The sequence below is a fragment of the Geotrypetes seraphini genome, chromosome 9, assembly GCF_902459505.1.
Source record: "Geotrypetes seraphini chromosome 9, aGeoSer1.1, whole genome shotgun sequence".
NCBI lineage: Eukaryota > Metazoa > Chordata > Amphibia > Gymnophiona > Dermophiidae > Geotrypetes > Geotrypetes seraphini.
Genome location: NC_047092.1, coordinates 68272505 through 68560862, shown reverse-complemented (window position 1 = coordinate 68560862; position 288358 = coordinate 68272505). Strand labels below are relative to the sequence as shown.

The following is a 288358-nucleotide window of genomic DNA, read 5'->3' as shown; positions in this document are numbered from 1 at the left end:
AACTAAGTCTAAGCCGGCCCACATCCCGCCCAACTCCCACCCTCGACACTCCTCCCAAAATGCCCCGTTTAGCTTTGGTCGTTCAGCGGCACTATGAAGGCCTAGGTCGTTTAGAAATATGTCCAAAACCCATTTTTATTATTGGCACTTGGACGCATTTGGAAAATGTTCATCCAAGTGCCAACTTAGGCTGGTTTTTGGATGTTTTTCAATTTCGATTATGAGCCCCATACTGAATACAAAGAGCTGAAATAAATGAGCAATCATTAACACAAAAAAATAAAACATTTCAATAAAAATCAATATCTTTTCTTAAATATTAACTTACCAGACACAGAATAATTGCACAAATTAATAAGTGTAATGTAAATAAACCTGTACTCATTTTTATTGTACTCTGAAGGTGAAATATTTCCTTTTAGGCACATAATGCAAGTCAATACAAGACTAATGGCTTGGTAAGTATTATTATTGTCTGATTCACTGTTAGTATTAGTGGAAGGAAATGGTGCGCTATGGCTAGAGGTAAAAACTTGTCTCGGGTATCAAAGGCGTCCACATTGTAGTATTTAATAAGAATAAGCAACTGGTTATACTTGTACGTTGTATCATTGTTTTTGATTGACTTAGCTAGGTGACTGCTCAGTGCTGAAGGATTACGGGAGAAATTTTGCGACTCTAGTTATGACTTATTGGATTACCTTGGCTGGGCCGCAAAGATGTTCGTTGTGGGCTGCGAGTTTGACATGCTTGATATACACCATTTCTGTGGCCAGTCTAACTGATGGCCTATATCTTTAGATACATTAAATATTTTTCTGTTTCTGGAGGATGCCCAGTGGCATAGAAAGGGAAGCTGCTGCATGGAGCAGAAGGAATATGGTGCCTGGCATTCCCTCCTAGCCAGTGGGGGTAATCTCTTAACTGCACTCCCTCCCCCTCCCCTATGCCATTTTTCTGGTCTTCACTGGCAGTAATCAGGGTCTCCTATAGAGGGTTAACAGACATCCGAGAAAGCCCGGACATGTTCTCTTTTTAGAGAACTGTCCAGGTTGGACTTTCCAAAACCTGGCAGTTTGTCTAGGTTTTGGAAAGCCCCGACAAGCTCCGGCCACATCTAGAGGGCCTCTGAGCATGCACAGATGACATCACACACATCCACGCATGTTCCAGGCCCTACAGATGCGGTCAGAGTTTGTTGGAAAAGATGAGATGAGGCTTTGTGGGAGCAGGGCAAGGGGCGGAATGGGGCGTGGCTGGGGCAGAATGGGGAGGGGCTGGAGATAGAATGGGGCAGGGCTAGGGCAGGCTGGAGGTGGAATAGGGTGGGGCCCTGTGTCTTGTCCCAAATTGTCTTCAGATACAATCTTGGTCTCTACCATTTCCACAAGGAGGCCGTTCCAAGCATTCACCACCATTTCAATGAAAAAGTGTTTTCTAAGGTTACTTCTGAATCCAGTGGTGTAACAAGGGGGGACGGGGGGCAGTCCGCCCCGGGTGCATGCCATAGGGGGGTGCACAGCCGGCCAGGTCCGGGTCGTCCGGTGCCGGTCCACAGAAAATTCCTGCTGGTCTGCGCAGGGCCAGCAAGATCGGCAGCGTCTGGGTTGCATCGGCGCCCCCCCCCACGATGCAATTTAAGATCGGCAACGGGCCTCCCCCCTCCCGTGATGGCACTCAAGTTCGGCAATGGGCCTCCTTTTCCCCCGGCATCAACAATACTTCAGGTCAGCAACCGCGGTGCTCAGCCCAAAGCTTCCCTCTGACTCAGCTTACTATTTCCGCCCAGGCAGTTCGAGTCAGAAGGAAGCTTTGGCCTGAGCACCACGGTTGCTGATCTGAAGTACTGTTGACGCAGGGGGGAAAAGGAGGACCATTGCCGAACTTGAGTGCCATCGCGGGAGGGGGGAGGCCCGTTGCCGAACTTGAGTGTCATCATGGGGGGGGCTTGCTGATCTTGTTGCCAAAATCGGAAAGAAAGTTGAGAAGAAGGGAGAGAGATCGGCCTGTGGTGGATGGAGAGATTGAGAGAAGGGGCAGATGATGCAAGTGGGGGGAAAGAGAGAGAAGGGGCAGATGATGGAAGTGGGGGAAAGAGAGAGAAGGGGCAGATAATGGAAGTGGGGAGAAGGGGCAGATGATGGAAATGGGGGGAAAGAGAGAGAAGGGGCAGATGATGGAAATGGGGAGAAGGGGAGAAAGAAGAGGGCAGATGATGGAAGTGGAGAGAAAGGGCATATGATGGAAGTGGGGAGAGAGAAGAGAGCAGATGATGGAAGTAAGGAGGAGAGCAAAAGCTGAATGGAAGTGGAGAAAGAGAACACATAGTGGATGGAAGGAGGGATAAAGAAAAAGGACATTGCTGGATGGGGGAAGAAGATAGTGTTAGTGAGATAGTGGAGGGGTGAAGGAAAGGGGTGGCATGCTGTGGGTAGACACAGTGAAAAGAGGGAAACTGAGGATTGCATAGTAAGAAATAATTTAATTTAGACGGAGGTAGAAAATAAAGAAGGAAGCCCAGAGAAGGAAAGGGAGGAGAGAGAGATGCCAGAGAACAGGGAAGGAGACAGAGATATCAGATCTGAGTGGAGGAAATGAGAAGAGAGAGATGCTAAAAACCACAGGGGGGGAGGGAAAGAGAGATGAAAGGAGAAAAATGCCAGACCATGAGGGAACAGAGGGAAGATGATAGATGCCATGGATGCCAGACCAAAGGGGGGGGGGCTAGAGGAGAGATGGCAGGGGGAAACAGACAGTTTCTGCAAGGGGCAGAGAGTGGATGGAACGGGCAGATGCTGGATTGAAGAGACAGGGCAGACGCTGGAAGGAAGAGTGAAAAGAAGATAAAAGCAGAAATCAGAAACAACAAAAGGAAGAAAAAAAATCATTTTATTTCTGTTTTGTCATTAGAATATATCAGATTTGAAATATATATCCTGCTAGAGACATAACTTGGAATTGCAAAGCCCAGGCAGTGATTCTTTAGCTTCCAGCTGGCTTAGGGCTCTCTCAGACCAGGGGGCATTCCCCTAACACTATTCCTGTCATGTGTGACTGCAGTATTCTGTTAGCATGATATTTCTGTGTAGCATTCTGTAATAATTTGGCTTGTTCAGTTTCTTGATAGTAGAGGGGATATATGTGAAGGGGAGGGGAGACAAGAGTTTTGTTGGTCTTTGCTCTGTATATTTATATTTATAAAATGACAATTGTACAGAATATTGTTTCTTTTTCATACTTTAATAAAATATGTTCAATATAAAATCATAACTGAGGCTTATGTGGATGGGATCAGATGGTTTGCGGGGACCGAGCTTGCGGAGACGGGGCGGAAATATGTTTTTTTTATTTCAGTCTTAGTAGTTTGCCGGTCTACAAAATAATTATTTTATTTCTGCTAATCCATGGGTGTAAAAAGGTTGAAAAACACTGCTCTACAGCAGAGTCGGCAGCTGCGCTAAGGTGCAGGAAGGTCCCCCGATGACTTGTCTGCCGGCTTTGCTCCGGAAGAAGTAAGTTACATCAGAGGGGGTGGACCCGGCAGATGCAGTCATCGCGGGACGTTGCCGCAACTCCCTGCATCTGCCTGGTCAACCCCCTCTGAAGTAACTTACTTCTTCCGGAGCAAAGCCTGCAGACGAGTCATCGCGGGACCTTCCAGCACATGGCTGTCGACTCTGCTCCAGAGCTAGTATGTTGGAGTGGGGTAGACTGGCAGCCGGTAGCTACAGTCATCGCGGGAAAGGAGCAGGACTGCTAGAATGAAAGAGTGGTGCAGGGAGAGAAATGGGGCAGGGTGGTATGGAAGGATGGTGCTGATGGAATTGATGTACAGGGAAAGGGGAGAGAGACATAAGGGGGAAGGATACTGGATGGAATTGAATTGGAGGGAAAGAAAGGGGGCTGATGCTGATTGAAGAGGGGTGGATGGAGAGAGAAAGGGCAGATATTGGATGGTAGTATGGCGGGTAGAGGGAGAGCCTATGCTGGATGGAAGTGCGGATGGGAGACATAAGGGAGCAAATGCAGGAAGGAAATGGGAGGAGAGAAAGAGGGGAGCAGACGATGGAAGTGGACAGAGATAGGAGAAGATACTAGATAGAAGGCGTAGAGAAAGAGGGTACATGATGGTAGGAGGGGATAAATAAAAGGAGGGCAAATGATGGGGGAAAAGGATTGAGTTAGGGAAATACTGGAGGGGGTGAGGGAAAGAGGTGGCAAGCTGTAGGAAGACAGTAAAAAAGGAAATTGATGAGAGGGTAGTAAAAACGTAATCTAGATGGATGCAGAAAATAAATTGAAAAGGAAAATGAGGGAAGAAAGGGATTGCAGAAGATAGGGGTGGGAGAGGGAAGGAGAGGAGAGAGATGCCAGACTAATGGGGTGAAAGGAGAGATGGAAGGGGGAGGTATACAGTTTCTGGAAGAGGCATAGAAGGAGAGAAAATGCCATATAGGGGGCAGAGAGATGGCAGACAGTGGATGGAAGGAAGAGAGTAACAAGAAGATGAAGAAAGCAGAAACCAGAGAAGACATAGGTAGAACAAAAATTTTCTATTTATTTATTGCTTTAGGAGACATGTGTCACTGTTTCTGTGGGGTTGCATTGTATGTAGAGTCCAGCTTCTTGCTGGTTCAATTTAACCTTTGTCTATGTATTTCTATTTTATCCCTTTTACAAAATGGTGGAGCGTTTTTTAGCGCCAGCCGTGGTGGTAGCAGCTCTGATGCTCAGAATTCTATGAGCGTCAGAGCTGTTACCACCGTAGCTAAAATCCACACTACAGTTTTGTAAAAGGGGGTTTGTGATGACATATTCCATACTAGGCGAAGGTGTTTTCTGTGTGTTCGAAAGACATGGTTTTCTGTTAGGATTGACGGTGTAGGATTGATCCATACTAGTCTGGCTTTTTAGTTTTACAATGGGTGTATTGATGTTGTACTGTTCACTGCAGTATGTAAGATGCTGCCTTTTCCTAGGTACTCATGTGTGACATGTGGATTGTTACTAAAAATATTTTTTCGTACAGATGGGGGGGGGTCAAGAAATGATGGGCCCCGGGTGTCACATATGCTAGGTACGCCGCTGTCTGAAACCATTCCCTTTCACCTTTATGCTATGCCCCCTCATTCCTATCTGCTGCTTGCACCAACTGGAGCCTTCCCTCTGACATAACTTCCTAGTCTGCAAACAGAAAGTTATATTAGAGGGAATGTTTGGGACTGGCATGAGCAGTGGATTGGAGTCCCTCTCACTTCCGGTGAAGAATAGAAGCATTTAAAAGGTACTGGGAGGGAGAAATGTCAGGCTTCTGGGTGGCAATCCTGCAAAGATGGCATCTGGGGTGCTCTGCCACCACTGCAGCCAAAGCCTCTGCCACCTACTCCTCCCCTTACTATGCCATTGAGGGTGCCTATGTCAAAATAATTATTAGAACTACAGAAGGATTTAAACTTGCACCCTTTGGTTTATAGTCCTCTACATTAATCACTAGGGTATTCCTCCATTTGGAATGGTTATAATATCTTCAGTTGACATAGATCCTGGTTTTTGTTTATGGTTTCACTTTCAGGGAAGAGGGAGGAGTCATGCCTTAGGCCCTTCAGCTATTCAATTAGAGTACATTTTGTAACTTGGACATGACTGAAACAGGTCTAGATAAAAACGTTCTTTTTAGATGTAGATGTTTCTTCCCCTTTGAAAATTGTTATTAGAAGTCATAGACATATAGAATATGACGGCAGAAAAGTGCCACTGGCCCAACAAGTCTGCCCACTCTAAGGACCCTCCCCCCCAAGCACTTCCACAAAGTGAACCCACATGCTTATCCCATTTTTTCTTAAAATCGAGCACGTTGCTTACTTCAATTACCTGAAGTGGAAGATCATTCCAACGATCAACCACCCTTTCAGTGATGAAATACATCCTAGTGCTGCTATGAAATGTCTCACCCCTGAGTTTCAATGGATGCCTCTTTTTGCCGTAGTTCCTGTAAGGAAAAAGATATCTTCTTCTACCTCAATATGGCCAGTTACATATTTGAACGTCTCTATCATATCTCCCCTCTCTCTGCATTCCTCGAGAGAGTATAGCTTACCTAGACATTCCTCATATGAGAGATCCTTGAGTCCTGAGACCATCCTGGTGGCCATTTGCTAAACCGACTTCACTCTCAGCACATCCTTTTGATAATGTGGCCTCCAAAATTGAACACAATATTCCAGATGAGGTCTCACCATGGACCTGTAGATTGGCATTACAACTTTGGGCTTCCGGCTGACAAAACTTCTTCGGATACAGCCTTGGATGAAGCTTTCTCTACTTGATTGGCAGTCTTCATATCTTCATTAATGATTACTCCTAGGTCCCGTTCTGCAGCAGTTCTTGTTAAGGTCTCACCATTGGCATTAAAACCATTGGCATTAAAACTCAGTTACCAAGTTGCGGACCATTGTTCCAGTAAGAGTAGGTCCTGCGTCATACTGTCTGGCATAGTGTTTTTGCCCACTATGTTGCATAGTTTAGCTTCATCGACAAATAATGCAATTTTACCTCGAAGTCCTACTTATGGGCCCTCCCTAATTCCAGCCAAATTCACTCTAAACACACACCCTTGCAATTTGGACATACTGTAGTGTGAAATGTCTAAATTTTGACTTCCAAATCAGGATTTAGATGTTTTTAGTAAATGGAAGGTTTTTCTAGGAATTTTGAGGAGTCTGTCTTCTTTGAAATGAGCACCTTTGTGTCTCAGCCAACATTTCACTGAAATTATACCTCCAAAAATGCTTGCCAAATCAATGAAGGGGGTAGCCACAGGGTGGGCATGGGTGAGCTTGGCCTACCCATTATGGGCTCAGGCCCATCCACCCAGTAGCCAAAGGCTCCGGAAGTGGTTTCTACACACAGCCAGTGTCTTACCCGGAAGCCTTCCCTCTGACACATTTGAATTTTGTGTCATAGGGAAGGCTTCCAGGTCAGCTAGCAGCAGCTTGTAGGAACCGCTGCTGGTAATCCAGTGGCATACCAAGTGGGAGGCGGTCCACCCCAGGTGCATGTTTCAAGGGGGTGTACAGCTGGCCGGATCCAGAACATCCTGCGCTGCTCAAAACAGCACCTCAGCGCAGCTGCCATACTTATTCCAGAGCAGAGTCGGCAACCGCACTGAAGTGCAGGAAGGTCCCGCAATGACTACTTCCGCTGCCTCTACTCCAGAAGAGGTAAGTGACGTCAGGGGGGGGGGGGGGTGTGGACCGGCAGCCATAGTCATCGCGGGACCTTGCTGCAACTCCCTGCGTCTGACAGCCCAGCCCCCTCCGACGTCACTTACCTCTTCTGGAGCAGAGGCAGCAGAAGTAGTCATCACAGGACCTTGCTGATTTAGATGGAGAGAGAAAGGAGCATAGCAGGGTGGTGGAAGGAGAAAAAGGGGGTCAGGGTGGTATGGAAGGGTGGTGAAGGGAGAGAAAGGGGGTCAGGGTGGTAAGGAAGGATGTGGAGGGTGAGAAAGGGGGTCAGTTTGGTATGGAAGCATGGTGAAGGGTGGGAAAGGGGGTCAGGGTGGTATGGAAGCATGAAGAGTGAGAAAGGGGTCAGGGTGGTATGGAAGCATGGTGAAGGGGGTCAGGGTGGTATGGAAGCGTGAAGGGTGAGAAAGGGGTTCAGGGTGGTATGGAAGCATGGTGGAGGGAGAGAAAGGGGGAGATGCTAATGGAATTGCAGGGAAAGGGGAAAGAAACAAAAGGGGGAAGGATACTGCATGGAATTGGGTTGGAGGGAGAGAAAGGGGGCAGATGCTGATGGAAGTAGGGGGAAGGGATAGGAGAGAGTAAAATGCCAGACCATGGGGGTATGGGAGAGGGAAGGAGAGGAAAGAGATGCCAGATCATTAGAGGAGGGAAGGAAGAAGATAGATGCCAGACCATGGAGGTGAAGGGAGAGATGAAAGGGGGAGGCATAAAGTTTCTGGAAGGGGAATAGGAGAGAAGATGCCATATAGAAGGGGCAGAGAGAGGGTAGACAGTGGATGAAAGGAAGAGAATGATAAGAAGATGAGGAAAGCAGAAACCAGAGAAGATAAGGTAGAAAGAAATTCTTTTTTTTTTTTTTTTTTTTTTTGCTTTAGGGGAGATGCATCGCTGTTTCTGTGGTGTTGCATGGTGCTTCAGTTTATCCTTTGTCTATGTATTTTTATTCTATCTCCCCATTTACAAAACTGTAGAGCGTTTTTTAGTGTTGGCAACTGAGCTGTTACCACCATTGCTAAAAACCACACCATGGCTAAAAACTACACAGTTTTGTAAAAGGGGGAGGGGTTAGTTTGTGATTACATACTAGACGAAGGTGTGTTCTGTGTTCTGTGTGTTCGAAAAGACATAGTTTTCTGTTAGGATTGACTGTGTAGAATTGATCTGTACTAGTCTGGCTTGTTTAGTTTTACATTGGGTGTATTGATGTACTGCTCACTGCAGTATGTAAGATGTTGCCTTTTCCTAGGTACATTCTTGTGTGACGTGTGGATTGTTACTAAAAATCATGTTTTTCATACAGATGGGGGGTGTAAAAAAATGATGGGCCCCGGGTGTCACATATGCTAGGTACGCCACTGTGGTCACTTGAAAAAGATATGCTGCACAGGTTGGGGGAGGGTGGGAAGTGAGGAAAAGAGAGAGGCTGCATGGGCTGGGGGGAAGGGAGGGAGATATGCTGATGCACAGGCTGGGGGGTGTAGAGAAGGGCCCGATCACTTTGGGCTCAGGTCTACCCAAAATTGACTGGCTTCAACACTGTTGCTGATGGTTTGAGTAAAAGTATGCATCTTCAGGTTGTATAATTTATGGTCATAAAGCATGGGGCACTTTTATAAGAGGCTTCTTACACCTAAGTGAAAAAAATCATTTATAAAAATACTACCTTCTTTTATCAAGCAGTGGTAGAGCCTTTTACTTTGGGCCAGCAAGGTAAATGATCTGTTACACATTCGATTCCTACGAGTGTTGGAGCATTTACCTCGCCGGCACATGGTAAAGATTCTACTGTTGCTTGATACAAGAAGTCCTAAATGTTCATAGAAAAGTAAAAAAAAAATTATACCCTTTCTATTTCAAAATGCTGTAGTTTTCTTACATTGTTTTATCCGATATTATTGCACAATTGAATTGGTCTCTTTCAAAATAACATGACACACAGGGGCAAGTCATTGGATTTTCCAGTCACTCGCACATTGCGTCCATGCAAGTGAACACCGATGATTACAGGAATTCTGCACATTCTACCTATGTTATGACAGCTGGAGCTCTGTTTCATCCAGTTCTTAAGCACTGCAGGGCAGACTGCATAAGAACAAGACATTGAGCAATAAAATTAAACAATTAACCTATCATCCACTTGAAAAAATCACTGTAAAACAAAGGAGTTGCACAATAATATTCAGTCACTTAATTCAAAATAAATCAAAATACAAAATGATCATAAAAGTAGACATTTTATAGCTATTCATTAAAAAAATTTGTATGGCCTAAACAAAAGTATTTGGGATGTGCAGGAGGAAGAGCTACCATAAGAACATAAGAATAGCCTTACTGGGTCAGACCAATGGTCCATCAAGCCCAGTAGCCCATTCTCATGGTGGCCAATACAGGTCACTAGTAACTGGTCAAAACCCAAGGAGTAGCAATATTCCATCCTACCATTCCAGGGCAAGCAGTACCTTCCCCCATGTCTTTCTCAATAACAGACTACAGACCTTTCCTCTAGGAACTTGTCCAAACCTTTCTTAAAACCAGCTACGCTATCTGCGCTTACCACAATATCTGGCAAAGCGTTCCAGAGCTTAACTATTCTCTATGTGAAAAAAATTTCCTCCTTTTGGTTTTAAAAGTATTTCCCTGTAACTTCATTGTGTGTCGCCTAGTCTTTGTAATTTTTGACATTTCATTTTGCAACTGACCTATCTACAATGAGGCCGATATTTGAAACACTTTTTTCCTGCTTGGCTGAATGGCGTTACTGGCTGAGTGATCCCCCATATTTTCAGCAGCATGTAACCAGACAGTGCCATTTAAAATCCAACAAGACCATTGTGGCACTATCGGATTAGACCTAGGTACAAGAGAAAGGTTCAATAAAAATCTTGCCCACAATAAGGGCTAAATCAGAATACTATTAAGGGAAAAATTTACCATGCCAAACATTTAACAACTCATCCATCAATTAAGATGACAACTATCAATAACAGTCAAGATTTCAATTCAGTTCAACCATGTTAGAAGTCATAGCAGAAGTCATCGCAGAAATGCATTGTTAATCCGCTGTCTGGCAACGAAGGCAGAGGTCCCCCCCTCCTCCCCCAAAGAAGATCATTTTGAATGAAACGCTTATATGAGGGTGAGTGTTGGGAGTGGTCAAAGCTCTGCCAGCGATATAATTGGTGTCAACCTTTGAATATAAGTGTTGCCATTCTTGAATAGTTTTGATATTTTTGACATTTTTTTATTTTTTTAATTTTTTGAATGCACTGAATTGTTTTAGAAGTATTGCTATTGTGAGATAAGGGGATTAGGAATTGAAAAATATGGGCTAAGATTTAAGATAAGGGTGGTGGTGTATATATGATTAGATATGATTATTTATTTTTAAAAAATTATATACCATTTAAACCTAAACGGTTTACATATCATTATGTACATAATTCAATAAAACAAATAAAATAAAATAAACATTAACATATAATCATCAGAAAATCACATAAAGTGCCCATCAAAAGAACAACTGCAAAGATCAGTTCCTAAAAATATTCATTATCAAATAACTGCGTTTTTAATAGTTTTCTGAAAATATCCTTGTCATGACATTTTCGTAATTGACCAAGTGAATTCCACAATTTGACCCCCGCTCAGCAAAAGGCCATTTTACTGGTCTCAGCATATTTTAGATTAACATTTGTTTTTAATAACGCTAAGTTCTTAGAACGCAGAGACCTAGATGGTAAATAATTTGGACCGTTAGGGCAGCAAAAAGATTTTCCTAACTTTATCCTGCCAGTTATTCAGGCACTGGTCTGAATATCAGCCATTACCCAGATAACTTCCAGTGGCTGACCAAGACCCAGATTAGACCTGGCATTGAATATCCTTGTCATTTTCTGTGTGAATATCAGCCCAAATGTGATTTGTCACCATTAGTTGGCATCTTTTATAAATTTTGGTAGTCATCAAATCTGCCAGACCAAGCATTTAATTTTCCTTGGTTTTTCTAATGGAACAATTCTCAAAATATAAAAATGTTTATTCTTTGAGAAACATATGAAATCTAGCATTTGTCAGTGGCATTCCAAAGTGGTGGTGGGGGTGGTCCGCTGCCAGGTCATGCCTTTGCGGAAGCAGGAGAAAGGCCCGATGTTAGCAGAGCAGTAAGTTAAGGTTGCTGACAATGAGAGAATGCTATGAACAGGCTTCTTATGGCCTGCCAGGATGATATCACTGATGACACCGCAGAGAAAAGCCCTGGTAGAGCAGGCCGCAAAAATCTCATAGTGGGATGGGGTGGGGAGATCGGTTGGGTCTGGGGGTGCTTCACAGGAGAATGGGAAGGAGGGATAGAAACCTGCTGCACATGGGGAGAGAGAGGAGAGAGGAAGAATTGTTGGACATTGGCTGGAGAATAGGAAAGGAGATGCAATAAAGAGATAGAAAGGGGTGAGAGGGATAAATCCTGCATATGGTGGAGAGGAAGGAGACATGCAAGGAGAAGAGAGAAGGAAAAAAATGTTGGACATAGGGTGGAGGGTAGGGAGAGATGGTGCATGGGGAGAGAGAAAGAAATGTTGCACATGATAATGAAGGGGACGAAAGGAGAGATGCTGCATGGAGAGGAATAGAGAAATATGACCCAGCACACAAGGCAGGGAGAGAGAAATAGAGAGAGATGGTAGACAGTGGGAAAGAAGTAGAAATGTTGGCTATGGCAGTGGAAAGCAAGGTCTAGAGATGGAAGGTGGATGGTGAACATGGAGAAAGAAGAAAACGTCAAATGGGTAGGAGACCCTGGCAGTGAGTTAAAAGAAGACAAACAGAAACCAGAGCCTGGGAACAATATGAATTGAATAATAAAATGACCAGACAACAAAAGGTAGAAAAAATTATTTTATTTTCTATTTTGTGATTACAATATGTCAGATTTGAAATGTATATCCTGCCAGAGCTAGTGTTAGACAACTAGGGTGAGCTACGACCCAAAAGAGAGAGAAAAATACTTTTTTTGTTTATTTTGTTTACACCACAGCGCTGGTGCGGGGTTGGAGAGGTTGTAATCCTATGTAATGTTATATTGTAACACTGTGAATATTAATCTGTAACCCATTCTGAGCTCTCTGGGGAGGATGGGATATAAACAATAAATAAATAAATAAATTAAATTACAAAAAATATTTTTTTATATGGGGGGATGTTAAAAAATGATTGGCCGTGGGTGTCACATACTCTAGGTCCCCAAAATATAAGTTGGATGTACCCTACTCTGGGTCCACCACTGGCACTTGTAAAACCACTTCTATAACTATCTGAAAATAACCACCAAAAACCTTTCACATAGGCCCCGATTCTATATATGTCACTTAAAAATTCAGCACTTAGGGCTCCTTTTACTAAGCTGCATTAGAGCATTAAGGCGCGGAATAGCGCACGCTGAATTGCCATGCGTGCTAGACCTTAATGCCAGCATTGAGCTGGCGTTAGTTCTAGCCATCTAGTGTGTGGTGTAGCGTGCGGTAATATCCTGCGTGCGCTAAAAACACTAATGCACCTTAGTAAAAGGAGCCCTTAGTGTGGCACTAAGTACAATTTTATAAAAGTTAGGCACACTGTATAGAATCATGCTTAGTGCCACCTAATCAACCTTAGGCATCGCTAGGCATCCTAAATTTTAGGTGCATCGTATATATGCCAGGTTTTTCTTGGCCTAAATGCCTACACCTATGTTAGGTGCACAATGGTGCCTAAGTCAAAAGCAGATGCCTTACTTGAAAACATGCTTATGATCCACCCCTAACCACATCCACTTTTAGCTACGAGCTTTGGACTAAGTGCCTACTTTTTACAGAATCATGTTTTTCAAGTTAGGCACTTTCAATTAAGTCCAATTAACAGCAAATATGAGATATTAATTATCCAATTATTGGTGCCAATTAAGCCTATTATCAATTAAGTTGGGTGCCTGCATCTTTAGACCGACTTTATAGAATACTAGCTGATGCCCCGGCGTTGCACAGGTATTTAATTATAGCAATAACACTGTAAATGGATTCAAATAAAGATACTTTATAGTGGTGAATGAAAGTATTTTTTTACAGCTTAATAAAAAGTACAATATTCAAATTATAAAGTGAAATATTTGACAAAATGAATACAATACAACTAATGCAAAACGTGATTATAAACAACAATTTTAGTTTCACCTCCTGGAGCAAGAACATATAAATTCTTGGGTGAACCCACCCTTGAGCAAGCAAAATAGAGTTGTGGGCCGTGAGACCCCCAGAACATATCACTACAGGTAGTGAGGGATCTGCATACCAAGTTTCGTTCAAATCGGTCAAGCCGTTTTTGAATTACTGTGAGAATGTCAGCTTTTTACATTTTTTCCATTGACATGAATGGGTGAAATCTGATTTTATGTTTGTAGCTCCACCCACGTGTTCAGGTGGGCCGCGAGACCCCCAGAAAATATCATCCCAGGTAGTGAGGGATCTGCATACCAAGTTTCGTCCAAATTGGTCACAGTGAGAATGGCAGCTTTTTACATTTTTTCCATTGACATGAATGGGTGAAATCTGATTTTCTGTTTGTAGCTCCACCCATGTGTGCAAGGGGGCCGGGAGACACCCAGAACATATCACCCCAGGTAGTGAGGGATCTGCATACCAAGTTTCGTTCAAATCGGTCAAGCCGTTTTTGAATTACTGTGAGAATGGCAGCTTTTTACATTTTTTCCATTGACATGAATGGGTGAAATCTGATTTTATGTTTGTAGCTCCGCCCACGTGTGCAGGTGGGCCGCGAGACCCCCAGAACATATCATCCCAGGTAGTGAGGGATCTGCATACCAAGTTTCGTTCAAATCGGTCAAGCCGTTTTTGCGTGATCGCGGCACATACACACACACATACATACACACATACATACCTCCGATTTTATATATATATAGATTCCCTCTATTTTTAATGACAACTTCAGTGATCCCAAAAGAATGACAATTTGCAGATAACACTAAACTGTTCAAAGTTGTTACCGTAAAACGCATGCGGATTGTGAAAAATGACAGGCGGACCTTAGGAAATTGGAAGACTGGGCATCCAAGTGGCATATGAAATTTAATGTGGACAAATGCAAAGTGATGCACATTGGAAAGAATAACCTGAATCACAGTTACCGGATGCTTTATTTGTGTTGGTCTTATTTAATTTTGCTATTTTTTCCTGCTTTTATTTTGAAGTTTTTTCCTTCTGTTGTGCCGCTATCTTTTCCCTCTTCCTTATCTTTATATAGGTAAATGTAAGTAATTATATAGTTAGATTGTGAGCCCGTTGGGACAGAGAGGAAATTCAAAGTACCTGATTAGATTTTTGGCCATTATTTAAGTCGATTTAATTGTTTTGTAAACCACTTTGAATCCTGTGGGATATTTAGTGTGTGGACGTGGTTAGGGGCATATTTGGGGTTGAGTTTGGGCATGGATTGAGTTAGGTGCCCTCATTTAAGCCAGGAAAACCCTGGCCTAAATGGTAGTGTGCCTAAGGATTTAATGCCTACCGGCACCAGGGGTTCTTTTACTAAGGTGTGCTAGTGTGTCTTAGTGCACACTAAATGCTAACGCATCCATTATATCCTATGGACACGTTGCCACACATTAGCATTTAGCGTGCACTAAGATGCACTAGCGCGCCTTAGTAAAAGGGCCTCTTAAATGCTGCTAGGCACCATGCTATAAATGGCACCTAGCAGTTGATTGACCACCATGCCAAATGGTGCCTAGGAGTTAGACGGGCTGCCGGACTAGAATGAAAGTATTTTGGACTCAGTATCTCCATTTATCATAAGGTTGTTTTTTTATTTATTAAAAGTTTTTAAATAAATGACTACTGACTCAGCATTGCAGCTTTGTGTTTGTGCTACTGGACTGTAAGATCTTCTAGACCTCTTCTTTTTGGTTATTTGTTACAAAATTGCCCTATATACAAGTAAACCTATCCACATGCGGCCTGATATCCCTAGTGGTTCATGTAGGGGCGATAGGGGCAGGAGTGAAGCCTACTCACTGCTGCCCCTTGCGGCTGCCTTCAGAAAATGGCTACCACAACATCTCGCAAATGTGAACTGGAACCCTTCTTTCAGCAGCAGCCCAACTAGGCGGGAACTAATCGCTACATAAAATCAGTAGATAAACGGCAAAGAAACAACAAACCCCAATGGTTCACTGGAGAGATCTCGCACCTCATTAAGGAAAAGAAAAAAGCATTTCTTTCCTACAAACGTACGCAAAAAAAAGAAACTAAAGTAGAATATAAGACCAGATCTGCAGCAGTCAAAACAGCAGTTAGGGAGGCCAAACTTCAAGTGGAAGAAACTCTGGCAAAAAACATTAAAAAGGGGGACAAATCCTTCTTTAGGTATATCAGTGATAGGAAAAGGAACACAGACGGTATAGTACGCCTTAGACAACCGGACGGAAACTACGCAGTGGCGGACTCCAAGAAAGCAGAACTACTAAATGAATATTTCTGCTCAGTCTTCACCTGCGAGGCACCAGGACATGGACCACAGTTGAAAGAGAAACAAGACGTGGATGACCCGTTTCAGAATTTTGAGTTCACACCTGGGGACGTCTACAACGAACTGGCAAGACTCAAGGTGAGCAAAGCCATGGGACCGGACAATCTACACCCAAGAGTGCTCAGAGAATTGAGAGATGTTCTGGCGGAACCGTTGGCAGTGCTCTTCAATCTTTCACTAAGTACGGGAAAAGTACCGTTGGACTGGAAAACTGCCAACGTCGTTCCTCTACATAAAAAGGATTGCAAGGCTGAGGCTGCGAACTATAGACCGGTAAGCCTCACCTCAATAGTGTGTAAACTCATGGAGACACTGGTTAAGTATAGATTGGATACGATCCTAAACGAGGAAAATCTCCGGGATCCCAGTCAACATGTATTCACCAAGGGTAGGTCATGCCAGTCCAATCTTATCAGCTTCTTTGACTGGGTAACAAAAAGACGACTCAGGCGAGTCCTTGGACGTCGTGTACCTGGACTTCAGCAAAGCGTTTGACAGCGTCCCACACCGCAGGCTGCTGAACAAGATGAAATCGATGGGGTTGGGAGAGACTCTAACTACATGGGTCAAAGATTGGCTTAGTGGCAGACTTCAGAGGGTGGTGGTTAATGGTACCCTCTCTAAAATGTCGGAAGTGACTAGCGGAGTGCCACAGGGTTCAGTACTGGGCCCTCTCCTCTTCAATATATTCATTAGGGATCTGACTCAAGGGCTTCAAGGCAAGGTAACCTTATTCACTGATGATGCCAAACTATGCAATATAGTAAACGACTATAATCTAAAGGATGCTATGGAGCAAGACCTGCGTACTTTAGAAAGCTGGTCCTCGATCTGGCAGCTGGGCTTCAACGCCAAGAAATGTAAGGTCATGCATCTCGGAAACAGAAATCCTTGCAGAACTTACACCCTGAATGGAGAAACTTTAACCAGAACTACGGCAGAACGAGACTTAGGAGTAATCATCAGTGCTGATATGAAAGCTGCCACTCAAGTGGAGAAGGCTTCATCTAAAGCACGGCAGATGATAGGTTGTATCAGGAGAAGCTTCGTCAGCAGGAAGCCTGAAGTCATGATGCCATTGTACAGAGCCATGGTGAGACCTCATCTGGAATACTGTGTGCAATTTTGGAGGCCACATTACTGTAAAGATGTGCTCAGAGTTGAATCGGTTCAGCGGATGGCCACCAGGATGGTCTCGGGGCTAAAGGGTCTCCCGTACGAGGAAAGACTGAGCAAGTTGCAGCTCTATTCTCTCGAGGAGCGTAGGGAGAGGGGAGACATGATTGAGACATTTAAGTACATCACGGGACGGGTTGAGGTGGAAGATGATATCTTTCTCCTGAAGGGACCCTCGACCACAAGAGGTCATCCGCTCAAACTCAGGGGAGGGAAGTTTCGTGGAGACGCCAGGAAGTACTTCTTCATGGAGAGAGTGATTGAGCATTGGAACAAGCTTCCAATGCAGGTGATAGAGGCACACAGCGTCCCAGACTTCAAGAATAAATGGGATACCTATGTAGGATCCCTACGAGGGTCAGCCAAAGGATAGGATCACTAGGGTATAGACTTGAAAGAGCGGGTCAGTAGAATGGCATTATTACTATTCTACTTAAAGGGGACATTAGACTTAAAAGGGAGGGTCGATGGTGTGGGCAGACTTGATGGGCTGTAGCCCTTATCTGCCATCATCTTTCTATGTTTCTATGTTTCTATGTTTCTATGAACAGGAAGTCACTGCTGAATGAAGACTTCCAGGGAAAGCTGACAGCAGAAGACTCATCTCGTTGAGGCTGCCTGAAGATTTAACAGCAACTGGGGAGGAGGTAGATGGGGGAGTTAGTAGCTGAAGAGATAAGTCGTAGCGCAGGGTCCCACAGGAGGAGGGGAGGAAAGAAAAAATATGCTACACGCCGAAGATTTAAAATTTCATAGGCCAGAAGAGGAGGTAGGTGGGGGAGCAGAGTCACTGCCAATTTTTAGAGAGGCCATGCCTCCTGTGACCCTCCCCGTTCCGACGTCTTTGAGCGCCAATATGTACTCTCACTTCTGTTTTGTTCTGACACATGCACATGTTTGTTGCTCTGTCTTTAATACTTGAATGGGCTTTCTTCCACTTGCAAAACAAGGCAAAACTGGCAGTTGAATTTGAAAACCTGACAAGAAACCTTCTCCACAATACCTTCAGTACCAACCTGGCAAAAAAATTTTCTTGTTGTTTGTGCTTCAAAATTGAATACTCTCTGCATTGTACAGAATTCCTAAATTAGCTCATTAGCATAATTTAATACAATATGTGGCTGTGTATTCTACATGAGTTAATACCCATGCACAAGTCCTCTCTGAATTGACTGGCACATGCAACCTGTGTTCAACCCACAGTAACCCACAGTAACTGAATAATGGAGGTGATTTCAGTTTTGCAAGGGGCGAGGGATAAGGAGAAGAAGGGGAGTGAATTCAAGTTTGGGGGGAAACCTACTAGCAGCGCTAGCTGATTATTCCATTATCACTGTGTGACAACCTTGAAATCACCAGATATAATCATCTTCAGATTCCTTTCTTGTTACATGGCTATCTTTACCTCATACTCCATCATGTACTGTGCTTGGGAGTTTTCTAAACCGCTGATGCATATTGTAACTCAGAATTCTTCCAATAAATCTATATTTCTACTTTCTCATCCAATCATCTTAAATCCCTCCTCATATTTTGGATTTTCTCTGAAATAATCCTATTGCTTTGAGCAGAACATACACGTCATCTAATTCTTTTGCAATATTATAGAATCATTAACAGACAAAGAGAAAGGACCTGACACCTTAAAAAAGCACTAAGACAGTGCTGGAGCTGTATCCATTTATAACCTGGTGGAATACTGTCCCCCCGTTTTTCTAAGGTGTGCTAAGCGTTTTAGCGTGTGTTTAACGTGCGCTAAATCTATACACACGCTAAATGCTTAGCGCACCTTAGTAAAAGGAGCCCTGTGTGTATAACTGCTAAATTTGAGCGTGCTGCTGCTGAAAAATTAACCCCCTCTTTTACAAAGGTGCGCTAAGCTTTTTAGCGCATGCTAAACACATGCTAAATGCTAATGTGTGTTATCCTATGGATATGTTAGCGGTTAGCGCACGTGTTGATTTAGCACGCTAAACCCACGCTAAAACGCTTAGCGCGCCTTTATAAAAGAGGGCCTAAATGCGTTAAATAAATTTAATAAAATATGGGAGCCTTTGGATTATTATAGTTATGCGCCTGTTAAAATATGAGATTTGTTTTGCGAGGTATACAGCCACATGATCTTTTTTTATTTTTTTTTATTTATTTATTGTTTTCAACTTAAATTTCAAGTATAACACTTGTACAGAAAGCAAGAATAGAATAGAAATCAAATACAATAGTAATATAATTCCTAAATTAAACAAATATACTATTTATGCTCAAGTCCACAATTAAGATCCAAGAATTAAAGAAAATTGGCGAAATTATCAAAAAAGAAAGTTATAATATTAAGAAACTGAGAACTATAGCACTGAGATGGGGTCACAATATCCCAAATATAGGGCTCAAGGATTGTTAACATTCAGACGAGACATAGCCATGAAATTTGTCAATTGTAATGGTTCAAAAAACACATATTTAAGAGTACGGTGATATACAATACATTTACACGGATGTCTCAAATAAAAAATTGCCCCCAAATATAAAACCCCAGGTTTCAACAGAAGAAATTCACGGCGGCGCCTTTGCGTCTCCCGTGCCAAATCTGGGAACATTTGTATTTTATACCCAAGGAAGCTTTTTTGTCTATTTTTAAAGAAAAGTTTTAACAACCATGTTTTATCAATTGGCAAAGCTAAAGTAATAATCATAGTGGCTGGTGATGCTAAATCCTTCTCAGATGTTTCTAAAATCTGTGATATATTTAAGGGTTCTTGATCTGAAGATTTTTCTTTTGGTTGTTGATTTTGTTCTTTATCAGGCAAATAATAAACCCGTGAAAATGGTGGTAATGAATCTTCGGGTATCTCTAAGTTCTCTACTAGATATCTCTTAAGCATATCTCTAGGTGTTACTAACTCAAGTCTTGGAAAGTTAATTAACCTTAAGTTTTTACTGTGTGAATTGTTCTCAAGCATTTCAGTCTTCTTCCTTAGGTTAATATTGTCTTTGACTAAGGCCTCTTGAATTTGTTTCAATGATACAATTTCTTTTTCCATTTTTAGAACAGATGAGTTAGAAGTATTTGTTTCTTTTCTTAAATCCTTCAATTCCTTATCATGTTCCTTAATTTTCCCTTCAATTTGTTGAAGTGTAGGAGTAATTTTTTTAACAAAACCAGCCAATAAGTCCCAGATAGAGGCTAAAGTCACTTCTGCAGGTTTAATCAATTCAATTGAGGTTTGTGTAAATGTAGAGTGCTCACCGTTCTGAAGTCCTTCGGGGGATGTCTTCAGTCCTTCCCCCTCATGTTGAGATGATATTCCCCCAGATACCTCCATAGGGGCCCTGGAAAAGTGGGCCCCAGCCTCCAAACTCTCCAGTGAATCTTCCCTTGCCTCTGGAGAGGAGAAAACCAGTGAATCCGGGGTTTCCCCGCCCCTGGGAGAGCTGGTCGTCTGGGGTTGCGGGGGCGGTGCCCTAACATCGGGGCTCAGTGTGGTATCGGGCCCAGGAGCATCCACGATGGTTTCGCCTCCCTGTGTTCTCCGCGGGCCGCCATCCGACGTCGCTGCGACCTCCTGCATGCGCCACAAGAGTTCTTGAATATTTCCGAGACCCGGGGCTCCAGGACGCCGCGAGGCAGAAGCGGCACTCCGGCCCCGTCTCTTCGGCATCGTGGTAAGTAATTACCGTTAGAAAAGTTGAAAAAGCACAATCCTGGGACACGCAGCTCAGCGCGTCCTGTCTCAGATCGCCATCTTGGATCGTGAGCCACATGATCTTTATTGTTGTATATATGATAGCATTAATGAGTATTGTTATTTGTTGTATTGTAATGTTTCTTTATTAAGAACATAAGAACATAAGAATTGCCGCTGCTGGGTCAGACCAGTGGTCCATCGTGCCCAGCAGTCCACTCACGCATTGTTTATTGCATTGTGTTGTATCGTATACAAATTTTTAATAAAAATTATTGAACTAAAAAAAAAAAAATAAGAGAAAGGACCTCATATCTAAACACCTGTCTCAATCTTGATTTCACTCTGCTATTCTAAACATGTGTTTAATCTGCTTTTTTAAAGCTGCAATAATAAAGATTCAGTCATCTTCCTGGTAACTTGTTACACAGGGTATCATTTGTAAAAATATTAGATAAAATCAGCCCCATGACCAGCATCTGTGGCATCCCGCTGTCTCCACTCATCTCCTCAGAGGGAACAAAGTTTACCATTGCATTCTGTCATCTCCCACTCAGCTAGTTTCTAATGATGGTTACCATCTTAGTGTTTACCTCTAAGCTAACCAGCTTGTTTTTGAGCCTCCTAGGTGGAACAATGTCAAGGGCCTCGCTAAAATCTAAATAGGCCACATACAGTGTTTTCCTTTGTCATCCAAAGAAAACAATCAGGGAATCAGATCAAGGAGATTTGAGGAAGGCCTTTGATATTGCTCTACACAGGGGACTCATAAACAACCTGAACATCTTGGAGGTGATTCCTATGATGGCATATTGAGTTAGAAATTGTAACTCTTTATAAACTCTTAGTAAAAAAGTAAAATGTGTGTGTTTGTCAAGGTATACTTTGCTGTGACTTCCAATTCTAGGCGACAGCTCTGTGGGTGCTGTGGGTGAGTGATAAAATGGTTTTAAAAGTATTACTCTGTAGCTTCATTGAGTGTCCCCTAGTCTTTGTAAATCTTGATGCAGAAAAAAATCTAGCCAGTTCAGTGGTCCTGATTTGCCAAGGCCATACCTCATCTACTGTCCACGTGCACACCTATACCAGCAAGTGTTTGTGTGACTAGCTCATCCAACCATATTAAAAATATTAAAAATTGAACTAAGGCCAGTACTGGGCAGACTTGCACTGTCTGCATCTGTAAATGGCCATTTGGTGGAGGATGGGCTGGGGAGGGCTTCAATGGCCGGGAGGATTTAGATGGAATGGAGTAGGTTTTAATGGAGATTTTGGCAGTAGGAACCCAAGCACAGTACCGGGTAGAGCTTTGGATTCTTGCCCAGAAATAGCTAAGAAGAAAAAATTAAAAAAATTTAAATTGAATCAGGTTGGGCAGACTGGATGGGCCATTCGGGTCTTTATCTGCCGTCATCTACTATGTTACTATGTAACCAGAGAACTGTTCTATGCATGATACGATGTCTTCTATATCGTGCACAATTTCTGGATCAGAAAAAGGCAGGGGAGGAAGCAAAAAGAGAGAAGGAGAGAATATCAGGAAGGCGAGAGAGATTTTTCTCTGATGGGTGTTATTTTACCAGCTAACATGTAGTTCCAGAAAACAGACTGAGTGCTTCGCACTTAGAATTCATGAACCGGAACTTGGTGTTGGGCAAGTTATATTGTAAAAATAATATATTAAATTAACCCCCCCCCCTCCCTTTTACTAAACTGTGATAGCGGTTATTAGCATAGGGAGCCGCGCTGAATACTTCACACTGCTTCTGACATTCATAGGAACTCTCAGCTCATAGGAGCATTCAGCGTGGCTCCCTGCGCTAATAACTGCTAACGCGGTTTAGTAAAAGGGGGGGGGGGGGTTAATTAGTTACTGCAAGGAAAAAGTAATATATTACAGTTACTATTTACAAGGGGGTGCTGAAAGATTCTCAGCCCAATCAACTTCCTAAATTTTGAGCATTATTTTGCCACTGTAGCTGAAAAGATTGTTATTTTATTTTGTTAAGTGCCAATTTGCAGAAACAAAATTCTGTTTTGACATTGTTTCAGATCATTGATTGAACAGTATCCACATCATTCTCTGCTTGACTTGGCTAAGAATTTTTCAATATCGTAATATGTTAATTTTTAATTCTTGGATATAACTAGTTATTTAGACATTGCATAAAATTAATTATAATACAAATTAATTGGATATCCATCCATCATCAAAGAAAACATCTAAACAGAAAATACTCAAGTCCTCGAATGTAGGGCTCCAATACAATTAGAGAGATTTAAAACAAATAAGGGGGGAAAAAACCCCCCATGAAAATAGCTAGCATATGAACAGTGTAGAAATCAATCAAACATTATTATATTCAGAGTCCTCGCTGTGACAGCACCAGACAGTCTTCTGGCATCAGCGCTAGCAAAGAAACAAAAATGTGTTCAATCAGAATGGTTGATCATAGGGTTCCAGTTTTTGAAATGTCATTTCAATATAGTTCCAATGACATTTTCCTGTTATCAAGGCTCAGTTTTTGAAGTATAACACCATCTAATGCTTTAACTGAAACAGTTCCTATTATAACGAAAGAGCAATTGCATTTCAAAATATCTGTCATTCTGCTTTTTGGAGTCATAATTTGTCTACCCATTTTAAAAAGTCTTTCTATAGGAGCACTTGAAGGCTGTGCTATACTTCAACAATGGTGCTTTGATATGGGGAGGAACCTCTCATGATTTTTTTTATGATTAATAAACTGTGGAGTTTTTTTAGTGACTATTGATTACACTTTCCCCTCCCTATTCATGGTTTCGATGTTTGCAGTTTTGATTATCCGCGTTTTTTTTTTTCCCCAGGCCCCCCCCCCTCAGAATTGCTCATTGGCACTGAAAAAAAAAAGCCCTGGGACCTGGAGGAAGATGAAGGGAGGCGATCAGAGGCAGTGGGGGGGGACGATCGGAGGTTGCGTGGGGGCGATCGGAGCATGGACCTTACCTGGTGGTACAGCGGTGACGCGGGGCAGGAGCAATCTTCCTACACTCCTAATCTAATCTAATCTAATCTAAATCTTGGGTTTATATACCGCATCATCTCCGCAGATGGAGCTCGACACGGTTTACATGGTTAGGGAAGGAACGGAACTCCAGTGGAATTATATAAGTATGAGAGAAGAGAGGTTGGTGTGAGAGTGCCAGGAGCGGGACGGGGTTCTGTGAGACCACGAGAACTCAGCAGCACAGCTCTGCATGGGGCAGGAGTGTAGGAAGATTGCTCTTGCCCCGCATCACCACTAGACCACCAGGTAAGGTCTGGGGTGGGTCAGAGACAGCCAAACGTTATTCGCAATTTTTCCCTATTCGTGGGATGGCTCTGCCCCTAAACCCCACGAATAGGGAGGGAGAAGTATAGTGTGAGTTTACTATATGTGTAGTATGAGCTTGGAGTAGTTTACTGAGGTATTTTTCTTCACTATTTTATCATATTACTAGTGTTTAAGCCCATTACATTAATATATGTCTGTCTGTCTTTCTTTCTTACTTTCTGTGTCTCTCCCTGCCCCTGTCTCTCTCTTCCTTTCTTTCTGTCTTTCTCACTCCCGCTGTCTGTCCTTCTTTCTTTCTGGTTCTCTCTCTGGCATCCTGCCTGTCTGTCTTTCTTTCTTTCTGTCTCTCTCCCTGCCTGCTGTCTTTCTGTGTGTCTGTCTTTCGTTCTAATGCGCTGCCTGCTTGCCTGTCTTTTTGTCTCTCCATGGCCCCCTTCTGTCTCTCCATGGCCCCCTTCTGTCTCCCCTCCCCCAAAGCAAACCAAGATTGCTCCCAGGCCCCCTTTCCCTCTCTGTCCCCTCCACTTCCTTGTGCAGCAGCAGCAGCATTTCCCTCCCACCCTTCCCTGTGCAGCAACAGCATTTCCCTCCCACACACACACTACCCTGTGCAGCAGCAGCATTTCCCCCCCCCACACACACACACTACCCTGTTCAGCAGCAGCATTTCCCCCCCACACACACACTTCCCTGTGCAGCAGCAGCATTTCCTAGCCTTCCCTGTGCAGAAGCAGCATTTCCCCCACACACACACACACTTCCCTGTGCAGCAGCAGCAGCATTTCCCACCCTTCCCTGTGCAGCAGCAGCAGCAGCATTTCCCGGCCTTCCCTGTGCAGCAGCAGCAGCATTTCCCGGCCTTCCATGTGCAGAAGCAGCATTTCCCCCCACACACACACACACTTCCCTGTGCAGCAGCAGCATTTCCCCCCACACACACACTTCCCTGTGCAGCAGCAGCATTTGCCGCCACCCCCTTCCCAGCCGCCGCATTTAAATTGAGAGAAAAGTGCTGCACTGTGCTACCGCTGGCTTCGGCGTCTTCTATCCCCTGCGACCAACCCTAACAAAAACAGGAAGTAGTCAGAGAGGGCAGGCCGCAGTGGACAGAAGACGGCGAGGCCAGCATTAGCGCAGTGCAGCACTTTTCTCTAAATTTAAATGCGGGTGAGCCGGCGAGAAGGAGGAGGCTTTGGCGGTGGTGGTTTTGGCGGTGAGTGAGGGCGGGAGGGGGGAGTCATTGGCTGTGCTGTTTTTCTCCCTTTCTGATTTGTCTGGCCACCGCATACACACTCCTGCTGGCCACGGACCTACTGATCACAGATCACAGATCACGGAAGCATGCAGGTAAGTGCGCATGCGCGGCTAGGGTTTTATTATATAGGATAACATATAGTTTCTCATATCCCGCAATTTTCTACAAGGAATTAATGCAGCTTACAATAAGATTGGGATCAGTTATTGCATTAACAAGCTGATTCTAGATAGCAAGTTGGGTAGAGATCAGTAATGAGGAGAAAAGATAAGTATTTAACATTCTTTTGAAGCTGTAATAGGAGGGAACTTGACGTAAGTATAGGGATAGACTATTCCAGGCTCTGGGGTCCAGGGATTCTTTTGAGAATTTGGCTGTTTTTTGAGTTAGGCTCCCCTCCCTTGGTGGGAAGAGAGTGGATTGTTTTTTGTTATTTGATAGTTACTACTACTCTGATTCTTGATTGATAGTTCTTAGGAAACTGAAATCACCTATTATTATCGAATACTATTGCCCAATTTGCCAGCTTTCCTAATTTCTGTAAACATATCTTCATCAGTGTGCTCATTCTGACCTGGGGGACATTAGTACAGCCCTACCTGTATATTCCTTCCCTTCACACATGGAATTTCTATCTATCGTATTTTTCGCACTATAAGACGCACCTGACCATAAGACGCACCTAGGTTTAGAGGAGGAAAACAAGGAAAAAAAAACCTCAACCAAATGGTGTACTAATCTATTTACTAAAATACAGCAGAATAATATTTCAACCATGCAAAGTCAACAGTGGTATTAAGAACCACCATCACTGTCATTAACAAATGAGGAGAGACTTTAAGGTTCAAGCACTCTTCTAGCTTTCTAGGCTCTGCACTCAGCCCCCTCCCTGCCAGTTTCTGAACCCAACCTCTTTCCCTCAATTCCCTCCCTCCCTTCCCTACCAGGCTCTTTACCCAGTCCCCCCTCACTCCCTACCACGCTCTGCACCTACCCCACACTCCTTGCCAGGTTCTGCACCTTGTCCCCCCTCCCTGCCAGGTTTTGTACCCTGTCCTACCTCCCTGCCTTGTATCCTGTCAGCCAGGACAGGAGAGATCCGTCCCAGCCAACTAACAATTTTATCCCTCCCCCACACACACAGTACCTTTTATCACCTTTTTAAATCCTGGTAGTTAGCGGTTTATTGGCAGGAGCGAGCTTTCTATGCTCCTGTCCCGTGCTGAGCCCCTCCCTCACTGGATGGCTGCCTCAGATCTCACAGCCAGTGGCGCACAAGGCAGGAGCGAGCTTTTCATGCTCCAGCCTGGGCCCATGCCGCTCCCTGAATGGCTGTCATCAGTTGTCACAGGATCTGAGGCAGCCGTCCAGCAAGAGAGGGGCTCAGCATGGGACAGGAGTACAGAAAGCTTGCTCCTGCCGATACACCGCTGGACCATCAGGATTTCAAAAGGCAAAAAAAAGTACCGTATATATTTAAGTTTCCCTAGCAGACAGCCAGAGAACACTGCATATTCACTCCATAAGGCACACAGATATTTCCATCCACTTTGGGGGAGGGGGGGAAGTGTGTCTTATGGAGCGGAAAATACGGTGTATGGATTCCACGCTGCTGCCTATGTCAAACAGAATGTTCATTTTGTTTGATTCAATTCCCTGTTTAACATATGTCACGGCTAAAATCAACAGTGTTTGAACAAGATTTTATATCCTTGCTGGCATTGATGTCATTTCATCATTCTCAGGTTTGTGGCATACCAGACATACCTAACATAAATATCAATATGTTTTTCGCTTACTAAATCAAAATATCTAACATATATAGAGCACTTAAATTTTAAATACCCAACCATCTTTATCACTTTGTACTGCACGCTTGAACAATTAATTCAAAAGGAATTTTGCCAGAAACTGGAATCAGCCCAATAATGGGCCTACATAGGGGTGCTAAAAAGTTCTCAGCCCAACCAACCAACTTCCTAAATTCTGAGCATTATTTTGCCACTATAGCTGAAAAGATTGTTATCTTATTTCATTAAGTGCCAATTGCAGAAACAAAATTCTATATTTTGACATTGTTTCAGATCATTGATTGAACTATATCCATGTCATTCTCTTCTTGGTTGGGCTGAGAACTTTTTAGCACCCTCTTGTAGTGATGCAAAGAAAATTGAATGGATGTCACTAAAAAATAACTATATAGACATCATGTTACTCATTACTGAAAAACGTAATATACTACAGTTATTTCATTATATTTGCAAAAAAATAATCATTACAGTTCCTCATTACTTTTAAAGTAATATATTACTTTTCATTACTGACTTTTATTCCACCTTAACCTCGCAGTTCTAGGTGGATTAAAAAAGAGATAAGCTGGACATTTCCAGGAACATTACAGATTTAGAAACTATACAGTATACAAGGCTGAGACTTATTCAGAAACATGGGAAACTTAGATATGGTATTAACTTGTCTTGACAAAGTTTCTAATAAGCAGGGTCTTTATATCCCTTCAGAGGCTTTTGTAGTCTGGCGATGTTAACAGGATGTGGTCTATTTTCGCTGCTAATAATCCATTGTATAATCTCATGCGATGTGTGCCTTTGATTGGGGGGTGAATAAATGGAGTCTGAGATCTCATTGGTCTGGTTGAGGTGGTCCAGATAAGGCAATCGTTAAGGTAGGTGAGGGTAGCACCATTAAGAGATTTGTATAGTAGACAGTAGAATTTGAATAATATTTCAGCTTGCATTGGGAGTCAATGAGTGTCTACGTATGCTGTGGTGATGCGGTCATATTTGCTTAATGATCAGATCCGTCTGAGGGCTGTGTTTTGAACAGTCTTTAATTGTTTTATCATGCTTGAAGGGCATAGTAGGTATAGGACATTGCAGTAGTCTAGTAGTCCCAGAACTAAGGACTGGACCAGGAATTGGAATTGCTCCCTGTTGAAGAATTTTCTTATTTGTCGTAAATTCTACATGACTGCGAAGGATTTCTGGGTTGTTTTGTTGATTTGCAGTTGCATGGTGCAGCATTTATCATCATCCAAAGACGTTTTAGGACAGGTTGTATGGGGTACATGGTGTAGTTTATTTCTATGTCTGTTATGGATGGAATTTGTCTTTTTCAAGCAGTAGGAACTTTGTTTTGTCCATGTTTAGCTTAAGTTTGTGATCTGTCATACATTTTTTGACTGCTTCTATTTTCTTATGCAATTTTCCTGTTGTGGTGGTAGTTGATTGGTCAAAAGAAAGTAGAATGGTAATGTCATCTGCGTAGCTGTAAGATGTTATCCCCAATTTGTCCAAGCAGGTACTAAGGGAGGTAAAGTAGAGGTTAAAAAGCTTAGGAGATAATAGTGATCCAGGGGGGACACCACAGGGGTTGGACCAGAATTCAGATATTTCTTTGTTTATTTTGACTTTATAGTTCCTAGCTTGCAGGAATCCTTGGAACCATGTGTGAACCCTGCCTGTGATTCCTATTGCTTCCAGTATTTGTAATAGGATGGTGTGATCTGCTAGGTCAAATGCAGCTGAAAGGTCTAGTTGTATGACAAGTATTTTCTTTCCTTTGCTTAGGTGTTGTCGGTCTGTGTTCAGAAAAGACCCTAGTAGTGTCTCCGTACTGTAGTTGGACCTGAATCCTAATTGTGAGGGGTGAAGTAGGTTGTGGACTTCTAGGTAGTTCATGAGGTATTGTGTCACTAGGCCTTCCATTAGTTTTATGTATATTGGTATTGAGGTAATGGATCTATAGTTGGGGAGAAGGTTAATTGTGCCCTTTGGGTCTTTGGTGATTGGGGTGATGATTATCTCGTTGATCTCTTGTGGGAATTGGCTCTCTTTGAAGAGTGATTGTATTCAGTTCATGAGGTGAGTATGAAATTTTGGAGAGGCGGTTTTTAACAGATAAGGGGGGCAGTTGTTAAGGTCGCATGCTGCCTGGCTATATTTTTTATAGAGTCAGTTCAGATTTGGCCATTGTATTGTTGGAAAGTTGGTCCATGTTCTGTCTGCCCAACACATAAAACAACATGAATTGCATCCAGTATACAAGCTGCACCAGGGACCTATACAGAATGTATAGTGATATTCTTAATTATGTTCCCCATCCCTTTTTGATCATATACTTATTGTATCCTTATAGATATCACATAAAGGGACTAGCCACAGATGTTATCACTTAAATTTTGTATGGACCTTCAGATGGCACCCGGGCAAAACATACCCGGTTGCTACTGCTCTTCGTCGGTCCAGCCTTTATTAATTTATTCATATAAGACTCATTTTGTGATTTTTATATATATATATATATATGTTATCATTTTTGCTTGGAATTTTTATAAATGTAAACTTTTTGACATTCTATTGCACACCCAACACACTGTGCTGAAAATTTCAATGCATTGTTCACAATACTTCAGGATCTTTTTCTTAGGTGGTGACTGCTAAGTCAGAACCCATCATTTTGTACCTATTATTGAGATTATTTCTTCCCATGTGCATCACTTTGCACTTATACACATTAAATTTCATCTGCAAATCCTCTTAATCCTCAGCTGTTTTAATGGCTTTCAGTAATTTTATGTCATCTGGAAATTTAACCATGTACTGTAACTTGTCACGCCTATCACCAGATCATCGGTGAATATAATTCACAGCAGACTTCACACTACAGAGCCTTATGCACTCTACTAGTGACTTTACTACATTACGTTATATTACATTAGTGATTTCTATTCCGCCAATACCTATTGTAATCCGCAGTTCAAGGCGGATTACAAAAGAAGTTATCTGGCCATTTCCAGAGGAATTGAAGAGAAGAGCAAGTTGCTTCAGAGAATTGGGATGAGTCTTGCAGTGTTAGTTTGTCTTTAAGGATTTCTTGAATAGCATGAGCCTTTTCTATGTGGACAACTTACCATACTCTTTATTCCTACTATTTCATGTCTTCTAGTCAATTTGCAGTCCACAAAAGGACATGGCCTCCTTTCCCATGACTTTTTAATTTCCTAAGGAATCCTCAAGGGGGATTTTGAAAACGGACTTCTGAATGTCCAGTATGGCAGTTATATTAGAGACCTTATTTGCAGTGTGCATATGGAAATGACATGGCTGTGGAAATCTCAGTTTTAGAAAGGGCTAAATTTACATGTAGATGTCCACAATACATAGAAATTGCAAGTTGGTGTGTTGGGTACATGGCATGGGCATGACCCAGGCAGGTCAAAAATCTATACTTGTATTTTATATTTCATAAAAGAAATGCAAGTATATCACCTAATATTTTCAAGTGTGGATTTAAAGCTGCTCCCAATTGCGACCAATGTCGGTTCTCAAGGGCCGTAATCCAGTCGGGATTTCAGAATTTCCCCAATGAATTTGCACTGCTTCCATTGTAGGCAAATACAGTAGATCTCATGCATATTCATTTGGGAAATCCTGAAAACCCAACCTGACAAAGGTGAAAATTGTATACCCCTGCACCACTGTATATACTGAAATATAAGATGAGAATTTGGGGCCAAGAAATGGCCCAAAAATGGGGGTCTTGTCTTATATTCGGGTAAGTGGCCCACCTGCCCCCCTCCTGGACTTGTTGCAGGCTTCTGCCAGCCTGCTGTATGACCTCGTGGGCCGGGACAGAAGGGATCCCTCCCGTCTCCTGTCCCAGCTGACTCTGACAATTTTTTTTACCTCCCTCCCACCTCCCCCTGCATACCTCTTTGAATCACTGGTGGTCCAGCGATGAACCGGGCAAGAGCGAGCTTTCCATGCTCTTGCCTCACACTGAGCCCCTCTGAATGGCTGCTGTGAGTTCTTGCAGTCCAGCGGTGTACTGGGCAGGAGTGAGCTCTTTGCTCTCCTGCCCTGCACTGAGCCGCTCACTGAATGGCTGCCACCAGTTCTTGCAGGACTTATGAGAACTGGTGGCAGCCATTCAGGGAACGGCTCAGGGCCTGGCAGGAGCACAAAAAGCTCGCTCATGTCCAGTACACTGCTGGGCCACAAGAACTCAAGGCAGCCATTCAGGGAGGGGTTCAGACAGGGCTGGAGTGCAGAAAGCTTGCTCCTGCCTGGTACACCACTGGACCACCAGGGATTCAAGAAGGTACGCAGGGGGAGGCAGGAGGAAGGTTAAAAAAATTATCAGAGTCAGCCAGGACACGAGATGGGAGGGATCCTTCTTGTCCCTGCCTACCACTGGACCACCAGATCATAAGGCAGGCTTGGTGGAGGTCTGTAGGGTACAGGACAGGGAAGTGGGACAGGGTGTAGAGCCTGGCAGGGAGGGGGGACAGGGTGGAGAGCTTGATAGGGCAGGAAGGGAGGCTGGTTGCAGATCCTGGCAGGGCATATGAATATTAACACACAACTGTCCTCTGGCTTATATTCGAGTCAACCTTTTTTCCTACTTTTTTGGGGGAAAGAGGGTACCTCGACATATATTTGGATTGTCCTATATTCAAAGATATACAGTAAATCGTCTTTCTCTTCTGCATTCTCATAATCCACTAATTTTGTCACTTCTTTAACTTTCGTCTTCTCCACGATAATATCAGATAGAGAAAATTTCTTCTTCTTTACTTAGTTTTGAAATACCTTCTATCATTATGGCAGTGAGCTCAAAATGGATTCCATTTTCTAAAGATTTCCTTATCAAATTTTTCTCCAACCAATACTCATTCCAGAGTTCTAGTTCTATTTCACAAGAAGAATTTCTGCCACTTTCTTCTTGCTGAGAATAATTTTCTTCTATGTCTTCTTCATTTTGTTTTCCTTCTTCAGAATGTTTTTCTATACTTTCTTTGTCTATTTTAAAATCAGCATTCACATCTGTTAAGGAAATTCCCTTAGTGACTGGAACAAACACAGAAGGGCTGATTCTACAAACAGGCATTCTGACTGTAGGCGGCGGTAGGTGTCCTACTGATGTCTGGCAGCCAATCAGAATGCACATTTTTAGAAAAAATTTAGGCAAAGAAGAACGCCTACACTGTAGGCATTTGTCATGGGTCTAGGGAGATGCTTAGGGACACTTAAGCTTGCCCAAAGCGGGGCATGGTTTCACTCAGAAGTGGCCTTGGGAGTGTTTAAGCATCTCTATGTGTCTCCCTAGAGCCACAACAGACACCTGAAATGTAGACCAACAAAATGCTGACCTACATTTCAAATTATAAAAGTAAATGCAGCTGGTTGAGCTGATTGCGACATGAGAATCTCCGATCAGCTGAGCTGAACCAGCATGACTGCCTGAAACTGCGGCTTTGGTTAGTCCTGCCAGCTCAGCTGATCAGGGGGAAAATACCCCTGCCGCAATCAGCTGATCCATTCCTGAGATCAGCAGGAAGGATGCCCACTCCATCCTGCCTGACACCTCCCGATTGGCAGCCCCCACCCCCAAGATCAACTGGAGGGATGCCTACTTTCTCTTGTCTGATACCCCCCAACACCTCCCCTCACATCTTAGATCAGCAGGAAGGATGCCTACTCCCTCCTGCTGCCAAGTCTCCTTGATCCCCAACACCCCACCCCAAACCTCCTCCATCCCCAAACCACCATACCTCAACACCGCTGATACCCCAAATGCCCACCCTGACACCCCAACACCCCACCCGACATCACAAACACCCCACCCAACACCCCTGACACCTTCCCTGTACCTGTAGCAGAAGACTGGCAAGAAGGATGCCCACTCCCTCTTGCTGGCAGGTCCGCCTCTTCCAAAATGGCGGGCCTTCCCTTTCCTGGTGGTCTTTGGTATCTGGGCCAATTGAAATCTTGGGCCTTCTTCCAGGTGCAGCCTGGTCCTCAAGTCATACCTTCACGCCACAATCAATCATATTAGCGCACTAAAATTCTATGAAAAGCTCATACCTGCACATTTACAAAAGACAGTTCAGACTCACAGAAACACACAAAATTAAGCCTTAAAACTCACCTCGTTTTTGATAAAAACACTTAAAATCATGTTATAGCACTGCATTAACCTAAATTATGTAAAAATTAATATTTTTAAAACCCCTGGGAACCTAGAACAGGTATCTGACATTTTTCACATTAGATGCCGTACAGTGAGAGATTAGAGAAACTGGGCCTCTTCTCCCTTGAAAAGAGGAGACTGAGAGGGGACATAATAGAAACATTCAAGATACTGAAGGGAATAGACTTAGGGCTCCTTTTACGAAGCCGCGTTAGCGGTTTAACGCGCGTAATAGCATGCACTAATTTGCCGGCCACACTAGCCGCTACCGCCTCCTCTTGAGCAGGCGGTAGTTTTTTGGCTAGCAAGGGGGTTAGCGTGTGCTAAAAATGTGCGTGCGATAAAGCCGCTAACGCGGCTTCGTAAAAGGAGCCCTTAGTAGATAAAGACAGGTTGTTCACCCTCTCCAAGGTAGGGAGAACGAGAGGGCACTCTCTAAAGTTAAAAGGCGACAGATTCCGTACAAACGTAAGGAAGTACCAGAGAGCAGTGGAAAACTGGAACGCTCTTCTGGAGGCTGTTATAGGGGAAAACACACTACAGGGATTCAAGACAAAGTTAGACAAGTTCCTGCTGAACCGGAACGTATGCAGGTAGGGCTGGACTCAGGACAATGGTCTTTGACCTGGGGGCCGCCACAGGAGTGGACTGCTGGGCATGATAGACCACTGGTCTGACCCAGCAGCGGCAACTTCTTATGTTCTTAAGGTCATAGTGCTCACTAAACACTTCTAAACATTTGAATTATTAAGTTAATTTTACTGCCCAAACTCTTTAAACACTTTAATTACTATAAATGAATTACAGGTGCCAGTACCAGTTTCCATTGACTGCACTGAGCATGCATGGGAAATAATGGTGAATAAGGGTGTTGGTGTGTATTTCTGATCCCCCCTCCCCCCCCCTCGAGTTCCCAGTCTCCTCTGGGGCTTATTTATTATATAAAAAATTATTAACCACAGGTTACATAAATAATGTCCACATCTCAAGTAAAAATTTTGACCCTGGCAACCACTCCTTTTATTTTTGCTTCTGATTTATTTCCTCATTTTATCACAGTCTCCTTTTTAAAACTTAGGTGATTTAGCAGGAATGCTTTTCAAACATCTTCCTTCCACTGATGACAAATTTGATCATATGTGTTGCAGGCTATGCAAATGGCACAGAACGCTGCTGCACGTTTGATTGTACAGGCCTCTAAATTCGATCATATCTCGCCGATCTTGTGTGCTTTACATTGGTTACCGATTGACCTTAGAATTGAATTCAAGGTCTTATGTACTATCTTTAGGCTGTTGCAGAATAACTGCCCAACAGTGTTGTGCTCTGGTCTGCAAGTCTATCAGCCATCACGCTCATTACACTCTATGGACGGAGCGAGTTTGAAAGTGCCATCATTGACCTTTGCAAAGCTTTCTGTAACTCGTAAAACTATATTTTCCATACAGGGTCCAGTTTGTTGGAATGCTCTTCCTTTGGAGTTAAGGCAGACTCCTACTTTGATTCGGTTCAGGAAAGGTGTGAAAACAGTCTTATTTGCACATCGATTTATGAGGTTATAAATGTGCCTGAGGTGGGTTTAATTGAATACCTTTTCTAGATGTATGATCTGCTTTCTTTTTTTTTTTTTTTTAAATACAGCTTTTATAATGTTTTAAATTTCTTGTTTTTGTGTATGGTTTTTCAGCTTTTGTTATATAGAGTTTGTATTTTTTGTGATTATGTCCTGTTTGTTTTGTTTTTTAATTATGTATATATTTTTGGAACTCGCTTAGCATATATTTTAAATAAATAAATATTGTGAAAAATATTTACAAGTGGCTTTACTACCATTACACCTTCTACTAGTTCATGTACACCTGTAAGAACTAGTTCTAAATTAGCTTCCCCCTCTGGTCCACACTTAGACCACATAATCATAAAGAAGACATTTATGATCTCTAGAATCGTAATTGCTCTTGTTTGTTTCAATAAGATATTTACCCAACCAGCATTGGGTTAATTTGCATCTTTCATTATTATCATATGAATTTTGTAGCCTTTCTCATTTCTGTTCTCTTAGACTAATGAATTTTCCCACCAAAATTCAAATTCATGACCAATAGACTTTAGACTTAAAGTGGGAGATAAGAGCATATTATTTGTACCATTGATGATTATTGTCAACTTCTAATTTCTGTTAACATTTCACCATCTAGATCTCTTCACTCTGACTACTGTAGGTAGACAGTAGTATTGATCACAAGTACAATATGTTTCTCCCCATCACACATGGAATTTCTATCTATAAAGATACTGCAATGCATGCTTTTTTCCATGCAGGCCTTTCATCCTGTTTGATTCTCTGCCATCCTTAACACATAGTGCCAACCTTCCACCAATCTAATCCACCCTGTCATTTTATGCAGTTTCTATCCTGATATCACAATAGTATTATTCTCATTGTTTGGTATTGATTTTGTTATATTTAATGACAAAGTTCTTATTATGTTTTTATGTTAGTGACCCCTGATGCAGGCGTTTTGATTTGACAAAACACAGTGCTGTGTCAGGTCCACAGTTTTTATATGTCCTTTTATAGGACATATAAACAAGACTCTTTTATACCAGTAATCCTACATGGAGTGTTCATTGCCCATTCCCACTGTTTCTTGTGTGATTTTGTACCTGTGGGTTTTTTTGTCCTGTTGGACTTTCATTGGTTATCACAATATCAATAACAGGGAAGCATGGCAAGGATTGGCCTACAGAGTATCCAAGGGTCGGACACTACCAAATGGATAGTAATAGAAGTAGTATCACAATATCTCATTGGTAGTCCTCATGTCACCAGGTCATTGAGATGACTATTATGTCTAATTCTTTCCTATCTTATATTTCAGACTTCCAACATTCACATACAATTTAAACAATGGTTTTTATGAGTATGTACAACATGGGTAGCAATTGATAGGATAATTTGGAATCATTTATCTTAGTTTTTTATTTGAATCCTTGTGGGTACTTCAGCTTTAATCATAACTGCTTTTAAGAATATTCTAAGTTCTCTCTCTTAAAGATACCTTAGCCTGAACTATGCACTCTTGAACAGCTGTCAGCTTTCCCTCAGATTCTAGTTTAAAATCTATTCTCTCTTTTTTAAAGGATTATGGCAATAATTTTGTTCAACCCTGGCTAAAGTGAAGTCCATTCTTTTGAAATGGGTTCTTCCTTCTCCCAAATGTTTTTACACTGCCTAACAAATCTAAATCCCTTCTCCTTGCACCATCATCTCATCCTATAACATAGCCCATAAATGGTGCATCTCTGATATGACTGATGGGGCTTCCTAACTTCCACCAATTGAAGACTTCTGGCATCTCTCACTCACCTCCCCTGCAAGCATGCTGGAGTCTCTTAACTCCACACCACCACCACCAATGTGTCTCAAACCTTTTCAGCCCTTCAGTGCTTTACCACGGCTCATGCTGACTGACATATTTGCTAGTCATGGCAGCCCAAAGCCTTCCCTCTGATGCCTCTTCTGATTTCCATATAGGCAGGGCCAGTTACAGAGAAGACTTTGGGCTGGTCTGAGCAGTGGGTCTGAGTCTCTGCTCACTGCAGATGGAGTATTGATAGGTTGGATAGGTGGGTGGAGGCAGTGGCATAGCAAGATAAGGAGGTGCCAAGGTTGGTGGCACCCAGCATTGCTGAGCTGCATGCCCTCTCCATTCACACTCTTTCCTGCTGTGTGCCCCCTATTTCTTCAAAATCTTCACTGGCAGTGAGCAGCATCTTCTAGCTGCTGCTTGCCCTGGCCTTAGCTCTCCCTCTGATATCACTTCCTAGTCCTGCAACCAGGAAGTGTCATCAGAAGTAGAGTTTAAGCCAGCAATTATGAGATGCTGCTCACTCTCAGAGAAGATTTTGAAGAGGTATCGAAGTTTCAGGGGTGGAGAAAAGAGGTGCCAGCGACCCTGCCCCCCACATCCCCTTGCTATGCCACTGGGTGGGGGAAGGAGTTTTGTGACCTCCCACTTAGGGTTCAGGCCCATCCAAAATTGGATAACTGGTTGATCTCATCCATAAAAGGAATAGATATCTCTAAATTTGCACTAGGAAAGTCCATTCCAGAAATCCCTCTTTCTAACAACACAGGCAGAGGCAGGGGAAAATAACTGAAGAAGCTGGTGAAGGATAATATAGAAAGATTCATTCAAAAACATTATTCCCATAGTATGACATTCCCACAACACATATAGGGAATGGGGGGGGAGGGGTAAAGGGAATGAGACTTGTATTCTACTTTTTCTGTGTGGTTACAATCAAATTGGTTTCCATATTTTAGACAGGTACTTATTATGTACCTGGGACAATGAAGTGTTATGTGACTTGTCGAGATTCACAAGGAGCTGCAGTGGAAACTGAACTTCAGCTGCTCTAACCACTAGGCCATTCCACGTCACAAAAACATCATACTTGAACCTTAAACTGCCCCATATAGGCCCAAATGCACCACATACAGCCTACATATGCACACTCCCACAAACCAAGTATGGCCATACCCACACACCCAAAAGCATGGCCATACTTGTATTCCAGACCACCCTTCAAACCAGGTATGGGCAAGTAAAAAAAAAAAAAATCAGGCCATTTTGGAGCATCTTGTTGGTTGTTTTCACACTTTTTCCATTAATAAATTTTTAAAAGCTATCCTTTTACCTTCAACTTATATCTGCCACACATACCAATAATCTCAATTTCCTGTAAACAAAACTCTACCACAAACCTTCTACATGCCCACACCTTCTAGAAATCTCTGTTCAATGTACGATTAACATGGGGTTGTGGTGGGGATTATGTTTGGAAGGACTGGAGAGTGTGGGTGTAACACAGTAGTTTGGGAAGCATTCCTGAAACCATTCTTAGGGCAATATTAAGGACAATATTATTATCCCAGCATTTTGCATGCCGACTCTAGCCCTACCCTATGATGAATAATGTGGCATTGAATGAAATTATCATCCTGCATTAAATCAATGAATGACAGCACAGTTTAAATGTTCTTTAAAATGAATGGATCTGAGGCTGGTGCTGTAAATTAATCTGAACATCAAACCTCAGCCCTCAAGGTGAAAGGTGGGAAAATAGATTTTCCCATAAAAGAAGTCAACAGTACTGTTCTGATTATTTTGTCAAGTGATCATCAAAGCCTGACAACAAATTGATCAAGCCTATTAAATATGTTGCAAACCAGGTTCCCTTTACTTTGCACCAGTAGTAAATCTGAAGTGCAATATGCAAGGTTGACTCAATTTATGGACCAGGTGAGGCACTGGCCCAGGGCGCTGGTGCTAAAGTGCACCAAAGTTCCAATCCAGTCTACCTTCAAACTTCAAGAGGGATAGATGATAGACTGCGATTTTGATACCTTATTTCATCAGTGCCCTGAGCCAGTGCCTCACCAGGTCCAACAGCTGGGAGTTACTTGAGAGAGAGGAGGGAGGAGAAAGATACTAGACTGCTGGGTTGTAGTTGCCAATGCAAAAGATGGCTCAGGTTACCGCAGTCCCTTGAGTCAGCCCTGGCAATATGGATTCCTCTGCAGAACTAACCCCCCCCACCACCACCACCACCATTTTACAAAGGCACAGCAGTGGCTGCTGCATGGCAAACTCTCCAACGCCCATTGAACTCCTAAGAGCATCCGAACACCGAGATACCGCAACCTGCCATAACACTACCACCCACCACAATAATCGCCTATGTAAAATGAGGCCTAAATTATGTTCTAGTACATTTGTTCCCTGTATAATTGATCCCTAAAAATTGCCTTTAGCAGCATGCAGCAATTTAAAAATACATTTTTACAACAATATATTTCATATAATAGAAATCATAAAATACATAAATAAATGAAAGAGAGAATACTCCAGTTTACTCAGCTTGGAATCAATCTGGAATGTTCTGGGAAAATGTAAATTTCAAAATATCAATATCATGGTCACAAAAACAAAGTTTGAGAGAAATGATAACCATTTTCTATACTTTTGTGGCATAGGCAATTAAGAAAGAGCACTTTATTACCAAGGAACCAAAAAAAAAAAATTAAAATTTTGATACATAGTGTGAGTTTGAAATTGAGAATGGGACCTCAGTCAAGGAATAGACTTTGGGCTCCTTTTATCAAGCCGCACTAGCGGGGTTAACACGCACAATTTTTCATCATGCGTTAACCCCCGTGCTGGCCTGAAAACTACTACCTGCTCAAGGGAGGCATTAACGGCTAGAGTGGCTGGCGGTTTAGTGCGCGACTTGATAAAAGGAGCCATTTATGACAAAAATAGAGAATGATTTCTTGTTTTGAAAATGGTGATGTTTGCTACTGGATTTTTTAAATGTTTTCTGCAAAACATGCAAAATTGGATTTATACATTATATCGAACATGCCCCTCCTCGTCACATACATGTACAAAAAACAATTTCTGTAGTTTATATTCCGCTTTGAAATGAAAATTATGGATTAACTACTTAATTAACAGCATACATGTGTAGGTTTGTAAAATGGAGCAGCTAAATGTAGAAGTGTTGACCTTTACACACGTAAAATATGAACTTGCCACTTCTTTTTTTTAAAAAATTATCTTTTCAATTTATAACATACACCACAGTGAAGGAAATACTGAAATACAGACATCAATCAGTCCAATACATTTTGAACAAAATTTAAAGAAGAAAAATATAATCTAACATAGTCCACCTGGAGAGGAGAAAAAGTTTCAAAGAAACCTCCCTTGGGAATTAAGGGAGGTAGATACTAAAATATATCAAAAGAAATACGAGTAATAAACATCTTTCCTATTTATTCCAAGTCCACATTTATTCTGGTTCAGTCTGATCTATGGTAGTTACCCCTTTATTATCCAGGAAAAATCCCAATTGGGCAAGTTCAAAAAATATATATTTGTTTCCTTGGTAAGAAACAAAACACAAGGAAATCTTAATTGAAAAACTGCCCCTAATGAAGTCACTTTTTGGCAGTATGTCAGAAATTCTTTCCGCCGTGATTGTGTCCATTTGGAAATGTCTGGAAATATATAAACCTTTTCTCCTCAAAAGGAGACCTGTTTCTTTTTAATGTATAATTTCAACAACATTTCTTTATCCTGCAAAAAGATGAGAGAAACTAACAATGTAGCTCTACCTGAGACCTCTATCTCTGAGGATTCTAACAATTCTGATATATCCAACTCAGTCTTCTCTCTTTCCACTAATTCTCCTGTAATCTTTTATAACTAATAAATTCTTTGTGTCGGAGGAAGGTTTGAGTCAGGAACATTCAGAACTGTTATCAAAAAGTTCTTGAGGAGTCATAAACTTTGCAATTGGAAAATTTTAAATCTTAAATTAAGATTTTTCTGCTGGTTCTCTAAATTCTCAATTTTCCTCAGTAATAACATTTTATCTGCTGCTTGTTTAACTACCATATTCTTTGTTTCTGTCGTCAATTTTTTCAATTTAGCAAGGTCCAATTTTTGTTGTTGAAAAGATGTTTCCATTTGGTTTATCTTGGTTGAAGTATTTAATATAATTAAAACAAAGTTAGTACATACCGCATGTAGATTTTCTATCGCGGTCCAGATAGAGTCCAGTGTCACCGCTGATTGTCTTACGAGAGGCTTGAGGGGGGACATTCCAACCAGATTAACTTGGGTTCCTTCCATAGGACTCTGCCCCAGAGCTCCCACACTCTCACCACTGCTCGTATTCACGGGGGAAAAGCTCCCTTCATGCACCAGCTCCCTCTCAGAAGTCGGTGTTGGTATGTTGACATCTGGGTTTGTTGCGTGTTCAGGATGCTCCTCCCGAGATTCATTCTGGGAGTCCTCCAAGGCCATCTGAGCCCTTTGTATCTCCAGGCATAGGGGGAGTATGTGGTCCAGCGGGCTCAACGATAGCTCGCGGTCTAAGCTGTGCAGTTCTCCATGAAGGTTGATGGACTGTGAACGCTGTAATCACAGTCTGCCGCAGTGTTGAGGATTCTGGGCCATTTGGAGGATTTCCCTTCGGCCTTCCACGTCGTTTGGGCATTAATGAAGGTAATCCAATCGCTTAGAAAGGAAAAAAGTCTGCAAACAAAATGGGAGTTCTCAACAAGCGTGTTGATCAGTTGCCATCTTGCTTTTTCTCCATGAATTTGCCACTTCCATAAATCCCAACACCTCCACATGGAAACTATTAGGTCTGGCTGCGAGCAGACTGCCTCCTGTTGACCGCTGCACTTCGGATAAGGAAGAGAGAGAGGGAGGGAGGGATGGAGTTTTCAGCTCAGAACCGCTGCCTGCTTCTGCCACTTCGGGGCTTGAGGGAAGGAGGGAGGAGGGCTTTACAGCTCAGGACCACTGCCGCGCTGGTGCTTAGTGGCGGAAGGGAGGGGTTCATACCTGCTTGGGGCATGAGTGCTTGAGGGACTGGAGAGTGATTTGCAGCTCAGGATGCTGCTGCTGGTGCTTTGGGGAACATTTTGGAATTTTTTTTACACTGGCAATTTTTTGCCAGTTGTTTGAGAGTCCCGGTTAACTGAGACCCAGTTAAACGAGACTCTATTGTACTTCATTTTTAATACTGAATTTTTTCAACAATTGTCATGTATACCTATGGAATATTGTTTGCCCCTATATTGGCTAATTTGTACAGGTCCCTACCCAACACCTTAAGAAGAGTTAATACACTTCTCATGCAAGAGTAACGCATGAAGCTAAGTACAAACTCTTTTTTTTTAAATTAATTTGTTGAAGTTACTTATTGCACTTTAAATGCACAAAGCACAATTATATAAAAACAAGTCTGATGAGGATGAACTTGCCATTTGAGTGACCGAGCCTAGAATCAATTGGCTGGTGGTTGGCACATTCTGAAGACTTAAAAAAATCTTTTCAAAAATCATTTGATATAGTGAGAATAATTCAAATGCTGTTTCATTTGGTATGGTCTATATTATTGACAGCAAATAGGAACAAAGAGGCTATATACTAGTACTGGTTTGAAGAATGACATATATATTCACTTCTAAATTTTTTGCAGGTATTATGTTGGTGGTGCAATATACGTAGATGATATTTTTTAATTTGGACAGGTTATGAAGATGCATTACTGATTTCTTTTCAGACAATAAATGCTTGTCATCAGCCTATTAAATTTAAATTAACATATGATGTAATGCAAATCTATCTAATCAAGCTATTACTAAATTAAAAACCAAAATTAAAAGTATAATATTATATTTAGTATGATCCAGATTCTCTATAGAGCGTTGATATCGGCGGCTACCCAAAAAAAATGGCCACTGATCACGTGTCAATCACGCGGCAGTGCCCTAAAGAGAATTGTGCCTCCCCAATAGATAGGCACCAGAAATGTATGCCAGGGTTTTCTGTGCCTATATTTTGGTGCCTATCTATTCCAAGGATTGTTCCTAATTAGGCACTTTATGGCACCTAACGCCACACCCATAATGGCATTAAGCACCATAAAGCGCCTTCCTAGGTATGATTCTGGAGCCTTTTATTTAAGTGCAGGCAGGCATTTTAATTTTACCATTTTTCACTGTTTTAAATGACATTTCACTGTTTTAAATGGTGCAATGGTACCCGCCTCATCATTAGAGACTTAAAGAACAACCTCATCATTGCTGAAGTAATAACCGGTTCAGCAGAAGGAGAAATAGTTTTTATTCCACGTATTGATTTGGCTCCAACATCCACTGATTTGCCCTTTACATTATGAAGGCGACAATTTCCAGTCACATTAGCCTTTGCCATGACAATCAATAAATCTCAGGGGCAAACTTTAGAAAAAGTGGGCATTTACTTACAAGAACCAGTATTCAGCCATGGCCATTTATATGTAGCTTTTTCTAGAGTTAGACGTTTTTCAGATATTGTGATGACAATTGTAGACGGCCCTAACCAAGGAAAACTATTACCTAACTCAGTGGCGTACCTAGGGGAGGCGTGGGGGGAGATCCGCCCCGGGTGCACGGGCCTAAGGGGGTGCACAGCTGGCCTGCCACAGGGGAAAGGCTGCCATTGCCGTGAAAGAAGCTGGTGCCAGTTCTCCCTTCCTCCGAATTCGCCCTGCTTCTTTTCCCACGGGCTGACCAACTTTAGCCGTCCAACGTCAATTCTGACGTCGGAGAGGACGTTCTGGGCCAGCCAATCGCTGTCTGGCTGGCCCGGAACGTCCTCCCCGATGTTAGAATTGACGTCGGACAGCCAGAGTTGGTCGGCCCGCGGGAAATAAGCAGGGCGAATTTGGCGCCGGCCTGTTTCCGATGGCCAGTGGCAGCCTTTCCCCTGCGGTGGTGGCAGCATGGTGGTGGTGGTGGCGGCAGTGGCATGGGGGAGGGCAGGGAGAAAGAAAGAAAGGGGGGGAGACGGAAAGCCAGAAAGAAAGAAAGGGGGCAGGGTGAAAGAAAGAAAAAATGGGGCATGGGAAGAGAGAGAGAAAGACAGACATAGAGAAAGAAAGGGGGCATGGAGAGAGAAAGAAAGAAGGGAGCAGGGTGAAAGAAAGAAATGAGGCACGGAGAGAGAGAGAAAGATAGACATACAGAAAGAAAGGGGGTATGGAGAGAGAAAGAAATAAGGGGACAGGATGAAACAAAGAAAAAGTTGGGGGAAGGAATGAAGTCTGGTGGAGAGGAAGCATATAGGAGGCTGAAAGAAGGGAAGAAATATTGGATGCACAGTCAGAAGAATAAAATGCAACCAGAGACTGATGAAATTACCAAACAAAGGTAGGAAAAATGATTTTATTTTAAATTTAGTGATCAAAATGTGTCCGTTTTGAGAATTTATATCTGCTGTCTATATTTTGCACTATGGCACCCTTTTACTAAACCGCAATAGCGTTTTTTAGCGCAGGGAGCCTATGAGCATTGAGAGCAGCGTGGGGCATTCAGTGCAGCTCCCTGCGCTAAAAAACGCTATCGCGGTTTAGTAAAAAGGGAGGGAGTATATTTGTCTATTTTTGTATAATTGTTACTGAGGTGACATTGCATAAAGTCATCTGCCTTGACCTCTTGAAAACCCGCGGAATATAAATGATAATTAACATTTTCTCTGCGTACAGTGTGCTTTATGTTTTTAAAATTTGATTGTTGGTAGATCATTTTGACTCGGCCACGAAGGTAAGGGGGAGGGAGGGAGGGGAGCTGCTGAAAGATATCTAGTAATCCTTGCAGGCTTTACTATGCAGGGAATTAGTTTTGTAAAATCATGTTTTGTTATGTGACTAGCATTATTTAGACTTTAATTTCTATGAATGAATAGAATGAAAATGATATAAAATTACTTGCTTGTTTTTATGTGCGTGCGCTGAAGGAAAGTGGAGAGAGAGGAGGCTGAGGACGCTGAAAGGAAATGAGAAACAGAGAGTGGGGATAAGATGCTGATTTATAAATTGACAATTGTACAGAATATTGTTTCTTTTTATACTTTAATATAATAAATTCAATATAAAACAATTCAAGGCTTATGTGGATGGAATCAGGTGGTTTGTGGGGATGAGGGCCGAGCTTACGGGGATTAGTCCAATAAAATGGTATTTTCTTATTTCTCATTATTTGTTTTATTTTTATTTGTTAATTTGTAAAGTGGTGATTGTTATGTATCAGTTTTTTCAAATTTACATCTACTGTCTTTATATATTGCACAGTATTAGAGGACATGTATTACTGTTTTTGTGGTGTTGCATTGTATGCAGAGTCTGGTTTCTTGGCTGTTCAGTTTAACTTTTGTCTACATATTTCTATTTTTAGTTTGTGATTATTCCATATTGGGCAAGGGTGTATCTGTCTGTATGTATGAAAGGGACATGGCTTTCTGATAGCATCGACTGTACAGGATCAATTGACTGTGCAGGATCTGGTTTGTTTAGTTTTACAATGTATGTGTTGGTGTTCTAGTGCTCACTGCAGTGTTTAAGATGCTGCCTTTTCCTAGGTACACTCTTGTTGTGCGATATGTAGATTGTTACTAAAAATCATATTTTTCATATAGATGGGGGGTGTCAAAAAATGATGGGCCCCGGGTATCACATATGCTAGGTACACCACTGACCTAACTCAAACAGAATCTTTACAAGGAATATTGTCTATAAGGAAATTTTATAGATATACAACATAAAAACAAAAAAAAAATTTATCTTCATACTATTAATAAAACCCTTAACTACACATGCATACTTTTAAACTACATGCCTGCACATGCACAATATAATAGAACCACCAAACAGAGAAGCATCTGAACACCAAGCATTCCTTTACACCCTTGAGTTACACAGGGTTTCCTATGTTGACTGGGAAGTATGCGTATTATATTCAGTTGACGGAGGTTTTAGCTAATTTAGATTGTTTGTATGCATAGTTAGGAAGTGGAGAGCATTTTACAATAAAATACATAACAGTTCTAAAATGTGATAAAATCATTGATCACTATTGGAGCTGTGGAGCTGCACAGATGCGAGCAACATGCAGCAACAGTAGCGATCTGAGATTTTTACCATATTTTAGAACTGTTATTTGATTTTGCGCCATAAAGTATTTTTCCTTCTGATGATAGGTGATTCAGCGCCATCTATTGGATTTTCATCAACACCTCTGAGGCAGGCTTTGTTTCCAAAGCCGAAACACGGACCATGTCAGGTCTGGAAGGATATCAAGGAAAGACTGATTATCATATATGTTCTATATCACAATAGATGATTGTATTTAATAAACTTCCTTTTATCTCAGGTTGATGTGCAACAGTCTTTCCCCCCACTTTTTTTCTTTGCTATAATTATCGTGGGGTATTCGACTTGTTCTTTAGATTGTAAAAGATTTTTGCCCCCTAGCAAACACAACCCTCCCCCAAAATAAAAACAAAATGGCTCCCTGGCCCCTTTCCCAACACACCCTCTTCACCCAAAGCAATGAAATATTAGTCACTGCTCCCCCCCTGTATACCTGTTTCTCCCCCCCCCAAAAAAAAAAAAATAAGTTGCTCCATGCCCAAAGCACACAGGTTTTATCTTATCTGAGAAGTGTTCAGTTTTCTGGAGCAGCTTTGACAGGCTCCAACACAGGTTCCTTGGAGCGATAGGGAAAGCACCACACGCACTGTGTCACAGGCTCCTTAGTGAGCTGCAGGAAACAGGCACACTCAAATAGTGGCAGATGCTAGAATAGAGGAGTAGATTTAGACATTTGTATAATTTTTAAAGTTGGTTTTTTACGTGTATTTTTTTCTCTCTGCCTCCTCTCTTTGCCGCCCTGTAGTTGTTGTTTTTTTTGCTGTGTATCTCCTTGCACACTGTCTGTCTCATTGCTTGTCCTTAGCCGCTGTCTATGTGGTTGTTTTTTGCTCTCTGTCACCTTGGCTACTGTCTGTCTGTGTGTTTTGCTGCTGTCTGTCTTTATTTATTTAAATTTTGGTCTCTCTCCTTGTCCACTGTCTGTAATTTTTTGTTCTTTGTCTCTTTGCCTTCTGTCTGTGGTTTTTTTTAATGTATTTTTCTGTAATTTTTTTGTTCTGTTTGTCTCCTTGGCTACTGTCTATCTGTCTCATTGTCTGCTGTATATGTCTCTGTCTTTTTTCCTGTCTCCCTTTTTTATTTTTCCTCTATAGCTCCCTGTCCTTTTTTGTGTGTTTGACTATCACCTTCTGTCTATCTGTCTATCTCCTTATCTGTATTTCTTTATTTCAGTGTCTCTCATTGGCCATTTTTTTTTTTTTCTGTGTGTCTTTCTGTTCTTGTGCAGTGGGTTTTTTTTTTGTTTTTTTTCAGTCTGTCTCTCTTGCCCCCTGTTGTTCTGTGTGTGTTTGACTGCCACTCAGTAATATTTTTTTTCTGTGTGTCTCCTATGCTATTGTCTGTCTATCTGTCTCATTGGCTGATGTATGTCCCTCTGTCTTTTTTTCCTATCTCTCTCCTTTTGTTTTGTTTTTTTTCCAGGGTCTCTCTCTCCTTATGTATTTTTTCCTTTCAATCTGTCTCTCTTGTCCTCTGTCCTTTTTTTGTGTGTTTGACTACCACCTTCTGTCTATCTGTCTATCTCTCTCATTGGCAGCTGTATTTTTTTTTGTGTGTGTGTGTGTCTTTCAATCCTTTTTTTTTTTTTTTTGCAAATCTTTCTCTCTTGCCCCCTGTTCTTCTGTGTGTGTTTGACTGCCACCTTCTCATTGTGTGTGTGGAGATGTCATGGGTGTTTTGTGTGAATAGACCCATTCTCTCACTTACCTTTTTTTTTTTGATCGCAGAGTAACAGCAAACCAGCACAGAATTGTTGTAATGAATGAAACCAGCAGAGTATTGAGTATTTAATCGCCAAAGTAGTAAAATAGGCACAGAGTGACTTCTGGAAGATAAACCACCACAGGACATGCGATTAAAAGCGAAGTTACGCGCACCGAACGAGCACACATGGAAAATTGTTATGGCAACCATAGAACGTGTCCCGAGGAAAAGAACAGTTGGTTGCGCTATGAAATGCAAACAACAGCATTAAGGGATCAGGGAGCAAGGCAGAACTTAAAAGAGGAAAACCTTTGCAAAATTATTAGTAAGTTTATAGTTGCCGCTGCGGCTCCTCTCACGATCCCCGCCTGCGTCGGATCATGAAAGGAGCCGCTCTTACAGGGAACGATTGCGGCGGCGGCAACAGTAAAATTACTTTAAGGGGAGGGAGGAAGTAGTCTTAAGTTGTCTGATCTCAGGTTTTTATTAAGGAAGCACAAACAGCCAACTTACAGGAAGAGAGGGAGAGAGTACTGTAGGGGCATGCGCACTCCTACCTGCGGGTCCCTACATCGCGGCGATGGCGAAGTTACTGTAAGGGAGAGAGGAAGTACTCTAAGTTGACCGATGTCAGGCTTTATCCTTCAGACGCCAAGAGCAATAACGGAGCACTGATGCGCAAGGGAACGACGACGGTGGAGACAGCCAACTTACAGGAAGGGAGGGAGTACTGTAGGGCGCATGCGCACTCCTACCTGCGTGTCCCTACAGCTCACGGAAAACCGGCGCACGCAAGTGGGAGTGCGCATGCACGGCTTAGCGTTTTATTAGATTAGATAATAAATGATCAATTTTATTTAAAATAATTTTTCTTATAAATAGGTTAAAAGATTGGTTAAAATGTTGTTAAAAATGTGATTAAACAAGCAAACAAGTGTTAACATTCAATAAATTATTTTCCACATTGCACATTCTCAAAAATGATTGATAACAAAGTATAATATCTATTGAATTCTCAAGTTCAAAAGATTTTATCAAAGACTTGTTTGAAACCCTGCAGGAACAAGCAATATTCCCTCAATGAAGACCTATTCATCATATCAGATAAGTGAACTTCTTAATGAATCTCTTTTTAATGTTCTTTCATTCATTCTTTCTAATGAGTGTTATAAGAATTTTGATTCTTTTTCCAACTCTTTTATTTTTCAGGTAAGTTGATCCAGTTTTCTCTATTCCAGATGAGTATGTTAATGTTCCTTGTGATGCATCTGTGCTTAAGTGGTTTTGGCTTCCTAGACCATGGGATGATCTTCCAAGGGCTGCTGAGCAGGGACGATGTGCATCTATCAAAGAAGGGAAGAAGTATCTTTGCCAGCAGGCTGGCTAATCTACTAAAGAGGGCTTTAAACTAGAAGTGATGGGGCAGGGTGATCAAAGCTCTCGGATGAGTATAAACCCTCAGGTAAGTAAATCACTTAATACCTCTACATGGATGGGAAAAGGGGGCAATGTCTGGAAAGCAGTATATACTAATGCTTGAAGTATGGGAAACAAGATTCTGGATCTAGAAGCTGTGATGGAAGAAAAGGAATTGAATATAGTGGCAATCACAGAGACATGGTTCACAGAGAACCATGACTAGGATATAGTTATACCAGGATATAATCAGTTCAGGAAAGATAGGATAGGAAGAAAAGGAGGAGGAGTAGCGTAATATGTTAAAGAACATATTAAAGCCACTCACTTGCAGGATCTGCAGGGCAAGGAAGAAGCACTATAGATCAATTTGGAAAGAGGGAATGGTGAATATATTTACATTGGTGTGATATACAGGCCTACTTCCCAGACAGAAGAAGTAGATAGAGATTTAATAGTAGACAGAATCTATCTAAAAAAGGGGAAGTCTTGCTAATAGGTGATTTTAACATGCAGGGTCTTCTAGAAGTAGGGAGATTCTGGATTCTCTACAAGGAGAACTGTTCCAGCAGTTGGTAATGGAACCCACAAGGGATGGGGTCATATTGAACTTGGTGCTTACAAATGGGGAAAGTGTTTCTGATGTTACAGTGGGTGATCATCTGGCATCCAGTGATCACTGCATGGTATGGTTTAATATTAAGATGGGTTTAGAGAGGGCTCATTCAAAAGCAAAAGTTTTAGACCAGAGGTGTCCAACCTTTTGGCTTCCCTGAGCCGCATTGGCTGAAAAAAATGTTTCTGGGGGGCCGCACAAATGTGCAAACGCTGCAGCAAGACAGAGGAAGGAGCCGGCAAGATGGTAAACACCCGGGGGCAGCAGAGGAAAACACTGCATTGCCCTCAACCGGGGCCGCACAAAATACTTCACGGGGCTGCAGGTTGGACACCCCTTTTCTAGACTTTAAAAAAAAAATAATAACTTTGTTCAGATGGGGTTTTAAGTCAAGGAATTATTGTCTGGATGGGAACGTCTGGAAGGAGTGGAAATGCGGTGTGCAAAAGTGAAAGGAGCAATTGTATGGGCGACAAATCTTTTTGTGAAGCAAGTATGTAAAAGTAAGAGGAAAAGAAGGCCACTTTGGTTCTCAAAAGAAGTAGCTGAGAAGGTAAGAAAAAAGAGGTTAGCTTTGATAAACTACAAAAGATTTCAGAAAGAGGAAGACAGTCAAAAATATCTGGAAAAGTTAAGAGAGGCTGGTCTTGTAGTCTTGTAGTCGATATGATATTTATTCCAATATATCATAAACCTTGGTCTGACCATTAATTTATTTCTACCTCATGTCTCCTCTCAACTTACTCCAATTCAATCCCTCCATTAATTGTTTCTTCTAGATACTATGATAACTTAAAAGATGAACATCTGGAAAGAAACGAACTTTTGAAAACAACCCAACATGGTTTCTGCAGGGGGAGATCGTGCCTAACGAACTTATTGCACTTCTTCGAAGGTATTAACAAACGGATGGACAGAGGAGACCCCATAGACATTATATACCTTGATTTCCAAAAAGCCTTTGACAAGGTGCCTCACGAACGTCTACTCCGGAAACTGAAGAACCATGGAGTGGACGGAGACGTACATAGATGGATCAGAAACTGGTTGGCGGGTAGGAAACAGAGGGTAGGGGTGAAAGGCCACTACTCGGACTGGATGAGGGTCACGAGTGGTGTTCCGCAGGGCTCAGTGCTCGGGCCGCTGTTATTTAATATATTCATAAATGATCTAGAAACAGGCACGAAGTGTGAGATAATAAAATTTGCGGACGATACAAAACTATTTAGTGGAGCTGGGACTAAAGAGGAATGTGAAGAATTGCAAAGGGACTTGAACAAATTGGGGGAATGGGCGGCGAGATGGCAGATGAAGTTCAACGTTGAGAAATGTAAAGTATTGCATGTTGGAAACAGAAACCCGAGGTACAACTATACGATGGGAGGGATATTATTGAATGAGAGCAACCAAGAAAGGGACTTGGGGGTAATGGTGGACATGACAATGAAGCCGACGGCACAGTGCGCAACAGCCGCTAAGAAAGCAAATAGAATGCTAGGCATAATCAAGAAGGGTATTACAACAAGGACAAAAGAAGTTATCCTGCCATTGTATCGGGCGATGGTGCGCCCGCATCTGGAATACTGCGTCCAATATTGGTCTCCGTACCTTAGGAAGGATATGGCGTTACTCGAGAGGGTTCAGAGGAGAGCGACACGCTTGATAAAAGGGATGGAAAACCTCTCATACGCTGAGAGATTGGAGAAACTGGGTCTCTTTTCCCTGGAGAAGAGGAGACTTAGAGGGGATATGATAGAGACTTATAAGATCATGAAGGGCATAGAGAGAGTAGAGAAGGACAGATTCTTCAAACTTTCGAAAAATAAAAGAACAAGAGGACACTTGGAAAAGTTGAAAGGGGACAGATTTAAAACGAATGCTAGGAAGTTCTTCTTTACCCAACGAGTGGTGAACACCTGGAATGCGCTTCCAGAGGGCGTAATAGGGCAGAGTACAGTACAGGGGTTTAAGAAAGGATTGGACATTTTCCTGCTGGAAAAGGGGATAGAAGGGTATAGATAGAGGATTACTGCACAGGTCCTGGACCTGTTGGGCCACCGCGTGTGCGGACTGCTGGGCACGATGGACCTCTGGTCTGACCCAGCAGAGGCATTGCTTATGTTCTTATGTAAGTTAACTCCACTCTCCCTCCAACTTGATAGGGATACCTTTGACTTTGAATATTCAGATAAACTATTAAATATTTGGGACAATGCTTGTCATACTTTACTAAATAACCTAGCCCCTATCACAATCCGTACTATTCCTTCATAAAAACAAAAAAATCCCTGGTTCAACTCCTCGCTATTTCTTCTTAAACGCCAGTTACACTCTTTCAAACAAAAATGGCGAGTCAATCCTATGTTACCTAATCTAAACAAATATAGGGAACATTCAAAACACTATAAACAATCTATTAACACGGAAAAAAGAAAATATTATAACCGTTGTATTTTTAAAGCAAAAAATTATGCAGCCTTATTTTCCATTCTTAAAAAGCTAACACAATTTAAACAGAAACAAACTTCCACTAACGCTTTGACTCCCTCAGCTCAAGTTTTAGCAAATTTATTTTAAGAAAAAATTCATACTATCAGGAAGGATATTAGAAATAAATCCCGAAACTCCAATTGTTTGGAGGATAGTACTCCAAACTACTTATGCTCAACATGTTCTCATTTTTCCCTTCCCTCTCTGAATGACATTCTGCGTATCATGCAATCACTAAACTCTAAAGGATCAACACAATTCCCCCATTCCTTTTGAAACAATACTTTTTGATCTTTGGTCCTTTTATCCTTAAATTAATACACAAAAGTCTAACTACAGCTACCATACCCATAGCTTGGAAACATTCTATAATATACCCCACGATAAAAAATAACAAAGATAGCAATCATGACTGTTCCAGTTACAGACCAATCTCAACCCTTCCATTTCTTGTAAAAGTAACAGAAAAAATCATATTTAACCAAATTTCAGACTATTTTGACAAAACTCAAGCTCTTCACCTCAATCAAACTGGCTTCCGGAAAAACCACTCTACAGGACATGTACTCATAGGTTTAACAACAACTGTACAAGATTTCCTGTACCAACATAAATCAGTTATTCTCATCTCAGATCTTTCAGCTGCGTTCGATACAGTAAATCATCAACTCCTGCTTTGAAGGCTAGCAGCAGCAGGTATCTCTGAACAAATCCTCCAGTGGTTTACTTCATACTTCACAAATTGCACTGCTGTTGTATCCTTCAATAATTCCACTTCTTCTTCCATCCAAAACAGTTTCAGTATCCCACAAGTATCTATACTGTTCCCCCTACTCTTTAATATCTACCCCTAACTTAGACAGTTTCTTAAGGGTTAAGTGTCGTTCAATGTCGGCGGCCATCCAGCTCAGCAATGCTTAATTGGGCAAGAACCTTTCCTGCCAGGTTAAACACTTTTGAATATTGACCCCCACTATTTTAAGTCAAGAATAAGCAATGTAGATTACTGTGAAAGGACATAAAAATGATGCAAAGGGGGAGACTATATGTATGTTTATTTATTCTTTGGTCAATATTTTGAGGTACTGTTGTATCTTGCAAGTCTTTAAAAGTGAATAACTGTTTGAAGAGAAAACTGATATCTGACATCCTGCTTTAAATGTTTGTCAAATAAGAGTGAGAAATTATTTTTAATTGTTTAACTATATATCCCACAGTTAGTTTTAATTGATTAAACATCACATTGATAGTAATATTTAACTTATAAAACAACTCTGTATATTATAGATTGTATTTAATACTGTATAATGATATGGGAAATTCAGATTATTTTGAATTCTAGAATATATGTATAAGGTTGAATACTTTTTAGGGACATTTTCAAAACTCTAAGATGTCGAAATTGGCACTTGGATACCCTAATCACTGGGATGTCCAAGTGCCAATTTTCAAAACCGTCTTTCTGGACATTTTGAGAGCTGTCTTAGCCACTGTGCATCCAAAACTAAAGGGGGCATTTTGAAAGCATGTTCTGGGCTGGCTTTGTATGGGCTTAGACTTGGACATCTTGCAGTAATAATCAAACCTTTCCCAAAATGATCTGGACAGAACTTTGGTGCTTTGAGCTAGACCTGTTTTAAGAGCATCTAAGTGCCAAAAAAGTACCCAAACTGACCAGATGATCACTGGAGGGATTAAATTATGACACCCCCCCACTCCCCCAGTGGACATTGACCTCCCTCCCACCCCCCAAAAAATCTGAATGAAATTGTACATACTTGTCTCTATAACAGCAACACCTGGTATGGGAAAGCCTAGTAGAGCAGCACACAAGTTTCTTAAGTAGCCTGGTGACCCAGGCCCATAAGAACATAAGAATTGCCACTGCTGAGTCAGACCAGTGGTCCATCATGCCCAGCAGTCCGCTCACACGGCGGCCCTCTGGCCCTCCATAAGTCACTCTAACCACTACATTTATGGTGGAAAGAGTGAGCCTACCAAAATCCACCAAAATCCTACTATACCGCTATATAGGTGCCACCTGCAGCCATAAGGGTTATTGGGGTGGAAGACAGGTGAATAAAGAAGGTTTGGGGGCAGTTTTGGATGACTCGCCATACATTATAAGGGGCAATGGTGAGATATATTTCTGGCACCCATTATGTGACGTTCACAGCAGTGCCCTCTAAGATGTCCTACTGCTCTATTGGTATGTCTATGTGGCCAGTCCATTACAATGCTGGCCCCTCCCACATTCAAATAGACTGAATTTGGATGCTTTATATATTTTTGTGGTTGAAAATGACAAATACAGTAAAACCTTGGATTGCAAGTAACTTGGTTTGCAAGTGTTTTGCAAGACAAGCAAAACATTTTATTAAATTTTAACTTGATGTACAAGCAATGTCTTGCAATACAAGTACATACAGTATACACACATCACAATTGAGCCGATGATTCTTCTCTCTCTGACACTGCAAGAGTGTGGTGACTGTTCTAAATGAGCAAGGTCTTGCAATACAAGTACATACAGTATACACGCGTTACATCATCACAACTGAGCCGATGGTTCTTCTCTCTCTGACACTGCAAGAGTGTAGTGACTGTTCTAAATGAGCGAGGTCTTGCAATACAAGTACGTATAGAGTAGCCCGAGAGCCCATCTTGAAGGGCGTAAGATAACACGGGGCTGGGAGCCCGTGTCGCCTTCGAGTTGGGTGAGGGGTTAGAGGGGGGGGAAAGAGAAGATAGGGTTGCTAGGCGCACAAGAAACACGGTGCGCGATTGGCGAAAGGAAGAGGGGGTGGAGAAGGAGGAGGTTTTTAAAGCCGGGACTCTGGAGGACTGGAGTTTTTTCTGGTCCTCCAGGGCGGCTTTTCCTGCCCACCCGCCCTCTTTTAGTGGCTCTTGTAGCTCGGGTAGGCGGATCTCCCGAGCTACTGGGTGCTGGGGCTCATCCGGCGATGAGCGGAGGACCGGCTGGGAGCCGTGTCTGGGGGATATTGACATGGTTAAAGGGGCATGAGGTCATGCCACCCCTCAGACTCTTGCTGTTTATGGCGGGGTTGGGGGCCATTTATGGATGGTCATACCGGGTAGCTCGGGAGGAGCTGGCAGATTTTGTTATATGAAGTTACTGTGTTAAAGATGTTAATTTATGCACATAAATTTGTTTATATTATATAATTTTCTAATAAATTGAGCTGCGGCTAAATTCCATGTTGGTGTGGTTTCATTTATTGTTGAGGGGTTAGGGGGTTTGGGGGAAGACAGAAGGGGCTATCCAGATCCCGCTGTTAAGTATTTTGTATTGTGGAATGAATTGTCTGAGTTTCCATTATTTCCTATGGGGAAATTTCCTTTGATATACGAGTGTTTTGGATTACAAGCATGGTTTTGGAACGAATTATGCTTGTAAACCAAGATTTTACTGTAAAGTTGAATGTCCTAAGAGCTGGACATCCTGTTGGCCAAGATGCTTAAGTAGGCAATTTTCAAAACAAAAAAAATTGGATACCCTATGGTATTGCTGGCTTTGAAAATGGTTGTTTGCCCACCTCTGACTATGGACATCTTGCAGGAAATATCCAAAGTTGGATTTAGACATCCTATGGAAAATGGCCTTCTTTATGTATTTAGTTTGACTCAAATTTTTGTTTTCAATTGTTGTCCGACATTTTCACTAACTCCTGAAGCAAATTTTTATTAAAACATGGTCAAATATGGTTTCAATATTAGTAACTACGAAATTATTATTTTTATTATGAATTGTGGATTGGATCCAATGTTATGTGGAATCCATTCTTTTTGTATAGGATCTGCTAGTTGCTTGACAGCATTTGGCATCTTCCCCAGCCTCAATTTACTGAGTAGGGACCTGGTGATCCAGTAGATCTAAGGGTTATGTGCAATAACCCTTAGATCTACTGACTGTCTTTATTGTTAGTTTCTGTTGCAGTGTCTTTCCCTACGGAGACCAAAGTGCCAGCACTGCGTCCATTTGGAAAGAAATGACATTTACAGGATAAAAAAGGTATCAAGCTGATTTGGCAAATGAAGAAATATTTGCTGGTTGCTCAGTGTTATTTTCCTAATACTCATTTGATTTGGTTCCAAATTATTCCCAACTTGTTTGCAGAGGTGCAATGAATGTGAAGGCAACTGAGAAACCTATCCAGGCATATGAATGAGGTTTCTTTTTTAGTTATAAAATTGATAGGATGGTTCTGATACTCTACTTGTTAACTACTGATTGTCTTGGATTGTACATACTGTTTTGATGGATATCATCTTTCAAAAATTGATTTACATAGATATATATTTGTCCTCCATTCAAAATTTGTTGGAGTAATGTATGCAGTACAGCCAATTTCCAGCTATTTCTAATTGGGGGGGAGGGGGGAGAATGAGAGGTGACAAGCTGTCACAAATAGTGTTGGAGTTGGAGTTAACATCCTAACCCAAAATACATTATTGGAGATTTTGGAAGTGAAGATTCAACTGGGGGGGTGTGGGCTCTGGGAGGGTTGGGCACAAGTGTGACACCATCATGGGCATGAGGGCAAGATTTCACATTACTCCAAACAATGCCAGGTGGGAATTATTAGCTAGATGTTCACTGAACTAGCCATAGTTATTTCATGACTGACTAACTGAGACATGCCAATTGGGGATGATATAAGTTATGCTTGTTATTGTTATTGTATTCAAGGAAATTGGAGATGCCATTGTTAAAATCAAATTTTTAGACTGCAGTATTCAATAGTTGCAATAAGCACACAACTGTTTCTCCCATATTAAAGTTGTTGTTTGTGATGGGGCTTCTGGAGAGGGTGTGTGGCATGTAACTGTTATGTATACCCTAGAGGAAAGGAGGGACAGGGGAGATATAATTCAGACATTCAAATACTTGAAGGGCATTAATGTAGAACAAAATCTTTTCCAGAGAAAGGAAAATGGTAAAACCAGAGGACATAATTTGAGGTTGAGGGGTGGTAAATTCAAAGGCAATGTTAGGCAGTTCTACTTTACGGAGAAGGTGATGGATGCCTGGAATGCGCACCCAAGAGAGGTGGTGGAGAGTAAAACTATGACTGAGTTCAAAGAAGCATGGGATGAACACAGAGGATCTAGAATCAGAAAATAATATTAAATATTGAATTAAGGTCAGTACTGGGCAGACTTGCACGGTCTGTGTCTGTTTATGGCCGTTTGGTGGGGGATGGGCTGGGGAGGGCTTCAGTGGCTGGGAGGGTGTAGATGGGCTTGAGTAGGTTTTAACAGAGGTTTCAGCAATTGGAACCCAAGCACAGTACCAGGTAGAGCTTTGGATTCTTGCCCAGAAATAGCTAAGAAAAAAAAATTTAAAAATTAAATTGAATCAGGTTGGGCAGACTGGATGGACCATTTGGGTTACTATGTAACAGTACACTTGGGGCCAAATTCTATAAATGGCATCCCGGTTGTAGGTAGCAGTAGGCGTCCTACTGCTGTCTAACCAGCCAATCGGGACACACATTTTCTAAAAAAAAACCCCAAAAAGCCAACCTGAGACAAACTGCCTACACTGTAGGCATCTGTCACGGGTGCAGGGAGGTGCCTAGGGATGCTTAAGCTCAACCAAGGCTGGGCATGGTTTTGCCTGGAAGAGGCCTTAGGCGAGCTTAAGTGGACCTAGGTGTCTTCCTAGGGCCACGATAGGTGCCTGAAATGTAGGCCAGCAAAATGCTGGCCTACATTTGAAATAGATGAGGCTGCTAAACTGATTGTGACATGAAAAACTCCCTGCCACAATCAGCTGAGCGGCCATAGCAGGGAACTCCTGAACCCCACCGCAAGTTGGCCAGCAGGAGAGATGCCCAGTCTCTCTCACTGATACCCACAAACCCCCCATACTGTCCATGACAGGAGGGATGCCAACTCCCTCCTGCCAGAACCCCCAAAATAATCCCAGCAGGAGGAATGCTCAATCCCTCCTACTGCCACCCCTGAAACAATCCCCAGCAGTAGAGATGCCCACTTTCTCCTGCCGGCACCCCCCCCTCTCCAACATCCACAGCAGGAGGGATGCCCACTCCCTCCTGCCTGTACCTCCCCCACCCACCCTAAACACATGACTCTCTGAACCCCCTACCCTGCATAAACCATCCGGACCTCCCTTTACCTTTATCAGCAAGGCCAGCTGGAGGGATGCCCACTCCCTCTGGATGGCAGGCCCACCTCTTCAGAATGGCAGACTTTCCCCTTCCTGGTGTATCTTAGGATGCACCGGGGTGAGGCCTAATGCCCTGATTGGCCCATAGGAAGGGCTTTAGGCACCTAGGCCAACCGGAGTCTTAGGTCTCTTTCCTAGTGCATTCTGGGGTGCACTGGGAGTGGCTAAGATCCTGATTGGCCAGATCCCTAGCTTTAGGTATCTGATCAATAGGAGTCTTAGGCTCAAAAATCAGTGCCAAAAAATTGTTGCTCAATGCTATCCTATAATGGGTACTCAAAGATAAGCGTCCATTATACAACTGCTGAAACTAGGTATAATTCCCAGTGCCCAATTTCAGCACACATACCTTTTAATCTATTACACTGCTTGCAAATTTTAGGAATGCTCCTGACCCACCCATGTGTCTCCCATGGCTATACCCCCTTTTAGGTTGCACACTATGGGATTTGGGTGCATATTATAGAATAGCTTGTAGCAAGATATGTATATGCAAATCTAAACTAATGCTAATTAGTGCTGATTAGCTCCCAATTATTGGTACTAATTGACTTATGATCCAATTTAGTTGGTCAAAAACTTCCAAACTTGAACATGAAACAGATAAGTTATTTAGCTATATTTTTCAATGAAAGTTATTTGGAAGCCAATTTAGTAAAAATGTCTTAGACTCAGTTATTTTATCTACCGAAGAAAAGTAAAATAAAAACAAAACGTACAACTTAATAAAAGAATTTTGGAGGTTTTTGACTGATGACTGAAAATTTGAAGCCATGAGCCAAACTTAAAAAGTTATTCAAACGACAGCCCATTCATATTACACACGTGAAACACAGTTTATCCCAATTCTATAAATAGAGGCTGACCAAAATTGCACCTTCTCTCATTTGTTTTTGTCTTGTTACCCCAATTGTTTTTATTGTTTTTAATTCAATATATGTTTAAATTGTAAACCACTCAGATATCTGATGTGCAGTATATCAAGATCTAAATAAACTTGAAACCTGAAACTTTTTCAGTTTTAGCCAAAACTGAAACTGCTACCAAAACTGTCCAAGCACTTTCGGCCGAAACCAAAACCACAACTGAAACTTGCAGCTTGGTTTCGGCTGAAACAAAAAACTAAAGATTGGTTTTGGGAATGTAAAACAATGAAGCTCACAGGGGATTATCAGAGCTTGTAGTCTGCAGCCCTCTACAAACCCATAGGAGATTATTACCCTTCAATCTCAGGAATTGGAAGCACAGTCTGACAACTGTGAGAGACATTTTAACATGAACTTTCTAACAAGTCTGATACCTTTAAGTTCCCAAGTCAATTCAAATGAAGCTAAATATTCTCTATTGTGTGAAAACATGTTACAAAAAAATCTTGATCAACTGTTTATGCTTACCGAAACTGTACACAAGTAACAAGAAAATAGCATTGAGATGTTTCCTGTTTTGTATTTTGTTATAAATGGATCAAAGACAAGCATGATATAGAGGTCCTTTTGCTAAAGCCATGGCAAAAGTAGCCTTAGCGTGCTGCTTACATGTGTCTTTCACAAGTGCTAAGGCCACTTGTGCCTCAGTCAGAAAATGGCTGACATTTCCATTTTTCAAATGGTCATGTGCTAATTTTGCCATTGATGCATGGCCATTAAACAAAGTTACAGTGTGAGCCCTTACAACGCCTAATTTATAGGTGGTAAGGGCCCAATGACTAATGCCATGCTAATCAATTAGCACATGGCAATGCCTCATACACTAACTGATTAGTGCTGTCATGCTCACTGCCTACCTCCAAACATACCCCTTATAGAAAATTAGGATAAATTATTCTAGTGCATGCAAATAAGCAAATTTACCATGGGACAACAGGATACATCCTCTAGTAAGCCTGTTTGATATGTAGTAAGTGTACTCAAGTGCTTACCAAAGTTTAGTAAAAGGACCTCATAGGTTCTTATAAAAATATGGTAAAGGAGTCCATACACTGGTCTACACTGTGGATATGCACAATGCAGAATAAAAGTTTCAAGTTTCAAGTTTAATAGTGTTTGATTTTTACGCAATGTCATATATTTCAATGCGTATAACATGTATCCGTTATATAAAAGAAAACAGGGTGGACAAAATAAAATAAGATAAGACAGTACATACATATCATTTTGTTCTATTACAAACTGATACAAACTGGTACAAATGGATAATGGGATGGACTACAATTTATAAGAGAGGGGAACATTTGAGGTAAGAACACAAAGGATGGGATCACTTGAGGAAAGGTATAAAATAAATAAGATGAAGATATTTTAATAATTTGCATAGATTTAGTTTTATTGCTGTCACTGAATGTGAGAATTATATGTTTTGAAAAATTACAATCAAGAGCAATACATTTCTCAAATTATTTTCTAATATGTAAACTTCATTTCATTATAATATCATTTCCCTACTAACACTATACATTGACCAGTACTTCTACTTGAAAACATTCACTGTAGGTTACTTTTTCATAGAATATAGCTTCTGCATGCCACTGCATCTTCTTCATACCCAACAGAGCCTAGAAATTCTTTAGACTCACCCAAATAGTAACCAAGCCAGAATATACAGTATATAATAATTTAAATAATAAAAGATCATATTTTAACTTCAATCAAAATAGCCTCCACACATATGGACCTTATCTAATGAAAACAAAAACTAAAAGCCACAGTGCTTATACAGTGGTGGATTGCACCACATTTGGAGTGACAGCTGTTGTCATATTTCCACAGAGTGGAGCTTATCACAAATTTACAGGCATAAATTCCTGCTAAAGTTTTGCAGCAAATGGATTTATTTGGAACACTCTATTTTCCATATAAATTACTGTGCAAGATCATAACTGCATTAATTGCAATTGCATAACACACACACACAAAAGAACGCAACTGTAGCATGTTATGATGAATTGACAGGGTTATAATTGTGCTGAATACAGAAATATAAAATTGACCCTCTCTTCTCCAGCCTAAAGGGCCCTAGCCGCTTTAGCCTTTTCTCATAGGGATATTGTCTCACCCCTTTTGTCACCCTTTTCTCTGCATTTTCTAATTCCACTATAACTTTTTGCAACCAGAATTGCACATGGTATTTGAGGTGCTGCCATACCATGGAGTGGTATAGGAGCGTTATAACAATTCTCGTCTTTTTTTTTCCATTTCTTTCCTGATAATTCCTAACATTCTATTTGCTTTCTTAGCTGACACCACTCACTGAGCTGAGGGTCTCAACATATCCTCAATGATTACTCATAGATCCTTTTCTTGAGCAGTGACTCCTAACGTGGAACCCTGCATCATGTAGCTATAGTTCAGTTCCTCTTTCCCACAGCCGTCACTTTGCACTTTGTCATCTGCCATTTTCATGTCCAGTCTCACAAGGTCCTCATGCAATTTTTCACAATCCTCTTGCAATTTAACAATTTTGTGTAATCAGCAAATTTAATTATCTTACTAGTTATGCCTATCTGTAGATCATTGATAAATATGTTAAAAAGCAGGGGTTCCAGCACAGAACCCTGGAGAACCTCACTATTTACAAGTGCTGTCCGATTTGCAAATTTGTTTCCTCCAGAAATCAGACTCACCGATTCAGTAACCAAACTTCTCCCCCTCCCCCCCCCCTTCAGATGTGATCTGACATACCGTCAGGCTTCCTAAAACAGCAGCAGCAGTGGCTGGCTGTGAACCGGGGCCTTACCTCTGTTGTGTCACTGATGACATGGCAGCAGGAAGCCTTGGTGGGGCTGGCCACAAACTGCCTGTTCACAGCCAGCCGGCCACCGCTGCTGTTGCTTTAGGAAGCCCTATGGTATGTCAGATCGCATAGGAAGGGGGATCGGTCGAGAAGTGCTGCACAGGGAGATGGATAGGATAGAAAGCTGCTGCATAGAGGGATGGAAGGAAGGGATGGAAAGCTGCTGCACAGGGGATAGGAGGGAAGGATGGAAAACTGCTGCACAAGGGGGAAAGAGAAGAGAGGAATAATTGTTGGACTTGGGGTGAAGAGGAATGGAGATACAACAGAGAAGTAGAAAGGGTTGAGAGGGGGAAATACTGCATTTGGTGGATGGAAGTGAGACATGTATGGAGAAGAGAGAGCGAGAAATGTCGGACATAGATTGGAGGGCAGGGAGAGAGAAAGAATGAGGGTACATGGGGAGAGAGAAAGAAATGTGCATGATAATGGAGGGGATATGTTGCACATGATGCACATGATAATGGAAGGGCAAAAGGAGAGATGCTGCATGGAGGGGAATAGAGAAGTTTGAGGAAGAAAGAAAGAAAGAAAAAGAAAGAAAGAAAGAAAGAAAAAAGATGGTAGACAGTGGGAAAGAGATGTTGGATATGGCAGTGGAAGGGAAGATACAGAGATGGAAGATGGATGGTGAGCATGGATAAAGAAGAAAACGTCAAATGGGCAGGAGACTGGTGAGTTAACAGAAGACAAACAGAAACCAGGGCCTGGGACCAACATGATTTGAATAATTTGACCAGACAACAAAAGGTAGAAAAAATAATCTTATTTTCTGTTTTTTGATTACAATATATCAGAAAACTCTTCTCTTTGACAATTAAATCTTAATGTCCCTTCTTCCACCCGCCTCTGTCATGCTTTTCCCTCAGTCCTTCCCAGCCTTATTCCCTCTCTATCCTTTCTATGTAAGTCGCCTAAAGCCTGCACAGGTTTGTGCGACACACAAATGGAAGATTAGATTAGATTATTTCCAGAGCAAGTGTGAACTAGGACCTAACAGAGAGAGGAAAAGTTTTGTTTATTTTGTTTACACCACAGCGTCGGTGTGGGGATGGAGAGGGCAAATGGGGATGAGGTGGGTGAAAAGGCTACAAAATAGACCCACCAGGACATTTGAGAAAAAAAAAACCAACAAACCTGATTGGGCAGGAAAAGTGAATTTAATTAAAAAAAAAAAAAATTGATTCAATAGGCTGAATTGAATCAAAACATCTTTCCCTGAATCAGGCAGCACCACTATTTATCCTTTTTCATTGAGAATATGAACTTTTTACACCGACTGTCTATTTTCTTTTAACCAGTTCTTAATCCATAATATGGCATTATCTCCTTTATCCTTACTGTACGTGTAATAGATTTGCTTTGAAAATTCATGAAAGATAGGCATGTAACACAAACCTAGAATGGCTATGGTTTCTGGATACATTCTGGAATCCCAATGTCTTTTCTTAATGCCTGGAACTTCATCACTAGTAACTATTGCTGATTCTATCAATTTAAGATTTGACTTAATTACATTTTAGATTCAGATTTTCCTTTACAGAGTCAAATTTGTTCACTTTGAGCTTATCCTTCATTGATGTTTTCACACCCCAGTGTTACATTTCTTAACATTTAACAATTCATATTCTCTCTTAAGCCTAAATTAATTTTAACTGGTTTTTGCTTGCCAAATATTTTGAAGCAGAAAAAGCAGGTCAAAATCTTACCCACCATTTAATATTCCTGCACTTTGAGCCACAGCATGTGTACTTTTTGCGCTGACTTTTCTACTAAATCTGCATTACCAATATTTCTAAACTATACTACAGTATGTTGTCCATATGTCACTATAACAGCAAGAATTTCACAGCAGCCTTTCCTATGACGTTATCTACATAAATGTGGTGTATTTATCTTCAGACAATATGGTTAGGCTATATGAATGCATAATAAAGGAAACCATCAATTACAATGTCTTCAGCACTGCTGGTTTTCCAAATATTTAGCATTATTCACATTCCTGGATTTTGTTGCAGCTTTGTGTTCCTTGGGATGGCTGCTCTAGTTCACCTGAAAGGATGCTTACGGTGGACTTCTCATTATATTTAAGGCTGCAGGATTGCTGATTGGTGGCTTTTGGAAAAGGGAGGGTCTGCAGTGGATGAAATGCGATGCTGGGGGATCAACACCCTCTCACATGCTGGAAATTTCCACTCTTTCAAACTCAAAAAAAAAAAAAGAAGAAAGAGAGAAAAGAAAGGGTCTCAGACCACATTCTCTGACCCTCTGGTGAATGTTGTACTGCTCTCGCTTGCATTTTTGACCTGTGGAGAAAGAACTGTCTTGAGGTGGGTGTTCTGATCTTTGAAAGCATTTGTTTTCTTAAAGTACAGCATTCCATTCTCATTATAAGGACTATAACAGTTTACATGTCTAAATTTGGGGCTTGGCAGTCGGTGTTCAGGTTGACATTCAATGCTTCCTGCTTGGAGAGTGCCACGGTGTAAAGATTTACAGAGCTTTTAAAGCATTAGCATTAAACCGCATGGGACTTATATACATAAATCGTGTGAGTGTTCTCACTTTACAGTCAGTAGTACTTGGGAACTCTATCTCTTTAGATAAACTAGTCTCCTATATGAGGGATCCAGGGTTAAAAGGAAGGTAAGGAATGAATTCCAAAGAGGCTGCTTTCTGACTGCAGGTCTTCCTGGGGGAAATCAGCTGCAGGATGAAATTGTATCCAATAGCAGCTTTTATCAAGGTGCATATCAAATATCCAACTAGGTATCGTCAATCAGTCCTGGCTGATTCGCAGAACTAGTGTAATGCCTTCCTGGCAGAAACTGGAGCGGGTGGAGAAACCTGTCATACTCAGAGGGAGTTGAACTTAATATGTACTTACTGTAAAAGTTTGGTGGATCAATGCACGGTAATGTTTGCAGAAAACTACCTAACTCTTCCATAGATATTGGCATTTTTTAAAAAAAATGAATTTCAGGATCTGACTGCTGCAAAATGAAACTTTGAAACTGGTCCTTCTACCATCTGGACAGTGACTCCGACTCCTTTATGGATCGTCTTCCAGTGATCCAAGAACAAATTTTAATTGACAGAGAAAGCTGTTTCTGGATGAGCTCAGGCTTCTGCTTAAAAGATCAGAATTAGAGAAGGGTCGTGAACTGGATGTTTCATGTCTCTATTTTACCTAATGAAATACTTTCCAATGCTTTTTTCAAAAATCAGTGATCACATTAGACACGTTACCAAATGAAGCAGAAATCCGTTTCTCATTTGGTGCTCTTTCTCCTGGTTCAGATAGAGCAGGGTACAAACAACCCCAGTCACGATCTGTTATGAATTATGGGGACCTAAAGCACTCTCCTGTCAACTAAGGGATGTGACACTGTTTATTTTCAGCAACACTGTATTCAGTATAGCGTGCTGTAATTCTATACAGGCATAATATGTTGCTCTGTGCCCTACTGTACTATTTACTCTGCAGTCAGGACAGCGCATGGGTTGTCTGTCAACTTCTTGCTCAGTATCCTAGTAGTAGAAAAGGTAGAGAGGATAGAAGAAGCTGTTATTCTTAGAGTTGAACTGAGCAGATATCAGAAGTTATTGGGATAGTCTATGTTTCTGTGTTTTATTGAATAATCATTGGGTGGGGGGGTGGGGGGAGAAAATGGTTTGTTATGCATATTGTAAGTTGAACGTGCTTTTATTAACTTATCATATGATATATATTTGTGTATTGCACTTTTGAAGTTTAGAAAATCAATGAAGAATTTAAAAAAAGAAGTTTGCTGGAGCAGTTTGATCAGTGATCTGTGCAGAATGATGTCTATAAGTGTTGGTAGTTCAGAAAAATTAAGCCGAGCGACTGAAACGAAATGACACATTGAAATAGTCCTACTGCCAAGTGAACTGTGAACTATAAGCAAGTGGTTACATTAACCCCTGGTTTCCTTTGATCAAAAGGAAAGAGCTTTGAAAAGACAGAGCAATTTTGTTTGGTTTGGTTTAGTGATCTGATGAACACAGCAAGAAGGCAAAGACAGAAAGGCAGGTCAGGACATTAGCAAATTTTACTGGGCTGCATTGCTGATACAGATAGTTTTTAAGAGGTCATTTTTAAAATGATTCCAGAGCTTCCAAGAGTGTAAATAGTGGAACTTACAAGTGTAAATGTCTTTTTAAAAATCATAATAATACCGCCATTTACACTTGTAGATGTCACAGGAGCTATAGATTCCAAAGGGTTTGTTAGCCCAGAAAATATACAACTATTTTCAGTTTTGCATAGGAGTAGACATACAGGGGATGCGGAAAAGTTCTCAGCCCAACCAAGACGAGAGTGACTGGCTATGGTTCAATCAATGATCTGAAACAATGTCAAAAGAAAGGATTTTGTTTCTGTAAATTGGCACTCTTTTCAGCCTCAGTGGCAAAAAGCTCAGAATTTAGGAAGTTGGTTGGGCTGAGAACTTTTCAGCACCCCCTCATATGAAAAAAAAAAAATTTCCATGCTGGCTTTAGTACCTCCTCTCAGGCATACATTATGCTTCAGCCAGCTCCTCATTTTGGCCAGGGATTCAGAAGAGTGATTGAGGGCCAATTGTGCCTAATCTGATATTTTAAAATGTCCTTAAAAATGTAAACAAATAAGTCTTTAGGAGCTTGTCTCCTTGATTTGCTGTTCATTTATGTGGAATGTTGTAGGAAGTGAAAATCACTATCGCCTGAGTGATGTTGCTCTGTTGTACATGGCCTCCTACACTAATAGGAAAATGCACGTGTCCTGCTTATCTGTATATAAGCCAAGCAATAAAGGCAAGCAAGATGCTGAAATCAACCAACAGTGATATTTATTAGTGAAAAAGTCTCAATACTGTTAAAAAGCTGAGGTCCCAAGTAGGATCCCAGTTTTGGCAATCTGGAATGCCTTCATCAGAGGAAAAATGAGTTACGGTGTACCACTGGTTGTATGAGAACTCGTCTAAACTAATGATCATAACTAAATCATGAAGGCGTCATCAGTAAAAACTTCATGCCAAAAAAGAAAAGCTCGCTTACCTTTTTTGCTTGGTTGCTACACTATGAGTCAAGTTCTCTTCTTTCTTCTGTTAGGTACCTGTATATACATTAGAACATAAGAATTGCCATACTGGGACAGACCAGAGGTCCATCAAGCCCAGTATCCTGTTTCTAACAGTGGCCAATACAGGTCCCAAGTACCTAGCTAGATCCCAAGTAATAAAACAGATTTTATGCTGTTTATCCTAGGAATAAGCAGTGGATTTTCCCAAGCCATTTAAATAACGGCCTATGGACCTCTCCTTTAGGAAATTAGCTAAACCTTTTTTAAACCCTGCTAAGCTAACTGATGTCATAACATTCTTTGGCAATGAATTCCAGAGTTTAATTACATGCTGTGTGAAGAAATATTTTCTTTGTTTTGTTTTAAATCTACTACTTAGTAGATTCATCACATGTCCCTTAGTCCTAGTATTTTGGCTTCATTGTCATTGTAATACAACAAGGAAATTGTGAACATCTCAAATTAGACATTTGATATCCAACTTTAATGCCCTATGCAAAACTGAGCTTCATCCTGGTTTTAGGCTTTCAGATGAAGATGTTTTAAAGCTTTTTTGACTTGAAGGCATTTATTTATAATTTCTGTTTCAAAATGACAAGTTGGAGAACCAAAAACTCCATTCTGTAGATCATAGTTATGTTTAAACATGCATTAAGCATAAGTATAGTGAATAACCGTGTTCTAATTTTGCATAAACATTGAATTCCTATTAGCAATATTAATTATAATATGTGAGGGATGAGGTTTGAAGAGGGTGGGTTAGTATGAATTTGGAGCTTATTTTAATGAAGATTTGTTATGAAGTTGTATACTTACAGTATGTCTTAAAATTTTTTTAATATGCTTGATAGATACAAGCCTATTATATTCTATGGACACGTTAGCATTTAGCACGCCTTAGTAAAAGGACCCCACTGTTTCCCAATAATGCATGCAAGCACAATCTATTGGGAAAGAGTCGACCCTCTTTGCGAACAAAAGAGCACACATTCTAAACAGCATTGCTCCCATGACTACATAATGAAGACATTCCTGGAAATGACATTGGTAACATCACAAACTCCTCCTTTTACAAAAGCGTAGCGCAGTTTTTAGCACTGGCCAGGGTGGTAACAGCTCCGACACTCATAGAATTCCTATGAGCATAGGAGCTGTTACTACCATGGCCAGCACTAAAAACCATGCTCCGCTTTTGTAAAAGAGGGGGGGGAAAGTGAGCATTTTAGACAGGATTCTGTAAACAGTTCCTAAATTGGCCAGCATCTAAAAAAAACGGTGCTAACCACATATCGATCACACTTAGGCACCGTTAACAGAATTGCGGCTACTAGTGCCTAAGAAAAAATTTCTTGACAAAGAGCATTTAACAAAGTCATTTGGCAACGGGCAGTTTTAGAGAGGATTCTCAATAAAGCCACAGGTGAAACATGTTGGATTAAACCTCCCAGACCATGCTGAAAATCTGTAAAGATAAGTGAAATTTTTACAAAAAAATCTATAACGCTATTTATGAAGGGATGATAAGAACGTACGCAGGTAGGACTGGTCTCAGGGCACTGGTCTTTGACCTAGGGGCTGCCGTGGGAGCAGACTGCTGGGCACGATGGACCACTGGTCTGACCCAACAGCAGCAATTCTTATGTTCTTATGTAAATATTGGGACCGATGCCGGTCATAAAGCTTTACTACTATGAGCTTGTGTGAGCAGTGAGTGGTGTCGTTGAGGTCCATGATGAGAGTGAACTTAGGGATTTTGGAATATCTACTATTGGAATATACTATTGTCCCCAAGTATAAGCTATATATTTTTATTATACTATCTGTGTGTGAACTAAGAAAAAATTTAGGCACCATTAAGGTAGGCCAGGATTTTTAAGGCCTACTTATTCAGCACCTGAGTTTTTGGGAGAATTGTGCCTTGCAACATGTAGTTTCAAGTTTCAAGTTTATTAAAAGTTTGTTGTACACGCAATATTAAATACTTCAATGCGTATGACAATTTAAAATTGGGAGACAAAATAAAACAATTTGTACACATAAACACACAATGTATGTACCCAAGTAATTAGCGAAACAAAAGGGAAGAGGGGTGAACTACAATCTTTAAGGAAAGTAAAAGTACATTTAAGGAAATAACAACATCAGGAGGGTAATGAAGAATGTTTTAAAAATGTGGCTAAGCCTAAAAAGAGGATAGGGGAGGTTGTGACCTATACATAAGGTCTGGTTAAAATTAGGTATTTGAGCTTGAGATTAATGATAGATGAATTATCCTATCTATGACTCAGATGTGTTTACAAACTATTCTATCTTATCAGGCCGGTATATGGGATAAACATCATGGTAATTTTAGTTATTTATTCATTCATTTTTCTATACTGTTCTCTCAGGGTTTACATGAATTTATTCAGGTACTCAAGCATTTTTCCCTGTCTGTCCTGGTGGGCTCACAATCTGTCTAATGTACCAGGGGCAATGGGGGGATTAAATCACTTGCCCAGGGTCACAACCTCAGGGTGCCGAGGCTGTAGCTGTAACCACTGCGCCACACCCTCCCCTTATATTAAGTTCCAACACCTATCTGGCATTTAGAAAATTGTTAAAAACATATTTGTTTTGTAAACTTTTTAACTAATGGATTGTAATTCACTGTGAATGTCCAATATCTTTACTCTGTAAACCGCACAGAACTGAGACGTAGCTGCAGTATACAAGCATATTGTTATGTTATGTCTATAATTTTCTTGATCACCTCTGGAACCTTTTTTAAAAATTGGTATTGCATTGGCTACCCTCTCATTTTCCAGTCAGTGGTGGGAGAGGGAAGATATGATAGAGGTTTAAATATTTATGTGGCATAAATGCACGAGACAAATCTCTTTCATTTGAAAGGAAGCTCTGGAATGAGAGGGCACTTTAAGATCATCACATACAATCACACCCAAGTCCTGCTCTTCTGTCATGCACAAAATTTCTTCACCACCTAAACTGTACCATTCCTTCCGGTTTTTGTAGCCCAAATGCATGACCTTGCGTTTTTTAGCATTCAATTTTAGCTGCCAAATTTCAGACCATTCTTCAAACTTTCCTAGGTCTTTGTTCATGTTATTCACACCATCTGGGGTGTCTAATCTATTGAAGATTTTGGTATTATCTGCAAAGAGGCAAATCTTACCTGACAGCCCTTCAGCAATATCACAAAAAATGTTAGAAAGAACAGGCCCAAGAACAGAACCTTGAGGCACACCACTGGTAACATCTCTTTCCTCAGAGCAATCTCCATTAACCACTACCCTCTGTCCTCTTCCACTCAACCAGTTCTTGACCCAGTCCATCACTTTGGAGTCCATCCCAAGGGCACTCAGTTTATTTATTAAACGTCTGTGGAACACTGTCAAAAACTTTGCTAAAATCTAAATATACCACATCTAGCATTCTCCCTCTACCCAATTCTCTGGTTACCCAGTCAAAGAAATTGATCAGATTTGTTTGTCAAGACCTACTTCTAGTGAATCCATTTTACCTCTGGTCCTGTAATCCACTGGATTACAGAAACCACCATTCTCTGTTTTAAAAATGTTTCCATTAATTTGCTTACCACAGAAGTCAGACTTACTGGCCTGTAATTCCCTGCTTCCTTACTTCTACTTTTGTGTAGAGGGACCACATCTGCCCTTTTCCAGTCCTCTGGTACCACTCCCAACTCTAGAGAAACTTTGAAAAGGTAAGTCAGCAGAGCTACCAGCACTTCCCATAGTTCCTTCAGCACCCTCAGATGTACACCATCAGGCCCCATTGCTTTGTCTACCATTAATTTAGCTAGCTCCTCACAAACACAAACCTCTGAAAATCGATCAGGATCTACCACTCCTCCATCCCTATTCACATTTGACTTCTGCAGTCCCGCTCCTAGCGCTTCAGCTGTGAACACAGAACAGAAATATTTGTTAAACAATTCAGCCTTTTCTTTATCAGCTTCTACATATTCCTCCCCTTCATTTTTGAGACTCACAATGCCACTTTTGCACTTCTTCCTATCACATATATATCTAAAAAAATTTTTGTCTCCCCGTTTTACCATGTCAGCAGGTTTCTGGAGTAGCCTGGTAGATGGTGTAGACTAAGGCCCATAATCCACTCTAACCACTACACTTATGGTGGAATTTATGAGCCTTCCAAATCTAGTCCTAATACCACTGTACCCACATATAGGTGTCACCTGCAGGCATAAGGGCTATTAGTGTGGAGTACAGTTGGGTACACTAGCTATGGGTTAAATTTTGGAAGGCTCACCATACAATATAATAGGGCTATGGTAACATGTGTACCTGGTAAATTTTATGTGAGGTACACTGCATGCCCCCTAGGGTGTTCCACTGCTCTGTTGAGATGTCTGTGTAGTAAGTCTACTTAGAAAGCTGAACCCCTCCTACATCCCAATATTCTGTGCATTTTTCTTTGGGTTTTTTTTTTTAATGTTTCAAAAATTAAGACACACTGGGTACAAACATACCCATTTTCGAGACAAAAGTTTTGCAGTTTTGAAAATGGGTATGTTTGATACTAGATTTAAATGTCTTATTGAAAATGACCCACAAAGTGTCATACAGAACTGCATATTAGCTGTTGAGGGAGAAGATTGTGGTGTTAAGCATACTTGCCTTATCTGCAATTCAAGGGTTGGACACAACTGAATGGATAGTAGCAATAGTAGTAGTAATCCATTTTCTCTAGGTTAACTGCATGAACAGATACTGGACATACATCCAACAGTCAGTGAGAGGCTTTGCAGTTACCATGTAGTAATTTTGGTCCTTAATTAGCTAACAAGCTGCTAAATGTATGCTTGTAACTGTCCTTGGTATTCTATATCCCATAAATGCAAATTCCAGAGCATGCAACTACAAGGGGACAGACCTGGGAGAGGCATGAGCTTGGTAGTTAATCAAGCGGGTTATAAAACACTTGCAGTTACACACCTAACTGTCTACAGTTAGACACAAAGCACTTACACCCACCATTTGACTGATGTAAGGGCTCATGCCTAAAGTTAGATGCATATATGTGGACTTATACTGGTATTCTATACCAGCATTTGCATGGGCAATTGCTATCATAGAGTCCATGCTTAGCGCACAGTATTCCAGCACCCAACTTTAGGTGACCTTTTGAGAATTAACCCTTAGGGTTTCTTTTACAAAAGCATGCTAGGGCCTTAGCGCGCGGAATAGCGCGTGCTAAAATGCTGCACGTGCTAGCCGCTACCACCTCCTCTTGAGCAGGCAGTAGTTTTGTGGCTAGCACGCGCTAATCTGGTGTGTGCGCTAAAAATGCTAGCGCACCTTTGTAAAAGGAGCCCTTAGTGCATAAGAAACAGTAAGATGAATAGGATTAATTTAAACAATAAAAGGATGGATTTATTTTTTATTTTCATTATTTCTACACCGCTTAAAACCTAAGCAGTTTACTAAAAGAACATATATAATCATGTAAACACACATGATCAAGACAACATAATACATTGACTCATTACAATTATCTAACATCCTAAAACTAATACAAAATTAGTAAAACGTCAGTAAAATAGGCTATCGAAATCTAACCTAGTAAAAAGCTCTCACAAACAGATGTATTTCTAATTGCTTCTTAAAAGACATCTTGTTCTTACATAGCCTCAAACATCCTGGCAGAGCATTCCATTTCAGAGGACCCGCCATAGAAATGGCTGATGCTTGCGTCTTCTTGTAATGGGTTTCACCCAGTGCCGTACCTAGCATACTTGATACCCAGGGCCCATCATTCTTTAATGACAACCCCCCATCTATATGAAAAATATGATTTTTAGTAACAATCCACATATCGCACAACAGAGTGTACCTAGGAAAAGGCAGCATCTTAAACACTGCAGTGAGCACTAGAACACCAACACATACATTGTAAAACTAAACAAGCCAGATCCTGCACAGTCAATTGATCCTGTACAGTCAATGCTATCAGAAAGCCATGTCCCTTTCATACACACAGACAGATACACCCTCGCCCAATATGGAATAATCACAAATTAAAAATAGAAATATGTAGACAAAAGTTAAACTGAACTGCCAAGAAACCAGACTCTGCATACAATGCAACACCACAACAGCACAAAAACAGTAATACATGTCCTCTAATTCTGTGTAAAATATAAAGACAGTAGATGTAAATTTGAAAAACTGATACATAACAATCACCACTTTACAAATTAACAAATAAAAATAAAACAAATAATGAGAAATAAGAAAATACAATTTTAGTGGACTAATCCCCATAAGCTCGGTCCCCGTCCCCACAAACCATCTAATTCCATCCACACAAGCCTTGAATTGTTTTATATTGAACTTATTATAGTATAAAAAGAAACAATATTCTGTACAATTGTCAATTTATAAATCAGCTTCTTCTCCCCACTCTCTCTTCCCCATTTCCCTTCAGCGTCCTCAGCCCACTCTCTCTCCACTTACCTTCAGCGCACGCACATAAAAACAAGCAAGTAATTTTATAGCATTTTCATTCTATTCATTCATAGAAATTAAAGTCTAAATAATGCCAGTCACATAACAAAACATGATTTTACAAAAATAATTCCCTGCACAGTCAAGCCTGCAAGGATTACTAGATGTCTTTCAGCAGCTCCCCTCCCTCCCTCCTCCTTACCTTTGTGGCCAAGTCAAAATGATCTACCAACAATAAAATTTTAAAAACACAAAGCACACTGTACGCAGAGAAAATGTTAATTATCATTTATATTCAGCGGGCTTTCAAAGAGGTCAAGGCAGATGACTTTATGCAATGTCACCTCAGTAACAACTATACAAAAATAGACAAATATACCCCCTCCCTTTTTACTAAACCGCGATAGTGGTTTTTAGCACAGGGAGCTGCGCTGAATGCCCCACGCTGCTCTCGACGCTCATAGGCTCCCTGCGCTAAAAAACACTATTGCGGTTTAGTAAAAGGGGGCCATAGTGTAAAATATAGACAGCATATATAAATTCTCAAAACGGACACATTTTGATCACTAAATTGAAAATAAAATCATCTTTCCTACCTTTGGTAATTTCATCAGTCTCTGGTTGCACTTTATTCTTCTGACTGTGCATCCAATATTTCTTCTCTTCTTTCAGCCTCCTGTATGCTTCCTCTCCTCCAGACCTCATTCCCTCCCCCAACTTTTTCTTTGTTTCATCCTGTCCCCTTCTTTCTTTCTCTCTTCATGCCCCCTTTCTTTCTGTAAGTCTGCCTTTCTCTCTCTCTCCATGCCCCATTTCTTTCTTTCACCCTGCCCCCTTTCTTTCTCTCTCCATGCCCCCTTTCTTTCTCTATGTCTGTCTTTCTCTCCCCCCATGCCCCATTTTTTTCTTTCTTTCACCCTGCCCCCTTTCTTTCTTTCAGGATCCCTGTCCCCCCCCTAATCTTTCTTTCTGGCTCCCTGTCTTCCTCCCCCCTTTCTTTCTTTCTCCCTACCCTCCCCCATGCCACCGCCTTTGGGAAACATACTGCTGCCACCACCGCCAGAGAAAGGCTGCCACTGGCCATCGGAAACAGGCCGGCATCAAGTTTGCTCTGCTTCTTTTCCTGGGGGCCGACCAACTCTCGCTGCCCGATGTCAATTCTAACATCGGAGAGGACGTTCCTGGCCAGCCAGGCAGCGATTGGCTGGCCCAGAACGTCCTCTCCGATGTCAGAATTGACATCAGACGGCTAGAGTTAAGATCGGCTTGCGGGGAAGAGAAGCAGGGAGGGAGAACTCTGCGCAATGGCAGCCTTTCCCCGGTGAGTGACCAGCTGTGCACCCCCTTGGGCCGTGCACCCGGGGCGGACCGTCCCCACCCTCTCCCCCTTGGTATGCCATTGGTTTCACCAAGCACCTCTATTGATAGCTTCATGGCAGATTCAGATCTTAACATTCTAGATGGAATATAATGTTTCAATACTTGCTTTAAATTCCACAGTGCTATCCCATAGATCGCTTGGTGAACAACCATCAACATTTTGTATTCAATTCTACCTTGAATTGGCAACCAGTGGAGACTCTTCAGTACCGGTGTTATAAGTTCATTCCCTGCCACCCCGGTAATCATTCTCACCAAAGCATTTTGCACAACTTGAAGTGCCTTGATTTTATTTTTCATAATACATAACAATAGGGAATTGCAATAATCCAATCTGGATAACACCAAGCTCTATACCACAATGTGAAAATCAAACTGTCAGGCTATCTGCTTATGTTCTGTTATGGGTATAGGCTGTTTGAAAATTTCCCACCCTGTGTGCAGGTGGAAGTGCTTGCATGGTTTCACAGCATTCTTGCATTTATTCACATTTGCAGAGAGGGGAGAGATTTTCCTGAGAGTAGAGCAACGTTAGGCCCTGGACTGAATATGCATTTCATGCTTTTATTTTTCAGGGGTATGTACATTGAGGTGTATTTTCAAAGCACTTAGACTTCCAAATTTGCATAGTAATCTATAGAAATTTTGAATGAGCTCCATTGTTTTAGTCAAAGGACGTAGTGACAAGAAAAGCAAGTACAAGTCTCTGTGGGTGTTTAAATTCACAAATATGGGTTTGAGCTAAGTCTTTTTCAAAGCTAGAACTCAGGTAAAGTGAGGGACTTTTGCAACAGCTCCATTACACATGTGCAGTTACCAAAGCTATATAAATTCCCTTTCCACATTCCAACAGGCCACTACAGCTGCTCTGAGAATTAGGATCGGTATGTTTAGAAATGAGCACATTGTTTAAAGCAAAACACATGCCAAGGCCTATGACCATTATTGCTGATATGCTATTGCTTCTCCAGTTGTCTTGTTTCAGGTTACTGACATCTGAGGCAGAGGACTGAGCAACATGGATCCCAGCATAATCAGGTTTCTTGATCAGTAGCACTGAGCAAAAGCAGACAAGTTTATGAAAATGCTGGAATAAATTCCATTAATTTGGCCACACACAGAGCACCATAACCACCCAGGAAATAACAGAAAGGTAGGGATAAATTTGGACTCATATAACAACCACCCAGGGAAAATTTGGATTTAGAGTTTAGATTTGCATTTCCAAATCTTACTTCAACGCATGTTACAATCAAATGTAATAGGTAACCTTTACTCCAAGGGGTCTGCAATCTGGGTTGGTACCTCAATAGAGTCTGAGGTGACTTGCTCAGGATTATGGAGATCATTATTGGGACAAGCAAGATTTGAAACCTAGTTTCCTTGATTTTCAGTTCACTACTTTGACCACTAGACTACCCCTCCACTCTCAGAAAGTCTGAAAGATATTTCAAAAGTTTAGTTGTATAGTTGATGCTGCAACCATCCAAGAAATGTCAAAAAGGAGAGTTGCTGATGTTTTAATACCCTTAAGATAGGAGGCGACTTTTAAGACACAAGAGAAATTTCAGTCATTTGGCCATACACTGGATATTGAGACCAGTCAGAATATAGCATAGAAGAGATTCGCTAATGTTTTAAAAATCTGAATAGGTAGCTTTAGCAGTTATGCTAAGCTCTGGGAAAGTAAGGGCATAAAATAATCCTTACTAAAGATAATAATGGATGGATGGATCAAATAGGAAATGACTATGTGTAACAACATTGTAACACAAAAACAGAGAAAAATGAAGGCAGATTAAAACCATATGGCTTTTCTAGTCTGCCCATTCATGCCATCTACTATCCCTTCCTCTCCTTTTGAAATCCAATGTATTGTACTTGTCCCAAGCTTTCTTAAATTCAGATACAGTCTTTGTCTCTATAACCTCTACCAGGAGACTTTTCCAGAAATTCACCTTTTAGTGAAGAAGTATTTCCTTAGGTTAATTCCAAGCTTACCCCCATTCACCTTCATTCTATGCCCTCTCATTCCACAGCTTCCTTTCAATTATAAGATATTTGCCTCCTGCACATTTGTGACTCATAAGTATTTACCGTATTTTTCGCTCCATAAGATGCACCTGACCATAAGATGCACCCTAGATTTAGAGAAGGTGAACAAGAAAAAAAACATTTTGAACCAAATTGTATACTAATATATACCCGGCACCTTTAAATTCTGTCCGAGCCCCCCCCCCCCCAATCAATCGTTGAGGCTCGAATGAGCATGCAATTATTGCCAGAGCAATTGTTGCTAATTAGTGGCAGAAATCCTTTATACATTTGAATCATGATGTAAAATCCATGAGTGAGAGTTGCAGAATCAAAGGTATACAGTTTGAAGACAGGCATTCTAAACACACTTGAATTTTGATCTACAAAAACATTTATGCAGTTAACACAGGAGTAAATTTGGGTCAGTGAACAGTTAAAAATTCATCTAAAAGTTATCCACATAAAAAGGTACAACAGAGGTCTTCTAGAAGCATAATTTTAAATTGAATCAGATAGTGATAATACTCATCCACATGGAGGACCATGTACAGAATACCTTTGCTCCATAAGACCAGGGCCGCCATCAGGGCAGTACTACCGGTCCTGCATTCAGGGGCCCGGAGCTGACAGGGGGCCCGGGCTCCCCCAGGGTCCTAGGCAGTGTTCTAAGGCAGGGGCGCCAGTAGCTCGCCAAGGCAAAGTGAGTCGATCACCCAGGACTCACTTTGCCTTGGTGATCTATCGGGCCGATCAGTCTTCCTCTCCCCGACGTCAATTCTGCAGTCGAAGAGGAAGTTCGGGCCAGCCAATCGCTGCCTGGCTGGGTGGAACTTCCCCTCCGACGGCAGAATTGACGTCGGGGAGAGGAATGCTGGTCGGCCCGAAGCAGGGAGAGCATGCGTCGGCGTCGGCTTTGGGCCCTGTTATCCATTGGTAGGTCCTGTTCCCCGATGGCAGCGGCAGTGGCAGTGGCTTGGAGAACGGCAGGGAGAAAGAAAGAAAGGGGGCATGAAGGAAAGAAGAGAAACAGAAAAAAAGAAAGGGGGCATGAAGAGAGGAAGAAAAAGTTGGGGGAGGGAATGAGGTGTGGAGGAGAGGAAGCATACAGGCTGAAAGAAGGGAAGAGGAGCAGCTTACTGGACCGGAGTGGAGTTGTGGGGTGTCCCGTGCTGACCCCGGAGTGAACGGCGGCGGCTTTTCCTTTCCTCCTGGCTGGCTGGCGGTGCATGCAGGCACTAGCAGAGACGGACCCCTGACGTCACCGGGTCCGTCTCCGATATTACTTAAAGCAGCCGCTGCTGTGACTGTGCTGGGAGCAGCTTACTGGACCGGAGTGGAGTTGTGGGGTGTCCCGTGCTGACCCCGGAGTGAACGGCGGCGGCTTTTCCTTTCCTCCTGGCTGGCTGGCGGTGCATGCAGGCACTAGCAGAGACGGACCCCTGACGTCACCGGGTCCGTCTCCGATATTACTTAAAGCAGCCGCTGCTGTGGTTGCGGCCGCAGCCGCGCGGCCGCAGGGCGTGGCCGAAGGGGCGTGCCCTAAGGGGCACGCAAGGCCCCTTGGGAGCCCCTTAGGAGCCACGTGGAGACCGGGAGCCGGTAGTGGGAAATTCATATGGATTATTTAGATCCGGATCAGATCCTGCTCCCTATTATTGGATCCAAGAAGTATATATTCCTTAACTGCTGCAGTGAGGACGGCGTTGAAGTTTTTCTCTTTTCTTCTTTTTCTTAATAATGCCAAAAAGACGAGGAAGGAACGCCGGAGGAGCCTCCCGGCGACCCTTAACTCCAGTGGTTACTATTGATGATTTTCTCCGACGCCTACAACGGGAACAAGAAGGGTCGGGTGCTAGCTCATTGGGGATACCCCCGGAGAGTAGTACGGTGGGCTCCCCTGAGCATGAAGTCACTCTTAGCCCCGACGTTAGGACGCCACCCCTCCAACCCACGCCGCAAGCTACTAGCTCTCCACGGGACCAGAATCCACCTGAGGAGGTGGCTAGTTCTTTGTCCACAGAGGCTAGTATGGAGGGCTCGCTGAATATGACAACGGGACTTGCGACCGGGACAACAACAGAGGTTGGAGGAATACAAGACCACACTGAGGTAAAGCTAATTTCTGAACATTTAGATACTACACCATTACAACTTTTTTCACCTACAAAACCTCCTACAGTCACACTCGAAGCATTATGGGACTTGGTAGTGAATTTGGGGAATTCCTTAAATCCTCAAATAAAAAGTTTGGATAAAGAATTAAAAGAACAAAAGGAAGAAATAAAAGTTTTAAAGCAGGATATGTTACAATTTAAAACTGAGACACAAAATACAAATAAGGAGTTAATCTTACTGAAACAAAATCAAGATATGTTGGTTAAAGATAATATATTACTCAGGAAGAAGTTGGAAGTGCAGGAGAATAATGGTCGTATAAATAATTTGAGATTTATAAATTTTCCAAGAATCCTGTCAACTTCTCCTAGAGAAATGGTGAAAAGATATTTTATGGAAATTTTGGAAATTCCTGAAAACTCCTTACCTCCTCTTACAAGAGTGTATTACCTACCTGCTAAGCCCATATCCAAAGAAGAAGGGAAAATTGAGGAACCCCGGGAGAGGTCAATGGACATTTCGGCAATACTGGAACAATCAGATAGGGAACTGGCTGTTCCAGCTACTCTCTTGTTGTCTGTCGCTTTGGCTCCAGACAAAGATTGGATATTAAAACTTTTCTTCAAAAACAGATCCAAAGACTTCCTGGGGCAGCATATTCAGATTTTTCCTGATGTCTCTAGAGAGACTCAGAAAAGAAGGAAAGAATTTTTAATTCTTAAGCCTGGAGTGACTCAAATAGGGGGTATTTTCTTTTTGAGATATCCATGTAAATGTGTAGTTAGATATTTATCATTTAAGTATATATTTACAGAGCCATCTCAGCTGATTAGCTTTATCTCAGTGAAACGTCTAGAAAAAGGAATAATAACAACATAACGTCTATTTAAGGTTAATTCCCTGCACTTTAGTCAGAAAAGGATTTTTTTTCTTATTTAACTAATTTGAATTATATTTGTTCTACTCTTAATTATGGATCTAATAATATTGAGGACTAGTGTGAGATCAGCTAGATTAGAAGTTCCTTGTAGTAATATTAATTTTGGAATGTTAATTTAATATGTTGTGTGATCTCACTTTACTGTACAAGATGTATATGCTTGGAAATTTTGTAAAAAATTCTATAAATAAATAATAAAAAAAAAAAAAAAAAAGAAGGGAAGAAAGATTGGATGCACAGTCAGAAGAAGAAAGTGCAACCAGAGACTCATGAAATCACCAAAGGTAGGAAAAATGATTTTATTTTAAATTTAGCAAAGTGGAGGCAGTATTACCACAGTTTTCAAAGGAATTTGCCCAAATAACTTAATAGTTAACTGGGTAAATTCCCAGAGATGAAAACTTCCCTTCACTTTCTATGCACAGTTCTGAATTTATACCTGCTGTCTATATTTTACAATATGGTCCCCTTTTACTAAACCGCAATAGTGGTTTTTAGCGCAGGGAGCCTATGAGCGTCAAGAGCAGCGCTGGGCATTTAGATCAGTTCCCTGCGCTAAAAACTGCTATTGTGGATTAATAAAAAGGATGGGGGGTATATTTGTCTATTTTTGTATGGTTGTTACTGAGGTGACAATGCATAGAGTCATCTCCCTTGACCTCTTTGAAAAAAACCCAGAATAGGAATAATAATTAACATTTTCTCAGCGTATAGTGTGCTTTGTGTTTTTTAATTTTATAGTTGGTAGATCATTTTGACTTGGTCATTTTAAAGTAGCTCACAAGCTCAAAAAGTTTGGGCACCTCTGAGCTAGAGCGTTGAAATTGTGTATTTCTATTTTTTCCCCCCTTTTACAAAACTGTGGAGCGTTTTTTAGCGCCAGCCGTGGTGGTAGCAGCTCTGATGCTCAGAATTCTATGAGCATCAGGGCTGTTACCACTATGGCTAAAATCCACACTACAGTTTTGTAAAAGGGTGAGGGGTTAGTTTGTGATCACATATTCAATACTAGGCGAAGGTGTTTTCTGTGTTCTGTGTGTTCGAAAGTTTCAAGTTTCAAGTTTATTTATTCATTTGATGAATCGCCTATTAAAATTGCTAGGCGATGTACATAATCCAAGTAGAGAATAAAACAGAGAAACTAACGTATTAACAATACAATTACATAAAATACAAACATGAGGTGGGAGGGAAGTAATTAAAAGTTACAATCTTAAATTTGGTAGAAAAGGTAAAGACAAAAGGTAAGGGGTTATAAAACCAAAGCACAGTTTAAGAAAGATCTCCAAAGCATGAAAAAGTTTCAAATATTAAAAGCGTCATTAAATAAATACGTTTTAAAAAAATTTTTAAATATTACAAAGACATGGTTTTCTGTTAGGATTGACGGTGTAGGATTGATCTGTGCTGGTCTGGCTTGTTTAGTTTTACAATGGGTGTATTGATGTACTGCTCACTGCAATATGTAAGATGCTGCCTTTTCCTAGGTACTCATGTGTGACGTGTGGTTTGTTACTAAAAATCATGTTTTTCTTACAGATGGGGGGGTGCCAAAAAATGATGGGCCCCGGGTGTTACATATGCTACGTACGCCACTGTATGTAAAGATACCAGAAAGCTGGCGTAGCAAAAACTTTAAGTAAATTGTTATTCTTCTAAGTTTTGAGTATTTAACCCTCCCACAATCTCACGGGCACTCGTTTCAAGTTTCAAGTTTATTGAGATTTTGATTTAAACGCAATATCAAATATTTTCAATGCGTATAACAAAAATAAATTTGGGGAAATAAATAAAACCATTTGAACAATAAACATACAAACATATCCATAGATGATTAAAATTACATAAGGATTACAAGGATAAACTACATTTGTTTAAAAATGCGTTCTCCGCGCCTGCTCATAAATTTGTTGACTGGAAGGATCCAGCAATGTGGCCAGATGTCATTCAGGACAAAGACAGAGAAAGAATTGTGCAATTTGGATTAATGATGGAAGATGATTTAAAGCAAATGGCACAGTCTATGAATAAAGATCTTGACGACGTTCTTTTTATGAATATTTCCTCTATGCCAAATCACCCAATGGACGTGAGAAAATTTTAAGGGACTGGCTTAGGTGGAGCATTAGCAGAAAAGTATGTGTGTATTCGGCCCATGGAAGAAAGGGGGGGGAAGGGGGGGGGGAAGGGGTGCGTGGGGGGCCCAATAGGATTGCTCAGTAAGGGGCCCAGAAATTTCTGATGGCGGCCCTGCATAAGACGCACCAAGATTTCCACCCACTTTTGAGCTCCCTCCTGGCCGGATCATGTGTGGGGGGAGGGGGGTTGGGGATCAGGGATTGCGGGGCAAGAGGACATGGGCTCCCTCTTGCCCCGATGTTGTCAGGGGTTGGGGATTGTGGGGCAAGAGGGCTTGGGCTTCCTCTTGCCCCGATGTCGAGGGGGTTGGGATCACGGGCAAGAGGGATTGGGCTCCCTCTTGCCACGATGTCGTCGGGGGGGTTGGGGATCATGGGGCAAGAGAGGTTGGGCTCCCTCTTGCCCTGATGTTGTTGGGGGGGTCGTGGTTCAACAGGGCAGGAGGGTTTGGGCTCCCTCCTGCCTGGATCGTTGAGGGGGGTGGATTCTGTAACCGGTGTTGTTTAGGACAGACACCGGTTACAGAATCTAGCTTTTAGGCGAAGGACTGGCTCCTCCTTCACCTAAAAGCCCTTGTTTTGGATGTTGGGGCTTAGGCTTTTTAGGTTGATTATATGGTATAAGTTTAGACGTAGTGGTGGTCTGGGCATTTAAACAGTTGAATGTAGAGGCAGGCCATTATCAAAACAAACCTCCTTTTGGACATTGTTTTTTATAATGGACATTTTCTCTGCTTCTACTTTCAATGTTTAAGGCCTTAGGCCAAAAGGGGACTTAGACATTTTTTTTTTTATTATGCCCCTCCACGTGTCTATTATATCTCCCCTCTCCCACCTTTCATCCAAAGCATACATTTTGAGATCTTTAAGTTTGTTCCCATATGCTTTATGATGAAGACCACTGATCGATTTAGCAGCATCCTCCAGACTGACTCCATCCTGTTTATATCTTTTTGAAAGAACAGTCTCCAGAATTGTACATAATTTTCTAAATGAAGTCTCACCAGAGTCTTATACAGAGGCATCATCATCTCCTTTTTCCTATTGACCATTCCTCTCCCTATGCACCCAAGCATCCTTTCACCATCACCTTTTTCTACCTGTTCGGCCACCTTAACATCATCACATGATCACGCCCAAGTCCTGTTCCTTGTTCGTGCATGAAAGTTCTTCACCCCCTGTTTCCTCAAGTTATTGCAGCCCAAATATTCGACTCTGCATTTTTTAGCATTAAATCTTAGCTAACAAATTTTGGACCATTCTTCAGTCTTCACTAGGTCCTTCCTCAGGTTATCCACATCGCCAGGGGTGTCTACCCTATTACAGATTTTGATATCATCCACAAAAAAGTAAACATTACCTAACAGTCTTAACAGTATTGCTTACAAAAATGTTAAAAACGTCCAAGAATCAAACCATGTGGCACACCACTGGTAACATCATTTTCCTCAGAATGAAATCCCTCTGTCACTTTCCTGTCAACCATTTCCTAACATGTCAGTCACTTTATGATCCATAGTTCTATGCATTTAGCATACCGATTATATAAGGGAGAGCCTTAGCTAAGTGCAAAGCCAATAACTTAGCCAGGAGTTTTCCATCTACATTAATTAAAGAAAGAGGCCTATAGTTTGAAACCAACATGGGATCTCTATTTGGCTTCAGAAAAACAATAAAGACTCCGCCATAGTACCTTAATCAGTTGTGACTGATATAAATTTAAAAGATGAGGTAGTAATAATTTTTGAAAAGATTTTAAAAAACTCCACTGTGAATCCATCACTACCCGGAGCGGATCCAACCCTGAAAGACTTCAATGTTGCCTGGAGTTCTGCAGATGAAATAGGCGCTTCAAGATTTTTCTTTATATGCTCAGGAACCTTTGTCCCATTTATTAAATTTAAAAATTCCCTACCATCTTGTTCTTTATCTGAATAAAGCTCAGAAGAATATAAAGCCTTATAATATTCCAAAAATTGTTTAAAACATTTCCAATATGGGTATGAATTTTACCATTGTCATCTTTAATAGCCACAATCTTAACTTTTCTTTTTGTTTGTTTTTTTTTTTTTTTTTTTGCTTTGAGTTAATTAGCCAATAATTTTCCTGCTTTATTCGAGTTTCCATAATACAGAGCCTGTTGAGAAAACAAATCTTTCCTAGCCAATTATGAGGAAACCTCATTATATTTATATTTAGCTTTCAACAGGGCAGAGTAACTTGATCCCATTTTAGTGCCAATTGTGACTACAACATCATAACAGTTTGCTCTAATTTGTAAAATTCTAATTTAAGTAATTTCCTAATATGTGCCGAATATTAAATTATGTGCCTTCTCATTGTGGCTTTAAAAACATCCCAAATAATTTCCAGAGGGATTTCCTCTGAGGAATTGAAATTAAAATATTCATTCATTTTAATTTGAATTTCCTCAAGGAAGTTTGAGTCTGCAAGCAATGTATTATTGAATCTCCAAACAGGTCTATTAATATATTCGTCAGCATATCTATATTCTATCCAAATGCCAGCATGATCTGACAAAAGAATCGGATCTCTGCTAGTCTTGGTGACCTGCAGAATTAAATGATCTGAAACAAAAAAATAATCAATTCTAGAGAATGATTTATGAACTTGGGAACAAAAAGAGAATTCACGAGCATTAAAATGAAAAATCCTCCATATATCTTTAAATCCACATGAATCGTAAAAAATTATCAAGACCTAATGATTTTAATGATCTAGATGGTTGTTTGTCCATTATAGGATCCATGACAGCATTAAAATCTCCAGCAACTATTAAATTAGATGTAGCTAGTGACAGAATAATTTGTTGGAGTTTTTAAAGAAATCTGCCTGATTAATGTTAGGTGCATAATTATTAAAAGTGTCAGAGTATCTTTTCCTGAAGTCATATTAACATGGAGCCATCCACCCAATGGATCTGCCCGAAAATTATCAAATGTGGTGGAAATATCCTTATTGGCCAAGATTGCTACCCCTGCCTTTTTCCTAATTACAGGAGCAAAGAAGCAGTGCTTTATCCATCCCCCTTCTAGCTTAGCAGGTTCAATCACAAACAGATAGGTTTCCTGTAGGAAATAAATATCAACATTTTGATTTTAAAAAAAAGTAAGAATTTTTTCCTTTTAATGGGATGGTTAAGCCCATTCAAATTCAAAGAATAAAGTATTATCACCATTGCAATAATTTAAACAATATTAAAGCATAAGCTATTATTATATTACTGGAATATAAAATTTAAAGTTTCACACACATCCTAAACTCATTTACACCCCATACCTCCCCATTCCCCCCTCCCCCTGCCATACCTCATGGTCAGCTTAGATGCATATGGGCAGACCCATTATCCATCCCCCTACAATCCTTTTATCAATTATATGTGAGCAAATATTTCATAAAGTAAAATACACCTTTTCCAATCATAAATACAATAATAAAATCATCAACCCTCCCAAAATTTAACCAAGATTCAATTAAAATACAGGATAAAAAAATATAAATCAGCACTTATCTAAGTTCATACATACATTATAATCCTATAAATAAATTTGAAGTAGACAGGGAATTATAATTTGAAAATTCATAAATATCAAATACATATTTACCTATCCCTAATCAACAGATTCAAAATCTATATATAAAGTGAATATATTTATCCCAATCAATTCCCCCAAACCCTTATATTTTATTCAGGATGTATATTTCATTAAGTAAAAGTATACCCTTTCCAATTTCCAAACCACCCAAAATATAGGGCTCCTTTTACAAGGGCACGCTAGTGGTTTTAGCGTGTGCTTAGCATGCATTAAAATGCCACACACATTAGCCACTACTGCCTCCTTTTAATCAGGCGGTAATTTTATAGCTAGCACACGCTATAGTGCGATCTAATCCTGAGTGTGCGCTAAAAACACACTTTGTAAAAGGAGCGCATAATCTAAACAACAAAAATATAAAAGATATATAAAGACAGAAATTATCCATTATATAACATACAGCAATCAATTTCAACACTGCGGTATAGTTGAATGGTAAGACACTTAAATAATAACCGTTATATTAAAAAAAAACCATTCTCCTTTTCTTCACACCTAACTTAAAACAGTATGGGTTCTAAATCAATATTACAGGTAATTCATTTATCTATCATACCTTATTCCTAATCAGTTTCCCATTTAATTAAAATATTAACTAAACGCCAAGAAATCATACACATAGAATTAATACATTTACCCCAATAAATCACCAGGACTACCATATTTTATTTATGACATTCCGGAACTTGGAGGCAAGGAGGATGGCAGTTTGAGTGCAGAGCTCCTCTCCCTGGACAATCTGCCTGCTTTTAAATATCAGCAGCAGTGGGAGATCAATTGCTTTTACACCTAAGCAGCAACGGGACCAACCCACCAAAAACCCACAGTCCCGGTCCTGCAAAAATATGAGCTCCACCCTCCCTGCAGTTCGCTAGGAAAATCAACTGCTTTTACACCTAAGCAGCAGCAGGACCAGCCACCACTACCAAGAGCCCTTTGCCCCGATAGAGCCAGGCATGTGAGCTCCTCCCTCTGCAGTCCATTGGAGAGATCAATCTACCTGCTTTTAAATATCAGCAACAGTGGGAAATCAACTGCTTTTACACCTCAGCAGCAGCGGAACTATCCGCAACTACCATGAGCACACAGACCCGATCCAACCAAGAGTGTGAGCTCCACCTCCCCCTGCAGTCCACTAGGAAGATCAACTGTTTTTTACACCTAAGCAGCAACAGGATCAGCCACCACTACCGAGAGCCCTTTGCCCTGATCCAGCCAAACAAGTAAGCTCTTCCCCCAGCATTCCGTTGGAAAAATCAATATGCTTGCTTTTAAATATTATCAGAAGTAGGAGATCAACTGCTTTTACACCTAAGCAGCAACGAGACCAGCCACAACCACCGAGAGCACACAGACCCGATCCTACCAAGAGTGTGAACTCTTCCCCCCATGCAATCCGCTAAGAAGATCGACTGTCGGCTCCGGGCGGCTTTCCCGCAGAGGAGAGAATCCTGCATTCACCGTGGGCCTCATCTGGGGCAGCCTCCTTGGAGCGGCTGGGGCACGGGCAGTGTGTCTGGGAGGGAATGCATGGATGGGAGAACATCGCAGGGGAGGAGACATAGGCATCCTGGGACTGTCTGCCAAGTCTCTTCCCTGAAGAAGCCCTTTCTGGAAACGTCAATCGCTCCTCCTAAACTTACTTGCTCCACTTCATCACTGACGCTGAAACCGTGGATTGAAGACAAAGTTTTATTTTATTTTTCTTTCCAGCTTATGATTTATCTTTAATCTTATCTATTGTTTTGCCTTTTGTCTTTGTTTTGTTCTATTTCTATCATTTAAATTTTTCCAGAATTATATTGTTCAACGGCTCCCCCTTCTGCTTCTATTCCTTTCTCTCCTCTCTTCTACCTTCCAAAATATTTAGATCAATGCTGTCTTGTTAAAATGTTTATTTTATTTTTATTTTTCCTCTAACTCTACTTTTCACTTCTCTATTACCCTCCAGGTACTTTAGTTAGATTGTGAGCCTTCGGGACAGTAAGGGAATTTTTCAAGTACCTTTCTTATTTCTAATCTTAATGTATATTTTCTGTAAACCGCTTAGAACCTAACGGATGTAGCGGTATATAAGAAATAAATTACATTACATTACATGTAGTAAAATATTGCATGAAGTAAAATTATGCCGCTTCCAATCATGAATCCAATCTTCAACTGATAGGCACACCGATGGAGGCCAGCGTTTCACCGACTAGCTGCATCAGGGTGTGACCCGACCGATCAGTCTGCAAAACAAAGAGAGATAAAACAAAAAGGAACTTAGACAGTTTCTCATTAAGTTTTAACTTCTTAGTGTTGAAATACTAACTTGTACCTTGAAAGAGCGGAAACAACCGCTTCAACTGAGTCCAAAAAGATGGCTTCCATGGGGCGGCTCTGAAATTCTGAAATTTAAATACCCCCGGTAGAGACGTCACTACCGGAAGTGAGTCAAAAACAGACATAACAGCTGAGAGATGAAAACAAACCGGCAAAATAAAAAACAAAAGCCGAAACGGGAAAGAAGGAAAAATACATTCTTTATTGTTTTTACTTTTTTATTTTTATATTGTTTCTCGTTTATGTTTTTTATATTTTTTATATATATATTTTTTATATTTTAATTTTGTGTGTGTTTTTTTGGGTTTTCTGTTTTCTTTTTTCTTCTTTGTAAGGTACCTAGAATATGTGACACCCGGGGCCCATCATTTTTTGACCCCCCCCCCCCATCTATATGAAAAATATGATTTTTAGTAACAATCCACATATCGCACAAGAGTGTACCTAGAAAAAGGCAGCATCTTAAACACTGCAGTGAGCACTAGAACACCAACACATACATTGTAAAACTAAACAAGCCAGTTCCCGCACAGTCAATTGATCCTACAGTCAATGCCAACTGAAAACTATGTTCTTTTCATACACACAGAACAGAGATACACCCTCGCCCAATATGGAATAATCACAAACTAAAAATAGAAATATGTAGACAAAAGTTAAACTGAACCGCCAAGAAACCAGACTCTGCATACAATGCAACACCACATCACCACAAAAACAGTAACACATGTACTCTAATACTGTGCAAAATATAAAGACAGTAGATGTAAATTTGAAAAAACTGATACATAACAATCACCACTTTACAAATTAACAAATAAAAATAAAACAAATGATGAGAAATAAGAAAATACCATTTTATTGGACTAATCCCCGTAAGCTCGGTCCCCATCCCCGCAAACCACCTGATTCCATCCACACAAGCCTTGAATTGTTTTATATTGAATTTAGTATATTAAAGTATAAAAAGAAACAATATTCTGTACAATTGTCAATTTTTAAATCAACATCTTCTCCCCACTCTCTCTTCCCCATTTCCCTTCAGCGTCCTCAGCCCACTCTCTCTCCACTTTCCTTCAGCGCATGCACATAAAAACAAGCAAGTAATTTTATATCATTTTCATTCTATTCATTCATAGAAAATAAAGTCTAAATAATACCAGTCACATAACAAAACATGATTTTACAAAAATAATTCCCTGCACAGTCAAGCCTGCAAGGATTGCTGGATGTCTTTCAGCAGCTCCCCTCCCTCACTCCCCCTTACCTTTGTAGCCAAGTCAAAATGATCTAAAATACAAAGCACACTACGCAGAGAAAATGTTAATTATCATTTATATTCCAAGGGTTTTCAAAGAGCTCAAGGCAGATGACTTTATGCAATGTCACCTCAGTAACAACTATACAAAAATAGACAAATATACCCCCTCCCTTTTTCCAAAACCGCAATACTGTTTTTTAGCGCAGGGAGCTGCGCTGAATGCCCATGCGTCTCTCGACGCTCATAGGCTCCCTACACTAAAAACCACTATTGCAGTTTAGTAAAAGGGGGCCATAGTGCAAAATATAGACAGCATATATAAATTCTCAAAACGGACACATTTTGATCACTAAATTGAAAATAAAATCATTTCTCCTACCTTTGTTTGGTTAATTCATCAGTCTCTGGTTGCACTTTATTCTTCTGACTGTGCATCCAATATTTCTTCCCTTCTTTCAGGCTCCTGTATGCTTCCTCTCCTCCAGACCTCATTCCCTCCCCCAACTTTTTCTTTGTTTCATCCTGCCCCCTTCTTTTTTTCTCTCTCCATGCCCCCTTTCTTTCTCTATGTCTGTCTTTCTCTCTCTCCGTGCCCCATTTTTTTCTTTCTTTCTTTGTTTCACCCTTCCCCCTTTCTTTCTTGCTCCCTGCCCTCCCCCATTCCACCACCATTGGGAAACATGCTACTGCCACCATCGGAAACAGGCCGGCGCCGAGTTCTCCCTCCCTGCTTTTCTTCCCCTTGGGGCCAACCAACACTCGCCACCCGACGTCAATTCTAACGTCGGAAAGGACGTTCTGGGCCAGCCAGGCAGCGATTAGCTGGCTGGCCCAGAACGTCTTCTCCAATGTCAGAATTGACGTCAGGTGGTGAAAATTGGTCGGCCCCATGGGGAAGAAAAGCAGGGAGGGAGAACTCAGTGCCAGCCTGTTCCCGATGGCGGCAGTGGCAGCCTATTCCCCGATGGCAGCCTATTCCCCGGTGGGTGGCCAGTTGTAAACCCCCTTGGGAAGTGCACCCGGGGCAAATCTTCTAATATCTTGTAAAAACAGCAGATCACTCACTTCAGCCCTATTTCCTCTGAGTCAATTCTTACATTAATCCATCTGTACTTCCTGTCCAGCAATAAATTCCTACAACTTTTTGGGATCTTCAAAGTACAGTGGTGCCTCACATAAAGAACGCCTCGCACAGCGAACGCTGCACACAACGAACTTCATTTCATGATTCATACAACGAACTTCGTTTCACACAACGAAGTCGCCCGAGCTTCCACGATCGCTGCCGATGTATTGCATCCTTCCGCGCAGGCACTGCAGGCAGTCGTTAGTCACTGCGCTTAACGCGTTTCACATAACGAACTTTTTGCATAACAAACTTGCTCCTGGAACGAATTAAGTTTGTTGTGTGAGGCACCACTGTTGTTTTATTATTTACAGTTACTTTCATAATGGCTGGCTAAAAAAGACCATATTTTGCTCCCATTAATTTAAGCTGCAGTCTCAAATTTAAAAATTCTTTCCTTACTAAAGCAGTCTGTTTTTCAAAATCAGGCAGAAACAAGATTTTTTGCTCCTGCCACTTGAGACTTATGCTGTTTTGCTGTAGATAAAATTTGAAGCCTTTGTTGGTATCTGAGGAGCCGAATTATCAGTGGTCTAGGACCTCTCTGGTTACTAGATCTATACCCAGGTACCCGATGGGCTCTTTCTATCTCCAGAGGGAAGCAAAATTGTATTGATAGCATTTTAGGTATATTCTCCTCCAGAAACTGAATCACATTAGTTCCTTCACTACCCTTAGGAAACCTTAGAAGACATAAATTATTTCTTCTACTATAATTGTCTGCATGCTCCAAATCTGTAGCCAAACTATTATTTTCCTGTCTGCTGAAGCTTTACTTATTTCTTCCTCACATCCCTGAACTCTTTGCTCTAACTGATCTATCCTGATAGAGCACAATGATAGTTTCTGTGATAAACTGAATACTTCAGACTGAATTATATTTAGTTTTCCTGTGTTTTCTTGTACTGAATCCAATATTTTATTTAATTATAACATTACCAGATCACTTGTCTCGCTCTGGTCTACCGGTAAAAGTACCTTGGAAGGCGTAGGAGGGTCTGGTTTTGATCTCTTTGCACCACTGGTTCCAAAAGCAGCCTGCAATTTTGTTTGTTTTTTGGATGCCATACTGCTCTGCTATCACTGAGACAAAAATTAACTTTGAAAAAGGTGAAAATAACAATGACTGAAACCTTCAAAACTACTGAGAAGGGGGAGCTAGATCATTCATCCATTCCTGTTGGCAGCTAAGCTCCGCCCCTCTGGGTTGTAGTATTGAACGTTAATTCGTTTGTTTGACTAACTAATCCACACAGAGGTCTTCCTATACACAAAAATTTTTTAAATATTGCATATACATTTTTTCAGTGACTGCACTCCACATTTTGTTTGACATAGATATTATAGAGCTCTTTTTATACCAGTTTAGTGGTTGTTCTATAATAACTCTGGTTTTTTTCTAATTACGATCTTTATAGATGCTGCATACCTTTGCTTCGCACCCGCCCATGAGCACATACTGTGACAAACCCAATTCCGTTTCTGGTTTTGTCCCAAAGATGGGGAGGAAATTCACTAAACCTCAATGCAGGAAAGCTGATCAAGTTGAAACTCAGACTTCAGAATTAGTTCACTACTACTTAGACAGAGAGATTGCATCAGATGAGGAATGGCAGGAAAAGGACAGGCAGGAAAACTTTACCCAGTTTAAACCTGTCCCTGACACTACCAGGAGATTACTACCTTTCCAGCAGCCTGTCCCTTTAAGAGCCAGGGCTGTAAGGAAACCTGCATATAGATAAACGGACCAAGCTAGTGTATGGAGAGCCCTTCCCCCATCCAGGCTCAGTGTGTGTGTCTCTCCACAGCTTAAAGCGAGGCAGTCCAGAGTAGCAAGAGGAGAGAGGCAAACAGGGACTGCAGCTGATGAAAGCCAGGAAGAGAGTGAGATTTTCTCTGACCAGCCAGAGGAGGCTGGAGAAACAGATTGGCATACGGCAGAAGCAGAGGAGATGTTTTCTCCCTCTGGAATTTGTGAACAGGACCAAGGAGAAGCAATGGACATCCAGGAGAGTCTGGTAGGAGCTGAAACTTTTTCTGTGGACATGGAAGTGCAGTGAAACGTATGTGTTTTGTTTTCTGCCTGCAGACGCTGAGATGTAAGATAAGCTGTGCATTTGAACTGTGCCTGCTTGTAGCTATGGTTTTGTTTTTTTCTTTGAGGAGAGTTTAGTTTTCCTCTCCTAGAATTCTGGACTTTGAATGTTGCCTTAAAGCACCGATTTTGATTCCTACAAACATTTGCATGTTTTTCCTTGCTAGCAGCCAGACTAGGCAATCACGTTCCTCTCTCACAGCTGTGTGTAGTTGCTACAGCAACGTTTCAGAAGGAACTGTACTTAGAATATCTGCACTGAACGTTAGCTCTGAATTAAACTTCTCTACATGCTGGGCTGTTCTAAGTTTTTCCTAGCAGTGCCTGTGTTTCTGAACACAAGTTTTACTTATAAAGAAACAGCTTATTTAAAGAAAGGTTAGGCTGAAGTGAAGCCATGTAATGTACCTGTATGCTATGCTACCCAGTTTGCTGTGAGATTTTTTTACTTTTCATTATCTGGCCAAGGACTGTCAGTGCTCATTTTGAATAAACATCTGAGTGAATATTGCAAGTCTAAAGTATATAAACTAACTGCTCTGGTGAAGAGGACTGTGTTATGAATGTACTGTTAAAGTCCAGAAGCAGGGGACTGTGTTTAAGCCATTACTGACAAACGTGGAACCTTTGATTTTGGTTTTTTCCTCTGTTTGAGAACTGTATGAATTCATGGAATGAGTGTTGTTTGTTTTGGGTTTTTTTTTTTTTTTTTGAAACTGCAAGGCTGAAGCCTGTATTATGGTTTATTTGGCCAGTTGCTGAAATAAAGCTATTGTTTTTGCCATTTCTGACTGAGCCTCATTACTTGTATGACCCTGTTAGGGTGTTAGCCAGCCAGATAAATCCTGAAGGTTTCCTTGGTTGTAAGGGACACACTGGACCAGAAGTTTTGTCACGATCCTGTGGGCTCATTGCGTATCTCAGGGGTGCTGGTGTGACAAGACCCATGATATAACTAAGACCCCACAGGTCCAGAGCCCCTTGGACGTACGCAGAAAATGTACGGTGAAAATATCTGCTGAAAATATACACAGAGAATATACACAGAAAATACCTGCAGAAAAAAACACAAAAAATGCATATATAAAATATGCATACTTCATCTAGGGATGGCAAGTAGGATCCCTTACCCACTTTGTGGCCTTTCATCAGGAGAGCCATCAGGCCACAACTGTCACATTGTTAGCATAGGTAACTGATGAGGCCTCTATCTGACACAGTACAGTCTTCAGTGCTTTTTTATGTGGGAGAGGAGAATCTGCACTTTAAAGCACTGGAAGGATGGGATAGGGACCTGGGGTGACCAGGTGTATCCCCCAGAAGGTGGGGCAGGAACCTGGAGGGATCAGGTATAACCCCTAAAGCTGGGAATGCTCAACCAGATCACTGCTCATCTCAGGAGCACAGCAGCAGAAACCAAGGCTAGAAGGCTTGACATCCAATAAAGCAGAGTTCAAAATGTGAATTCTATCTCCAGCTACTGGTAGATGAGCACAACCAACTAGTCTCTGGATTCATCTGCTGCTGATGCTAAGGAATGTCAGTATATGAGCACAAGATGCTTCTTATAGAATTGCCCACTCCATTGCAAGGATGCACTATGACAAATTTACACAGCAACATTTTTGTCTTTTTTTTTTTTTTTAATAAATCCAACAAAAAGGCAGCCATCAGAATGCAATTTATTCATAAAGCAACTTTTAATAGTAGTGCATAATAGTGCGTGTGTATTGTCCTATTATTCAAACATTCAAACACTGCCTGATATGTTTCAGCAACAGGTGTCTGCATCAGAAGCAAAAACAGTTTCTGTCCTAAGAACTGTTACACTTAGGGCAGTGGATCGCAAACTGTGTGCCTCCTAAGATTTCAGGTGTGCCACGAGATGCTGGGAAGGAGGAGATGCGCCAATACTAGCTGACTGCCTACAGGACGTGCCTCTTGGAGTGAGAGGCAAATCCTCTAGGCAAATAGCCAGCATTGGCACCTTTCCTTCTCTTAGCATGTCTTCCCTGCAGGCACCCCCTACTGGTAGCTCAGGGTCTGTCTGGAGGGCCTTTGCACATGCGCAAGCATTGATGTGATGTAATCATGCATGTGTGTGATGCCATCGTGTCGATATCTGTTTGACAATGTTTGCGGGACACTGACCTAGGGTGATTAGGTTATCCATTCCAGAAGGCAGACTTTTTGGCCAGTCCTGGTTTTAAAATTATATCCCAAAGCAGTGTAATATTTGTAGTCCATTATTCTATCCATTGAAATCAGTACTGCCGATCCCATATTGCACCAGGATGAGGTTGGCAGAAATCCAGGACTGGCCAAAAAGGCTTCCTTCTGGAATGGGTAACCTGGTTACCCTAGTTACACCTTAAAAGAAGGCACTCAAAAGTATCAAGATTGCCTTTATTGGACCTCAAGGAAACAATATACACTGTTTTAAATCTTGCTCTAAAACATGTATTTTGGTTGTTTTCCCTTACGAACAACGAAGAGTTGAAAATAAAGAGTTTTTGATTATTTTGGGTGGGCCTAGGCCTGATTCTGTATAAGACGCCCTTCCCGGGCATCCTGTACAGCATCCGGGCCTTAGTGTATGCCATTCAGCAGCGCATCTTTATAAAAGGTTCCACCTGTATTAAGCAATAAAAATAAATTATTCAATTCAAGTCCACTACAATTAGGAGTTCAAATTCTCATAACATAGAGGAGAATAAAGGAAAAATATTAATTAAAAATAGATACAGATATGTGGGCAGAGTACTTTTAAATTCCCCTATTACCGTAACCCACCAATCTAGAAAGCCAACACCAGATCTAGTAGCCAAAAGTGATGTTAAACATGTGGAGGGGCATAATCAAAAACAACGTCTAAATCTCCTTTTGGCTTAAGACCCTAGGTGTACAAAGTAGGCAGCAAGGAAATGTCCATTCTTGAAAAAAAACGTTCAAAATGTGGGTTTTTTCCAAGAATGGCCTACCTGTACATACAGCAGTGTAATCGCCCAGACCGCCACTACGTGTATGCTTACAACACATTCCAGACCAAAAATTCGCCCAAGTCCCAGTACCCAAAACAAGACCTTTTAGGTGAAGGAGGATTCTCTATCTGGCATCTGTTATAAACAATGGCGGTTAGAGAATCATGGAACCGTCCCGTCCTCCTGTCCCTCCCACAACGATCGCAGCAGGAGAGATGCCCAATCTCTCCTGCCAGACACCCCCCTCCCCCGAAGTGCTCTTCACCGGCAGGAGGGATGCCCGGTCCTTCCTGCCAGACAGCCCCTATCCCCCTGTATGACCGCCCAGCCCACTTCCTGGACCCCCTTTCACCCCCACCCCCAACCTCCACCATGACTCCGAACCCCCATTTAACCTTTTTTTGATGGCCAGCTGGACAGGTCATAGAAACATAGAGTATGACGGCAGAAAAGGGCCAACGGCCCAACAAGTCTGCCCACTCGAATAACCCACCCACCCTAAGCACTTCCTCAAAGTGAACCCACATGTTTATCCCATTTATTCTTAAAATCGAGCACATTGCTGGCCTCTACTACCTGGAGTGGAAGATTATTCCAATGATCAACCACCCTTTCGGTGAAGAAATACTTCCTAATGTCCCCATGAAATCTCCCACCCGTGATTTTTAGCGGATGCCCTCTTGTCGCCGTAGGTCCTGTAAAGGAAAAGATGTCTTCTTCCATCTCCATACAGCCAGTAACATATTTAAACGTTTCTATCATGTCTACCCTCTCTCTGCGTTCCTCGAGAGAGTATAGCTGCAACCTACCTAGCCGTTCTTCATATGGGAGATCCTTGAGTCCCGAGACCATCCTAGTGGCCAATCTCTGAACCGACTCCATTCTCAACACATCCTTTCGATAATGTGGCCTCCAAAATTGAACACAGTATTCCAGATGTGGTCTCACCATTGACCTGTAAAGCGGCATCACCACTTCGGGCTTACAGCTGACAAAACTTCTCCGGATGCAACCCAGCATCTGTCTAGCCTTGGATGAAGCTTTCTCCACTTGATTGGCAGCCTTCATATCTTCACTAATGATTACTCCCAGGTCCCATTCTGTAACAATTCTAGTTAAGGTCTCACCGTTCAGAGTGTAGGTTCTGCAAGGGTTTCCACTACCAAGGTGCATAACTTTACACTTCTTGGCATTAAAGCTCAGCTGCCAAATAGTAGACCATTTCTCCAGTAAAAGTAGGTCCTGTGTCATACTGTCTTGTATGGTATCTCCGCCTACCACATTACATAATTTAGCGTCATCGGCAAATAATGCAATTTTACGCTGAAGTCCCTGAGGTAGATCCCATAAGAAGATATTAAATAGGATTGGACCCAGGACCAAGCCCTGCGGTACTCCACTGAACACGTCCAACGTTTCGGAGGGAGTGCCGTTTACCACCACGCTTTGAAGTCTGCCACTGAGCCAGTCTTTAACCCATACAGTTAATGTTTCTCCAAGTCCCAGCGAACTCATCTTGTTCAATAATCTACGGTGTGGAACACTATCAAAAGCCTTACTGAAGTTCAGATACACTACATCCAGGGACTTTCCCTTATCCAGTTTTTTTGTTACCCAGTCAAAGAAGCTGATTAGATTGGATTGGCAGGATCTTCCCTTTGTAAATCCATGCTGATGGGGATCCCTCAGCCTCTCATCGTCCAGAACCATATCTAATTTGTGTTTAATCAACGTTTCCATAAGTTTACACACTATTGATGTAAGACTTACCGGCCTGTAATTTTCCCGTTTGATTTAGTGTGTCCCTTATTTCCCCGTTTGAGTTATTTTGTCCCTTTCGAGTTTGTTTATCCCCTGCAGTACTGTCTGCAATGAAAATACTTACCTCAGACTCAGTAGTGGAGTGGTTACTTACCATACCGGGATGGTTACTTACCACACCAGGATGAGAGTGAGTACCCTCCTCCAACTCACCTAGTTTAAAGCTCTTTGGAGCAGGCGAGCCAGTCGTCTACCGAAGACATTCTTCCCTCTTCTGGTCAGGTGGAGCCCGTCTGGTCCCTGTAGTCCTTGAAGTGCCTCTCCATGGCCCACCTTTATCTCAATGGCAGGCCTGCCCCTTCCTGATGCATTGTAGGATGCACTGGGGAGGGGCCTAGGACCTGATTGGCCCAGGCGCCTAAGGCCCTGCCCATAGGAGGGGTCTTAGGCACCTGGACCAACCATAATCTTAGAGACTGGGCATCCCTCCTGCTGGTGAAGAGTGCTTCAGGGGAGGTGTCCGGCAGGAGGGACTGAGTATCCCTTCTGTTGGTGAAGAGCACTTAGGGGGAGGTGTCCGTCAGGAGGGACTGGGCATCTCTCCTGCCGGTGAAGAGCATGCCAGTTCGGGGGGGGGGGGTGTTCAGGCAGGAGAGATTGGGCATCTCTCCTGCCATGATGTATCGGGGGGGGGGGGGGGGTCGCAGTGGGTGTTGGTAGGAAAGATTGGGCATTTCTCCTACCGCGATCATTACAGGTGCGGGGGATAGGTTGCCTGGACTGCTGAGCTGATCTCGGCAGCCGCGATCAGCTCAGATGCCTGATCCAGAACTTATGCCTGTTTTGACTTCATCTAAGTCAAAATGTATAAATTCCATCTGGCAACCTGTTAAACCTTTTTCGTTATGGCTGCCGGATGACTAAGTCTCTAGGTCAGCCCACATCCTGCCCTATCTACTCCTCCAAAAATACCCCTTTTCACTCTGGGCATACAGCAGCACTGAAAAAGATACGTCTAAAACCAGTTTTGATTACTTGGACGACCTGTCTTTTTGATTGTCCAGGTACCGACTTAGGCTGATTTTTGGCCTTTTTTTATTATTATTATTATTATTATGAGCCTCATAGGTTCTAAAAAACAAAACAAAACAACATATTTCACTGAAGTCAAATTCACAGCATATTTACAGGTATCTTCTCTATCTCCTGAATTTCAAATGCTGGGGCCTGGTATGAAATTATCTTCCAGTTCCTGGACATACATGGAGGTGCTGAAAAGTTCTCAGCCCAACCAACCAACTTCCTAAATTCTGAGTGTTATTTTGCCACTGTAGTTGAAAAAAGTGCTATCTTATTTCGGTAACAAAATTCTATGTTTTTGACATTGTTTCACCATAGCCACATTATTCTCTTCTTGGTTGGGCTGAGAACTTTTCAGCACCCTCTCATATATCAATAAAAGTGAAAGTAATGGCAGATTGCCTGACTTGCCATAGTTTAAAGATAGATAGATAGATAGATACAAAATAATTGACTTTTTTGTATGCGAGTCAAAGGTAAGCACATTGAATGCACAGTTTATTATATTGGCAAGACAAGCAGCACTATACTTCACTTTTTGGATGTCTTATTCAACTCCCTTTAAGCACATTTGTTTAATCTAAGCAGGTCATAATAAAATATCCATCTATTAAAACCATAGAAAGCAATAAAGCATAAGAAACAAAAATTGCAGATACAAATCTCAAATCATCATCATCATCAACTAAACAAGCACACATTGTTAGAAGGAAAGTGCACAAAATAATAACAACAATAATAAATAACAAAAGAAAAGCAGCAAAATCCATCTGTTCAATTCTAAACCCTCACCAAAATTTAATTCACCTACCTGCTAGTTACTTCTTATCTAATACAAAGGGCTCCTTTTACTAAGCTGCGTTAGCGTTTTTAGCGCACGCTAACACCCGCGCTACACGGAAAAACTAATGCCAGCTCAATGGAAGCGTTAGGATCTAGCGCACACGGCATTGTAGCACGCGCTAAGCGTGTGCTAAAACCGCTAGCGCAGCTTAGTAAAAGGAGCCTAAAGTAAATCTGGACTGAAGAGACCCCTAGAGGAAAAAGAAGGAATTTAGAAGATTCTGATGTTCTGTGTTTTATGGAATAGAAGAATAGCCTGGTCTACATAGAGATATGCAGTTTGAATCCAAATGTTATACTGGATCCAGAGTGAAACTGAAACCTGTTAGCAACCCCCCCACCAAGCCACAGTAGAGGTTTCTGTCATGACCCGGAATGCTAAATGCTTCGATGCTGCTCCGACCCTGGGCTGCAGTAGAAACCTCTACCACGGCTTGGTAAAACAGGGCCAAAGAGAACACTAACTTTCTGTTTAACCGTGTTAACAATGTCTAAAGAACTTTTCGGAAGAGACAAACTTAAGGATTATGGAAGAGGTAGAATAGTTTTGCTACTTTTGAATGATCTCCGAGGATGAAAAAGATATTATAGAGCTTAGAAGCTGGTATGGATAGGCAGATTGGATAGGCCATGTGCAGTTTTTATGACATTCTTTTTATGTTTCTGTGAAATTTCAAGACTATGAGCTCTTAAAGGACACTGCTTAAAGGCACAGTGCTCGAGGCACAAGACCTGTGCGTCCCAAGGTTCAGGAAAGGGTGCAAAAAAAATCGAACTAGAAACCCAGCATGGATAACAACTGCAGTTAATAAGGCGATAAGAGACAAGAAATCATCCTTCAAGAAATGGAAAAAGGAACCAACAAGGGAGAACCAGGAAGAGCACAAAAGGCACCAGAAAGAGTGCCATCGAGAGGTCAGGAAAGCAAAGAGAGAATATGAGGAAAGACTGGCAGGAGAAGCAAGAAACTTCAAACCCTTCTTCAGGTATGTGAAAGGGAAACAACCAGCCAGAGAGGAAGTGGGACCACTGGACGACGGAGACAGGAAAGGAGCGATAAAGGAGGAAAAAGAGATAGCTGACAGGTTAAACAAATTCTTCTCGTCAGTCTTCACCAGAGAGGACACATCCAATATCCCAGAACCTGAGGTGATTATAAACGGGGAACACGACAAAAAGCTGGTACAACTAGAGGTAAGCAAAGAGGATGTCCTCAGACAGATAGATAGACTGAAGAGCGACAAATCACCAGGCCCAGACGGCATCCACCCAAGGGTACTAAAAGAACTGAGAAACGAAATAGCAGAGACACTTCGCCAAATATGTAACCTCTCCCTAAAAACTGGAGAGATCCCAGAGGACTGGAAAATGGCAAATGTCACGCCCATCTTTAAGAAGGGATCAAGGGGTGACCCGGGAAACTACAGGCCTGTGAGCTTGACCTCGGTTCCGGGAAAGATGATGGAAGCAATGGTAAAGGACACAATCTGCGAACACATAGAAAAAAATGGGCAACTGAAGGCGAGCCAGCATGGCTTCTGCAAGGGAAGGTCGTGCCTCACAAACTTGCTGTACTTCTTCGAGGGAATAAACAGCCAGATGGATAAGGGGGAATCCATAGACATCATTTACCTTGACTTCCAAAAAGCCTTCGACAAGGTACCTCACGAACGGCTACTAAAAAAGCTGTGGAACCACGGGGTGCAAGGGGATATCTACCGATGGATCAAACACTGGTTGGCAGGCAGGAAACAGAGGGTTGGAGTAAAGGGACAATACTCAGACTGGCAATGGGTCACGAGCGGAGTTCCACAGGGGTCGGTGCTAGGACCTCTATTGTTCAATATATTTATTGACGATCTGGAGACGGGGACAAAATGTGAGGTTATCAAATTTGCTGATGACACCAAACTCTGCAGCAGGGTTAGGAACAAGGAAGACTGTGAAAACCTGCAAAGGGACCTAACGAGACTGGAAGACTGGGCAAATAAGTGGCAAATGAGTTTTAACGTAGAAAAATGCAAAGTCATGCACGTAGGGAAAAAGAACCCGATCTTCAGCTACAAAATGGGGGGAACACCGCTAGGGGTGAGTAACATTGAAAGGGATCTGGGGGTGATGGTTGACACATCACTGAAACCATCGGCGCAATGTGCGACAGCCTCAAAGAAAGCAAACAGAATGCTGGGCATCATCAAAAAGGGTATCACAACCAGGACGAAGGAAGTCATCATGCCGCTGTATCGCGCAATGGTGCGCCCGCACCTGGAGTACTGTGTTCAATACTGGTCGCCGTACCTCAGAAAGGACATGGCGGTACTCGAAGGAGTGCAGAGGAGGGCGACTAAACTGATAAAAGGTATGGGAAATTTCTCTTACGCTGACAGGTTAAAAACGCTGGGGCTGTTCTCTCTGGAGAAGAGGAGACTTAGAGGGGACATGATAGAAACCTTCAAAATCCTAAAGGGCATAGAGAAAGTGAATAAGAACAGATTCTTCAAACTGTGGGGAGCCACAAGCACTAGGGGTCACTCGGAGAAATTGAAAGGGGACAGGTTTAGAACAAATGCTAGGAAGTTCTTTTTTACCCAGAGGGTGGTGGACACATGGAACAAGCTTCCGGAGGAGGTGATAAGCCAGAACTCTGTACAGGGGTTCAAGGAAGGTTTGGATAGGTTCCTGGAGGATAAGGGGATAGAGGGGTACAGATAGAACTTGAGGTAGGTTATAGAAGTGGTCAGTAACCACTTCACAGGTCGCGGACCTGATGGGCCGCCGCGGGAGCAGACCGCTGGGCGGGATGGACCTCTGGTCTGACCCAGTGGAGGCAACTTCTTATGTTCTTATGTTCTTAAGACATACATGTATAGTGAGCCTTGAGAGGCTAAAGGAAAGGTCCAGTCCCCTCCTTCATAAAGAGTTTTATACTCCATCATCACTGACAATATCATAAGAATAATTTCCTTTATACATATGCAGATGATATCACATTATTGCTTCCTTTTGATTCCTCGTATTCCTAAAACATGGTAGTACAGGATATCTTTTCTATGGTGAAAGAGTAGCCGAATGTGTTTAGACTACAGTTAAACATACAAAAAGCCAAGATGATGTGGTTTGGACCACCCTCAGTACCACTTTCTCCTTTGGAAATTATGCTTTCTGGTGATTATTTCAAATTAGAATCATCTCTTTGAATCCTGGGGGTAATTTTAGACTCACGTTTATTGATGAAACATTAGTTGAATAATTTGATTCAAGGAGTCTTTTATAAGTTGAAGTTACATTACATTAAAGATTTCCATTCCGCCATTGCCTTGCGGTTCAAGGCGGATTACAAAAGAATTACAAAAAACGTATTACAAGAAGAAGATATCTGGTAATTTCTAGAGAAGATAGAGAGTAGATGAGGTTGCTTTGGGGAATCGGGAAGGTATTGGGAAGTGGTATTAGGAAGTGGGAAGGAGCTAGTGGTATTAAGTCGTTTGCAGGAATTTCTTGAAAAGTAACATCTTTACTTCTTTTCTGAATGTTTTGTAGTCTGAGGTCATAAGTAGTAGATTGGAGATTTGGTTGAATTGCATAAAGTATTATCTATCCACTGAGCAACTGAAACTTTTGGTTCAGGCAATTATACTGTCTTCTATTGACTATTGCAATTTGCTGTATGTAGGCTGTTCTTAGATGGTCTTTAATTATTGTAGAATTCAGCAGCCAGAATTGTTTATGGCAGGGGTGCCCAAAAGGTCGATTGTGAAGGCAATGTGAGTCAATCGTGGAGCCCATCCTGGGCTCCATGATAGACTCACTTTGCCTTTGTGTTCTCCCTGCTTCCCAACGCCATAAGAACAGCAGAAGTGCCGGGCCCACCAGCCTTCCCCCACCTCCGATGTCAATTCTGACGTCGGAGAGGAAGTTCCAGCTGCTGTTTAGCAAACGGTGCGGGGCCGGGCTGGGCTGGATGCCGTGGGGATCGTGGCTGCCCTGCATTGCCGGCTGCGAGACTCAAGGATGATGGCAGCCATTCAGCAGGCAGTGCGGGTCGGGCTGGATGCCAAGGAGATCACAGCTGCACTACACCGCCAGCCACGAGACTCGAGGAGGCAGCTGGCATTGACGGACATATTTCAGGGGGATTTAAAAAAGGTATAGGGGGCGATGATTTATAAAGGTACCAGGGGGAGGAGGGATGATTTTAAATCAAGTTTATTAAGTTTATTAGGATTTTATATACCGCCTATCGAGGTTATCTAAGCGGTTTTACAATCAGGTACTCAAGCATTTGCCCTCTCTGTCCCGGTGGGCTCACAATCTATCTAACGTACCTAAAGTAAGCCACGCCCCATAGGCCATGTAAATAAGCCATTTAAGTAAGCCATGCCCCTTAGGCAGGTTTGTAAAATCTATATGTGAGGAAATACAGTACATCTTACTGTATTTGTGCAAACTCCATTGGTTTGTGATTAGGGCTCACTATGAATTTAAGATATGCACCATGATTTTTTGAGTATTCCATGGTTTGGCTCCTAGTTAAGCTGTTGAAGGGCCAACGTTCTCAGAAAAATCTTTTACTTCTCTTCCCTTCTGTACATAAGAAACAATATAAACTTTTTGACAGCATCTTTTCCTTACATAGCATTAACAAGCTGGAATTCTCTGCCTACTACTTTGAGTAAAGAATCTTCTTACATTAGATTTACAAGATTATTAAAAACTTTTCTTTTTAGAAAGTATCTAATGAGCTGTTAATTTTAAGACTGTTTACTATTTTTGTTGTTAAGAGTTATTTCTTTTTCTTTATACTGTGATATATTGCAAATTGGGAATAGTATCTTTTGTAATCTGTATTAACCCTTTGGGTAAGTGGCAAAATTGAAATCCTCGTATTGTATTTTATTGGCGGAGAAGGAGCATGAAAGCATTAGCCAGCCTGCTCATTCACTGTTTTTTGGTCATGAATTAAGAGAAAAAGGAGGGTAGTGTATAAAACAGGAGAGCCAAATCCACAAATTCAAAGATTCAAAGCAAAGAGTGGAAATGTCTTATAAAGACTGGTGGACTTAATTTGTTTCATAAATGTCCTTTTATTCATCCAAAATGACTCAATGACTCGACATGTACATGTTTCGGCTCAGAGGGTCTGCCTCAGGAGTCTACAGATATAGATACAGATATATTAGTTAAAAAATGCATCAAATCAATCAACATAAGCAAAAAGCACAATAATACATAAAATGATAAAATTTGCATCAAATCACAATAATAAAACATGAATGAATGGCATAATATCAATCAAAACAATTAAATGACACATAGAAATGACCAATATATAAAACATTATGGGCAACATAAATAAAATCAATATTATGTGAACAACAGTATATAAAACATTATGAACACGCATCAATAATGCAAATGTAAAAACAATGTGATAATAAATAAATATCAAACATTTTGGATAGACACCAAAAAGAAAATATAAATAAACATCTGGCAATAATATAGTGATAAATGTCAAACAACCCATAAAAACATTCTAGATCAAATAAGATACAAAAGAAGAGAAGTAAGAAATGATAAATAAATAAATAATAGACCATCAATGGTAAAAAAATATATAGTGAGGAATATATATTGTAGAAAATACATGAACAAGTAGATCAATCATGCCTCGATACTGCTAACATAAAATGCAAATATATAAGAATAATAAAGTAGCACAGTAACTGAATGACATCAGTCCGTATTACAATAAGAGTTGACCGGACTCCATATTTTGAGGTAGGAGCTTATAGTCTTATGCTTTTCAGCAATGACGCTGTCATACTTTACTGTACGGCATAGCATATTCCAACAGTGTAAAATGTTTTTAAGAGCCATAAACAACAATATGTTAAGCAATCTTGCATTATGATCAGGCAGTGTATGTAGTAGACCATGATGACCCAATATAATAACACACAGATTTAGAGGCTCCTGTATGTTTAAGATCATAAAAGATGGTGTCCCATACTTTAGACCAATAAACTGATAAATGTGTACATTCAAAGATCATATGCGTTAGTGTGCCTTCCTGTGACTTACAAGACCAAAACATAGAAAAGAGTCCATTAGAGAATTTTGCAACCTTAATTGGAGTCCAGTGTGTTCCATGTAGAAGGAAGAATAGAGATTGGAGAACACCGGCAGAATGGGCAGATCTAAACATGAACTGATGTCATTCAGTTACTATGCTACTGTATGTACTCAAATATAAGTCAATCTGAATATATGTTGAGACCCCCATTTTTCCCCCCAAAAAGGAGGAAAAATGGTTGACTCGAATATGTCGAGCAGCTTAATATTCAAGTGTCCTGCCCTACCAAGTTCTGCACTCAGCCCCCCTCCCTGCCAAGTTCTGCACCCAGCCCTCTTCCCTCCCTACCCTGCACTCAGTCCCATTCCCTACCAGGCTGTGAATCAAGCCCCCCCTCCCTGCCAGGCTCTGAACACTGTCCCACCTTCCTTCCCTGTACCCTCTTCCCGCTAAAAAGAGCCAACCTCATCAGTAATGTCATAATGGCTTGATTGTCAGACTCCCCTCTGCCCTCTAACCCAGCCAGAAGATTAACCCTTCCCCTTAACTTAAACCACCTAGTGGTAGGCCGGGACAGGAGGGATCCTTCCCGTCTCCTGCCCCGGCCGACACTAATAATTACCACCTTCCCTCCTTCCTTCCCTTGCGTACCTGTTCCCTGGTGGTCCAGCGTGTATCCCATGCTGAAATCCTCCTGAAGATTGTAAATGTAGTAGCCAGTGGTGCATCCGGACCGGCACGCAGCAGTGAGCTTTTTGTGCTGCCGGCCGACCCTGCACCGCTCCTTGATAGGCTGCCGCAAGAACCGCGAATCCCACAAGAACTTGCAGAAGCCTATCAAGGAGCAGTGCAGGGCCGGCTGGCAGCACGAAAAGTTCACTGCTGCGTGCCGGCTCGGGTGCGCCGCTGGCTACTACATTTACAATCTTCGGGAGAATTTCAGCACCGGATACACACTGGACCACCAGGGAACAGGTATGCGAGGGAGGGAGGGTGGTAATTATTAGTGTCGGCCAGGGTAGGAGACGGGAGGGATCCCTCCTGTCTCGGCCTAAGGCAGGCCTGCAGGAAGTCCGGGAGAGTTTCAGGTGGTCACTGGGGGATGACCCGAATATAAACCAGTCCAGGACCCTCATTTTTGGGTCAATTTTTTGGCCCCAAAATCCCGGTTTATATTCGAGTATATATGGTATTCTATAGTTACCAATATTAGAACATATATATCAGATTATGGCTCATTTTTTATTACTATGGGGTGTGGCTCTGGTGTCTCTTGGTAATTTGAATACTATGCACAATGTTGGCTGTAGATTGTGCTGACACTCTCCTGTTAGACAGGCATGGTTCAATCTGCTGTATCGTATTGTTCGTCAACATTTTGAGATTCTTTATTTTGTGCAGCTTATTTATATCTTGCCTTGTTAACATTTCCTGTTCTTGCTGTATATTAAAATCAATAAAATCTTTGAACTGAAAAAAAAAAGAATAATAAAACAACAAAAGAAAGTAGTAAAGAAAAGAACATGACATTCCAAATAAAAGCACTATTAAAAACAGACAAACATACCTCAAGTTTCTCAAAGATAAAATAAAATGATTATTCACAAATACACTTGTTAAAGTTGAGGTTCATAAAAATGATGTACAGTGATATTTGAATCCCATAATGTGACCCATATGGCAGCAGCAGGAGCCATGTGCAGCTCGTATGACTTTCAACAGCTGCCAGGAGACAAACAAACATCATACCAGTAACATATAAAATAGTTAAGAACCAACTGGCCAATTCAGTCTCACTTCTATACTTCTCTAAGGATCTATTCCAGCTATCAGTTGTAAAGCTTGACGGCCTGCAAGATATTGGGCTAGATTCACTAAGCAAACCGATTGGTTTGTGACACTTTGCAACCCAATTTCCCTCCAACCCGATTCACTAACCTGTCCTGCGATTCGCTTCCGATCCGTGCATGCAAATGAGGGGAAACGGCCTGCAAAGTAGGCAGGGACGCAATTCACCAAACAAATTAGGGACACTGACTGGGCTGGCCGATCAAGAGAAGAAGCGACTGCTGGGGACCAGTCGCACACGTCTCTGCCGACTCTCCTGCTCAATTGCCGCCCTGCACTCTGCCCCGATCTTCCAGCCATGCCTTCAGGCTTATGACAGTTTTTGTTTATCTAAACTGATCTTAGCTGTCAGTCTCAGAACATGAAAACAGAAGGTAAAAAGTGTGTGTGTGGGGGGGGGGGGGGAGTTCTTCCTCCCAAAGAAGGTGCAAGCAACTAACAGTAAGAACATGGAAGCCTGCATTGCTTCTTTTGGTCCTTGTACAGTTTATATGGTGAAAGCGGGCTGTGTTTGTGGCTTTTAACCGTGACTGAGCAGTACAGGAAAATATGTCCAGTCCCAATCTTCCAGCCCTGCTTTCTCCCCCAATCATGTCATCTCTGCTCTGAGCTCTGGATCTCTGCTGCCTTCCCTGCAGTGCGAGCCCGTGGGTTTAAAGCGAGGCTGCCCCGCTTTAAACCTGCAGACTCGCACTGCAGGGAAGGCGGCAGAGAGTAGGACATGACCGGCTGACAGAAGAAAGCAACAAGCCAGTGTTGGCGAAAGGGAAGAGGCTGCCGCCACCGGGGATAGCCCTTTCCTGGGAGAGCAGGAGAGTCGGGGCCCCCCCCAAAAAAAAAAAACTCCAGAAAAAAAAAACAGACACAAAACGCATGCGCAGACCATCTGCAGGGAAAGCAGATGGTCTGCGCATGCGTCAGGATTGCACACTAGCAATCCGTGCGGTCAGAGGGGGGCATTCCTCCGATCGCCCTCATTTCAATATTTTGCTGTTGTGAATTGGTTGGGCTTGCTGGAATCGGTCCCGGAAGTCAGGTTAATGAATCTAGCCCATTGTCACTTATCCTTCTCAAGCCAATTGTTTCAGTAAATTGATCTGTCTGAAGATCATTCTGTCAGCCCAGCCAGAAGCGCATTTGGGCTTCCAAAGTGTGGTAATTTTATAAAACATTTTATACAATGAAAAAGGTTCCGTGTCCATGGCAACAGGCATGGTTCTTCACAAAACACAGCTAGGCTCTGGGTAAAAACTAAAGACAAGCTTCTTTTATTGCACAATCAAAAGGAAAAGATCCTGCAATCAGTTTCTTCATAGCTTGTTAACTCAGTAGTTGAACAAGCAAAATTCACAAGGGACCAGCTTAAACTCATCAGTAACAAAAAAAAAAAGCAGTGTTTCTGCAAAGACATAGGGCTAGACTCACGAACGTGCACGATTGGGCCCGATCCGGGCAGGTCCAATGAATTCAGGAAACTTCAATATGCAGATGGGCAGCGATCGGAGGAATGCTCCCATCTGCCGGCACAGATCGCGTCCAACTGTGACTTTTTTTTAAACAAATTTTACTGCACACGCCCTCCTCCTCTCCCCTTCCAAGCCCTGCTCTTGTCGCCCAGACTCTTCTGCTCTCTGCTGCCTTCCCTGCAGTGCGAGCCCGCGGCTTTACCTGCATGGGATACCTCGCAGAACCCTCCTGCCGTTGCTCTACTGCCAGCTATCAGAAGACAAACCGCTGCACACGCCCCAAGCCGGCGAACGTGCCGCAAGCCGCCCCAAGCCGACGCATGCACCGCAAATGGAATACGGCCATGGAGGCACACATCACGGTGAAAGGAATCACGGCATCATAAGTGTGCATGCGCACTTAGGGTTTTATTATAGAAACTTAGAAATAGACGGCAGATAAGGGCCAAGGCCCATCAAGTCTGCCCATTCCAATGGCCCTCCCTATCTATCTTTGCGGATAGATCCCACATGTCTGTCCCATCTGGCCTTAAAATCTGGCACGCTGCTGGCCTCAATAACCTGAAGTGGAAGACTATTCCAGCGATAAACCACCCTTTCAGTGAAGAAGAACTTCCTAGTGTCACCGTGCAGTTTCCCGCCCCTGATATTCCACTGATGCCCCCTTGTTGCCGCGGGACCTTTGAAACAGAAGATATCTTCTTCCACCTCGATGCGGCCCGTGAGATATTTGAATGTCTCGATCATATCTCCCCTCTCTCTACGTTCCTCAAGTGAGTAGAGCTGCAACTTCCCTAACCGCTCCTCGTATGGGAGCTCCTTGAGTCCCGAGACCATCCTGGTGGCCATTCTCTGTACCGATTCCAGTCTCAGCACATCCTTGCGGTAATGCGGCCTCCAGAATTGCACACAGTACTCCAGGTGCGTTCTCACCATGGATCTATACAGTGGCATAATGACTTCAGGTTTACGGCTGACGAAACTCCTGCGTATGCAACCTATGATTTCCCTTGCTTTGGATGAAGCTTGCTCCACTTGATTTGCAGACGTCATGTCTTCCCTGACAATCACCCCTAAGTCTCTTTCTGCTTCAGTTCTTGTCAGGATCTCGCCATTCAGGGTGTAAATCCTGCATGGATTTTGGCTTCCCAGGTGCATGACTTTGCATTTTTTGGCATTGAAACTGAGTTGCCAGGACCTAGACCAGCGCTCCAGAAGAAGTAGGTCATGCATCATATCGTCTGCCACTGAATTTTTGTCTGTTGTGCTTTTGCTCACTACATTGCTTAGTTTGGCATCATCGGCGAATAATGTTATTCTACCTCGGAGGATTAGCGTTTTTGCTGTTCTATTGCTGCTGATGTTTCTGAGGCTATTTTCTCCACTGTTTGGTTAATGTTACAATGTAATGTATTGGCAATCTCACCATAGTAGTTTCATCAACAGTACAGTGAAACCTTGGTTTACGAGCATAATTCGTCCCAGAAGCATGCTCGTAAACCAAAATACTCGTATATCAAAGCATATTTCCCCATAGGAAATAATGGAAACTCGCTTTGATACGTTCCCCCCCTCCCCGAGGCCAGCGGCGCTGCTCCCCCCCCCCCCCCGCCGCTTGAATCGGCACCCCCCTCCCCGTGTGAACCGGCACCCCCCGCCCGACCAACTTTAACTCACCCCCCGTCTGGCACCAGCATGAGAACCGGCATCGCTCCCCCCCGGCTCGCAAAGGCCCCCCCCCCGCTCGAATCGCCCCCCCCCCCCGCAAGAAAAGGCAGCCCCCGCCCGACCAACTTTAACTCACACACACACACACACACACACACCCCCGTCTGGCACTGGCACGCAGCCCACAGGACTTGCCGGTGCCACTTGAAGATCTTCTTCCTGCCTCTGCCGGCTTTGAGCATGCATATGCGCATGCTCAAGCCCTTCTAATTCTCCCTCTCGCCGGCAGAGGCAGGAAGAAGATCTTCAAGCAGCACCGGCACGTCCTGAAGGCTGTGTGCCGATGCCAGACGGGGGGTGAGTTAAAGTTGGTCGGGCGGGGGGTGCCTGTTCTCGCGGAAGGGGGGGTGCCGATTCGAGCAGGGGGGGGCCTTTGCGAGCGGGGGTGGGGGAGCGATGCGAGTTCTCGTGCCGGTGCCAGACGGGGGGTGAGTTAAAGTTGGTCGGGCGGGGGTGCCGGTTCATGCGGGGAGGGGGGGGTGCCGATTCTCGGGGAGGGTCCTCGCAAATCGAGTCAACACTCGGTTTGCGAGACAAGTTTTGCGAGAATGTTTTGCTTGTCTTGCAAAACACTCGCAAACCGGGTTACTCGCAAACCGATGTTTGACCGTAGTTAGATTTAGGTTTGGATATTTTGACCTTTTGAAGTCCCCTGTTTGATGTTGCTAGATATTCAAAGCCATTTACCCAAATAACAGTCTCCATTATTAACTTATCCACTGATATTTAGTAACACTATCCAGATATTGCTGTTGAATATCATTGCAGAATACCTCAGCCTTATCTGGATAATGCCAGGGCAACAGGGCCGGATTAAAGGGTAGGCCCAAGAAGCACGTGCCTAGGGCCCAAAAATTGTCAGGGGGTCCCCAGGGCCAGCATTAGTGGGGAGCAAACAGGGCAGCTGACCTTGGACCCACAGATCCAGGAGTCCTCACAGTCTGATCTTCTTTGTTAAACACCAGAATGTTCCTTTTCAGAGGGGCCCTGACATGGCAGCCGTTCTCACAAGATGCCGGCAACTGACCAGAAGCTTTCCCTCTGCGGCGATCTGCCCTGTCAGAAACAGGAAGTAATTACAATATTATTATTAAGACTTAGCCAAAAGGAAAGATTTATAAACTATAAAGAGTTTTACCTCATGCAAAATTGTCATTTCTTTAATAAGATATTATCTATTTTTTCTGAGGCCCTTCAAGTACCTACAAATCCAAAATGTGACCCTGCAATGATTTGAGTTTGAGACCGACCACTGCTATATAAGAACTGCTATCTTGGCTCAGACCAAAGATCCATTATCCTTATCAGCAGAGGCCAGCCTAGGTCACAAGTGCTTGGCAGGGCCTCAAAGAGTAAATAAATGGTATTTATGCCCAGAGATAAGCAGTGGTTTTCCCTAAGTCTATTGTGTAATATTTTGTGGATTTCTATTTCTCCAGAAACTTTATCTAAACCTCCTTTTTTAACCAGCTGTGCTAAAGTACTCCTTTGTCAATGAGTTCCAGAGCTTACAGTAAAAAATATTTTTTACTGTTAGATTTAAATATGCTACTTTGTAACTTATCTAGTGCATCCTCGTCTACTCTTTTGAAACATACGTACAAACAACTGGATCATTTATCTGGACAGGCGGATCAGGTAAGGGGTGCTGCTGGACAGGGGAGGAGTTAAAAGGAAGGGAGAAGGCCTACTGCTGGACAGGGGGAGCAGGGAAGAGGTGCTGATGGACAGAGGGAGGTAAAACAAAGGGAGAAGGGCTGCTGCTGGACAGGGGGGAGAAGGGAAGGGATGCTGCTGGACACAGGGGAGGTAAAAGGAAGGGAGATGGGCTGCTGCTGGACAGGGGAAGCAGGGAAGGGGTGCTGCTGGACACGGGGGAGGAAAAAGGAATGAAGAAGGATGGATAGGGGGAGCAGGCAAGGGGTGGTGGTGGACAGCCAAGGAAAGAGAGAGACAGAAAGAAAGAAAGACAGACAGACAGAAAGCGGCCAAGGAGAGAGAAAGAAAGACAGACGCATCTATTCTAGCACCCGTTAATGTAACGGGCTTAAAAACTAGTATGTATATAAAAGTGTTCAAATATATTGTAAGACAATAATACTATCCGAAATATAAGTCTATATTAATAACCAATTTTACAATGCCTCTAAACTGCCTCGCTCTATGTCGACCAACTGTAACCCATACATATGTATAAACAACCAAATCTTTAACTCCTCTAGTACATTCCACTCCATGTATACTTGTTCCACTCCTAAATACTTGTTTATATCTTCTTGGATATCACTTTTCCTGTATCAATCCAGGTACACTTATATTTTTGGTCCACTTTTTCTCTACAACTTTTCTAGTGTGGTCTCTTCCCCCTTTTTTGTCTTTGTTTGGAATTAGAAAAAGTACAGAGAAGGACAACCAAAATGATTAAGGGGATTACACAAATCCACTTTGAGGAAAGCTAAAGAGCGGGGCGCGAGAACTGATGGCAGCCAATCAGAAAGCAGTGCAGGGCCAGGCAGGAGCACGGAAAGCTCACGCTTAACCTCTGTTGCTCCTGTCCAGGAAATAGGAGATGGCTAGTGAGGGAGGAATCAAACTAGACCACCAGGATGTTTTTAAAAAGATATGACGGCGGCGGATGTTTGCAGGGGGGGGAATGTTTTAAAAAGGTGCGGCAGCGGGTGTTTGCGGGGGGGGGGATGAGTGTGAAAAAGATGCAGCAGCGAGTGTTTGCAGGGGGAGATGTTTTAAAAAGGTATGGCGGCAGGCATGTGGGGGGATGTTTTAAAAGGGGGCTTGTGGCGGGGGGGATTTTTTAAATGGTATGGAGCATTAAGAAAATTGTACCTGCAATGAGGGCTAAAAGCCAAATATCCTCTAATAACAACAGGCTTCTGCTCATTATGACAGGGGTTGCCATACAACAGATTATGAATAACTGAAAAAATTGGAAGAGGTTGAATTACAGCTTTTGGTGAAAATCTTTATGCCACATATTCAAAATGGAAAGGATAATTGCTATACAGCAGGAAAATTTAAAAAAATTTCAGGTTATTTGGGAGCCATTAACAAGATACTGTAAAGATTGAAATTATTGCATAGAATAAATATTAATTCCCTTTTGTTCATATACGTCCAGGGTGGGGTGGGGGGGTGGTGGAAATATTTTATGATTTCTTTTGTTTATGATTAATTGTTGGATATAATGGAGTGGGGATATTTGATGAAAGCTATAATTTGATGATATAATAAGTAATGTTAAAGTGTAAAATGATTGTATTTGTGTTATACTTATTGTGAGTTTTAAAAATATGAATAAAGATTTATGGAAGTAAAAAAAATTGTACCTGCAAGGGAAGGGGGGGGGGGTGTTTTAGAAAGGTACTAGGGGGATGATAATAATACTGACAGCTGTCTAGGGAGGGAGAGAGGGATTTAAAAAGGTACCGGGCGGGGGATTCTGGCTGGCTGGCTTGGGGATGGCTGGCTGCCATTAGACTGCCTACCATTAGATGTGCCTACCACAAGATGTGCACTGTTCCCAGTCCCGGCCTACCACTAGACCACCAGAGGGGGACAGGGTATAGGGCACATCATTTGGTTCAGAATTTTTTTTCTTGGGTTTTTTCTCCTCTACCTGTGGGTGCGTCTTATGGTCAGGTGTGTCTTATGGAGCGAAAAATACAGTAAATAAGAAAACAGATAAATGGGGCGGGGCATGGTATGGGTGGGGCAGGGGGGCAAGGCATGGCTAGGGCCAGAGGGGCCTAGTATACCTGTGTGCCTAGGGGCTCTCAAAGAATTAATCCTGCCCTGCAGGGCAATACAGGGGTGCAGCAAGAGCAAAGCAAGAAGTTATCTGATTTGTAATCATATTTAGGGCTCTTTTTACAAAGGTGCGCTAGCATTTTTAGCGCACGCACAAGATTAGTGCGCGCTAGCTGAAAAATTACTGCCTGCTTAAAAGGAGGTAGTAGTGGCTAACCGCTAGCACACCTTAGTCTCTCTATGAGATAACTATCCAGGTAAAATTAGGACAGCAAAAAGGTTGTCTTAACTTTACCTGGATAGCCATCCTGACAGTGGATTGAAGATTGCTGCCATCCAGAAAGTAGCTGAGTTCAAAGAAGCGTGTGATGAACACAGAAGATCTAGAATCAGAAAATAATATAAAAAATTGAATTAAGGCCAGTACTGGGCAGACTTGCACGGTCAGTGTCTGTATATGGCCATTTGGTGGAGGATGGGCTGGGGAGGGCTTCAATGGCTGGGAGGATGTAGATGGGCTGGAGTAGGTTTTAATGGAGATTTTGGCAGTTGGAACCCAAGCACAGTACCGCGTAGAGCTTTGGATTCTTGCACAGAAATAGCTAAGAAGAAAAAATTTAAAAAATTTAAATTGAATCAGGTTGGGCAGACTGGATGGACCATTCAAGCCTTTATCTGCCGTCATCTACTATGTTACTATCCGATGTTCAGCACCAGCCACTTTCCAGATACAAGCACTGACTATCCAAATTTTTTTTATATAGCTGAGGCAGTCAGCATTTAAAAAGAAACACTGACCACTGTAGCTAAATAGTGGCCCCACTCTTTGTACAGTTCCACAGAAGCTCTACATTGTCTGTGGAAAGAAATCACCATCAGTTTATGATATTGCTGCAAAGAGGATAGCCACTTTGAGTTAATGCTCTACTGAAACTTGCTTCCCTTATGCAGCCAGAAGAGGCGAAATATAGCGTTATGTCAGAGACTGTTCTGATGGACTGAACTTCACTTTAAGATAAGTACGGCTTTATACTTCACTTTAAGATAAGTACGGCTTTATATCTGATTTGAGTTGTATGTTATAAAGGATACTGAATAAATAGAGAAAAATGAAAATATTTAAAATGCAAATTAGAAAATGCTGGAGAACTGATGACAGACTGGTTATGATCTGAAGTTTACACAAATGGATCATTGTTTGAAGTGAAGCCTGAGAGTTCTCATAGATAATTATGAGTTTTAAAAAACGTACCCCTCCCCCCTTTTACAAAAAAGCACAAGAGGTTTTTAGCGCACTGAATGCTCTGCACTGCTCCGACAGTCATAGAGTTCCTATGAGCATCAGAGCAGCACACAGCATTTATTGCACCGACCAGCACTAAAACCCTCTTCTGCGCTTTTGTAAAAGGGGAAGAGGGTTGTGTTTAAGCTCTTTAGTAGAGATATTATGCTTTGAGTAGGGCTATACGTAATTGGGAGAAAGACCATCCTTTATTTTGGAATTTATATTTATTTAGTCATTTTTATTTTTTATTTTTTACTGTAATCTGCTTAGTTTTAATGCACAATATAAATTTATAAATAAAATAATAAAACAAAATAAAATAATGCAGCATGTATTGCTTCTTTGTGCAAAACATTTGGCATTACACTGTATTCATTGTAATTCAGCTTTGTCCCATATCACTCAGACGATTCAGTCTATAGTGAAAGTGATGGATTCATGCATGCAGGAATTTAAGCTTAAATTAAATCATGATAAGACCAAGGTCTTTGTTGCGTCTCCACATAAGATTTTACATGAACCTTCAATTACTGTAGACTCAATACTGTATACAATTAATCCGACAATTAAAATACTGGGAGTTGTTATTGATCAACATCTGACCATGAAAAGCAAATAGATGCTGTGGTACAAAAAGGTTATTATGGAAGTTGCGTACCATAAAAAACATATTTTGAGTTTTCCGCTTTCAAACTTCTCGTTCAATCATTGTTGTTGAGTCTAAAATGCACCAAGAAAGAAATGGCTAGACTTAGATTAATTCAGAATACGGCAGTAAAATTGATTTATGGTTTGAAGAAATATGATCATGTGATGCCCTTCTATCGCGAGTCGCACTGGCTTCCGGTGGAGGCTCACATTTTGTTTAAGTTGGGTTGTCTTTGTTATAAAGTCGTGTATGGTACTGCTTCAATTTATATAACTGACAGATTCCTTATAGCTTCTTATAAACATAGAAGAGGATCATATGCTTTGTTTCTTTTTCCATCTGTTCAGGGTTGTGAAAGCAAAAAATCTTTGGATCATATATTAGCATTCCAGGCTGCTTCCTACGATAAGGAATTTCGACCTTTTGTTGAGTAGCACTTGTTCTTACAAACATTTTAGAACTCAGTTGAAAACTTACCTTTTTTCAGAGTACCTGGTGAATTAATTTATATATTTCTTATGTCATTTCATTATTAATCCTTTGTTAACCGCATTGAACTTATGGTTACGCGGTTTATAAGTACGATGTTATGTTATGTTATGATGAAACTGTGCAAAAGGTGGCATTTTGTCACAACTGTGCAACGAAAAGTGGCTTCACACATCTGTACAGATCATATAGAAGAACTTTTATTAACTCATACATGGAAAACATATGCAACTGTAGCTTGTCATTAATGTTTCTTTCCATATATGCAGAAGGAATTCATTTGTAACAAATTAAACAAGAATTTTCATATGCTGCTGGGCCTAAAAATCAATTTTACAAACTAGCCTAAGAAGCCAACTGATGAAAAACATTTGCGCTCATCGCTTTAATATATTTCTCATGTCTCTAAAGGTCTATGTCTTCCTTGCCTCTACTGCTGGGGTTGCTATAGTGAGCACAGATCTTTTATTAAGTAATGGACTGTGCCAGGGTAAATATAGGTAGACATTACTGCTGCCCTTTGGTTGTAGAAACTGCATAACCTGCTTTCTCATTAAAAAACATTGAGTTGTTTTGTACTTTAACCAACTACTTGTATTGTGCACAACAGGGCTGGAAACAGCTGTTTCTTTGAAGTCACATCTGCTCACTCTGAAATTCAGGTTACCTTATTAACTGCTACTTTGCAGTGGCTAAGCTGCTGTGGCACGTATAAAAAAACACCATATGCCGTATCATTTCCTATGCTGTGTTTTACCCACAGAAATTGTTCCAATCACATAGAAAGTAGCTTGGACTTTTCCCTGTTCACTTTACAGCAAATTTTCAAAATAAAAACATACTGTACAGTATATACGGTATACTTCCATTTTGCAAACTAACACAGAGAATTTATGTGCTTACATTTCTAGCTACTGTTTAAAATGCTTAGATATTATGGGGCTCATTTTCAAAATAGAAAGATGGCCAAAAATGGTATAAAGTGACACTTGGGCGTTTTAATTGTCAAAAAGTCAGTGTGCTGATTTTCAAAACAGACAGTTTAAACATCTTGCAGGTTATCTTCCTTCCAGTACGTCTAAATCTTAAGGAGGGGGGGGGGGGGTTAGAGAGGCATGTTTTGGGTGGGATAAAGGTGGCCTTAGGACTTGGATGTCTTGCAGGGATAATCAAACCTTTTTGAAGATGTCCAGGGAGTCATTTAAACATTCAAAGTTAGACCTGTTTTAAAAGAGATAAGGGATTAGATAAGGGCCAAAAAGTTACCCAAACTGACCAGATGACTGGATGCATGAAGGTATGACCTCCTCACACTCTCCCGGTGGACACTGACCCCCTCCCACCCCCCAAAGATGTGAAAGAAACAGTACATATCAGCCTCTATGACAGCTGCAGAAGGGAAATCCTAGTAAATCGCAAGCAGATATCTGGAGTAGCCTGGTGGATAGTGTAGTAAATCATAGAGGAGAATCCAGGCCCTTACTCATTACATTTATGGTAGAAAGTGTGAGCTCACCAAAACTCACCCAAAACCTACTATACTGCCATATATGTAACACCTGCAGCCATAAGGGCTATTGGGGTGGTAGACAGGTGGGTACAGCATTTAGGGGGGGGAGTTTTGGAGGGCTCACCATACACTATAAGGGGATTATGGTGAAATGTGTACTTGGCAGCCTTTGTGTGAAGTTCACAGCAATGTCCCACTGTTCTGTTGGCCAGTCCATCAAAATGCTGGCCCCTCCCACTTCAAAATGGGTTTGTTGTGGACATTTTGATATTCAAAAATGGCCAAAAAAGACAGACATAATAAGGGCCACAATGTCTAGACAAGTCATTTTTGTCTTGCGTTTTCAAAAATGGTTGTTTTCACAACCCAACTTTGGACATACTTGTGGAAACGTCCAAAGTCAGACTTAGATGTCCTATCAAAAATGCCCCTCCACGGATGTATTTTCAAAAGTATGTGTGCATCCCAAGTAATGCTTCTATTCTGTCTAGGTTAAGTTACACATATTCAGGCTGCATTTGTGTAACTTTACATGCTCACTGGGCATACAGTTTTATTATAAAAGATTACTTCTGTGACTAGGGCACTTCTTTATCTGCACAAATGCTTTAGAAAAATGTTCTCTATTGGGCCCACTTGCTACCTTCTATTATTAAAGTTTTGCACTTAACATTCCTTAACAGCCAAAGTTAAGGTACATTGGGGGCTAGGGACAGCTCAAGGCTATCTGATGCCTGAGGGGAGTGATAAGATGGTGCCCCCCACCCCACCCCACCCCTTCTCACTCCTTCCTCAAAACTATAATCAGGGAATAAGGTGGGTGGAAGTGATAGAATACAGCAAACTGACTGGAGCCAAACAATTAGGCTTATTATAAAATCATGAAAATATATAAACCATATATATTTATTAGGGCTGCACATTGATTAATCGTGATTAATCACAATTAAAATTTATGTACTGCAACAAGCATTTCCGAAAGCATATTCGTTAACAGCCAGTGACGATTGAGCTGATAAAAGAGAATGTTTTTGTTTTTTAAATTTTTTTTGTCTGGATTTACATTAAACTTGGATAAGTCACATGCTTTACAAATGCTTCCGCTAATCCAGTTCAATTAGGTGGGGCCCTTTCCCTTACAATGGGCAGAGATAGCTTTAAATATTTATTTACTTATTTATTCAATTTTTTATACTGTTATTCCAAGGGAGCGCAGAATGGTTTACATGAATTTATTCAGGTACTGGCGGGCTCACAATCTATCTATCTAGGTATTCATGTTCCCCTGGACCTTTCCTGTGCATCTTGCCACTAGCCAGTTTAATTAAAATTGCCTTCTAAAGCATTGTGGGTAACAATGCATAAAATGAAATACAGAACTTGGTCCTCATGGTAAAAATCAACACCTACTGTTTAAGAGCTCCAAGCTTTCAAAGATTTTCCCTTAACTTTATTACCTAGTTCAATAATCCAGCTCTAAAGTGTGGACAGTTTGTTTTCCTCATATTTAACCTGCATGAAAAAGTCTTCAGCACCAGACTGTAATTCAAATTAACTTAATTAATAGTCACATCTTTTGGTGATATTGAGATAAATTTGATGAAGATAATTTTGATATATAGTGTTGTAAAGCTGCTTTGACAAGGACGGCATGAAGTTTGAATGCATACTACTTACCTGTATATTTATAGTTTTAAAAGAAAAAGGGAAAGAGGTTATTTGTGAATACTCTGCATTGATGTTTTCCAAATGCTGCCTCTTTATTTGAAAGTTAGAGATGAGAAGCAGTTAATTATTTTGTTACAGTGCTTCCTGTGACAAGAAAAGTTCCTTCAGGTCTCAATTAAAACCATAGCTTTACTGAGAGAAAGAGAGGGCTTAGGTCTTCTTAACATTCCATTTCTTAAAACTTGCTGCAACATGCGACACATCAATGACTGGTTTCGAAACACAAACTACTTCACATATACGTCGCTGGAGTTGACATTGTTGGGGAGAGATCATTTCAGTTACTGCCTTCATGCATCCACATCTCGTGTTCATCTTATACAGGCCTTTGCTTGCTACTTGGAGATGGCTTTGTAAATTTCATCATATTGACTCTGAAACAATTGTTTTATTACCATTGCAATATAATACAGAGTTTCTGCCTTTGTTCGCTGGGAGTCTCAGGGCCTTCATTATCTATACCAGGGGTGCCCACACTTTTTGGGCTTGCGAGCTTCTTTTAAAATGACCAAGTCAAAATGATCTACCAACAATAAAATTAAAAAAAAACACAAAGCACACCGTACACATAGAAAATGTTAATTATCATTCCTATTCCGGGGTTTTTTCAAAGAGGTCAAGGCAGATGACTCTATGCGCTGTCACCTCAATAACAACCATACAAAAATAGACAAATATATCCCCCTCCCTTTTCACTAAACCACAATAGCAATTTTTAGCGCAGGGAGCTGCGCTGAATGCCCAGCGGTGCTCTCAATGCTCATAGGCTCCCTGCGCTAAAAACATCTATGGCGGTTTAGTAAAAGGAGACCTTAGTGTAAAATATATTACATTACATTACATTAGTGATTTCTATTCCGCTTGTGCCTTGCGGTTCTAAGTGGATTACAATTAGAAGAGATCTGGACATTACCAAGAGAATTACATAAACAATGATTCAAGTAAGTTATATGTTATGGTAGAATGTTACAAATTTAAAGATATCAGGAATTTATCCGAGAGAGTTACATAGCAAGATTCAGGTAATTACAGGATACAGTGGGGAATAACATTAAATTCGGGTAACAGAAGAGAGTTACCTAACATTGAGGTTATTAAAGGATACAGTGGGGAATTTTTCCGATAAAATTACATAGCAAGAATCCGGTAATTACAGGATACAGTGGGAAATAACAATATATTCGGGTAACCGAAGGGAGTTACCTAACATTGAAGGTAATTACAGGATACAGAGGGGAATAACAGTATATTCGGGTGAAAGAAGAAAGTTATCTAACTTTGAAGGAGTAGAGGTATTGGATACAGGTGGTACAGGATACAGTGGGGAATTTTTACGATAAAATTACATAGCAAGAATCAGATAATTACAGGATACAGTGGGAAATAACAATATATTCGGGTAACCGAAGAGAGTTACCTGACATTGAAGGTAATTACAGGATACAGAGGGGAATAACAGTTTATTCGGGTAAAAGAAGAAAGTTATCTAACATTGAAGGAGTAGAGGTATTGGATACAGGTGGTAGATGCTTATGTAGGGATCTGAATCATTTTGGTAGGTGTGGTTCGAGGAGTTGATTAAAGTGTTATTCATTGGGGGGGAGAGTATGTGTGATTGGGGAGAGATTAGTAAGTAAGGACGTGTTTTTTGAATAGGAATGTTTTGATTTCTTTTCGAAACACTTTGATGTCTGTTGTTTTGATCATCAGATTGGTGATGGTGGGGTCAATTTTCGCTGCCTGTGTCGATAGAAGGCTGTCGTAAAGTTTCTTACGTCGGGTACCGTTATGAGGGGGGAAGGTGAATAGGTTCTGAGTTCTCCTTGATCTGGGTGATCGGTAGCGGTAAAGGCGGTTGTTTAGGTAAATGGGGGCAGTTCCATGGGTTATTTTGAATAGTAGGCAGTAAAGTTTGAATTGAGTTCTTGCTTTTATTGGCAGCCAGTGAGAGTCTACATAGATGGGGGTGATGTGGCCAAATTTGCTAAGGGAGTAGATGAGTCTGATGGCTGTGTTCTGGACGGTCTGTAGTTGTTTTATCATGTTGTTTGGGCATGGCAGGTAGAGGCTGTTGCAGTAGTCTAAGGAGTTGAGTATGAGGGATTGTACAATGATCTTACATAAGAACATAAGAAATGCCTACACCGGATCAGACCTGGGGTCCATCCAGTTCGGTGATCCACACACGCGGAGGCTCAGCCAGGCGTACCCTGGTGCATACATTAGTCACTCGTATCCCTCAATGTGTCCTGCAAGAAGATGTGCGTCCAATTTTCCCTTAAATCCTAGAATGGTAGTTTCCTCCACCATCTCTTTCGGGAGAGAGTTCCAGGCGTTCACCACTCGCTGTGTGAAGCAGAACTTTCTGACATTTGTCCTGGCCGTGTCCCCTCTCAGCTTCAGGCCATGACCTCTGGTCCGAGTCTGGGTCACATTCGCCAATGTGAATAAAGCTATTTCTTGCTCTCCATCCTTTCCCCCTGCTGGTGGGTGAGCTTGCTCCATTTTGTCGATTCCTTTTAGCAATTTAAAAGTCTCTATCAGATCCCCTTTCAGTCTTCTCTTCTCAAGGGTGAATAATCCCAGTTTTCTGAGGCGATCCTTATAGCTCAAGTTCTCCATACCTTCTACTAGCTTCGTCGCTCGCCTCTGCACCTTCTCCAGCAGTGTTATATCCTTCTTCAGGTATGGAGACCAGTTTTGGACACAGTATTCCAAGTGTGGTCTGACCATTGCTCTATAAAGCGGCATTATGACCTCCCTTGATCTACTCGTGATTCCCTTCTTTATCATGCCTAACATCCTGTTAGCTTTCTTTGCCGCCACTGCGCATTGAGCCGACGGCTTTAGGGTCCTGTCTATCAGTACCCCTAAGTCTTTTTCTTGTTCGCTCTTCCCCAATGTTATACTTAACAGATTATACTCATGCTCCTTGTTTTTTCTGCCCAGGTGCGTCACTTTGCATTTTTCCACATTAAAACTCATCTGCCAATTTTCTGCCCATCTCTCAAGTTGCTTCAAATCTCTCTGAAGTTCCTCGCTGTCTTTTAGTGACCTGATTGTCCGGCATAGCTTTGTGTCATCTGCAAACTTGACAATAACACTGATCGTTTCTTCTTCCAGGTCATTTACGAAGATATTGAATAAGATAGGCCCAAGAACCGAGCCCTGAGGCACACCGCTAGTTACTTTCTTCCAGTCTGAGTACTTCCCATTTATGCCCACTCTCTGTCTTCTGTTTTCCAGCCATTTTCCTATCCATCTTAGTATATCCCCTTCTATTCCATGACTTTGTAGTTTTTTGAGAAGTCTCGCATGAGGTACTTTGTCGAACGCTTTCTGGAAGTCCAAGTATATTACGTCTACCGGTTTTCCGCTATCGACTTGTTTGTTCACTCTCTCAAAAAATTGAAGTAAGTTGGTCAAGCACGACTTTCCTTTCCTGAAGCCATGCTGACTACCTTTCAGCAGGTCATGGTTATCTAGATGCTGTACTATGCTGTCTTTAATCAAAGCCTCAACTATTTTCCCAGGGACCGATGTGAGACTCACAGGTCTATAGTTTCCTGGTTCTCCCTTTGATCCTTTTTTGAAGATTGGGATGACGTTCGCTATCTTCCAGTCTTCTGGTATCCGTCCGGTTCTAATTGACATGTTTGCGAGTGTTCTTTGGTAAAGAATTTTCTTATTTTTTTTAGGTTTCGCATGGTGAAGAATGCTTTTTGTATGATTATGTGTATTTGGGTTTGCATTGTACAGCATCTGTCTAATTGAATTCCCAGAATTTTGAGAGTGCTCTGTATTGGATATTTGGTTGTGTTTACTTCTAGTTCTGTTATGGATGGTTTTTGTTCCTTCTCTAGTAGTAGGAATTTAGTTTTCTCCGTATTTAGTTTCAGCTTATGGTTCATCATCCATTTTTCTACGGTTTCCAGTATTGATTTCAGTCGTTCGTTGGAGACGGGGTCTTGGATGTTGAAGGGTAGGAGGATGGTTATGTCGTCCGCATAGCTGAAAGATGTTATATTTAGGGCGTCTAGGGTTGTGCCTAAGGAAGCTATGAAGAGGTTGAATAGTATGGGTGATAAAGGGGAACCTTTGACTTAACTTTGTATGATCTTGTTTTAAGGAATCCTTGGAACCAACTGTGAACTTTACCTGATATTCCTATGGTATCTAGTATCTGTAATAGTATGGTATGGTCTACTAAGTCGAAAGCTGCTGAGAGATCGAGTTGGATGATTAGTAATTTATTTCCTTTGCTGAGGTGCTGTCGGGCTATGTCTAGTAAAGATACCAGTAGTGTTTCAGTGCTGTGGTTAGCTCTGATTGATTTGGATGCAGAATGTGGTGGTCTTCTAGGTAGTTGGAGAGATATTGTGCTACTAGGCCCTCTATGAGTTTGACGTATAGAGGGATAGAGGCGATTGGTCTATAAATTGTTGGGTTTTCTATTGGGCCTTTAGGGTCTTTTAGTATGGGAGTGATTATGATTTCGTCAAGTTCCGGAGGGAACTGGCCTTCCCTGAGGGTGGCTTGCAGCCATAGCGTGAGACAAGCTTTGAATTTAGTGGACGCTGTAGTTAGTAGATAGGAGGGACAGTTGTTCAAATCACAAGAAGATTTGCTGTATTTTTTGTACAGTTGTTCAAGGTCTGACCATTGTGTCATTGGGAAGTTGGTCCAGATCCTATCTGCTGGTATGGCTTCGTCTATTGTGGGTTTTATTAGCATATCTTCTATGATGTTTTGAGAGTTGTTGAATGTGGTTCTGATTGTGATGATTTTAAGTTTGAAGTGGTCCGCTAGTTGAGAAGCTGTTGGAGTTTGTGTTCCTTGGGTGGCGAGGAAGGGTTTGGTATCAGTGAGTTTTTTTAGAATGCTGAAAAGTTTTTTGGTGTCCGGTTTTTCAATGCCAATGATTTTGGAGTGGTAGTCTTTTCGTTTTTCCTTCAGTTTGATTTTGTATTGTTTGATTTGGGATCTCCATTCTGTTTTATTGTGGTCTTGTTTCTGTTTTTTCCAAGTCCTTTCTAATTGTCTGCATTGCCTTTTTAGGTGTAGGAGTTCGGCGTCGAACCATTTGTCTGATGGCCTGCATATTTTGTTTTTTGTTTTTAATGGTGCTAGTTTGTTCAAAGTGGATTCGCTTGTGTAACGCCAGGTGTTTATGAATTCCTTGGGGTTGTTTAAATCTATTGCTGGGTCTACTGTGTCCCAGAATGTGGTAGGTTCGATTTTCTGCCTGGACTTGAAGCTTGTTTTGCTTGGGGTAGGTTTGAGTTTATTATGATAGGCCAGAACTCTGTACAGGGGTTCAAGAAGGGTTTGGATAGGTTCCTGGAGGATAAAGGGATAGAGGGGTACAGATAGAACCTGAGGTAGGTTATAGAAGTGGTCAGAAACCACTTCACAGGTCGCAGACCTGATGGGCCGCAGCGGGAGCGGACCGCTGGGCGAGATGGACCTCGGTCTGACCCAGTGGAGGCAACTTCTTATGTTCTTATGTTCCCAGTTGATAGTGAAGGTGTACTTGTAGTGGTCAGACCATAAGGTGGGATGCCATGAGCCGTTGGTGATGTGGATGTTTTGTGTATTGAGGTTGGGAGCCGTGTAAGCGGCGATATCAAGTTGATGGCCCTTTTCATGCGTGGGTTCGGGATTGAGTATCTGATAGGATAGGGTATTGAGGAATGAGAGAATATCCGCTACTTGTTTGAAAGTCTGGTCTTCTAAGTGGAGATTGATGTCTCCTAGGATCAGGTTATGTGTGGAAGAGAGGGAGTTTTGGAAGATAAAGTCTTCGAGATCTTGTTTAGTTGTGTTCCATTTTCCTGGAGTGACATAGCAGAGGAGGCAGTTCAGAGTTCCTGTGAGAGAGTTGTCCGAGAGTTGGCATGCTAGAAGGTCTAAATGAGGGGTGGAGTGCTTGGTTAGGACTTTAATGTTGAGGTTGTTTTTTACAATGATTGCTAGACCTCCACCTCTTCTGTTGTCTTTGCATACTAGCTCTAGTTTGTACCCATTTGGGCAGAATTCAGTAATGCGAGGGTCTGAGTCGGAAGTGAGCCAGGTTTCGGCAAGGAAGAGGCAGCCTAAATTTAGACACATTTTGATCACTAAATTTAAAATAAAATCATTTTTCCTACCTTGTCTGGTGATTTCATGAGTCTCTGGTTGCACTTTCTTCTTCTGACTGTGCATCCAATCTTTCTTCCCTTCTTTTAGCCTGTATGCTTCCTCTCCTCCAGACCTCATTCCCTCCCCCAAGTTTTCCTTCTTCTCTCCCTGCCCTTCCTTTCTCTCTGCCTCCCTTTCTTTTTTTCTGTTTCTCTTCTTTCCTTCTGTCTCCCTGCCTGCCCTTTTTCTTTCTTTCTCTCTGCCCTCCCCCAAGCCACTGCCACTGCCATCGGGGACCAGGACCCAAACCACCACCAATAACAAGGCCCGAAAGCTGCCGCCGCCCCAAGCTCTCCCTGCTTCGGCCGACCAGCATTCCTCTCCCCGACATCAATTCTGCCGTCGGGGAGAGGAAGGCTGATCGGCCCAAGATCGCGATCGACCTATTGGAGGAAATGCTGCCTGGTCCTGCACATACTCAATGCCCGGCACAGGAAGAAGATTTTCGGGCATAGGACATGCTGATGCCAGTGATGCCGATGCGGAGGGAAGTAAGAAGAGGGTTCGGGTGGGTTGGGGGATCTCAGGTGGTGGCGGGGGGTGCCAGATGGCGGCAGGGGGGGTGCCGGATCGCGGGGGGGAGGGTGCCGGTTCTCGGGGGGGGGGGGGGGCGCTCGTACAGCGAGGCAAGCTCGGTTTACGAGGCACCAAATTTGCGAATGTTTTGCTCATCTTGCAAAACACTCGCAAACCGGTGCACTCATAAACCGAGGTACCACTGTATATTCTTTGTAAGTTTTTCTATTCTTCCTTGTGTAAAAGGAACTGCTGAAACAGTTAGCATTTTGCCAAGATAAAAAAAAACACAAGGCTTTTTCTTTTTGTGTTCTGAGCTCTGTGTCCCCATTTTCCTCTGTAGTTAACTTATTTTGATAAGAAACATTTGTTACAAGAAACATTGCTAGACCTTAGACAAGACAGTATTATTTGCTATGATGGAAACTTCCCACTATTCCCCCCCCCCCCCCTTATGTTTGCTACCTTTTTCTAGTTGCTTTTATGTATCCTGTTACCATATATAGTCTTTCCTACAGTCATATGCTAAAAAAACTGACCCATGTGAAATGCTATAAAAGGTGTATGCAGTACTCTGAATAAAGAGAGAGACATCTGTTTGCCTATTTGCATGTGCGTTTGTGTGTGTGTGTGTGATTTCTTTCTAAAGAGGTGTCTCCGGATGCATCTGTAGTCAGGACAGCAGAACGAGGCTAATACAAATTGGGACCTGATCGTTTCATAGCACCATTCTATACTTTGCACCTAACTTTAGAATAGTGTTTATAGAATAACGATTAAGGATGATTTTAGCACCAGTTTTTTAGGTGCAATATATAAATTCAGTCCCATTAGTGCAAGTCCATTGCTGCAAATGGTTATGCTTAAAGTTAGGCATAAGAACTATTCTATACTCTGCACCTAACCTTAGAATAGCATTTATAGACTAGCAATTAGGCTTTTTTTCAGCGCTGATTGTTTTAGGCGCAATATATAGATTCAGTCCCAAACGTTTAGCACACAATGGAAGTCAATGGTAGATAAGCACCAAAATGGGAGAAAAATGAGAGTTAGGCACCTAAGTGCACGTAAGGCGCTATTTTATAATTGGTTGCCTAAGTATTCTAGCATGTAACCTCAAAAGGAATGTACACATGGGAGGGATGTGGGCAAGTCATAGGTGTTTTAACTATTTCAGAGCAAGCTCTAATGAATACTGCCATTTAGGTACCTAACTGCTGCTTATAGGTGTTCACATTTACACCTGCCAATGAGTAGGCGTAAGCAGTGGCAACTAACTTTAAGCAACTAATTGCTGATTTAAGCTAGTATTTTATAATGCATTAGGAGCACAAATTTGCTTTTACAGAATATTAACTTAGGCCCTGATGCTGTATAGTGCAACCAAAGTTTTGTGTGCAAATCTGTGTGCATTGCTGATATGCATGCACAACTTAATTATTTAACAAGCTAATCATTGCCAATAATTGGCAATTAATAAGCAATAATTAGCACTAATTGGCACCAATTAGAATTTGTGGACACAGCTTTCTAAGTGTATTCTATAAGATGGCGTACGTAAATTCTAGTGTGTGAATCTCAAAGGGGGGTAAGGCCAGGGCAGGAGCCTGGGTGGGTCATGGGCATTCTTACAAGTTAAGTGCACTATTGTGGAATACGCCCAATCTGTGCACAACGTAGGCACAGGTATTTAGGTCTGATTTTCATTGGCCTAAATGGGTTAGTTATGCATACGGACACTAAGCATGATTCTATAAGCTATGCATAACTTCAGAGAATTGCACTAACTGCCATCCGTTTCAGCACCATTTTTTTAGGCATCATATGAAAAATATGGCCCTTAGGCCCAGATTCTATAAATGGTACCTGAAGTTAGGTGCTTAGATAGGCATGCCAAGCCATACTAGGCACCTAACTCAGTTATTTAATAGGCTTTAACCAAACAGTGGAAATATCCAATCAAGACTGGTGAGCTTTGTGTTTCTCAAATCTCTTTAATTCACTACAATTCACTTCAAAAGAGATTTGAGAAACACATAAAGCTCACCAGTCTTGATTGGATTTCTCCACTGTTTGGTTGTGTTTTACCTGTGGAGATATATCTCCTGTTTGTACTTTAATTTAATAGGCTTAATCATCACCAATAACAAGCTTAATTGACTTGATAATTGGCTTAAATTATAATTAATTGGGTGGTAGGTGCCTAACTCAGTAGGTGCCTACCAATTTCAGTAGGCGCCTACCAAGCCCAAGATGCCTACCATAAAATAGGCGTGGTTAAGGGCAGGTCGTGGGTGGATCTTGGGCATGGTTTCCTTGTAGGCATCTAAAATAGATTTAGGGACCAGTATTTAAACCATGAAAACCATGGCATAAATAGGGGCATCTACGTCCATTTTAGGCTCCTTTAGGCGTCAGTCTGTTAATAGCACCTAACTGAAGATTCACAGACTCTATGCGCCATGTGTCTGATTTTTAGGCGCTGTTTATAGAATCAGGGCCTTAGTGCCTAGATTTTGGGCATCTAACTTTTAGCACCCTGCATAGAATTGTCACCTATGTGTGTTTTTCCTTTTCCAATGATAATGTGCACTCTTTCCAAATAGTGGTCACTGGTGCTTTTAAAGATTGTATACTATTTGCAAAGAAGGCATACTCTGTCTGGAAGAATGCATGTACCATCACACATACAAACCATTGGGAAAACCAAGCACTCTTTCAAAAAGAGCGTACCCTCTTGACAAATAGAGTCCACTCTTTACAAAGAGGATACACCGATTGCAAAGAGGACACAGTTTCAAAAGAGTGTACATTCTTAACTATATTGCCTCCAAAATGAAAACAAAGTCTAATCAGTACAAAACAACAACACAACAATCCTGCAAATGATATGGAAAATGAAATGCTGCATATCCTTTATATTAAATATTGAGGTCTGACTGGACTATGTCAATCCACAGGCAGTTCCCAGCTGATATTCAGTTGGGATCCACATAAGACACTTATGAATGTCATAGTTGAATATCAACTGGAACCCACCTATGGGTATCTTGGTTGTCAACCCAATGCTAGACTATTAGGCTATTTCCTCCCTTGACTTAAGCCTTCCCCTGGGAATATTTTTTCTCAGTGAAGTTGAAAGTTCGCCTGTTGTGGAACTACAGCTACTTTGTTGTGAAACTACAGCTATTTTGATCACTTGTATTTTAGTTTTTGGTGGCACTCATTATGTCTTTGTTATAGCTGGAAAAAAATGATTAATGATCAAAAGGGTAATACTAAGGTATTTCAACTAACATGGGGTTCGTTGACTGATTTTATTAACAATAATAATTGGCTGGTTCATTAATTTATTTCTGATTATAACTTACACATCCAAGAGGTGGGTGGTAGGGCTGGGGTTTGATTTTTACAGAGATAGGAATGGTTATTGAAAGAACCTATATATTTTTGTTTTTCTTGATTAGTCATTTGGGTGGGTAATAGGAAGTAAAAATGATTGTTCATGTATGTCTGAATGATGAATGTGCTTTTTCTAACAAAATTATTCCATGTACAATTGTTTATTGCATTTTAATAGTTTGGAAAATCAATAAAAAATTTATTTATTTTTTTTTAAATGAAGAGGTGGCAATTTCCACATGTGATAAATTACTTACATAAATGGCTATGAAAATTATCCTCATGATCTGTAATAGTTCTAGAAGTCTCTGTACTCTTCTTAGGTAGTCCATAGTCATTCAAGCTTTTGTAATTTATGTGACAAACTTCATCTAGCTTTCTAAAAATTTGTATCATGAAAACAGTTTTCAAAAGGATGTAAATTGCTAAGAGATAGCCAACTGAATTCATCAACCGCATTTAGAATATTGTGTACAATTCTGGAGACCACATCTTCAAAAAAGATATAAAAAGGATGGAGTCAGTCCAGAGGAAAGCTACTAAAATGATGTGTGGTCTTTGTAATAAGGCGAATGGGGCAGTGGCGTACCAAGGGGGGGGGGCGGGGGGGGCGGTCCGCCCCGGGTACCAAGCCCTGAGGGGGTGCTCCCGGTCCGGTCCAGTTACCCCCCCCTGCGCCGGGTGTCGCGTCTGGAAACAGCCTGCAGCAAGATCGCGATGCCAGAGATCTTTGCCTGCTTCGACTGTTTCCTCCGCCACGGTCCTGCCCCTCCTCTGATGTCAGAGGAGGGGCGGGACCGCGGCGGAGGAAACAGCCGAAGCAGGCAAAAATCTCTGGCATCGCGCGATCTTGTTGCAGGCTGTTTCCCCAGGGCAGTAGCGTACCAAGGGGGGCGAGGGGGAGGTCCATCCCGGGTGCCGCCTTAGGTGGGGTGCACAGCTGGCCCGGTCCCTATCGCGCTCCTACCCTCCCAGCGAAAGCAGCATCGGCGCCATTATCGAAAAAGGTAATGGCGCCAGGCCTTGGAGCACCAAGGCAGACCGCTTCTCCCCCCTCCCAGCCGAAACCCCGCTGACCATCCTATCTCTCTCCCCCCCCCAAGTGAACCTTTCTGACCCTCCCAGCGAAAGCAGCAAACCTCCCTCCAGTAGCGTCGGCTTTCTCCTCCCTCTGCCGCATCACTGATGACATCATCAGTAACGCGGCAGAGGGAGGAGAAAGCCGCGAAGGAGGTTTGCTGCTCTCGCTGGGAAGGTCGGAAAGGTTCACGGGGGGGGGAGATAGGAGGGTCAGCGGGGGTTCGGCTGGGAGGGGGGAGAAGCGGACTGCCTCGGTGCTCCATTACCTTCTTTGGGCAGCAGCAGCGTTTACAATTCGCTGCTGTTGCCGGCTTCAGGCCTTGTTCTCTGCCGGGTCCTGCCTACTTCCAGTTTTCATGAAGACAGGACCCGACAGAGAGGAAGGCCTGAAGCGGGCAACATCAGTGAATTGTGAATGCTGCTGCTGCCCGATGAAGTTCAGGACATCAGGACATCGGGGAAGGAGCAGGGAGAAATCGGCTGCTGGCTTGGGGGTGAGGGTAGGGAAAGAATCGTGGAAGTGGAGAAATCGGCACGATGGCTTTGTGCAGGCTAGGGGGAGAGAGAAAGAAAGGAAAAAATAAAGAGGGGGGCCAGGGGGAGAGAGAAAGAAAGGCAGAAAGAAAGAGGGGGACCAAGGGGAGAGAAAGAAAGGCAGAAATAAAGAGGGGGACCAAGGGGAGAGAAAGAAAGGCAGAAATAAAGAGGGGGTCAAGGGGGAGAGAAAGAAAGGCAGAAAGAAAGAGGAGGGCCAGGGGGAGAGAGAAAGAAAGGCAGAAAGAAAGAGGGGGACCAAGGGGAGAGAAAGAAAGGCAGAAATAAAGAGGGGGGTCAAGGGGGAGAGAAAGAAAGGCAGAAAGAAAGAGGGGGGCCAGGAGGAGAGAGAAAGAAAGGCAGAAATAAAGAGGGGAGCCAGGGGGAGAGAGAAAGAAGAAGGATCAGAAGAAGGACCAGAGACTCATGAAATCACCAGACAAAAAAGTAGGAAAAATGATTTTATTTTCAACTTAGTGATCAAAATGTGTCCGTTTTGAAAATTTATATCTGCTGTCTATATTTTGCACTATGGCCCCCTTTTACTAAACCGCAATAGAGTTTTTTAGCGCAGGGAGCCTATGAGCGTCGAGAGCAGCGTGGGGCATTCAGCGCAGCTCCCTACGCTAAAAACCGCTATCGCAGTTTAGTAAAAAGGGAGGGGGAATATTTGTCTATTTTTGTATAGTTGTTACTGAGGTGACATTGCATAAAGTCATCTGCCTTGACCTCTTTGAAAACCCGCGGAATATAAATGATAATTAACATTTTCTCTGCGTACAGCGTGCTTTGTGTTTTTAAAATTTTATTGTTGGTAGATCATTTTGACTTGGCCACAAAGGTAAGAGGGAGGGAGGGAGGGGAACTGCTGAAAGACATCTAATAATCCTTGCAGGCTTGACTGCAGGGAATTATTTTTGTAAAATCATGTTTTGTTATGTGACTGGCATTATCTAGACTTTAATTTCTATGAATGAATAGAATGAAAATGATATAAAATTACTTGCTTGTTTTTATGTGCGTGCGCTGAAGGAAAGTGGAGAGAGAGTGGGCTGAGGATGCTGAAGGGAAATGGGGAAGAGAGTGGGGAGAAGACGCTGATTTATAAATTGACAATTGTACAGAATATTGTTTCTTTTTATACTTTAATATAAACAATTCAAGGCTTGTGTGGATGGAATCAGGTGGTTTGCGGGGATGGGGACCGAGCTTACGGGGATTAGTCCAATAAAATTGTATTTTTTTATATCTCATTATTTGTTTTATTTTTATTTGTTAATTTATAAAGTGGTGATTGTTATGTATCAGTTTTTTCAAATTTACATCTACTGTCTTTATATTTTGCACTGTTTTAGAGGACATGTGTTACTGTTTTTTGTGGTGTTGCATTGTATCCAGGGTCTGGTTTCTTGGCGGATCAGTTTAACTTTTGTCTACATATTTCTATTTTTAGTTTGTGATTATTCCATTTTGGGCGAGGGTGTATCTCTGTTCTGTGTGTATGAAAAAGACATAGTTTTCAGTTGGCATTGACTACAGGACCAATTGACTGTGCGGGATCTGGCTTGTTTAGTTTTACAATGTATGTGTTGGTGTTCTAGTGCTCACTGCAGTGTTTAAGATGCAGCCTTTTCCTAGGTACACTCTTGTGGTGCGATATGTAGATTGGTACTAAAAATCATATTTTTCATATAGATGGGGGGGGTGTCAAAAAATGATGGGCCCTGGGTGCCACATACCCTAAGTACGCCACTGGAATGGGGACAGACTTAAAGATCTCAATATGTATACTTTAGAGCAGTATTCTTCAACCTTTTGACACCTATGGACCGGCAGAAATAAAATAATTATTTTGTGGACCGGCAATAGTCCGCGGACCGGCAATTGAAGAACACTGGGCTAAGTCGTGGGCCAGACCCCGCCCATCTGCACCCAATCTCTGCTCCAGATCCCGCCCCGCCCCCATAATAATATTAATTGCAACACCATTTTTTCCATTCATTTTTCATATATACACACAATATAATCTTATTAACACATAATGGTTAACCACAAAATTAAACTACACAAAGCACACTGAACGCTTCTCAACATTCATTCCTACCAGAAAACAGATAACCCCATGCAAATATGGGACCAGAAACTAAAAGTACTAATATATACAAGCAAACCCTAAAATGCATGACTCTGCATGCAGTACACCCTCCAGAGAAATAGAAACAAATGCATTTCTTCCTGAACAGTGCAAAATGCAGACACAGCAGATGTAAATTCTCAAAATTGACACAATTCAATCACTAATTTCAAAAATAAAATCATTCCCCCTACCTTTGTTGTCGCCTTCCCTCCATGCTTTGCCTTACCTTCTGGCCTGCTCCCGCCTGGCCATTTTATGTCGCTCCCAGTGTTATCTTCGGGCCGGCTCCCTCTTCATCACTGACGCAGAGCACACAGCCGCTTGCAGCAGCAACTCGCATGACCCATGCCTCAACTGGAAGCACGTCGCAACATCAGAGAGAATACTTCCGGTTCAGGTGCAGGACGTGTTTAGGAGCCGCTGCCGGCAGCTTTGTGCACTGCAGCATGGAGGAAGAGGGAGTCGGCCCGAAGATGACACCACATCAATTGCACCGCAGACCGGAGAAGAACACTGTCTCAGGTCCTATGCACGTGACGGCCCTGCGGACTGTCAGGAAATCTCTGCGGACTGGCACCGGTCCACGAACCAGTGATTGAAGAACACTGCTTTAAAGGAAAGGCGGGAGAGAGGAGATATGATAGAGATGTTTAAATACCTACATGGCATAAATGTGCATGAGTCAATTCTCTTTCAATTGAAAGGAAGCACTGGAATGAAAGGGCATAGGATGAAGTTAAGAGGCGATAGGCTCCAGAGTAATCTAAGAAAATACTTTTTTACAGAAAGGGTGGTAGATGCGTGGAACAGTCTCCCAGAAGAAGTGGTGGAGACAGAGACTGTGTCTGAATTCATGAAGGTTTGAGATAGGCATGTGGGATCTCTCAGAAAGAGAAAGAAATAATGGTTACTGCGCATGGGCAGAATAGATGGGCCATTTGGCCTTTATCTGCCATCATGTTTCTATGTTTCAAACACAAGTCAGTTTAGTCACATGTAAAGTAAGTTTTTGGGTCAGGAAAGCAAAGCATGTACCATACTGTATAGTAGAGTTCATCTTAATTGCCTTTTTGCACTCTTACACTTATTAAAAATTCTTTAACTACTGTACTTGCTTCCTTGCCAGTTTAATATATCAACATTATTTATCTTCTATATCTTGACTTTGTATTCTGTTACAACACTTTAAAAATATTTTATTCATACCTTAGTCAAATATTTTAATTAAATAGGTACAAAATATGTGATGCAGAAAAATACATTTTGATATCATCATTTATGTGACAGTGCACTCCATTACAATCCCCAGGTAGTTCAACTTTAAGAATTCATTTTCATTTTTCATCAATATAAATTCCATATAGTATTATATTTCAAATGAGTGAACTCCTTCTTTAGTAAAATGGTCATTTATTCCCTAAGCCTTTAATCTATTGCAAAATTATTGCAAGGCTAGCGGGAGATTTAGTGCAATGTTTTTATTTCTACAGGAATTTCAAAACACAGCTCACATACACAAGTGATGTCCAATGTCCATCTTATCAGTCTGATTTGTTAATCTTATAGGAATAGACACAAAATAGGCATTTACGATAAACACTGCAATAGTGACTTAGAGAAGAAATCTCTTATCATAGCACAGTGTGGCCTCATACCTTGGGTTAAAGTTAAACAGGTGTCATTGCAAAGTTCATTAAAATATTGTGTTATCAGATGTTGTTAGGGTCATGGTCAGATATTTTCCACTTACCGGTACTTTTATTTTCCTATTTGTAGCCTTGGTGAGTAATGATTTTCCCAAATTGTGTAATGCTGAAATAAAAACAATATATGTATTATGTAAAAGTTGTGAATATATTCAATACTTGACATCCAACATTGGGTAATAGCTGGCCCTCACTCCGCAAAACAGTCAGATTGAAGTTTGTACTAGCATAAATATAGTCAGCATGCCTTTGAGCTAACTAGTCAGGTATCTGACATTTTGCCCTTGTAATCTGATTTATAACACATCTGCTGCAATAAATATATTGGGTTCAACATTTTAAAACACCTAAAAAGCATTTAAAAGTGAGCTGTACAAATACTTTTATTTGAATTTCCAAAATACATTTTGGCAATAAATTGATACAGAGGCAAAATATACCATAACTAACATCGCTGCACAGGGAAGGGGGAAGAGAAATGCTGCTGCTGCTGCACACAATTGGGGGTGAGAGGGAAGGAAGCAGAAAGAAGACAAGGGAGAGGAGAGGAACGAGAGATGCCAAGTCCATGGGAGGGAGGGAAAAGAAAGAAGGAAATGAGATACCAGACCATGGAGGGAGAGATGCCAGGGCGTGGGGGAGGAAAGGAGACAGATGCCAGACCAGGGGAAAGGAAGGAGGGAGGGAGAGAGAGAAAGGAAGGAAGGAGAGAGATATCAGACCATAGAAAATAAGAAGGAAGGAGAGAGAAATAGGAAGGGAAGAGAAGGGAAGACATGGAAAAGTAGTTTTTGCGAAGAAAAATGGAAAAATTGAATGTTAAGTTAATGCCAAAGATGGATGCAAGACAGAAAGTGAAGAGAAAAATAGTAAAAGGACAAGAAGGCCCTTGAAAAATAGTTAAAAGCACAGAGAAATAAATTCACCAGACAACAAAGGTGGGGAAAATGATTTTATTTTCAATTTAGTGATTGAAATGTGTCAGTTTTGAGAAAGGAAAGATGTTAAACTTTAATTGAATTCTCTCTAATAATAGCCCAATTCTCTGTTTCAGCTTTGAAAAACCCTATAAATTTTATCTTAAAAGTCAAATTTAGATTCCTGCAAAAATTGTCCATCCCTCCAGAATTCACAACCATCACTATTCTCTCCCCTCCTCCCCCCCCCCCCCCCCCCACCACACACACACACTTCACTGACCGATCCCTCTTCTTTCCTTTATTCACAGTTCTTGTGCGGGTTAGTGTAGGGCCTTGAGCATGCACTGATGCTCAAGACTTTGAGCATGTGAAATTGCTCAAGGCTCTGCACTAGCCAAGTGCTGTAACTGTGAGGAGAGGTAAGAGAGATCTGGTGATCTCGGAGGAAAAGGGAGAGTGCAGGAAAGCAATGCTGGTTACAAACAAGACGAACAGAATGGAGAAGAAACATTTTGTCTCTATTAATAGCCCACCCTAGACTTCAAAGAACCCATTGTTTCTAATAATTGTCTAGGTGATTATTAGAGAGAATATGGTATTAATAACTTAGGGCTCCTTTTACTAAGCTGCGTTAGGGCTTTAACGCACGGAATAGTGCGCGCTACAATGCCACACGCACTAGACGCTAATGCCAACATTGAGCTGGCGTTAGTTCTAGCTGCATAGCGGAGGGTTAGCGCACGCTAATCTGCTGCATGCGCTAAAAACGCTAGCGCACCATAGTAAAAGGAGCCTTTAGTATCCATATATCTTTATGTGATTATTGGATTATTGACTATCAACACTATAGTATTTATGCATTTTCCTCCATATAATGTATATTTGACTTTTAACCCATCAGGCATTTAAAGAACAGAAATGCCATCTCTAGACAAAATTGTTACTTTCATAAGCAACATTTAACATATTTTTCTAGGTTTGGGGTGATTTTTGAATTTTTTTTAAAGAAACTGAAGAAATGAACATTTTGACCAAATTATTTGGGAAATAAGGTATCTCTTGAGAATAAATGAGCTATGATTCATGACAGGGACTCTCCTACCTTGTTCATTCTGTCAAGCACTATATGAACCTAAGGCAGATGTGGGGATTGGAATCATCTGGGAGGATCACTCCAGACAAGGCTTCTAGGGGGTGAAAAATCTTGTCAAAATGGTAAGGGTCGGGGGGAGGAGGAGAACTGGGTCATTTAGTGCCTTTGGTTTAAATAAAGGAGGTATAAGAAGATCAAGGATAAATTGACCCCCTTATCTTTGTTTTCAGGAGAGGTGGGAGCTTGTGTTAGTTGCTGTATTTTGGCCCTGATTCTATTTTTTTTTTTAAATGCCTGCTGTTAGGCACCTAAATCAGCACACCTAGCCGATCTACAATAACTTAATTTTTTAATTGGTTCAATCGGCACTGTTAATTGAGTGGCACCATTACAAAATAATTTTCAGATAGGCACCTAATTTGGTAGGCACCATGTAAGGCATCTATACTAAAGACACCTACCCAAAAGGTTAGGGGTTAGGGGCAGAGTTTACTGTAGGTTTGGATCGAGTTAAACGCCGGTATTTTAGGCCAAGAAAACCCTGGCCTAATAGAAATACCACACCATACCAATTCTTGTATTCAGCAAATATCAGCTAGGAATCATTGATGGCTTTTTTAATGACTGAAGTATAATAGGATCTTGTGGCAAGATTGATTTTTTGGTGTACAAGGTATAGGTAGTTTTACAATTAAATAAGGTATTCAAGGTTCTGTATTTCTGCTAGGCTTTTTCTGCATGTTGGGTTTGGCATTGAAGTTGCACATGTCATTGTGATATCATGGACTGTGTCTCAGAGAATGTTTCATTGACTAGATATTAAGCTGTTTGTGTGTGATGTCAGGGTAGAAGTCCAAGCTGTTGTATGACAGTCAAGGGACAATGCTTCAAAATCAGGGGAAATTATTATTTGAGAGGAGGAGAAAGAAGATCAGTTTTAAGGAAATGAGCAGCAAAACAATGAATGGAGATGTTATGGAGGAGGGGGGAGGTCAGACTGTCGGGAGATACATGTAGTGTAAAAGAAAGGAGAAAATGGTAGGAATGATGGTTCTGTGAGATCCTGAAAGGTAGAGAGAACGATCTGTCATTGAAGATAGAGAGAACTAAGTCCAAGGTATGCCCTGCAGTATGAGTAGGAAAGGAGATGTGCAGAGTTAGACCCATATCTGAGATGAGTGATTAAAAAATGCTCATCTTGAGGTCATGAAGGCTTGTCAAAATGAATTAGTAAAATTGCCAAGAATTTGCCAACCTTGAGCATTGCACCCCTGCAAATTACATTTCAATCTTCTATGATCCTTTCAGATGCTGATAGTTAACTCAATAGTCATGATCATTTCAATACTACATCCATAGAGAAATCCTGTAAAAATGCATAATTATGCATCATGCTTTTAAATATTACTTTTATCTCTAGAACATAGAAACATGATGGCAGATAAAGGCCAAATGGCCCATTTGGTCTGCCCATCTGCAGTAACCATTATCTCTTTCTCTCTCTGAGATCCCATGTGCCTATCCCAGGCCCTCTTGAATTCAGACAGTCTCTGTTTCCACCACCTCTTTCAGAAGACTGTTCCACGCATCTACCACTCTTTTTGTAAAAAAAAGTATTTCCTCAGATTACTCTGGAGCCTATCATCTCTTAACTTCATCCTATGCCCTCTCATTGCAGAGTTTCCTTTCAAATGAAAGAGACTTGACTCATGCACATTTATATTAGGTAGTTATTTAAACATCTCTATCATATCTCCCCTCTCCTGCCTTTCTTCCAAAGTATACAGATTGAGATCTTTAAGTCTGACCCCATACGCCTAATCACAAAGACCATACACCATTCTAGTAGCTTTCCTCTGGACTGACTCCATCCTTTTTATATCTTTTTGAAGGTGCAGCCTCCAGAATTGTACACAATATTCTAAATAAGGTCTCACCAGAGTCTTTTACAGAGGCATCAATACCTACTTTTTCCCACTGGCCATATCTCTCCCTATGCAACCTAGCATCCTTCTATCTTTCACCGTCACATTTTCAACCTGTTTGGCCACCTTAAGATCATCACATACAGTCGCATCCAAATCCCGCTCTTCTGTTGTGCACATAAGTTCTTCACCCCCTAAACTGTACCATTCCCTCGGGTTTTTGCAGCCCAAATGCATGACCTTGCATTTCTTAGCATTAAATTTTAGCGCCAAATTTCAGACCTTTCTTCAAGCTTTGCCAGGTCTTTCTTCATGTTATTCACACTATCCAGCATGTCTACTCTATTACAGATTTTGGTATCATCCGCAAAGAGGCAAATCATACCCGACAACCCTTCAGCAATATTATTTATAAAAATGTTAAAAAGAGCATCTTCATTATTTCTCTCTCCCTCTCTCTCTCATAAGAACATAAGAATAACCTTACTAGATCATGTCCAGTTGCCTATCCTCACGGTGACCAATTCAGGTCACTAGTACCTGGCAAAAACCCAAAGAGTAGCAACATTCTGTGCTACTCATCCAGGGTAAGCAGTGGCTTACCCCATGTCCCATGTCCCATGTCCCATGTCCCATGTCTTTCTCAATAATAGGCTATGCACTTTTCCTCCAGGAATTTGTCCAATCCTTTCTTAAAACCAGCTACACTACCCACTTTATCACAGCCTCTTGCAATGTGTTTCAGAACTTAACTATTCTCTGAGAGAAAAAATATTTCCTCCCATTGGTTTTAAAGGTTTTCCATGTGACTTCATTGAGTGTCCCCTAGTCTTTGTAATTTTTGACGGAAAGAAAAATCGATCCGTTCTACTCCACTCAGGATTTTGTAGACTTCAATCTTATCTCCCCCAGCCATCTGTTTTCCAAGTTGAAGAATCTTAACCTTTTTAGTCTTTCCTCATACGAGAAGAGTTCCATCCCCTTTATCAAATTGGTTGCTCTTCTTTGAACCTTTTCTAGTGCCACTATATCTTCATGAGATAAGGAGACCAGAATTGAACGCTATACTCCAGATGCATTATAACATTCTTAGGGCTCCTTTTACAAAGCCTCGTTAGCAGTTTTAGTGCATGCTAAATCCGCGTTACGTGGCTAGAACTAACGCCAGCTCAGTGCTGGCGTTAGCGTCTAGCGTGGCCGGCAATTTAGCGCACGCTATTACGTGTGTTAAACCGCTAACGCGGCTTCGTAAAAGGAGCCCTTAGTCTTGTTAACCATCCCTTTTTTAATAATTCCTAGTATCTTGTTTGCTTTTTTGGCTGCCACCACACATTGGGCGGAAGGTTTCATCGTATTGTCTACAACAGTGGTCTCAAACTCGCGGCCCAGGGGCCACATGCGGCCTGCCAGGTACTATTTTGAGGCCCTCGGTATGTTTATCATAATCACAAAAGTAAAATTAAACAGTTTCTTGATCATATGTCTCTTTAGCAATAAATCACAATATTATTATTAAGACTTAGCCAAAAGAAAAGATTTATAAACTATAAAAGAGTTTTACCTAATGTAAAATTGTCATTTCTTTAATAAGACATTAATTATATTTTCTGAGGCCCTCCAAGTGCCTCCAAATCCAAAATGTGGCCCTGCAGAGGGTTTGAGTTTGAGACCACTGGTCTACAATGACACCCAGATCTTTTTTAGGGCGCTAACTCCCAAGGTGGACCCTAGCATCTGGTAACTGTGATGTGGGTTATTCTTCCAATGTGCATCACTTTGCATTTGTCCACATTAAATTTCATCTGCCACTTGAATGCTCAGTCTTCCAGTTTCCTAAGATCTGCCTGCAATTTTTCACAATCTGCATGTGTTTTAACAATTTTGAATGGTTTAGTGTCATCTGAAAATTTAACTACCTCATTCGTCATTCCAGTTTCCAGATCATTTATAAATAAGTTAAATAGCACCAGTCCCAGTACAGATCCCTGCGGTACACCACTGTTTACTCTCCTCCATTGAGAAAAATGACAATTTTCAATCCGATAACCAATTCCTAATCCACAACTGAATTTTGCCACCTATCCAATGACTCTTTAATTTTCTCAGGAACTTCTCATGAGGAACTTTCTCAAAAGCTTTCTGTAAATCTAGATACATTTCATCAACCAGCTTATCTTTATCCACGTTTATTCACACTTTCAAAGAAGTCAAGCAAATTGGTGAGGCAAGATCTCCCTCGGCTGAACCTGTGCTGATTCTGTCTCATTAAACCATGTTTGTCTATGTGTTCCACAATTTTATTTTTTATAATTGTTTCCAACATTTTGCCCAGCACTGAAGTCAGGCTTACCGGTCTGTAATTTCCCGATCTCCTTTGGATCTCTTTTTAAAAATCAGCAAAACATTGGCTACCTTCAATCTCCAATATGTGAGCCAGCCACCCCTAAGGACTTATTTGTATATAGGGTAAAGTAGGTGCTAACATTTTGGGGTCATTTTAGAACATAAATGTTTAGAATACTAGCGTTTATTGTATGTGCATTTATTTTACAAATTTATTACCCGCTTAATAAAATCTAAGCGAGTTACATACAGTATATGTGTACACATTGTGATAATGAGGTAATAGAACATAAGGGCAGTTGAGGGAACAGTCTTATATGAAGGCAGGAATAACACCACCCCACGCATACATGTTGCAGAGCAGTATTTCTTCCCTTCCAGAAAGTGAAGGTGAGAATCTTTGTAGGGGGAAAGGGGATTAGGAAACTGCATTTCTAGGTAAGAGGGAAAATCCCTACTAGCCTCGCAAAAAAATGGAGGAGGGCTGTATTCTATTTACTCTGGGAAAGAGGAGGTAAACAGCAGTGCTCCCTTGTTTAATCCAGAAGTTGGCACTGCATCTATCCATGTAAACTGGGATTCGCCGGGCAACTCTAGGAGATCAGGAAACCCAAAAGAGTCTGAGGGATGAAAGTATACCAGCAGGCTCATGAAACTTTAGGAAGCTGGGTTCATTATTCCACACAGAGACTGGCAATACCTCAATCTAGGAAAAAAGAGGGAAGTCTACATTTACCAAGATCTTTTATAACTTCCTGCCAGGGATAGTTAGGAGAAGGTTAGATGCAACCCTTTTCATCTGAGTCAGCTCTGCAGGAACTCTGGGCTACAGAATGAAAAACAAATCTGATGGACCTGGATAGGCTCATGATTTTTTTGTACAGCTCAAGGGAAGAAGCTAAAAGGAAGGAATTAGGATAATGACATAATGTTAAGTAAGGATTCTTATCCAATGCAATGAAACCAGGCAGTGGCATAGCGAGCGAAGGAGGCGCCCATAGTGGTGGCACCTGGTATTGCCAACCAGGAAGTGACACCAGAAGAAGAGCTGAGGCTGGTGCAAGTAGCAGCTAGATGTTGCTTGCTGCTAGTGAGGATTTTGAGGTGATCCAGGGGTGGAAAGGAGGAGAGATGCCATTGCCCCCACCAAGGCAGCACCTAGGGTGGTCTACCCCCTCACTACACTACTGAAACCAGGTGAATCTATCTTTTACTTTTGATTTATTTTTTTGTGAAAACCAGCCATACTGGAGAAGGATAGTAACCTTCATTTGCTGATTTTTACTATCCTAGGGGAGGGGCTATTACAGGCTGGGCTGCAAACTTTCTCATATACTGAGGATCTGCTGAAACTTGAACAGATATTCAGATAAACTGTTCCTATGAAAGGAGAATTTTCTTTCATTGCCTGAAGGTGAACTCCTTAGAGAGAAGCTGGAAAAGACTGTTCAGGAGGTTTTGGTGTAGAGGTCACCAGTGGAGCTTTGAGGCTCTTTTGTATAGAACTTCTGATCTTTCTGTGTTTTAAACCCTGGAAGAAGAAATCCAAACCTTTTGTGTTAGAAGTGGTGAACAGATAGCTCTGAATCTTTATGTGTGTGTGTGTTTCTCAAGCCTGGTGGAATGGACTTTAGTGCTCACCTTTAATAGAGACATGAAATAAAGATCTTGGAGCCTATTGGGTATATAGTAACCAGGAATCCTTTTCCTATCACTTGAGACTTCCCATTGGGGAGGTACTCATCACGATATGCACATACATGCCAAAAGTGTACTTAAGCACAATTCTGTAAAATGCGTGTAGGGGCAAAAATTTTTAAAAATACATCTAAGTCCATTTTGGGCCTAGAACGCTAGTCACCCAAAGTCGGAAACGTCCAAAGTTCATTCTCAAAAAAAAAAAAAAAAAAAATCTGTTTTTTTCTTTTTTTTAGAATCGTCTGCTTATACGTCCAGGCATTTGTCGCTAGGTCAGCTATCTTTATACTCCATTCTCATCCAAAAATTTGTCCAACACCAAAATGCCTAATACAAGACCTTATAGATGAAGGAGGGGCCAGTGTTTTGCCTAAAAGCATGATTCTCTACCGTGCTTCTGTCATAAAGCCTGTTAGAAAATCATGGAATATCCCCCTTCCCCCTCCTTCCCCCCTGCAACGATCACAGCAGGAAAGATGCCTAATCTCTCCTGCTGCCATCCGCCATGACCCCCCTTGACACATTGCAGCAGGAGAGATGCCCAATCTCTTCGGCCGAAAACACCCCCGAACCAGCGCGCTTTTCACCGGCAGGAGAGATGTCCAATATTTCCAGCTGGAACATGTCCCCCCTCCCCCGAAGTGCTCTTCACTGGTAGGAGGGATACCCAGTCCCTTCTGCCAGACATTACCCCCAACTCTATGCCAGACTGCCCAGCCCACTCCTGAAACCTGGATCTTCCCTGAAGACTGCTTCAGCTGCCACCCTGTGTCATGGAGGGTACCTTTTCTCACACACACCTCGCGCAGATGGTCATAGAGGCGGTGTTGGACTCTTACTCTCACTTTCTTATAAATATTAACCCCTTCTTCTGCCTCAATCTCACTGTTTTCCTTCCTTTGAGGTTCACTCCATCCATCTATTTGCTCCTCTGTCTCTCAGAGGAGCAGTCATTTACTGTTCCCCTGATAAGTCCTTCTCCTCCTTCCTGCCAATGAAGAGCGTGCCGATTCGAGGAGGTTCCGTCTCTTCTTCTTTCTTGAACCCTCATCTCCCTCCCTTAGCCTCAACGACTTCAACATCCATGCCAATGACCCCTCTGACTCCTATACATCCAGGTTTTTTTCTCTAATGTCCTCATGCAATTTCCAGCTGTGCTCCACCACCCCTACTCACCAGAAAGGTCACTGCCTTGACCTCATCCTCTCCTCCAACTGCTCTATCACCGAATTCTGCATCTCGAATCTTACCATCTTTGACCATCAGCTGTTAACCTTCACAACTCATTATCCTGCCCTCCAAACCTGACCAATCACTACTCACTCTTTTTATATCTAGACTTGACTATTATAATGTTATAGGAGGTCTGTTCAAAAGGTAGGAGGAGCCTTATATAATCTGGGCCAATCAGAGATCCAGGCCTCTTCCCGGTGCATCCCAGGGCATCTCTCCCACTGCTGGGGGGGAGCTTCTCAAAATGGCTTTTCTAGCAGTCTCTGACACTGCTATCCTGGATTTTTAAACAGTGCTGTCACTGTACTGGCACCCCTGGACCAGTCATTGATTTTTGTCACCACTATGCCGCTCTTGGAGAATGGCTTTTAAAGAATCCACTGGAGTGCTCATTTTAATGTTGAAGAGCCCATTTGCATATCAGTGTCACAGACTGCTAGAAACTGCGCTAAAAACAGAGATAAGCCATTTTGATAATTCACCGCTAAAATGGGTGCAGGCTAAACTGTCGGTAAACAGTTTAGCGACAGCATTAAACTTTTGAGAATCTGGGCCTGAGCCTTTTACTTTCTTGTTCCAGCATTAAGGAACATTTTGCCATTCAATGTCCATTTAGAAGATTTTCTTTCCAAATTCAAGAAGTTCCTGAAGACATTTCTGTTCTCAGAAGCTTTTGACAAAAGATAGGGGGGGGGGGGTTAGTTGGCACAGTTTGACTTATCTATTCCCTGATAGCTACAATCTCTTTGTGTTATCCCTTTTTCTCTTCCTTTTTCTGATTGATGTATCATTGTAAACCACTTTGCGCCTTTTTAATGAAGGCATTTAGAGCAGAGCACTGCAGTATGCCACAAAGCCCACAGGGATTTAAAGGGCTTCAGAGCCGTTGCCATGCAGCCTTGTAAAAGGGGGTAAAGGGTTCATATCTTTTAGTACAAGTTGGGATATATTATTACCATGACCTATTTCAATAATATAAAAATAGACCCTCTCCTTTACTAACATGAAGCACATGTGTTAGCACCGGCATCAGCGGTAACTGCTCCAACACTCATAGAATTTCTATGAGCGTCGGAGCAGTTATCCCTGCTGCTGGCACTAAAACCCATGCTATGCGTTAGTAATGGAGGGAGAGAATTTTAAAAATACATGTTTTTAAAGTTTCACAGAAAGAAAAAAACTTTTTTTGGCAAGGGAAATTGAAAGATATATTCACATTGAAAAATGCAACTTAAAATTCACTTTATTTAAACATGCTGTCCTCACTGTTTGAGGTACGTAATTTATAACTTGTATGTCCAACATGTAGTGAAATGGAAGTACCGTAATTGCTTAGTGGACATGTATCAAAAATAAAGGTACTTATTTATATAAATATATGAAAATCATTCAAATAAATAACCATCCTTATTAAATCCAATTATTTCACTTTTTTCATATATATTGTATTCTTTTCCTATTATAAATCATGCATTCAATACAATACCATTTAAATTCTCACCAAAAAATATTTCATACATAAAATTCATCAATATTTCAATTATTTTAAAGTGCTTGTGTAATTGTGTGCCAATACTTTTTTTGTAATTATAACCATACCAAACACCAAATGGCACTGCATTATTCCTTCATTATTCTCCTATTAACTTCTTTTTTATATATATAATTTATATTCCACATATCCTATAATCCTATGTGGATTATAAATTATTCTAGTACTCAAGCATTATTTCCTAACTGTCCCAGCGGGCTCCCACTCTTATCTAATGTACCTGGGACAATGGGGATTAAGTGGCTTGCCCAGGGTCACAAGGAGCAGTGCAGGATTTGAAACCACAACCTTAGGGTGCCAAGGTTGTAGCTCCAACACCACACACTCTGTAGCACTGCACCACACACTCCCATTAAACTTTCTCCTTAAATTGTATGTCTGTTGCTGTGATTTGTCCGGTCTATTACACTGATATATCCAAACTCATGATCAAATGGTAAACTGGTACAAATTATTATATTCCCTTATGTATTTTTGGTCCATATTAGCACATTCCCTTATTATGTATTTTTGGTCTTAAACCTTAGTGGACATGTACCACACACTTAAACATTACATTCCAAATTAGATGCACAGTTGTTTTCTGAAGCTCATACCTGCCAGAACATGTCATGATTCATCTTGCATATGCCACCTACATGTGCAATAAGTCAAATTCAAGAAGTGACATTCTTAATTATAAAGAGCATGTATAGAACATGTATCAGCATTTATCTTACTCAATATGCAATATCAACAAGAACTAAAGGAATGTAAAATATATCTTTTATATATTAAATAAAATTGTTATAAAGGGTAATTCCTTTGTCATTCTAATCCAAGTTTTTTCTGCACCCATTAAAGGTACTAATGTCACATTAGTCCACCTGGTAACTATGGTTAGTTGCAGATTATAACACTGTAAGGCCCTCTTCTACAAAGGCGCACTAAGCGTTTTAGCGCAGATTTAGCGCATGCTAAATCAATGCATGCACTAACCGCTAATGCGTCCATAGGATAATATGCACGTGTTAGCATACAGCGCATGTTTAGCACACGCTAAAAAGCTTAGCGCACCTTTGTAAAAGAGGGAGTAAGTGTTCAATTTCTTCCATAATCTGCTAAGAGCAAATGTACTATAGGTGCTGGAATATAATTTTTTTTAATTAAGAAAACATTTAAATGACTATAGGAATCAGTGGTTAATACATAATTATATTTATATTGCTGTCACCTCTGATGCAGTATTTTGAAAATCTCTACTTGGTTGTAAAGTCAGAATATTCTGTCTGCTGTATATTGACATTGTGTTGAACATCCACTTTCAGCATATATTATTTCTGGTTTTAACCTACTTGTCACTCTCCTAGGCAGGACTGGCCCAGGCACTAGGTGGACTGGGTATCCACCAAGGAAGGCAGAATTTAGGGGGTAGCATTACAGTTCTGCTCTGGCGTACACAAGAGTCTTCCCCTGCTTCTCCTCTGGGCTGCTGAATCTGCCACTGCTTCTGCCACCCCTTTCCTTTCTCCCTGGCCAGCCAGAAGATTAAAGAAGCATTAGAGCTGCAAAGGCCCTGTAGGCATAGAACCACACTGAAGTGCCAGTCAAGGAGGATGCAGTGTTTTCATCTGCTTGCCCCGGGTGTTTACCATCTTGCCGGCTCCCTCCTCTGTCTTGCTGCAGTGTTTGTGCGGCCCCAGAAACATTTTTTGGACCAATGCGGTCCAGGGAAGCCAAAAGGTTGGACAACCCTGCTTTAAAGCAATAAATAGTGCCAAATTTGTGCCAAATTCATATGAATTTGGCACTATTTATTGCTTTAAAGTATGGAAGATTCAGCAATTATTGGGTGGTGAGGTGGCAAAATAGGGGGGGTTTCCTTCTGAAAAAGCCCCTCCATGTCTCTGAGCTGATCTTTACATATGTATAGCTTTATTTAGGTAATTTTTCGGCAGTGCTCCGATATTACTATATACAAAGTTTTTCACTGCCTGTTTTCTTCTTGAGATATCTTTACTCCTTTACCCTGAATCTCTTTTGACTAAAGATGGGTGTAGGGCAATGGATTAGAAGGCCTTGGAAACAGTTAAGAGAAAAGACAGAAGGAAGTGCAACCAGAGACTGGGAAAAGATGAGTAGAGAAATAAAATCACCAGACAACAAAGGTAGGAAAAGTGATTTTATTTTTAATTAAGTGATTGAAATGTGCCCATTTTCAGAATTTACATTTAATTTGCACTATTCAGGAAGAAATGTATTTCTGTTTCTCTGTTATTGCATGCAGAGTCTGTGTACTGTATATCAGGACTTTTAGTTTGTAGTCCTGTATTTGTATAGAGTTTATCTGTGCTCTGCACGGAATGAATGTCATGAAGCGTTTTTGGTGTCATGGACCCAAGTAGGAAGATATTTATCAGCAGTCTCTTCGAGTCTTTAAATGCCTCGAGCTCAGGGTCGTGTTTGGAGGGCCTCTGCACATGTATGGATGTCAACATGATGACATCATATGTATGTGTGCATGAGTGTGATGTCATCACATCAACATCCAAGTATGCACAGAGGCCCTTTAGATATGGGCCGGAGCACAGGGAAGGAGACAAGAGGTTTGTGGGGGGCGGAGCTGGGGCAGAATTGGGGTGGAGCCAGGGGGAATGGGACTGGGCTAGGGGCAGATTAGAGCTGGGCCATGTGTCCTCCTTTTTTTAAAGAGGATATTCTGGTAACCCTATGTATGCCTAACCTTCTCCTTCGAAATATGCTGTGATTATCAGGAAGGCACAGAAATAAGATTCTGGGACTTTTATAGATTCTGGGACTTTTATAGGGAGTTAAACTGGGCCTCTCACAAGTAGGGTTGCCAGACATCCAGATATCCCCAGACATATCCTCCTTTTCGAGACATGTCCGGGAGTCCAGATGGCTTTTCAAAACCCGGCACTTTGTCCAGATTTTGAAAAACTTCCTCTAAATCCCATCAGGCGGGAGGAAATCCACACATGCACGGAAGCCATGCGATGATATCACGCACACCCAGATTTCCCCTGCTCGATGAGAGCAGGCAGCGAGGGACGGGGCTAGGGCGTAAAAGGCGAGAATGGATGGAACTGGGCAGGCCTGGTACCCCTACTCACAAGCCACTACAGTAATGGCTTATTATAGTGCCTTATCTAAATCCCATCAGGCGGGAAGAAATCCGCACATGCACGGAAGCCATGCGATGATATCACGCACACCCAGATTTCCCCTGCTCGATGAGAGCAGGCAGCGAGGGGCGGGGCTAGGGCGTAAAAGGCGAGAATGGATGGAACTGGGCAGGCCTGGTACCCCTACTCACAAGCCACTACAGTAATGGCTTATTATAGTGCCTTATCTATAGTGACAGGTGAGCAGAAGAGTTTGGGCACTATAGATGTCTGGTGGAAAACTGGAACGCTCTTCTGGAGGTTGTTATAGGGGAAAACACCCTCCAGGGATTCAAGACAAGGTTGGACAAGTTCCTGCTGAACCAGAAAGTACACAGGTAGGGTTGATCTCAGTTAAGGCACTGGTCTTTGACCTGGGGGCCGCCACGGGAGTGGACTGCTGGGCGCGATGGACCACTGGTCTGACCCAGCAGTGGCAATTCTTATGTTCCAGATGGCTAGCTTTACCTACCCATAAACCCACTTGGTGTAAAACCAAATGTTGAGAAACTTGCAGAATGAGGCTCAAATTGGGGCCCAGCATCCTGCTAACTAATAGCACTGGTTTATAGTGTCTTATCTGAAAAGAACAAGTGAGAACTGAGAGAGAGATAAAGTTAGAAAGTCTAAGGTAAGCAGCTAATTATAAATTGAAATGGTTAGTCAAGGACCAAGCTTCAAAGAGGAGAAAAGAACAAGGCCTGTGTCTTTCTCACAGTCTTGGTTCACTGCTCAGTCCTTATCATGCTGCAAGCAACACATTCCCTTCCCCAATTATCTCAGCTTCAATAGCTGTCATTTCTGTGCTTGATTCTTCCGCCACTGGATTAGAAAAAAAAAAAAGTTGTAGTAGGGATGGTGCTGGGAAACATTAAGAAGGCCTGGAAAAAGTCAGTAAGGCGGCTATAATATTAAGCTCTTATATCTGTTGTCTCACATCTCTCTTTACACCACACCATTGCTATCCATTTATTTTAGTCCTGCTGTGCACAGACCTAAACAGATAATTCACTTAAGCCTGGATTCTATAACCAGCGCCATTGTCGGTGCCTACCTTAAAAGAGGTCACCAATCTCATGTCAATCATGCGATGGCACCAGATACAGAATCGCATCTATGGCAAAGGTAGGCGCCAAATATGTAGGCCCGAGTTTTCCTGGCCTACATTTCCAGCGCCTACCTATGATGTGAACTGCACCTCCATAGGCACTTTAGGCTGCCTAATGCCACTTTTCTGAGGTTAGCCACACCCACAGTGGCATTATGTGGCCTAAAGCACCTATGGAGGCATGATTCTGGTGCTGTTTATTTAAGCGCCGGTAAGTGTCTTGAAACTCAGTTAAAAATGGCATTTCAATAGCATTGTTTTTTTACTGAGTTTGGGCGCCTATCGGCACCTAAAAAAGTTGGTGCTGTTTAGAAAATCTGGGCCTTATCAGATGCAGAAAAAAAGTGGAACAAAAAACACACTGTACCTGGTTGAAAACAGGAAGATATAAAAAGTGTACTGCCAAAATCCAAATGTAGCTGGATGACTGTCAATATGCAGTACAACAAAGAAAAATGGGGAGACCCAATGATCCACAGTGAAAACAATCCACCAATGAAAACAAAAACAAAAAACTGTGGATACTGATATTCTGGAGATAATTTATTATACACTGACTGGATTTTTATCACTGTATTTTTTATCATTGTACTTTTTAAATTGAGTTTTCATGTTTTTATATGTCAGTGTATAATAAATTATCTCCAGAACATCTGCTTTTTGTTTTTGTTGTCAATATGCAGTACAATTCTAGGTCCCAACACGATCTGTTTGTCAGCAATACAAGCCTTCCCCAGGAGTCCAATTGTCCTGAAAATGCAACATCTATATGCAATCTGTGCAACAGTACAGAGAAGCCCCATGTTGAAAGTTGAACAGTTTTACATGCAGCAGCTAAACAGATTCAGTCTGATATTCAAACTGATTTAACTGGGCAGGACTGGTTAAATTAGGGTTACTAGACATCTTGGAAAACCCAGATATGTCCTCTTTTTAGAGGACTGTCCGGATTCCCAGATGGACTTTCCAAAACCTGGCAGTTTGTCCAGGTTTTGGAAAGCCCCAAGTTCCAGTCCCATCTGGAGAGCCTTCAACAAGTATGCGCAGATGATGTCATATCATGCTGGAAGCCCTCCTGCTGCAGCCTGGAAGTCTGAAAAAGAGAGATGCGGCTATTGGGGGTGGGGCTAGAGGCAAAACAGGGTGGGGCTGGAGGCAGAATGGGGCAGGGATGAAGGCGGAACAGGGAGGGTTGGAGACGCCTTCACTCTGTAATCTCTTTCATCTATGAAAACTTATCATCCTTTGCAGAAATCATAAAACAAACAAAATGCTTATCTTGAAGTGACCTCCCCAACTTAATTGTACTTCCCTTTCCCATTTTCCTCTTTTTATTTTTATTTTCATCTCAATGTATTTATTAATCTCTCCTTCCCACTCTCTCCTAATATATCATATATGTCAATGCGTAAATTATTCCCTTTTTCTTAGTTTAGATAAGTTTTTAATTTTTATATATATATTTAATTTTATTATAAACCATTTAGATACCTGTATGATAAACGGTATATCAAAAATAAAGAAACTTGAAAGTTGTCTTCAAATATGGTAACCCTAGGTTAAATCTCCTGTGCCCACATATGTGCTGATATTATGTTGCACTTAACTTGACAGTGCTGGCAAATATGAGTACAGTACTAACTATGCCTGTACAGTTCAGTTAGTACCAGGGCAGTCCATGAGCAGAGCTTGGGTGGAGCTAGTATGTAACCACTTAGTAGCAATATTCAGACCGCTAACCAGTTAAGTGAGTGGCTAAAGTTAGGACAACAAAAAGGCTTTCTGACTTTTGCTGCCGAACTAACCAGAATATTGAATATTGCCTGGTACCTGGTTAGCTTCCACTGGGCTTCTGGTGCCCCTTCCTCCCTGTGAGCTGGATCCCCCCTCCTACCACCCCCTGACAACATGAATCTTCTGACTAAGACCTCCTACTCCCATTGCCTCCCTCCCCCAGGCCTATCTTTTCAATCTTGGATGGTCTAGGGCAGGGCTATTCAATTCCAGTCCTTGACATCCAAAGGCAGACCAGGTTTTCAGAATGTTCCCAATGAATATGCATGAGAGAGGTTTGCATACCAAGGAGGCAGTGCTTGCAAATCTCTCTCATGCATGCTCATTGTTAATACCCTATAAACCTGACCTGTCTGTGGACCTTGAGGACTGGAATTGATATCCTTGGTCTAGGAGATCCTATGGGCAAGTGCAATGCCCTTTTTCAAAATGGCCATTGTGACCCCTATTGGCAGTCTCAAGGTATTCGAAGGGATCAGAGAATATAGGAGAACCTGCTTCAATTTATGCAGGTCCTGGCTAGTATTCAGCCAGGGCCCACATAAGTGTCTTATGCAGATCCAAGCAGAATATTGACCAGATAATTTTTAGGGCTACCAACCCCCAACCGCAACCTAAACTAGAATTATACAAATAGTACTTGGTTGTTTAGTGATTTAAATAGTCCAATATTATTATTCAGGCAAACAACTCCAGGGAATTTATAACATATGTCAAATATCAGGCAGATATTTTTTTCCATCAAATAACTGCAGCAAATTAAACTATTTCAAATGTAAGCAGTACATAAAAATAAAACAAAACATAAAGGAAATAAGGTGATATATTTTTATTGGATTAAATGTGTTTTTCAGAAAGCTTTCAAAGGTAACCCTTGTTCCTCAGATCAAAAATAAGCAAATGTTGACCTATGTAAGCAGCTACTAGTAATCTACGAAAGCAACAGTGTAATCCACTAGAGCTTTATGGAACTCAAAAACACAATATCCGTTGCTGAGTGACTGAGTAGTCAGTGGCATTTTCAGATATGCTTCCATGCCGAAGAATTAAGAGTAAAGGCGACAACGCATAATTTCAAAACTGTTAAAAAAAACCTTCTGTGTCTACTAAATTAGCTTTATGGTATGGGAACGTGAAATGCAGGACTGGGCTGGTCTGGGTAGAACTATTCTATCTTTAGAGCTGTTTGGTTAATACAAGAACATTGTGAACAATGTTAAAGTTTTGCAAGGTAATAACTAGCTAGCCTGAGAAAGTAATCTAATAGATTTATTCATAGGATCACTATGCACTAAAAGGAGACCAGTTGTATAGTTCATAATACAGTAGGACACTGGAGGATTTCTTTCTTCCATCAGTTTAACCATTAAATATGCTGTAATCAAATAAACAAAAGCATCAACATTCCTCACATTCTCTTTTGCTGTTGTTCCAGACATATGGAGGGGGGGTGTCAATTTTTCCAGTGTCTGCATTGGAACAAAGACTACATGTATATTTTACCCATAAACTTTGCACCAATTTTCAAAACTAAATTTGTCACATATTCAAAAGTACTTTTTCTGCAGATAGATTTTTGTTGGAAAATTGTACTCAAAGATTTGAGAATGCTCTGTAAGGGCCAAATTCATTAACCCTCCTTTTACTTGGTCGCGGTAGAGGTTTCTAATACGGCCAGAGTGATAAATGCTTCGACGCTGATAGAATTCCTATGAGCGTCAGAGCATTTAGCGCTCCGGGTCATGGTAGAAACCTCTACTGTGACTTAGTAAAAGAGGACCTAAATTGCCCTCATATTTACAGTAGATGGGGAAAATCCATGCTAAGTATTTTTACATAGTTAATAACAGAAGACCCTATATGGCTCTATTTCCTATTTTATAATGTAATTCTTTTCCTTAATTCTATCGTTCCAATAGGTCCTGTATGTTTTAATGTATGTTACCCTATTTTACTATTTTTATTATGTACAAACCGCTTAGAAGACTGATAGGTGGAATACAAATTTTTTTATTAAACTTGAAAAAGTTGATTTAATTAAATTGTCTTTTTTCTTTAATATTTCTGGGCCATAGACCATAAAGTCCACCCAGTACTGTCCTTAGGTTCCAACTTCTGGAGCTCTAGTCGAAGCTAACTCTAGCCCAGGGGTAGGGAGCTCCGGTCCTCGAGAGCCGTATTCCAGTTGGGTTTTCAGGATTTCCCCAATGAATATGCATAAGATCTATTTGCACGCACTGCTTTCAATGCATATTCATTGGGCAAATCCTGAAAACCCGACTGGAATACGGTTCTCGAGGACCGGAGTTCCCTACCCCTGCTGTAGCCCATATTGTCATTTGTAGATACATACCGTCCTTATGTCCCACGTTTATCCTGGCACTTTCACAATTAGTAGACTGAAAATCACTGCTTAGGTAAGTCCTAAGCCTATAAACTACCCCAACACTAATTGAATAGTGCCGTGGTAGTCAAAGCACATATTCAGCAGCACTAGCTGGTGCTCTGGCACCAACCAGTAGAATTTAACCAGGCTGGAGCCTTCGTACTAGTTAAATCTGTTTGAATACCATGAGTGGTAAAGTTAAGAAAAGAAAAAAGTGTGCTTTGGGAAGAATGAATTGCTTTTGTGCCTTATAAACGCAATTGAAACTTTTTTTGTATGAAACATGTTTCATTTACTATATTAGAAGGATTGACCATATTATGTAAACAAATTGCAGGGACAAGGATAATTAGAATTGCTACAGTTTGTGCAACCACTAGTTGGATAACCTTAGATTTAGAATAAAACATGTTACAACATATGTTTTTGAGATTATAAAGTGAGGAGTTCCTGGAAAATCATTAAAGGCATGACATTTGTCATGTCTAAGTACCCTTTTCAGAAAGGGTTTGGCAGTCTTTGAACAAATAGCTGTGCAGCAAGTTGGTATGTAAGAATCATTCCAAATTTAAGAAATAATAGTAAACAAGAAGTTCAACCCAGAATTGAGGCTACTTTTCACCAAGTAGGCCAGTGTCTACATCCAAGTGCATGTGTAGATCTGGATCCACAAAACACTACCCTTTCCGAACCCTCATGTTCCCAATAACATGTCCTGAGAATTTGGCGAAATGGTATTTGTGTGATGCTCTCTTACATACATACTTGTATTAAAAAACCTTGCACTGTAACTATGGCAAATTGCAATCTGTAAACTATGGGCTCCTTTTACAAAGCCGCGCTAGGGCCTTAACGCGCGGAATAGCGTGTGCTAAATTGCCGCACGCGCTAGCCGCTACTGCCTCCTTTTGAGCAGGCGATAGATTTCCGGCTAGCGCGCACTATAGCACACGCTAATTTGGTGCATGCGATAAAACGGCTTGTAAAAGGACCCCTATATATTATGTATATTGGTATTAGATCCCTAGTATGTGTTGAGTTAGAATAAAAACTTGTATCGAAAAACTTGTACTGTAGCTTAGAGAATGACACTGGGACAAATTTTTCCCCATCCCTGCAGGAACTCATTTTCCCGTCCCATCTCAGCAAGTTCTTTTCCTATCCCTGCAAGCTCTGTCCTCATCTGCAGAAGCCTGAAACACTTTAAAATCATAAGTGTTCGAGGCCTATGCAGTGAAGACAGAGCTTACAGGAATGGGGCAGGGACAGGGTCGGCGACAAAACTTGCAGAGACGGGACAAGGAAATTGAGGTCCTGTGTCATTGTCTACTGTAGCTATGGCTGTATATTATGTTGACTGTATGTGTATGCATGTATGTTAACTTGTAACCCATTCTGAGCTCTTTGGGAAGAATGGGATAGAAAATGAATTAGATAGATAAATAAATTACACTCAGGCAAAGCAATAGCAGCAGAGAAGGAGGAAGCATCCCCAGTTGAAATTGTTATCCCATGAGTAGCAGGGAACTGCAGGGGATTTTATGATATAGTTTTCTTTCTTTTGTTAACTGTGAAACCTTAGGGAAGGAGAATGACCTTGGAAACATATCTTTTAAATGATATATGGACAGGGAGTTCTGGAAGGAAAAAGGTTGGCTCAAGGTTTTCCTTTTGTTTACCTGCTTATGGCTTCCACACTTCTTCAGCAACAGGCCAAACTCTCTCCTGCCCTACCGTTCACATAAGAACATAAGAATAGTCCTACTGGGTCAAACCAATGGTCCTTCAAGCCCGATAGCCCATCTTCATGGTGGCCAATCCAAGTTACAAGTACCTGGCAAAACCCCAAAGAGTAGCAACATTACATTCTACTAATCCAGGGCAAGCGGTGGCATCCTCCATATCTGTCTCAGTAGCAGACTATGGACTTTTCCTCCAGGAACTTGTCCAAACTTTTTCTTTAAAACCAGCTACGTAAAATGCTCTTACCACATTCTCTGGCAATGCATTCCAGAGCTTAACTATTCTATGAGTGCAAAAATATTTCCTCCTATTGGTTTCAAAAACATCTCCCTATAACTTCAGGTGTCCCCTAGTCCTTGTAATTTTTAATGGAGTACAAAATTGGTCCACTTGTACCCATTCTATACCACTCAGACTTCAATCATATCTCCCCTTAGCTATTTCTTTTCCAAGCTGAAGAGCCCTAACCTCTTTAATCTTTTCTCAAATGAGAGGAGTTCCATGCCCTTTCTTTCAATTGCGTATTCTTTCTTGAGTAAAACCAATGCTGTCAGTATCTGATTTTTGGACAGTGATATACAGCCTGATAATCTCTCAATTAGATTTTTGCAGTGCATTGTTATTAGGCATTGCTAAGTCTAAAGTGTGGGCTTTGCATATAATTCAAAATACGTCAGCTAGACTGATCACTGGGGCATCACGCTATGAACAGATTTCTCTTGTGTTAAAACAATAACCATATATACTTGAATATAAGCCCATCCGAGTATAAACTGAGATACCATTTTTATCCCCTTTTTTAGGGGAAAAATGGTAACTCGAATATAAACCAAGGGTTTATATTCTACCATTCCTTCCCTACATCCCCTAGGGATTCCTACCCACCCACCCTCCCTCCTGGTGGTGTCCCTCCTCTGCTCGTACTGCATCACACTGGCAGTTCCCCTGCCATTAGCCCCCGACCCAGCAATTTCCCCACCATCAGAATGCCGCTCCCTCCCTTTTCCTCCACCCCAAAGAGGCATGGCCCACCCCCCTCCCATGCCCAGTGGTAGGACCCCCATGCCTACTGTGCTTCCAAGGTGGTCTAGTGGGGCAATGGGATAGGACGTTTTGGCAGCCATTGTCAGCACTGAGAGAGCATGGGCAGGAGAGAGTGAGAATTGCTCCTGCTCCAATGCCTTGCTAGACTATCAGGGAAGCATGGTAGGCCTGAGGGGTCCTTCCACTGGGTTCAGGTGGGTGGTGGTTTATGCCTCTTCAGGGTGGAGGGAAGAGGGAGGGAGGGGCGCATTGATAGCAGGGAAATTGCTGGGTCAGGGGGGTTGATGGCAGGGGAACTGCCAGTTCCGGGTGGAGACAAAGGGATGCTACTGGGTGGGTAGACTGGAATATAAACCGAGATCTCTATTTTTAGACCATTTTTAGGCCCAATAATCTTGGTTTATATGTGAATATATACAGTACATTGGTTGCCAGTTATTTATCTAATTGAATATAAATTTTGACAATTATCCATCAAGTTGTTTATGGTTAAGTGTCCTGATATCTGTCTTCTTGTTGGAAAAGGATGGGTCTCCTCACCTTCCATAGCTCAAGGCTTTCATCTGAATACTTCTCCTTCCCTGTCCAACTAAACAAAGGTTTGAATCTGCATACACATGCATATACAAATCTATGCTTACAGTCAATCTTTGCAATTACAGTCTACAGCCATTTCAGTGGTAGGTCCACAATTATCTACTTATATCCAAATTTCTAAGGTACTGAATCTACTGTACTTCAGCTTCCCCTTCTCATTCTGATGTTTAATATATATGGTTTCTTTAAGACCTCAGAACCATCACTCCTCCATCCCACCCTAGGTGTTTCAACGGGGAGATCAAGTGGTGAACTCCTCACTGGTCTTCTTTGTTATAAATTGAATTAGTGCATGACTCTATTGCTCATTGATTTATAATTAATATTACTTATCTTAGTAATGGCGATACATTCACTTCTCACAGTGAATTAAGCCAACATGTTTCACTGAAGTTTCATCAAGGATCCACACTAAAACAAATCACATCATCCAGATTAGTAACCCTCAAGTATATCCCATTACTTAAAAACTATATCCATATTCTCTTTCTTACCAAAACCGCTGTCATCCAACTTACTATCCGTTTTTATTTGTAAGATGGCAACCGCGTCATAGGGCTCTCATTAAATAAGCTTCCTGCTGAGACCGCCCCCCTAGGTTTGATTGGTCCAAGGAGAGCCCACCCCCTGCCCCCCAGGGCTCATGCTCCCCAATCGACCCACTGATCTAATTCATTAGCTAGAAAAAACCCATGAACATAAACATGTCAGAACACAGAAGCCCACTCAACTTCAGCATTCAACCCTTGCGGTGCTACCATGTTAAGTCTATGAATCCATCTCTGTTCCTTCAAATTTAAATTTAAGTCATCTTGAGGGTCATCAAGGAACTGAAAGGGACTATAGCTGAACTGCTTCAACTAGTAGCCAACCTGTCGATCAAATTGGGAAAGATTCCAGAGGACTGGAAGGTGGCGAATGTTACGTTGATCTTCACAAAAGGTTTGAGTGGGAGACCTGGGAAACTACAGACCAGTGAGTCTGGCCTTGGTACTGGGAAAGATGGTAGAGGTGCTGATAAAGGACCGCATCATTGATTATCTTGACGGACACAGGCTGATGAGGACCAGCCAGCATGGTTTCAGCAAAGGCAGATCTTGTGTGATGAACTTGCTGCACTTCTTCGAGGGAGTAAACAGGCATATAGACAAGGGTGACCTGTTCGAAATTATATATCTGGATTTTCAGAAGGCGTTCGACAAGGTTCCGCATGAATGACTACTCAAAAAATTGTGAGCCATGGAATCGAGGGTGAAATACTCACATGGATTAAAAACTGGCTGGCGGATAGGAAACAGAGAGTGGGGGGTAAATGGACAATACTCGGATTGGAAAAGCATCACGAGTGGAGTGCCGCAGGGTTCAGTGCTTGGACCCGTGCTCTTCAACATATTTATAAACGACCTGGAAATTGGTACGATGAGTGAAGTGATTAAATTTGCAGATACACAAGGGCGACCCGGTTGGCATTGTATATCTGGATTTTCAGAAGGCGTTCGACAAGGTTCCACATGAATGACTACTTTGGAAAATTGCATGCCATGAAATCGAGGGTGAAATACTCACGTGGATTAAAAACTGGCTGCAGCATAGGAAACAGAGTGGGGGTAAATGGACAATACTCGGACTGGAAAAGCATCACCAGTGGGGTGCCGCAGGGCTCGGTGCTTGGACCCGTGCTCTTCAACATCTTTATAAACGATCTGGACATTGGTATGATGAGTGAGGTGATTAAATTTGTGGATGATATGAAGTTATTCATAGTGAAGACACAGGGGGATTGCGAAGATCTGCAAAATGACATAATCAGGCTCGAGAAATGGGCATCGACATGGCAAATGAGGTTCAACGTGGATAAGTGTAAAGTGATGCATGTCGGTAACAAAAATCTCATGCACGAATACAGGATGTCCGTGGCGGTACTTGGAGAAACCTCCCAGGAAAGAGACTTGGGAGTTCTGATCGACAAGTCGATGAAGCCGTCCATGCAATGCGCAGCGGTGGCGAAAAGGGCAAACAGAATGCTAGGAATGATGAAGAAGAGGATCATGAACAGATCGGAGAAGGTTATCATGTCGCTGTACCGGGCCTTGGTGCGCCCTCACCTGGAGTACTGCATCCAGCACTGGTCGCCATATATGAAGAAGGACACGGTACTACTCGAAAGGGTCCAGAGAAGAGCGACTAAAATGGTTAAGGGGCTGGAAGAGTTGCCGTACAGCAAAAGATTAGAGAAACTGGGCCTCTTCTCCCTCAAAAAGAGGAAATTGAGAGAGGACATGATTGAAACATTTAAGATACTGAAGGGAATAGACTTAGTAGATAAAGACAGGTTGTTCACCCTCTCCAAGAAAGGGAGAACGAGAGGGCACTCTCTAAAGTTGAAAGGGGATAGATTCCGTACGAACGTAAGGAAGTTCCTCTTCACCCAGAGAGTGATAGTGGAAACTATCATCATCTTCAACTAGAAGGAAAACAAAAATGCAATAAGTCAAACACCTGCCTAGAAATACCTAAATGATCACCTCATTGCCATACCTAAGCTATCCCCAGCAACCCCCAGACCACCCTTTGGAGCCATAGACCTAGTGAATGCCTAGTGAAGAAATCCTCAATGATCCATAATGTTATCTGCAAACAGTACCTAGACATTTAGGACTGACTGAAACCTGACTAGAAGAAATCAGAAAGTTATCACTCTCTGAGCTATGCTCAACATGTTTTAGCATCAAACCTCAACCAAGGCCCGAGAGACAGGGTGGAGGTTGATATTTGGAATATACACTTAGCTAAGGTCCCATAGAAAAACTGTACCACTAAAAAAGTTCTGACTGGTCCTGAAGAAAGATATTGCTTTGTTGGGGTGGGAATGTGTTATAGTTTTTGATACACACTCTACTACAATAAGTTGTGTGTCCAATCCCTCATCCCATTCGTATTTATCCATTAATTCAGAAATAGGTGTACACCATTGTGTTAACTGTTAATATGGGCACACACTAACAATGTGCTTTAATTCTTGTATTAATTGTTTAATGCTCTTTACTAAAAGAAGCTCTGAGGTTTGGATGGAGAAAGACAGCTGCAGCACAAGTCTGGCAGGCAGAGAGGTAAGGATTGGAGAAGTAGCAGCAGTATTAACAGAGGTGCTTAAAATCCCACCTTACTAAGCTCTACATAGCTGCCAAGCATCACATCAACCCTGATATTTGTTAACACACTTACAGTAGAGGACTAATGCCAACTGTTCTCTTGTCAGAGCTAACCATCACAGAATGGGTGGTCCTCAAATGACATCGACCCTGATATTTGTTAACTCAGTAAGTGTACTTTGCCTGTACTACTGCCAACTGTCTTTTTGTCAGAGCTAACCATCACAAAATGGGTGGTCCTTAAATCACATCAGTCCTGATGTTTGTTAATACACTTTCAGTAGGTGAACCTTCACCTGGACTACCGCCAACTGTCCTCTTGTTAGGAATAATCATTGCAGAATGGATGGTCCTGAAAGGCAAAGAGACACGAGAGTACACAAAAGTGATTTCCAAGACCTCAACAGGATTGTCAGTCATCTAAGGTGGGAGAGATGGTCTGAACACTTCACAGCACTGTGAGAGAAACACAATCTGTCGAGTCAATTAAGGCAACATCAAAGCATTGTCCAGTGCTATCCAAACCTTAGGCTCCCTTTTATCAAGCTGTGTTAGGGTTTTTTTTATCACAGGCCACTACAGTAAAAGCTCCGATGCTCAAAGAATTCCTTTGAATAGAAACATAGAAATAGACGGCAGATAAGGGTCCACGGCCCATCTAGTCTGCCCACCTTAATGTCCCTCCCCTACCTTTGCCCTGTGAATAGATCCCATGTGCCAATCCCATTTGGCCCTAAAATCAGGCACGCTGCTGGCCTCAATCACCTGTAGTGGAAGACTATTCCAGCGATCAACCACTCTTTCAGTGAAAAAGAATTTCCTGGTGTCACCTTGTAGTTTCCCGCCCCTGATTTTCAACGGATGCCCTCTTGTTGTCGTGGGACCCTTGAAAAAGAAGATATCTTCCTCCGCCTCGATGCAGCCCGTAAGATACTTGAACGTCTCGATCATGTCCCCCCCTCTCTGCGCTCCTCGAGCGAGTATAGCTGTAATTTGTCAAGCCGTTTTTCGTATGGTAGATCCTTGAGTCCCGAGACCATCCGGGTGGCCATTCTTTGCACCGACTCCAGTCTCAGCACATCCTTGCGATAATGCAGCCTCCAGAATTGCACACAGTATTCCAGGTGGGGCCTCACCATGGATCTATACAATGGCATAATGACTTCCGCCTTACGACTGACGAAACCCCTTCGTATGTAGCCCATGATTTGTCTTGCCTTGGACGAAGCCTGCTCCACTTGATTGGCAGACTTCATGTCCTCACTGACGATTACCCCCAAGTCTCGTTCTGCTACCGTTTTTGCTAGGATCTCGCCATTAAGGGTATAAGACTTGCATGGATTCTGGCTGCCCAGGTGCATAACTTTGCATTTTTTGACATTGAAGTTGAGTTGCCATGTCCTAGACCATCGCTCCAGTAGGAGTAGGTCGTGCATCATGTTGTCGGGCACTGAATCTTCGTCTGTTGTGCATTTGCCCACTACATTACTCAGTTTGGCGTCATCGGCGAATAATGTTATTTTACCTTGAAGCCCTTCTGCCAAGTCTCTTATAAAGATGTTGAATAGGATTGGGCCCAAGACTGAGCCCTGTGGTACTCCACTAATCACCTCCGTCATTTCGGAGGGGGTGCCGTTCACCACCACCCTTTGGAGCCTACCTCCAAGCCAGCTCCCAACCCATTTCGTCAATGTGTTACCTAATCCTATAGAACTCATCTTGCTCAGTAACCTGCGGTGTGGTACGCTATCGAATGCTTTGCTAAAGTCCAGGTACACGATGTCCAGGGACTCCCCTATATCCAGCTTCCCCGTTACCCAGTCAAAGAAGCTGATCAGGTTGGATTGGCAGGATCTCCCCTTAGTAAATCCATGTTGTCGGGGATCCCGTAGATTCTCCTCATCCAGGATCTTATCTAATTGGTGTTTGATTAGAGTTTCCATTAGTTTGCTCACTATCGATGTTAGACTCACTGGTCTGTAGTTTGCTGTCTCCATCTTTGAGCCTTTCTTGTGGAGTGGAATGACGTTAGCCGTCCTCCAGTCCAACGGGACGCTGCCTGTACTAAGGGAGAGGTTGAAGAGCGCGGACAGTGGCTCCGCCAAGACATCACTCAGCTCCCTAAGCACCCTGGGGTGCAGGTTGTCCGGCCCCATTGCTTTGTTAACCTTGAGCTTTGACAGCTCACCGTAGACACTGCTGGGCGTAAACTCAAAGTTACTAAACGGGTCAACTGAGCCAACCCTTGTCTGTAGCTGAGGGCCGAGCCCTGGCGCTTCTCGGGTGAAGACTGAGCAGAAGTATTCATTTAATAGTTGGGCTTTTTCCGAATCCTTTTCCACATAGTCTCCGTCTGGTTTCCTAAGACGTACAATCCCGCCTGAGTTTTTTCTTCTATCACTGATATACCTGAAGAAGGATTTATCTCCCTTCTGGATGTTCTTTGCTAGAGACTCCTCCATGAGGAATTTAGCCTCCCTGACTGCTGTTTTGACGGCTTTTGATTTGGCCAGGTAGTCTGCTCTAGAGTCCTGCTTCCCTGATTGTTTGTAAGAGATGAATGCTTTTTTCTTCTCCTTGATCAGGTCTAAGATCTCCACAGTAAATCACTGTGGCTTATTGTTCCTTCGCCGTTTACTTACTGATTTTACATAGCGGTTTGTTGCTTCTTGTATGGTTGCTTTCAAAGTCGACCACATGTCTTCCACGTTATCGGTTTCTTCTTGGCTTTGTAGCGCCTGGTGAACGAAGTCTCCCATTTCTTTGAAATTTGTGTCCTTGAATTTGAGGACTTTGGTTAGTGTAGTAGATTTAGTGAAACCTTTCCTGATATTGAACCATACCATGTTGTGGTCACTGGAGGCCAATGTGTCGCCCACCGAGACCTCTGTGACACTTTCTCCATTGGTAAGTATCAGGTCCAGTATTTCCTGATCCCTTGTCGGTTCCAACACCAGTTGCCTGAGGCTTTCTCCTTTCATAGAGTTTAATAGCCTCCTGCTGCTGCCGGAAGCAGAGGTAAGTGTAACCCAATCCACATCAGGTATGTTGAAGTCACCTAGCAATACTGTGTCCCCACGCAAGGTGATATTTTCTATATCTTCGATTATTTCCATATCCAGGTCATCCTGTTGTCTTGGGGGTCTGTAAATTACGCCAAGATACAAGCATTTGTCCTTCCCTCTGGCCAAATTAACCCAAAGGGATTCCCCAGTATACTGGACATCTGAGATTCTCGTGACCTTAATGTCATCTTTAGTATATAATGCTACACCCCCTCCCTTCCTACCCTCTCTGTCCCGGCGAAGCAAGTTGTAACCCGGTATGACCATGTCCCACCCGTGGGAGTCTGTGAGCCAGGTTTCGGATATCGCCACCACATCCAGGTCGGCATTCCTTATTTCTGTTTCCAATTCCAGGATCTTGTTTCCTAAACTGTGTGCGTTGACGTACATAGCCCTCCATGTTATATTTTTGTTATGTCTCAGTGGGGATATTCCTGTTTGAGCTATTTGAACACCTTTAGCATTGTTTGTATTATTTGTGCTTTCCTGAGGCTCAGAACCACAATGTGTACTCCCCATATACCCAGAACTACAGTGTGTACTCCCCCTAGACCCGGAATTACAATGTGACCCATAAATATGATGTGACCCTACTCCCGACTCAAAAGTGTGTGCACTCACCCCTGACTCAGAATTTCGGTGTCTACTTTCCTCAGCCTCATAAATGTATTGGCATTTTAGTTCGCCTGGTATGTTGTTTGTGCCTGTACCCTCTCCCGACTTACCTAGTTTAAAGCCCTGTGGAGTAGGCGGGCTAGGCGGTGTCCAAGGACATTCTTCCCTCTTCTGGTTAGGTGTAGCCCGTCGTGTCCCTGTAGTCCTTGCAATGCTTCTCCATGGTGCAGTAACCCGAAGTTCATCTCCTTGCACCATCCTCGCAGCCAGTCGTTCGCCCTTTGTATTCGATCCTCTCTGGCTCTGCCCTTGCCCCTCACTGGGAGAATCGAGGAGAAGACTACCTGCGCATCCATCCTCCTCAGCTTCTCCCCCAGGGCCCTGAAGTCTTCAGGTATGCTGTCCGGGCTGCTCCTTGTGGTGTCGTTGGTTCCGACGTGGATTAGAACCATGGGGAAGTGGTCTCGGGGCTTGATGAGTCTGTCAATGCAAGCAGTGACATCCCGGATCCTGGCCCCTGGCAAACAGCAGACCTCTCTTGATTGTAGGTCTGGTCTGCAGATTGGTCCCTCGGTGCCCCTCAGCAGCGAATCTCCGATGACCACCACTCTGCGCTTCTTAGGGGTGGGCTGTACTGTTGATTCCGGAGTTGGAACCGTCTGCTGAACAACTACTTGTAGCTCTTTCTCCGGACCTTCCTGTAGCAGCTGATATCTGTTCCTCAGGGCGATATGAGGTGTCGATGTTGAGCTGTCCTGTATGGGGGAAAAAGAGACAGAGTTAGGTCCTCTGCATTTTCTTGTGGAGGAAGTCACCAACTGCCAGGAGTCAGCGTTTCCAACCACTTCCTGCATTCCGGTAGTTTGTCTCAAGGTGGCCGTTTTGGATGCTATGGGTGTTCCCAGGGTGGTCTTGTCAGGTTCCTGTTCAGCGATCTGAGACAGCTCCTGGATGACTCCATCGATGAAGGTCTCGTCGTCTCGGATGCTCCTTAAGCACTGAACCTCCTCTCTCAGGCTCTTTAGCTCCATCAAAAGGCTTTCGTCCGGTTGAACCATTACTTCTGTCTGCGTTGAGACTGTAGACATCTTTGAGGGGATGGCCTCGGTCTGTACAGAGACCTCTGCCCTCCGTCCTGGTTCTCCTTCCATCTGTACTCGGACCATAGCCATCCCCTGGGTGCTCTCGGTGACTGAACTGCCTGTTTTGATTGAAGTCTTGCTGCTTCTAGTCCTACCTGCCATTACAAAGGTTTATTGTTATGATTTCTTAATTTTAATTTTTTTTTATTTTTTTTTTAAGAATGTTTGTTAGGGTGGGGGCTGTTAGGTGTTGGTCAGTAAGTGTTGAGGGAGGGATAGAGGTAGTTAGTTAGTTCTTGGTCTGAGGGATGGAGTAGTTAGTTAGTAGTAGTAGTTAGTTAGTTAACAGTTAGTTAATTGTCAGTTAAGAACGTCTGTTTGTTAGTGTGCCTGTTTAGTGAGAAAGATTTAGTAGCTTGTTGGTGAGATAGAAAGTTGTAAGATTGAGAGTTAAAGACTTGGTAGAAAGTTGTAGATTGATAGTTAAAGACTTGGTAGAACGCTAAAGAAAGACTGAAGACAATTGATTAGTTAGCTAGTCTTATAAGTTGGGAGTCCGGCTATAGTTGATAGCCCTTTCTTGATGCCCTTCTTGAGGCCCTTCGCAAAGGCGCTCTCGCTAAGGCGAGCGCCTTTGCCGCTCGCCTTCGCCGCGCGCCGAACGGCTGTGCGCCGTTGGCTCGTCCCCTTTTATGGGGGAAGTTTGGCTGGTGATGTCAGGGGTGGGTGGAGTTAGCTCTCGCCTCTTCCCCTGCTAGCACCGCCTTCTCTGCTCCTCTCTCTGCTCCTCTCTCTGCTTCTTCCTATCGGAGCTTTTACCACGACTCGCAATAAAAAAAATCTAATGCAACTTGATAAAAGGAGGTCTTAGTGAGGAAACTAGACTCTACTGTCCTAACTAATTTTTAGTCAGTAGGTCTTAATAGGGGGGGAGGAGTCTAACTAAGATGGCGTCCTGAAGGAGCTTGCCAGAACGCCATCGCGTCTTTTTTCCTTACCGATGGTGAAATGGAAATCGAAGACCCGGGTCTTTCCTTCTGAACCCGGGTCACAACCTCAGCAAACAGGCCCGATGGACGCTTTTGTTGAGCGAGGACCTAAAAAAGATCCGGAAGAGAAGACCTCAGCTTGGGGGAGAGCATGTCGGAGAACTCTCTAACCTCTCTCGAGCAGCCAACCTCTCACCGAAAGAGCGGAGAACGCTGGTGCGGCCCCTCCCCCAACTAGTGCTGCAGAGCAGAGGGAGCAAGGGGAGATTAGCAGCAGCCTCCGAAGGCTGCGGAGAGGAGTTAGAAGAACTGGCAGTGTGGGGGATATCAGCTGCTTCTTTAACACAACTACCACCGTGTGTTACCTTGGAATTGGCAGAAGATACTCAGGGACCCACGACGGATATTTTATCATCAGGTACTGTGAAAACTAAAGATTTGGACTTTAAAGTTGTAATACCTCCATTGAAGAAGCCCCCAGTTATAGATTTAAATTCTATATGGGAAGCCTATTTCAATATTACAATTATCTCTGGGATCTCAATTGCAAGTGTTAGCTACACATTGTTCAGGAATGCTATCTGAGGCAGGAGCATTGCAGCAAAGAGTGGATAAACTAGATAATATAGCAATGGAGCAGGGGAAAAAACTGGAAACTCTGGGAGCACAAAACCAGCTCTTGATGAAAGAAAATGGTAATATCAATTTTAAATTGGAAATATTGGAAAATATAACAAAAAAAAACAGAATTTAGGATTGATTAATTTTCCTAAATCATCTACCATTTCCACCTTGGATATGTTTAAAAGGTATCTTCTGGAGAGTCTGAAAGTCCCACAGAACTCTTTTCCACCTACTACAAAGATCTACTATATTTCCTTGGGAAAGAAGAAAACTTCAGAAGAACAAAAAAAGAGAAAACAGTTTTTGCTTTTGAGACCCCAGGTTCTAAAACTGGGAGCTACTTTTGTATTAAGATATCCATGTAAATGTTTGGTTAATTATAAAGGAGCTAGATATATTTTTGTTTGATTCATCACAATTATCTAAATTTATTGTAGAGAAAGGTGTGGTGAGAGCAAGTATCCCTACCAATAGACAAGAATAAGCTCATAGTTAATATTTTAGGCCTACTACAGGATGTCCATTTGGTTTCCTATGGATTTATCTGATTTATTTATAACTCTCCTCCCTCAGTTATGGTGGACTAACAGTTAACAATGTTTAGATTTATCGATTATATTTCCTTTTTATTTATATTGCTTTGTGAACTGTTGATTTCAAGATGATTTCTGTTATTATAGAAAATATATGAAATTTAATAAAGAATTATAGATATAATTTTTAGTCAGTAATGTTTTGCTATTTCATTATGTTTGCTTTTAGCGGTATTTTTTAAATGTATTCTTTGTTATGTTCTGAGTATTTTACTTTAGTTTAATTATATTTTTGTTTGACTTTTACATCTTTTATATTTTTATTGTATATGCTTCAGTTGTAACCTGCATTGATTATTGGGAAATAGCAGGCTATAAATTTTGAAACTAAATACATAAATAATTAGAACTTCCCCTGCCTCCACAGAAACATCACAAATCCTGCACCCCTGAACCAGGAACATATAAGGTGACCCTGCATGGGGCCTCACCACTTTGAGCATCAAGAGCCCCTAGACCATACATGGGCTACTCCTGTCCTCGAGGGACGGAATCCAATCAGGTTTTCAGGATTTCCCCAATGAATATGCATTGAAAGCAGTGCATGCAAATAGATCTCATACATATTTATTGGGGAAATCCTGAAAACCCGATTGGATTCCGGCCCTCGAGGACCGGAGTTGCCCATGTCTGCCCTAGACTCATTACGAGAGAACAAAGCTGTTATTCTCATGTGTACTACATCCTGTTTTGTCATTATGCCTACAGAAGCAGGAGAAACTATATACATTTCTTATGTATCCACCTTTAGGCATTCCTAGTAGCATACACTGGGTTTTACTAAATGGCAGTAGAGGTTTCTTCCATGAGCTAGTGAGTTAAATGCTCTGATGCACACAGGATTCCTATGAGTGGAGCATTTATCTCAGCAGTCCACAGTAGAAACCTTTACCACTGTTTAGTAAAAGGAGCCCATAGTTTGGACAGAACTCAGATAAATTCACAACATATATCTATAGGGCCACATATTCATGCTCCAGCGTTTTCTTTTTAAGCAAGTCCAGCAACACCGACGTGTTTGTGCATTTGGCAAAGCATCAGTGAATATATATGTATTGTTGATTTACAAAGGCATAAGTCACATTTCTAACTAATTGGTATCTTTTTAATTGGTATGCATTGAATTTAAAGAGTTTTTATTATATATGAGTTTTGTGCACGTTTTAGTTGGGTGGATGTTTTTCTGTGTATTTCTGTCCTTAAAGTAACACTTTAATATAATTGCTTTAGCTAATGTTTAAAATAAGCGTCGGATTATCTTACATAAATGTCCTTAGATAGATTTTCTTACTTTGAATTGGTGGGGCATTGTAATTAAAGGAAGATCACTAATCTTGAGTCATCTCATTTTATGCGCATGCTTCAGCATTTTCATTAGCAAATCTGGTAATACTGACGAGTTTTTGCAATTGACAAAAGCATCAATGAATATAAATGTATCATTGATTTACAAAGATGTAAGTGACATATTTAACTATGTGGCAACTTAAAGCATTGAACTTAAAGAAGTTTTTATAATATTTAAGTTTTGTGCACATTTTAGGTAGGCCGTTTGGACCCCTTTTTTGCGTGTTTCTGTGTTTAAAGTAATACTTTAATAAAATTGCTTTAGTCAATGTCTAAACTTAGCTTGAGTTTATTATACATAGATTTCTTTACATGTTAATGTTTAAATTTAGGGTTGGCACATGGTTGATGGATATCTTTAATTATTTTCTTGATGAGATCATTAATTGTATGCACTGACTTCTCCCCCTTTTTTTAAGCAAGTACTAGATTTCCAAAAGGTTTTTATGTTTGGCAAAGTATAAATAAGCTGAATTTATTGTTTGTCCAAGTTGTCCAATGGTGCTTAATATTTCTTATATTACGAGTTTTAACATATTGTAAATGTATTATTCATTGATGCTTTAGTTGTATTTTTACTTATATGTATTGTATGAATTATATTTATATTATGTTTGTACTTATATTTATTGTTTGTTTTTAGGTGGTTGTCTTTATTATGAGCTCTTTATTTATTTTCTTATGATCTATTTTTGGAAAAATCTGGTAAGAAGCCTTTTTAAACATTTATTCATTTTTAGTTTATTATTTAGTTTATTATTTTATATTATTGCTTATGTTTATTTTATTGGTATGTATTTTTCTAGATGTGGACTCCTGACGAAGACATGTTAGCCAGTTAAGTGCTAAAAGTTGGCACTTAACTAGCTAAGTGCCGACTCCAGCACTGGAATCTAATCTAATCTAATCTAATGCTTGGTTTTATATACCGAGACTTCAATCCAGGAAAGCTCGACTCGGTTTACAATAATTTACTTAAACGAGAGCTATAAGAGAAGAGAAATCAAAAGAGATTAATTTCCAAAATGCGTGGAGGGGCATAATAAAAAAAAAGTCTAAGTCCCCTTTTGGCCTAAGGCCTTAAACATTGAAAGTAGAAGCAGGGAAAATGTCCATTATAAAAAAAACGTCCAATCTCTCCTACTGCAGGTTGTGGCAATTCGGGTAGAGGAGTGATCGCATCGTGGTAGGGGAGATGAGGCATCTATCCTGCCACGATACATCACCCCCCCACACACACACACACACACAATATCGGGGCAGGAGGGAGCCCAAGCCCTCCTGCCCTGGCGAACCGCAACCCCACCCCCACTGGCATTGGGGCAAGAGGGAGCCCAAGCCCTCTTGCCCCGTGATCCCCAACCCCCCCCCCCCCCATCAAGTCCGATGGGGCCAGGAGGGAGCCCAAGCCCTCCTGGCTCGGCAACATCCTCTAACCCCCACCCCCCACTAAAATATGGGCAGGAGGGATCCCAGGCCCTCCTGCCCTTAACGCAACCCCCATGACCGCCCCCCTGAACTCCCGATCAGCCCCCCTGCCAACCCACAACCCCCCCACCCCACCCCCCTTCCCCGTATCTTAAAATTATTGGTAAGACGGATGGGTGCCAAGCCCGTCTGTTCGACAGGCCAGCCATCTCGGGAATGGCTGGCCTTAGGGCCTGATTGGCCCAGTCAGCTCAAACCCCATCCACGGGTGGGGCTTGAGGCGCCTGGACCAACTGGAATTGGCCAAGTTGCCTTAGGCCCCACCTGTGGGCAGGGCCTTAGGCACATGGGCCGGTGGGGGTTAGAGGGTGTCGCCGAGCCAGGAGGGCTTGGCTCCCTCCTGGCCGGATTGTGTGGGGGGGAGGGGGGTTGGAGATTGCTAGGCCAGGAGGGCTTGGGCTCCCTCCTGGCTCCATTGGACTCGGTGGGGGGGTTGGGGATCGCAGGGCAAGAGGGCTTGGGCTCCCTCTTGCCCCAATGTCAGCAGGGAGGTCACAGTTCACCAGGGCAGGAGGGCTTGGGCTCCCTCTTGCCCTGAATGTGTCGTGGAGTTCGGGGTGCTGCGGGGCAGAAGGGCTTGGGCTCCCTCCTACCCGGATCATTGTAGGGTGGAGGATTCTGTAACCGGTGTTGTTTTTGAAAGACACCGGTTACAGAATCCAGCTTTTAGGCGAAGGACTGGATCCTCCTTTGCCTAAAAGCTCTTGTTTTGGACGTTTGGGGCTTAGGCTTTTTTTAGGTTGATATATGGTGTAAGTTTAGACGTAGTGGTGGTCTGGGCGTTTAAACAGCTGAACACGTAGAGGCAGGCTATTATCAAAAAAAACCTCCTTTGGACGTTTTTTTTTATAATGGACATTTTCCCTGCTTCTACTTTCAACGTTTAAGGCCTTAGGCCAAAGGGGGCTTAGACGTTTTTTTTTTATTATGCCCCTCCACGTTTCTTATCTCAGTTTTTGTAGACTCTTGCAGTCCTCTAAGCAGGGGGCACAGAAGTATAAAGACCAATGAAGTCCTCAACCAGCTAGCATAAAAGCATGTGTGTGTGACAAATTCCCCAAAATTAATCCATAGTGAATATCAAGCAAAGTGATTAAAAATCAAATCCATGAAAAATCAAAATAAATCAATTAAAATCCACATGATCCATGCGTGTGCAGTAAATCCAAATTCTGTTTCCTCACTGTTTCCTTGACACAGATCGTGTTTCAACCAGTTCTTTCTCAAATTGAAAAAGGAAGCTGGAAAAATGAGCACACACAGCAAACAAAAAGTCAGAAAACACATCTCAAAAGTTTATTAAGCAGCATTTAAACCTAACTATCTAACTATCTTACTATCTAACTGTCTTACCAGGTGAAGAGCAAAGACAGCACACTACCAAGTTCAGCGACACAATTACCGTTGGACCCAACCACGTGAGCACTTGATCACTCAAGGGAACAAATCATAACGTAAGCAACCCAGCTGAAAGCATAGTAAAAGCATATTGAAAGGGTCCAACGGAAAAAAAAAAAAGAAAACTGAATCAAAGCTGAATCAGATTATAAATCCTAATCAGTGCGTTACCAGACATTCAATTTCCCTGTTGAGACCGCAGGGAATAACAGTTTTCCATGCAAAAATTAGTTACTGTTCATGATAGGTGAGAAGCTGAAATATGTTACCTCCATTTTTAGGGCAAAATTGTTTCAACACACAAAATTTCAATTCAGTGAGCATATGATTTTCTTGGTTCCAGTGTTCAACTAAAGGAGAATCAATTTTGTTAGTCCTGATGCAGCTCAAGTGCTCTGCAATGCGAATTTTTACTGCTCTCCCCAAATGCTCAACTTTTATATTGTCTTATATAAACCATGCAATTATTTTGAGTATATTTATGCATGAATGAAAATGCCCTCTTATAGAATTTCCTTTTTTCTGTTTCTTATTAAAGCAAAGGGTTGGAGTGAAGGGCCACTACTCGGACTGGAGAAGGGTCATGAGTGGTGTTCCGCAGGGGTCGATACTCGGACTGCTGCTGTTCAATGTATTTATTAATGACCTAGAAACAGAGACGAAGTGTGAAGTTATAAAATTTGCGGATGACACTAAACTCTGTAGCAGGGTTAGAACTGCGGAGGAATGTGAAGACCTACAAAGGGACCTGAACAAACTGGAGGTGTGGGCGAATAAATGGCAGATGAACTTCAATGTAAAAAATGCAAGGTCATGCATATAGGGAAAAAGAACCCGATGTTCAGCTACAAAATGGGGGGAATTAGTACTAGGGGAAAGTAGCCTTGAAAAAGACTTGGGTGTGCTGGTGGATACAACAATGAAGTCAACGGCACAATATGCAGCAGCCTCAAAGAAAGCATACAGAATGTTGGGTATTATTAAGAAGGGTATTACAACCAGAACGAAGGAAGTCATCATGCCACTGTATTGTGCGATGGTGCGCCCGCATCTGGAGTACTGTGTCCAATATTGGTCACCGTACCTTAAGAAGGACATGGCGATACTTGAGAGGGTTCAGAGAAGAGCGACAAAAATGATAAAAGGTATGGAAAACCTTTCATACGCAGACAGGTTAGAAAGGCTGGGGCTCTTCTCCCTGGAGAAGCGGAGACTCAGAGGAGACATGATAAAGACTTACAAGATCATGAAGGGCATAGAGAAGGTGGAGAGGGACAGATTCTTCAGCCTATTGGGAACCACAAGAACAAGGGGGCACTTGGAGAAATTGAAAGGGGACAGTTTTAGAACCAATGCTAGGAAATTCTTTTTCACTCAGAGGGTGGTGGGCACCTGGAATGCGCTTTCGGAGGTTGTGATAGGACAGAGTACATTACGGGGTTTCAAAAAGGATCGGATAAATTCCTGAAGGATATGGGGATTGAGGGATACAGATAGAGGTAGAGATAGGATTATGAAAGGGTATAGATAGAAGGATAAAGGGGATTGAAGGGTTTTAGACAAAGGATCACCTTACAGGTCATGGACCTGATGGGCCGCCGCGGGAGTGGACTGCTGGGCGTGATGGACCTCTGGTCTGACCCAGCGGAGGCAACTTCTTATGTTCTTATTTGAAATTTGTAGAATATGTATTGTAGTTCAGTGAAACAAATTTCTACTTTAATGCTTTAGAATTGTATTTGCATAAGATTGTTGTAAGGCACTGCTGTACCATAATATGATGGTCAATTTGGAAACATATACACATGTATATAAAACACATTTACAAGTATAATCCGCTATGAGGCTCATTTTCAAAAGAGAAAAATGTTAAAAATAAAAGGCATACAGTGGCATTTGGATTTTTTTCTTGCTAAAATGTCTAATCGCTATTTTCAAAATCCATATTTTAGACATTTTTCTAGGCTGTTCGTCCTCTGTTCATCTAAATTTCAAGAGGGCATGCTGAAGGCGTATTTTGGGCAAGCTTAGGGTGGACTTAGGACCATATTTTTCTGATGGAATGAAAAAAGTGGAAAATCATTGGACTAAGCATATATCCCTCAAAGGAGATTGCCCCAACTTTGTTTGTTGGGCTGAGAACTATTCAGCGGTCCCTTGTAATATACTTTCAGAAGAACTTTGAATTTTTTGGTGGAGGGTTCAGATTATAGTTCAAGAGGGACTGAATTACAAAGTTTAGGCGCTTAGACAGCAAAACAGGAGGTTGTAGCTCAGTAGTCTCAAACTCAAACCCTTTGCAGGGCCACATTTTGGATTTGTAGGTACTTGGAGGGCCTCAGAAAAAATAGTTAATGTCTTATTAAAGAATTGACAATATTGCATGAGGTAAAACTCTTTATAGTTTATAAATCTTTCCTTTTGGCTAAATCTTAATAATAATATTGTAATTTATAGCTAAAGAGACATATGATCAAGAAACTGTTTTATTTTACTTTTGTGGTTATAATAAACATACCAAGGGCCTCAAAATAGTACCTAGTGGGCTGCATGTGACCCTCGGGCTGCGAGTTTGAGACCACTGTTGTAGCTGAATGTAAATCAATTAATTGGTGAGTCCAAACAACCAAGAGTTGTTGAGAGGAGCAGAGAGCACAGGCCAGGACATAAAGCGTAAGAGATCTGAGGGAAAATGAGGAAAAGTCAATGTGAATTGCTTGGTGAGAAAGTAGTAAAATCTTGAAAGCCAGGCAATAATAAATAGGCAGCCATAATTTTCTTGCAGTGGTGGGGAAGGGAGAAGGGTTACACTGTCATATTTGTTAGCACCAAAAATCAGTTTAACTGCTGTATTTTGGACAAGTTGGAAACACCTAAGTTGATACTGTGGAAGGCCCAGGCGTACTAAGCTGCAGTAGTCAAGTTGAGAAATTACTAAAGAGTGAACTAATAAACGGAGTGAGCTTGAATAAAAAAAAATGAATGTGCTGACCCAATTTGTCATAATGTGAACAATGATTTTCTGACTAATGAGGAGATGTGACTATTGAAGGTGAAAACAAACATCAAGGATTTCAAGGATTTTTATAGAGACTTTTAATGGCATTTTGTTTCTTTGTATAGAAGGCAGACATGTAAGAGTATTTATTTATTTATTTTAAAAATTTCTTTCTTTTTTTTTTTATTCTTTATTCATTTCATAACTTACATCAAGTGCATTAAAAAGTAACACCATTTTGACTTAAATACATCACTTGAAATTCTACAATTCTTCATATTAAATAGAATAGAATTATCCCTTCCCCCCTCCCTTCAATACCTCATAACTCATATACCATATAATAAATTCCCCCCCCCCACTCCAATCTTTCATATGTACAAAACAGGGAAAATAATACCTATTCATTGCAATAATTTGTTAATAGCCCCCACACATCTTGAAATGTATTAAAATTCCCTTTCTGAATTGCTAATGTTCTTTCTATTTTATAAATATGACTCACTGAATTCCACCAAAAACTGTAGTTTAATCTATTCCAATTATTCCAATTACATGTTATTTGTTGTATGGCGACTCCTGTTAAAATAAGTAAGAGTTTATTATTTTTGGAAGATATCTGGCTCTTAACTCTCATAGACATGCCAAATAATACTGTATCATATGATAATGCCACATGATTTTCTAACAAACTATTAATTTGGCCCCAAATTGATTTCCAAAAAGTCATAATTAATGGACAATAGAACAATAAATGATTCCAAGGATTTTGATAGAGACTTTTAATGGCATTTGAGTTCTATGTATAGAAGGCAGACATGTAAGAGTATTTATTTATTTAAAAACTTTCTAAACCGCTTATATCTAAGCGGTATATATAAGTAGATATCCCAAACAAGAGAAAGGGAAGGAAAACTGTTTTTAAAACATTTAGTTTCAACTTATTCGTAGCCAGCTAGTTGCCAAGAGCATTCAGTTAGTTTGATATTTCTGTGATGGGTTGTGAGATCCGTGATTCCAGAGTGAAAAGTGCATTGAATATGAAAGCCATCTATAAATTGAGGGCTCCTTTTACAAAGATGCGTTAGGGCCTTAACACGCAGAATTAGCACGTGCTAAATTGCCGCATGCGCTAGCCACTACTGCCTCCTTTTAAGCAGGTGGTAATTTTTCGGCTAGCGCGCGCTAATCCGGTGCGTGCGCTAACAACGCTAGCGCACCTTTGTAAAAGGAGCCCTGAGTTTTGATAGAAGCCATCTATAAATTGGGTTTTGATAGAATATAATTTGTGTGTTAATCAGACTCACATTTTGATCTGTGAGACCGTCAGTTTTTGATGATAATGTGAGTGTTTCTAGAACAGGTTATTATAAAATGTGTCTCCCTTCTTCGTGACAACCGGTGCTATGGAAAAGAGGGCGGAGCTTCCTGAGGAGGGAAATATCAATGAGTGTGTTCTCTGATTGAGGTGGGGAGGGGGAATCTGTAGAAACTGTCAGTGAGAGTAAAATACAGGTGAGAGAGGAATAAGAGAAGTTAAGAGAGTTGAATTCACATAGGTTTTATTGTGGCACCAGGCACCATATATATATAGGAAACTGATGTAGCTGGCCTGGGGGCTCCTGTCAAGTTGTCCCCAGAACGCAGGTATGCTTCTGATGCAGAGTTACAAATATCATCTGCAAAAATGCGAAAGTGATATTAAGTGTCTGCATGGGAAGGGTGAGCTAAGAGTACATTAGACTGAGTTTCTAGTAGGTACTATGCTACTGCGTGTTTAGAGTTCCTGCTCTCTCTTACAGATTTTCCAATATATAATTCCAGTTTAAACATTTACTTGCTCTGCCATGGTCTATAAAAGGAGTGTGCCTGCTATGACTTGCTCTAAGAAGAATTACGAGTGATGTAATTTATCATTTTTTTCATATGCCTGATTCATTATCTCTAAATTATGAATGCTGGCAGATACCCAGTTACCCTGAGTTTTGAAATATGTGTCTCATTGTCCCTACCACCACCTCCTTTCTCTAATGGGCTTTGCTTTGCTCTGCTCTACTTCCAAATTCATCAAGATGCTTTCCTATGTAGGAAAGTGCATCCATATAAAACACCATGGAAAATATAATTGAATGTTGAATAAATGTCTGGAAACCCTGATTTTGATATAAAGGGGAAAACTGAATAAACTATTTGTTAAACAGAATCTTTATAGTAGAATGAAATAATGAATAATACAATCTCTACTATTTGATTTACTTATTTGATATGGAGGGCTATTTTTGATAGGATGTCTAAGTCCGACTTTGTATGTTTCCCACAAGATGTCCAAAGTCGGAAGTGGAGAAACAGCCATTTTTGAAACCATCAACACCGCAAGATGTCCATTTTTTTTTTAAATTGCCTATTTGGACGTTCAACCCTTAGAATATCCAACTGTATTTGCCATTTTCAACAACAAAACATCCAAATTCAGACCATTTGGACATGGGAGGGATCAGAATTGTAATGGACTGGCTACATAAACATACCAATAGAACGGAGGGGCACCTTAGACCTTAGAGGGTACTGCTGTGAACTTTACATAAAGGATGCCAGAAGTACATCCCAAAAATGCAAGGGTTGGAAAAGTCACAAATAACCAGGATGAGAGCAGGAATCCAAAATGAAGTCACTATTTTAAAAACACTATATGATAATGAAGCATTAAAATCCATATGAATGGATGTATTAAGGACCGAACAAGGACCATGTTTCAGCAACCTATACCTTTATCAGGAGTCTGTATATCCTGTGCTGAAAAAAAAGCATTGTAGCAGGAGACTAATGCACTATTGTGTATATCAACCTGGTTTTAATCCACGTTTCTACAATTTTATATGATGCAGCACAGGATATACAGACTCCTGATGAATGTATAGGCTGCCAAAACATGGTCCATGTTGGGTGCTTAGTACATCCATTCATTTGGATTTTGCTGCTTCATTTTTCAATACTGTTTTTTAATAAAGTGACTTCATTTTTGACTCCTGCTCTCATCCTAGTTATTTGTGGCTTTTCCACTCCTTGCATTTTCAATTTGACTTTTGTGGTTTTCCACCCCTTTGTTTTTCTAGAAGTACATCTCACCATAACCTCCTTCTAATGTATGGTGAATGCCTCCAAAACTTCCCCAAAACCTACTATATTCACCTGTCTACCACACCAATAGCCCTTAGGGCTGCAGATGGCACCTATATGACAGTATAAAAAGATTTGGGTGGGTTTTAAAGGACGCACACTTTCCACCATAAGTGTAGTGGTTAGAGTGGCTTATTGGCCTGGTCCTCTTTTCTAAGGCTCACTAGCCCACTCACCAGGCTACTTAAGGCACCTATGTGCTGCTCAGCTAGGCTTTCCCTTTACAGGTGCTGCTGTTCTAGAGACAGATAATTTTAGGGGGTGGGAGGGGTCAGTGACCACTGGGGGGGTGGGGGGGTTGTATCTTATCCCTCCAGTAGTCATCTGGTCAGTGTGGGTACCTTTTTGGCACTTAGATGCTTTTAAAACAGGTCTAGCTCAAAACGTCTAAGTTCCATCCAGGACATCTTGGGAAATGCTTGATTATTACTGTATGACATCCAAGTCTAAGCCCACCCAAAGCCCACCCAGAACATGCCTCCAACATGCCTCCTTTAGTTTTGGACTCACAGAGGCTAGGATGCCTTGTAAGATGTCCAGAAAGTATGTTTTGAAAATCGGCACTTGGATGTTTTGACGAGAAAAACATCCAAGTGCAAATTTATGCCGTTTTTGGACATCTTAAGAGTTTTGAAAATGCCCCTAATAGAGAAATACATATATAGCGATAAGGATCTGGATGTAAAAATATATATTTGGGTATAGATCTATCTCACTGTTGTGTCTACAAAGGACGCCTCAGCCCCACCACTCCACCGCTGTGTAATTTCAAAACCGCGGGAAGATTTACATGGTGCCTCATCATTGGCTGTCCACTAGCTGTTATTCAAGTTGTATTTATCTTATTTTAAAAAAAATATCATTTTATGTTTGCTCTAAACATAATAAATAGTATAAATATAAAGTGCATTTGTACTTAACTCAATCACAGCCAAACCTGGGAGTCTGACCCGACATGTTTCGTACAACAAGTGCTGTATCAAGGATCTCCCAAGGTCGCAGCCGTCATTCGACTCCAAGTAAGGTGGCTGGGATTCAGTTAAGTACAAATGCACTTTATATTTATACTATTTATTATATTTAGGGCAAACATAAAATGATAATTTATTTAAATTTATTTAAAATAAGATAAATACAACTTGAATAACACTTGAAAAAAAAAAAAAAATAAATAAATGAATAACACTTGAATAACAGCAAGTGGACAGCCAATGATGAGGCACCATGTAAATCTTCCCGCAGTTTTGAAATTACACAGCGGTGGAGTGGTGGGGCTGAGGCGTCCTTTGTAGACACAACAGTGGGATAAATCTATACCCAAATATACATTCAGATCCTTATCGTTATATATGGACTTCTAAAGACAGGGATGGATATAGTATAAACTGATAAGGTTTGGCCATTTGATCTGAAGCCTAATAGAGAAATATGCATGCATATATTGATCACATGGTAAAATGGTAACTTTTTTGGTTTAGCTTTAGTTGGTGGTATTTTAACTCCATCAATACTATTTCTCAATTTCCTGAAGATTTGTTTGGAGTCTAATATTTTTCTTATTTCTCTCTTTTCTGTATTTTTATAATGCCATAGTTCTTGTTGTGTCAAGATTTGAAGAGTTTTAAAAAATCTTTGGAAACTCGCTTATTTGTTAAGGGGCTCATAATCAAAATGGAAATACGTCTAAAAACCGGCCTAAATTGGCACATAGACGATCAGTGAGACAAGTCGTCCAAGTGCTGATAATCGAAGCGGGTTTTAGACGTATCTAAAAATGACTTAGGCCTTCACAGTACTGCAGTCCATCCAGAGCTAAAAGGGGTGTTTTAGGAGGAGTGGTGAGGGCGGGATATGGGCTGTCCTAGACTTTATCGTACTGCATGTATAACCGAAGGTTTTACAACACTGTCTAGACGGAACTTGGACGCTGTGACTTAGGCCATCTAAAACCAGGACTAAGTTACAAGAAGGTATCCAAAGTGACCAGATAACCACTGCATGGATAAAGTACAGACCCCCTACACACTCCCCCAGTGATCACTGACACACATACACACACATACACATCGCCATATAATTCGTAATAAAAACGTCACATATCTGCCTCCAGAACATCAGCACCTGGCAGCCTGGCATAGGAAAGCCTAGTAGAGCTGCACAGAGGTGGCTTAAGTGGTCTGGGGGGTGGACTAGTGAACCATGGAGAGAAGGACCCAGGCTCATAAGCTACTCTAACCACTGCATGCATGATGAAACATATACACCCCCAAACCCCTCCCTCAAACCCTTATATACTGCCAAATAAGTGGCACCTGCAGACATAAGGGCTATTGGGGTGGTAGACAGATGGGTCTAGTAGGTTCTGGGGGGTGTTTTGGAGGGCTCACCATGACTGATAAGGTTGTTGTAGTGAGATGTGTATGTGGCACCCTTATTGTGAAGTTCACAGCAGTACCATGTAAGGTACCCCACTCCTCTGGTGCAATGTTGGGTGTCCAGTCCATCACTTTGCTGACCCCGCCCACATCCAAAAGGTCTTTTTCTAAGTGTTTTGGACTTGGATAAATTTTTAGATGAAAATGGGGTATAAAGATAGACGACTTAGTGGTCTGGATGATCAGACAGCTGGACGTACAGTTAGACGATTTTTGGAGAAAAAAAATTTTTGGACGTATTTTTCAAAAATGGACTTTTTCCATGTCCGACTTTGGGCAACTAGTGACTTGGGCCCAAAACAGACTTAGACATATCTTTTGATTATGCCCCTCCATGGCTTTTTTTCTAAACTGATCTTGAAATTGTATGAATGATTAGCCTTTTAATGAGTCTATGGTTCTGTCTTTTTACTTTGTATGTAAATTGTAATCTGCTTAGGTTGTTAAGCGGAATAGAAATTTTTAAAATAAATAAATACAAATAAATTTTTAATTTAATTTTGAAGCATATAAATTAAAGCCTTTTATATTAGTGCTCTATAGATCACCTTAATGTTTTGGATCTTTTTCATTATCTTGGTGACATTTGTTTTCATTTGAAACCAACTTACCAGGAAGGGGTAAAACGCGGACCTCACGGACCTGACGGACCTCGCGGATCTAAACCCGTACGGCCTTAAAAATCTGAGGTCCGTGTCCCTGCCGCTTGTAGTTTCTGTCGCTGACAGATCGTGATGAGATTTGAGCGCTGACGGATCCATCTCAGCATAGGGAGGGAAAAGTGTTAGGATCCGTCAGCGCTAAAAATCTCTTTGAGGTCTGTCAGATCCAGAGACTAGTGCTGGACTTTGGAGACTTCTTTTCCATAACGCACGTCCAAAACCTATGTCCCCGCTCTCTTGGCTTCTGCTCTGCCACTCCAGCACTAGTCTCTGGCTCTGACAGACCTCGAAGAAATTTTTAGCGCTGACGGATCCTAACACTTTTCCCTCCCTATGCTGAGATGGATCCGTCAGCGCTCAAATCTCAATCAAGGTCTGTCAGCGACAGAAACTACAAGCGGCAGGGACACGGACCGACACGGACCTCAGATTTTTAAGGCCGTACGGGTTTAGATCCGCGAGGTCCGTCAGGTCCGTGAGGTCCGCGTTTTACCCCTTCCCCAAATTACCATGCACTTGAGTTAGCATGTGTTTAAAGTTAACACAATTTAAATCAATTTACCATGCACTATTTTTAAGGCATACTAATAGAATGTGATCTAATGAATGCACAGCTCTAGTGATTTTATCTATTCTTATTTATGTCTTTCCAAGGAACAATTGGTTTTCAATTTTAATTTAGGTAGCCAGGAGAGAGAAAAGACTGTGTCCATTATTTTAGAAGCCATAATTGCAATTTATGTACTGTATATAAATACTTAGTTAATATTTAGAATGGCTTAAACTCTCTCTCCTTAGAGCAATATCAAAAGATGCTTCTAATTTTTCAAACTGTAAGATAAATGCTTTCCTTAAATTCATTTACATTTCATCGATTATTCATTTCAATTCATTTAATCCATTTGATAACTCCATTTGGATTAAATGAATTGAAATGAATAATCAATGAAATGTAAATGAATTTAAAGAAAGCATTTATCTTACAGTTTGAAAAATTAGAAGCATCTGTATATAAATACTGGCATTTACACAGGCATATTAAATAAACTTTGAAAATCCAATTTTAGGAAGCCAAGATTTACACATGTAAATCTGCAATATGTGCAAATGGCAAGGGGGTGGGGTCCGGACAGGACTAGAGCGGGACCAAAAATACATGTTTTCTTCCCATTTCAGAAGGGGAATCCATATCTATGATCATCGCCATGATCAACAATGGGATTTATAACTGCTTCAGGGTAAGTCTAGGTCCTGTAAAGTGTTAAGTGCTTGTTTGGGGCAGAGCTCTGCAGAAGGGATTAATGGAGGTCACTCTTTTAATCCCCCTGTAGTTTTTGTACCGAATGATCTCTGTACTTAATTGGGAGCATTCAGATGTATAGAACAGCATTTTAGAAAGGAAGTCTAACTCAAACTAAAGAGGATGAAGGAGGAACGCTATCGTGGGCTATCGTTAAGACATGTTATTTTACTGTTAACCCCAGTAATTAGTAATTAGATCTCATTGCATAAAATGGGACGTGTGTTAAAATAGGGGGAGGTATCAATGAGAGCTACTGTTAAGATGGGTTATTTTACCACTAACTTGTTCCATTTTAGCACAGATCCCATTTTATGCAATAAGACCTAATTACTAATAATTGGTACTTGGTGTCATGATATCTGGTCTGACCATTTCACTTATTATTTCAATCTATTCTGGACTCGGCTAAAATCTAAGACACGCCCACGGACAAAAAGAGAACACCTCACAAGGGGCCATATCAACCCAGAGGAATATTGGTCACAATATGATCTACAAGCGAAGATAGAAGAAGGAGTTGGGTTCTATGATCAATGGATGAAAACTAGTACATCCATTTTAGATAAAATTGCCCCTAAACGAAATAGTAAAAGCTGCTCAAACAAATACAACCAATGGTTTGACATTGAACTCCTAACAATGAAACAATCAGTAAGACGATTAGAAAGAATCTGGAAAAAAACGGAAAAACTGTCAGATCGAAACAACTGGAGATCCAACATAAAACTCTACAAACAACAGATAAAAGAAAAACGTAAAACTTTTTACTCATCCAAAATTAACTCATCTAATACTAATTCAAAAGGAGCCAATACAAAAGAGCTGTTCAACATAGTTACAAATTTATTTGACACCACATGCTACACTCAACCCATGCATAATACCAAGCTACCCTCAGCAAATGATCTAGCACAACATTTCGACTCAAAAATCAAAAACCTAAGAAATAACTACTCTACAATTGTTGCATACGAACATCAATCAATTGATATACAAAGAAATGAAATACCAGGGACATGATCTGGAGTTCCTTCCACAATTTAGAATGGAATAACTACATCAAGTTATATAAGAAATACTCTAAATCAGGGGTGCCCACACTTTTTGGGCTTGCGAGCTACTTTTTAAATAACCAAGTCAAAATGATCTACCAACAATAAAATTAAAAAAAAACACAAAGCACACTGAACGCATAGAAAATGTTAATTATCATTCCTATTCCAGGGTTTTTCAAAGAGGTCAAAGCAGATGACTCTATGCACTATCACCTCAGTAACAACCATACAAAAATAGACAAATATACCCCCCTCCCTTTTTACTAAACCACGATAGCAGTTTTTAGCGCAGGGAGCTGCTCTCGACACTCATAGGCTCCCTGCGCTAAAAACCTCTATTGCGGTTTAGTAAAAGGGGACCTTAGTGTAAAATATAGACAGCAGATATAAATTCAGACACATTTTGATCACTAAATTTAAAATAAAATCATTTTTCCTACCTTGTCTGGTGATTTCATGAGTCTCTGGTTGCACTTTCTTCTTCTGACTGTGCATACAATCTTTCTTCCCTTCTTTTAGCCTGTATGCTTCCTTTCCTTCAGACCTCATTCCTTCTCCCAACTTTTCCTTCCTCTTCCCTGCCCTTTCTTTCTCTCTGCCTCCCTTTCTTTTTTTTCTGTTTCTCTTCTTTCCTTCTGTCTCCCTGCCTGCCCTTTTTCTTTCTTTCTCCCTGCCCTCCCCCAAGCCACTGCCACTGCCATTGCCATCGGGGACCAGGACCCAAACGCCACCAATAACAGGCCCCAAGCTCTCCCTGCTTCGGCCAACCAGCATTCCTCTCCCCGACGTCAATTCTGCCGTCGGGAAGAGGAAGGCTGATCAGCCCAAGATCGTGATCAACCTATTGGGGGAAATGCTGCCGGGTCCTGCCTTCGCGGAAACAGAAAGTAGGCAGGACCCAGCAGGAAGAAGATCAAATGCTTCACCAACCTGTCTCCCGCATTAGCCCGTAGCGAACTCTTGCTTCAGGGCTCTCAACATGTGCGTGCCAGCTTCCCTTCTCCCCCCCCCCCCCCCGAAATAACTTCCAGTTTCGGAGGGAAGAGAAGAGAAGCCGGCACGCACACGTTAGAGCCCGGAGCATAAATTCGCTACGGGCTGAAATCTCCAAGCCGGTTTTTTTTTTGTTTTTTTAATGTTCAGCAGCGGCAGATGACAGCTGGACGGACCGCCCAGCTAAAAGGCCCTAGGGAGAACACTGGAGAGGAAGGCTGATCGCCCGTAGCTCAGGAAGGCAACACGAGTCTATCACGGAGCCCGGGATGGGCTCCGCGATCGACTCACGTTGCCTTCCTGAGCTACTGGTCGATCGCGATCAACGTGTTGGGCACCCCTGCTCTAAATCATACTGTGTCCTGGACTCATGTCCCCCAGGAATTATGAAAGCAGCTCCATTAGACTTTAAACTATCTCTATTGAATTATCTAACCAATAACCTAAAAAAATGGAAAATTCCTCACTAATAATGGTCATATTATAATAACCCCAATCCCAAAAAATCGTAAAGAATCATCAACATCAGTAACCAACTATAGACCTGTAGCATCTATTCCATTTATGGTAAAAACCATGGAAGGATTGGTACACACCCAACTAATGGAATATCTCGACCAATTCTCTCTTCTGCACGAAACTCAATCTGGTTTTAGGCCTCTGTTTAGCACTGAGACAGTAATTGCTGCTATCCTGTACAATTTGTGTTACCTGTTTAGTAAGGGCCTCAACGCCCTAATCATGCAATTTGACATTAGCTCTGCCTTTGACTTGGTGGACCATGGAAAACTGTTACAATGCCTAGACGCAATTGGAATCAGAGGAAAGGTACTGAACTGGTTTCGAGGTTTCCTCATATCACGCACCTACCAAGTCCGTTTTAATCATAATTAAAACACACATGGAGCAATCCATCTGGTGTGCCACAGGGATCACCACTATCCCCTTTGCTCTTCAATGTTTACATGTCCTCATTGGGTGCGCAATTGTCCCAGCTGGGGATAAAACTATTTAGCTATGCTGACGACTTCACGATAATTATCCCATTCACTAACTCTGTCTCAGAAGTCACCCCCAAAGCAACAGAAGTACTAAATCGGATGGAGCAATGGATGACTGAATTCAGACTAAAACCAAACTCAGAGAAAACAAAATTTTTCATAGCATCGCCACACCCACTTGACACTAAAGCATCAATGTGCATCAATAACTTTAGTTATCCCATTCAACCCACCATGAAGGTATTGGGAGTAACACTGGGCCAGAGCCTGACCATGAAAGACCAGGTAGACTCCTTGATTAGAAAAATCTTTCTCACCCTCTAGAAGCTTTGGTCCATCAGAGCTTACTTCGATGTCTCATCATTTCAAATTCTGGTACAATCCCTTATACTGAATCAACTCAATTATTGTAACATCGCCTACTTGGCACTCCCCCAGAAGAATATGCGGCGATTGCAACTGGTACAAAATGCAGCGGTTAGACTACTTTGTGGACTGAAGAAGTTCGATCATGTAACATCTTTCTATCGACTTCTGCACTAGCTGCTGATGGAGGCACGTGTGAAATTCAAGTTTGGTTGTTTTTGCTTCAAGGTACTTTATGGCTTAGCCCCTAAATATATAACAAACCTTTTCACTTTCACAACCAACAAACATAGGTGAAGCTCACACCCAAACTTTGTTTCTCTACCGGTTAGAGGTTGCAAAATTTAAAAGTCATCACCAATATCTTTTCTCACATCAAGCAGCATTATGGGGTAAAGATCTAGAACAGTTACTCGTGCCTACTACTTATAGGGAATTCAGGAAACGCCTAAAAACACATTTGTTCCTGAAATACATAGGAAACCAACCTATACAATCTTAGTCCTCAACAAACGATCTCTAGAACTGTTAATCACTAAGTCTGTACTTTGTTTATTCCACTCAATCTGTAAGTTTGTAAGTCTGCACTTTGTTTATTTCACTCAATCTGTAACATCTTTAATCATTGTAAACCGCATAGAACTTCATGGTCCTGCGGTATATAAATTGTTATTATTATTATTACTAATAACTTAGGCTAACAGTAAAGTAACTCATCTTAATAGTAGCCCATGTTGATAAATTCCCCCCCCCCCCCCATAAATGGCATCATCAAACATAAAGGCTAATAAATAAATGAATCCATACCTTTGATCAGCAAGATATGCATGCATATAAATATTTGCCCAGAGGAACATTTTGTAAGGAAGCCAGATCTCATGAGCAAATAAAGGTGCTGTAATCAAACTGAGGAATGTGGATCTATACCAGACCACTGATTTCACTTTTTTGAAAGCTGACGCAGGTTAAACTAAAGAAGGTGTGAGAGTGCAGTAGAGCTGCTGATTGGTTCAGAGGGTTCACACCCTCCTGTCTTTAAATATTCCACAGCTGTAAGCAAACCTGGCTACAGATGTGGAATATCCCCAAAAAAGTTAAAATATCACTTGGTTAGAGGCTGCAGTTTTGACTTGGAGGGATTCCATCGCTATCTTTGAGTAGGTATTTTTAACACTAATTTTGTTTACAGAATACATCTATCTTATACCCTTTTTTAAAAAAAAGATTGTACTTAAAATGCATTCCTATTTAATTTAACATTAATAACCACCTTTTTCTTTCATTTAATTACTTGTTAAAGATCAAAAAAAATTATTGCAGTATATGAGATAGTCAGAATGTGTTTTTCTAAGAGATTTTTTTTTCCTTTGGCATATTATTTATATTTTCTTTCAAAAAACAAAATGAAGTTCTTAATAACAGATAATTCAGTTGTAACATTTATTATACCTTGCAGTGGGCACCTTTTAAGGTAGAGCTGAAATGCAAGTCTTTTATCATGGTATCTGCTTGACATGATTAATCTTTAAATAGGATACAGAATTAATGACAGAAAGCAAATTATGGAGTCCAAATGTCTGTTGGGTTAAAACTCAGAACTGGGTTTCATTCAGGCTCCCTCTGGTAAGTGAATGAAATAGGCTGTAATATACTATTAACAAAGCATAGGATTACCATATGGCTCCAGAAAAAAAGAAGACAGATTGAGACATCCAGGTTTTACTTCCTTCAAAAACAATGAAAATAAATCTCAGATGTCTCAATCTGTCCTCCTTTTCAGGAGCCATATGGTAACCCTAACAAAGCATCTTCATATTTATAAAACCTAAAGGTACACCAGTGTGCAAAACTTTACAAACTGATCTAAGTAGAAGTGGGTATCTGCTGTAGTGACCTACTGACTGGTTTACAGACTGCCAAACAGATCTGTGAATAATCTAATGTTAATGCGTACAGATCTGATATTAGACATGTTTTAATTACCAGTATTCAATCTTTATTAACCAATCCAGAATACAACCGACAATAACCTGTAACTAACAGTACCTTAATTATGTATAATATCCATTAGGCCTCATATTTTAACCTTATCAATATTGTATGGAAGAAATCCATTTGAAAGCTATATCCGTGATAGTGTCTTCAAAAGTACTATTGCTTTGCAAATTCTCTGAAAAAGAAAAACACAATTTTAGCAGTTGTTTTATTAAAGTTCTCTAATTGCAGCTGTACCTCCAGAAAGTACAAAAAAAGCACAAGGCAGAAAAACAGGTTTCATATACAGGGCCTGAACTTGAATTTTAATGAAATCTCCCATATTCCTCTAGAACAATTGGTTTTTCTGGAATCTGTTGTTTAAATTTGGTAAAAGGATTGTCAATTAATTGAGAGTTGTACCACATTCATTGAGATCAATATACTAAAGTGCACTGCCTTTCCTTGTGTACTTTATTATGTGTCTTCTGTGCAAATAAGCCTGATGCAAAATAGCATGCATAATTTTGGGGAAAAAAAATTCTGATGCTATTTTATAAATGCAACAATGAGGCAAAAAATGGTCAAAAGGTTCCGTGAGTGATTGCAGAACAGCAAAACCACCAACATACAAAGGAATATGTATACTAAAATAATAATAAGAGTGTGACAATGTGAGGTACCCTCAGTGCGCAGGATAAGCGACGGGAGAAAAACTCCAACGTTTCAAGCGAAGAGGTAGAGGCTAGAAAGCCCCCACCTACACACCATCATGGGGTACCTATAGTGTGTTTTGAAATTAAATAGCACAATCCCAAACAAGTGCACAATGAACACAAATTAAAAAATGGATTCACAAACTGCAATCACTCAGGGAACCCCCCCAGCCAACTCCCAGCAAAAAATCAAAAAAGCAACTTAGCTTGAAGAGTCTTCATTCAACGTCCAGGGGTGCGGGAACAACGTACATGAAACACCGCAAAACCAGGTTCAACCAAGCCTGGTTTCGGGAACAAAATCCCTTCCTCAGGAACCCATGAATCAAGTATCCAAATGGACTTCAAGGCAGGCTGGAGAGAAAGAGAGGAGCTCCTATACAATAATAATAAGAGGAGTTCCTCTCTTTCTCTCCAGCCTGCCTTGAAGTCCATTTGGATACTTGATTCATGGGTTCCTGAGGAAGGGATTTTGTTCCCGAAACCAGGCTTGGTTGAACCTGGTTTTGCGGTGTTTCATGTACGTTGTTCCCGCACCCCTGGACGTTGAATGAAGACTCTTCAAGCTAAGTTGCTTTTTTGATTTTTTGCTGGGAGTTGGCTGGGGGGGTTCCCTGAGTGATTGCAGTTTGTGAATCCATTTTTTTATTTGTGTTCATTGTGCACTTGTTTGGGATTGTGCTATTTAATTTCAAAACACACTATAGGTACCCCATGATGGTGTGTAGGTGGGGGCTTTCTAGCCTCTACCTCTTCGCTTGAAGCGTTGGAGTTTTTCTCCCGTCGCTTATCCTGCGCACTGAGGGTACCTCACATTGTCACACTCTTATTATTATTTTAGTATACATATTCCTTTGTATGTTGGTGGTTTTGCTGTTCTGCAATCACTCACGGAACCTTTTGACCATTTTTTGCCTCATTGTTGGATTCTTTTAAGTTTCGTTGACAATTCTTCTTTTGGAGTCAGTTGGATTTTATAAATGCAGCATAAATACCTTTGGGCTTTTATAAAATAGTCAAGAGTGGCACTTCTAATGGGGCAGCAGTGATGGCATCAGAAGCAATAATGGAAAATCTAATGTCGGGAAGAAAAGCTCCATCAGCACAAGGGACAGTGGATAACCCACTATAAGAAAAAGAATACACATAAGTGCCAGCAGCAGGACCATTCCCAGACTGCAGCAGTAACGTGGTTAATATTAAATGCTTCGATTCCAGCACACAATGCTTGTCCCAGTGCACCAGAAGTGAAGTGTTTATTAAAAACTAAAACAGGGGAAACAAATCCACTAACTTAAATACATAAAAAAGAGTGGAATTGTCCTAATCAGACTGATGACTACAAACTATTGTAAAAATGTCCTTTTACTCATCCAATGTTCAAATGACTTTATTCATTCATCCAATAACTCAATGGCTCGACATGTACATGTTTCGGCCAAACAGGTCTGCTTCAGGAGAGGGACTGGAAAGAATGATGTACAGAGAAGGAACTGGGGCTTGTGAGGGGATGAGAAACAGAGGAAAGTAGATGATGGTAGGGAAGAGTAGTAGAAAGGGTGGAAGTAGGAGGAGTTGCAGTGGTTAAAGGCAGAAGGAAATTAAATTGCATGAATGGAGATTAAGTGAGATGGGAGAATGGGAGTGCTAAAGGATAAGAATGGAGAGATGGTTGAGATGAAAAGTTGATAGGTAAAAGATAAAAAGAAAGAGTTTGAGGATTGGAAAGTGAAAAGGTGGATATAATTTGAATATATAGAACAAAATAAATGGAAGAAAGAAACAAAAAGGAAAAGTTACTGTCAGAGACATAAGGAAGAATTGGAAAGAAACTGGATGTGATGAGGCATGGCAAATAGGCAGCAGACCCTGCAAAAAGAGTTAGAAAATACAGAGACAAGCAGAACAGAGATTGGGACCAATGCAGCTGAAAAAAAATAATATAAAATGCAAATGCAGAAAGGCATTTTAATTGATTTTACTATTGGAATATGTCAACCTTGAGACATGAACATCTCTGAAGTATAAGTGAAATAGCTGCATTACTCTAACTTAAAACTAGATTGATGAATTTATGTTTTATTCAGTACTAGAGGAAAATGCATTTCTGTTTCTATTTCTCCTGTGTTGCACTGCAGCAAAGTCTCACTTCTCAGGGCTGTCAGTAAAAATTTTGTTTGCATTTTTAAATTTCTAATTTGTGGCCACTTGTTCTGCATTTGATGAAGGGTTCTCGTGTATGGGAATGAGGTGTGGTTTTCTGCCGGTGTTACTTTCTCAACCCATCCTCAGGACACACCTAGCCTGTCAGATTTTCATGATACTCACAATGAATACGCATGAGATAGATTGGAATGTGCTACCTCCACTGTACGTAAATCTATCTCATGAATATTCATTGTGGATATCCTGAAAACCTGACTAGCTAGGTGTGCCCTGAGGAGTGGGCTGAGAAACCATGGTGTAAAAATATGTTGCAGTTCTGCTTGTTGTGTCTTCCTAACAGCAGGTTTCAGGTTTATTAAAGGTTTGATATACCGCCTTATCAAATATCAAAGCGGGTTTTTTTAACAGGTAAATTGTTGTCCAAGTGCCACATAGAAAGTCTGATAGGATGCCTTTTCATAGGTAGGGATGTTTCTATGTAAGCCCTGACAGTGCTCTTATGGTATGGCAAGTTTGCTATTGGCTCTGAGCAGGGCTTTGAAGTGTTTCTTAATGTACCTATCAATACCTATAAATATGTACTGGGGTTACAGAACACTTATTTATTTTTATTTATTTGTTCAGTTTTCTATACCGTTCTCCAAGGAGAGCTCAGAACTGTTTTACAACTTAGAAATCCATGGTACACATCTGAACTCAAGCTTATAGAAAAACAATAAAAAAAACAACAATGTACTTTAGAGAGAAAACTGAGGCACAACAAATGCTTAACAACCTTACACCAATATAATGAACAAGCGGACTATTATAAATCAAAAATAATACAAGCAAAATCTCTTCATTATTCTAAACAAATTTCTAAAGCTAGGAATACAGAGTCCCTATACCAGCGGTCTCAAACACGCGGCCCGTGGGCCACATGTGGTCCCCCAGGGACTATTTTGCGGCCCGCAATCTGTCCTCTCCACAAGTTTTCCGATTGTGGAGAGGACAATCGCGTACAGATCGCAACTGCTGTAATTGGACTTGCAGAAGTCTCTCTGGAGGGAATGTCGGCAAATGGCTCGCGGCTCGCCTAAAGCAGGGGTCCCCAATCTGCTTCCCTTCCCATCTCACTGCCCTCCCCCAAGCCACCGCAATCGGGGAACAGGCCAGCGCCGAAGTCTTAGCTCTCCCTGCTTATCTTCCCCAGCTCGGAGCCGACCAATTCTCGCCACCCAACGTTAATTCTAACGTCGGGGAGGAAGTTCCGGGCCAGTCAATCGCTGGTGGTGAGAATTGGTCGGCCCCGTGCTGATGAAGATAAGCATGGAGAGCTAAGACCTCGGCGCTGGCCTGTTCCCCAATTGCAGCGGTGGTGGCCTGTTCCCCAATGGTGGTGGCTTGGGGGAAGGCAGGGAGAAAGAAAGAAAGAAAGGGGGGGGACAGGGAGACAGAAAGAAAGAAGGGAGACAAGATACAACCAGAAAGGGACATGGAGGGAGAAAGACAGAAAGAAAGGGCGGGCATGGAGAAAGAAAAAAAGAAAGAAAGGGGGCATGGAAAGAGAGAGAAAGACAGACATATAGAAAGAAAGGGGCATGGAGAGAAAGAGAAAGAAAGAAGGGATCAGGGTGAAAGAAATAAAGTTGAGGGAAGGAAGAAGACAGATGCCAGACCAGGAGAAAGGAGGGAAGGAGAGAAAGGAAAGAAATAGATGTCAGACCATGGAAATAGGGACGGAAGAAGAGAGAGATAAAAGGGAAAGTAAGACATGGAAACATAGATTTTGAAAAGAAAGCAGAAAAATTGAATATTAAATTAATGCCAAAGATGGATGCAAGGCAGAAAAGTGAAGATGGAGAGAAAAACAGTCAAAAGACAAGAAGGCCCTGGAAACATAGTTAAATGCACAGAAAAATAAAGTCACCAGACAACAAAGGTAGGGAAAATGATTTTATTTTCAATATAGTGATTGAAATGTGTCAGTTTTGAGAAAGGAAAGATATTAAACTTTAAATGTGAGGGCTGCAGAAAAAATAGGGTACTTGGAGGGCCGCAGAAAAAATAGTTAATGACAATTTTGCATAAGGTAAAACTCTTTATAGTTTATAAATCTTTCCTTTAATTGTTAAAGAGTTTTACCTCATGCAAAGTTGTCATTTCTTTAATAAGACATTAACTATTTTTTCTGCGGCCCTCCAAGTACCTACAAATCCAAAATGTGGTCCCACTAAGGGTTTGAGTTTGAGACCACTGCCCTATACACAATTGTCCGCTCTCTGACCACAAACCACCAGAAACAAAGTGACTCTCTTCAACTACCCTCAACTGAAACATTGGCCGATTTCTTTATAGACAAAATTCAAAAGATCAGAGCTACATTTCACACCTTCAGATTATTCAGAACACCGCTGTCAAACTTATATTTAATGCAAAAAAATTTGACCACGTAACACCTTTGATGATCAAAGCACACTGGTTCCCATTCCCACATCGTATAACTTACAAAATACTGCTATTAACCTTCACAACTATACAAACAGGACAGCCTGAATTTATTAATAAACTCCTAACACCTTAGTTCTCAACATGTTTTAGGGTCATCCAATCAAAACTTGCTAACAAACCCGACACTAAAAATTATTAACACTATGCGCAATAATATTTTCTCAGTTACAGCCTCCATGCTCTGGAATTCTATACCGGCTTATCTATGAGAAATCCATATGTTACATCATTTTAAGACCAGCTTAAAAACAATGCTTTTCCTGTATGATTGACCTTTTAAGGACAATTTATTTGATCATTAGCGCAGGAAAATAAAGGAAAAATCGTTAGTAATTCTTACCTCTTGTTTTCTCCTTAAATGTCCTTTTTTCTCCAATATATTGTAATTCTACCCTTTTGTGTAAGTTAGTTTCTGTGTTATTATACCCGTTTTTATGGGATATTAATTAGCTTTTAATTTAAATTGTCTGTATTACCATGTTTTTACTCTTTATTGTAAAGCCGCTTTGTAATTTTGAAAAGGCGGGATAACAAATTTTTAATAAACTTGAAACTTGATTTTCCCTGTCTGTCCCAATGGGCTCACAATCTATATAATGTACCTGGGGCAACGGAGGGATTAAGTGACTTGCCCAGGGTCACAAGGAGCAGCGTGGGTTTGAACCCACAACCTCAGGGTGCTAAGGCTGTAGCTTTTAACCACTGGGAGCAGCATTGTTGTGAATGTAACATAGTAGATGACGGCAGATAAAGACCCGAATGGTCCATCCAGTCTGCCCAACCTGATTCAATTTAAATTTTTTTATTTTTTTATTTTTTTTTCTTCTTAGCTATTTCTGGGCGAGAATCCAAAGCTTTACCCGGTACTATGCTTGGGTTCCAACTGCCGAAATCTCTGTTAAGACTTACTTCAGCCCATCTACACCCTCCCAGCCATTGAAGCCCTCCCCTGCCCATCCTCCACCAAACGGCCATACACAGACACAGACCATACAAGTCTGCCCAGTAACTGGCCTAGTTCAATATTTAATATTATTTTCTGATTCTAAATCTTCTGTGTTCATCCCACGCTTCTTTGAACTCAGTCACAGTTTTACTCTCCACCACCTCTCTCGGGAGCGCATTCCAGGCATCCACCACCCTCTCCGCAAAGTAGAATTTCCTAACATTGCCCCTGAATCTACCACCCCTCAACCTCAAATTATGTCCTCTGGTTTTATCATTTTCCTTTCTCTGGAAAATATTTTGTTCTACGTTAATACCCTTTAAGTATTTGAACGTCTGAATCATATCTCCCCTGTCTCTCCTTTCCTCTAGAGTATACATATTCAGGGCTTCCAGTCTCTCCTCATACGTCTTCTGGCGCAAGCCTCCTATCATTTTCGTCGCCCTCCTCTGGACCACCTCAAGTCTTCTTACGTCTTTCGCCAGATACGGTCTCCAAAACTGAACACAATACTCCAAGTGGGGCCTCACCAATGACCTGTACAGGGGTATCAACACCTTCTTCCTTCTACTGACTACGCCTCTCTTTATACAGCCCAGAATCCTTCTGGCAGCAGCCACTGCCTTGTCACACTGTTTTTTCGCCTTTAGATCTTCGGACACTACCACCCCAAGGTCCCTCTCCCCGTCCGTGCGTATCAGCTTCTCTCCTCCCAGCATATACAGTTCCTTCCTATTATTAATCCCCAAATGCATTACTCTGCATTTCTTTGCATTGAATTTTAGTTGCCAGGCATTAGACCATTCCTCTAACTTTTGCAGATCCTTTTTCATATTTTCCACTCCCTCTTCGGTGTCTACTCTGTTACAAATCTTGGTATTATCTGCAAAAAGGCACACTTTTCCTTCTAACCCTTCAGCAATGTCACTTACATACATATTGAACAGGATTGGTCCCAGCACCGAACCCTGAGGGACTCCACTAGTCACCTTTCCTTCCTTCGAGCGACTTCCATTAACCACCACCCTCTGGCATCTGTCCGACAGCCAGTTTCTGACCCAGTTCACCACTTTGGGTCCTAACTTCAGCCCTTCAAGTTTGTTCAACAGCCTCCTATGAGGAACTGTATCAAAGGCTTTGCTGAAATCCAAGTAAATTACATCTAGCATATGTCCTCGATCCAGCTCTCTGGTCACCCAAACAAAAAATTAAATCAGGTTCGTTTGGCACGATTTACCTTTTGTAAAGCCATGTTGCCTCGGATCCTGTAACCCATTAGATTCAAGGAAATGCACTATCCTTTCTTTCAGCAACACTTCCATTATTTTTCCAACAACTGAAGTGAGGCTCACCGGCCTGTAGTTTCCTGCTTCATCCCTGTGACCACTTTTATGAATAGGGACCACATCCGCTCTCCTCCAATCCCCAGGAATCACTCCTGTCTCCAGAGATTTGTTGAACAAGTCTTTAATAGGACTCGCCAGAACCTCTCTGAGCTCCCTTAGTATCCTAGGATGGATCCCGTTTGGTCCCATCGCTTTGTCCACCTTCAGTTTTTCAAGTTGCTCATAAACACCCTCCTCCGTGTACGGCGCAGAATCTACTCCATTTTCTCGTGTAACTTTGCCAGACAATCTCGGTCCTTCTCCAGGATTTTCTTCTGTGAACACAGAACAGAAGTATTTGTTTAGCACATTTGCTTTCTCCTCATCACTCTCCACATATTTGTTCCCAGCATCTTTTAGCCTAGCAATTCCATTTTTTATCTTCCTCCTTTCACTAATATATCTGAAAAAATTTTTATCTCCCTTTTTTACATTTTTAGCCATTTGTTCTTCCGCCTGTGTCTTCGCCAAACGTATCTCTCTCTTGGCTTCTTTCAGTTTCACCCTGTAGTCCTTTCTGCTCTCCTCTTCTTGGGTTTTTTTATATTTCATGAATGCCAACTCTTTCGCCTTTATTTTCTCAGCCACTAGGTTGGAGAACCATATTGGCTTCCTTTTTCTCTTGTTTTTATTGATTTTCTTCACATAAAGGTCCGTAGCCATTTTTATCGCTCCTTTCAGCTTAGACCACTGTCTTTCCACTTCTCTTATGTCCTCCCATCCTAACAGCTCTTTCTTCAGGTACTTTCCCATTGCATTAAAGTCCGTACGTTTGAAATCTAGGACTTTAAGTATCGTGCGGCCGCTCTCCACTTTAGCCGTTATATCAAACCAAACCGTTTGATGATCGCTACTACCCAGGTGAGCATCCACTCGAACATTAGAGATACTCTCTCCATTTGTGAGGATCAGATCCAATATCGCTTTTTCCCTTGTGGGTTCTGTCACCATTTGTCTGAGCAGAGCCTCTTGAAAGGCATCCACAATCTCCCTACTTCTTTCCGATTCCGCAGACGGAACATTCCAGTCCACATCCGGCAGGTTGAAATCTCCCAACAGCAGAACCTCTTCTTTCCTTCCAAACTTTTGGATATCCACAATCAGATCCTTATCAATTTGCTGCGATTGAGTCGGAGGTCTGTAGACTACACCCACGTAGATAGAAGTTCCATCTTCTCTTTTCAGAGCAATCCATATTGCTTCTTCCTCTCCCCAGGTCCCTTGCATTTCGGTCGCTTGGATATTGATCTTTACATAGAGAGCTACTCCTCCACCTTTATGACCATCTCTGTCCTTCCTAAAAAGATTATATCCCGGTATGTTTGCATCCCATCCATGTGATTCACTGAACCATGTCTCTGTGATAGCAACAATATCTAGATCTGCCTCTAATATTAGGGCTTGCAGATCATGAACTTTGTTGCTTAGACTGCGAGCATTTGTGGTCATCACTTTCCAACTATTTTTCAGCGATAATCTCCTTTTTCGTATGGATTTTTGTGTTGTTTCACTTTCCGTTGCAATACTAAGAAATGAGTTGCTGATATTGCTTATGTTGCAGCCTTTACTACTATCACATCTTTTCTTTTGCCGGGGGTGGTCTCTATAATTGTCCTTCGTACATACACCACCCCCACCTTCTAGTTTAAATGCCTAGAAAAATATTGTCTAAATTTCTCTGCAAGGTTTCTTTTTCCTGCTGTAGTAATATGTAGCTCATCAGTGCAATATAGCTTCTTGTCCTTCCATGTATTTCCCCATCCTCCTATGTACCTGAAGCCTTCTTGATGACACCAGGCTCTGAGACATCTATTAAAGTACTCTGTGTTTTTCACTCTTTGCTCTCCTTTTCCATATGCAGGCAGTATTTCAGAAAAAGCTAAAGTGTCTACTATATTTTACTTGTATGTTTCAACAATTTAGGTGCAGCATTTACACCATCTTTATGGTGGCACCTAAATTATAGATGTATTCTCTACCTGTTATGCCAGTATTCTATAAAGAAAAGTAGATGCCATCTTTCTTTTATAGAAAAAAGCACCTAAATATAAGCAGTTCTAGGCCCTTGGGCAGGGTAGTTCTATAAACTCTGCACTTGTATTTAAGTATCCCATGATAGTGTAAATACAGAGAAAAATGCCACTTGCATGTGCTATTTTGTAAGAGAGCATGTAAGTAGCATGCCTAAATGCAAGGTGGCATACACATAGGTAGCTCCAAAATAATGATGTAAACTTTTTTTCCCTCAATCCGGAACACTTGGTACATAGGTAGAACATGGGTAGGACATTGGTGTGTCTCCCAGTAATATGCAAGGCCCGGCATGTGTTTCGGCCGTGAGGCCTGCCTCAGGGGTCTGATTCTTAATGAAGAACACTGCACCACAGTTGTTATAATGAGAGTGTTCAAGTCAAAGTAAACATTAGATTATTCATTAATCACCCATGGAAGCTTGAATGCGATATATGGTGAAGAGAACAGTCTCGTGTTGCCGCTGAAACACATGTCGTGTCTTGATTGTGAATAACGATATTGAGCACCATAGGTCGCCTCTTTTGTTTTTCTTTTATTCTACCGTGCCGAGGTAGAATCTCCTGTTTTGGTGTACTGTCCCAGTAACATGTACAATTTATAGAATACTTAAGTTGTGCGTGCTGCTTAGAGCACTTAGGTGCACCCAGTTATGCCTGACATTGACCTGGTGTAAATGGTGTACCTTCATTTAGGCACCCTGATATAGATTTACACTAATATTCAATAACGGCACCAATACAATACAAACAAAAGCTAAAAGAAAAAAGAAAGGCATACTACACCAATCAGATAAGAATAGAAATCCAAGACACCAAAAAACTTTTCAAACTACTAACTCACAGACACCAAACCTTACCTGGCCACCAAAACCATCCCTCCCCCCCCCCCCCAGCCAATCAATTGGCTGAATTCTTCAGAAACAAAATATCAACAGCCAGAAACACCTTCACCAGGACCCCAAACCACCGTGCCAAAATCTCGATACCACCTAAAGAAAATGAGGCCTACGCAGCAGACAAAAACTGGTCAGATTTCCCAAACACACAATGGTTTGACCTAGACATACTCTACAAAAAATACAGTCATGCAGCCTGCAACCTCAACCACTGTCCCCCATACCTGTTAAAAGCGCCAGCACTAGATTCTACACCCAACTCATGCAGTAGATTAGTTACATGCTCACAGAGGGTCAATTTCTACAAGAAGTCGCCAAAATCATCATAACCCCTATTCTGAAAGACTCAAAGGGAGCAACAGATCAGCCATCCAATTACAAACCTATAGTCTCAATACCGCTATATGTCAAACTAATGGAAGGCCTCGTAGCAAAACTTCTCACCGAATATTTAGAAACCCACAACATTCTTCACCCCTTACAATCAGGCTTCAGAGGCAACTACAGTACAGAAACACTACTAGTCTCTCTCCTAGACACAACCAAATAACACCTAAGCAAAGGCAAAAAAATGCTACTCAAACAACTCGATCTCACAGCGGTATCCAACCTAGTAGATCATGACATACTACTACAAACACTGGAGGCAACAGGAATCTCAGGCAAAGTCTACAATTGGTCTGAAGGATTCCTCCGCTCAAGAAGATACAGAGTAAAAGCAAAAAATTAACAATCAGAATCCTGGAACAACTCTTGAGGAGTCCCCAAAGGCTCCCTACTATCACCAACACTCTTCAACCTTTACATAGCTACACTTGGCACATGCTTAGACAAACAAGGTATAACATCATACAGCTATGCAGACGATATCACCATCCTCCTGTCTTTCAACCAAACCACCCCCAACACAACGAACAAACTACATATTGCACTAGAAACAGTGTCAACATGGCTGAGAGACCACAAATTAAAACTGAACCAAGACAAAACCTAATTCTTACTTCTAGAAAGAAACAAAACCTGAACCATAACAAACCTAGAAATAAACTCCATCACTTATCCCTTACAACCCAACCTAAAACTGCTGGGAATAATGATAGACAAATCTGCAAAACGGTTCAGAAGGCATTTGCAACCTTGCGCAACTTAAGACATGTCCAAAAATATTTCAACAACAAACAATTCAAACTCATAGTACAAGCGCTAATCCTAGGACTCCTGGACTACTGTAACATACTTTACCTGTCATGCCCCACCAACATGCTAAAACAATTACAAACAATCCAAAATATAGTCCTAAGACTAATATACTCGCTGAAAAAATACGACCACATTACCTCAGCTTTCCAAGACTCACACTGGCTCCCAGTACAAGCGCATACAACACATATTCTACTGCACCCTATTCAAAGCCCAAAATGGAAATGGACCAAGCTATCTGCACAACCGCCTAATCTGGAAAAACACATCCAGACCAAGGCATGCAAAGCAAAAAAATATATGATGGTCTACTAGCCACCAGAGCAGCAAAAATAGACCACTACCTCTCAAATCTGCTGACCATGAAGCCCAACTACAAAACATTCAGGAAAGAACTGAAAACCATACTATTCAAGAAATTTGTCAAATGATCTAACCAACCGTATCGACCATTCCCAGATCCCGACGTATACTAAAGCTATCAACCTTGTAATCTCCCTGGGAATGCCCAGGCTAATTTCTTGTTGTAAACCGCCTAGAACTGAAAGGTCAATACCTTTCAGTTCCAGGATAGAAGACATCAATGTAATGTAATGTTATGGAATAGGCGCTCCCCACACTGCACTGGGGCATCTATATCTAGGCACCCCTTTAGAGAACTGCCACCTGTGTAAATCAAATTTCACATGTGTAAAACTAGATGGAAAAAAAACCCAGTCAGTTACAAAGCAAATAGTTAAATGATATTTACAAGGGCTTTTATAAAACCTTTCTACTAAAAAAAAACAAGAACCCACTACAGATGCAGAGCATTTACTTTTAAGTAAAATGGATAGAAGCATTTCCTGGGGCACAGGCTAGGTGGAGTTGGGATGAAGTTGTTGGATATGAGGATATGTTACATAATATGTGCGTGTCTGTGCACAGTTAGGGAGGCCATTTGAACCTGCCTCAGAGCAGGTATAAATGTCTGCGTCTATTTTCCAGGTGGGTGGGCTATTCTCTAAAGATACACAGATGCATATATTTTCTTTATTATATAGGTGTAACATATTCATTTATGTACCATCACAGTCTAGGTACCCTCCACTATAACAAATAATACGTTATCCTATTTACCATGCACCATTTGCCTTTTCAGTATTGAAAGTAGCCTTTGGGCAATTTTGAGCTCTTTAGTATATCTTTAGTATATCAGCCTTTTTTTTTTTGGTGGAACTCTCTGAGCATGTATCATAAATTTGAGTCCTATGCATATGAAAAGAAATGTCTATCCCAGCTTTCTACAAGGTTGGTGCGTCATAAATCACCTTGGACATTTCTAGATTTGTATGTCCACTCTGCTAAATAGACACTCCTGTCTTTCTTCTCCTCTCTTCTTCTCTTCCTTTCTTCCTTTCCTCTTTCCCCTCTCTTTTCTTCTTCTCCCTTCCTCTTCTATATTCTATAGCAGTTTCAGTACCTTGGATTCTTTATAATGATTTTAGTTTCTTTATATTGATTGTAGTTCTTGATATTTGTTATACTGACTGTATTGCCTTGGCATATGATCATTGTTCATTTTTCTTTTTCTCTTGTACTTAAACTGCTTTTTGTAATTTTTCAATACTTAATAAAAACATTGAACTAGAGTATATCAGCCTTTTTGAAAGCTAACACTGAATTAATGAAAAATCTGTCACCCAATATAGGTAAGCTAAGTCCACAAAATAGCATATGTTTCCTGGTTGCTAACATTTTGCAGTCTTTTGCATCACTTAAAATTGTTCATATCTAAACCATGCCGAAATTCTGAAGGGTGAAAAAACAAGTTCTGCATGACCAGAAACATAGGGAGTGTGTGGCGCAGTGGTTAAAGCTACAGCCTCAACACCCTGAAGTTGTGGGTTCAAACCCTTGCTGCTCCTTGTGACCCTGGGCAAGTCACTTAATCCCCCCATTGCCCCAGGTACATTAGATAGATTGTGAGCCCACCAGGACAGACATGGAAATTGTTTGAGTATCTAAATAAATTAATGTAAACTGTTCTGAGCTCCCTGGGGAGAACAGTATAGAAAATTGAACAAATAAATAAATCTGAAACCTTTGAATTTGCCTAGTAGAATGCAGTGCAATATGTGTGTATTGGACAAAAGAGACCAGCAAACAACCTGGTTAACAGAAGTCTGGTTCCTCTGGATTCAGAAAAGATGGAAGGGGTTTTATATAAAATAAATTCTGTTTGGATTGCACTGTCAGAAGTAAGGAGTTTTCATAGAGACTTCGAAGAAATGTGTTGCATGCCTTCAAGCAGCTGTCTTGCCTGACAATCCTTCCCCTCCCTACATGGTATTCTCCACGCAGGTAAACTGGGAAAATCACTTCTTTTCAAAATCACAGGTCTCTGGAATGACCTTACTATCCCGCTGTGGAACCTGAGCTCCCTCCATTTATTCCGCAAGCAACTAAAAACCTGGCTCTTCTCTAACATGTCATTTCTTTTCCCTTACTTTTCCACTCGATTTATAAACTTATGTAAACCTTTTCCTACCCTTTCTCATTTTTAAGTTCTTGTAAACCGTGCCGAGCTCTACTTCCGTGGAGATGATGCGGTATATAAACTTAAGGTTTAGTTTAGTTTAGTTAGCTAGTATTTCAATGTGTTATGTGTAACAATCTCATAATGGATGCACTAATTCACTTATTGTTAATAAGATTATATTGCGTGTATATGAAAAATGAATGGAAGAAATTACATTACAATTAGTACTGTTATTATGGGGTGGAGTCTAGGGCGGAGCTTGGGCAGGGGTATTCGGTTTATATTTGTTAGACTTAGGGGGTTCTTGGCTTGAAGAAGTTGAGAAACACTGGTCTAGTGGTTGGTTCAGTAGCCTGCAGAGAACGGGACCCAGGCCCATATCCCACTCTAACTACTGCACTTGTGGTGGAAAGCTTGAGCCCTCTAACACTCACCAAAAACCTACTGTACTGACATATAGGTGATACCTACAGGCATAAGAGCTATTAGGGTGGTTTACAGTTGGGTATAGTAGGTTTGGGGTGAGTTTGAGAGGGCTCCCCATTCAATCTAAGGAGATTATAGTGAGATATGTACCTGGGACGTTTTATGTGAGGTTCACTACCATGCCTTCTAGGGTGCCCCACTGATTTGCTGGGATGTCTGTGTGGCCAGTCTACTAAGAATGCTGACCCCTCCTATGTCCCAATGGTGGGTTGTGTGGTGGGTTGTGTTGTTTTTTTTTAATGTTTCAAAAAGATAGACGCAGTGATGACAAACATCTAGAAAATGGCCATTTTTTGAAACAAAAAGTTCGATGTTTTCCTGTTTTGAAAATGGTCATATTCACTACTGGATTTTTGTATGCTTTCCGCAAAACGTCAAAACTTAGATTTAGACTTCATATCAAAAATGCCCCTCCATACCAATGATAGGGCTGGTACAAGTGATCATGCCTTGATATGCAAGCATTTTTGGCAATTTGTACTATTATTCTATAAAGATTAGTGGGTGCCAACATACTGTATATCTTGTGGCAAGATAAATAAAAATAATGGAAACCCTTAACAAGTGTATGGATATGCTGAGAATCCCACCCCCACCCCCATAAATCTTGAAAATGAATGGATGCTGTTACATGGCACAATGTGTTGCTATTGGCTATATTCCCATGTCAGCTGTGGCCTACCTAGAAAAAAGTGATGTGATGCTGGGAAAGCACATTTGAGCAATGCAGCCTGTTTTTCGCCCTTCCTAAATTGAGGGTGACTAAGTGTTTATGTACTTAATACATGCACCATACCCTAGTCATCATGTACTATATTTACTCTGCTGTGTTTACTGGAAAACTGTTAAAGGCTTGATTCACAAAAACTTTTCTCCTGGTCTCTATATATGGGAAAAAAATGTAATGAATCATATGCAAAGTGAGTCTTTTCATTGCTGTATTAATTTAATATCAAGAGTTTTACATCAGTTGTGTGCCAAATACATTTTTCGTTATTACTGAGTGAAAAGATATGGTGGCTGTGTTAATCCACTCTTCAAGGTAACAAGTAGAAATAAAACAAAAATATAATACCTTTTTATTGGATTAACACCCCCTTTTATAAAACCATAGTGCAATTTTTAGTGCCGGACATGGCAGTAACAGCTTTGATGCTCATAGAATTCCTATGAGTGTCAGAGCTGTTACCACCATGGCTGGTACTAAAATCCGTGCTATGGTTTTGTAAAAGGGGGGTAAATTAATTAACCCCCTCTTTTATCAAGCTGCGCTAGAGGGTTTTAGCACAGCCCAGTGATGTAAGTGCTCTGACACTTAGAAATTCTATGAGTATTAGAGCATTTACTGCGTTGGCCCACATTAAAAACCTCTAGAGCAGCTTGATAAAAGCTGGCCTAAGTTAGTCCAATAAAAAAGGGTATTATATTATTTTTCTTTATGCTTTTGTTTTATTTCTACATATTACCTTCATTATTACCGAATTAAATAGATTCATAGAAATAAATATGGCATTTAAAAAGCAAGGGGAAGTGCCTGGAACTACAATTTTTGTATGTATAAAATAATAGGATGCATATATTTACCCCAAAATTTCCTAGTTTGATTTCATATATGCTGTGCTCCAAAGCACGGACATAAACTGAGCAACTCACTCTCATTTATCTAATTGGAGGAAAATTATGATGACATTTTTGTGTGTTCTGTTTGCAGAACAAAGTGTTCTGAAAGTCAATACGCTGTGGGGGGAGGACCTTAGCAAAGAGTGTATTGTTTAAACTGAAGAAGCCAGTGTGCAAATTGGAAAAAGCTGACTAGGCTCAAATGGATCGTATGGAATTGCAAAAAGTCAACATGGAACGTGACACTGAGAGTAACAGCGGAGAAAGCAACGAAGGTGGCTACACAACGGGGATGAATTCAGAGAAAGGTACTTTTAACAGGTAAGCAGCAGGCACTATAAATTTTCTACATGGTACTTTCAATCCAAAGAATGCAGTGTAATTTTGGGTGTAATTATAGAAACAGAAAAAAAAAAAAAAAAAAATTTCATCTGTTACCGAATTCCCAGTCATGAAAGCATGGTAGAAAAAATTTTTATTTGAAGACTACCACAAACATCAGAAACTCTTCTACACATATTTAATGTTTATTTCTCATTCATATCAAAGTTTCACAACTAAAGACATTCGAAAAGCAGTTCACCTGAGTAGCTACTGTTCAATCAGACCTTCCCAAGACTCTTTACAGACTTATTATTACTCTATCTTGATCTGACTGTTTAGTTTTCTCCCAAGCTTCATCTATGTTCTAATCTAAATTGTTCTCTTTTTCCTTTTGGTGTTCAATGTATCTTGCATTATTCTTGTACCCAAGTTACTACTTTGTGTATAATCTTTCTACCCAGAAACAGAGACAGCTCAGCCTATGGACTAGGTGAGTCCCTGGCCCAGGGTGCTGGTGTTAAAGGGTACCAAATCCCAGTCCAGTCTACCTTCAAACTTCCTTTGGCACTTTTTATCATCAGGGCCCTGAGACGGTGCCTCACTGGTCCTGCAGGATGGGAAGACTTGAGAGAGGGGGGGGGGAAATATTGGATTTCAGGTTGGGGAGAAAGGAGATAAATACCAGATGGGGGGGAAGGGGAGTGGCACCACTGTAAAAGTTGGCTCAGGGCATCACAATTCCTTGAGCCAGCCCTGTCCAGAAATCTTGGCTAATTTGTATCCTCAATAAGGTCAATATTTACTCATACTGAGCTGTGCTATGAAATGGACTTAATGGGGCAAATTCAATATACAGCGTCCCGATTGTAGGCGTCCTACCGCTGTCTAACCAGAACAATTGGGATGCACATTTTTTGTTTGTTTTTAAACACCCCAAGGCAGGCTGCCTACATTGTAGGCATCTTCGTGAGCCTAGGGTGGCGCATAGGGCCACCTAAGCTTGGCCAAGACTAGGCATGGCTGTGGTTTCACACAAAAGTGGCCTTAGGCGATCTTAAGCAGGCCTAGGCATCTCCCTAGGGCCGTGATAGGCGCCTGAAATGTAGGCCAGCAAAATGCTGGCCTACATTTCAAATAGACATAGCCGCTGAACTGATCAGTTTAGCGACCACAACAGGGAACCCGTCCTCCCCGCCCCCCCCCCCCCCCCCCCCCCGAACACTACTGGCAGGTATTATGGTATTTGCAACAGGTTTTGTCTCTATACAAGCTAAAGAGAAATTTAAGATCTGATTCAATTATGCAATTGGTTGTGGATACTGTACATTATGCTGTAAGAAGTCACTCTGCATTTTCAGTGGCAGCAGTAGGTTTATGAACAAGTTGCCAGGCAACATACGGCTGTATAAGAACATTGAACAATTTTGCAGGCATGATGAGACTGTGTAAGCTTTTTTATGTTAGACTAGTTGATCAAAGAAAAAATGAGATTGTAGAACAAATTTTTAAACAGTGCAGTTATATGTGGATGTTTGTATATTTTAGATTGTTTTCTTCATGGAAAAGGGGAATGAAGATATGAATATTGTTGTTTGTGAGAGTTGGATTATGTCCATGTGCTAATAGGATAGGTGGGATATATTTTTTTTAATAAATAAATAAAATAAATTTATGTGGTTATATGCCAGTGTTCAGCACTTAACCACCTAAGTTCACTGGACAAATGAGACCGCATAAAGCAGGGCTGCCCAAGTCCGGTCGTCGAGATCTACTGGCAGGCCAGGTTTTCTGGTTATATGCAATGAATATGCATGAGAGAGATTTGTATACCTAGAAGGCAGTGCAGGCAAATCTCTCTCATGCATATTCATTGCGAATATCCAGAAAACCTGGCCTGCCAGTAGATCTCGAGGACTGGACTAGAGAGTTGCACGGGGACAGAAATCCCACCTATCCCCGCCCGTCCCCAACAGGATCCTCTCCGTCCCCACCCGTATCCTCTCCGTCCCCACCCGTCCCCATCAGGATCCTATCCGTCCCCACCCATCCCCGCAAGGAATTACCTCCATTCCCGCCCGTCCCCATAAAAAGCAGCAATTACTTCTGACAGAATCATCAATTCCACAGTTTCTTTTGCTGTTTTCCTTGTGGAATCTCTTTGGTGGAACCCTTTTTTTGTTTTCTGTTCAGGTAATTAACTTATAAACCCCCCTCTTTTACTAAGGCTGATGTGTCCATTATATTATATGGACGAACCCTGCTTTCAAAGCCTTCCATCCCCATGGGAGTCCCGCTGGCTAGAGGGGGGTCCCCGTGGGAGTCCTGTGGGACAGAGGGGGTCCCCGTGGGTTACAGGGGTTTCCCGCGGGATCCCCGCAGGACCCGCGGGATTCCCGCGAACCCCATTCCCGTGCAGACCTCTAGACTGGACTTGGGCAGCCCTGGCATAAAGAATAGCCCTATCTTCAGGCAGTTTTGATTAGGTAGTTAAGTGCTGAATATCACACAGCTGCATAAACCCAAATAGCTAATGCTGGTGCCCATACATAGCCTAGTATTGCATATCTAGGAAAAGTGGCACTGGTGGGGAAAAAAAAAAAAATCACTCGTCACCCCTATATATCTAGGTAAAGATTGAAATGAAGGGAGAATCTTCCAAATAATTTATTTTTATTAGTGTTTAGACATCTCCTTGTATTACAGTAGATATTTTAAAAAATGAGATTTGCTGAGTGGTAGAAGCCCAGACCTCCTGGGGATGAATTGAGCAAAGGAATATCTGGTTTGGAAATCTATAAGCTTATCAGTAGTCAGGTGGTAGTTCAAGGAAATCTATTTCCTTGAATAACGCTGAGATCTGGTAGTTACTCAGAAACAGTTTATTATAAATCATTTCAGCTAAATCACTGCACGTGGACTGCTGCTGAGGTTTACACTTTTTGCCGGTCTTGTTGTTCCTTGAAAGCAATAATCTTTCCTAACAGAGTAAACAGCTGATCTAGTATAAGTTATGATGATATTGCAAAAGCTCCAACAACCATTTTCAAAACTGCTTCAAAACATGTCTTGGGATACATCCTGTACATTGCACATGACAGCAAAGGGTCAATATTCAGCAGTGGGATACCAGGATACATTATCTTTAAATATTCAAAAGTGATCCGGTTAACTTTGGGGGAAGCAATTTTTCCAACTCAGCAACTGGTTAATTTTAACCAAATAATGCAGAATGTGAGTGTTCTTCAGTTAGAGGCAAATTCTATGAGGTGCCTAAATAAATAATAGGCTCCCTTTTATCAAGCTGTGTAAAGGTTATGTATCATAGGCAACTGTGGTAAAAACTTTTAAGAACATAAGCAGTGCCTCTGCTGGGTCAGACCAGAGGTCCATCGTGCCCAGCAGTCCGCTCACGCGGCGGCCCAACAGGTTCAGGACCTGTGTAGTAATCCTCTATCCCCTTTTCCTTCAGAAAATTGTCCAATCCCTTCTTGAACCTCAAAACCGTACTCTGTCCTATCATGCCCTCTGGAAGCTCATTCCAGGTGTCCACCACCCGTTGGGTGAAAAAAAAACTTCCTAGCATTGGTTTTGAATCTGTCCCCTTTCAACTTTTCCGAATGCCCTCTCGTTCTTGTAGTTTTCGAAAGTTTGAAGAATCTGTCCCTCTCCACTTTCTCCATGCCCTTCATGATCTTGTAAGTCTCTATCATATCCCCTCTAAGTCTCCTCTTCTCCAGGGAAAAGAGCTCCAGTTTCTCCAATCTCTCAGTTTTCCATACCTTTTATCAAATGTGTCACTCTCCTCTGAACCCTTTCGAGTATTGCCATATCCTTCTTATTGCAGTGATCCACAGTGACCTGTGATTTTAAAAAAAACCTTATGTGGCTTGATAAAAGGCCTTAATTAGTAAACAAAAAAAGGGTTCCACCAAAGAGATTCCACAAGGAAAACAGCAAAAGAAACTGTGGAATTAATTAGGTGTGATTCTACATAAGATAGGTCCACAGTAGCCATGTTTAGGGGTGGAGAGGGACTTAGGTGCCATTAGACATGATTCTCTAAAGGACTTAGTTGCCTATAGGCCTTTAAAATCCTGGCCTGTATTACAGGTGCCTACATTTTAAGTTAGATGCTGCTAAGTATAATTCTGTAATTGTTGCCTAAGTATGATTGACATGTGATAGGTGCCATATTTAAAGGCGCCTATCTTTTTAGACCCTAGTTACAGAATCTGGCCCTTACTGTTTTAAAGCAGTGTTTCTCAACTTCTTCAAATCAAGTACCCCCTAAGTCTAACAAATATCAACTGACCGCCCAAGCTCCATCCCAGATCTACCCAAGCTCTACCCCAGGCCCACTTAAACTCCACCCCAGACCCTGCCCCATTACTAATTGTATTGCAATTTTTTCCATTCATTTTTCATATACACACAATATACACAGCAGATATAAATTTTCAAAACTGACACATTTCATTCACTAAATTGAAAATAAAATCATTTTCCCTACCCTTTTTGTCTGGTGATTTTATTTTTCTAATCATCTTTATCAGACTCTGGTTGTACTTCCTTCTGTCCTCTTATGTTTCCAGGACCTTCTTATATATTGACTGTTTTTCTCTCCTTCACTTTCTGCCTTGCATCCATCTTTGGCATTAGCTTTTAACATTCAATTTTTCTGCTTTCTTCTCATAATCTACTTTTCCATTTCTTACCTTCACTTCCTATCTCTCTCCTCTCCCATGGTATGGCATCTCTCTCTCCTCCACTCCCCGTTTCCATGATCTGACATCTCTCTCCTTCCCTCCCTCACCCCCCTCCCCAGTAGTCCAACATCTCTCATTCTCTTCCTCCTCACAGTGGTCCATCTCTCTCCTTCCTTTCCCCCCTTCCCACAGCCTGGCATCTCTCTCTACTACTACTACTATTAATTATTTCTATAGCGCTACAAGACTCCCCTCCTTCCCTTCCTTGAGTCATCTCTCCTTCCCGTGTAACATTTCTCTCTCTTTACTTCTTTTCCTCCTTTCTGCCCCCTGCAGTCCAACATCTCCCCTCCCTTTTGCCCCCTCCCAATCCAACATTTCTCCTTCCTTTCTAACAGTCCAACATTTCTTTCTCTCTGCCTCCTGCATGCTTCCTCTCCTCCGGTACTCATTCCCTCCCCCAACCAACATCTTTCTCTCTCTCTTCCTCCAAGAGTCCAACTTTTCACTTTCTATCCTCTCCCCCTTCCCCTGAGTGTTAAATTTCTCCTTCCCTTCTTTCTGCCCTCCCCATCCATCTCTCCCTCTCTCTTTTCATGAGTCCAACACTTTCTGCCTCCTGCACGCTTTCTCTCTTTCTCCTCGCCCTTTCCCTCAAGTGTGACATCCCTCTAACCCACCCACCTAGTCCATCTCTCCCCAATCCCAACCCCACTCGCAACTAACACACTTACATACAGCATATAAAATTACAAATTACAAGTCGCTTCAATGACAAACGTTAAAAAGTTAAAGAAGTATAAGGGAAGGGAAGAGGGTGCGTGTGGCAAGGGAGTTGGGGGGAGCGGGGACGAAGAAGAGGGTGGGAGAAGGGTGCCTATCACCCTCGCTACGCCACTGCCCACAGAAAGGCTGTAGATCAAGCCCATGACCCTTTACTCATCAAGACTTAAAAAGAATAAAAATTGGTTGAACTTGCATAGTCTGCCCAGTAAGTTGGGCACTGGTCTTTGACCTAGGGGCCACCAAGGGAGCGGACTGCTGGGCACGATGGACCACTGGTCTGACCCAGCAGCGGCAATTTTTATGTTCTTATGTTAACATGCTCTCTCCCCATGCACCATTTCTCCCTCTATTCCACCCCATGTCCATTCTCCCTCTCTCATCACTCTCACTCATCCTGCAAACAGTTTTCCTTCCTTCCTTCCCACCAACCCCACTCACATATAATACGCTCTATCCCCATTCACTATCTCGCCCACTCCTCCAGCATGCAGCACCTTTCCTTTCCTTCCCCTTCTTCAAGTCCAGCAGCACCTTCCCCTTCCCCTTATGCCAGGTCCAGCAGCACCTCTTCTTTCTTTGCTTTCCCTCCCTCTGTCCATAAGCATCTCTCCCTCTCCCCATGTCCCGCAGTATCCATCCTCCCTTCCCCTTCCCTGCTCTCCCTTCCCCATGTCCAGCAGTACCCCTTCTCCCTTCCCTGTCAAGCAGTACCTCTTCTTACCCTAGCAGCAGCTCACTGTGTGCTTTTAACTTCCCAACACAGTTGTCGCTAGCGTTAGTTTAGCCGCGGTTCTATAAAACAGCCTCAGCGCCTTTGCTAGGCCTGCCTGCCTCCAATGATGCAACTCCATATTTCATCAGAGGAGGGCTGGCCTAGCAAAGGCCTCGAGGCTGCAAGATGGAATCACCAGCTAAACTAGCACTAGCAGCAGCTGTGTGGGGAAGTTAAAAGCGCACACTAAGCTGTCGCTGCTGGTCTGAGAGGAGGGGGGGAGGAGAGAGATGAGAAAGGTGGAAAATACATGATGGCAGAAGGAATTTCAGAGACATACAGCACTGCCGCCGGTGCCAAATACCCCCTAACAATGCTACGCATACCCCTGGGGTACACATACCACGTGTTGAGAACCTCTGTTTTAAAGCATCGCCAGCACATCTCTAATTCATCTTCTCTTTAGCTGAATAACTTTTGGCCAGACAAAGTTGTTTGGTCAAAAATTACCCAGTCATCAGGGGCAAATTCAGAAATAAAATTTTGATCAATTAATGCCTGAGGTTAAGGGGAGCAACCAACACAAAGGACAAAGCTGTGGAATTGATTATCTTGATACAATAGTTTATTAAAAGTCTCCACAATAAAGAGATGCAGGTCAATAAAACAATCCATATAATACACAGTAAAGAAATTGTGGTGTGGACTTTTAATAAACTATTGTATCAAGATAATCGATTCCACAGCTTCGTCCTTTGTGTTGGTTGCTCCTGTTTTCCTGTGGAATATCCTGGTAAATCCCTTTGCCTTGAGGTTAAGGGGACATATCTTTCAAAACTAGAACCTCACAGTGCTATCCCAACCAAATTCATATAATTTTCTTTCTTGTTGCTATGATTAGTAATTTTGCTGATGAAGATGATGCAGAAAGTCAAAAGTTCCTTACGAATGGATTTCTTGGGAACAAGATGCTGGAAGAATATGAGGAGGAACACGTGAGTATCCCCTGGTTACTACTATAGCACTTTGTGTTAGTAGCTGAAACATGCATCAAGGGTTCATACACTGTAAAACACGAAATCCTATGTACTTAAGCCTGGATTCTCAATACAGCACCAGAATTGGCCGGCGCCTGAAAAAATTGCACTGGCCGCATGTCACTCAAACTACGGTGCTATTATGAGAACCGTGGTCTGCATCAAAGATAGGTGTTGGAAATTTAGGTCAGGGTTTTACAGGCCTAGATTTCCAGTGCCTGTCTTCCACATAGAATCACGCTTAGCAGTGCTGAGTGTCAACCTTGCCCATAACCACGCCTCTTTTGACATTTGGTGCTGGTAAACATCTGTGTAGATGCAATTCAGGTGCCTTTTTGAGGCACCTACTTTTTTTTCTTAATTATTTTTTAATTGTATTTTTAACAGCACGGTCAAATGCCACTTAGGTGCCATCCAGGCGCTTACCGGCACCTTCCGAATGGTGCCATTTTGAGAATCCAGGCCTTAACAATTGAAAGGATACTCTCAAGCTCTATCACAGCTGATCTGATGTGATCTTAGGCAGAGTACACTGAAATATGGCTGTGTCGAATCAATACAAATTTTGTATTGGACAAAAGAATAAATAATTGAACTAAGGTAATCTCCTGAGTTGCTCATCAGTTCCTTCCTTTGATTGTCATCACTGTTTTTCTTCATATAAATTTAGGTATGAAAATGGTGTGATCATTCATTTATCTAGATTCATGAAACTACTGCTGAAATTCAGTGCTAAACTTCTAACTTCTTTTCATCATCCTAAATCTGCCCCTTTTGCTAACCACTTTTATGCTCCAACATTTGATGATGATGATGGATATTTATAGCTCTATTGCTAAATTAGGCTCAAAGCAGGTTAACAATACAAGAAAGGATAATAATCCCAGAATTAAAATAATGATAACAGTGGCGTACCTAGGGGTGGGTGGGTGGGGGAGCGGTCCGCCCCGGGTGCACGCTCCAAGGGGTGCACAGCTGGCCGGATCCGGAACCTCCCGCACTGCTCCAAACGGCACCTCAGCGCGGCTGCCGTACTTAGAGCAGAGTCAGCAACCGCGCTGAAGTGAGAAGGTCCCTCGATGACTGCGCCATCTACCACATCTGATCCAGAAGCGGTAAGTGACGTCGGGGAGGAGGGTGGACCGGCAGCCGCAGTCATCGCGGGATCTTGCCGCAACTAACTGCGTCTGCCTGCCCAGCCCCCTATGACATCACTTACCTCTTCCATCCGGAGCAGAAGCAGTCATCGCAGGACTTTTGGGATGGAGAAAGAAAGGAGCATAATAGGGTGGTGAAAGGAGGTCAGGGTGGCATGGAAAGGTGTGGAGGGTGAGAAAGGGAGTCAGGGTGGTATGGAATCATGCTGAAGGGTGACAAAGGGGGGTCAGGGTGGTATGTAATCATGCTGAAGGGTGACAAAGGGGGATCAGGATGGTATGGAATCATGGTGAAGGGTGACAAAGGGGGGGTGACAAAGGGGGGTCAGGGTGGTATGGAAGGGTGTGGAGGATAACAGGGGGGTCAGGGTGGTATGAAATCATGGTGAAGGGTGAGAAAGGGGGTCACGGTGGTATGAAGCGTGGTGGAGGGAGAGAAAGGGGCAGATGTTGATGGAATTGCAGGGAAAGAGACATTAGGGGGAAGGATACTGCATGGAATTGGGTTGGAGGGAGAGAAAGCGGGCAGATGCTGATGGAAGTAGGGGGAAGGAAGAGGAGAGAGTGAAATGCTAGACCATGTGGGTGTGGGAGAGGGAAGGGAAGAAGAGGAGAGGATAGGAGAGATGCCAGACCATTGTAGGAGGGAAGGGAGGAAGATGGATGCCAGACTAATGGGGGTGAAGGGAGAAATGGAGGGGGATGCATAAAGTTTCTAGAACGGGAATAGAAAGAGAGAAGATGCCATATAGAAGGGGCAGAGAGAGGGTAAGACAGTGGATGAAAGGAAGAGAGTGACAAAAAGATGAGGAAAGCAGAAACCAGAGAAGACAAGGTAGAAAAACAATTCTATTTATTAATTTATTTTGTGCTTTAGGTGAGATGCATCGCTGTTTCTGTGATGTTGCATTGTATGCAGAGTCCAGCTTCTTGGTGCTTCAGTTTAACCTTTGTCTACATATTTTTATTCTATCTCCCCATTTACAAAACTGTAGAGCGTTTTTTGGCGTTGGCATCTGAGCTGTTACCACCGTGGCTAAAAACCACACTACAGTTTTGTAAAAGGGGGAGGGGTTAGTTTGTGATTACATACTAGGTGAAGGTGTTTTCTGTGTTCTGTGTGTTTGAAACGACATGGTTTTCTGTTAGGATTGACTGTGTAGGATTGATCTGTACTAGTCTGTCTTGTTTAGTTTTACAATGGGTTTATTGATGTACTGCTCACTGCAGTATGTAAGATGCTGCCTTTTCCTAGATATTCATGTGTGACATGTGGATTGTTACTAAAAATCATGTTTTTCATACAGATGGGGGGTGTCAAAAAATGATGGGCCCGGGTGTCACATATGCTAGGTACGCCACGGAATGATAATTATATTTAATAATGAGGTTACTGCAATATCACAATAGAAACTTTGGAAAATAGGTATAATTTCAACAATTTAAGACAATAAATGTAAGAAGAACATAATCTAATTTCAATTTATAAGAATTTAAGGGGTAATATTTAGCCCATGGCAGTAAGAGCCAGATTCTATAAATGGCGCCTAGAGACAGCTATATTGTAAGTGCCACTCGACGTGGTTGTCAATCAACTGCTAGATGCCATTTATAGAACCTAAAGGTAGGTGCCACTACATTAGGCCAGGTTTTCACTGGCCTAATCTACCACTGCCTATCTCGGATGCCTAGTGATGCCTAACTCAACCATGTCTATTCTCCACCCCTAACTACGCGTACTTTCAAGGGGTGAAGGAAGAAAACAATAACACATACAAACACAGAGTTCTAAATTATTCAGATGCTACACAAGACTCCGGAGAGAATTCAGATATAGCACAGAACTAGCCGCATCTAGATTAGGAGTCTCTGACCCTTCCCATGTTTTAAATTACATGGTCAAGTATCGCATTATTTATCGTCAATTAAACCAATTAAGTTAGGTGTCGGTAGGACACTTTCAGCGTCCCTATGAGAATCAGGGCCTAAGACATTACCCTATTTAATATATTTTTCTTCTTTCATCCCTAAAGAATCCTGGGACCACTTCGGTTGGAATGTCCGTATTTAACCTGGGTAATGCCATTATGGGCAGTGGTATCTTAGGACTCTCATATGTCATGGCCAACACTGGAATAATTCTTTTTGTGTAAGTATAGAAAAACATTTTAAAAGACAAAGAAAATATGAATGTTGTATCCAGAAATGTAGTGGTTCTCAAACCAGCCAGTCTAGTTTTCCCTAATGAATATGCATGAGACAGATTTGTATGCCTCTAACCTCCATTATATGCAAATCTGTATCATGCATATTCATTAGGGATATCCTGAAAACCTGACTGGCTGGTAGTCCCCCAGGGCAGGTTTGAGAGCCACTGCTCTACAGTCTATAATGGAAACTCATAATTTTCATTTCATTTCCCATGTTATTTGAAGCATAGTTTCTTTTAGTTTGATTACTCTTCATTGTCATTTTGGGGGCTTCATTGTTAAAAGTGTGCCCCCTTTGCAAAACAGTGCACACTATTTGCAAAGAGAGTGCACTCTTTCCTAACAGTGCATATATGTGTCCACTAATTCTATCGGAAAAGAGTGGGCACCATTTACAAAAAGATGGGTCCTTTTTGCAAAAGGTGCAAACAAAAAATATACAATATTGTGTTATTTGTGCTCCTTTTCATTTGTTAACACACAGTGACTTGGGATATGTTGTGATACTTCCTTTGTCATAGCAAATGATAGCCCATACCTAATAGTTTATTCTGCCTTCAAACAGCTTTATTCTTAGACCCTGACAAAGAGAGTGAACCCTTTTCCGAAGCACAACTGATTTTTATTCTTCCAAAATCATGGGCTTCTCTTCTATCAAAAACAAAAAGAGACTGCAGAGAAAAATGTACAAGTCACGGGAATTTTTTTTTTTTTTTAATTAAAAGTCAATAAAATATATTCCAAAGGATGGCTCTCATGTGCATAGCATGAGAGCCATCCTTTGGAATATATTTTATTGACTTTTAATAAAAAAAAAAAAATTCCCGTGACTTGTACATTTTTCTCTGCAGTCTCTTTTTGCTTTGGGCTTTACTTCATTACTGCAGACCTGTTGAATTTTTCTTGGTTTTGTTTGGCTTCTCTTCTATCAAACAATACCCTCCAAATATACTAAAAAGCAAGTGTCAGGTTATGGGTCTGTTACAAAGATGTGCATTCAATTGAAATGATATGGGAAATGTCAGTGATATTCTTATATTGTTTCGAACCCAAAATAGCAGCAAAAAAGAGGGTTTTTTCTCCTATATCATGAACAATATGTACTGTTTTTCAGAGTGTGTCCTTTTTGCTCAGATAAGGCATGGAATTTGAGCAAAAGGACACCTTATTTGAGAAATGGGTACAATTAAAATAATTAAAAATTTTAAAAATAAACCAAAATAATGAAAATCCTATAACTGACACAAGAACTAAAGGAGTTGAAAATTTTGGGTTCATCTACTCTTGCTGGTAATTCTCTAAAGTCTGCCTAAAGTTAAACGCCTACATCAGTGTGATTAGCCAATGCAGGCACCTAACTTAATTGATTAATAGGTTTAATCGGCACCAATAATTGGCATTTAACACCACTTAATTGACATATCTTGGAATTAATTTATAGTTAGGCACCTAACTTGGTAGGCGTGATTCTCTAAAAGTTAAGCACCTTGTCCAAAACGCCTATCTAAAAGTGGGCATGGTTAGGGAAAAGATTTGGGGCATGTTTTAGAGTTAGGCACCTGTTTTTAACTTAGGCACTATTGTGTGTCTAACTTAGGTTCACATCATTAAGCCAAAAAAATCCCTGGCATAAATATGGTGCACCTAAAATTTAGGATGCCTTGCGATACCTAACGCTGCTTAGGCCACACTAAGCATGATTCTGTAAAGTGTGTCTAACTTTTATAGAATCATGCTTAGTACCGCACTAATCAGCACAAGTGTTTTAGGCGAACTATATAAAATCTGGCCCTTAGTCTGTTAAGGTGCCTAGAAAATGGCTGTTTGAAATCTATTCTACGTACAAAGGAATGTAGGCGTAGATTTGGGACATACACATCTATTCTATAAGTTAGGCATATACAGTTAAGTGTGCACTCCACCTGCAGACTCCCTTAATGTGAGCATACTTACATAAAGGAAGGAGAAGGAGTGGTGTAGTGGTTAGAGCAACAGCCTCAGCACTTTGAGGTTGTGGGTTCAAATCCTGTGCAGTTGCTTCTGACCCTAGGCAAGTCACTCAATCCTCCATTGCCCCAGATACATTAGATAGATTGTGAACCCACCGGGACAGATAGGAAAAATGTTTGAGTACCTGATTGTAAACTGCTTAGTTAACTTTGATAGGCGGTATATAAATACCTAAAATAAAGAAATAAATAATAGTACATAGCTGAATTGTTATTTGCATGCCTATGTGTTCACATATATGTATAACCGACTGGAATACTGGCATTTTTACAAGTATGTGCAGCCTAAATCTACTTGGCTCCTTATGGGATTACATCCTACTGCTCCACCACCACCACCATCATAATGAGTAAGATAAACAGCTAATTTTAGTTGACTAAGCCAAAATTCTCTTGAATCTAGCTAGTCAAAATTCCACCAGCTAGATTTATTAAAGCTACATTCTCTACTTCAACTTAACCAGTTTAGACTGAAAATCTGTCTTAACTGATTAAGAAAAGATTAAAAGATAAGATTTTTTAGAGGTTACTTCCCTCCCACTACCAAGCTTAAACCCCCTTTTATGAAGCCGTGTTAGGCTTTTTTATATCACCGGCCATGGTGGAATTAGCTCTGAATTACATGAGCGTCGGAGCTAATACCACTGTAGCCGGCAAAAAAAAGCCTAACAAGGCTTCATAAAAGGGGGTGTTAGATATTTTAAAAACATATAGAGCGCTCAATCCCATATTTCAACAAATGTCTCCAATAGGGTATGTACACATAATAGCAAAAACAGTGCAGGGATCAGGACCCCCACTCCCACTGTTAAAACAAAATATGTGAGGTCATGATCCACCTCCCATTTCTGCTCACCCATACTTGCAAATGCCACCAAGTTCCTGAGAATTACTGTGTCCCCACCAAAGCTAAAATAACGAAAGGCAGGGTATGACTTCTGTCTGAATACAGAGATAGTGGAGTTGATAGCTACAAGCAGCACTTAGTATTCATTTATTCAGTGCTCTGTCAGTGAAAGTGCTGAACGAGGACTAATCAATGAACTTTTGAAAGCTAAATTTAGACAGTGAGCCTGGTCAATTTCCATGACTTTGATCTAAGCCATCATGTTTTTACTTAACCTCAATATCGTTAGATGAATAATCAGATATGACCAAATCTAATTAAGGCACAGATCACTCTTTTCCACCTGCCCAAATGTGATACAAATAAAGAACTTAAAGGTGACTGAAATGATCTACATATGATCCAGAATGTTAATTCCTTAGTATAGGCACACCATGGCAAAAAAAATGCCTGAGCTCATGCAGGACCTTTCTCACAACAATATATTTAATCCTCCCACCCCCCCTTTTTTATGAAGCCACGTTAGGTTTATTTATTGCCGGCCATGGCGGTAAAAGCTCTGACACTCCTAGAATTCCTAAGGGTGTCGGAGCTAATACCGCCACGGCTAGTGATAAAAAAAAGCCTAACGTGGCTTCATAAAAGGGGGCCTTAATTAATATCACATCTGTTACTGCCTTCTAGAAGAAGTTTTTTACTATCAGCCAGTGATGGGTGGGTGGAAGGTGTTTGTAACTTTGATATTTTGGAAAGGATCTTTGATGAAGGATAGGGAATGAAGGGTGGGGATGGGTGAATTTGCCTGGGGAAAGCACTTTTTTAAGGGATTGAGGGGAGATTTTTTTTTTTTTTTAAGGATTGCCAGCCCCTTTCAAACTATACCTGGGCGCATTGGCTCACACATTAGTGGGCTGATGATATCAGAGAGAAATTAATAATACCCCTTAAGTAAACAACATAGCCTATGAACTTAACACGGGCTGCATTATTCCATTTCCACAATAACAGGCTGCTTTACATGCATTTGCAGGCTTTACAGTTCATCACTGTTTAACATGCTTTAAGCTGAACTATCAATAAATAAGCTTTAAGCTGAACTATCAATAAATAATGCATATTATTGTCAATTCATGCATATTAAATTGGCAAACAATGAGGCAGTATTTCCATAATACATATTACTAAATAGGACCCAAAATATATTGACAATTTCTGAAAGGTATAGCGTAAATACCAGCATCAGCCTATGACAGGGGTGTCAAAGTCCATCCTCGAGGGCTGCAATCCAGTCGAGTTTTCAGGATTTCCCCAATGAATATGCAGATCTCATGCATATTCATTGGGGAAATCCTGAAAACCCAACTGGATTGTGGTCCTCGAGGAGGGACTTTGACACCACTGGCCTATGATGAACTTTATACTTTGACTGATGCTGACAACTACAATATACAGTAAATAGCAAGGCCTCTTACAATAGAATAACTACTGTGGCGCAGTGGTTAAAGCCACAGCCGCAGCACCATGAGGTTGTGGGTTCAAACCCACGCTGCTCCTTGTGACCCTGGGCAAACTATTTAATCCCCCCATTGCCCCAGGTACATTAGACAGATTGTGAGCCCACCGGAACAGAGAGGGAAAACTGCTTGAGTACCTGAATAAATGCATGTAAACCGTTCTGAGCTCCCCTGGGAGAACGGTATAGAAAATTGAATAAATAAATAATGTCTCTTTCTTAGATGGACTGAGTCTTTTGTGCCTCATTTTACGTCCATTTTTTTCTTTTCAATCAGTTCCTTTTGCTTTTTTGCAGTTTTACACATTTTGGAATAAAGATAATGAGCCAGGGATTATGAAATAGAGCCATTCTCAATAAATCTATCTTTTATTTGTTCTTATGATTGTTTGCATTCATCTTGGGTCAGGAAATAACCGACTCTGGATTCTATTACTCAAGTGCAATAACTTTTGCAGTTACTGCACCTTAATGCAATAAATTAACATGCCATAAGTACAGATTTAACATGGTGACTATCTAAGGGTGTGCCCAGCATGTCCTTTGCAGGTACTATGTAATAATAACCTTTAGCACACAGTTCCCTGATCATAGTTAGTGTGAACGCATTTTGCATCTTATATTTAGGAGACATTAAGTAGACCTGAAAACAGGAGTCGCCACATGAGCCTGCACTAACTCCACAATTGTTGGTTAGCGTGTGAAATGGCCATGTGCTAACTGCACTATACTCTCCACACCCATGCCCTTCCTAGCTACCACCCCATAACACCAAAGCCTTGAATATGTAAATTAGTGCATGCTAAACACTAACATAATGTGTGTGAATTGGGGAATTCTATAAAGTCTACCTAAAGTTAGGTGCCCACATTGGCGCCTTTAGCCAATGTAGGCATCTAACTTAATTGATTAATTTATTAATTAATTAATTTATTCATTCAATTTTCTATACCGTTCTCCCAGGGGAGGTCAGAACGGTTTACATGAATTTATTCAGGTACCAAGCATTTTTCACTGGCATTAATTGGAATTTATACATAATTAGGCGCATAACTTGGTGATTCTCTAAATGTTAGGCACCTTGTCCAAAGCACCTACCTAAATGTGGGTGTGGTTTGGGGGCAGATCATGGGCGTGTTTTAGTTAAGTGCCTGTTTTAGACTTACAATCAAATTTCAGGCTTTACACTTTCTACAATTATCTTCACTTAAGGCAGATAGTAGAACGAATCCTGAGTACAGAGCCTTAAAGTAGATATCTCAAGACCTCAGTGGTGCAGCTTGTATGAATATTAAACTTTCAACATACAGCATGTCAGCACCAAAATCGTCATTGGTCCCACATTATAATTAAACTTAAAAAAAAAATTTTCAAACTTTTAGTGTACTTTAAATATAGAGTACAAAAATACTCATCTTGGTCTACGCAGATGGGGGCAGTATTCTGACATAGAACTATGTTTCACCTAAAAAGGCTGTACCAATACAAAAGGCTGTATGGTAATACAAATCATTAACATAAATACTACATAAATAGGAATGTTATTGATTTGTATTACCATTTTTCTGCAGGGGGATTTCCTTGATACAGCCTTGAAACATAGTTCTATGTCAGAATACTGCCCCCATCCGCATAGACCAAGAAGAGTATTTTTCTACTCTATATTTAAAGTATAGTAAAAGTTGCTGTATGTTGAAAGTTTAATATTCATACAAGCTGCACTGCCGAGGTCTTGAGATATCTACTTTAAGGCTCTGAACTTAGGATTTGTTTTAGACTTAGGCACCTTAGAGCACCTAACTTAGGAACATGCATTTAGGCCAAGAAAACCCTTGTATAAATACAATGCACCTATAAGTTAGGATGCCTAGCGATGCCTAACACTGCATAAGTAGTGCTAAGTGTGATTCTATACAATGCGCCTAACTTTTATAGACTCAAGCATTAGGATGCCTAGCGATGCCTAACACTGCTTAAGTAGTGCTAAGTGTGATTCTATACAATGCGCCTAACTTTTATAGACTCAAGCATTAGGATGCCTAGCGATGCCTAACACTGCTTAAGTAATGCTAAGTGTGATTCTATATAATGCGCCTAACTTTTATAGACTCAAGCTTAGCGCTGCACTAATCAGCCCAGATTTTTTAAGTGAACTTTATAGAATCTGGTCTTAACTGCCTATCTCCCATTAGTAAAAGATCTTTTCTGTCTGCCAGTGATGCTTATGCACAATCCTTCCATTAAAACAATCTTGGAAAGAGCTCCAAATGGCATGGGCATTTTAGGCTGTACTTGCCTTTGATATAAAAATAATATCCTTAAGAGCTACATCAGATTAATTCAATTAAACTTCAAAATGATAAAAAAAATACTTGTAATGAGAGGCTAGCCATTCCTTAAGTTTATTCCATGAGTCCTAAACTGTTGGATTATGAGTTTGCCGTAACCATAGCCAACATATGTTAAACATTGCCAGGGCTGTCAGAGTACATCTCCTGGTATCATGTTACTTTCAGATCTATCATATTGACAGTTGTAAAAGAAATGCAGACCCTAGCCTAAGGCTAGTACTTCAGCAATAACCTAGAATTAGCAAAGTATACTTGAACCTGATGCAACCCTTGAACACATTCTGAGTCACTCTTAATTGTACGATGGGAACATTCATCCATCTGAGCCAAATGCCCCATATTCAGACACGGAGAATTAATGGTTGGCACATCTGAGCAGCACTTTTTTTTTTTAAATGTTCTTTCATCGTCTGCCAGTTTAGCTGCAGGTGAAAGACAAGATTTGTAATATATAATTGCCAGTGAGAGGCCTGAAAAAGACATCAGGAACCTGTGTCCTGAAAGAATAGAAGTCACACTGGTAAGGATTATAGGCAGTTTTCAAAACGGATGCGGTTAGTGTATCTGGTGGTTAGGGCAGTGACCTCAGAACCAGACAAACCAAGTTTGATTCCCATTGCAGCAACTTGTGACTCCATTACCCCAGGTACAAAATATGTAAGCCACTTTGATTGTAACCATAGAAAGGTGTATCAAGTCCCATTTTCTCTCCCCCCTCCCCCACCATACTGTAGTAAATTTTGTACTGTGTCCAGCTAAGGCAACTTGCACTTGTCTTTTCTGTACCAGACCCTCACTACTCCCGCCTCCTTAAGATTCCCTCACCCTAAATCAATACAAATATACATTAACACAAATACTTGGTTTTAAACTTGGTCATAACTTATTCTGGAACAAAGAAACAATGAACTCAAGTCAAAGAAGGAAATAACCATCCAGAAATAACCCAACAACTCAAATTATTCATACTCCATATTACTAGCTAGATGTTCACATGACAGCTGAACTGCCCAATACCCCACCGGGGAAGCTAAAAGAATCCTCTGATCCATAGTTTGCATCATGACATGCAACTAGCTGCGAACTACCATCACCCAGCTCAGCACCTGCCAAGCCCGTATCAAGAATGCAACTCTTTAAAATGACAGAATTATTGGCTCAGGCACCCCACTCCCAACTGCAATGATATTTACGCTCATACAGAACACCCCAGCCCTCCCAAATATATATGCAAACATGACAAGGAGAACCGGAGGGAGCAAGAACAGTAGGACCAGTCATACAAGGCTGAAGCCAAAAGCCAAATGAGTTGGTTCTCGCCAAATCCACAAATCTCTTCAGGCCTCCTTCCAACTTCCTAACATTCAAAGCAATCCACCAATCTCAACTCCACTCACCTTTTAAAAAATAACAACACTCTGTAATCAGGCAAGCTCCCTCCACCCCCCACCCCCAGCAACTGTGCTTCCAGTCCCTAGGTCAGCTTCTGGGAATGGGCCGCTCTGCTTTGCACATACAATACTGCCAAACAAGCAGTGACAATAGTTATACAAATGTTTTATTGAAAATTAGGCTTGAAAATGAAACCTAAGTATTACACATCCTGGGAGGGGGGAGGGGGGGAGGGATTTTTGGAATTGTTTAGTGGATATGTTTAGGTTCTATACAGATTTTTATTGATTGATTAACTGATGGAAGGGTGGGGGGGAAATAATTTTTTGTTAATAATCTTGGTAAGTTTATTGTGCTTCAATTCTAATATTCTATGTAAATGTATTAATTATTGTGCACAAATGTAGTTTTTAAAATGAATAAAGATTTACAAACATTTCAAAATAAGACTTCAAAACCACATTATTATTGGAAAAGTGATCAAAATTACAAAAGCTGTATTTGGAACAATGTACAAAAACGATTTAGATGATGTAACGTCTGCAGAAACAAACCTCAGTTCAAGAGAGTATACAAGTAGAATGCTGTCATTAATACAGCATCTGAGGCAAGAGGAGTGAAAACTTAAACCAAGGCATCTTGCAGCTCAATGTCTCTTCATTTTAATATTCTAATTGGAGTCAGTTTGGGCTAGATTCACTAAAGTCAGCGATCGTCGCGAAACCCATTTTCACAGTTTTCGTGACGATCACTGCTAACCAACCCGATTCACAAAACAGCCCACCTTGTGTTTTTCCCCTCGATCGCCCATTTTACGATCCAGCCATGCAAATTAGTAAAACCCCATGCAAGATAGCCAAGCAAATGATTCACTTACTTCGCTTGGCTATTTAGGTCTGTCTGGGGTTTTTTTTTTTCTTTTTTTCTTCAATTGCACAGATATTTTGCGTGTATTACACAAGCAAAATATCTGTCCATTAAAAAAAATGCCCCCCCTCCGCTGCCAACAGCCTTCCCCCAATGACTCCCGACAATCGTATGCCCCCCCATACAAATTTAGTGACCCTAAAACAAATGGCAGGAGGGATGGTCAATCCCTGCTGCCACGAAGGCGGCCACTCCCTCCCCCCTGAAAAAATGGCAGGAGGGATGGCCACTCCCTCCTGCCCGGAAAGACCTCCCCCCTGCGTGTCATCTACTCTAGCCACGCCCCTTTACAAATTCACACACTGCAACTGATGCATACTTTTTAGAGAATCTGAGTTGTGCATGTAACTTTTCATTAGTCCCAGTTAGCACAAATTATAAGGTGTTAATTGTCAAGTATTGTCACCAATTATAAGTTGTGTGCATATGTTGGCTACATGTACCAATATATGCATACAAATTTAGGCACCATACACAGAATTTAGGGGTTAATCCGTAAGCGTGTAAGTTTATTCAAAATAGAAAACATTTTTATGTAATGAAAATTTCAGTAAACCACTTTGCATTTTTTTATAGACTTCTACTCCTGGCAGTTGCAATATTGTCATTATACTCTGTTCATCTTTTATTGAAGACATCAAAGGAAGGAGGTACAACAACAGCTATATTGTTTGATATCTATGGTTAAAGTCTATGGCATGAAAGGTTTGTTTTACCCTGATTTATTTTATATTCTTTACTTAGGATCGTTAATTTATGAAACATTAGGTGAAAGAGCATTTGGATGGCCTGGAAAAATTGCTGCTTTCACTTCAATTACATTGCAGAATATTGGAGGTAAGAGAAGCCCCCTCTTAAATTATTAGTTGTATGAGCCCACTTTATGACTCATTAGTAGGACTACATTCTTGAGTTCAACTTCCTGTCTAATGAAGCAAGATTTATGGAAATGATACACTTGGGTCAGAGAAGAAATTAATTGCATGCACAATAGGATCCTACTTTTCAAATAAGATGCAAAATAGCATACACAAGCATACAATTAGCCTGAGTTTAAATTTTATTAAAAGCAGCCAAAGGTAAAAGTGGAAACTGTAAATATAATTAAAATGTTCACATTCAGTACCTCAGTGCCTGTTACAGCTGCAGACAGTAATATCACCTAAGTTAACCACCTATAGTACTTTTATGATTGAACATCAGGGGTTCTCAGTGGAGAAGGGTGGACAGTGTGGTTTCCCCATAGGTCTTAAACATAACTTATAAATGATCTAGAGATAGGAAAACTAGTGAGGTAATTAAATTTGTCTGATGCATCCTGGGATTCACTAGAGAGGCCTAAACACCATATAAGTAATTTTTCTCCTTAAATTACATTTAGGCCCCTCCCAGATGCACCTGAAAGGGGGGAAAGCACCCCCAACTTAAAGAGGTGGGCCCTGAGGCAGAAGGGAGTAGGCATCCCTCCTGCCACTTTACAAGAAAAGGTATGAGGATGGTCTGGGGGGGGGCCCAGCCCACACGGTCAGGTGAAGGGTTGTTGAGCTGGGAGGCCCAGTCCAACCCAGCCACTAGACTACCAGGGATATGGGGGTGGGACTCAGGGACAGCAGTGGGGAATCAGATCAGTAACTGTACCACCAGGGGTATTTTGAGGAGAGGCTCGGGGGCAGCATGGGGGAATCAGGTCACTGGGTTTTTACAGGAAGGCTCAGGGGTGGCGGGGGAAGATTGGGTCGGCCACTGGACCACCATGGGTATTTTGAGGGGGCTGGGGAGGGGAAAATCATCCCAGCCCAGCCATTGAACCACCAGGAATAGTTTTTTAGGTCAGGTCGGGGAGGGTACACTTGACATTTTGGGCTCCTTTTACGAAGGTGCGCTAGCGTTTTTAGCGTGCGCTACAATGCCAAGCGCGCTAACCCTGTGCTACAAGGAAAATACTAACGCCAGCTCTATGGAGGCATCAGCGTCTAGCGTGCTAAAACCACTAGCGCATCTTCATAAAAGGAGCCCTTTAATTTTTTTTGACAGGGGACATTACTGACAACTCAGAGCTGTCAGAAGTTTCACAGGCGTTTTGTGCAGCCTGTCATTCTGGGCATTGCATGGAATCTGCTAATGAGCTTGTTTTAATACTAATGACTTAACTTCCAGGTGACCACTGAAATGTTTATGTTTATTAGTATTTATATATCGCTCTATGTTATAACATCAGTGCGGTGTACATCAATTTAAAAGAAAGGAACACCAATATTTATAGTACAGGTATAGAGAGAGAAAAAGAAAATAAACATAAGAACATAAGAATTGCCATCTCTGGATCAGACCCTGGGTCCATCAAGTCCGTTGATCCGCACACGCGGAGGCCCCGCCAGGTGTACCCTGGCATAGTTTTAGTCTCCATATCATTATATGCTTTTCAAGGGAGATGTGCATCTAATTTACCCTTACCCATATCACTCTATGCCACTTTTAAGGAGATGTGCATCTAGTTTACCCTTAAATCCTAGAACGGTGGATTCTGCAATTACTTCCTCTGGGAGAGCATTCCAGGTGTCCACCACTCGCTGTGTGAAACACGTATTGATACCTAGATATTCAGTGCCAAGAGCTGTGCATGCCCTAGTACTGAATATTTGGGGTTAGTTCAGCCTGTGTCTGTGAGCAGCTCCAATATCACATACTGCCGCAGGCTGAATATCTGGCCCAAACAAAACACAGCAGAGGAGACGTAGACCACATACCGGTCTTATGGCATATAGTTTGAGAAATTTATTGGATCAAATAGACTCAACACGTGTTTCGGCCAAATGTCCTGCAACAGGAGTTTGTGTACAAAGTTGAAACCGTGTGTTTGGATCAAAAAAGTTCACCAACAGGTATACGCCAAGAAATCGTACAAGAAAGCCTCTTCTACTATTCTCACAGAACGCAGGTTCAAAACGTTTTCAGCCTTGTTCATAGACTCCTGATGCAGGCCCTTTTGCCGAAACACATGTTGAGCCTATTTGATCCAGTAAATTTCTCAAATTATATGCTATAAAACCTGTGTATGGTCTACGTCTCCTCTGCCTGTTTTGTTTGTGTTTACCCTGCGGTGGATTTGTCTTCTTTTTGTGTGTTTATTTGAATAGTTGGCCCATCATATCTAGTGCTGTCTCCCAATACAGCTCTCTAAACACCCACTCAAAGAATTTGATCAGATTTGTCTGACAAGATCTCTCATATATCTAGTAAAACTGCTTAAAATAACTAATAATAGCATCCTTCTGAATATTTTTGTAAATCACTTTCTTAGTACATGAAAGGTGATACAACAAGTGATTAAACTAAACTAAAAATATGTTGGTTTTTTTTTTCACTTTGTTTAACAATAAAAATGCTTTTTATTACAGCGATGTCAAGCTACCTGTTTATTGTTAAATATGAACTTCCTGAAGTGATCAGAGCATTTTTGAAGCTGGAGGAGAATTCTGGGTATGTTCTTCTTGATTTAGATTCCAGTTGAAATATCATTAGAACAGTGTCAAAGATGAGTAACATTTCATTTTCTCTCCTTCTCATTTAGAGAATGGTACCTAAATGGTAACTGCCTCATTATAATTGTCTCTGTCGCAGTTATTCTTCCACTCTCACTGTTAAAAAATCTAGGTAAAGATTTTTCAATTTTATTAGTTTCTGAAATTTAATTTTTTTATTATCAGGTGTGCATAAACTCTTTTGTTCTTGTTTTATAGGCTACCTTGGCTACACAAGTGGATTTTCTCTGAGCTGCATGGTGTTCTTTGTTTGTGTGGTAAGCAATGGCCTGTCTATCTAACATAACCCCCCACCCCACCCCCACCCCTTTTTCGAAGCCACTTTAGGCTTTTTTATCACTAGGAGTTCTATGAGCATCGGAGCTAACACTGCCGTGGCCGGTGATAAAAAATCCTAATGCAGCTTTGTAAAAGGGGGCATAATGGGGTAATTTTATAAGGAGCTCCCTAGTGTCAGGTGCCAAGACAGCATGTAAACTACAGTGCTTAATTATTAGCAGCAATACATGGTCCAAAATAGCTGCACAAGGAATATCGTTAATAAAAACAGAGCAGCGTGCACAGGCTAGTCCCAATTAACTTAAGCCTCAATTTTTATTAAAAGCAACCATAGATAAAAGTGGAAACTATAAATCAAGTTTCAAGTTTATTTTAGTCTTGATATATCGTGCATAAATGTCTGTGCGGTATACAATTACAAGATAATGGGGAAAAATAAAATCATTAAAAACAACTCAATAATAATAAAACAGAAGAAAAAAAAGCTACAAAATGGGGCCATTAAGGGAAAAATAATAAAAGGAAAAAGGGATGAACTTCTATATTGGTAGGAAAGAAAGGGAGGGGAAGTTACATGGCGTAAAAGAACAAAGGATTAATATAAATGATAATTCAATCAGATGATAATGTAAATGTTATAGTCTGACTTAGCCAGTTATATAATATAGTCTTTAAGCCCGTTATATTAACAGGTGCTAGAGTAGATGTCTGTCTGTCTGGTTTTTTTTTTAATTTGTCTCTCTCTCCTTGCACGCTGCCTATCTGTCATTTTTTCTGTTTGTGTCTCTCCCTATGTCCTTAGTGCCCTCAGTGCCTCCTTTTCCTATGTCCCTCAGTGCCTCCATTCCTATGTCCTTAGTGCCCCTTCCTATGTCCATAGTGTCCCTAGTGCCTCCTTCCCTTGTCCTTAGTACCCCTTTCTACGTCCTTAGTGCCCCATTACCTCCTTCCTGTGTCCATAATGCCCCCAGTGTCTTCTTCCCATGTCCTTAGTGCCCCCAGTGCCTCTGTACTGTGTCCTTAGTGCCCCAGTGCCTGCGTACTGTGTCCTTAATGCCCCCAGTGCCTCCTTCCTATGTCCTTAGTGCTCCCAGTGCTTCCTTTCCATGTCCTTAGTGCCCCCAGTGCCTCTGTCCTGCTTAATGCCTCAGTGCATCTTTCTATGTCCTTAGTGCCCCCAGTGCCTCCTTCTTATGTCCCCATCATTATCTTCCAGACTTTGTCCCACCCCCACCCCCGAAGCCAGCCTGCCTGCCTCCCATTCCCCTGAGCAACATGTTTCCATTTAACCCCCCCCCCCCCCGATGCCAGTCTACCTGCCTGCCTCCCTTGCCCCTGAGCAACATGTTTCCATTAACCCCCCCCCCCCCCATGCCAGCCTGCCTGCCTGCCTCCCATCAGGGGACGCAGCAGAGGAAATTAGGCCAGTAGAACACCCGAAGCAGTGTGTTTACTGTGCTTGGGACGCTGCTGGAGATGCGAGGTTTATCGGCCGTGTAGCGATGGGAGGGTCGTCTGGGAGGGTCAACGGGGGTTTCTGGTGTTCCGGGTAGGGTCGGTGGGGGGGGGAGTCGCGGCATGTTAGTGGTGTGCCGGGTAGGGTCGGCGGCCGGCGGGGGGAGGAAGGGAGGGGGAGTCATGGCATGCTACCTGGCCGGTCCTTAGACGCGCGCATGTGCACTCATACCGCCACAGCCCGAAAGATCAGGACTCAGGGAACACAGGGTAAGAGTGCGCATGCACACTTAGCATTTTATTATTATAAATTATACATATCTTTAAATCTAATTAGATTGTCCTTATGCCCAATATGTTTCAGCACCTTGGTGCCTGCTTCAGGGGAAGTGTTTTACAACTGTAGAGAGTAATTCCATCCAAGGTGACCATCTATAATACCTCTATGGTTGCACAAAAATTAAAGAGGTCCCCAGAAAGTTAAAAAAAGCAATATTTACTGGTAACTGGTATTTTATTTATTTACATACATAAGTAGCCACTTACCTGCTTAAATGACATATACTTTCACTGTGAATATGCTCATGGACAGAGTTTAGGTGGACCATGGACTTTGAAAGCAACTACACATATAAATTATTAAATACTATAATTTACATACATGCTTGCAAAATGTAGGCAAGTTCATTTATACCAGCTCTAGAGCTCTAGAGCTGGTATAAGTGATTATGACTTAAGGTGTGTTTTTAGCCACTTGCACTAGTATTTTATAATGAAAAGTAAGCACTTAGGCCCAAATTCTGTAATCAGCGCCTAAAGTTAAGCACCTATTTCAGAGGCGACCATCTAGATAGGTGCCTATCTAAATTGAATAACAAGCCCAATTAAGCTTTTTAATCAGCACTTATTGAAACATAGGCGCCTAGCAAGAAAAACACGATTCTGTAAGAAAGCACCTCTAGAAATTTAGGCGGCCTTCATAAAAAATAGGCGCTATGCATGTTAGGCGTGGGCGTGGCTACGTGTTAGGCGCCTTCTTACAGAATCAGTGCTCTTAAGCGTGCTTAAGCGCTCTCATGGGCGCCTAACTTTTAGTTGTACCTAGAGCTAGCCTATTTAATGGGCGCCTCCAAAATAGTTGCCGCTCGGCGTGATTGACTAAACAGCCCCCAATTTTACTTGAATCGCACTGAACAGTGCCTATATCGGCGCCTAACTTTTGGGCGCTTCTTATAGAATTTGCCCTTTAGTTTTCTTTATCAAATAGATTTTAAAAGGTGCACTAAGGCTGCCAGATTCATTATATGTTTGTGACAAAAATACATTATAAGTTTGTGACAAAAAAAACTCAAAAATCCTGCAAATATATTTTTCTTGTATGATTTTGGAAGAGTGCCAATGAATTTATTTTCCTGAAGCACCTTGAATGGAATAGAGAAAGATTATTATAGTAAAAACATATCCTACAAGAACTGTAGAGCGTTTGCCCAACCCTTAAACTTACTACTTTCTGGCAATAGCCCAAAGACATTTTTTGAACAAGTGCTTGCCTGCTTGAGTTTTGTCGCTGGAATGTTTCCCTTCAAAAAGTTTTATGCAGTTAGGGGGTGAATGTGCTCAAATATGTCAAGTAACAAATACGTCAAAACTGTAACTTAGAAACAGAAGGCAAATAAAGACCATATGACCTATCAAGTCTGCCCAAACATGCTGTGTATTATCCCTTCCTCTCCCTTAGAGATCCTATGTGCTGGCCCCATACTATCTTGCATTAAGATACTGTCTTCATCTCTACCATCTCCACCGGGAAGCTGTTGCATGCATCCAGCACCCTTTCTATGAAGAAATATTTCCTTAAATTAGTCCTGAATCTATCCTTTTCACCATCATCCTATGCAACCTTATTCTAGAGTTTTCTTTTAGTTGAAATAAACTTTCATCTGGGACTCCGCAAAGCTGTGATTCTGTAACCGACGCCCTCAGATTGACAGGCAATCCGACTTGGGTGCTGGTTACAGAATCACGGCTTTGGGGAGTTCCTGCTGCTCAGCTGATGGGGGAGGGAGGGGGGAATTCCCCTGCCGTGATCGGCTGCTGTGCTCTAGCGGCAAAGATGGGCGGCTGAAATGTAGGCCAGGGTTTTCCAGGCTTACATTTAAGCCGCCTATCTTGGCATGAATCGCAACTGGGTTAGCTGCTTTAGCCCGCCTAACGCCATTTCCGGTGTTGGCCACGCCTACTTTAGCATGCCATGGACTAAAGCAGATTCCAAGCCATGATTCCAGCTGCCATTTCAGTCGCCTTTTATTTAGGCGTCGGTAAATGCTTCAACACTGACCTTTCTGACTGCATTTTTTAATTACTTAGGCATCAGCAAGGCACCTACTGATGCCTAAGTTTAGGCACTGGTTATAGAATTTCCCCCTTTATGACAAAGACCACTGACCTTTTATAGCTGCCCTCTGGACTATCTCCATCCTGTTTATATCTTTTTGAAGGTGCAGTCTCCAGAATTGCATATAGTACCTCATATAGGGCTCCTTTTACTAAAGTGCACTAAAGGATTTAGTTCATACTAAATGCTAAGAAGCCCATTTTATTTCTATGGGCTTCTATGCATTTAATGCATTCTAATCATTATTGTACGCTAAACCCCATTAGCACACCTTAGTAAAAGGAACCCTAAATGAGGTCTCACCAGAGACTTATAAAAAGGCACTATCATCTCCCTATGCATCCAAGCATCCTTCTGGCTTTGCTGTAACCTTTTCTGTTTGGCCCCCTTAAGGTCAAAACAGGTCAAATGTTGGTGTTTTGCCATGAAAGCAGCTAACACCTCTTAACAGGATTGTTAGCAATATCCATGCATGCAATACTAAGAATTTATAATTACATTACATTACATTAGGGACTTCTATTCCGCCTATACCTTGCAGTTCAAGGCGGATTACAGAAGAGCTAACTGGACATTTCCAGTGAAGTTACAACAGTTTGGTGTGTTTTTTTGGTTACAAGGGAGGAGGCAGTACACAATAATCTGGACAAATTTTAGAACCTTTACAGAAAAATAAGAGAAAAACACTCCATAAAAAGTTTTTTAACACCACCACTAAGATTAATGCTAAATGAAAGAAAAAGCTTCAGTATCGGGTGAGTCACAAGACCCTACCACCTCCCCATCATAGGCAAAAAAAACTTTCATAAACAAGCATTATTCCAAAATGATGTAAAAAAAAAAAAAAGTCAGTTAAAATACTTCTACTGACTGCAAATGCAAATCACAGAGTGGGTCAACAATTGTTTCGTGACTTTTGTTGCCACTGCCTCAGGAACGCAATAACCTGATACAGAAACCAGCTATTGAGCAGTAAACTCTCTGCTTCTCTGTGGTCCTACTGAGGCTTTCTCTTTCATTTAGCATTAATCTTAGTGATGTTTTGTTTTGATTTTTTGTGCAGTGTTTTTCTCTTATTTCTCTGACATTATTGCCTCCACACCTCGGTATTTAGTATTTTTGTGATATTCAGAACCTTTACAGATACATATTTTGTTTTTCTGCTTTAGGTGATTTATAAGAAAACCCAGATACCTTGCCCGCTTCCTCTTCTAGACCAGCATTTTGCAAATCTGACAAACAGCACAGTTTATGTTTCTCCCCTGATGATTCACAATGAATCTCTGAGCCCAGAAGTGAATTTCATGATGGACAACGCATATAAACAAACTACAGGACTGGACGATGCGCAGGTCAAAGATCATAGCAGCAGTGTTGAATTTGAATCTACCAGCGATGACAAATGCCAACCAAAGTACTTTACGTTCAACTCCAAGGTAAATTGGATATCCCAGTTTTTGTAATAAATCACTAAATATATGGGGTCTGATTCTCTAAAGGACGGTGATCTCGGCGGCCGCCTAAGAAGCGGCAGCTGAACGCGTGTCAGTCAAGCATTGCCATCCTTTAGATAATTGCATCATTTTTTTTCCAACAGACATCTTAAATGTAGGCCAGTATTTAAGGTATCTGTCTCAAGCCTACAGAGATGCATAGGGATGCTTACAGATGCCCAAAGCCGCTTAAGCGCTCGCATGAGAGCCTAACTTTTATTGTGCCTAGAGCTGGCCTATTTATTGGGTGCCTCCAAAATAGGTGCCCAAATAGGTGCCGCTCAGCGTGATTCACTAAACAGCACCCAATTTTACTTGAATCGCGCTGAACGGTGCCTATATTGGCGCCTAATTTTTGGGCGCTTCTTATAAAATTTGCCCTTAAGTGATTTACCAAGGGTCACAGGGAGCAGCACCGGGATTTGATCTCACTACCTCTGAGGGCAGAGGCAGCAGCTCAATCAGTGATATACCACATTTTGAGTTAGAGTATCCCTACAGTACCATACATATGTAGGCTATCCCAATTTCAATAGGATCACCAGACCTCACCTTTACCTGTTTATTCCTTATACACACCTATTATTTAATTTAATTTTTTTATATTTAGGGTGTTTACATACATACCTCAGATATTGTGTACTACTTCCATATTTTAGCGAGAATTTTTGGGGTTTCACATGTTAATATCCCCATTGGCACATTGCATTAGCATGTGAGCCCTTAGGGCCAGATTCTCATTGTGCCGCTGAAAGTTAGGCAGTGATAGGTATCCTACCGCGGCCTAGCTTAATTTACTTTAATAGGTGATATATGACATGGTAATTGGCCACATCAATTAAAAGGTGATTATCAGAAAAACAATAGCTGCCACTAAGCAGCCTCCCTGAACGGCAGCTATCTCCCTGGCCGCTAGCAACACATAGTGACATCGAAGCCCGGAAGGGGGTATGGTTAGGGGCAGCACCGGACTTCACCATCACTATGTGCTGCTGCCTGTGATTCTGCCATGACCCTAGGCACCGAGAACATAGGCCTGTGAAACCCTGGCCTACATTTCCGGCACCTAGGGTCCCATCAGGCCGCGATTCTGGAAGCAGCCCCTGTCAGTGATTGACACGTGCCAGAAGCCCATTTGTAAGCGTCTGCCGCAGCAGGTGCCGCTTCCAGAATCAGCCCCTCACTGCCACCTATTTTCTAGATGGTAAGGGCTCCTGTGCTAACCACATGCTAATCAATTAGCATGTGGCAATGTTGCTGTGCTAACCAATTAGTGCTGGTCACACCTACTCTCTGCCCTCAATCCCACCCTCAGTGCTAAAAAATATTTTATATTTTTTAGTATGTGGGTAGCATGTGCTGAACACAAAGTATCACGGAATATCTGAGCACACCTGCAGTAGTGCCTTTTACCATGTGGTAAGCACCATTAGTGCTTACTGCAGCTTAGTAAAAGAGCCCCTGAGTTTCTTTATACAATTTCAGCCTAACCTATTTTAATATCAATGAGATGTTCTGCATTCAAGTGTTTGCAACACAGCTTGTTAACATTTATTCATCTTTAGTTCACATTAAGGGTCTGTTTCTGGAAACGCCTGCCTTGGTGGGTGCCTGCAAAACAGGCACCTACCTTGTCTCAATCACCGGTAGGCACCATTTCCAGAATCACATCTATTTTCTTCTACAGGCCTACATTTAAGGCATCTGAATCTTGCCTACGAGAAGCACCTAGGCACACCTATAGACGTCTAAGGCCACTTCCGGCATAAACTACGCCAACGCCAGTCTTAGGCATCTGTAGGCATGCCTAGATGTCTCCATACGCACACGAACAACACCTATATTGTAGGCGTCCTTTGCCCCATTGATTTTTTTTTAAACATGCGGCCCAAATAGTCCATTAGACAGCAAAAGGACGCCTACCACCGCCTACAATTGGGATGCCATTTTTAAAATCAGGCCTTAAGTGCACATTAACATGAACTATCACACTAAAGTGTATTGAGCAGTAATCCACATTATGGTTCAGTAATGCACATTGATATGTTTAATGCCCATCAATCCTTGCATTAGCAATAATGCCCTTCATTAAATAGACCCTAAACATCTCAGTCTATGTCATCTCACATCCTACTCTGGTGCCTAGCCATTCTTAATTTGTGATCTATTCTTCCTCTTTCAGACAGCTTATGCAATTCCCATCCTAGTATTTGCATTTGTGTGTCACCCCGAGGTCCTTCCAATCTACAGTGAGCTCAAAAGGTAATGCCGAGTGTGCTGAGCTTTCATTTATGACTTTGCTAATGCTTTTCCTCCAGTCATTCATTTGTTATCTACCTCAAGTATCCTTAAAATATCAGATAAATGAGACAAAAACATCCAACATTTCATAAATAAGACTTTCATCTAAAAGTTTCAAACTGAATTTTAATGTGTAAGACATTTGTGTGATCATTCTTTGGCACTATGAATGCCAACTGGGGCAGCTCAGTCTACATGTTCCACTCTAAAAGGCATTAAGTTTGAAATGATGCCTATAGGTGTGTAGTATTGTGGGTTGCAGTTCTGGTCCCTGGCTAAGATCAAAGGAAAAGTATGAGCTATAAGCTGGTAATATTTGTCTAGTTCACTTTCGGTTTAGCGCATTCAGTAGCTGTCAAACTCGAGTTACAAGAGCACACGCTCTGTTCTTTTAAGTTTTCCATTATCAAGGACATTGTTTGAGAAGATAAACTACTTGCAGGCAATAATCAGTTGACAATCTTCAATTTCTTTCACATTAATGTCATTCAGACTCCTGAAGCAGGCCATAGGGCCGAAACACATACATGTCAAGTCTAAACAGATACAATAAACAAATTGAGCACCTAAGGTTGCCTTCACTGTTTTTCTTGCTGTTCTACCTTGAGAAGGTAGTTTCTCCTGTTTTTTCACGGTAATAGTTGTCTAGTGGCATTTGGAAGGAAATTTTTTTTACTGTATTCAGTAATTATATTATTCTCTAACTTTATTGTTTGGTTTTAATGGGGTTTTAATTGTATTATATAACACACTCTTTTGGTGATTTGCTTGAATGAGTTCAAAAAAGTGTGACATAAAGTTTGACAACTAAATAAACAATTTAGTGTGTGATCTCTGCCCCACGCCCCATTAGGAAATGGACTCTGACCCATTTGGAAGATAACATCACCATAATAATATAGAAAGGAATAGGCAATATTGCTTATCATATCCTGAGTACAGTGGCGTACCAAGGGGGGGGGGGGGCGGATGGGTGTACGGCCGGCCGGGTCTGGAACCTCCCGTGCTGCTCTAAACGGCACCTCAGCATGGCTGCTGTACTTATTCCAGAGCAGAGTTGGCAGCCGCGCTGAAGTGCAGGAAGGTCCCGCGATGACTGCGTCTTCCGCCTCTGCTCCGGAAGAGGTAAGTGACGGCCCAACCCCCTCCAACATCACTTACCTCTTCTGGAGCAGAGGCAGCAGAATAAGTCATCGCGGGACCTTGCTGATTTGGATGGAGAGAGAAAGGAGCATAGCAGGGTGGTGGAAGGAGAAAAAGGGGGTCAGGGTGGTATGGAAGGGTGGTGAAGGGAGAGAAAGGGGGGTCAGGGTGGTATGGAAGCATGGTGGAGGGAGATAAAGGGGGCAGATGCTGATGGAATTGGTGTGCAGGGAAAGGGGAAAGAGAAATAAGGGGGAAGGATACTGGATGGAATTGGGTTAGAGGGAAAGAAAGGGGGCAGATGCTGATGGAAGTGGGGGAAAGGGAGAGGAGAGAGTAAAATGCCAGACCATGGGATGTGGGAGAGGGAAGGAGAAGAGAAAGATGCCAAACCATTGGAGGAAGGAAGGGAAGAAAATAGATGCCAGACCAATGGGGGTGAAGGAAGAAATGGAAGGGGAGGCATAAAGTTTCTGGAAGGGGAATAGGAGAGAAGATGCCATATAGAAGGGGCAGAGAGAGGGTAGACAGTGGATGAAAGGAAGAAAGTGAGAAGTAGATGAGGAAAGCAGAAACCAGAGAAGGCAAGGTATAAAAAAATTCTATTTTTTTATTTTTTTTGCTTTAGGGGAGATGCATCGCTGTTTCTGTGGTGTTGCATTGTATGCAGAGTCCAGCTTCTTGGTGCTTCAGTTTAACCTTTGTCTACGTATTTTTATTCTATCTCCCCATTTACAAAACTGTAGAGCATTTTTTAGCATTGGCATCTGAGCTGTTACTACCGTGGCTATAAACCACACTACAGTTTTGTAAAAGGGGGAGGGGTTAATTTGTGATTATATACTAGGCAAAGGTGTTTTCTGTGTTCTGTGTGTTCAAAAAGACATGGTTTTCTGTTAGAATTGACTGTGTAGGATTGATCTATACTAGTCTGGCTTGTTTAGTTTTACAATGGGTGCATTGATGTACTGCTCACTGCAGTATGTAAGATGCTGCCTTTTCCTAGGTACACTCTTGTGTGACATGTGGATTGTTACTAAAAATCATGTTTTTCATACAGATGGGGGGTGTCAAAAAATTATGGGCCCTGGGTGTCACATTTGCTAGGTGGTACGCCACTGCCTGAGTATTCTCTGCCATAATGATTCTGTCAAGAACTTGCACTAGAGGCATAGGGCTTCTTGATGAGGTTCACAGTTGTTCTATCTTCTTGTTTTCTGTAATTTAAAAGCTTCTCCCTCTATAGATGCATAACTCTCTGTTTCAGTTCTGTAGATAGCATTTTACCCTAGCTGATCTTTCTGCCAGACTAGTTTGGGACCCAACAAGTATGGCTTAGATCTTTTTAATTTACTATTATTATTTTAGAAAATCTGAGGAATTATAGTTCATAATTCATCTGTGACTTGAGAAATAATATACTTCCGGTTCTTTCCCTACAGCCGATCAAGGAGAAAGATGCAGAATGTTGCGAACATGTCCATCGGTGCAATGCTTGTCATGTACCTACTTTCTGGTCTCTTTGGCTATCTTACTTTCTATGGTAAGTTAACTGGCTCCAATACTAATCAGTATATAAGGGTGTGATATATCATACAGACCTGTGTAGAATTACAGAATAAAGCAGCAAAAACAAAGGGCTCCTTTTCCGAAGCCTTGGTAGCGGTTTAATGCGTGTAATAGCGCACGCTAAACCACCAGACGCGCTAGCTGCTATCGCCTCCTCTTGAGCAGGTGGTAGTTTTTCGGCTAGCGCAGGGGTTAGGGTGTGATTAAACTTTGCACGCGTTAAAGTCGCTACCGCGGCTTCGTAAAAGGAGCCCAAAATGTTAAGCTGAAAAAGAATATTTACTTCTGATGCATTGACTATTAGAAGCAGCCACAACACTTTGAATGAACCAAGATAAAGATCAAGTCAAGCAGAAGTGTGGTGTGAGACACCGGATAAGAGCTTTCCCAGTTTCTGAGGCTATTCCTACCTCATGCTGCTATATTTCAAAATGGATAAATAATTATAAAAATTTATGAAAGTAATGCTGGTTGGTTACACTTTAAAGTGGGTTTTCAGTATTGTGTTGTAAGATGATTATACCACTGTCCTTGCCATGATTGGAGTGATTCTACTCTATTTAATACAAATGCCATTATAGAATTTACACTTAGGGCCTATTTCTATCAACAGTGCCTAATAGCATCTAATGGCACTTAACTCCTAGGTGCTGCTTGGCACAGTTGTCAATCAACCACTAGGAGCCATTTACAGAATCATGCCTACTTAAGTTAGGTCTGAATGTTAGGCACCGGTATATGAGGCCAGGGTTTTTCTGACCTAATTTACCAGTGTCTAACAATGCCTAAGTCATACTACACCTATTCTCTACCTCCAAACCACACCTACATTTGAGGTAAGTATCATTAGGTGCTAGTAGATGCTGCATTGAATTCCATACGCAACCTTCACTTAAAGTTAAATTAATGTTTTTTAATTGACTTTAAAATGTGTTTTCAATTAAAATGCCAGTCAATTAACAAATTCGGAGTCATGTGTAGAATTCAGCTAGGCGCTGCTAAGCACTACTGATGTAAATGCCTAGCGGTGCCTAACCTAAGTGTCGTTTATAGAATTTCTACCTTAATGTATGTCATCCCAGCACCTACATTTTGGTAACCTTTTGAGAATTTACTCCCAAGTGGGTAATTTTATAAATCTTTTCTGTATGTAAAACATTAAGAGGTTCATAATCGAAACAGAAATACGTCTAAAATCCCGCCTAAATCGGCATTTGGACGATCAAAAAACGGGTCGTCCAAGTGCCGATAATCGAAACGGGTTTTAGACATATCTAAAAGCAGCTTAGGCCTTTTCATTGCCGCTGTGCACCCAAAATGAAAAGGGGCGTTTTTGAAAGAGTTAGGCTAGGAGGTAGGCGGGATGTGGGCCGACCAGACTTAGTCGTCCTGCAACAATAATCAAAAGTTTAACGAGACTGCCCTAGACGGAACTTATACATTGTAACTTAGGCGATCTAAAAACAGGTCTAAGTGCACAGAAGGTATCCAAAGTGACCGGATAACCACTGCAAAGTACAGACCCCCCACACACTCCCCCAATGATCACTGCCCCCCCCCCCAACACACACACATTGCCATAAAAATCGGAATAAAAACATACATACCTGCATCCAGAACATCAGCACCTGGCATAGGAAAGCCTAGTAGTCTGGGGGGTGGGTTAGTGAACCATAGAGAGGAAGGCCCAGGTTCATAAGCCACTCTAACTACTGCATTCATAGTGAAAATTGTGCACCCACCAAAACTCCCGAAAAGCCTACTATAGGTACCACCTGAAGCCATAAGGGCTATTGGGGTGGTACAGGTGGGTATAGTAGGTTTTGGGGGTGTTTTGGGGAGCTCACCATGACCTGCAAGAGAGTTGTGATGAGATGTTTATGTGGCACCCTTTTTGTGAAGTTCATAGCATTGCCCTGTATGTGTCCCATCACTCTGTTGCCATATCTGGGTAGCCAGTCCATCACTTTGCTGACCCCTCCCATGTCCACAAGGTCTTTTTCTAGGCGTTTTGGCCTTGGATGATTTTTTTGGACAAGAATGGGGTATAAAAATAGATGACTGAGCGATCTGGATGATCAAACAGTTGGACGTTGAAGTAGACGATTCTTAGGGAAAAAAATATTTTAGACGTATTTTTCAGGAATGGACTTTGGACGACTAGCACCTTAGGCCCAAAACGGACTTACACATTTTTTTAATTATTATTATTATTATGCCTTCCACGGGCCTTTTCTGCAAAGCCACAGCAGCGGTTCTTCTGCAACAAATGCACCAAAGCCCATTCAATTCCTATGCACTTCGGTGCATTTGCCGTAGGAGAATTACAGCTTTGTAGAGGGGGCTCTAATATATGTATGGAAAGGTACTCTTAAATTTGGTCACACCTATGAGTATGAACAGTGCAAAGCCAATTTGTACTACTTATACAATAGAGACTAAATTCTACAAATGGCACCAATCTAAAAACAAAACAAAACATGTTAAGTGCTATTCTGTATGAAATGTACAAGGTGCTGGAATCTTCATTAAAAAATTATACAAAATTGTAATCCTTAAAAAATGGCTCTCATTTACATGGAATACAGACCCAACACGGTCTGTGTATCAGAGAAACACTCCTTCCTCAGGGGTCCTATTGGGAAATGGAGAGAAGGTTTTTAAGATATGGTGGGAACTGCACCTAATCTAGGTATGAGGATTTACACCAACTAAGTCCTGGGGTAAATCCTCTTGCCTAAATTAGGCAGAGAACTAGGGTTACCAGAAGTCTGGATTTTCCCGGATATGTCCTCTTTTTAGAGGACTGTTTTGACATCCAGATGGGTTTTCAAAACCCGGCAGTTTGGGTTTTGAAAACCAACGGAAGCTCGGGGCCATGCCTGGAGGGCTTCTGTGCATGCATGATGTGATGTGGTGATGTCACATGCATGCGCCCCATGTCTTTGTGTCCCACCGGGACAGATAGGGAAAATGCTTGAGTACCTGACAAAGGCTCCCTTTTATCAAGCCGCATTAGGGCTTTTTATCTCCAGCCACTGTAGTAAAAGTTCCGTTGCTCATAGGAATTCTATGAGCAGCGGAGCTTTTACCGCAGTGACCAGTGATTTAAAAAAACCCTAATGCGGCTTGATAAAAGGGGGGCCATAGTCTAGTAAACAGGAGCCACTGACTGCTAAAAATAAAACTGAAATGAAAATAAAAGAAATCCATAAGAAACAATATTTGGGGAAAATTGCCCAAACAAAATGAAACGTGACCAGTGTTCACACTGATTTTTCCACATATGAGCTGAGTAGCCAAAGATGGCTAGGGTCACATAGCACAAGTGACACTATTGCACAATAACAGTGGTTCCCTCCCTGATTGCATCCCCAGACCCAGCTGACCCATGGAAAGGAGGATTTGATCAAATGCTAGGCACTGCCACTCAATAAGTCTGGAATCCAAGGTTTTATTTTTGTGAGGGTCTTTTCTGAAGTATTACATGACATTTTTAAAAAATACAAGAAAAATCACTTTTTGTTTTTTTATTTTTAGAGGTGGTAGCTAATTCTGAAGCATGGTCCTGTTTTCAAAATACAGTGGAACCTTGGTTTGTGAGCATAATTTGTTCCAGAAGCATGCTCGTAAACCAAAATGCTCATATATCAAAGCGAGTTTCCCCATAGAAAGTAAGAGAAACTCGCTTGATTCGTTCCACAGACCCTCCCCCCCTCCCCCCTCATGAGGCCACTGGCGCTGCTCGCTTCCACCCCATTCCAACCCATCACATCCCAAAAAGAACCCCCACCCCTGAGGTCATTAGCGTGCTTCCACCCCACCCCTGAGAACTGGCATCGTCCCCCCCCCCACCCGCGAGCCCCCACCCCCCGAGAACCGGCATTGCCCACCCAAATCCAAACCCTTACCGTGATCTGGCACCGGCACGCAACATCAACCCACAGGCTGTGCCGGTGCCGGAAGATCCTGCCTCTTGCCGCTGATCTCTGCTGGGCTGGGCCTTGAGCATCTGTGCATGTTCAAGACCTTCTGGATCCCTCTTTCTCCAAGATTCTCAGGGAGAGCGGGAGCCAGAAGGCCTTGAGCATGCGCAGATGCTCAAGGCCCAGCAGAGATCAGTGGCAAGAGGTAGGATCTTCCAGCACTGGCACATCTTGTGGGTTGGTGCTGCGTGCTGGTGCCAGATTGCGGTAAGGGTTTGGGCGGGCAGGAGATGCCGGTTGTTAGGGGGGGAGCTCACAGGTGGGGGGGTTGATTCCAGTTGTCGGGGGTGGGGGCTCGCAAATCAAGTTGGGGGGTTGGGGCTCGGGGGGGGGGGCGATGCCAGTTCTCGGGGGTGGGGTGGAAGCATGTCAGTGGCCTCGGAGTTGGGGTTCTTTTTGGGATGGGATGGGATGGGGTGGAAGCGAGCAGCGCCGGTGACCTCATGAGGGGGAGGGTCTGTGGAACGAATCAAGTGAGTTTCTCTTACTTACAGTTTGCGAGGCATAATTTGCTTGAGTGTTTTGCTCATCTTGCAAAACACTCGCAAACCAAGGTTTGACTGTCATTGTTTTAGGCAATGACAAATCTTTTGAAACAGGATAGCAATTTGGGCATTTTACTTATTTTATAACATCAACAAATTGAAAAGTTTGTGTCCCTCTCCACAGCAGATCTTCACCCACACTGTCTGCTCAGCTGCTGGGGGCTTATATGGAATGTGGTATGTTCATAGTTCCAACTGTGGACATCATTCTTCTGTAAATCCATCCTCCTACCCCAGCCTTCCCCTGCCTCTTTCATTACATTAACCATTTCATGATCTAACACTCCTGTATGGCGTAGATACACCACAGCAGCAGATAACGTAATAATAGTATAATAACTTTATTTTTATATACTGCAATACCACAAACAGTTCAGAGAGGTTTACAGAGGAAGAGACTGTATACAGACGGCAATAGTACAAAAAACTTTCAAAATTACATTAGCATGTTAAGATTAACATGCTAATTTATCTGGAAGTATTTTAAAGTTGCATGAAGGCAGAGATGGGGGTCAGAGAAATTTATCAAAGAGTTAGGTTTTAATTGACGTCCTAAAAGTTTGATAGGAAAGTGCGTTTGAAATAAAAGTTGGTATTGTAAATTAACACAGAATATAAAGAGATTAAAGGAAATAAGAGGGTTTCCCTGGATCCCTCAAACACAGATACAGTAGGATTCCAGTTATCAGGACTAACCTTGGCATAGAGCGAATCCAGTTAATGAAAAATCCGGATGATGATTAGACATTCCATTTTGAAACGAGCACACACTTTGAGCATTACATGTTGAACATTATTTTTTTGGTTTTAATTATAAATGGGGAAAAAACAGAGATTATGATTTTTAAAAAAAATTTAAATAAAGAACGGAAGCATTCCGGATAATTGAGCATCCGGATAATCAGAGTTCAGATAATCAGCATCCTTCTGTATTATGCTATATTGAGCTCATTTACAGCTTTTTCTTTTAACTCGCATATATTGTAAACCTCCTCAAATTTCCCAAGGGAGAAGGTATAAAAATGTGAATAAATAAATCATATTTGAATTACTTTCTGTTTTGCAGGAGAAGTTGAAGACGAGCTGCTTCACACTTTTACAAAAGTGTATAAATTTGACACCCTTCTCTTGAGTGTCCGTTTAGCAGTGCTCATGGCCGTTACCTTGACTGTACCTATTGTTCTGTTCCCTGTAAGTACATAAAATTTTTATCTATAGGGCTAATTTAGAGCTAAGAATGCCCTGTTTATTGTTTATTGGAATACAGTGTTCCCCCGGTCGTTCACAGTCGGCGGTTCACGGTCCCGGTCATTCGCGGTATTTTCTGACTGCGAACCGCTGAAAAGGAGAGAGCAGCCGGAGTGCCGCGAGTGCAGGAAATCACTTGCAGTACGCTCCGACCGCCTCTTCCTGCACTAAGTCGGGCCTTATCCAATCAGGAACTGCTTTGACACGAAGCTCCTGATTGGATAAGGTTCGACTTAGTGCAGGAAGAGGCGGTCGGAGCGTATCACGAGTGATTTCCTGCACTCGCAGTGCTCCGGCTGCTCTCCTGCTGCCCTTTACCACTGCCCTCTTCAGGCTCCCCCCATGAAAAACCGTATTCGCGGTTTTTCGAGATTCACAGGGGTTCCTGGAATGGAACCCCCACAAATCTCAGGGGAGTACTGTATTTTCAAAAATGGAAGCAGTTTTCAAAACCTATAAAACAATGTAGTAAAAACAGAACTAACAAAGATAGAAAGTCTGAACACTATCAGACTGTCAGGTCTACCCAATCTGACCCTGCACTCCTGTTTTCACAGAAGAAAAAAAAAAAAAAAGGAAGATGCTTTTCAATGTTGGTTTAGGGTTGAAAGCTAGCAGGAATAGTCTTCCATATGGTTAAGGCATGGTAAAAAACAAACAAACAGCAGAATGGCAAGTGGTGTCAGAATGGCAAGTGGTGGCCAGAATATATGTGTAAGCAATGTTAATTGTAATGCTAGACACAAGCATATGGATTCTCTTTGATCATAAAATGAAAAATTAGGTCTCTGATAGGTATAATCAGATTGTAGTCCATATTCACAAGAACATGTACTATATCAGTGTCTTGCAAACTATTTTCAGCCGTGGCACACTGTACAGGTACCGGTACTATTTAACTTATTTATAAATGATCTGGAAATTGGGACGACGAGTGAGGTGACTAAATCTGCAGATGACACTAAACTGTTCAAGTTGTTAAAAACTCATGCGGATTGTGAAAAATTGCAAGCAAATCTTAGGAAATCGGAAGACTGGGAGTCAAAGTGGCAGATGAAATGTAATGTGGACAAATGCAAAGTGATGCACATTGGGAAGAATAACTCAAATCACAGTTACCGGATGCTAGGGCCCACCTTGGGGGTTAGCACCTAAGAAAAGGATCTGGGTGTCATCGTAGACAATGCGATGAAACCTTCCACCCAATGTGCTGCAGCAGCCAAAAAAGCAAACAGGATGCTAGGAATTATTTAAAAGGGAATGGTTAACAAGACTAAGAATGTTATCACTCCATGGTGTGATCTCATTTAGAGTATTGCTTTCAGTTCTGGTCTCCTTATCTCAAGAAAGATATAGTGGCACTAGAAAAGGTTCATAGAAGAGCAGCCAAGATGATAAAGGGGATGTAACTCCTCTCCTATGAGGAAAGACTAAAAAGGTTAGGGCTCTTCAGCTTGGAAAAGAGACAGCTGTTCAATTTCCCTTCTGTAAAAGGTTGTAAAAGCAAGAAATTCCTAAATCATTCTTTAGCATCTCAGGCAGCTTCTCATGAAAAAGAATTTTGATCATTGTTACTTACAGACATTTTAGAAAACAGTCAAATGCCTAACTAGCTGACTCATTCAAATATATGATTATGTTGAATATTTATAATCTTTTGTAAACCGCATAGAACTTTTTGGTAATGCGGTCTATAAGTATAATATTATGTTATGTTATGTTATGTTATGTTATTTTAAAGTCTACAAAATCCTGAGTGGAGTAGAATGGGTACAAGTGAATCGATTTTTCACTCTGTCAAAAATTACAAAGACTAGGGGACACTCGATGAACCAATAGGAAGATTTTTTTTTTCACTCAGAGAATAGTTAAGCTCTGGAACACATTGCCAAAGGTTGTGGTAAGAGCGGATAGCATAGCTGGTTTTAAGAAAGGTTTGGACAATTTCCTGGAGGAAAATTCTATAGTCTGTTATTGAGAAAGACATGGGGGAAGCCAATGCTTGCCCTGGATCAGTAGCATGGAATGTGCTACTCCTTGGGTTTTGTACAGGTACTAGGGACCTGGATAAGCCACCGTGAGAATGGGCTACTGGGCTTGATGGACCATTGGTCCGACCCAGTGAGGCTATTCCTTTGTTCTCTGCATTTCTTTGCATTGAATTTTAGTTGCCAGAAATTAGACCATTCCTCTAACTTTTGCAGATCCTTTTTCATTTTTTCCACTCCCTCCTTGGTGTCTACTCTGTTACAAATCTTGGTATCATCTGCAAAAAGGCTAACCTTTCCTTCTAACTCTTCAGCACTGTCACTTACATACATGTTGAACAGGATCGGCCCCAGCAACGAACCTTGAGGGTCTCCACTACTAACCTCCCTCTGAGTGAATTCCATTAACCACCACCCTCTGGCACCTGTCAATCAACCTTTTTCTAATCCAGTTTACCACCTTGGGTCCTAACTTCAGCCCATCAAGTTTGTTCAAAAGCCTCGTATGAGGAACCATGTCAAAGGCTTTGCTGAAATCTAAGTAAATTACATCTAGATTATGCCCTTGATCCAATTTTCTGGTCACCCAATCAAAAAATTCATTCAGGTTCATTTGGCACAATTTACCTTTAGTAAAACCCTCTTGCCTTGGATCCTGTAACTCATTAGATTCTAGGAATTTCACTTCTTTCAGCAATGCTTCCATTATTTTCTAATAACTGAAGTGAGGCTTACCGGCTTGTAGTTTCCTGCTTCATCTCTGTGACCACTTTTGTGAATAGGAACCACATTCACTCTTCTCTAATCCCCAGGAACTACTCCCGTCTCCACAGATTTGTTGAACAAGTCTTTAATAGGTCCTAACAGAACCTCTCTGAGCTCCCTTAGTATCCTGGGATGGATCCTGTCGATCTTCAATTTTTCAAGTTGTTGATAAACACTTTCCTCTGTGAACGGTGCAGAATCTACTTAATTTTCATGTGTAACTTTGCCAGAAAATCTCAGTCCTTCTTCAGGATTTTCTTCTGTGAACACAGAATAGAAGAATTTGTTTAGCATGTGTGCTTTTTCCTCATCACTCTCCACATATCAGTTCATAGCATCTTTTAGTTTTGCAATTCCATTTTTCATCTTCCTCCTTTCACTAATATATCTTTAAAAAAATGTGTCTCCCTTTTTTACCTTTTTAGCCATTTGCTCTTCCGCTTGTGCTTTCACCAGACGTATCTCTCTTTTGGCTTCTTTCAGTTTCACCTTTTTGTACTCCTCTTCTTGGGTTTTTTTTTATATTTTAGGAACATCAACTCTTTTGCCTTTATTTTCTCTGTCACCAGTTTGGAGAACCAGATCGGTTTCCTTTTTCTCTTGGCTTTATTTCTTTTTTTCACATAAAGGTCAGTAGCCATTTTTATTTGCGCCTTTCAGCTTAGACCACTGTTTATCCACTTCTCTTATGTTCTCCCATCCACACAGCTCTTTTTTCAGGTACTTTCCCATTTTACTAAAGTCCATACGTTTGAAATCTAGGACTTTGAGTTGTGTGGCTGTTCTCTAGTTTTAGTTATTATATCAAACCAAATCATTTGATGATCAGGCATTAGTTTGAACATTAGAGATACTCTCCCCATTTGTGAGGACTAGTCCAATTTTGCTTTTTCACCATTTGTCTGAGCAGAGTATCTTGAAAGGCATCCACAATCACCCTACTTTTTTCCAATTCCACAGATGGAACTTTCTAGTCCACATCCAGCAGATTGTACCCAACAGCAGCATATCCTCTTTCTTTCCAAGTTTTTGGATATCTGTAATCAGATCTTTATCAATTTACTGTGATTGAGTCAGAGATCTGTAGACTATACCCACATAGATAAAAGTTCCATCTTTTCTTCAGAATGATCACTATCACTTCTTCCTCTCCCTAGGTCCCTTGCATTTCAGTCACTTGGATATTGATCTTTACATAGAGAGCTACTCCTCCACCTTTTTGACCATCTCTATCCATCCTAAAAAGATTATATCTCAGTATGTTTGCATCCCATCCATGGGATTCACTGAACCATGTCTCTGTGATAACAACAATATCCAGGTCTGCCTCTAACATCAGGGCTTGCAGATCATGAACTTTGTTGCTTAGACTGCAAGCGTTTGTGGTCATTGCTTTCCAGATATTTTTCAGTGGTAATCTCCTTTTATGTATAGTTTTTTTGTTTCGTTTCACTTCCTGTTGCATTGCTAAGAAGTGAGTTGTTAAAATTATTTATGCTGCAATCTTTACTACCATTACATCTTGTCTTTTTTGCTGGGGGTGGCCTCTATAATTGTCCTTCATACATAAGCCACCCTCACCTTCTAATTTGAACGCCTAGAAACATAGAGGGGCATAATCAAAAATTATGTCTAAGACCATTTGGGGAATAAGTTGCAAACTTCACAAAAAGGATGCCACATAAACATCTCACCACAACTCCCTTATAGGTCATGGTGAGCCCCCCCCCCCCCAAACCTACTAGACCCACCTGTCTACCACCCCAATAGCCCTTATGGCTGCAGGTGCCACCTATATGGCAGTACAATAGAGTTTGGGGGGATTTTGGTAGGTGAACATGTTTTACCATGAATGCAGTAGTTAGAGTGGCTTATAGGCCTGGGACCTCCTCTCTATGGTTCACTAACCCACCCCCCAGACTACTTAAGCCAGTGATTCCCAACCCTGTCCTGGAGGAACACCAGGCCAATCGGGTTTTCAGGCTAGCCCTAATGAATATGCATGAGAGAGATTTGCATATGATGGAAGTGATAGGCATGCAAATTTGCTTCATGCATATTCATTAGGGCTAGCCTGAAAACCCAATTGGCCTGGTGTTCCTCCAGGACAGGGTTGGGAATCACTGACTTAAGCCACCTCTGTGTAGCTCTACTAGGCTTTCCTATGCCAGGTGCTGATGTTCTGGAGGCAGTTATGTATGTTTTTATTCTAATTTTTATGGCAGTGGGGGAGGGGGGTAATGATCACTGGGGGAGTGTGTGGGGGTCTGTACTTTGTGTCTGCAGTGGTTATCCGGTCACTTTGGATACCTTCTGGGCACTTAGACCTGTTTTTAGATTGTCTAAGTCACTACGTATAAGTCCCGTCTAGGCAGTCTTGTTAAACTTTCGGTTATACTTGCAGGACAACTAAATCTAGGTCATCCCACATCCCGCCCTCACCACTTCTATTAAAACGCCCCTTTCAACTCTGGGCATACAGTGGCACTGAAAAGGCCTAAGCTGTTTTTACATATGTCTAAAACCCATTTCGATTATCAAGTTTTCAAGTTTTTTTAGGATTTTTTATATCGCCTATCAAGGTTATCTAAGCGGTTTTACAGTCAGGTACTCAAGCATTTTCCCTATCTGTCCCGGTGGGCTCACAATCTATCTAACGTACCTGGGGCTATTATCAGCTCTTGGACAACCTGTCTTTAAGGTTGTCCAAGTGCCGATTTGGGTGGGATTTTAAACGTATTTCTGTTATGAGCCCCATATTATTTAAATTTCTCAGCAAGGACTCTTTTTCCAGCTGTAGTATGATGTGGTCCATCAGTACAATATAGTAGTAGTTTCTTGTACTTCCATGTATTTCCCCATCCTCCTATGTACCTAAAGCCTTCTTGATAACACCAGGCTTTGAGCCACCTATTGAAGTCCTCGGTGTTTTTAACTCTCTTTTCCCTTTCCATATGTAGGCAGTACTTCTGAGAAAGCTACTGTCTTTGCAAAAGGTTTTAAGCCCTGGCAGTTGTAACCAGGAAGGGGCCCTATGTGTCCTAATAGGTGGCCCAAAAGTCCTTGAACATGAGATCAGTCCCTGTTTTCACTGCTCAGAATCTGTGTACTTTTCAACCTTGTTGTTTTGTGGAAAATTTAAAAACATGGTCTTAGCTGCAGCTCATTCTATTCCTCACCTCTTGCACCCCTACTTCAGACCAGTCAGCTATCTCCAGGTCCACACCTTCCAGTTGCTATTCCTGCCACTCCTGAGGTCCTCCCCACCTCATTGCTGCTACTCTCTCCTTTCTCTTCCCCAACCCCCACCCACCACTGATTGTTTTTTCCTACAAGATGTTTCCTTAATGAAATCAGATTGGCCACACTTAAGCATCCTACAGCATTGTGGCATCACTTGTATTCATTTGGTTTTGCAGCAATAAACACATCTAACACTGATTCACAGGAAGAAAAACAAACAAACAGGAAATACTGTAAATAGTTCTATAAGAACTGTTACTAGAAAAGCAGAAATACAAAATGCAAACTTGAAAGGCAGATTCCAATGAAAGGAAAAAGCAGGGATCTAAAATCTTTATAAAAAATAGTTCAAAACATTTATCCTTTATAATGCCAAACTCCATATACAGTATAAAAGAATCAAAAGTTGTAGTCAGGCTGCTGTATTAACTGAGAGGAGATTTCCGTCATTCAATAGCTAAGAGGCGGAATGCAGTTGTCTTATCAGTTCATTGGAGCACATGATGTGTTGCTGACTTCAACTGTGCTTTCATAGCTTCCATGTGTACAGCTCCACCTTCCAGTTTCTTTTGCTAGTGGTCTGTGTAACCTGAGCTGCTCTTGCTGCAGACAGTAAATGTGAAACTGACCTTTTACCTTCATACTTCCCAAGTTAAAAGTATTGAAAGCAAACTGTGAGAAACAGATAAATGGATAGATAGCTAGATAAGTAAAGGCTTTGTTCTAAATAATTTGCCTATAAACTTGGCTCTTAGCTAGATTTTAAGATGAGAAAAATTAATATTTTTGGATAAAATTGGACAGTAAATTTTAGCTCCTCTCCGTTTTTCAGTAACTTAAGGTAAATTATATTCAATTGATTTTGGATTTAATTCACACCTTTTTCAGTAGTGGCTCAATGTGAGCTATATTCATAAGACAGGAGAAAGGCATGTGAGCTGAAGCTCTGCCCCCCTGCTGACATCATCAGGACCTCCGGAATTCCCAATTAAGTTCTTCAGGGCAGCTCTAATCTACCCAGAAGCTACTCCAAACGGGATCTAGAAGCAGGGAAGCAGCATGGGAGCTGAAGCTCCACCCCCACCCCCCTGCCGACATCACCAGGGTTGCCGGAATCCCCAATTATGTTCTTCAGGGCAGATCTAGTACACCTGGGAGCTAGGACCAGGAGGCAGGAAGAGGCGTGGGAGCTGAAGCGCCACCCCCTATCCCAACTTTTATGGAAGGCAGACAAATGTGTCACCAGTAGCCCAGCACTTTTTCCTCTCCTCCTGTAGATCTCCAGATCATTACAGAGTTCAAATTGTTAATTGTTGTAGCTTGAATCCTCCCAGGAAGAAGAAGAGATGCAGACAGCAGAAAGAATGGTCTAGGAATGCTGGGCTCCTGACACTGCATTCTAGCCAGAAGATGCTGGACTATAGAAACATAGAACATGACAGCAGAAAAGGGCCACGGCCCATCTAGTCTGCCCATACTAATCGCCCACCCCCTAACTACCTCCATGAAGAGATCCCACATGCCAATCCCATCTTTTCTTAAAATCTGGCACGCTGCTTGCCTCAATTACCTGTTGTGGAAGATTATTCCAGCGATCAACCACCCTTTCGGTGAAGAAATATTTTCTGGTTTCGCCATGAAATTTCCCACCCCTGATTTTCAATGGATGCCCTCTTGTTGCCGTGGGTCCTTTAAGGAAAAAGAAATCCTCTTCCACCTCGATACGGCCTGTGACATATTTGAATGTCTCAATCATGTCTCCCCTCTCTCTGCGTTCCTCGAGTGAGTACAGCTGCAACTTACCCAGTCGTTCCTCATACAGGAGATCCTTGAGACCTGAGACCATCCTGGTGGCCATTTGCTGAACCGACTCAACTCTCCGCACATCTTTTTGATAATGCGGCCTCCAGAATTGTACACAGTATTCCAGATGGGGTCTCACCATGGATCTGTACAACGACATTATGACCTCGGGCTTACGACTGACGAAACTTCTACGGATACAGCCCATGATTTGTCTAGCCCTGGATGAAGCTTTCTCCACTTGATTGGCAGTCTTCATGTCTTCGCTAATGATCACCCCCAAGTCACGTTCTGCTACAGTCCTTGCTAGGATTTCACCTTTTAGGGTGTAAGTCCTGCATGGATTTTTGCCGCCAAGGTGCATGACCTTGCATTTTTTGGCATTGAAACTTAGTTGCCAAGTTTTTGACCAATGCTCCAGCAGGAGTAGGTCCTGCGTCATACTGTCGGGCATTGAGCTTTTGCCGGGCACTGTGCTTTCATCTGTTGTGCGGTTGCCTACCATATTGCATAGTTTGGTGTCATCGGCGAATAATGTAATTTTACCTCGAAGTCCCTCAGCCAAGTCTCTTACAAAGATGTTAAATAGGATCAGGTCCAAGACTGAGCCCTGCGGCACTCCGCTGATCACCTCCATCGTATCGGAGAGGGTACCGTTTACCACTACCCTCTGAATTCTACCTCTAAGCCAGTCCCTAACCCATGCGGTTAATGTTTCACCCAGTCCTATCGAACCCATATTGCTCAATAACCTGTGATGTGGGACGCTATCAAACGCTTTGCTGAAGTCCAAGTACACGACGTCCAGGGACTTCCCTATATCCAGCTTTCTTGTTACCCAGTCAAAGAAGCTGATCAGATTTGATTGGCAGGACCTTCCCTTCGTAAAACCATGTTGATGGGGATCTCGTAGATTCTCCTCGTTCAGGATTGTATCCAATTGGCGTTTGATTAATGTTTCCATAAGTTTACTCACTATAGATGTAAGACTCACCAGTCTATAATTCTCAGCCTCCGTCCTGCATCCCTTTTTGTGGAGTGGAATGACGTTAGCCATTTTCCAATCCAACGGGACTCTTCCTGTACTTAGGGAAAGATTGGAGAGTGCAGATAACGGTTCCGCCAGGATGTCACTCAACTCCGTGAGCACCCTGGGGTGTAGTTTGTACGGTCCCATAGCTTTGTTCACCTTGAGTCTTGATGATGGAAGGTTAACAGCTGCTGGCTGGGTAGATCTAACTACACAGTCACAGTCACAATCTACCCATTTTTTCAAGATTTTCCAGGATTCACAAGATTTCCCAGGAGTCACAGTCTACCCAGGTCCACCCATTTTTTCAAGATTTCCCAGGATTTTCCCAATAAATATGCATGATATCTATTTGCATGCAGTGCCTCCACTGTACGCAGATAGACCTCACGCATATTCATTATGGAAATCTTGAAAACCCAACCTGGTGAAGGCCAGGGTTGGATACCCTTGATATAGCATATCTACTGAATCTCCTGCTCCAAATGTCACCACACACCACTGAAATGCAGTGAACTGCATAGTAGTATTAAGAAATAGCACAAAATCCAGAGAGAGAAGACTCTCCACAAACAAAATGTCCAGCAGATACTATAGGTACTGGGAGGAATTCTCCCCAATCACAGAAACAGAGTTAATAAGATTACTACCCAAATGCACCAAGGGCTCCTTTTACTAAGGTGCGTTAGGGCCTTAAAGCGCAGAATTTTCTGCATGCGCTAAAAACACTAGCGCACCTTAGTAAAAGGAGCCCCAAATCTCAATGCTCATTAGATGTCTCTCCAATTTACCTACAAAAAAATCCATCTCAATGCTCATTAGATGTCTGTCTAATTTATTTACAAAAACTCATCTAAAATGTTCATCTATCTATTAGACTGGCTGACCAACTCACTAAAAAAAGGAATATTCCCCAGATACCTAGGAAAAATCATTTTAACACCCATCCCACAAGATCAAAAAGGATAAATGAACGATGTCAAGAATTACAGACCAGGGGCTTCAATCCCACTTCACCTCAAGATATTAAAAAGCATGGTAACAAATCAAATCATAAAGCATCTGGAACGCCATAAACTATTACACACTAGAGAATGACATGGGGGAAAAAAAATTATCACCGTCCCTACCCCGCCCCCATGAGCTCAGTCCCTGTCCCTTCCCCATCCCCGCGAGCTCAGTCCTCATCCCGTCCCCACTCTGCAAACTGTCAGATCCCTCCCGCACAAGCCTCGAATAGTTATGCTTTTATACTGAACTTATTTTGTTAAAGTATAAAAAAGTGACTATTCTGTACAATTGTAATTTTATAAACACAAATACACTTCTCCCTCCATATCCACGGGGATTAGGGGCAGAGCCGGCCCACAAATATTAAAAAAACACGAATATTTGCACCAGTTCTGGCCTTAAGGCCTGCTTCCCCCCTCCCTACCTAGCTATTTTAAGCCCTGTAAGCCCACCCCCCTTAAGCCTTATCTGGTGGTCTAGCGGGTTTTCGGGGCAGGAGCAATCTTCCTACGCTCGTGCCCCATGCAGATCGCTCACAGGAAATGGCTGCCTTGAGCTTCCGTAGTCTCTTGAGCCATTTCCTGTGAGCGATCTGCATGGGGCAGAAGCATGGGAAGATCGCTTCTGCCCCGAAAACCCACTGGACCACCAGGTAAAGCATAAGGGGGGGGGGGTTTATAGGGCTTAAAATAGCCCAAAAAATTAAAATAGGTTTTTGGGTTTAAAACCGCGAATAACCGTATCTGCGGATGCTGAAACCGCGGATTCGGAGGGGGAAGTGTAATGCAGAGCAAGGATCAACAAAACCCCTGTTTCCCTTCCCTTTCACAAATACCCCCTCCACTATTATGAAAGCCAAATTACTACAGAAAAATCAAGCTAACAAAATACTTCAGTCACACATGGCAGGAATAGTGTTAGGGAAGAGCAACTAGGGCAACTACCCCCTGGTCAGAGAGAGAGAGAGCCCTAAACCAGCTGGAAGCTAAAGAAGCACAGCCTGTGCTTTGCAGTTCCCAGTTATGTCTAATACCAGCTCTAGCAGGATACATATTTCAAATCTGAAATATTCTAATCACAAAATATAAAATAATTTTTTTTTCTACCTGGTAATTTTATTCTTCAAATCACATTGGTCTCAGGCTTTGGTTTTGGGTTCCTTCTGTCTTCATCGTGGCATGGCTGGCTCCTGAAGGTAAAATAGGCTCAAGAGGAGCTGGGGAGGAGATGGTGAGTCTAACACGGGTGCAATTTTATTACCACAAGAGCAAGACTTTTCACCGCTTCCACGGGGCAGTGAAAGGTTTTGTCCCCATTCTCGCGGGGCAGTGAAAGGTCTTGAACCCATTCCTGCAGTAAACCAGTTGCAAATGTCCCCATTACTGTGGATTTACTGCAGTGACCACGGTTTACCACGGTATACGGTCCCCATGTCATTCTCTATTACGCACCACACTACTATAAATAATACTCAGTGCCCTGACATCTGATATTAGAACACACATGAGCATGCACAACAAGTTCTTGAACTACAATTCAACTTAGGTAGTGCATTTGATATAGTAGACCATCAACTCTTACTACTGATCCTAAACTTCCTAGGGATAAGTGGTAAGGTGCACATTTATTTATTTATCTATTTATTCAATTTTCTATACTGTTCTCCTAAGGGTGCTCAGAAGAGTTTACATGAATTTATTTAGGTACTCAAGCATTTTCTCCTGTCTGTCCCAATGGCTCACAATCTATCTAATTACCTGAGACAATGGGAGGATTATGTGACTTGTCCAGGGTCACAAGGAGCAGCATTGTTTTGAGCCCACAACCTCAGGGTGCTGAGGCTGTAGTTTTAACCACTGCACCACTTGGCTAGAAGATTCCTAACAAACAGACATAAAGCATAAAAATGAATAGAAAAAGATCAGAATGGTCAGCATTAAGCAGAGTACCCCAAAGCTCACCATTCTCGCCAATACTTTTCAAAGCACTGATGTCAATACTAGGTCACTTTTTAGACAAGAACTTACTTCTCCTATGCAGATTAAAACTAAACTAAACTAAACTAAAGCTTAACTTTGTATACCGAGTCATCATTCTGAGAAGTCTTGACTCGGTTTACAGCAATTAAATAAACAGGGAATGATTTACAAATCATAAATAGAAGATAATAGCAAAATTTCAAAAGAATTAATTTTCAAAATGTTTGGCAAATAGAATAGTTTTAAGATTTATGAAAAAATTGAAATGAACTGGAACTCCTGAAAAAAAAAAGGGGAGGTCATTCCAGAATTGCGAGAGTTTAAAGACCAAAGATTGACTGAAGATCTTGACTCCTTTAATCCCTTTTTTAAATTTTAAATTTTACCATGTGACCCCTTTACTTCAGAGTCTTCATTGGCTCCCAGTTTATTTTAGAATTCAATTTAAATGCGCTTGTATTTCTTTTAAAATTCTACATGGCATTTTTAATCCTCTTATTCCTTTATTTTGGAATGTTTATCGATTCTCCTTTGCAAGAGGTTTCCAACAATTTAAACTCTCACTTCCATTTAAATTGTTGGAAACCTCTTGCAAAGGAGAATCGATAAACATTCCAAAATAAAGGAATAAGAGGATTAAAAATGCCATGTAGAATTTTAAAAGAAATACAAGCGCATTTAAATTGAATTCTAAGTTAAACTGGGAGCCAATGAAGACTCTGAAGTAAAGGGGTCACATGGTAAAATTTATGTTTTCCAAAGATCAGCTTCGCAGCAGTATTCTGATGATATTATAATATATTACAATATGCATGCCTTTCTACAATAAAGAAAACAAGTTCAACAAATCAGTAGAGGAAATCACTCGCCTAGTTGCCAACTGGGCTGACAACTTGAAACTGAAACCAAATAAAGAAAAAAAACATTTTTTTACGGATAAGTCCACCCAGAATCATCAATGTTGCATAACGCTTCGCTGAAACTAGAATCAGAACTGAGAATCCTAGGGATTATATTCGACAAGAACCTATCCTGGAAGGCATAAGCATGAACATTAACCAAGAAAATATTCACAACACTGAGAAAACTGAGACAAATCCAGCATTGCTTTACCAAGAAAAATTTCAAATCTTGTTTCAGTCACTGGTACTGTCCCAACTAGATTATTGCAATGTTCTTTATGTAGGATGAAAAGAAAATATACAGAAAAAAAAACTACAGACCATGTGCCCTAGTCCTAGTATTTTTGGAAAGAGTGAACAAACGATTCACATCTAGCCTTTCCACTCCACTCATTATTTTATAGACCTCTATCATGTCAGCCCTAAGCCATCTCTTCTCCAAGCTGAAGAGCCCTAGCCGCTTTAGCCTTTCATCATAGGGAAATCGTCCCATTCCTTTTATCATTTTTGTCGCCCTTCTCTGTACCTTTTCTAATTCAACTATATCTTTTTTGAGAAATGGCGACCAGAACTGCACACAAGTTTCAAGTTTCAAGTTTATTAGTTTTAATATACCGACCATCAAACAAATATCTGGCCGGTTAACAGTAAAATTTAAAAGATAGGAAGACTAAAAAATTAAAGATAAAATAAATTGGTGTATTAAATATATAGTGTGAACATAAATATTATTAACAAGACAAACTTGAGAGTGAGGGTAGATGGGAGAGGAGGGGAAAAGTTACATATTTAAGAAGAAAAAGGAGATAGTGGGGTTGGGATAAAACATACAGGGTGGGGTAGCTTTGTTAAAGCGGTTGGTTGCTGGAATGAAAAGGAAAGATGATGAGTCTAAGCACTAGGAAATGCGTCACGGAATAAGAAGGTTTTTAGGCCTGTCTTAAATTTATCTAAACGTTGTTCATCGCGAAGTTGTTGTGGTAGGAGGTTCCATAAGGTTGGAGCTGTTACTGCAAAATTTACTTTTCGTGTATAATAAAAATCTTTTATGGAGGGAATAAAAAGAAGGTTTTGATCAGTTGATCTTAGGGTGCGTGGGGAGCATTGGGGTATGAGAAGTTTATCAAGGAAAGTAGGCTGGTGAGAGAGTTTTATTTTGAAGGAAAGTAAAATGATTTTATAAGTAATACGGTGAGAGATGGGGAGCCAGTGAGCTTTTTTTTTTTAGGAGAGGAGTGACATGGTCGTATTTGCCTATTTTATAAATAAGTTTTATTGCAGTGTTTTGTATTAGTTGTAGACGTTGAATTTCTATTTGAGGGAGACCATTGAGATGTGAGTTGCAATAATCTAGATGGGAGATAACTAAAGAATGTGTCAGAATAGTGATTAAATCGGTCTCTAGGACAGAAATTACGGTCTCTAGGACATCAAACTACGGATGATACGTAGTTTGAAAAAACAGATTTTTGCGACTGTACTTATATGATCGTGGAAAGTAAGATCCCTATCAATGGTAACGCTTAATAGTTTTATTTTTGTGTCCATTTGAATTGGGGTAGATTTGATTGAGATATTATCCAATAAGGATTCTGAGGTTTTAATTGGAAGTAGGAGGCCTCGGGATTTATCTAAGTTGAGGGAAAGTTTATTTGTGAACAGCCAATCGTTTATGATGTCCAATTTGTTATTTATGTCTTTTATGTCAGATATATTTGATGTATTGACTGGGTGAAGCAGTTGGATGTCGTCTGCGTATGCGAAAATTGTAAATCCGATAGATTGGGCTAATGTAAGAAGAGGAGAAAGAAAGATATTAAATAGTAGTGGGGAAAGGATTGAACCTTGAGGGACACCATATGGTTGTGTCGTAGCAGAGGAGGTGACATTATTTGCATGAACTATACTGTATTTGAGGTGCGGCCGTACCATAGAGCAATGCAAGAGCATTATAACATTTTCATCTTTGTCAAAAATTACCAGCTCAAAATTCAACAGCTGTCTGGATAATGCCGCTAAATCTCCTTACAGATCACCTCAACACTATGCAGATAAAAACCAGGATAGAACATGGGACCCACCAGGGCAGTCCCAGAACTTATCTGGTCAATGACAACATTCACTCTGCTATCTGTCATAAGTTATGACAGATAACAAGCTGTCTCAAACTATCCAGTTATTTATCCAGAGAGTGGTCTTAAAGAATTGCCACTATCCAGATAAGTTCCAGTACTGACTACCTTATCCAGATAATCAGCATCAACCACTATCCAGATAGTGATGCAGAAGATATGTATATTTTGCGATCACCACAATTGGCATTAAAAAAAAAAGAAAAAAAAAGAAAGAAATGCTGACCACAGTAGCCAAATATTGATGTGTACATTTTTGGATTTTTAAATACTTTTGTGATAGACATACTTGCTTTATAAGATGGAACGCTTCATTTTAATTTTGTTTAATTTAATTGTTTTTATTTTGTTTTGAGAGATAGGTTATGTTATGTTATTTGAAACTATGGACTCCTTTTACGAAGGTGCGCTAGCGTTTTTAGCGCATGCACCAGATTAGCATGTGCTATAGCGCACGTGAGCCGAAAAACTAGAGGAGGCATGTGCGGCATTTTAGTGCACGCTATTCCGCGCGTTAAGGGTCTAACATGCCTTCGTAAAAGGAGCCCTTAAGGCAGAATCTTTCCAATCTATCACAAACACAAATATAACAGCAGTAGAAGAAAACTGACCTCTTCTGAATTGATTTTGGAAAATGGAAGGGAAATCATAACTAAGGGTTCCTTATATGAAGCTGCGTAAGGGCATTAATGCGCGGAATAGCGCGCGCTACATTGCCACGCGTGATATTGCCCCATGTGACATTGCCCCGCGCACTAGACACTAACATCAGCATTGAGCTGGCGTTAGTTCTAGCTGTGTAGCGCACAGTGTAGCGTGCGGTAATATCCTGCGTGCGCTCAAATTGCTAGCGCATCTTAGTAAAAGGAGCCCTAAATGGCACACATACATTTTCTTTCAAACAAATGTAAGGGTATAAAAAAATTTAAAAACAGTTGAATAAAACATGTGCAGGATAAAGTACATAGTAATAAGCCCATTGAAGAGGCCAGTGAGGTGGAGACAAAGGAGACAAGGCAGAATCATTGCTCCCCATTCCAAGAATGTCATGACAAATTATTTTCTTTTTTTTTTTTTTTTAACTTTATTTTTATTGAATTTAACATACTTTACAAGTATAACTACTTGGTTTAGAAATACAGAATCATGTTCCAAAAGAAAAGCATCATTAAACATTACAATATTTAAAATAAATATATATATGAAACTTAACTCTTCCTTAGACCTCAAATCAGGAGGAGGAAAAGAAAACAAAGATATTATAGGGAGTAATATTACAATAATATAACAAAAAGTAAAGGCTTAAACGCTACAACCCAGCAATTCCTTTAAGCTACACTCCCTCCACTAGATAAACCTTTGAGATCTAAAAAGGAACGTAGATGATCTGGTGTAAAATACACATATTATTTTCTTAACTGTTTCCACTGTTTTGTTTTTGTACATTCCTATGTTTTCTTTTGCCTCTCTGAAAAAAATGTCTCAGGATGCTCTTGAACAAAATCAGAAAGATGATGCTTTGATAGATCTAATTTGGGCAGGTTTAATATAAATGATTTAGGGAACTGAATGAAATGTGCTGAAAATGCAATGTTACAATGAAGTGAATCACAGAGGAAAGCTTTAATGCTTTGATTTCTTCCCTTCTTTTCATATAGATCCGTTCATCGATTACCACCTTGTTATTGCCTGGGCGGCCCTTCAGCTGGATAAGGCATTTTCTAATTGCAGCAATCATTCTTGCTTTTAATGACATCCTTGTGATATTTGTTCCTTCAATTAAAGACATCTTTGGATTTATAGGTAGGTTTCATGGGTATGAACCTTTTGGATTATGTTTTCAGTCTGCAAGCATAGAATGGTCTATAGTCACTTATTCGAAAGAGCCATAAATTGTCTAGTAAGTTTAGGGGCATTCACATTTTTCTAAGGACTCTTACAACTACAAATGCTTTACAGACTACAAGGAAGATGGTTAGTAGGCATTTAGACCCTGATTCTATAATCAGAATCTAACTCCTAAAGGCCGTTCGGTGTGGTTGTCAATCAACTGCTAGGTGCCATTTATAGAATCATGTCTAGTGGCACTAAGGGGTCCTTTTCCAAAGGCACGGTAGCGGTTTAATGCGCGGAATACCGCGCGTTAAACCACCTGTCGCACTAGTACCTAACGTCTCCATTAACGAGGCATTAGGATTTTAGGCTGTTGCGGGGGTTAGTGTGTGATGAAATGTCCGACGTGCTAACCCCTGTAGCGCACCTTGATAAAAGGAGCCCTAAGTGTTCTTAGGTGCTGGTAGGTGTTGAATCCTTAGGCACAGGGTTTTCTTAGCCTAATTGAGTGGACCTGAGGTAGGCACCTATCGGTACCTAAGTCAATCTATGCCCAAACTCTGCCCCAAATCCTCCCTTAACCACGCCTACTTGCTGTTTAGGTGCTGGGAGGTGCCACGGTTTAGATGCCTAACTCGGTGATTTCCGAGTTAGGTGCCTACTGGCATATTAATTTTTTAAATCGTTTTTTTGATTGGTTTTTAATGGTGCTTTCAATTATCGGTGCTAATTAAGAAAAACTCAGTTAGGCGTCTAGATGCACCAATCTAGGCACCTAACTATAGACGTCTTTCATTGAATCAGGGCCTTAATATATATTTACTATCTTATTTATCATGGCCGTTTCATCACAGGTCATTTCATCACGGCCTCGATGAAACAACTGTGATGAATTGTCCTATCCACGACAGCTGTGATGAACCATTTTTCTACTTCTCCTCCCTCCCCTCCCCGCCAGTGCCTCTGCCACTCGGGCTGGTGCATCTCCTCCTCCCCACCCCACGCCCACCCTCTGCTGATGCCTCTCTAGGTAGGTTACAGTGAAAAATAATGTATTACATGTAAAGGTAATATATTACTGCCCAATTCTGTGCAAAGTTCAAACATAGTCCTTGCTAGCTCTGAATTTTTCGAAAGGAAATGCTTAAGATAATTTCAATTTAAAATAATCTGTAAATTGTAAATTCTGTTTTCAGTTCTGTTTAATTTATTTAAACCCAATGATTTCAGAAAATACAAGTGATAGCTGAAATGCAGCTGTGGTTTCTATTCTAGGGGCTTCGGCTGCCACAATGTTGATCTTCATCCTCCCTGCTGCCTTTTACTTGCGAATAGTGAAGAAAGAATCCCTCAAGTCACCACAAAAAATTGGGGTAAGACAATAGTGGCTGATGATCATTATTTAAAGAGCGGAGCTGTTCTCACATCAACAGTGTTGGTTTATTTTGGGTTTGTAGATTTCCATTATTCAAAACAATACCAATACATCAAGAATGAACAATGCCACCCTTCGGCCCACTGGAATCATTATGTTTAGAGAATGCAATGGGAATATTTGTCCTAAGACTAATATTAAGGGGGAAATTCTATAACCAGTGCCTAAACTTAGGTATCAGTAAGTGCCCTGCTGAAGCCTAAGTAATTGAAAAATGAAGTCAGAGATGGCAGTGTTGAAGAACCTACCGATGCCTAAATAAATGGCAGCTGCAATCGCAGCTAGGTAGCCGCTTTAGACCACGGAAAACCAAAGTGGACAACGCCAGAAGTGGTGTTAGGTGAGCTAAAGCGGCTACCCAGCCATGATTCATGCCAAGATAGGCAGTTGAAATGTAGGCCTGGAAAACCATGGCCTAAATTTCAGCCACCTATCTTTGCCACTAGACCATAGCAGCCAATTGAGACAGCAAAATTTCCTCCCTTCCCCCATCAGCTGAGCAGCAGGGACTCCCCAAAGCCATAATTCTGTAACCAGCACCCTCAAATGATCGACAGGCAACCCGACTTGGGCGCTGGTTACAGAATCATGGCTTTGGGAGTCCTTGCCGCTCAGCTGATGGGGGGGGAATTGCAGCGATTGGTTGCTGCAATCTAGCGGCAAAGTTAAGCAGCTGAAATGTAGGCCAGGGTTTTCTGGGCCTACATTTCAGCCACCTATCTTTTCTGAATAGGCGCGATTCTGTAACTGGTGCCCTTGAATGATTCCCAAATAAACAGATAGAGGAACCAGTTCAAAAAATACTTTCCACTTTCAACGGTGCTCAGAATCCAAGATGGAATGTAAGAACTCAGAGTGGGGGATTAACCCCTACCAGAACTCTTGTGGTATCTATCATTGCACCATGACTGCTGTGAAAAGTTGTTTTGAAACATTGAATAAAATGAATGATTGACAGGTGATCAGCGGCCGCTTTTAAAGCGGCTGTCAACTTGGGCACCAGTTATAGAATCCGGCTCTAAGTGTCTAGAATACATCAAAACTTTAATTGATCCATCATATTTGATTATGGAACTCTATTCAGATTAGATATTAAGCACCACCCAAAGACATTTTAACTAATCATGTCTTGGCTATGAGAAACGCTTCTGTTTAGGTGGTGCAGATGGCAGCCCTCCTATACAACACCACCACAACTGGTAATGGTGCTATCAATTTCAAACAGAAACCCAGTTTTCTTTAACCTGCCCAACCCATTTGGTATAGTCCAAATAAGTCCGTAAGTGATAAAATGAGAGAATTTTCCCCCATGAGTTTTAAACCTGTCTGATTGACTAAGGAATTTTCACTATTTTATATCCCTAGGAAAATGTTCAATATAGTTGGCCCCTTAAAACCTAGAAGAGGCTTCCCTGGGGCTTCCATGTCCTTTTCCTGTGAAAGAACTGAAATCCCAATAAAAGCAAATGCCATCATTTAGCACTTGCATAAGCTAATGCAGAATGGTCTACAAAAATCAAAATGGTGAGCACTAAAAAAAATGTTCTTCAACTCATCTGATGAATACAAATATCTTTATTGGTTCAATATCTTGTATATATATCCAATAAAGAACCAATAAAGATATTTGTATTCATCAGAGAGTTGAAGGACACTTTTTTAGTGCTCACCATTCTGATTTGGACAATTCCACTTTGTCTTTTTGCGTTTGAATTTGTGGTTTTGTTTCCCCTGTTTTTTTGCTACAAAAATCAAATCCACATTGACACGGGAATACAAAACAGCCAGCCAAATGCTCAGATTTCTTTCCTTTGACATGAGTGGTAATGTTTTACTCTTTTTTATAGTGTTGTAACAAAAAAAAAACCTGTCATATTCATAGAAGTATTTCAACTATAAATGTATGAAATCCACAAAAGGGCACATATTCCAGCAATATATCAAAGAACCCAAACAAGCTATATTTTCTATTGAAAAGCAATTAAAGGGGAATTCTGTAAATCAGCAACTGCATTTATATGTCACCTGAGCACATAAATATACTGAATACTAGCATTTTTGTGGGTATACAGTAGCACTAAAAAAGGTTCAAAGAAGAGCGACCAAGATGATAAAGGGGATGGAGCTCCTGTCGTATGAGGAAAGACTAAAGAGGTTAGGGTTCTTCAACTTGGAAAAGAGACAGCTGAGAGGAGATATGATTGAAGTCCACAAAATCTTGAGTGGAGTAGAATGGGTACAAGTGAATCAATTTTTTACTACATCAAGACTAGGGGACACTCAATGAAGACTAAAGGACACTCAATGAAGTTACAGAGTAATACTTTTAAAACCAATAGGAGGAAATATTTTTTCACTCTGATTATAATTAAGCTCTGGAACGCATTGCCAGAGGATGTGGTAAGAGCAGTTAACGTAGCTGGTTTTAAAAAAGGTTTGATACATCCCTGGAGGAAAAGTCCCTGGATCAGTGGCATGGAACACTGCTACTATTTGGGTTTTTGCTAGGTACTTTTGATTTGAATTGGCCTCTGTGGGACCATTGGTCTGACCCAGTAAAGCTATTCTTATGTTCTTAGCTACGCACTTATACAACTAAGTGACATTAGGGACACTAATCGCTATTCTGTAATATCTATAATAGCGTGTAAGTGATATACTGTAGTATCTAAATGCAAAGTAGATATCTGGTAGGAACCTATTCTATAAAGGAATGTAGGTATCTACTTTCCTTTATAAAATACTAGATTAATAAAATAGATGCATGCTTAAGTGCTTAGGTGCAAGCATTAATGCCAACCATAGAACTGTTATAAGCATAGGTGCCTATTAGAGAGTGATGTAGGAACCATAACCACAGTAATTACAGTGGTAATGAGGAGAGCTACAGAAACTCCCCGGGAATGCCATGGGAACAGTGGTTCTGTGGTAATACTGCGGTAGTACTGCGGAAACAGGAACTGTTCCTGTGGCATTCCCATGGTAATGGGAAACTGGATCACCGCCACTGCTGCCTTCCCAAAACAAAAGAAAAACTGGGGGGGCTGCATTGTACTTACCTGCAGCTGCCAGCCTCACCCCCTCAACATCACTTCTTGTTCCAGGGTAGAACCAGCAGCTGCAAGTAAGTACAATACAGCCTTCTATTTTGTTTTGCTACTGCTAGTTTGAGGAATGAAGTGAGGAGGAGAGGGGAGCATATGCTGCATGGACATGGGGAGCAAAGATGGGTACATGCAGGATGGACATGGGGAGGAAAGATGGGTTCATGCAGGATGGACATGGGGAAAAGAGAGGGACATATACTGTATGGACATAAGGAAGAGAAGGGGCACATGCTGAATGGAAGCAGGGAGGAGAGGGGGCAGATATTCGATGGGAATGAGAAGGCATATGCTGAATGGTAGTGGGGAAGAGAGAGAAGGCAAAAGCTCAATGGAAGTGCAGAAGAGAGATGGCAGATACCAGATGGGCTTGGGAAGCAGAGAGAGGACACATGCTGAATGGTAGTGGGGAGGAGAGAGAGGGCAAATGCTAAATGGAAGCAGAGAGGAGAAGGGCAGACAATGGATGGAAATGCTGAATGGAAGTGCCCTGCCTCTTCAAAGCCCCTTGGAGCTCCAAGGAGATTAATGGTGATTTTTTTTTTTCTTTTATTGGTTTCTACTATGAGGAAGCGTAAGAGATCTCTTAAACCAACAGCTTCTACACCAACAGCGTCAGGCCCTATGGACAAGCACACAGTGCAATTGGAAATGAAGACTATTCTGGAACACTTTGAATTATACATTCTCCATACGGCTAAATATTGGCTACTGTTTTTGTCCCCTTAACATCAGCAAAGACTGTAATCATTTTGATCCATAATTATCCTTATAAACTGTGATCATATAATCAGGCTGAGCGGTCAACACCCGTCACACACATCTGTCCCCAAGCGCTGTGCTGGAACAAAAACAGTTAGCAACACATCACTCATACGTTCTTAAAACTTCTGACCAGGTTTATCCAGACCCTCCTGGTCATCTCCAGGTCCTCGTGGACTCCACAGTCTTCTGGTCCTCTCCCAATCCTTTATTGGCCCTCTGGGGCTTATGGCAGCTTCCAGTGCCATTATTGGTCTCTCCACTAGTTGCCACTGATCCCATCAGTCCCTCTGCTGGTTGTTTGCCAGACCTCCTCAGCCCTGGACCTTGACTCTTCTGGCTCTTTTTGTGGGGCCACTGCCAGTCCCCATGGGTCCTGGAAACTTTGCCGGTCATCAAACCTGAGCCCCTCCCTGGACTCTAGGATTTACCAAGTCCTCTGGCTACTCTTTCTTCAGTGCCTTCAGGTGCCTTTTCCTGGATGCATACACTATGGGCTCTTCCAGTCCCTCAGTCATCATCTCTTAAATGCATGCACTGAAGACTCCTTCCGGGTCTCCCAGCTAGTCTCTCTAAGATGGCTCTTCTTGAGGACTTCTTCCAGCTCCTCTGTGTGAGGACTGTCTAGTTATCCATGCCCCTGGTATTTCACAGTAGTACCAGGCTCTCTGCTAGTCATCAATCCTGGGATAACCCCCTGATCATCCCCAAGATCTACTGGATAGGTTGATTTAACAAGCTTACCAATAGTTAAATCAGAGCGCAACATTCCTCTACTTGAGGATCACCTAGCTCCCAACAAATCTTTTGATTTTCTCAGCGTTTTGCTGTGGACCTGTCCTTTTCAGCACCACTGTTCCCTTAGGGTAAGTGCACAGCTTCCAGAAGCCTTCACAGGATGTTATGCAAAATAGTTCATTCTTTCTGCTGCTCTGGCTCCCTCTACTGGTCAGTGACAGGAACTCCACCCTGTCACTTAAACATACAGTATATTAGTTTTCTGGCTGCTTATAAATAAGTTTTATAAACAGAACAAGATAAAAGAACATTTCATTGCTATGATTGTCTTTCATTCTACCTCTCACATGCTAAATGAATTGACAAACCAAATTAAATTAAATTCCCTGAGCTTTCAATTTAAATTCTTTAAGACCACTTTGCACCTTATAAATACAAGTTCTAAGTATTCTTAGATCTGTAGTCAGCATTTTTTTATAGAGCAAATCATGGCTGTTTAGAGTTGTGTATTGTCTCGGTTTTCTTTGTTTATTGATCCAGGGAAAGCTGGAAGTAAGTAAGTGTAGCACTTATCTTTCCACTTCAAGCACTGTATTAGAGAATCCAGTATTTGTTCAACATTATCAGAAGACCAGCACTGTTGTTATATAGGAATAGAATACTTAAAATACAGTTTGAAAGGTGTCTGATGCATTTTGGGTGTTGTTGTTTTGTTGTTTGTTTGTTTTTTTTTTGGGGGGGGGGGTTTGGCTGCTTAGGCATGTAAAGTAATGCAAAATCAATGGGACACTTTTCAAAAGAAAAAAAAAAAAATCATAGGGTTCAGTTCCAAAATCTTTTTATTGTAGTGTTTTTTTGAAATCAGTACTGAACATATGCACATACATTCCCTGAAGGATGCATGCAAATAAGAGCCACAAAGGATTCATATACAGGTACATTAATTGGCACAACAGATTCAAATTGGAGCTTCTGAATATCCCTTACAATGAGATAATTTAGTGCCTAATAAATGTAATCAAGGCATGATTGTGGCTCATATCCAAGAATATTATTTTTATATAAGGCAGAATCACTTGAAATAATAATGTTGCAAAAATATTTACTTGAGAGTACAAAATGGAAAAAAATGGAGGCAGAAAGTCCCCAACATGGACTGCATTTCACTTGTAACACTGTTTCAGAGCAGATATCTTTCATCATAGCAGCAAAAACATCCACTTCATCATTTTACATGAAAGCAATGCTTCTTTGCTAAAATTCATAGTAAGCAATGGTCGAGTCCACAGCTAACTTGAAGAAGTTTTGTTTCAGAAAATCTAATTAATTCTGTTTGCCAAACTGTTCATTGTTCTTTTTTTTTGCTTTATAATTGCAGGCTCTTGCTTTCCTTGTTATGGGCATAATCTTTATGGTTGGAAGCATGTGTCTCATCACAATGGACTGGATTCACAACTCAACATCTTCCAAACACCATTAACACTCGGAGCTTCTGAAGCTGTATTTCCATTAAAACAATAGATTTTTTTTACTTCCCAAGAGACTTTAGAGACACCTGAACAGGAAAGCTTTTCCTAACCACTGCTGGAGGAGTTCAAAGACTGTTACGATTACGTGGCACAATGAGAAATATGTGGAACACTATAATGCCGTTTTCAGAATGAGTTGTTTATATATCAGTACATGGGGTGAATACTGGTATAGGAAAGTCGTCTGTGTGCTGTGGATAGATACTTCAGTACTGCTCAAAGAAGAAGGAGGGAAACTGTTGTATATAATTATCACAAAGTACACTTTTTCAATATGTTCACCATAGCAAATTCTAGACTACTGGGAGGAAGACATTGATGGCCACAACATGCATGTGCCTTTATTTCAAAGATTATTTATTTTAAACATCTGCAAATGGTCTGTGTGCTGCACCATTTTGAGATAAGGTCCTCTGTGAGCCTCACCTTGTTGCTCACTGTAAGTAACATTGGAAAGCACAGGAGGTGATCACTTTGTTCAATTTCTGTTAACAAATAGAATGATTCTTGCCAGAACACATCTATCTCTTTGGAGAGCAAGAATCATACTTATCCTACAATTCAAGACAAATAGACCTTGTCTTATAGTTCAAAGTATAGGTGCTGGGTGCATAATTGTGTGTTTTTTGTACTTTAAATGTGAATGCTTGTGAACTTATGTCCCTGAACAATCTCTATCCCATTTGTAAAGTGTCTTCCATTGTAGCTCAGAAATGTAAGAGGGGACATATGGAGACATATCTCCCAGTTTTGTCTATTCATTGTTGGTAATAAGCATTCAGTGCCGGAAACTGTATTTTGATATATGTGTGTATATAAATATATATGTGTATGTATTTATGTATATAATTATTTTCTATATGTATCAGCATTCTTATATAAGGTACTTTCTTTTTGATTTCTTTCTATACATATCTTCTATTTGTTATACTGTAATAGCTGTAGGATTTATTTTATTTTGACGTATGTATTCAGTACCTTATTTTGAGATGATTTTCCAAGTCTGTACCAGAAATAGAGTCAGTGTAAGTAGTGGGACAGATAAACATACACTCTTACGTCTGTTTATTACAGCATTTTGAATCACATTATATAAAGCTGAGTCTGTTATCTGTAAAACAAGTTACTCAGTGAATCACTTTTCTATTAACATAAACCATGTAAAGATTATAGTCCATTATAAACCATATGTCAGAATAGTCTACTTCGATGGGGAAGTCCGTATACCGAATCATTTATATTTAAAATAACTAGTAGTTTTTAATATCAATTTAGTTTCCTTATGCATTAGCACTTTTGATATATAAAATTAGTTGAAATTCTTGTAGTGCTCTCTGTTATTATATATAAGGGTATAAGTTTGAATACTGAAGCTAACTTGTGCTTGGAACGCTTGAGAGGATTACAATTTTTCCACTTGAATACTATGGTTCCCTCTTATCAAGCTGCATTAGGGATTTTTTATTGCCGGCTGCTGTAGTAAAAACTCCAACACTCTTAATTCTGTGAGCGTCGGAGCTTTTTACTGCAGCGGCTGGCAATTAAAAAACCCTAACGTGGCTTGATAAAAGGGGGACCTAGGTTAGTTAAAGTGGTAGCCACTATTCAGTAGCAAAAGGCCCATGTGTACTCCATTGCTCTGTTTATATATATTTTTTAAAGTATAAATAAGACTAGGATCTGCTATGCATTTGAATGAAACCAAACTAAGGTGTAGTTTGCTTCCCTGTTCCTGTGAAAATACAGTATGTCTCTGAGTTTTCCAGTGTATTGACAATTACCTTGTAAAGATACTCTAGCGGCTCTTTGTCTGGCCTGACTATACCTCTCATAGGAGCCAACTTTTCAAAATAATTGGGGGTGCTAAACCCAATGGAAATTCTCTCTCCCTGGACACAGTCAAGGAATTTGTTCAGTATTAGGGGTGCTCAAGCACCCAAAGAGCTGGCTCCTGTCTACCCTCTTCTGCTTTTGTCTGAATTTAGGCCTAAGACATACTGTAAAATATATCCCAGCCCCCCTCCCCCCATTTTACAAAACCATAGCATGGTTTTTAGCGCCAACCGCAGTGGTAACAGCTCCGATGCTCATAGAATTCCTATGAGTGTCAGAGCTTGATACCGCCATGGTCAGCGCTAAAAAACCACACTACAGATTTGTAAAAGGTGGGATAGTGTTGATAAGCTACTTTTCTTATAGATGTTAACAACTGAAGACAAACATCTGCCTTAAGTTTTTAGCTGGCATCCTAAAAGGCCACTATTAATCGTTTATGTAAAGGGAGAGCAAGTATTTAGAATTCTCAAAAGAAGGACTGCTTTCTAGTTTTGAAAAATGTCCAATCTGAACTACACAGATCATTAAAAAAAATCTTAATGGATCAAGATATTTCAGAGAATTTTGTAACAGAGTTCATCTACCTGCCTCTTTCACTGCCTTTCAGTATTTAGCCTTACATTGTAATGAACTGAAGAACTTGAAATAGTGGTGTGTCATAGCAGTCTCCAATAATGCTGTAAAATTACAAATGTTTCTTGTCTCTATTTGTGGAATAGATATCGCACATAGGGTACATTTACTGAAATGTACCACTATATTAGCATGCACTGATGTTGTTAATTCATTATTGTATTAGTATGCGCTAATGCTATACACGGCGCCCTATTGGCACCTACGTTAAGAGGCAAACACTGTTTGAAATGCAAGTTAAGTATAAATTCAAAGTGCCTACTGGAACCTAAACAAACAGCCCCAGAATTGTGCCTCCAGAGGCATCTACTGGTACCTAACGCCACTATAGATGCGGCTAATGCAGCAAGTGGTGGTAGGCGCCATAAAGTGCCCACACAGACATAGCTCATGTCTAGGGTTACCATATGGCTCCAGAAAAAGGAGGATGGCTTGAGACATCTGGGTTTTACTTCCATTGCTTTCAATGGAAGTAACACCCGGATGTCTCAATTCGTTCTCCTTTTTCTGCAGCCATATGGTAACCCTATTCATGTCAAAGATAGGTGCTGGAAATGTAGGCCTTGAAAACCCTTGCCTACATTTCTGGCACCTATCTTTGCCAGAGGCATGATTCTCTAAACAGCGCTGTCGCACTATTGGCACGAGATCGACAGCTGCTTTTAAGGCAGCTGCCAACAATGGCGCCACTTAGAAAATCCAGGCCTTAATGCCTATTAGTAAACAGATGTCCTGGCATAAAATGAGACAAACAGTAAAGCATGTTAATGTGTGGAAAAGCAGTAGCACAATTCTAGTAAATCTAGCTCTGATAGACATGTGATCTGCTAGTTTTTAGTACCTCTCATGGGACAATCGAGGTGGATTCATCTGATTCAGTTTGTAATAGGATATTGTATTTTTTTTATTACAATATACATATTATGATGTATAATAAAATAACTTTTTAAAAGATATAGGATTTCTTTATGATTGTGTGAAAATGGAATTAAGAAAATTTGGTGAATTTGACTTTATCTATGTTTATTGAATTTTCAGATTATTTTGCAGCACGTCAACTGCAGCTGCAGAGATCCAGTTTCCCATTCCTCATTTTGGGGCCCTTTTGCTAAGCTGTATTAGGAGTCTAACATGTGCTTAATGCTGCTTAAAATAGTGTGCTATGACATTTGCAAATGCCCATATTAAAAAATGTTATTTCCCCCATTTAGTTACTTCTAAAATGGCTGCTGTTGTCAACAAGCTTACCCTGATCCATATGCATATTAGCACTTTAAAAATCTAATAACTTTTGTTGACCTCTATTAGAATATCTTACAAAAATAGAAAGGTTTTTATGCTAAGTGCTAGCAGATCTTAAAAATCTGAGACTGACTGATCAATGAATATACCAGAGTTTAAAAGAAGCTTAGACAAGTCCTTGGAGAAAAAAGACCATTAAAAAATTATTGGGCAGATAGACCTGGGAAAGCTATTGCTTAATTCTACAAAGAGTTCTTTTACTAAGCTGTGGTAAAAAAAGAAAATCGCCTTACTGCACCCTTACGCAGGTTTTTCCTATATTTGTTTTGTATTAACGGTAAGGACTCATGCACTAACTAGTGATTACCGTATTTTCGCGGATATAACGCGCACCATTGTAAAACGCGCACAGGGGTATAGCGCGCAGAAATCACGATGATATGTACAAAAACTTTTCTATACCGCGCTCAGGCATATAACGCGCATGCTGCCCGACTCTCCTCTGGCCACCCCGACTCTCCTTTCGCTCTCCCCGACTCTCCTCTGGCCACCCCGACTCTCCTTTCGCCCTCCCCGACTCTCATCTGGTTGCCCCGACTCACCCTGACTTTCGGTGCACTGCCCCGACTCTCCTCTGGTTGCCCCGACTCACCGTTCACCCGCCCTGACTTTCGGTGCACTGCCCCGCCTCTCCGTGCCTGTCCCCCTTGAAGTCCTGTCCCCCCTTGAAGGTCTGCCTGTCCTCCCTTGAAGGTCTGCCTGTCCCCCCTTGAAGTCCTGTCCCCATCCTGAAAGCCTGATGCCCCCCCTCGACGTCCGATTCTTCTCCCCCCTCGGCAGGACCACTCGCACCCCCACCCCGAAGGACCGCCGACTCCCCGACAATATTGGGCCAGGAGGGAGCCCAAATCCTCCTGGCCACGGCGACCCCCTAACCCCACCCCGCACTCCATTACGGGCAGGAGGGATCCCCGGCCCTCCTGCCCTCGCCGCAACCCCCCCCCCCCCAACGACCGCCCCCCCCCAAGAACCTCCGCCCGTCCCCCAGCCGACCCGCGACCCTCCTGGCCGACCCCCACGACACCCCCACCCGCCTTCCCCGTACTTTGTGTAGTTGGGCCAGAAGGGAGCCCAAACCCTCCTGGCCACGGCGACCCCCTAACCCCACCCCGCACTACATTACGGGCAGGAGGGATCCCAGGCCCTCCTGCCCTCGACGCAAACCCCCCTCCCTCCAACGACCGCCCCCCCCCCAAGAACCTCCGACCGACCCGCGACCCCCCTGGCCGACCCCCCCACCCCCCTTCCCCGTACCTTTGGAAGTTGGCCGGACAGACGGGAGCCAAACCCGCCTGTCCGGCAGGCAGCCAACGAAGGAATGAGGCCGGATTGGCCCATCCGTCCTAAAGCTCCGCCTACTGGTGGGGCCTAAGGCGCGTGGGCCAATCAGAATAGGCCCTGGAGCCTTAGGTCCCACCTGGGGGCGCGGCCTGAGACACATGGTCGGGTTTGGCCCATGTGCCTCAGGCCGCGCCCCCAGGTGGGACCTAAGGCTCCAGGGCCTATTCTGATTGGCCCACGCGCCTTAGGCCCCACCAGTAGGCGGAGCTTTAGGACGGATGGGCCAATCCGGCCTCATTCCTTCGTTGGCTGCCTGCCGGACAGGCGGGTTTGGCTCCCGTCTGTCCGGCCAACTTCCAAAGGTACGGGGAAGGGGGGTGGGGGGGTCGGCCAGGGGGGTCGCGGGTCGGTCGGAGGTTCTTGGGGGGGGGGCGGTCGTTGGAGGGAGGGGGGTTTGCGTCGAGGGCAGGAGGGCCTGGGATCCCTCCTGCCCGTAATGTAGTGCGGGGTGGGGTTAGGGGGTCGCCGTGGCCAGGAGGGTTTGGGCTCCCTTCTGGCCCAACTACACAAAGTACGAGGAAGGCGGGTGGGGGTGTCGTGGGGGTCGGCCAGGGGGGTCGCGGGTCGGCTGGGGGACGGGCGGAGGTTCTTGGGGGGGGGCGGTCGTTGGGGGGAGGGGGTTTGCGTCGAGGGCAGGAGGGCCTGGGATCCCTCCTGCCCGTAATGTAGTGCGGGGTGGGGTTAGGGGGTCGCCGTGGCCAGGAGGGTTTGGGCTCCCTCCTGGCCCGATATTGTTGGGGAGTCGGCGGTCCTTCGGGGTGAGGGTGCGAGTGGTCCTGCCGGGGGGGGGGGATGTATCGGACGTCGGGGAGTCGGCCGGGCAAGAGGGCTTGGGCTCCCTCTTGCTCCGATCGTGGATGCGGGTGCGGGTGGGAGCGCGTGCGAGCGGTCGTTCGGGGTGGGGGTGCGAGCGGTCCTGCTGGGGGGGTGAATCGGGCGTCGGGCGGGGTGGGAACTATGTTTAAAAACTTTTGTATACCGCGCTCAGGCATATACCGCGCGAGGGGTATGCGCGGTACGTAAAATCACGTATAACGCGCGCGTTATATCCGCGAAAATACGGTACATATGTAAAACCCTAACGTGGTGCCACTCTTTTTCAGGATGTATCAGTTTTTAAAATTAATGCTCCAACAGGTCATACTGGCAAATACACATAAACTCCTGTACATCCTTATATATATTTTAAGAACATAAGAAGTTGCCTCCGCTGGGTCAGACCACAGGTCCATTGCGCCCAGCAGTCCGCTCCCGCGGCGGCCCATCAGGTCCATGACCTGTAAGGTGATCCTTTGTCTAAAACCCTTCAATCCCCTTTATCCTTCTATCTATACCCTTTCATAATCCTATCTCTACCTCTATCTGTATCCCTCAATCCCCGTATCCTTCAGGAATTTATCCAATCCTTCTTTGAAACCCCGTAATGTACTCTGTCCTATCACAACCTACAGAAGCACATTCCAGGTGCCCACCACCCTCTGAGTGAAAAAGAATTTCCTAGCATTGGTTCTAAACATGTCCCCTTTCAATTTCTCTGAGTGCCCCCTTGTTCTTGTCATTCCCAATAGGCTGAAGAATCTATCCCTTTCCACCTTCTCTATGTCCTTCATGATCTTGTAGGTATCATGTCTTCTCCGCTTCTTCAGGGAGAAGAGCCCCAGCCTTTCTAACCTGTCTGCATATGAAAGGTTTTCCATACCTTTTATCATTCTTGTCGCTCTTCTCTGAACCCTCTCAAGTATCGCCATGTCCTTCTTAAGGTACGGTGACCAATATTGGACACAGTACTCCAGATGCGGGTGCACCATCGCACGATACAGCGGCATGATGACTTCTTTCGTTCTGGTTGTAATACCCTTCTTAATAATACCCAACATTCTGTTTGCTTTCTTTGAGGCTGCTGTGCATTGTGCCGTTGACTTCATTGTTGTATCCACCAGCACACCCAAGTCTTTTTCAAGGTTACTTCCCCTAGTACTAATCCTCCCATTTTATAGCAGAACATCGGGTTCTTTTTCCCTATATGCATGACCTTGCATTTCTCTACATTGAAGTTCATCTGTCATTTATTCGCCCACTCCTCCAGTTTATTTTTCAGGTCCCTTTGTAGGTCTTCACATTCCTCCGCAGTTTCAACCCTGCTTCAGAGTTTAGTGTCATCCGCAAATTTTATAACTTCACACTTCGTCCCTGTTTCTAGGTCATTAATAAATACATTGAACAGCAGCGGTCCGAGTACCGACCCCTGCGGAACATCGCTTGTGACCCTCCTCCAGTCCGAGTAGTGGCCCTTCACTCCAACCCTTTGCTTTCTGCCTGCCAACCAGTGTTTAACCCATCTGTATACGTTTCCTTCCTTCCCGTGGTTCCACAGCTTCCTAAATAGCCCCTCATGGGGTACCTTGTCAAAGGCTTTTTGGAAGTCGAGATAAATGATGTCTATGGGTTCCCTTTTGTCCATCTGGCTGTTTATCCCTTCAAAGAAGTGCAGTAAGTTCGTTTGGCATGATCTTCCTTTGCAGAAGCCATTTTGGCTCGCTTTCATTAGTCCATTTTTTTCTATGTGCTCACAGATGCAGTTTTATATCAGTGCTTCTACCATCTTGCCCGGAATTGAAGTCAAGCTTACCGGCCTGTAGTTCCCCGGGTCACCTCTCGATCCCTTTTTAAAGATAGGTGTAACATTTTGCTATTTTCCAGTCCTCCGGGATCTCCCTAGTTTTCAAGGATAGGTTGCAAACTCGTTGGAGTATTTCCGCTATTTCGTTTCTTAGCTCTTTTAATACCCTTGGGTAATTCCGTCCGGGCCTGGTGATTTGTTGCTTTTCAATCTATCTATCTGTTGGAGGACATCCTCATGGCTTACCTCTATTGTCAACAGTTTTTCTTCTTGGTCTCCATTTAAGATCTCTTCGGGTTCTGGTACGTTGGATGTGTCCTCGCTTGTGAAGACTGACGAGAAGAACTTGTTTCACCTATCAGCTACCTCTTTTTCCTCCTTTACCACTCCCTTTCTGTCTCCATCATCCAACGGTCCTACTTCCTCCCTCACCGGTTGCTTCCCTTTAACGTATCTGAAGAACGATTTGAAATTTCTTCTTTCTCCGGCCAGTCTCTCTTCGTATTCTCTTTTTACTCTCCTAACCACTCAGTGACATTCTTTTTGGTGTTTCCTGTGTTCCTTCCAGTTTTCCCCGGTTTAGTCCTTTTTCCATTTTCGGAACGATTTTTTCTTGTCTCCTATCGCTTTCTTCACTTCATTGGTTATCCATACCGGGTCTTTTGTTCGATTTTTTTTTTTGCACCCTTTTCTAAACCTGGTGATGTACAGATTTTGTGCTTCTTGCACCGTGTCCTTGGATAGGGACCAGGCTTTCTCCATGGTCTCTGTTTTTCTTGAGCTGTTTCTGAGTTTCTTTTTCACTATTGCTCTCATAGCATCGTAGTTCCCTTTCTTGAAGTTGAGTGTTGTCGCTGTGGTTCTCTTCACTTTTGATGTTCCTACTTCTAATTTGTACTGGATCATGTTGTGATCGCTGTTTCCTAGTGGTCCTACTACTTCCACTTCCTTTGCAGATCCCCCTAGCCCGTTGAGGATTAGGTCGAGAGTGGCATTCCCTCTTCTTGGTTCCTTGACGAGCTATTCCATGAAGCAGTCCCTCACAGCCTCTAGGAATTCTGTTTCCCTCGCGCAGTTGGAGTTTCCAATATTCCAGTCTATCCCGGGGTAGTTAAAGTCCCCCATTACCATCACATTTCCGTTTTTGCATTCCCACCTCAATTCTGCTTCCAGTTCTTTGTCGTTTGCTTCTGTTTATCCAGGTGGACGATAGTACAGTCCCAATTTTATGTCAAATCCATTTTTTCCTGGTAATTTAACCCATAATGATTCCAATCCTTCCGCCTTTGTTGCCGTATCCACTCTAGTCGAGTGAATAGTGTCCTTTATATATAGTGCTATTCCTTCACCCTTCTTGTGAGTCCTGTCTCTTCTATAGAGTTTGTACCCTGGCAGTACTATGTCCCATTTGTTTTCCTCATTCCACTATGTTTCCGTGATTCCAATGATGTCTAGGTCCTCTTTTTTGGCTGTGACTTCCAGTTCTCCCATTTTGGTCTTTAGGCTCCTCGCATTTGCGTACAAGCAATTTAAGTCCTGTTTTTTTCTTTTTCCTGCTGTTTTTCCTTGTGATTTGCTCCTCCTGCCGTCCCCCTCATGAACTGCCAGCCCCTGATTTCTGTTTCTTTCTTCCTCTTTCTTTGGCGTGTCTTTTCGTCCACAACCTGTTTCCTCATTTTCACCTGTTCTTCTAGCTCCTGCTGTTTGCTCTTCTTTTTGTTCTCCAGTTTCTCTTGTTCCTTAGACTCCTGTTGTTCGTCTTTTGTTTCTTCCCAGCATTTTTCCCACTCAGTATCTTCTTTGGATACTCTAGTCTGAACCGTCAACGTCAGGTCGACTGTCGGCTTTCCCCTTCTTAGTTTAAAGCCTGCTCTATTCCTCTCTTGACATTGTTTGCTAGCAGTCTCATTCCTGCCGTGCTCAGGTGTAGTCCGTCCCTCCTGAAAAACTTGTTCTTCCCCAAAAAAGTTGTCCAGTTCCTCACAAAGTGGAAACCTTCTTCTTCGCACCATCTCAGCCATGCGTTTATTGCTTGTAGTTCGGTCTGCCTCTTCACATCTGCCCTCGGTACTGGCAGGATCTCTGAGAATGCTATCTTCTGTGTCCTCAGCTTCAATTTCCTTCCCAGGATCTTGAACTGTTCAGTTAGCGAAGTCCTGCTGTAATTTCTCCTGTTGACATCATTTGTTCCAACGTGGATTATCACTGCCATCTCTTCCGTCTCAGCTCCTTCCAGGATCCTCTCGATTCTGTCGGTGATGTCCTTCATTCTTGCTCCAGGGAGACGGGTCACTAGTCGGTCTTCTCTCCCTCCTGCTACGTGACTGTCCACTTCTCTCAGGATTGAGTCTCCCACTATGATTGCAGATTTCCCCTTTTTCAGCTTCCTCGCTGGTCTCAAGTCTGTATCCTCGGTGTGGTTCAGTACTTCTCCTTCAGGGTACCGGTGAGTCTTTGCCTCCTCTGCTTGCTCCATTTGGCATAGCCTTTTGTAAAATACTGAGAGAAATCTGAATGTACCGAGGATGTCCTATTTCCCACATAGAGCCCCTATGCTAAGGTATGTAAGTGTGTAAAATGAGCCACAGCACTAAATCCTAGTCATATATTTTTTTAATGAGGCTTATAGCATGACAGTACCTTATTGTGGATAAGGAACAAGTTAAAACATAGGAAACAGAACTTAGGACTAACTAGTCAGTTTTCCATATCAAGATCTTTGTTTTAAGCACATTTAAAATGATCAAAAAAAGGGATTAATGAGTGAGGTGATTAAAATTGTGTGTGTGTTAGATGCTATTGACTCGTGTTTGAGTCCCAGTGACTTGATGAATTACAAATCCACCACTGCCATCATGAGCTGAAGTAATGGCTCAGCCACTGTCATGGCAGATGCTTGCTATGAAAACAGCAGCTAATGCCGCCTTAACTCCTAGGGCCAGGGCTTCCTGAGCAGTGGCGTACCAAGGGGGGGGTCCACCCCGGGTGCACGCCTTGGGGAGTAGCACAGCCGGCCAGGTCTTAACTTTAAAAAAACCCATATTAACCTTATAAACAAGTCTAATAAGAAGCAGCAAATAACAAATAGATCGCTCCGACTAATAGCAAGAAAGTAACGCATTGTATTCACTTACTAAACCTGAAAAATATCAGCAAACAAGCACAGAGCACCACTATTCGCAGTATACTGTAAAGACACAAAAGGAAAGTCTGATGCTCAAAAATCTGCCAGTGAACGGCCGCTGAAAAGGGATGAAAATGGGTGGCAACTACTGAGAAAGGGGGTGGGGCAGCCCAAATCAAATTCCCGCCTCTGTTTCTCAGGCTGCAGCTGATTAGTCGCAAGCTGCTCACTGAAACTAATCAAGTGCGGGAGGTGGGACTCAAGTTTCAGAGAAGTGGAAGGGGGACCTGAGAGAGTGTGGAAATGAAAGTGGTGGTGTGAGAAAGGGTAAAAGCTGCAACAGCAGAGGAAAAAGACAGAGAGAGAAAAAATAAGAGTGCAAACAAGAGGGAAAGGAGATATATGTAATGTAATGTAATTTATTTCTTGTATACCGCTACATCCGTTAGGTTCTGAGCGGTTTTAAGAAAATATACATTTAAAATTGAAAGTAAGAAGTAAGAAAGGTGCTTAATAAATTCCCTTACTGTCCCGAAGGCTCACAATCTAACTAAAGCACCTGAAAGTTGATAAAGAAGTGAAAAATAAAGAAGAAGATTAATGTTAAACATTTTAACTAGACAGCATTGATCTGAATAGTACTTTGGTAGTGGAAGAGAGGAGAAAAAAGGAATAGATGTAAAAGGGAGAACCGTTGGAAAATAGAATTTTGGAGAGAATTTAAATGAAGGAGATATAACATAATAAAGGCATAATTAAAAACAATAGATAAGGTTAAAGAAATTCATAATATGATAAGAAAAATAAAGTAAAAATGAAAAATAGTGTCTTTAAACACAGTTTCAGCGTCATTGATGAATTTGGAGCAAGCAAGCTGCTCCACGGAAGTAGCATCATATGAGGCCCACAGTGACTACTAGATTACCCTCTTTGTGGGAAAGCCGCCCGGTGTTGAAAGACTATGTACGCTGGTGCCGTTGTTGCTAGGGTAAATAGAGTACTCCTGTCCTGTATTTTCTGTGCCAACCTGGGCCGACGGATAGCGGGACACCAGGGCAGAAGTCCTCTGAATCTCAGGTAGGCAGGTGACGACTAGACCAACGCTGCTGAAGTCTTGCATGCAGGATACAGGCGGAGGAGGCAAATGCACTGCAACAGTCACAAGGCGCCGAGCTGTACACTGGCATCGCTGGGGACGAGGCCAACATGGAGCTCCCTCTTTGCTGCTGTTACACTCCCGCACCACCTGAACTCTGCAACCTCGGCGAGAAAGACTGGAATGTGTACAGTGGAAAGGGGAATAAAAGGAGGGAATACCTCAAATTAGGTAAGGAAGGTCATTGGCAGAGAGAAGAAAGAGTTTGGGATAGGGAGGAAGCAAGACAAGTGGGAGATAGGAAGGGGAGTGAGCACAACAGAGAGCAGAGCTAATATGTTATCCAGTTCCCAGAGGGAAATATTTGGTCAGTCTGCAGATGCTCAAAACCGGGCACTAAAGTGCAGAAAGCAGAAACTTAGCAAAGCAATGTTGAGAAGAAATTCTATGCAAATGATATGCTCGCTAGCAAATGGTAGGAAAGGAACATGCCCGCTACATTTATTGCAAAGGTTTTTGCGGTAAGCGTACATGTCCAGACAATAAAACAGATCTGCAAGCACACCTTCGTTGTTCTGCGCCTGTAAATATATGCAAAACTGTTTGCACTTGAATTTTTGAAAGGCACATATTTAAGCTAATACTTGTTTTCACCTTCAGTTTTGCACATTTGTTTCTCACTATAGCATTTTGAGTTTTTTGCCAGGTACTAGTGACTTGGATTAGCCACTGTGAACACAGGCTACTGGGCTAGATGGACCATTGGTTTGACTCAGTAACAGCGGCGTACCAAGGGGGGGCGGGGGGTGGTCTACCCCAGGTGCACGCCTTGGGGGGGTGCACAGCCAGCCAGATCCAGGTCCTCCTGCCCTACTGTGCAACTGGACCAACACCTCAGCGCGGCTGCCGGTGGACTAAGGTGACCATACATCTCATTTTCAGACCCCCCTGTCCCGTTGTCCCCACACACAGCTTCGGGACGCTGAAATGTCCTGTCTTCAGGGACAGCGTCCCGAAGCTGTGCGTGGGACAACGGGACTAGCGATCGCTTCTGTCCCTCTCTGCCACAGAAAACAAAAAAGCCTCCCTCCTTCCTTTCTCCCAGTCCGTGCCGCTGCAGTCTTACATCCCACTGCTGCTGCTAATCGCCGACAAGAAATTTTCACTCCTCTAACAGGCTCAAAAGCCATGTGTCATTCCCCAGAGGTCGTGTGGGAGCTAAACTTGAAGTTCCTACCTCCCCACTTCGCTCAACACGGCATGTGGTGCAATGGTGCATAATATAGGGGTATTAGAGTCAGAGGGCTGCACTATTGGCATTTTGGAAGCAAAACAAGATGTTTTGGAGAAGTTTGAGAACTTAGAAAAAAAATTGGGAAAATCCAAGATGGCTGGTGCTGGTAAATTTCAATGTTAAATAAAACAGCTTAAAATCACCTCAGAGCTGACCAAAAACCTCAAAAAACAGGATTTTATGGGAGGGGGTCCAAGACCCTAGTCATAGAACAGTTAAACACAACTTTTGAAGAGTCCTTCCCCTCCCCCCTCCCAATTTTTTCCACAGGCTGTCAGAGCCTTACATACAGACCCTGTGCTGGGGAAATTATGCTGCTGCTACCTGCTTCAGCTCCTCTCAGGTGTATCTGTTCTAGGAGAGGCCCTCTGCTTCCAGTCACTCAGCCACTTTGCTGAAATTTTGGGCTGCCAGTTGGACCTCCATGGACCAACCCTCATCTCCCCCAGACCTCTCACGAAAAAGGAGAGGTAGATGAAACGCAGCTGGCACCATGACCATCCCAAAGGAATGCTATTAGCGCCTAAACAGCCTGTACTCCAGCCCCTGACCAAGCTAAAGGGAAACGCAAACACCAAGGGAACGAACCTTGGGCTCCACTAATTTTCAGCAGGCTGGCTGAAATAGGTGCCCAAAGGTTACACCTGACAGCTGCAGATTTTAAAACTGCTACTCTCCATGTAGGCAGGGTAGACCCTTATCAAAAGGGATCTCTGATTTCACAAAAAGACTGCAACTAGAGCAAAAAAAACCCACAAAATTATCGCAAAATAAAAAAAGAAATAAACCGAGCAGATCAGAATATACCTTTCATGCTCATCTGCAAAACAAGAAAATTAAATGGGCAGAAGACTTCTGGGAGAAGGAGGAGGTTTCAAAAGCTGTGATTGACATCTTTCTACAGTATGCTCGTGAGAATGGACAGAGTGCCCTAAGGCTCAACATACCATTCCTATTGAACTGGAACTGCCATTATAGAATTGATGTTCAGTATCCAAATGTTTGGTGCCTAACTTTTAATAACCTTCTTCAATCTACCCCATGCTATATATTTGCAAGGGGACATACACAGGGGTGGAACATGTGCAGACATAGGATGGGCCCTCACATACACATATGACTGACAAAATGCTGTACATTACACATTTTCCTGCCTCAAGTACTTACACTTATGCTAGCTAAATGACTGGCTTAAGCGCGTATGCCTAAGAATTTAGGAATAGCCATACTGGGTCAGACCAATGGTCCATCTAACCAAGTATCCTGCCTAAATTTTTGGAGCATTGATAGAGGCACTGACAGAGACCGTTCAACAAAACAGGAGATACTACCTTTCCAAGGTAGAAAGACCCCAAAAAAACCCCAGCAAAGGCGACCTGTGGTGCTCAATTTCTTTATTGCATCAATTAAGACTCGACATGTATGTGTTTCGGCCACTAGGGCCTGCCTCAGGAGTAACCACTTCTCCAAAGTCTTTGGCAGGGGTAGTTATGAAGATATAACGGATGTCCCCTGGATTCAACACTCAAAAATATAAGAATTCAAGGACACGCAGGCCGCACACAAGCAGATGGGAGGGCAACAACAGCAGCAACAACCTGGACCACTTCCACACACTGAACACCATGTCTCCGTGAAATGCTCCTGTCAAACGTCCACACACCACCTCCACATATTCTTGAAAAAGCCTTTGCTAGTTTTTTTTTTTTTTTGCCTACAGAACAGAGTCCAGTTAGTCATAGAATTACCCCTATATCTTGTGAAAAAATGCCTCATAGGAACATATGCTGTTATTATTAGAGAAATGAACAGTGGATTACAGATAGACTCAGCCCTGTAGTTCTCCACTTTTTATCACTCTCGAACTGGATAGGACATAGAATGATAATATTATTCTGTAAAATATGCCAGAAGAAAGGTGCAATAGATATTTGAGGGGAAAATAATGGTCATTGTGTACAGGGTCATAATACATAAATTGTGGCTGGATGAAGACATATCCCCATGTTAATAACAGTAAACAGTGGCTGAATAGAGAAGAATATGGCTTCCAGTTATGTTTTCTGAAGCCAGATTAAGGGCTTTATTTACTGAGCTCTGCTAAAATCTGTCATTAACCCCTATTAACGGCTTTCAATTCCATTCCATTTTATTCTTTTGATATACAGCTTGCTACTGGTAATTAATTCCGGCATTAACAGCAACTTAATGCTGGATTTATTAAATGGTGTTAAGTCTTTAGAATATCCATCATTACAGGGTTTTACAGTAGTTAATCATGCTTGTACATTGCTGATCTTGAAAGTTTATTTCCTTTCCAGCTTCTGGTAATACAGCTACATTACCAGCTGCAAAGAACAGCCCTGATGAGGACAATCCATTCTGCCTCTCCACCCCTTTCTTTCCCATCCTCCTTTCTACTGGTTCAACAAAGAAGGCTCTGTTGATTCATTGATATTTCTGTCCCCTTCTTTTCTGCCATGAATCCCTTTTTCACCTACCCTATACAAAGTGCTCAAAATGAGGACAGAAATAGGAAGAATTTCAAATTCTTACTGTCCAGCTACAACTAAAATGCAAAACCTGTGCTTGCTCTCTCATACATAATCATAGTGAAGAATTAATCAAAGAGAAATCTCACCCTACTGAGCATATAAGTAGATGCTGTTAACCCAGAATTCGACCAGTCTACTGTACTTATGGATAAAACATAAAAAGCAGATACACAGATACACGGAGGATAATTTTATAAATGTTCAAACTACATACACATACTATTTCAGATCTTGTTGGGTCAGCATGCATCCAAACCACCATACAGTACAAAAACTGGACAAAAATAATAGGTGGAGAAAAACAGATCTCAATATACCAGTTCATATTATACTGTAGGTCTGTGAATGGAAGATTAGAGCAGAATGCCGATTTTTAGCAAATGAGTTGGGAGTTTGGTCCAAGCACAGTGGTCCCAGCAAAGGAGTTTGATTTAAGAATAGTGGCTTCAGCAACATCATTGGGAATAAATAAGCTACGTACTTTTTCACATTAAAAGTATCTATATAATAAAACCGTAGGCGGCGCATGCGCAGTCTAATCCGCGTGCTTCCGTGATCCGTATGTCCGTGGCCGGCAAGAGTGCACATGCAAACTTACAACAGCTCGCACTCACGGTCTGGCTGGCTCTTTAAAGTTTTTTTCGGTGCCGGCTCACCTGCTCCGCCTTCCTCTTCCTGCCAGTCTCAGCCGGACTCACTCCTCCCCCCCTGGCAGCCCTGAACCTGTTCCTCCGTTCCCCGCCCGACGGGCCGGTGAGTGCTGTGCCAGGGGCAATGCAGGTGGAGACTATCGGCGGCGGAGCCGGAGGGAAGGGGGGGTGGGAGGCACGCGAAGCTGCAAGTCGCCGACTCCACCCCCCCCCCCCTCTCTCGAACCGCACAAGGACTGCCGTTGACGAAATTTGCCCCACCGTTCCTTCCCTTCCTCCATCAGGTATGTTAAAAGCAGCTGCTTTGAAATTGGCACGGCGGTTTCCCCAGATAGGGTAAGCCGAAAAACCCAATCCCGCCTCATGGTCCTGCCGCCGCTCACGAATCCCCCCCCCCAATCCTCCTGCAACAGCCGCTACCGCTCCTGTTCAAAGCGGCCTGCTGAGGTTCGCGGCCGCTGTAACGAACCTCGCAGGCCGCTCTCCACATGGTAGCATGTTCCCTCTGACGCAATCGCGTCAGAGGGAACATGCTACCGAGTTGGAGAGCGGCCTGCGAGGTTCGTTACAGCGGCCGCGAACCTCAGCAGGCCGCTTTGAACAGGAGCGGTTGCGGGAGGGGAGGGGGGGGGGGAGTTTTAACAGGAGGAGTCGCCGAAAAAAACCTTCAGCCGCAGCAGGCCAGCACACGGGAAGGGAAGGGGGAGGGGCCGAACGGAGCAGGGCAGCTCAAGGTAAGAAGGGAATGGGGGGTGGGGGAAAATGTTTCTACTACTCAGCAGGGACCTGGAGGGGAAGGGAAAACCGCTGCTGCTTCTGCAAAGGAAAGTGGTGGTAGGGGAGAGAAGGGAATGGGGGGTGGGTGGGGGAAAATGCTGCTACTACTTCTCAGAGATCTGGAGGGGAAGGGAAATATCACAGCTGCTTCTGCAAAATAAAGTGGGGGGGAGAGAAGGGAATGGGGGGTGGGGGAAAATGCTGCTACTGCTTCAGCAAGGACCTGGAGGGAAAGAGAAATACCGCTGCTGCTTCTGCAAAGGAAAGTGGGGGGGGGGGGAGAGAAGGGAATGGGGGGTGGGTGGGGGAAAATGCTGCTACTACTTCACAGGGATCTGGAGGGGAAGGGAAATACCGCTGCTGCTTCTGCAAAGGAAAGTGGGGGGGGGGAGACACAGAAAGAAATACAGACAGACAAAGGAGGCTAGGGAGAGAGACAGACAGAAATAAAGACAGACAGGGGACCAGAGAGACACAGAAATAAAGACAGACAGGCAAAGGGTGCCAGGGAGAGAGAGAAAAAAATTGCAGGAGGGAGAAAGACAGAAAGAAAGGAAGAAAGAAACAGGAGCAGGGAGAGAGACATAAAGAAAGAAAGACAGACAGCCATATATTCTAGCACCCGTTAATGTAACGGGCTTAAACACTAGTATATATATATATATATATATATATATAAAGCTTGAACTGCTGGTTATTGGACATTGTCACATAGACACACCAAGACTTCTATTGATGAACTATAAAAGTCAAGTTATAAGAGATATATTGTTGTGGATTTGAATGCTACAAACAGTTTTGAAAGTTGAAGATTGAATGGACTTTACTATATTTGTCAAGTGGAGTTTTTTTTCAAATACCTATAATGATATGAGTTCTATTTGATTTTTTTATGAATCAAAGAGCCTAGCAGCAGCCCAGGGAGTGCAGGGCAGGACCAGCTGAGTGGAGGGCGGCCTTTGACTGCGACGGAAGAAGTCCAGCGGTGGAGAGGAGGGAGGAACAGTCAGAGAGGGCTGAAAATGGGAGTGATGGAAGTTCTCGGCCAGGGCAGCACATGATCAGAGATCTCGGCTGTTGGTAGCAGCTGACCGTTGGGCCCTATGTCTGTTATTTACCGGCTCCCAACTTTGTAGGCCCGGAGATGGATGTGCGCCGTTCACCTGATTGGCATTGAGGAATCGCCTGCGGCCTACTTCCTCTTCACCAGATTGGCATCGAGGAATCACCTGCAGCCTACTTCCTCTTCCATCCTACTATTATCTTACACTGAACTGAGCTGAACTGAACTTTTACATTCTGCTTCCCATTCTATTTATGCTACAATGCCTAGATGCAATTGGTATTAGGGAAGAGATGTTGGACTGGTTTTGAGGCTTCCTTATGTCCCGTACCTATCAAGTACGTTTCAATTACGATCTCTCCGTTACCTGAAGCAATCCATCTGGCGTACCGCAAGGGTCACCACTATCCCCATTGCTAAATTTTTTGTAGCTTGACACCAAAACACTACTATGCATCAATAAACTTAGTTATCCTATTCAGACTACTATGAAGGTATTAGGTGTAACACTAGATCAGTGCCTAACCATGAAAGACCAGGTAGACTCCTTAATCAGAAAGAGTTTTTTCACTCTCTGGAAACTTCGATCCATTAGAGCATATTTTGATATGTCAGCATTTAGAATCCTGGTTCAGTCCCTCGTACTGAGTCAACTTGATTACTGTAACATCGCCTATTTAGCAATTGCCCAAAAGAATATGCGACGATTACAATTAGTGCAAAATGCAGCGGTCAAACTGATTTCTGGGCTGAAGAAGTTTGATCATGTGACACCTTACTACCGACAGCTGCATTGGCTACCGATGGAGGCACGCATAAAGTTTAAGTTTGCCTGTTTCTGCTTTAAAATACTATATGGTCTAGCCCCTAAATACATAACAGACCTTTTCTCCTTCTCAGCCAAGAGAAGCTCACATTTGAACTTCGTTTCCCCTCCAGTTAGAGGATGTAAACTCAAAAGACACCATCAACACCTTTTCTCACATCAGGCAGCATTATGGGGTAAAGATCTAGAACAATTGTTTACGCCTACTACTTATGGGGAATTCAGGAAACGCCTAAAAACATATCTGTTCCTGAAATATCTAGGCAGCTGACCCA

At 41.7% G+C, this 288358-nt stretch overlaps 1 protein-coding gene across 4 annotated transcripts; it reads left to right on the top strand.

The window, feature by feature from the left end:
- Positions 1-64264: 64264 nt before the first annotated feature.
- On the top strand, positions 64265-271768 carry SLC38A4 (solute carrier family 38 member 4). Of its 4 annotated transcripts, none has more exons than XM_033957520.1 (16): positions 64265-64364; positions 204877-205106; positions 212215-212308; positions 215541-215656; positions 225333-225406; positions 225501-225593; positions 228155-228236; positions 228328-228410; positions 228497-228555; positions 233597-233863; positions 236103-236182; positions 238807-238907; positions 244531-244655; positions 261224-261368; positions 262674-262771; positions 268816-271768. In XM_033957520.1, exons 2-16 carry the CDS (start codon positions 204988-204990, stop codon positions 268915-268917), a joined length of 1638 nt encoding a protein of 545 aa, XP_033813411.1. In that variant the 5' UTR covers positions 64265-64364; positions 204877-204987; the 3' UTR covers positions 268918-271768. The 4 variants fall into 4 exon arrangements, with proteins under 4 accessions (XP_033813411.1, XP_033813409.1, XP_033813410.1 ...); XM_033957518.1 differs by lacking the exon at positions 64265-64364 and adding an exon at positions 92492-92568; XM_033957519.1 differs by lacking the exon at positions 64265-64364 and adding an exon at positions 142782-142887.
- Positions 271769-288358: the final 16590 nt, after the last annotated feature.

Excerpts from the sequence above, each read along its gene's own strand:
- SLC38A4 (XM_033957520.1), top strand. The coding sequence starts at position 204,988 with ATGGATCGTATGGAATTGCAAAAAGTCAACATGGAACGTGACACTGAG. Across the intron at positions 212,309-215,540 it reads AAGAATATGAGGAGGAACAC|AATCCTGGGACCACTTCGGT; the intron begins GTGAGTATCCCC and ends TCATCCCTAAAG. Across the intron at positions 228,237-228,327 it reads AAGCTGGAGGAGAATTCTGG|AGAATGGTACCTAAATGGTA; the intron begins GTATGTTCTTCT and ends CTTCTCATTTAG.